This window comes from Saccoglossus kowalevskii, chromosome 3 (assembly GCF_978046115.1).
Source record: "Saccoglossus kowalevskii chromosome 3, keSacKowa6.1, whole genome shotgun sequence".
Lineage (NCBI taxonomy): Eukaryota > Metazoa > Hemichordata > Enteropneusta > Harrimaniidae > Saccoglossus > Saccoglossus kowalevskii.
Window position 1 is genome coordinate 9884519 of NC_140643.1, and position 278059 is coordinate 10162577.

General features: G+C 36.3%; 8 protein-coding genes and 5 long non-coding RNA genes across 17 annotated transcripts; 7 read left to right on the top strand and 6 right to left on the bottom strand.

The window, feature by feature from the left end:
• Window positions 1–14722: 14722 nt before the first annotated feature.
• Window positions 14723–41616, top strand: LOC102801364 (slowpoke-binding protein-like). Its single transcript, XM_085496743.1, has 14 exons — window positions 14723–15261; window positions 17651–17721; window positions 19226–19326; window positions 20279–20359; window positions 20481–20632; window positions 26331–26441; window positions 27752–27847; window positions 28849–28934; window positions 31638–31744; window positions 32640–32740; window positions 37150–37203; window positions 37351–37416; window positions 37816–37880; window positions 37974–41616. Exons 1-14 carry the CDS (start codon window positions 15223–15225, stop codon window positions 38233–38235), a joined length of 1392 nt encoding a protein of 463 aa, XP_085352869.1. The 5' UTR covers window positions 14723–15222; the 3' UTR covers window positions 38236–41616.
• A 5410-nt stretch (window positions 41617–47026) lies between these two features.
• On the bottom strand, window positions 47027–79348 carry LOC102802750 (ubiquitin carboxyl-terminal hydrolase 19-like). Its single transcript, XM_085496658.1, has 26 exons — window positions 79309–79348; window positions 77540–77671; window positions 76932–77089; window positions 76343–76460; window positions 75567–75619; window positions 74964–75067; window positions 74648–74719; window positions 74422–74537; window positions 72900–73129; window positions 72065–72233; window positions 71401–71534; window positions 70324–70416; window positions 69702–69767; window positions 68031–68141; window positions 67550–67660; window positions 66717–66800; window positions 63205–63299; window positions 62123–62183; window positions 57680–57795; window positions 57094–57237; window positions 55708–56786; window positions 51759–51859; window positions 51437–51555; window positions 50739–50891; window positions 50443–50603; window positions 47027–48681 (listed from the first exon to the last, which is right to left on the bottom strand). The coding sequence occupies exons 1-26, from the start codon at window positions 79346–79348 to the stop codon at window positions 48377–48379; spliced, it is 4125 nt and encodes a 1374-aa protein (XP_085352784.1). The 3' UTR covers window positions 47027–48376.
• A 166-nt stretch (window positions 79349–79514) lies between these two features.
• Window positions 79515–80046, bottom strand: LOC146747463 (uncharacterized). The gene is made up of 2 exons (XR_014929029.1): window positions 79996–80046; window positions 79515–79857 (listed from the first exon to the last, which is right to left on the bottom strand). It is a non-coding gene; the product is annotated as an uncharacterized LOC146747463 (long non-coding RNA).
• Window positions 80047–80050: 4 nt separating this feature from the next.
• Window positions 80051–83136, bottom strand: LOC146747464 (ubiquitin carboxyl-terminal hydrolase 19-like). Its single transcript, XM_085496660.1, has 4 exons — window positions 82697–83136; window positions 80907–80959; window positions 80235–80388; window positions 80051–80067 (listed from the first exon to the last, which is right to left on the bottom strand). The coding sequence occupies exons 1-4, from the start codon at window positions 82857–82859 to the stop codon at window positions 80051–80053; spliced, it is 387 nt and encodes a 128-aa protein (XP_085352786.1). The 5' UTR covers window positions 82860–83136.
• On the top strand, window positions 83130–94434 carry LOC102801493 (uncharacterized). The gene is made up of 6 exons (XM_006820261.2): window positions 83130–83187; window positions 84155–84322; window positions 84448–84536; window positions 85423–85509; window positions 91515–91576; window positions 93174–94434. The coding sequence occupies exons 1-6, from the start codon at window positions 83154–83156 to the stop codon at window positions 94168–94170; spliced, it is 1437 nt and encodes a 478-aa protein (XP_006820324.2). The 5' UTR covers window positions 83130–83153; the 3' UTR covers window positions 94171–94434.
• On the top strand, window positions 85949–87232 carry LOC146747465 (uncharacterized). Its single transcript, XR_014928936.1, has 2 exons — window positions 85949–86357; window positions 86974–87232. It is a non-coding gene; the product is annotated as an uncharacterized LOC146747465 (long non-coding RNA).
• Window positions 94435–99268: 4834 nt separating the features above from the next.
• On the top strand, window positions 99269–127006 carry LOC100368340 (uncharacterized protein C12orf56-like). 2 transcript variants are annotated; one of them, XM_085496745.1, is made up of 12 exons: window positions 99269–99676; window positions 107158–108168; window positions 109839–109909; window positions 113134–113275; window positions 113986–114095; window positions 116522–116611; window positions 116917–117058; window positions 120236–120247; window positions 122713–122787; window positions 123623–123700; window positions 125476–125657; window positions 126157–127006. In XM_085496745.1, the coding sequence occupies exons 1-12, from the start codon at window positions 99422–99424 to the stop codon at window positions 126290–126292; spliced, it is 2304 nt and encodes a 767-aa protein (XP_085352871.1). In that variant the 5' UTR covers window positions 99269–99421; the 3' UTR covers window positions 126293–127006. The 2 variants fall into 2 exon arrangements, with proteins under 2 accessions (XP_085352871.1, XP_085352872.1); XM_085496746.1 differs by lacking the exon at window positions 120236–120247.
• Window positions 127007–129210: 2204 nt separating this feature from the next.
• On the bottom strand, window positions 129211–153277 carry LOC146747466 (uncharacterized). Of its 3 annotated transcripts, none has more exons than XR_014928939.1 (3): window positions 153256–153277; window positions 149952–150027; window positions 129211–129324 (listed from the first exon to the last, which is right to left on the bottom strand). It is a non-coding gene; the product is annotated as an uncharacterized LOC146747466 (long non-coding RNA). The 3 variants fall into 3 exon arrangements; XR_014928937.1 differs by lacking the exon at window positions 129211–129324 and adding an exon at window positions 140047–140304; XR_014928938.1 differs by lacking the exons at window positions 149952–150027; window positions 153256–153277 and adding an exon at window positions 132090–132172.
• A 14674-nt stretch (window positions 153278–167951) lies between these two features.
• Window positions 167952–216404, bottom strand: LOC100368487 (muskelin-like). Its single transcript, XM_085496747.1, has 18 exons — window positions 216299–216404; window positions 212190–212259; window positions 200793–200935; window positions 198806–198894; window positions 196608–196717; window positions 195285–195422; window positions 193602–193794; window positions 192926–193038; window positions 188313–188426; window positions 181884–182041; window positions 173695–173854; window positions 173270–173399; window positions 172904–172971; window positions 172703–172782; window positions 172049–172238; window positions 171506–171670; window positions 170080–170187; window positions 167952–169824 (listed from the first exon to the last, which is right to left on the bottom strand). The coding sequence occupies exons 1-18, from the start codon at window positions 216373–216375 to the stop codon at window positions 169744–169746; spliced, it is 2187 nt and encodes a 728-aa protein (XP_085352873.1). The 5' UTR covers window positions 216376–216404; the 3' UTR covers window positions 167952–169743.
• On the bottom strand, window positions 179659–180517 carry LOC144357867 (uncharacterized). Its single transcript, XR_013421746.1, has 2 exons — window positions 180449–180517; window positions 179659–179747 (listed from the first exon to the last, which is right to left on the bottom strand). It is a non-coding gene; the product is annotated as an uncharacterized LOC144357867 (long non-coding RNA).
• A 231-nt stretch (window positions 216405–216635) lies between the features above and the next one.
• Window positions 216636–238116, top strand: LOC100367583 (carnitine O-palmitoyltransferase 2, mitochondrial). 2 transcript variants are annotated; one of them, XM_006820264.3, is made up of 12 exons: window positions 216636–216813; window positions 218991–219043; window positions 219561–219763; window positions 221569–221628; window positions 230205–230308; window positions 230876–231009; window positions 231857–232059; window positions 232638–232908; window positions 234946–235138; window positions 235604–235777; window positions 236405–236630; window positions 237168–238116. In XM_006820264.3, exons 1-12 carry the CDS (start codon window positions 216733–216735, stop codon window positions 237491–237493), a joined length of 2028 nt encoding a protein of 675 aa, XP_006820327.2. In that variant the 5' UTR covers window positions 216636–216732; the 3' UTR covers window positions 237494–238116. The 2 variants fall into 2 exon arrangements, with proteins under 2 accessions (XP_006820327.2, XP_085353677.1); XM_085497551.1 differs by having other exon boundaries at window positions 216653–216684.
• Window positions 238117–253524: 15408 nt separating this feature from the next.
• LOC144357870 (uncharacterized) lies at window positions 253525–253965 on the top strand. Its single transcript, XM_078011894.1, has one exon. The coding sequence runs from the start codon at window positions 253525–253527 to the stop codon at window positions 253963–253965; it is 441 nt and encodes a 146-aa protein (XP_077868020.1).
• A 4907-nt stretch (window positions 253966–258872) lies between these two features.
• Window positions 258873–264076, top strand: LOC144357862 (uncharacterized). Its single transcript, XR_013421743.1, has 4 exons — window positions 258873–258941; window positions 262306–262388; window positions 263246–263295; window positions 263911–264076. It is a non-coding gene; the product is annotated as an uncharacterized LOC144357862 (long non-coding RNA).
• Window positions 264077–278059: the final 13983 nt, after the last annotated feature.

Below are 278059 nucleotides of genomic sequence, written 5' to 3' on the forward strand. Positions count from 1 at the left end.
CTAACACAATTAAAAAATAATGTGAACATAATGATAAAATAATATAAAAATGTGAACTTAATGATGACATAATGTAAACATGCTGAAAAAAATGAAAAAATAATGTGAACATAATAGTAAAATGCTAAGAGAAATGTTTTTGGCACTGATCTCACCCCATAGTTTTGCGCCCGCGGGTAATGTTATGAGTCAAAACTCGTGTTGACCCATATTTATGTATTGTCAATATACATAGTGCAAATACGTGCAGAGAATAACATGGGTTACATGACCATCTTTGATTTACACTTCATTTTATGAATCCCCGGTATAGATAGATAATAACTTATTCATTAATAATGTCTTACCCTTGAGATAAATGTTACACGTGGAATTGATGATTTACAGAGACGTCTTGATAACCCAGGCATTGTGAATTCCCAGCACTGTTGGTAATTCGTACTACACACAACAGTCTTGCGGACTGAACATTGACCCCTCCTAAAACAGTGTATTGAACTGCTGGCATTTGAGTCCGTACTCCAAAACGTTCGGGTTTCCATTGTTATGCAAACGAACAACGAGGGATAATCCTCTGACAAACATTACTGTCCCACTGTACACGCTGACAGTTTACAAACAAGCTAATCATTCAAGTGTCTCTGATAAGAGATCTAATAAAACAGAGCTAGAGTTGTTCGCTTTGAAACCACAGGCGCTCGGAACGTTTCTTGGCTAATATATAAAAAATGACCTAAAGTGGGATCGGCATAGTTAGTCAGTCGCCGGTAAATTCCCCTACTACTCATATAATAACACAAGGTAGGAAAGCGTTGACACCATGACATCGAAACTTCCCGAAAATAACACGATTTTTCAAATGATATTTCGATCCGCTTCACACAACTCAAGTATGATATCGGTAGAAAATATCGATCGACTTATATTACCTTTATTCGAACTAAAACGGGTTAAATCCTGTGAAAATCGAAACACCAGAGCAATATGAATCAACCCGTCTACGCGGATATTTTGAAGCAGAGGCTCGTGCATGCGCAGCTCCAAACATGCGCAGTTCCAGACATTTACGCATGCTCGGGCCTCTGCTTCAAAATATCCGCGTAGACGGGTTGATTCATATTGCTCTGGTGTTTCGATTTTCACAGGATTTAACCCGTTTTAGTTCGAATAAAGGTAATATAAGTCGATCGATATTTTCTACCGATATCATACTTGAGTTGTGTGAAGCGGATCGAAATATCATTTGAAAAATCGTGTTATTTTCGGGAAGTTTCGATGTCATGGTGTCAACGCTTTCCTACCTTGTGTTATTATATGAGTAGTAGGGGAATTTACCGGCGACTGACTAACTATGCCGATCCCACTTTAGGTCATTTTTTATATATTAGCCAAGAAACGTTCCGAGCGCCTGTGGGTGAAACAGCCGCATTGAAGACGATGCAACTTCAACTAGCCATTTCTTACCTTGAAATAAAAAAAATAAAAATTCGAAGAGCATCGGGGAAAATATGAATAATCATTCTTATCAATCGCTTGCGTTATTTTATTCGAATTCATGAAATTCATGAGTTTTTTGACATTTGTTGGCAACTTCCGCGGTAAAAAAAACATTGAAAATGTGGGTGTGGTTCTTTTGCGAAGTCCTGGTGATAATACGGACAAATATGGTTCTGTGACCCAGGTCGTGGTCCGATCATGTGACTTTCAGCCAATCAATGATGTTGTAACAAATCATATTTGACGCTATGTGAAGGGTCCTCGTAGGTCTCATGCCACTAATTAACCAATGGCTGCTCGTAGTTAAATGCCCAGCAAGAACCAATGAAATTTTTTAAATATTATTTTTCTCAGGTGCTCCCTGTTTGAGGGCGTAATCACCTGGGTCAGAGGTGAGACCAACATGTGGTCTTTTGTTTACTACTTAGCGGCTGTGTACCTGTGGGTTTATTCTGTGTGTTAATGGATGTTCTAATCTTGGTGTTTTTCCAGTGATTTCTCTTGGTGCAATCCAAATACAGTAGGTGTGTCTTGTTTACCTGAGATTTGCAAGAGTTTGAGCTGGCCAACATGTTAGTTTTTTTCATATGGTTGATTACTGGCATGTTGATTTCCCATTTTTGAGCCATATTTTCAACTTTCTTCGTCATTTTCATATAGCAATCTCGTCATATGTTAACATTGTCGTCTATGGAAATTCAATTAGTGGTATGAGCCCTGAAGTAACAGTTTGCCTAGGACCACCTGAGGTTGTTGTTTTAACCATAATTATGGCTCTATTCACTGGAATTTAGTCATTTTTGGCAGATCTCATCTTACATAACCAAAGTTTACTTTGACCTAATTATTATAATTTTTGACCTCTCCTGACCTTGCATAGATCTGATAATTATGAGGTTGTGTGTTCAAGCACACATTTCATGAGATCAGCTCCATTGATTTGGCAGGTATAGTGCAAAGTAACTGGGAATCTTTTTTATTTTTATTTTACCACTTTTCTTGCTTTGTATTCAACTATTTAGACACAATGGAGTAATTTTTTTATCCAGAAATGTTATATTTTGCTATGCGTTTCACCCATTTCTGTCAATCTCTTATATCTTGGTTGAAGATTTTGAAAATTTGTAATTCGGTATATTTTTTGCCCTAATCTTATTGATTGGCTGTGGTTGGGCTGTGGTCTGTAAATATAAATGTTTTTATTAAACTGGTCCAAAAATTTTATTCATTCATCAATGAATTATTCATGTCACCACTAATTTCAATGGCTCTAGGAATTCTGAGAAAAATGCTTAACCCCATTTTATGGGTTTTTTGTTTTATTTTCACATTATGGCAGACAAACTTAACAATTTGTAGTGCGGTCATTTCTAATGTACCGTATTCAAAGTTTAATGAGGTCAAAATCCCAAATATTTAAATAAATTCTCAAAATTGTGTTGTGTATCTTGTCACTGACAAGAGATTTGCATACTGTCAGTATATTAGCCAAGTAGTACAACTCTTTCAATTTCACAATTATTGCTCTTTTCTCAGAATTTTTGTGAATTTTTAGCTAATTAATCCCATCTTGAGTTTATTATTGAACAGTGCATGTACCCCCCCCCCCAATTAATCAGAAATCCTGTTGATTTGAATTTAATTTGATCAGGGATGTGTAATACAAGTATTTTATATTTAGATCCTTTTCTTGTTTGTATATTTTTATTTTTATTTCTTTTTAAATCATAAAATTGTTTCGTTGAACTACTTTTTTTCACATAAGATTTGATTAAGTATTTTATGTTGAGCAAATTCTATGTGTGGCCATGGTAAATCAAACCACTGTTGTGTTTTGGTATATCCAAGGTTGCCCGTCACAGGTCTCCGGCCTAAATGCAGATACCGTGGAATTGTTTTTTTGTTTTTAATTAATTGGAGAAATAATGAGCTGATGAATTGAGACTTTTGATTCAGTAGAATTTTTTTTTTTTTTTAAATTATAGTGATAAACTACTTTTAATTGTCATTATTCTATGTATTATTTCTAGAAATTAATTAAAATTACTAATCATGCCAAACGTTGGTCTGTACTTGTTTGTGGTGAATGAGAACATTATATTTTACAGTACTGCATCTAATAATCAGGCTTATATTCATTGCCTACCATCTATTTTGGTGTTATGCTGAGTGTGTATGTTGCCACTTTCTACAACTAATTGTCTGGGTATAGGGCGCCACCAAGTGGTAGATTTTGATAAATAACTCCCAGGGTTTAAATTTTGGGGATTTTTTTTGCATGGGAAATTACTCGTCTAATGATATTCCATCATATATAAGATCAACAAGAACTTTATTAAACCTTCTTATTTCTCTGAAGTAACAGTTTGCCTAGGACCACCTGAGGTTGTTGTTTTAACCATAATTATGGCTCTATTCACTGGAATTTAGTCATTTTTGGCAGATCTCATCTTACATAACCAAAGTTTACTTTGACCTAATTATTATAATTTTTGACCTCTCCTGACCTTGCATAGATCTGATAATTATGAGGTTGTGTGTTCAAGCACACATTTCATGAGATCAGCTCCATTGATTTGGCAGGTATAGTGCAAAGTAACTGGGAATCTTTTTTATTTTTATTTTACCACTTTTCTTGCTTTGTATTCAACTATTTAGACACAATGGAGTAATTTTTTATCCAGAAATGTTATATTTTGCTATGCGTTTCACCCATTTCTGTCAATCTCTTATATCTTGGTTGAAGATTTTGAAAATTTGTAATTCGGTATATTTTTTGCCCTAATCTTATTGATTGGCTGTGGTTGGGCTGTGGTCTGTAAATATAAATGTTTTTATTAAACTGGTCCAAAAATTTTATTCATTCATCAATGAATTATTCATGTCACCACTAATTTCAATGGCTCTAGGAATTCTGAGAAAAATGCTTAACCCCATTTTATGGGTTTTTTGTTTTATTTTCACATTATGGCAGACAAACTTAACAATTTGTAGTGCGGTCATTTCTAATGTACCGTATTCAAAGTTTAATGAGGTCAAAATCCCAAATATTTAAATAAATTCTCAAAATTGTGTTGTGTATCTTGTCACTGACAAGAGATTTGCATACTGTCAGTATATTAGCCAAGTAGTACAACTCTTTCAATTTCACAATTATTGCTCTTTTCTCAGAATTTTTGTGAATTTTTAGCTAATTAATCCCATCTTGAGTTTATTATTGAACAGTGCATGTACCCCCCCCCCCCCAATTAATCAGAAATCCTGTTGATTTGAATTTAATTTGATCAGGGATGTGTAATACAAGTATTTTATATTTAGATCCTTTTCTTGTTTGTATATTTTTATTTTTATTTCTTTTTAAATCATAAAATTGTTTCGTTGAACTACTTTTTTTCACATAAGATTTGATTAAGTATTTTATGTTGAGCAAATTCTATGTGTGGCCATGGTAAATCAAACCACTGTTGTGTTTTGGTATATCCAAGGTTGCCCGTCACAGGTCTCCGGCCTAAATGCAGATACCGTGGAATTGTTTTTTTGTTTTTAATTAATTGGAGAAATAATGAGCTGATGAATTGAGACTTTTGATTCAGTAGAATTTTTTTTTTTTTTAAATTATAGTGATAAACTACTTTTAATTGTCATTATTCTATGTATTATTTCTAGAAATTAATTAAAATTACTAATCATGCCAAACGTTGGTCTGTACTTGTTTGTGGTGAATGAGAACATTATATTTTACAGTACTGCATCTAATAATCAGGCTTATATTCATTGCCTACCATCTATTTTGGTGTTATGCTGAGTGTGTATGTTGCCACTTTCTACAACTAATTGTCTGGGTATAGGGCGCCACCAAGTGGTAGATTTTGATAAATAACTCCCAGGGTTTAAATTTTGGGGATTTTTTTTGCATGGGAAATTACTCGTCTAATGATATTCCATCATATATAAGATCAACAAGAACTTTATTAAACCTTCTTATTTCTCTGAAGGTCTCATGCCACTAATTAACCAATGGCTGCTCGTAGTTAAATGCCCAGCAAGAACCAATGAAATTTTTTAAATATTATTTTTCTCAGGTGCTCCCTGTTTGAGGGCGTAATCACCTGGGTCAGAGGTGAGACCAACATGTGGTCTTTTGTTTACTACTTAGCGGCTGTGTACCTGTGGGTTTATTCTGTGTGTTAATGGATGTTCTAATCTTGGTGTTTTTCCAGTGATTTCTCTTGGTGCAATCCAAATACAGTAGGTGTGTCTTGTTTACCTGAGATTTGCAAGAGTTTGAGCTGGCCAACATGTTAGTTTTTTTCATATGGTTGATTACTGGCATGTTGATTTCCCATTTTTGAGCCATATTTTCAACTTTCTTCGTCATTTTCATATAGCAATCTCGTCATATGTTAACATTGTCGTCTATGGAAATTCAATTAGTGGTATGAGCCCTCGTACCATCCAATTTCCGGCGTCGATTCATATAGTGTTTTTGTGCTGTGACAGGCTTCAAAATTATTAGCTGAAAAACATCGGTATACTAGTATTTTGACAAACGGATGGAATTTGACCTCAGATCAAAAAGAAAATACTAGGCTGACAGTGGCGGATCCAGAGGGGGGCCAGGGGGCCATGCCCCCCCCCAAACGCATGACGATTCGTATTATCGTTGTGGAGGGACTGTGATTACGCATAGCTTCTCTGCGATTTACGCTCCGTATATCTTAAGCGTAGCTTGGACCCCCCCCCCCCAATACATTTTGCTGGATCCGCCACTGTAGGCTGAGTGAGATATATTAGAGTCCACGGCGAATCAGTTTTCTCTGCAAGTTGGGAAATAAAGTAAACCAGAGTCGGGTCGATGATTTTCAGCCTTGAAGGACTTCCGTGTGATCCATGAGTTTCGTTCATCGACTGGCCACCAAATATGTATGGCTATAACTAAATTTGACACGTTTTTTTTAAGCCAATAAATTATTCATACATGTCAAGTTCTGTTCGATTTTTTCAGGGCATGTGGCCGTTTTTAGTCGAAAATATTTTTGTGGGAACACCTTTACGGTACGTATACGGTATAGACTAAACTCATTCAATGATCGTGACTTAATTTTGAAAATATAATGTCAAATTTTATCAGAGCGACCGACGTGGATTCAGTGGTATCGTTATTTTTGGAATTAAGCATTAACATTTCCTCGTTTCTCTGATCTGTCAAAATTAGTTACCTATACTTTTTTCACGTAAATGTCTCATTAAAATAATTTAAAATATTACATCTAGAACAAGCATCCAAAACACGTAACAAGAGGTCCCAGTTCAGTTGCTTTCACGATACAAGTGTCATACAACTACTAGATTTGAAGTGTCGTTCAGAATGTAATAATAGTTAATACTAGTTGTATGTTCACACTTTACTATCAAAACCACCATTTCGACCACTCATGTACTAGTGATCAGTGTTTGGGCGAGCGGTCAGTGTTTCAATGAGCGAGCGAGTGAGCGAAAAAAACGCGATTAAAATGCGGACGGTTTCCGGTCGGATAAGACCGTATGGTCGGAAATTAAGCGATAAGCGGTCGATGTAAAAGCAGAAGGTTGGACGAAATGAGTACTGTATGCCCGGACTATATGACCATGTTTCTCCGACGAAGTCTCGACTGACAATAATGCTGACAATGGACGTTGATAAACACGCATTGTTTGCGACGGGAAGCTTATCATCCGTTATATCAGAATCGTCAACAGAGTATACAGGTAAGATGTTATCATTTAAACCGTTCCAAAGATAAACATTATGCAAATATCCACGAAACGGCAGTTGTAGTCTTTTCTGCTAGCGTTTTAAAACACTAACTTAAGCAACGTTATTTCGCAATTTCGATATTTTGTAAACCTGGGATGATGTATCAAGGTCTAAAGTAACCGTTTTATCAAATTTTTGAAAAATCAAGAAAAAAGTGAAAATTTCCCTTCTTGCTACCTTAATTCTTTTAAAAGATTCCTCTCATTAGTACTAGTAAATAGCTCCCTTACTCAGCAATAATTAGAATGAGTGGTTGCAATTGGTTGGTCAAAAGTTTGATGAGTCAGGTGCATCTATTGGCTAAGCTTGTTGTACACAGATGCAAATGAGTATAGGAACCATTAATGCTGTAGGGTGTTTTGGGAGGGGTGGAGGATTTCATGTTTGTAATGACTGGTTGTAATGTGCTATCTCGTTGTTTTCAGGATGCAGCCTGATATTTGTTGCTTTCTTGGTTGTTCAATTATGGCTACAATTTTTGTGGTGGGTGGAAGATGTGTTTATTGTTTGTTGAGTCAGTGTTTAGACATCCTGCAGCTTAAAATGGTATGGCCCAAATCAAAATTTGGTATGGCGGTGTCTTCTAATAACATGGCATAAAAATGATTTATGTTTATTTATTTACTGTTGTGTATCCTGAGAACTAGCCACTGATTATGATGTCGGGAATAAGTGGTATTCTGAACAAGCTTTATTAATTATTGCTGGCAATATTCCAATATGAATTGGGAACAAACTGTGACACCAAATCTAGTCATTGTATTGTTATGCTTCTAATTATGTTTCAAATGTCTTGAAACAGATTCAAATAAGAATGTGGATTGTAAAATATTAAGATTAAATAGTGTCCAACAAATTAATTTATAAATGGTAAATTTATTTTAAAAAAAAATCAGTGAAAATATTATTTTTTTCCTGCATCTCCCACAAAGAGTATATTATTATTTATCTTTATTTCAGACTGTCAAGCATTTGAAAGTCCATATAAAACTAGCATGAAAAATAAATAAATAAATGAACAAAAATAACATGGCATAAAAATGATTTATGTTTATTTATTTACTGTTGTGTATCCTGAGAACTAGCCACTGATTATGATGTCGGGAATAAGTGGTATTCTGAACAAGCTTTATTAATTATTGCTGGCAATATTCCAATATGAATTGGGAACAAACTGTGACACCAAATCTAGTCGTTGTATTGTTATGCTTCTAATTATGTTTCAAATGTCTTGAAACAGATTCAAATAAGAATGTGGATTGTAAAATATTAAGATTAAATAGTGTCCAACAAATTAATTTATAAATGGTAAATTTATTTTAAAAAAATCAGTGAAAATATTATTTTTTTCCTGCATCTCCCACAAAGAGTATATTATTATTTATCTTTATTTCAGACTGTCAAGCATTTGAAAGTCCATATAAAACTAGTATGAAAAATAAATAAATAAATGAACAAAAAATATATGTATATAGGTCAGTGTGCGTATGGCAACGTTAACAGTACAAAGTATTATTCCAATGCTGGAACAAGGCAGACTTCCAACGGACATCAGAGTTACATAAGCTCACCAACAGACTGTTATCAGAGGTGTATATACGCTTTCTAAATTTAAATACAGGATTTCTAAAAATTTCGTAAAAAGACTTGACATGATTATATACAAACATATGATTTACACTATAATCACGTGGGTAATGAAAAAAGCGGCGAAACAAGTTATTATAAAATACACGCAAAGCATTAAGCTTCGACTTCCGAAAGGAGCACCATAGTTGACAGCAGAAAAAGTTATAACAAAAAGTTTTAAATAACAAAAGTTTGACCTCATAGCTACATTTTGAAAATTTCCGTAATAGAAGATTAGCTCTGATGCAAAATAGACGTTTCTAATGATCTATATCAGTGTTCTCCTTCAAATCACTAGTAAGCTTGTGACCAAGATATGTAAATTGGTCAACAAATTCCTTTGGCTGTCCCGACAAATATACTAGTGGTATTTAGAAAACACTGTGTCAACTATGAAAACACATACATTTAGATTTAGTGACATTATATATGATATCATGGTCATGCGCAAAGCGACCACATATTTCCAAAAGTCGTCTTAACCCCTTAATAGAGGGCGATAACACACACATATCATCAGCATAACTGAGATTGTTGAGCAACTTATCACCAACTAGACACCCACTCGGAGTGTCATTCAGTTGGATATTCAGATTATTAATATATACATTAAATAACATAGGCGACATAACACCGCCTTGGCGTACTCCGATAGATACACAGAATAAACGGGATATAGCATTCTCCCATTTAACACAATATTTTTGATGTTGATACCAATTCATTAAAAAGCGAACTATATATATAGGTACATTACATTCAGTCAATTTGTAAAATAGTGTCCAGTGATTGACTCTGTCAAATGCCTTTGAAGCGTCAAGAAAACAGACAAACACGTGACTACCGAGCGAATTATAATGACGTATTGCTTCTTTTAACAGAAATACACACAGATCCGTTGAATGTTTTTTCCTAAATCCAAACTGATTGTCAGTTAGGACAATAAACTCCTGGCATCTAGACATCATTATATGCTCAACATTTTTGGAAATGACGGTGGTTATCGCAATCGGGCGATAATTATCTAAACTAATCACATCACCAGCTTTATTCTTAATTAGTGGCACAATAACAACTTTTATCATGTTATCCGGAACAGATCCATGACAAAACATTGCAGAAATACACATGGCTAGGTGCAGATTAAGTGCAGGGCTAGCAAATTTAAAATGCTCGGCACTAAGACAATCCGAACCACATGATTTACCCAAATCTAAGTTGCGCACGATACAAGAAATTCCCTCCATCGAGACACGTGGTGTACTTTCTGTAGAACCATTAACATAACCGTACACTTTACTGCGAAGTTTAATATCAGAAACAGACTTAAGAAGAGCTTCAAAATGATTAGCCCACATATTAGCAATATTATTGTTGCCCGACGAACCATTAACAGTAGCTGAAAGTGGAGACTTGGTGGACGCAGTAGCTTTTTTCCAAAACATACGATGATTTTGGTTTAGCAATGCTTCAGCGAGTTTGTCAGCTTTAATCTTAGCCTGATTCTTTTTGCATATCCGTAGGGCATGCTTAAATTTCATTCTAAAAGTACGCATCAAGTAGTATGACACACCTTGTCTTGCACTGCCCAAGTTACGCCACTCCAAAAAGTAGCCACGGGCAACGTCATGAGCATCCTTGACTAGCTCATTCCATCCCGGAATCATTTTGTATTGCTGACGGGTTTGAACTCCGAATGCTGCACCTGAAGCATTTGTAAGTGCATCACAGTATTATGTTCGTCATGTATACAGTTTTGTGATTCACAAATAATAGCGTCAACAGGAATGACTATATTTTTTAAATACCTAACAGTGAGCTCAGAAAATTTAGTAAGCTTCGCCGTTGGTACTTTCGACCAATTAATTGGCGCATGCGCAGTGTAATTAGGATCGTAGGAGGGTTCATCCTCAGTGGCGACCAACTCATCGATTTGGCACGGCAAGTCACAGATAATGGTAAATGGTCCGAAGCAATATGATCATATAAAATATTTATATCTACAATAGAGCGATGCGCATTAATCGTTGAGGCACAATGGTCCAGCCATGATGTAGTTTGATGTGCATCACTAATATATGTAAAATTATTATCAGATTGACCAATAAATTCAATATCTGATAAAATTAAGTTAGTATTAATACACTGTTCCTTAAGTTCCTTGCCAAATTGGGATTTCATGTCCGCATTCCAGTCTCCCATAATAAATACATTGGATGCGTTTTGTTCATGGACAATGGCATTATTTTTTCCAAGGTAGCCAGTGAACTAGTCAAAATTGTCACTGCCGTTATTTGGAAGGTATACACATAGAATGAAAAGCTGAACACATCCAAGTACAAGCTCAGCAGTTCCGCCATATGGGCGGCCGAAATGTAGTCCAGACCCGGTATCTACTGCCGATACACCATAAGCATGGAAATTTGTATGCATTAATGATAAATAAGCCAAATCTTCATGTAATAGCCAGTGTTCTTGTAAGAGACAAATGTCATGACTTTCACATAATCTATTAACAGTAGGCGCAGTAGATTTAATTGATCTACAATTATAGGAGACAATATTAATCGTGGACATTGTATTATATTAATTACGAGGTTGAAAAAATACTCCTTCTGGCCAAAGACCCTGTGGGTTATGAGGGTTATTATATTCTGTTACCCAATCTTGTAGACTATTTTCAATAAGATGTTTATAGTCTACATCAGTTAAAAAACTGTTGTTGATTTTCCAAAGGAAATTTTTCGGTCTACCTCTTTTATCCCCCAAGGCCGATGTTACTGCTGAATGATCCGATACAATATTGGGAATGATGTCACAGATACATATCGTAGACTGGAGGGAGCTGTTGATCATGAAGAATTCCAATCGGCTTTGGATCAACACTGGGCGAAGACGTCGCCAAGTGAAGCGTTTGATATTCGGGTTTCTTATACGTCATATATCTACTACATGTAGTTTAAACTGTGACATAATGTTTTGAACTAAGTTGTTGGACCTAACCCAGGGTGTTGAATTCCCACCAGACCTACCAAGATTAGGATCCAGCGTCAAATTATGGTCACCCCCCCAAATAATTTCCTTTTCTGCATCAGTATAAAATTCAACAGCTGCGTATAAATTAGAAAGGAAACATTGGACCCCTTAGATGTTGGTGCATATGTATTTATTAATAAGTAACCAATATCTACTGACAACATGATAACCCTTCCCTCAGTGTCAGTTTTATCTTTGTGAATCACAAAATCTAGATCTCTAATAATTGTGACAACCCCCCTGCTTGCTACACTACTATGGCAAAAGATATAGTGCCCAGGCAAAAGCCTGGCCCACTTTTCTTCAACGCCAGGGGTGGAATGACACTCCTGTAGCATAATAATATTGTGCTTACCTTTTTAAAGCCACTGAAATACTTTTTTCTCTTCTTTAAATCTCCCAGGCCTCTGACATTTAAAGAACTAAGATTTACTTCAGCCATTTATGTAGTAATAACTTATGAAAAAATGGTATGGCAAGATATTGCAATGCGTATTAGAGATGCTTATAGCCTACAGGTAGAAAAGTAACAAAGAACAAACACCACAGAAAACATAAACAAATAATATACCATCGACTACAACGCAAATGGTCCCTCCATACAAAGGAGGTTAAAAGGGGTTAAACAACTAACATACTGCCAAAAAGGCGCATGCAAGATCAGAACACATGCAGAATTGGGCACTGAAAAATAGAGGTATAAAGGCAGTGTGAGCAAAACAAGATATAAAATTTGTTGATGCCAAATTATATACATATTCCCTTTTCTGTTAAGACAAGTAACACTTCTGTCCCCCTGAAACAGCAATGAATATAGCCACTTAGACTGTCAGAACACATTTTTTTTCCTTACTTAAAACCTGAACAATCATGTCCCATTTTTTAGTTTTTTAATAATTTGTTCAGTTGTCTTTTATGACAATGAGGATAATAAATAGTTTGATCGAAAAAAAGCTACAAACCCCGCTAAAGCTAACAATATGAATTGTTATTCTGTATACATCAGGGGCGGATACAGGATTTTTTTATGGTGCGGGGTCCAAACTTTAAAATCACCAGACTAAGTTAATGATTTTTTTGATATTATACAAAATCAAATTGAATAAATGTTTCAACGGGGGGTCCCCAAGAAACCCCCCTAGATCCGCCACTCTACAATTTATCATTTATAAACAGACTGCCATTAGTAAATATATATATTACAAGATATCGCTGTGCTGCATTTGTGTTGTGTTCAAGATTCCTACAACTACGAGTTTTTACAGTATTCAGTGTACGTCACTTGCGTGCCCTCCCCGTCTGACGTTTAGTGGCACAGTTGCACTTCGAGAGAATTCGGAAAGTCGGAAACATTCGACAGCGGCAGTAAGGGGCGTGGCCACAACTCGGACACAATATTTTGCAATTTTACTCGAAGATGAATTATTATTTAATTTGTTTTACAAATGTCCTCTTCAGGGCAGCATAAACCCAAAACATAAATGCATTTCACAGGCCCTGTAATAACCACGCAAACTCCACCTTGAACGACCTACATACGTTTTGTATTCGTCATATAATAATAAACTAATCCTAGAAACCATGCCCAAATTATAACTCTGTGTCAATTAACAGTTAACCGAACTTCGAGTTACGAGCAACATAGATTTGTTGTTTTGTTTAACGATCAAATTTAGTAACTCGAATTTTAATTAACTGTTAACCGAACTTCAAGTTACGGGAAATATAAAACGAAACAACAAATCTATGCTATACTATATAATATTTACCTTTTACTTCTTTGGTACGTAACTGTCTCGACATGTTATATATAAAGGAGTTTTAGTTGTAAATATATCAGTGTGTAATTTTAGCCCGGGGGTTCTCTGAACAAAATATGGTTCGCAAGCTGAAGTAAAAAAACGCGTAAAATGGGAGTTATTTAGTTATTCGACGCGTGTACCGTGTTCAGGATCGAATATTTTAAAACATATAAATAAAGTGTGAAAAATGTATCTCATGAATTCATGTTATCTCAACTTGGGAACAATATGATTTTAGTGTGTATATAGGGTATCTATTTTAAGTTTCTTCACTTAAAAAGATGTGTAATTTCACAAAAATAAGTACGTGTTTAGAGGCTTTTTGGAAAAGCTGCCCCTGGGGTTCTTAGCAGTCAAACAGTATACCTCGTGCCGTCTAGATATTTACCAGTTTTCATACAAACACTCCACTACTATACGATCGGCCTATAAAGGATATTTAATTGGCACAAATATATTATATATATACTAGTATATGAAATGACGTCAGTGCAAATGTATCAATACATAGTGTACTGTTACGTTGTTCGAATATTTTATGATGCCTAAATAACTTCGTTTTTTTTTTTTTTTATTTCACCGTTATTTAAAATATAATTTTAGCATGGAAATGCTGATATAAAAATATTGTTGTGTGCCTTTGTTAGATTTTAAATAATAAAATGTGACACAAATTAATGAACAAACACACACACTTTTGTGGACGCTCTGCCATGTGTGTGACGATGGAAGACTACAGCGCCACCGACGGCAATTGAGATGTATGAAATAATTTGTTTTGTGAATGTTTTTTGTCTCGATTTACTAGCGAATTTGTTACATGTTACAAACACATGTTTTTCGAATGTTATTGTTTTTCTTCTAATCATCGTTTCATTACCATTATCTGACGAGCAGTCAAGCTGCAAATTTCGACGTGGTTAGAGTCACGTGATTAAGGTCAACGTGTGTCATTATACTTGAATGATCCTGACTGACCGGGTCGTTGTTTGACAATGGTGATTTCGACTGATTAAAATCACGTCTGATGTGCTGATCCATTCGAAAACATGATTTTGACATCTACGGCGACTTAAAGAATCAGGGAACCATATTTTACAATGGCACGCATCTCAGGGTTGAGTTTGAACTAAAGTTTCTAGAAAGTCACGTCGTAATTTACGGAATACTTATTAGTAAGTTACATTAGTTTCAGCAGTGATGACAATTTGTTTGACTGAGTATGTTATCTACTTCTCTATTTTGATCAACTGTGTTTACAACGAATGTAATTTACGTTAACGTTATGTATGATGCCATAATCAGGTATTCGTCATATAAACTATTCATAGTCATCCCATTGTCATATGACCAACGAAAGGTCCAGTGTTGACAATCTTATGTGTTCCTTGTAATTAATATCGTACAAGACATTGTGGTAATTTTCCTGTACGACTCACTCAACTTCAAGTTTACACAACAATGGGTGAAGTCTGGAGCTTCCTTACAAATCATATTTATGTAAGTTTCATATTTATTTATCACAAATATATAACCATAGTTTGATGAAATACGAAATAATGTATAGGTCAATATTCAGTTTTAATGGAAAGAGTTCTTTAAGGCCCCCTCACCCTAACCTAAACCCTCACCCCTAACATAAACCCTCACCCCTAACATAAACCCTCACCCCTAACATAAACCCTCACCCCTAACCTAAACCCTCACCCCTAACATAAACCCTCACCCTAACACTCGTCCCCAATGTAATTCAATACGCCCCTCCAAATAGCTACAAGTGACTCGAAGAGAGGTGACAATTGAAATGAGGGAGGGACACTGGAAGGGCAGGGTCAGGATCAGAGTTATGGGTGAGGACTAGCATTTCCGGGGCCTAAGGAACTCTTACTATTTTAATGACCTAAAGTAGAAATATTGACTGAGGCACAGCAAAGTTCAATAATTCCTCTGAGGGTCATTAAAACTGAATATTTACTGATAGTGAGGTAACTATATGTTTTATTATACCGAATAAATTAATAAAACATATGAATTAAATGTCAAAGTCTGTGCAAACAATTATTATTTGTTAACAACTACACTTGCGGGAAAACAAAATTGATATGATTCGATTTTCTTTATTGACTTAAATAATGACTTCAAAAGTCATTAATGAGTTGTATTGACTTCCATGTGATCACATTCTGACCATTAACGTGACCGTCTTGCACACGAGTTATAATGAAGGACATTGCAAATGGATAGATTCGCTTTCATCAGATAGCATATTACCATACGTTTGGTGTCAGACCTATAGTAATATACACATAGCTGGACCTTTCATCATTTTCCAGAAGTGCACCAATAAATTTGATGTGTTTTGAATCAAAGGGAAATGTTGCATTATTTTTTTCTAAAACTACATGTGCAAATGTGAATATTTTTGGCCTAATAACAAGATATTAAGTATATTTTTGTTATAACCGTCTCCGTAATCAAAATGATCATTTGAGGCCATGCATGTACAGGTGTTGTAAGATGAAATGACATCCTCAGACGATAACTTCATGAAAAAATTAAGATAAAATATACCCAAATCTATAAACCAATTCTGACAGAAGATTCTGTCTACAGTGGTGCTACCAAAGTTTACAAACACTTACCAGAATCAGTTATACCATGGAAGGTACTAACGGAAGGAGCCACGACGCTATTGTTTTAGCTTTGCCCCATGATCGTTTGTCAATGTTTATTCACAAACATTGTTCTTGTTAGCTTTTAGCACCTTTGTACAATGGGTTACGCTAATCTCGAGCATTCGGTAATATTCGGAGCATGTTCGGAAGTGATAGTCGAACCTTGCATGTACAATATTGAAAAATAAATTTTAGTTTGAGTGCTGTTGTTTCCGGAAATCTTGGCGAACTCTTATGGAAAATTGTCACATATAACATTGATTAAAGAAGAACTGATGAAATATCGTGAATTTTGTATTTGTAATGGTAATGAGAGTTAATCAATGATTGCTTGTGACGATTGCAGTATTCAATGGTACCATTGTCAGTGCGTGGGTTTGGCGCCCGAAACTATCGAAATTTTTGACCACCGGACATCGGCGAACACCAACAGAAAAGATAGTATCGAAAGAAGAGCATGTCTAGACACTTTCTCTGTAATAATATTTTTTAGGAGTCCTTAGGAATTGTTGTTGTATGCACTCGGAATCCTGTTATAGTTACAGTTGCTAATATTTAAAACATGTGAAATTTGTGAAGTCAAACGTTCATCTGTTGAATTTCTAGTTGTGAAATACGTATTTTGACTTTTCACACCTAAACAAACTCAGTGCGCACGTGTGATAACCGTAGTTTCATAATGCGCATATATTTTATGGTCACATTAAAAATCGGCGAGGTTATATCATACTCCACTAACTCGTTACTTGTGTAAACAATCGCAAACTATCATCGACATCAAAGATGAGCTAGACAATGTCACTATCAGGATTAATTTGGGTTGAAACAAAAGGAAATAAACCAGTTAAGAGGCTTAAGTGGCCACTTGATAGGCGTCGTGGCCCCTTCCGTTAGTACCTTCCATGGTTATACGTACATCACTAACTACAAAGTATCATGATATGTAGATATGATAAATAAATCTCTGGTATTCCTCACTCGTGTTGCGTTGTCATGAACTCCCTGTACCTTCTACAAGTGGCTCATGGGATACTACTACTTTATGGCAGTCACTTGACTGCGATGATGTCATGCTTGTTGGCAATATCATGGGATTTTATATAATATCACATGCACAACAAATATTTTAATTGCTACCAATGACTTTCTGATGTCATGTAATGTGTGCATGTATGTCAACTTTTATTATTCACTTACACATGTTTGTTTTACAGTTACCAATACTTGGTGGTGTACTGCTCTTGGCTGTAGTTTGTCTTCTCGTTGTCTGGCTGGTTTGTAAATGGTAAGACCAATAGTAGTTCTAATATAAATTGTGTAGTTGATAAAAGGGATATTTATCCATTAATTTATTTGTTTATTTAATTATTTAGTGATATATTTATTTGTTACACTTAAAATGAAATGATTTGCTTTTTCATCATAAATAATGATTGAACAATGAAATCAATCTAAGGCTTGTGATTGATAATTTCCAATTGAATTATTTCCATAATTTCTAACAGAAATATATGAACTGTGAATTTAAACTGACAAATTTTAGAAATATTTTCTGCAATGTTAACATTCAAATTCAGTGAATTTCTGTATTACATGTATGTATGCATAGGAGACCATTGTGTATGCTTCACATTTTGTTGTTCTCCTTTTTCCATTGCAATATTTTATACATATATGTGATTAACCTTTTCATCACTAGATTTTCTTGCTCAAATTTGTCTGCACTTTTTTTTTATATTCTTCAATATTTGTGGAAATGAACCCTAATTTTAGAGCCAACAGACAAAATCAATCCATTTTCAGTTTTTACTCAAAAAATTTGGCTATTTTTGTCCCTATTTTCTGAATGAAACTAGACTATAAACGGGACTAATTTGTGATGAAAAGAGGGAACTGGAGATGAAAAGGATAAGCTAATACACAAGATATTCTTCTTGGAAAATATTGAGATGTCTGCACTTAATCTCTGATACCAGTGAACTGCTTACATATCTCAATTTTAATTAGCATATTGCTGGATGTTTATGTATATGTGGCTATCGTTATGTGTTTATCTAATGATAACAGTTTTGAAATAGATATAGTGGAGTAAAAATGTCTAGTTTATAATATTATACATCTAACACAAAAATCAATAGAATTTACTGTTCAAAAATACTGAAAAAAAATGTATCTGATTTGATTAAAAAAACATATCTGCACTTCAACATTCAAGTTTTCCCTTATATGAGGTAAACTACATCACCAACATTGAACGCGTTTTAGTATTTGCATCAACTTCTGCCATCGTTGTCCACTATGATCATCATACTTCTTTCATATATACTCTGCAGTATTCTTATAATGACCTCATTGCTGATGACAACAAAATGGCCTGTAACTGAATTTCACTTCACCATATCAGACATATAAAGTGTACACAGAAAGGGTTTTAGTTTATGTGTATATTTATTATATCAAAAGTGATATTATATCTACTGTATTTATCTGAAAGACGGCCCTGGGCATGTTTTGGATAATTGCTCATATTTTCAAAGATCACCTGAACCGAAATATCATTCAGGGTGATGTTTATACACCTTTTATATCAACATTGTTTGTACAATCAAATGTTTCACATCTATGTCTGCTTCAAAGATTGTTTCTGTATTTTCAAATAAACTCAAGTTTAGGTCAACAATTCTGAAAAAAAAATCTGTGCAGACTTATTTTAAATGGTATACTAGTATATGAAACTATATAAATCTTGTTGACTACAGCAACATAACATTATTCTTGTTCCTATGCAGGCGTAACTCGCGCAATTATGACTATTCTGCGTTGGAGCACGAGATGGGGTTGTCAGAAAGACTTCGAATTGAGAGAGAGCAGCAGTATGAAGCCAAACGGGGTGAGTTACTATGGAAACTGACACATACAGTATTTTATCTATAATATCATATAATATGTAATGTTGGGATTTGTCAATGAATTACCATTATGGAGAAGATCTCTTGCATAAAATGATTATCTCCAATAGTATTTATCAGATCTTGGGACTTTATTGTTAATTCAGATAAACTGATATTTTAATAATTAACAGATTATGAAAAAAATTAATGTACTAAATGCAGTTATAGCAATCAATGTATTCAAATGTCTTACCAAGTTATAATTTAAACTGGCTTTGGTTTGTCAAAATAACTAATCCGTTGAACATCATAGCCTTCATTCACAAAATAAGTCTGCATAGATGTTTTTTCAATTATTTTTCAAAATTGTTGACCTTTGGCCCCTCTACCTCATTGTTGTATGTATTACTTTAAATGTTTTATTTGTCATTATCACACATTGTGTAGATTTCTATAAATTTCTGTTCCTTTTGTCACATTTTGGCTATTATCCTTACTGCAATCATTTTTTGACGTGACACTAGTAACAAGTTAAGAAAACAACACAGACAATGTAAACCAATTAATGCTGGTACAAGTATAGTTATTGTACATTCAGCTTATATATTCAGAGATATATAACAATGCAGAGCTAAAAGCTTGTTTATAAATTTCCATTTTCACGTTATTTCACCAAATTATTACCTAAATAACAACTGATGTGATAATGATGTGATGGTAACAAGAAAACTGTAATTACTGTAAAATGACTAATTTTCACTGGTTTTAAATTCACGGTTTTATCTACATACTATTACATATTTTACATACTCACTAGGTTTTAATTTTATAATAGCACATTTTCCAGTCGGCGAAATAAACAAAATTAAAACCCAGTGAATAATTAACCCTTTTACAGTACATTGAAATGAGCAAAATGTACTGATTAAATCTATTTGACTTGATTTCCAGAGAGTGCCTTGTTGAATTGTCAGTTTTATTTACGATCCATGGCTGGTCAGTATACAATGGTGGAACAGTTACCTAATATAGGTGAGAATGTATACTTGATAGTCACTATTATTTAACCACAATGCAATTCACATGCCATTAAAAGAAATCTGATCAACATTGGTACTGAATCTTCAGAATTGTCTGATTTCTATATTTGTAGGAACTCGCGTCAACAAGGATTGGTTTCTTGTTCAAGACAAACGAAGCAAAAGTACTAAACTGTTGACCATGAGCATTAGAAGTTCAGGGTGTCCAATTAAGCTGACTAAAACCAATCGTAAAACATTGAAAGAAATGTTACAACTTATACATGTAAGTAGGAATTGCTGAAGAATTTGTCAGATACATGTAATGAATGTCAGATACATGTAATGAATATCAGATACATGTAATGAATGTCGGATACATGTAATGAATGTTGGATAAATGTATTAAATGTCAGATACATGTAATGAATGTCAGATACATGTAATGAATGTCAGATACATGTAATGAATGTCGGATACATGTAATGAATGTTGGATAAATGTAATGAATGTCAGATACATGTAATGAATGTTGGATACATAAAATGAATGTTGGATACATGTGATGAATGTCAGATACATGTAATGAATGTCAGATACATGTAATGAATGTCGGATACATGTAATGAATATCAGATACATGTAATGAATGTTGGATACATGTGATGAATGTCAGATACATGTAATGAATGTCAGATACATGTAATGAATGTCGGATAAATGTAATGAATGTCTGATAAATGTAATGAATGTCTGATAAATGTAATGAATGTCGGATACATGTAATGAATGTCGGATACATGTAATGAATGTCGGATACATGTAATGAATGTCGGATAATGTAATAAATGTCAGATACATGTAATGAATGTTGGGTACATGTAATGAATGTCAGATACATGTAATGAATGTTGAATACATGTAATGAATATTGGATACATGTAATGAATGTCGGATACATGTAATGAATGTCTTTGCATTCAAGTGAGTAATTAATGAAATATTTTAGTCAGATTTTATCTTGTAATGTCCATGTTTAAACCCATGTATATTTTGATTGTTTCCTGTTGATATTTGGTATTTATTTAAAATTGATAATATCAAAATGTTTGTGATTCTGGTCATCACCTGCATCAGTAAAACTATGTGCATCACAGCTTATATTGTCTCTTGTCATACGATGTCAACTTTTCATAAATGGTACTTGGGGGGTGATCTCATCTGATTTTTTTATTTCGTGAAAAATATCATGTTTTTTTTTTTACTTGAAAATAACCAGCCCAATTGCTTTGATACTTGATAAATAGGTACTTTATGGACTTCCATTAGATTATTCATTTCAATAAAATCTTTTAGGTTCTCTATTTATCATTTCATCATATTCTCTATTATCTGTATGGATATGTGAATATCTATGTCAAATTTTGTATCGAGTGAGGTCCAAAGTCAGTTTTGACTGAACGCGTTCATTCAAAGAATTCACTTCACATGGCATCAATTTCCAGCATCTTCACCTAATTTAGTGAATATTTGTCATTAAGGATAGATAGTATTGATATTTTCTTGAAAATCACCTACTGATTAGAAAACAAAACAAAAGTAATTTATTTACTACCAACCCATATAATTGTTGCTGCTAAAACAGGAGTTAACCTTGATTGAAGTTTAAAATCATAAAAGTGCCGATTTCTCGGTGTTCGGTTTCTGGCAATTACCGTTGACCTAATTTTAAATGGCGTTTCAGTGAGTAGCGCTACGATGTTGCTGTTTAGCTTTTTGTACTCTCCAATATGTTGGCTTCATATTCGTATTTACATTTTTGCGAAATTCTATTGCGTTTTTTCACAAACTTCGCGCAAACTATTGATATACACAAACTTTAACACCAAAAACGTGCTAGAAATTTGTTATTTTCAGAAAGGAAAAACAAACTTAATGTACAAAATAGAAATACAGATTTAAACTTCATGACTTTTGCTTCAAAACAGTGTAAAGTTTTTGATCGCATGAATGACTGTAGAGATGACAATTAAAATTGTATTCATGTTAGTTAATAATCAGCCCCGCCAATTTTCAGAATCATGTGACGTCAAAACAAACACAATGTTCACAAAATATTAATAATAGAAAAGTACAAGTCAAGGGCTTTCCAAACATATATAGATTGTATAGGTTTCTTGTAACATTTATTCTGATAATAGGTGTTTTTTCATGCCAAAAAACTATCCCGCTACCTTAATGTACATACATAATTGTTAAGTATGTTTTTTGACTCTCGTGTGCGAAGCACAAAAGGGAGTCTTTGCAGTTACCCTGTCTGTATGTCTGTATGTCTGTATGTATGTATGTATGTCACTTTTTTTGTTCCACCGTTATCTCAAGAACCACTAATCAAATTTTGGTGAAACTTGGTACATAGATGCTCTGGGATAATGCGCAGAGTTGATTAGGTTTTGGTAAAAATCTATGAATATTAATTACCTAATTTGCATGATAATTAGCTGATTTTTAGCTGTTCCATGACTGTTCCACTGATATATGAAGAACCACTCATTGGATTTTGATGAAACTTGGCACCTGGATGCTCTGATCTAATGCACAGATTTCATTAGTTTTGGGTAAAAATCTGTTTATATTAATTACCTAATTTGCATAATGATTAATCAATTTTCGGCTTTTCCACTGATATCTCAAGTACGAATCATAACATTTCAATAAAACTTGGTACATAGATGTCATATGAGACTGCACAGACTTGATAGTTTTTAGGGTAATATCAGTACATATTAATTACCTAATTTGCATAATTAATTAATTTTCAGCTTTTGGTATTTCAAGTAGTAATGATCATGTTTCAATGAAACTTGGTACATAGTTACTTGAGGACTGTGCAGAGACCTAATTAGTTTTTGGAGAAATATTTGTGCATATTAATCACCTTATTAGCATAATTAGTTAATTTTCAGCCCTTCACCTGATATCTCAAGGACTAATCATCACATTTCAATGAGACTTGCGACATAGATCTTCTAGGACTATGCAGAGACCTGATTAATTTTAGGATAAATTATTGTGCATATTAACTACGGTACTAATTTGCTTAATTAGTTAATTTGTCCTGAGAACCACTCATTGAATTTTAATGAAACTTTTAAAGAGTACTCATCACATTTCAATGAACCTACATGTGTAGGACTGTACACCATATTAGTTTTGGTAAATATTTATGCTTCTTAATCACCTAATTAACATAATTAATTAATACTGATATCTCAAGTATTGATCATCACATTTGAATAAAACTTGGTACATAAATGCTCTAGGACAATAGACAGCCTGATTAATTTTGGGTTAAAATCTGTTCATATTAACTTTCTTAATTAGCACAATAATTAATAATTTTTTGGTTCTAATCACATTTCAATGAAACTTGGTACATAGATATTACATTACGCAGATCTTATTACTTTTACATTGCGCAGACCTTATTAGTTTTACACTTAAATGTGTTCATATTAGTTACCTTATTTGCATAATTAGTTTTCTGCATTTCCATCAATATCTCAAGTTCAAGTAATTTTGAATTAATGTGTCTCCAATACTCTCTCAGCACACGGGAGTTCTTCTCTAATTAGTCAATACCTGTCATTTACCACTATTTTTTTTGAAGTGAAAATTATTGCATTGACATGGTTTCAGACCATTTGTTAGGTATTAGACTCACTTAGTGCATGGCTGTGATACCAATTTCTATGTGTTAGGTCATTGAGCTGCATTAAGGGTTAATCAGAGTTTGCTATGTCGCGACAGTGTATTGAAGTGGAGGTACAAAGGTTTTTATGTGAGAACAAACAACCATATATTTACATATATTTCTGTTCCACTGATATCTAATAAACCAATTATCAGATATCAATAATACTTGGTACATAGATGGTCTGGGATAAAGCACAAACCTGATTAGATTTAATGACTTTGTTTGGTACATAGCATAGATTCTCTGATTAATACTAGGCTACAATCTGTGGATAATAATTATCTAATTTGCATCATGGGAGAAAAGTTAGAGCCCAAGTATGCACTGTATGCTGAATTATATTAATATAATTTGCTCTCAAAACTTGTGTTTTAAATTGAAATTTAATTCTAGGGACAAATAGTCAACAATAATAATAATAATAATAATATCTCAAAAAATGTTTATGAGATTTAAATTAAACTTGTTACATAGGTACTCTGGGATAAATCACATATAGCAAACCTATAGGTCTATATCCATACAAATTGAATTTATTCCTTTGCTTTAATATTAATATAAACTGGGGTGATATTGCAGAGGTATATTAGTCACCAGGCTTTGTGTTTTAAATACTAAATTGAAATTTTCAAATAATGTTAAATGTACTGATTGACAGTGGTCAGAGTGGACGTTGTTCATATTCAGTCGTCGGTTGCCCCAATCGACAGTGACTATGATAAAAAATTTCACAACCCAAACTGCAGATGTGTGATTAATTTCAACTTTCCCATTCCAAAGATTTTATTAAACCTATACCAGTATAGTTAATATTATTACAATTATTAGTTGATTGTGATTGTATTTACTGTTATCTATTTTGGGATACTCTGACCTGTAGTGTGGAAATATAAATATATAAATGACCATAGAGGGCACACTTCCACTGCTTGAAACCCTTACAACACCTATTTGCCACAAACCTTCATGTCTTTTTCGCATTCTTAATTAATTTTTCCAGCTCTCTAACAGTTGGCAAAGTAGATTTTTAATATCGATATTGTAAAAACATAATCCATTGAACTGTTTCACTTGTTTATATGAATATAATTTGAACATGATTGTTATTGTTCACTGGTATGTTTATAATAAATATCTGAATTGACTATTGTCATTATACTTGTATGGTACATTGTCGGAATTCTAGCCGTTTTGTTGAAATTTGAAATTCATAATAAATTTTAATTCAAAGAAATACATGCATTATGTATATCTGCCCACTTAACATTAAATTGTTATTTTTACATTTATGATAATGGGCAAGTACATTGCATACATATAAGCATTTACGTTGATATTACAACTTACAAGGATTATTTAACATAAATTATTACTTACAAAAATACCGTGTAAGTAACGCAGTTTGGAATAATCAACAAACTTGATATCATTAAAAAAAGTACTGGGTAACCAATTTTCATAATAATTAGCCAATTTAAGCTTTTACATTTATATCTCGAGAACCACCAAACAAATTTCAATAAAAACTTGTGAATGTGCTCATGATTCCCCATAGATAATATTGATTTAGGAATGAAGTGCATAATATGTACAAAAATATTTTCAGCTTTTCCACTAATATACAATCACGTTTTCTGTTATTATTATTGACTTTCATAATGTGATCACATTACTTTCATAGTATGCAAACCACAGAGATAAACCAGTCAACAGGTTTCTTGTTTAATAGTTTAATATTTGTTTATATCTTCAATAGTTGCCTCTACTGCCCTCAGCACATGGGAGTTCTTTCTAATATTTCATAAACATTTCCTTGTGGATACACTGACTCAAACATTATTTGTTTGTTTTTTAACTTAGATATATTATATCCTGCAATAAAGATTTAATGAATAATAACTAACCAGTGTATAATCTTGGCGAAGTTTGATTTGTGTAGAAAGCAGTGATGGCCAAAACTCTCTGAGAGGTGACAAATCTGTATTTCAACAGTGACTGGGGTCAATATTTGTATTATTATACCAAATAAAACATAGTGTTAGGGGATATAGTGGTTACAGTGTCTGTATATATGTTATGTATAGCAGTTGTGATGGAAACAAGAAGTGAAGTGTATGCTGATTTACATATTTGCATATATAAGAGATTGTAGAAAACCATTACCAGTACCTCTATGCTCATCAAATATATATTCAACATTGTCATCTTGTTCTTTATATTTTCATAGCATCCCTATCTTCTTCCCATGGATGATGTAGATTTTGTTGCTGAACAAGATCTTATTGTGGTAGTTCAACATTATAACCATAATGGTTCTCTAAAAGATATTATTTACAAGGTTAGTGATATTTGTTAATTTGTAAATTGATTGTTAGGCCTCAGAAGGGATTAATTCTAGTGAAATTGTTTTTCTAAAATTTTTTTTAGCTCCGCTGTCATCGCAGATGACCCAGTGGGGCTGTTGGTATAGGGGTCTCTCCGCCGTCGTCTGTCCCGCGTCCCTTGTCCCGCATGAAGTTTTCCTCTAAATGACTCCTTCTTCAAAAGTACTTCATATTTGTACCAAAGGTACTTGGGGTGGTCCTCTGTCCGATTTATTAAATTCGTGTCGTAATATGGAAATTTTAATTTTTAGTGAATATTTTTGTCATTTTGGGTAAAAAAAAATTATTTTCGACAACTAGTCCAATGCTTTGATATTTGCAGCAATGGTACTTGGGGTGTTCCTCTGTCAGATTTGTTAAATTTGTGTCAAAATATGTAAATTTGGATTTTTAGTGAATATTTTTGTCATTTTTGATATTTTCGACAACTAGTCCGAAACCGTCAACCACGATGCCACTTTACTGATTCTTGTTCTATGATAATGAAGACAGCGGAGCTATTTCGACCGTTAGGTCGCTTTTTTTTTTTAGGCTAATTGTTTTGAGATTTGTCACTCATTTTCTCATAAATTCTGCTGCATATATTACACACATTTTTCATGATGATTTAGAATAATCTGTTGGAACAGTTCTGCTGTATAAAAATATCAATTCCACAGCGATACGAGATAGGTACATTTTGTGCGCAATACATAGTTATAATGCGGAACCATAATTGTGATGTTTTGCATTTTAAAGAATAATATTTAACCCAAACTTTGGGTAATATTCGGAAATGATATTACAGCGGGTACCAAACAAAAGTTGTAAGGGTTACTTGCAACTTTTTTTTCCCTGGGAAAGCTTCTATCAAAGTTCCAATAACTCCTCCACTTTTCCAGATGGTTGAAGCGACTGCAAATAAAATTAGTATAGATAATTTACAACTTCATTTGTATAGTCACAACAAAATTAATTATCTACCTATCAAATTTTATCAAATTGATTACAGATACAAAAGTCACTCACTATATTACAATGTTCATAGGGAGTTTGCTAATTTTCCAGACAAATCTTGTTTGCATCTATTGTAACAAAATAATAATAACATGATGCATGTTTTAACTGTTATTAATTCCATATGGTCTCATATGTTAATGTCTTACAATTATATGTTAACTTGCATAGAAAAAATGAATTACTAAAAATCAAGTTGTAGCAAATATGTTTTGAATTATTATTTGTTTTATTCTGAACTACTACTGGTACTACTTCTGTTATGCAGTCTAAACCTTATCAAGATGTTGAAAACAAATATTCCACTGTTGGTTATGGACTCTCATTGTATCAGATACAGCTGTATGGCAAACAAGTTCTTGAGGTAAGTGTACGTAATGATATGTCAGACCTAGTTATGAAACTAAAATACAGAGTACTTTTAATTATTTGTCCCTGTTTGAGGAATTACTAGTATGTTTTGACCCTTGTGTGTGTATGCATGTATGTGTCTGTATCTGTATCTGTATTTATGACATGTCTGGACCAATTGAATTCAAACTTAATACAATACATCATGTATCTTGAGAGACATATTAAAGCACATGTATTAGTTTTGCATCATTCCAATACTAGATCACAGTCATTTATGAACTTGTATAACAAACAACTAACATTGTGAAACCTTAATGCCTGTCATTTTTTTTCTGATCAAATTCAAAATGGCTGCCTGGTGGCCATTTTGCATTAACAATTCACTTCCAGAGCTGTATCTCAGACGTTAATTTTCTGACCAATCATATAAAACCTTAGATATACATTGTACATCATGTTGCACATATACACCTATATTCATTTGGCAATCTAGTTCAGGTTGACCAAAACAAAGTCATTTGAATGTAATCAAAATTAAGCATTTCAGCCATTTTAAAACCAGATCTTGGTCTTTTATGGACAAACTTTGTTCAAATTTGGTGCATTATGGGACATTATGGGACCATGATCATATTGTTTTTCAGATCAAATTCAAAAATGCTACCTGGAACTGTTGGCATTTGTAGTGTAATGTTTTTAATCACCATAATTTTGCACAATTTTGTGTATTTTCAATAATTTCTGGCTACATGTTTTGTTCAAAATCTTTGAAAAATTATAAATATACATTATGCAAGTTGGCTTATTGCACAAACAAATTCTTCTTACTAACTTTTATTTTATTTTTTTGTATTGATTAATATTTGTATTGTTATATACTGAAAGAAATGTGTATTTCTAAAGATGCAATAAACATTATTATTTATTGTAAACAAATAAGGAAATCAAGAGTTTATAGTCATGTAGATGAATTACTGTGTGTTTGACTGATTGTACATATTTACATTATAGGCACTGATATATCTAGATGACCATGGAATTAACATCCAAGGGCATGTGCAGTCTGGAAATATTATAATTGAAAATGACACATGCAGGTAATATTTCAATTCTACTGGTATACATATGTTGTTCAATACTGGTACAATAAATGTAAAACATTAACCCTGTTTGAAATCACAACCCTTGGTAATCAATTATTCAAACAAATCTTGCTGACTTAACCTTTTAATTTGATCTTTAGGGATTGGTCAGTTACATCGGCCTGGGGGGGGGGGTCGGTGGATCAGTAGGGGGGTTACCCTGTTTTTGATTGTGCGAATACGGGGATCACCCTGTTTTTGATATCATGAATAGGGGTCACCATGTTTTCCAGAATTCACATGCGTGCTCATGCATATATTTTTTAAAATTTTATTTCAGAACAAACGATAAAAAAGTTAATTGTACTAATGTGTTCTTAATAATAACTATTACCTATATTACCTATAAATTTGTTGATGCAAAAAATGTTATAGGCTAAATATTTTGAGGTTAAAGTTGCCAAAAAACTAACAGATTATGCAATGCGGCTAGAACCCCAATTATACAGTTAAGTTGTAAACACATCCCAAGTCCATGTGCTGCTGATATCAGATTATTTTATTTAAAGTCTGAAGTCACCATTGTATAAGATATTTACTGGATTTATCCAATTATAACAGCAGACGGAAAGACAACACAGCAATTAGTACAAAAAGCAGTGACAGCAGTGATCACAAAATTTCCTTTGTTTTCATAAGCACAGACTGTGCTTCGGGTGTAAAGCTTTCCTGGTCTATAAGATATGAAAGATATATTAAATCCAAATTAGTTTTCAAACCGCCTAGATTCAAATCCTCTTTTCCTATCTTATAAGGGCGTTTATCAAGTGAGTACTCCACAGCTTTGTTTTTATTTACTATCTTTAGCAGCATAGATTTCCCTCCTTCCTCAGGCTTTTTCTGTAGTCATTTTTTGTCTTTATGCTTCCCCTTCCCTCCTAAGGTCTATTAAATGCAAATGCTAAAAATTATGTCAAAATTATGGCAAACCATGATATTTTCAATGCACATTCAATCATATAATACATTTTGTAATCATGCCAGAGCCAGAACTGTTAATGTTTCTTTGTTTTTTAGGAGGGATAGCATGTTTTAAAATATAATGCTGGGGGGGGGGGGGGGTACCCACTTTTTTGATTTGGGGGGGGGGTCAACTGAGATTTACAGCTGGCAAAATGGAATCTGCCGACCCCCCCCCTAGGATGAAGTAACTGACCAATCCCTTAATCTAACCTGTGTCCATGACTTAACTAATGAGGAATCATAAGATATTAGAAGTCCCAGTTACAAGTCTGTTATTGCTATGTGCACAAGTTATTTCAAACTTAACAAGCAGTCTGATCACAGATGGTCAAGTGATAATCTATTCTGAAAATATGCATGTTTCCTGTTTAATTTGCTCATTCTATTCTATTCTATTCTATTCTATTCTATTCCTATATATTCCATTCTATTCAAAATCTATTCGAAATTCTATTCTATTCGAAATATAACTAAATTTATGGTGCTATTTTTGGATTTTACAATGTATGTTGCCTTCTTGTTTTGTTTCATCTTAACAGTGTGTTCTAATAGTTTCAAGCTTGGTACACATATTTAGCTTTTAGAGGTGCATGACTGATAATTGTTGGATTGAAACTTGTGTACATGAATAATATTTTATGCATATTAATTAGCTAATTTACATACTAATTAACTGTTATGTTTTGTTTCATTCTAGTATATGCATAAAGATAAATAAGTAAATAGTTTATGCAGTTTAATTATCAAATTTGCATAGAAATTACATGTAACTGTAACTGCTCTTGTTGGAAATAATGAATTAGATTTCATTGGCTATTTATTTGCATATTTAGCAATTCCTTGACACACAGAAGCTTATTTACACCATGTCTGGTTATGTATTTTGTGATAATTCCCTTATTAATTATAAACCAACCTGGCTTAATTTTTCATTGCCAACATATCTTTTTTTTTTAAATTATCTTGTGAAAAATGCTAATAGTTGACCTTTGCGTTCAATAAGTTAAACATTGTAGTTTGATGTTTGATTGTTGAACAATTCTCCATTTGGTACATTGTTCTGGTTGTTATCATCTTCAATTTCTTTGAATTTTAGAAAGTTACATTCACTAAGAGGTTACGGAATTATAGATTAATATATCAAAAACAAGATATTATAATTTATGATGAATTACTATCAACAAAATTGAAAGATACTACATAAAATTATAAAATCGTGTTCTTGGCTAAGGTCATCTGAAGGACAGAGACAAATGCATAATAGTTTAAATGAGTTTATAGTTTTATTATATGTCGGACTCTTCAGATGGTGCCGTCTGTTGCTTGTAAATAGTTTGCCATAAAAAATTAATCAAGGACACCAAATAATAAAGTTGATCTGTTGTTTGCACTGTTCGGGACGACGGACAATGTTCGACAGATCTTCTCATCAGTGTGCACAATTGACAATATAGTGCACAACTGCCAACTAATGTTCTTCAGTTGCTGTCACTCAGTTTAACAGATGGTCGGTTCATGTCTGAATCCCGGTATTGTCAGTTTCTAATTATTCAAAGTTGTTGGTAACCAGGCATGTTTTCAATTACTAATGCAGTGACATTCATAAAAAGTATGTTTACTAAAGCATGTATGTGTCATGAGTTATGGCTTGCCAAGGTCATAATACATGTCTGGTTTCCTGTTTTGTTTATTCAGATTATGTGGTTATGAAAATATATTACTTGGCTTCACAGCTAGGTCACATCATGCTATTCGGCGGCGACTGAGAGACGGCAAGGATGGAGGAGACCGACTTGCCTTCGGTAAGTAACAATTTACTTTTAAAATTATATTGTACATTCATATTTCAACTGTGATGTTAATTTACTGTAACAGTACTGGCTGTGTTGCTTGCCTATAGAATATCTACCAGTCATGACATTTATTTTATTTATTTTATTCATTTTTCCCAACACCAATTTTTCTTAGCAACACTGAATTAGCAAATTGCAACAGTAAGGTTTCAAATATTATAAATAAGGAAATAATTTAAAATAAATTAAGCGACAAAAGTAATCTTAGAATATTACAGAATGATTTTTAAATACAAAAACTTATATTTAATTTATTTAAAATCAGTTGTCGTGGGTGAGTGGTCATTGCTACCTTGCACTAAAAAATACTTTGTATAATTCAGCAACTGAATTCTTAAATTTATGTTCATTAGTGCCTTGGATTGTTCTGTGTTTTGATGTTCATTAGTGCCTTGGATTGTTCTGTGTTTTGATGTTCATTAGTGCCTTGGATTGTTCTGTGTTTTGATGTTTCTTCAAATTGAAGACATCTTTATTGATTGCTGCAAGTACATAATACTATAAAATAGAATTATTACGTAGTTGTCTATTTATTTTATTCTCATGTACACATGATTTGATCTTTATTAATTGAGATTGTGTTTTTAGGTATTAATAGTTTTTCTCTGATTGTTTCTATCAATTGTCAGATGTGAATTATTTCCTAAAGCCATTAAAGTTCAGAGTTTTGGACATTTTGTTTAATGACTGCCTTGGGTCCATCTCTAACCACCCACAAATATAAGGGTTTTTGATAAAAATATGATTGAGTCATAGACATAATGTCTATGAAATCCTAAGTAGTGTCTCAAGTGGTATTGACCCTGACCTTGAATGACTTTTCAGACTGTTCCATTATTTCTAGGTATGTTACTATATGAGATGTGTGCAGGGTGTGAGCTAGATACTGCTGATCCAACTGAGAGGCATTTATTGAAGTGTCAACACTGCCCTGATATTATCCAGGTTTGTGTCCATAAATTCTTACATCATTGTTCTTCCCATTTGCCCAGGTATGCTGGGTGATTTGCATAAAGCTACCCTGATATTATCCAGGTTTGTGTCCATAAATTCTTACATCATTGTTCTTCCCATTTGCCCAGGCATGCTGGGTGATTTGTATAAAACTACCCTGATATTATCCAGGTTTGTGTCCATAAATTCTTACATCATTGTTCTTCCCATTTGCCCAGGCATGCTGGTTGATTTGTATAAAACTACCCTGATATTATCCAGGTTTGTGTCCATAAATTCTTACATCATTGTTCTTCCCATTTGCCCAGGCATGCTGGGTGATTTGCATAAAACTACCCTGATATTATCCAGGTTTGTGTCCATAAATTCTTACATCATTGTTCTTCCCATTTGCCCAGGTATGCTGGGTGATTTGTATAAAACTACCCTGATATTATCCAGGTTTGTGTCCATAAATTCTTACATCATTGTTCTTCCCATTTGCCCAGGTATGCTGGGTGATTTGTATAAAACTACCCTGATATTATCCAGGTTTGTGTCCATAAATTCTTACATCATTGTTCTTCCCATTTGCCCAGGCATGCTGGGTGATTTGTATAAAACTACCCTGATATTATCCAGATTTGTGTCCATAAATTCTTACATCATTGTTCTTCCCATTTGCCCAGGCATGCTGGGTGATTTGTATAAAACTACCCTGATATTATCCAGGTTTGTGTCCATAAATTCTTACATCATTGTTCTTCCCATTTGCCCAGGCATGCTGGGTGATTTGCATAAAACTACCCTGATATTATCCAGGTTTGTGTTCATAAATTCTTACATCATTGTTCTTCCCATTTGCCCAGGCATGCTGGGTGATTTGTATAAAACTACCCTGATATTATCCAGGTTTGTGTCCATAAATTCTTACATCATTGTTCTTCCCATTTTCCCAGGTATGCTGGGTGATTTGCATAAAACTACCCTGATATTATCCAGGTTTGTGTCCATAAATTCTTACATCATTGTTCTTCCCATTTGCCCAGGTATGCTGGGTGATTTGCATAAAACTACCCTGATATTATCCAGGTTTGTGTCCATAAATTCTTACATCATTGTTCTTCCCATTTGCCCAGGTATGCTGGGTGATTTGCATAAAACTACCCTGATATTATCCAGGTTTGTGTTCCAAAATTCTTACATCATTGTTCTTCCCATTTGCCCAGGTATGCTGGGTGATTTGCATAAAACTACCCTGATATTATCCAGGTTTGTGTTCCAAAATTGTTACATCATTGTTCTTCCCATTTGCCCAGGTATGCTGGGTGATTTGCATAAAACTACCCTGATATTATCCAGGTTTGTGTCCATAAATTCTTACATCATTGTTCTTCCCATTTGCCCAGGTATGCTGGGTGATTTGCATAAAACTACCCTGATATTATCCAGGTTTGTGTCCATAAATTGTTGCTTCAGTGTATAAAAATATACAACTTGCATTAGCCTGGAATCCAGCCATTAGTGCATTCAAGAATGGTCTGGTGAATATGTAAATATGTAGATGGCACAGAATTCTGTGTCATCACTGATTAGCTATCTCCATGACATCAGTACATTACCATGTGAACTCACATGCGCAGACTGACTTGTATGTAAGGCCTGTCCACAGCCTTCCAGACTGATTCACTAGTCTGTTATTCATAGATTTTTCAAAATCTCATAATAGATAGCATATACCAGATTCTGCTGTAAATTGGCCCTTCCAAAAAATCGCCCTTATTCCGGGTTAAAAAATGATCATCAAATATTTTTTTAGACTTCTATTTTTATTGAAAAATCCACCTACGCCGACTTTCAACACTGGCAGTTGGACCACCCAAGATGAAAGAAATTATTGCAGAAGCTAATCTAAAATTTTATACAATTTTGCTTGCTGAATTAAAAAGTAGGCCGCCTAAAATGTCATTACAATGTCACCCAGTGTCATCTTTCTCCCCCAAAATATCGCATTAACGAACCTTGTACGACAAATACAATTATTTTTTTATTATTTTATTGGTAATATTCTAAAAGAAGTTTCAAATAAAACAAACACAACTGCACTGCTTAGTAGCAATTGATCATGGTAGTGCGATCTGGTCATGCTGCATATCACAACTCAGTAGTGGTTATAATAACGTACAAAAGATAAATTCATTGAATGCAAATGACATTCAATGTAGTTTCATTGTAAGCAAATGATTCTGGTCGCATATAAACGCTTGATGCTATAGGATATCTGTAAGGTCTTTTTTCTTGCATGAGTTGACCTGGGACAGTGTACTTTGACCTGATAGGTCAAATCACTTTCCAGTGGATGATGCCAATGTTTTCAATTTACCATAGCTAATTGAAATATGTTAATTTTATTGAAAGCAACATGGAAGAGATTTGATGATGTTGTAGTACGTTTATTGGCTTGGACTTTGATGAAAAATGGCATTATTTTTTAAATCAAAAGATTAGTTGTTTTCAAAAGATAAACTGAACATTTGAAGAATAATTTGTCATTGTTTACAGTGAAAACAGCTCATTGTCGAAATGAAGATCATCCATTCTCGCTAGTCTAATAAACATCATACTCTGGGATAGGCGTCAATGACTACGGTAAAATTCAAATTTGACTCTTTTTTTTAGGCGTCAGGAAAGATTGAAATGTCAGAAGCCAAATGAAGCCAAAATATTAATAACATACCTTAAAAAACTGACAAAAAATTGCCCTGGGCGATTTCTTGGTCCAATTTTATTTTTTTTAAAACCCAAACTGCCATTAAACGACCGAGGCTAGTACAATTATATATTCAGTTGCAGTAGTGAAAGTTTCCCCAGTATATTTCACTTTTTTGGGGGTTGTTTTTTAAAGTAATTTTACATATTACACCCTGAAAAACCTACTGTACCAAAATCTAAGCATGTCTGGAGTTCATCATTAGTATATCTCCACCAAATTGTGTTTCAATCCACCAAGTGGTTCGTAAGATATTGGAAAGGCGAGATTTGATGCGTACATCTAACCATGCATCCATATAAAAAAACATTGGTTTGACAAATGAATGGGTTAGCTTTATTTTCAAGTAACTAGAGCCAGAAACCAAATTCACAAGTTACAATTTTTGTGAGTTATCTGTGTATTTGTATTTGGCTGGGCAACATAAAATTCTGTTATGCATTAATGTTTTGAACAAGGGATGAACTACTTGCATGGTGTATAATGTTTTAAGTTCTTTGAGATGGTGTATATTAGATAAGAGTAGCTACTAATATATGGTGAATATGGCTGGCAATTGAATTTTATTGTTCTACAGCAGTCATTGTAAGCATCAAATCAAGAAGTATATGCTTCCAAAGAAATAACAATATCTTTACTGTGTCAAAGTTAATACACAATGTTCTTTTCTAGAGTTTCAATAAATTACTGGAGACAATACAGCTTTAATAATACTGCACAATGTTCACACCAGGGATAACTCACAACGTGGTTCAAACCGAGGATAACGCACCCATGGTTCAAACCAAGGATATCGCACCCCCTGGTTCAAACCGGGGATATCACACTCCCAGGTTCACACCAGGGATAACGCACTCCCTGGTTCACAACAGGGATAACTCACTCCCTGGTTCAAATCGAGGATAAGGCACCCCCTAGTTTAAACCGAGGATATCACACTCCCAGGTTCACACCAGGGATAACACACTCTCTGGTTCACACTGGGGATACCACACTTCCTGGTTCACAGCAGAGATAACGCACTCCCTGGTTCACACCAGGGATAACACACACCCTGGTTCACACCGGAGATAACACACTCCCTGGTTTCGCACCGGAGATAACGCACTCTCTGTTTCACACTGGAGATAACACAATCTCCAGTTCACACCAGAGATAACACAATCTCCGGTTCACACCGGAGATAATGCACTCCCTGGTTTTACACCGGAGATAACGCACTCTCTGTTTCACACCTTAGATAATGCACTTCCTGGTTTACACTGGAGATAACGCACTCTCTGGTTCACACCGGAAATAACGCACTCTCTGGTTCACAACGGAGATAACACACTCTCTGGTTCACAATGGAGATTATACACTCTCTGGTTCACACTGGAAATAACGCACTCTCTGGTTTCACAATGGAGATAATGCACTCTCTGGTTAACACCAGAGATATTGTACTCTGGTTCACACCAGAGATAACGCACTCTCTGGTTTCACAACAGAGATAATGCACTCTCTGGTTTCACAACAGAGATAATGCACTCTCTGGTTTCACAACAGAGATAACACACTCCCTGGTTCACACCAGTAATGTAGTAATGGTCAAACAGATGCACTTCATATTTCTTTGTATTCTTAACATTACACTTTTTTTTTAATTCAGATTTTAGAATTTATATTTTACAATGAAAAAGGAAAAATCCCAGCATTTTATAAGGTATTGATATTAATAATAATTTCTAAATTAGTGTGGACAATATTAAAATCTATTTTTTCTTAGACAACATTCTTTGAGGGTCAAAGGTCGTTTCTATTATTTCCAGCCTTATTGCAATATTTAAAATGATTGAACTTTGTTTTACAGATCCGAAATCACAGTTTTTTCAAAGATGTTAGACTACTTCAGCTGGAAAGGAACAGACCACCCCCCGTAAGTACAGAACATCTTCGACATACTGTAAAATACTTTTAAAATTTTGTCACTGAAATGACATTTGCATGTTCATCATCTTCGAAAATCAAATTTTATATGAAATTGACTTCTCTCCAATGCAGCCTACCTTACTATTCAAAATTTGATAAAAACCAATTCAGTGGATTTGTTTGATGAACACTTCTCAAGTTCTACTTAACTTCTAAATTTGTACATGTCATATGAGATTTTTAGTAGTTTCAAAGCAGGATGTTGCATATTGGGATTTAAGAGATTCCAGATAACATGCATAACTTGTGAATGCACTATACATGCATATGTTGAAGAAGCTCTAATGAGTTCAACATCTTGAAGAATGATATTCTTACAAACATGTGTTTTCTTATTGTCTTACAGATGCATTTCAGTTCAAACATGAAATCACTAATAAAACAAAGTCAAGGCAAAAAGAAAGGTGCTAAGTAAGTTGAAGATTATAACACTGTCTTGTGATTTACTTAATACTGAATGTGCATGCTATAAATGTTTCACTCACTAATATGGTTATATTGTAGGTTAAAGCCAAAAGATAGCAGACACCAAGCCTCTTCCAACCCAGAAGATATGGTTTCTACTCCACCAAAGTTAGCAGAATTTCTACATACATCTGGACCAGCTTATACTTCACCACCATCTGCTCCAGTGCCACTTCAACCAGATTCAGGACATATCCAGAAGAGGTCATCAGCACCAACAGAAAGAAGTGCCTTGTTGAGATCAATAGAGAAGGGAACTAAATTGAAAAAAACTTACACCAGATTTGATCCCAGAGTATGATCAGTATCCACTGATTTGAATTGAGGTGACCCATTTAAATTTAACCTTCAGAGTATGATCAGTATCCACTGATTTGATTTGAGGTGACCCATTTAAATTGAACCTTCAGAGTATGATCAGTATCCACTGATTTGATTTGAGGTGACCCATTTAAATTGAACCTTCAGAGTATGATCAGTATCCACTGATTTGAATTGAGGTGACCCATTTAAATTTAACCTTCGGAGTATGTTCAGTATCCACTGATTTGATTTGAGGTGACCCATTTAAATTGAACCTTTTCACCAACAGGCTTCTTGCCCCAATTTTTTGCACTTTTTTACTCAAAACATTTGGCTATTTTTGTCCCAATCTTTCGAAGGACAGACAATAAACAGAACTATTTTGTGAATTTGTGATGAAAAGAGAAAACTAATGGTGAAAAGGTTAATAGATCTGTCACTTAAAGGGGCATAATCTGCTTTTGCACCATTTGTTTACATTTTCAATACAAGCAATAATGAGCCAAAATTACCACTGTAGTATCAAATGAATGAACACCTGGTTTTATACCTTGTATAACATCAATCTGATTAAAATCTGATGTAGTGTACGGGCTGTAATTATTTTGGCTATAAACTTGTTTTAATTTTATTTTGTATTACTTTTGTTATTAATGCCCTTTTATTTTACTTTGATTTTGATTTTTTTTAATTCCGCCCTACCTACATCTGATCCGACGCCTATGTAAGTCCCGTTCAAATCTCGCGTAAGTAACAGCCAATCACAGTCCCCCTTTTATACAGGCTGTCGGTTGCTTACTTTTCAGTGTATACGGGCAATCTTTCTGTACATTTATATTTTACCCACTTGAATAAACCATTAATAGAAAATTGCTAGTATATTTTTATTTGCAAAAGAAATTCCACAGCATTTTACAATTTTTGTCATTTCATTGAATATTTTTTTCACTTCCAACAAATGTGTACACTTCCAGATACATCTTTGCCAGCCAAGGTTCGTTTCATTCAGTCATCGCTTCAATTTTACATCACTGAGCATAATTATCTAGAATGGAAGCAAAAAAAAGGTAAATTGTAATGATTAGAACACTGTAAACAGCTATAGTAAACAATGCAAACTGATTTTAAATTGTATAGCAGTCACCGGCCCACGGCATCGACGCAGAAAATTGGAGCAAAAAAATATTTCCTGATCAATTGCGATGTGTTCCAAATAAAAAATATTTTATTCCTGTCCAAATCAGCTCATTTACTTTAATAAAGTGTTATTGTATAATGTACAAAATGTTGATACAATTTGATGAATATTTACAGCTACGGCTTCAATATCGTAGACGATTTTGGCCTGATCGTCAACAAAACATCACCCGTCTCCAGGGCAGGCGACTGGAAAAAGACACTGGTGTTCGGTCGAACCGGTGGAAACAAAATCGTCACTCCCAGAATAACTATGCAAAATAACGATCTAAAGTCGAACCATTCGAGCCACAATATTAACATAAAAATGACTTTCGTTGCATTTGACAATGATAAACTTACCGAAAAGCCGTGTTTTTCTCGGTCGGTATAATCCGCCATTTTATTTAAGTGTGTTTGCCATCAGACTCTGCCCGGTGACGCCATCATGTGCGCTATAGAAGGTCTGTGATTCGTTGACTAAAATCGTCGATAGTGGGTCTCGTTGAAATCTCGTTACATAGGCATCGGTTCAGATGTAGGTAGGGCGGAATTAAAAAAAATCACAAAATCAAAGTAAAATAATAAAATAAAAGGGCATTAATAACAAAAGTAATAAAAAATAAAATTAAAATAAGTTTATAGCCAAAATAATTAAAGCCCGTACACTACATCAGATTTTAATCAGATTGGTATAACATTGAATATATTATTGGCATGCAAAAAGCAGGAACATTAATTCAATTTATTTTTATCTGTCTACTGATTTACTGATGGACCTTCTGGCTCTGTATTACAAAAATGAACAAATTTACAAAAGTTCAGCTCCATAGTTGTGTGTTTAATCTTATTCAAATATACCTGGTACTTAATATTTTATGTCAGACTTTCAGACTCATTGGATAATCAATGCTTCAAATTATTTAATATGTATTTTATCTGACAGTAGTATTTACATTTTTTATTACAAGAAAACTTGTACATAGTATACTATACAGTGGTATACTATATTTATCCGACAGTATTGCATGTAAGTCGAAATACGTTTCGTTTTGGTGTGATTTAAGAACTTGCTTATTTAAATCCAACATGGCATTTATGTAAGCATGTGTTCTAAATGAGCAAATATTGCTGTTAGCGTAATTTGACTAACAAAACATAATATGTAGTGACACAGTGTCTTTCTTTATGATTAGCTATTGACATGGACTACTATTTTCCACACTCATTATAGTCCAAAAAGAACGAAAGTGAAAACCCTAGCAATTGCATAGAAATGGTGACTGTTTCCATGGAAACAAATAATGTTATAGAGCAAATAATACAATATTTCAGTGGTCACTTTAATTGTTGAAAATCTGAATTAATTAGCCTCCTATTCAAAACCTGTGGCTTGCAATTGTCCAAAATCAAGTACTCCAACAATTCAGAGAATTCCTGGGTCATGTTCTAATACATCTAGACTGCATCCATTGTACTTTATGCCCTGGATTTAGCACAGTATTGTGTGGAGAGACAAGTAAAATTACAACAAAGACAGTCGTATCGTTTTCGGTATTGTTTAATTTCATTGGGGAAAAAAGTAGTATTAACGTTCTCACTTTGTTTTAGTATGTGGAATCTTTCAATCTGCAATTTTTTTCATTAGGTTAGGATACAGATATTTGCTTGTAATTCCAGACTTATTAAATAACTTTAATAAATCTGTAAACAGATTTACAGTTTGTATCAGTTTTATATGTATTTTGTTTGGTTTTTGAAGAGTGTAGGTGATGTTAGTAGCATCATTGCAGGATATCGAAACACAGTTTGTTTGCAGTGAAAATACATATAATGCAACTGTGAAGTCAGTATCTTGTGTATAATTTTCTCACCCAGTGTTTTTATGAATTTTTTTTTGCATAAACAAATTTTTATATAAAAAAAATATTTCTCTTCATGAATTTTAACCAAATTTGTTGGTTTTCATTTGAAAAATCTGGTTTGGGGGAAGGGGAGGGTTGGTTTGTGCTTTGCAGAATTATGAATATTTATCGAGTTTTCATCTTAATAGTAGTAGACATTTTGTAAGTAGACTTCTACTGATGTCAGTATTGGCAACAGGAGGCTGAAGTTTGAAATCCTATTGTTCATCAAAGTTGTGTAATTCAGCTGAATTTGTGTACCTAAGGAAAAACTTAGAATAAATGATATTTTGAAATCAGTGTTGTAGCTTTAATTGACCTTAAAGTGTCTGTAGTGTACTTGCAAGGCAACATTTTCCAGTAACTTAGTTTCAAATCCACATATTGCACTATACATGCAATGATTAAATTGATGTGATAAATGCTTTATAACTGCTACATGTATTTATATAGATGACTGTCCATCTCCCAAATCCCAGCAAATGAATTTCTTAATCAGTCCTAGTTGTGTATGGATCGTGGTATATTTATTTCTGTATTTTCAGTCACCACTGGACAGTCCAAAACATAAGGTTGTATTTTGGGTTCTGTTCATCTATCATTTCTCAGAATTACCTAAGCCAAATTTGTTTGAAGTTGGCGCAAAAATGATATACATGCCAATTTAATTTTCAATGTTCTTTGACCAACTTGACGTGTCTTAGGAAAACCTGGGTCGATTATATTCAAACTTGGTATGAACATCACACACTGTAAGTAGTGATGTACCCGAGCTTGTTTTGTGATGTAATGCTAAATGACCGACTGTAGGTCATGTTTTCTTTATTTTCATTTTAACCTTTTATTGAACAAGTTTTGGACAATATTTTTTTTTATTATTACTCAGTGAATTACTTTTCCCTATTTCATATGCAAATTAGCCATGATGCTGAGAGGTTTATAACTCCAAGCCTTGTACATGAATCTAATATCAGTCACAGCTTTCGGTCTTTGTCATGTTCAGTCTGTGGATAACTTTAATATGCAAATTTTGTAAACAATAGGAACAAAGCCTGAAATACAATTAGTAGCATTGGTCAGTTTCAACTAAATTGTGTCATGCAAATGTTGAGATATTGGAATCCACCCAGGTAGCACGTCATTGGTCAGTTTTAACACTATTGTGTCATTCAAATGTTGAGATATTGGAATCCACCCAGGTAGCACGTCATTGGTCAGTTTTAACACTATTTTTTTTTTTTTTTTGCTCTTCCAATTGTTGTAATTTTCTATTTAAGTTGTTCTCTTTGTTACGCAAATTCCTTTGCTTGTTTTTACTATAAATAATGGTTTTCTCTCTGATTTTGAATATTAAATATTCGAATGTTTGTTGAGCATTGTAACACAAACAGTTACACTCTCTCTGTACTTCAATGATCAAAGCATCAATTTGCGCGACATAAATTTCATCGTTTAAAAGGCTATTATTAAACTTCCAAAATCCGGGACCTCTTCCACAATCAGGAATTTCAAAGGTCATAAGGATCATGCTATGGTCAGTATGAATGCTTGGCATAATATTACAACTTTTGACAGAGTTTTGTAACCGTTCGGGAACCAAAAAGTAATCCAATCGTGAACCAGAATTTCCACGCCTCCAAGTTAACCGATAATTTGATGGGTTAAATTTTGTATACAAATCAAGTAATTTCAAATCATTCATCAAGCTGTAAATTGTTCTTCTAGCAGGCCCTTTATTATCGATTCCGCTACCGTATTTATCTATAATCGGGTCGAGGGGGACATTAAAATCTCCTGCAATAATGCAGTTAGAGTGAGGAAAGTTAACTTTAATTTCGTGACTAAGCTTAGTAAAAAACTTTTTCTGGTCTGTAGTTGCATTTGGAGCATAAATATTTGCAATAACGAACGTGTAATCCCCCTTGGACAACTCTAAAAGGATGTATCTACCTTGTAAATCTTTGACATTTCTGCCAATATTCAGATCACTAGATTTGTTTATAAGAACGGCGGTGCCAGCCCTGTGGTTTGAACCATGACATAAAAACAACTCACCTCCCCAATCAGATTTCCAAACCTTTTCGACACCTTGACTTGAATAAGTTTCCTGTAGTAAAACAATATGTGCTTTTTGTTTACGTAAAAATTGAAATATTTCTTTCCGTTTATACTTTTCCCTAATATCTCTAACATTTAAAGACACTATTTTGACCTTTGACATAATACACGCACAGAAAAAACAAAAAGATCAATAGCAAAAAGAAGCAAAAAAGATTTAGCAAAAAAACCGTAAACGATTGCAGACAAAATACAGTGCTGAATGGGCTTAAGGGCCCCCGAAAAGCATGCATCTGGGAATCTTACTTTAACCAGTTAGTTTTATTTCAATACTGGGTTGTTTTGGTGCAATTTTTTCATAATTGCCTTAAATTCCCATTACCATGAAACATTGTCATTTAGACAAACACTATGCAAATTAGGCGTTCAGATACATGCTTAATAGTCATTGGTCAGTTTTAACACTATTGTGTCATGCAAATGTTGAGATATTGGAATCCACCCAGGTAGCACGTCATTGGTCAGTTTTAACACTATTGTGTCATGCAAATGTTGAGATATTAGAATCCACCCAGGGTTTACACCCTTGTGACATTAAATTAATTCCATTCCATTATCTTACACAAACGACTCAGCAACATCTCAGTATGTAGATGATTTTAGTGGTGCCATGGTGCAGTAGTCAAATCAGTGGCGTTCATGGAAATCTGTGACTGATGCATTAACTAACATGTCAATACTACCGTGAATATTATAAGCTACTTTTTTAAATGTTTTTGTGTCTGGCGATAGTTGCAGACATTGAATGTCACTTTTTTTTGTAGGTGCAAATTATAAGCTGCACTTTGTTTAATGCGATTTCCCATGATGCAATGCTTGAAATAAAATAAAAACATTCATATTTAAGATCCTGTGAATTATTCAGTTCATAACCAAGTTACAACAAGACGCACCACAATAAGATGTTCACAAATTTTAATGCCATTCTCAAGAAAAAATAAAACTGCTTAAATAACACATATGGGTTTTTCATGACACATATTATCCTAAACTGAAAAACCAAACCAAGGAAATGATTCCTGAGGTGAAAAGCAAATTGAACAATATGTCTTTTGTAATTTATGCAAAGGTTTATCACTGCATAAATATTAAACTAGATGAATTGAGGGAGTGCAGAGGAAAGACTGACATATGGATTATATCAGCATAACTAAGTATGGTCGAAACTAGAATACCAATGAGTAGTCATCGGTTGAAACACAAATACTAATGAGTAGTCAATAGTTGAAACATGAATACTAATGAGTAGTCAATAGTTGAAACTAGAATACCAATGAGTAGTCAATAGTTGAAACTAGAATACCAATGAGTAGTCAATGGTTGAAACTAGAATACCAATGAGTAGTCAATGGTTGAAACTAGAATACCAATGAGTAGTCAATAGTTGAAACTAGAACCCTAATGAGTAGTCAATGGTTGAAACTAGAATACTAATGAGTAGTCAATAGTTAAAACTAGAATACCAATGAGTAGTCAATGGTTGAAACTAGAATACTAATGAGTAGTCAATGGTTGAAACTAGATTACAAACAGAGTAGTCAATGGTTGAAACTAGATTACAGAGTAGTCAATGGTTGAAACTAGAATACCAATGAGTAGTCAATTGTTGAAACTAGAATACCAATGAGTAGTCAATAGTTGAAACTAGAATACCAATGGGTAGTAGATGGTTGAAACTAGATTACAAACAGAGTAGTCAATGGTTGAAACTAGAATACCAATGAGTAGTCAATGGTTGAAACTAGAATACCAATGAGTAGTCAATAGTTGAAACTAGAATACCAATGAGTAGTCAATGGTTGAAACTAGAATACCAATGGGTAGTAGATGGTTGAAACTAGATTACAAACAGAGTAGTCAATGGTTGAAATTAGAATACCAATGAGTAGTCAATGGTTGAAACTAGAATACCAATGAGTAGTCAATAGTTGAAACTAGAATACCAATGAGTAGTCAATGGTTGAAACTAGAATACCAATGAGTAGTCAATGGTTGAAACTAGAATACCAATGAGTAGTCAATGGTTGAAACTAGAATACCAATGAGTAGTCAATGGTTGAAACTAGAATACCAATGAGTAGTCAATAGTTGAAACTAGAATACCAATGAGTAGTCAATGGTTGAAACTAGAATACCAATGAGTAGTCAATGGTTGAAACTAGAATACCAATGGGTAGTAGATGGTTGAAACTAGAATACCAATGGGTAGTAGATGGTTGAAACTAGAATACCAATGAGTAGTCAATGGTTGAAACTAGAATACCAATGAGTAGTCAATGGTTGAAACTAGAATACCAATGGGTAGTAGATGGTTGAAACTAGAATACCAATGGGTAGTAGATGGTTGAAACTAGAATACCAATGAGTAGTCAATGGTTGAAACTAGAATACCAATGAGTAGTCAATGGTTGAAACTAGAATACCAATGAGTAGTCAATGGTTGAAACTAGAATACCAATGAGTAGTCAATGGTTGAAACTAGAATACCAATGAGTAGTCAATGGTTGAAACTAGAATACCAATGAGTAGTCAATGGTTGAAACTAGAATACCAATGGGTAGTAGATGGTTGAAACTAGAATACCAATGGGTAGTAGATGGTTGAAACTAGAATACCAATGAGTAGTCAATGGTTGAAACTAGAATACCAATGAGTAGTCAATGGTTGAAACTAGAATACCAATGAGTAGTCAATGGTTGAAACTAGAATACCAATGAGTAGTCAATGGTTGAAACTAGAATACCAATGGGTAGTAGATGGTTGAAACTAGAATACCAATGAGTAGTCAATGGTTGAAACTAGAATACCAATGGGTAGTAGATGGTTGAAACTAGAATACCAATGAGTAGTCAATGGTTGAAACTAGAATACCAATGAGTAGTCAATGGTTGAAACTAGAATACCAATGAGTAGTCAATGGTTGAAACTAGAATACCAATGGGTAGTCAATGGTTAAAACTAGAATACCAATGAGTAGTCAATGGTTGAAACTAGAATACCAATGAGTAGTCAATAGTTGAAACTAGAATACCAATGAGTAGTCAATGGTTGAAACTAGAATACCAATGAGTAGTCAATGGTTGAAACTAGAATACCAATGAGTAGTCAATGGTTGAAACTAGAATACCAATGGGTAGTAGATGGTTGAAACTAGAATACCAATGAGTAGTCAATGGTTGAAACTAGAATACCAATGAGTAGTCAATGGTTGAAACTAGAATACCAATGAGTAGTCAATGGTTGAAACTAGAATACCAATGGGTAGTCAATGGTTAAAACTAGAATACCAATGAGTAGTCAATGGTTGAAACTAGAATACCAATGAGTAGTCAATAGTTGAAACTAGAATACCAATGAGTAGTCAATGGTTGAAACTAGAATACCAATGAGTAGTCAATGGTTGAAACTAGAATACCAATGGGTAGTCAATGGTTGAAACTAGAATACCAATGGGTAGTAGATGGTTGAAACTAGAATACCAATGGGTAGTCAATGGTTGAAACTAGAATACCAATGGGTAGTCAATGGTTGAAACTAGAATACCAATGGGTAGTAGATGATTGCAGCCAAATTGTCGATGCCCCAAGACAATTAGAAAAATGACATTCCTGACAAGGTTTAATGAACACCAACATAATTTTACCAACTATATTATGCGAAGAACCATGAATTTGATAAAATGTTAATAATATAGGGGTGTCAATTTTATGAAGTTAAAAAAACCTGCAATAACTTAGTTTGTGATATCAGTAATAAGATTCTGATTGTTGAAATAAATTTACATTAATTTTTTTTCTTATCTATACAATAATATTGACACAATAATCCCACTGTCTCAATTTTTATAAATGTTACAATTAAAAATAAAATGAGTCGTTAATAGAATAATATTGAAACATTTTCTTAAGACATAATTTTTGCCGTTGATTGGCTGATTAGATTCAATTGCAAACGAAATTTATAAAAATGAAGAAAATGGGTTTGTTGTGTTGTACACTAACATACTAAACACCAGGTGCAACTTTAATACCTATAGTCAATCTGCATAAGAACAATACAGTACCTGTAAGCAGACTATAGTTTGCTACATTTTACAATACTGTCAGGATAAGCTTAGTAATATGCAACATTCAATATATAAAATTATCTCATTGAATTCAGTGTGATGTCATCAAGGAAAAGATTTTCAGGTCTTGTTTCTCTGAGTCATAGAAACACAATTCCCTCATCAAGTCACACAAGTTAGCTATACTGAAGATTGTATATTAGTAAAAACTATTTGTATTGCTGTTTTTATGGACAGAATTCCTGTCAGATTTAGCAATGTATATACCAAGCTGTACGGATAGTATTCTAGCTAATGTTATGTTATAGGCTACACACTTACATCTCCATGGATTCTTTAGATTTGCAAAATCATGTGGCTGATTACAAGTCAGCAATATAGTTCAGAGATCACTGCACACACATAAAACACAATACACATTAAAAATAGTATTCAAATATGGTACAACTGAGTACCCCACATACACTTACATATAAGGACATAAGAACTGTTATTAAATTTACTTATTGTTATACTTATAATACATGACATTTTATAGTTGAAATAGTGAATAGATCCTCAGCCTGGTAGTCAAACGAGTTCCATGGTTAGAACTTCTCTCCATAATAGTCTGGAAAGGCTCTAAATGCTATGTCAAAACAACAGTCAGTGGAAATATAAATATGCTAATTTTAAAAAAAATTGGATGAATTATATGTTCAACCAGACAGTGTTACTTCTTCATTGGTGATGTTGCAAAGGAAATTTACATGCTTAATGAGCAAAATCTAGGCAAATTTTGCAGACCCACATGGAAGAAATTCTAGCACTGGAACAAGTCTAATTATTAGGCTGATAGTTTCTAAATAAAGCTGTAAACTCTCTTGCTGAATGATTTAATCAACATCATCCATGTCTGTATACCCAAGACAAGCAGGCGTTTCTGTATCATATGTTAGTTTGTTATCGTCGATTTGTAAACATGGTTCCATTTCCGTAAGATCTTCTGTATCGTCACTATCAATGCTTTCACAAAGTTCAGTCTCTTTCTTTTCAGACGTCTCTTTCACATCATCTACCGACTTCATCAATGTTGCAGACGGAGGCTGGCGTCTTCGATAGAATAAAAGATATGCTGACCGAGTCACAACGTTCTTTTCAGACACCGTGCTCACTCTACTATCATCAAATAATCGCCAATCTATAGATTAATCAGAAAAAGGTTATCGATGCAATCAACGTTATTTTAATTATATTCACAAAAATCCTCATACTTTTGTTAAATATTATTCTTTGATTGTTCAGCTTTTAACAATGATTTAAAATGATACGAATGATGCATTGCACTATAGGTCAGTGTTGTTTGCAGGTGGTTGATAAACTTGCTCCACTAAAGAAGTGTTGTGTCAGATACCCAAAACAACCTGAGTGGATGTTAAACCCAATTCTGCAAGCAATTGTAGCTAGCAACTCTTAAGGCTGCAGGTGATAATATAAAGTATAATGACTAGAATCATGGCTAGGGAGTCTAGCATAAGCAGTATAATGTCCCCCTAGAATTCCACCCATATGGTTGACTTACCAACTTCATTTGCATCCCAGTGTTCATGGCTAGGGAGTCTAGCATAAGCAGTATAATGTCCCCCTAGAATTCCACCCATATGGTTGACTTACCAACTTCATTTGCATCCCAATGTTCATGGCTAGGGAGTCTAGCATAAGCAGTATAATGTCCCCCTAGAATTCCACCCATATGGTTGACTTACCAACTTCATTTGCATCCCAGTGTTCATGGCTAGGGAGTCTAGCATAAGCAGTATAATGTCCCCCTAGAATTCCACCCATATGGTTGACTTACCAACTTCATTTGCATCCCAATGTTCATGGCTAGGGAGTCTAGCATAAGCAGTATAATGTCCCCCTAGAATTCCACCCATATGGTTGACTTACCAACTTCATTTGCATCCCAATGTTCATGGCTAGGGAGTCTAGCATAAGCAGTATAATGTCCCCCTAGAATTCCACCCATATGGTTGACTTACCAACTTCATTTGCATCCCAGTGTTCATGGCTAGGGAGTCTAGCATAAGCAGTATAATGTCCCCCTAGAATTCCACCCATATGGTTGACTTACCAACTTCATTTGCATCCCAATGTTCATGGCTAGGGAGTCTAGCATAAGCAGTATAATGTCCCCCTAGAATTCCACCCATATGGTTGACTTACCAACTTCATTTGCATCCCAATGTTCATGGCTAGGGAGTCTAGCATAAGCAGTATAATGTCCCCCTAGAATTCCACCCATATGGTTGACTTACCAACTTCATTTGCATCCCAGTGTTCATGGCTAGGGAGTCTAGCATAAGCAGTATAATGTCCCCCTAGAATTCCACCCATATGGTTGACTTACCAACTTCATTTGCATCCCAATGTTCATGGCTAGGAAGTTTAGTATAAGCAGTATAATGTCCCCCTAGAATTCCACCCATATGGTTGACTTACCAACTTCATTTGCATCCCAGTGTTCATGGCTGGGGAGTTTAGCATAAGCAGTATAATGTCCCCCTAGAATTCCACCCATATGGTTGACTTACCAACTTCATTTGCATCCCAGTGTTCATGGCTGGGGAGTCTAGCATAAGCAGTATAATGTCCCCCTAGAATTCCACCCATATGGTTGACTTACCAACTTCATTTGCATCCCAGTGTTCATGGCTAGGGAGTCTAGCATAAGCAGTATAATGTCCCCCTAGAATTCCACCCATATGGTTGACTTACCAACTTCATTTGCATCCCAGTGTTCATGGCTAGGGAGTCTAGCATAAGCAGTATAATGTCCCCCTAGAATTCCACCCATATGGTTGACTTACCAACTTCATTTGCATCCCAGTGTTCATGGCTAGGGAGTCTAGCATAAGCAGTATAATGTCCCCCTAGAATTCCACCCATATGGTTGACTTACCAACTTCATTTGCATCCCAGTGTTCATGGCTAGGGAGTCTAGCATAAGCAGTATAATGTCCCCCTAGAATTCCACCCATATGGTTGACCACACCAAAAAGATCGTATAATGGCATGACATCACCAAGAGGTCCACTACAGTAATGTGACATATCAAGTCCTCTGCAAGAAACACAACATACAATTAGTGGCATATCCTTTCCTGCTGAAAATGTATTTAGACTCATAAATAAGGCACGGCACAACACAAGCATAGTGAGTAGTAGTGAGAGATTGACACCCTGTATGTGAACTAACCTGACTGGATAATCAACCATTTTATCAATCTTGTCTCTCCATAACATGTTCTTAAAAGAGAATCTCTTTAGCTGAATGATTAATGTTGCTGGGAATCTCCAAACTGACATCTCTTTTGTTGCTTCTCTGTGTTCTTTACATTTAGGACAGTACCTGTGAACAACATGTGGGAGATTTACAAAAAATATCTTGGGTATGACATTTGTAATTTGCTATTCACAGAAGACACAACAGAGGCCATTCTGGATCAAAATCAAAATTCCAAACCAATACTATGGCTGAATAAATTTATTCTTGGAGTTTATATTAGGTAGCTTAGAAAGCAATATGACAATTCTTGTATATTTCTATGAACTAGTGGTAATACTAACTAAACATTATTTCCACACATAAACAAAGCAAAAAAATACACGTGAACCTACATACATGTATAAAATAAAATATCAAAGCAACCGACCTCACTTTTTCAAGAAGAAATAGCATTTTTCATCCAAAATACAAAACTATTCACTACAATTAGAAAACTGAAGATATTTTCATAAAATAAAGAAATCTCAGAAATCATGCAAGTTAGTATCAAAGCCAAACAGATTTAATATTTGAAGAAAAAGCCAAAAATGTCAAGTTAACATCGACAGACAATCAGTAATATGAATAGCAGCAATAATGTCAAAAGCAGGGTTTAAATCAGAGCTTACCACGCCTCTTCTGGTGCAAGCATCTCAGATTCTGTAAAGAGTCTCAAACACTGATGTAATGTGGATTCATTCGTCTCATTCAGTCTTGTTTTATTCACACTTTCATCAGCTTCATGTTGCTGCAAAAAACAACACATTTTCATCAAAATAGATTCAGATCAAATCAAATATAAAAAGTATGTGAGATGTTATCAACTTGGTTCCGATGAAGTAGACAGCATAGCATGAAAGCAGACGTGTTAGGGTGATATTCGTTTGGATAATTAGGTATTGTATGTAGCACACCTAACAATAACGTAAAATAGATGACATCATGCCATACCATAGGTTTGGTCTGTACCAGTACATAGGTAGGAAGTTTATCATTGTTTTTCCAATCCATAGATAGGTTATAATAAGAGGTTAAATCCAGGGGTACATCACCTGCAATAACAATATGAATTTAATATGTATTAGTAATGTGTCCAACAAGCACCATAATTGTACAATGTAATTGACTCAACTGTGAACACAGACCCCCAGTGAAAGTCACTGTGGCTCCACTGTGACCCAAAAACCACTGTGAAATTGACTCCACTGTAAACACAGAACCGCTGTGAAATTGACTCAACTGTGAACACAGAACCCCAGTGAAAGTCACTGTGACTCCACTGTGGACACAGAACCCCTGTGAAATTGACTCAACTGTGGCCACAGAACCCCTGTGAAATTGACTCAACTGTGGACACAGAACCCCTGTATAATTGACTCGACTGTGGACACAGAACCCCTGTGAAATTGACTCAACTGTGAACACAGAACCCCAGTGAAAGTCACTGTGACTCCACTGTGGACACAGAACCCCTGTGAAATTGACTCAACTGTGAACACAGAACCCCTGTGAAATTGACTCGACTGTGAACACAGAACCCCTGTGAAATTGACTCAACTGTGAACACAGAACCCCTGTGAAATTGACTCCACTGTGGACACAGAACCCCTGTGAAATTGACTCAACTGTGAACACAGAACCCCTGTATAATTGACTCGACTGAGGACAGAGAACCCCTGTATAATTGACTCGACTGTGAACACAGAACCCCTGTGAAATTGACTCAACTGTGAACACAGAACCCCTGTGAAATTGACTCAACTGTGGACACAGAACCCCTGTGAAATTGACTCAACTGTGAACACAGAACCCCTGTATAATTGACTCGACTGTGGACACAGAACCCCTGTATAATTGACTCAACTGTGAACACAGAACCCCTGTGAAATTGACTCAACTGTGAACACAGAACCCCTGTGAAATTGACTCAACTGTGGACACAGAACCCCTGTGAAATTGACTCAACTGTGAACACAGAACCCCTGTATAATTGACTCGACTGTGGACACAGAACCCCTGTATAATTGACTCGACTGTGAACACAGAACCCCTGTGAAATTGACTCAACTGTGAACACAGAACCCCTGTGAAATTGACTCAACTGTGAATACAGAACCCCTGTATAATTGACTCGACTGTGGACACAGAACCCCTGTATAATTGACTCGACTGTGGACACAGAACCCCTGTATAATTGACTCGACTGTGAACACAGAACCCCTGTGAAATTGACTCAACTGTGGACACAGAACCCCTGTGAAATTGACTCAACTGTGAACACAGAACCCCTGTATAATTGACTCGACTGTGGACACAGAACCCCTGTATAATTGACTCAACTGTGAACACAGAACCCCTGTGAAATTGACTCAACTGTGAACACAGAACCCCTGTGAAATTGACTCAACTGTGAACACAGAACCCCTGTGAAATTGACTCAACTGTGGACACAGAACCCCTGTGAAATTGACTCAACTGTGAACACAGAACCCCTGTATAATTGACTCGACTGTGGACACAGAACCCCTGTATAATTGACTCAACTGTGAACACAGAACCCCTGTGAAATTGACTCAACTGTGAACACAGAACCCCTGTGAAATTGACTCAACTGTGAACACAGAACCCCTGTATAATTGACTCGACTGTGGACACAGAACCCCTGTATAATTGACTCAACTGTGAACACAGAACCCCTGTGAAATTGACTCAACTGTGAACACAGAACCCCTGTGAAATTGACTCAACTGTGAACACAGAACCCCTGTATAATTGACTCGACTGTGGACACAGAACCCCTGTATAATTGACTCGACTGTGAACACAGAACCCCTGTGAAATTGACTCAACTGTGGACACAGAACCCCTGTAAAATTGACTCAACTGTGAACACAGAACCCCTGTATAATTGACTCGACTGTGAACACAGAACCCCTGTATAATTGACTCGACTGTGGACACAGAACCCCTGTATAATTGACTCAACTGTGAACACAGAACCCCTGTGAAATTGACTCAACTGTGAACACAGAACCCCTGTGAAATTGACTCAACTGTGGACACAGAACCCCTGTGAAATTGACTCAACTGTGAACACAGAACCCCTGTATAATTGACTCGACTGTGGACACAGAACCCCTGTATAATTGACTCGACTGTGAACACAGAACCCCTGTGAAATTGACTCAACTGTGAACACAGAACCCCTGTGAAATTGACTCAACTGTGAATACAGAACCCCTGTATAATTGACTCGACTGTGGACACAGAACCCCTGTATAATTGACTCGACTGTGGACACAGAACCCCTGTATAATTGACTCGACTGTGAACACAGAACCCCTGTGAAATTGACTCAACTGTGGACACAGAACCCCTGTGAAATTGACTCAACTGTGAACACAGAACCCCTGTATAATTGACTCGACTGTGGACACAGAACCCCTGTATAATTGACTCAACTGTGAACACAGAACCCCTGTGAAATTGACTCAACTGTGAACACAGAACCCCTGTGAAATTGACTCAACTGTGAACACAGAACCCCTGTGAAATTGACTCAACTGTGGACACAGAACCCCTGTGAAATTGACTCAACTGTGAACACAGAACCCCTGTATAATTGACTCGACTGTGGACACAGAACCCCTGTATAATTGACTCAACTGTGAACACAGAACCCCTGTGAAATTGACTCAACTGTGAACACAGAACCCCTGTGAAATTGACTCAACTGTGAACACAGAACCCCTGTATAATTGACTCGACTGTGGACACAGAACCCCTGTATAATTGACTCAACTGTGAACACAGAACCCCTGTGAAATTGACTCAACTGTGAACACAGAACCCCTGTGAAATTGACTCAACTGTGAACACAGAACCCCTGTATAATTGACTCGACTGTGGACACAGAACCCCTGTATAATTGACTCGACTGTGAACACAGAACCCCTGTGAAATTGACTCAACTGTGGACACAGAACCCCTGTAAAATTGACTCAACTGTGAACACAGAACCCCTGTATAATTGACTCGACTGTGGACACAGAACCCCTGTATAATTGACTCGACTGTGAACACAGAACCCCTGTGAAATTGACTCAACTGTGAACACAGAACCCCTGTGAAATTGACTCAACTGTGGACACAGAACCCCTGTATAATTGACTCAACTGTGAACACAGAACCCCTGTGAAATTGACTCAACTGTGGACACAGAACCCCTGTGAAATTGACTCAACTGTGAACACAGAACCCCTGTATAATTGACTCGACTGTGGACACAAAACCCCTGTATAATTGACTCGACTGTGAACACAGAACCCCTGTGAAATTGACTCAACTGTGGACACAGAACCCCTGTGAAATTGACTCAACTGTGAACACAGAACCCCTGTATAATTGACTCGACTGTGGACACAGAACCCCTGTATAATTGACTCAACTGTGAACACAGAACCCCTGTGAAATTGACTCAACTGTGAACACAGAACCCCTGTGAAATTGACTCAACTGTGAACACAGAACCCCTGTGAAATTGACTCAACTGTGGACACAGAACCCCTGTGAAATTGACTCAACTGTGAACACAGAACCCCTGTATAATTGACTCGACTGTGGACACAGAACCCCTGTATAATTGACTCAACTGTGAACACAGAACCCCTGTGAAATTGACTCAACTGTGAACACAGAACCCCTGTGAAATTGACTCAACTGTGAACACAGAACCCCTGTATAATTGACTCGACTGTGGACACAGAACCCCTGTATAATTGACTCGACTGTGAACACAGAACCCCTGTGAAATTGACTCAACTGTGGACACAGAACCCCTGTAAAATTGACTCAACTGTGGACACAGAACCCTTGTGCATATATGCCACAAATATTTTACCTTTGTCTTGAAGCCTCTTGTCAAGTTCACCCGGTAGACTCTGTCCAAACTGGTTGACAGGTTTGAGAATAAACAGTGGTGAGCTACGATCTGCTCCTTGACGTTGGCCTGAAACAATAGCTTTTGCCATAGCTTTGCTACTATCAGTCACATCCATGCCTGTTGTCTTTGCTTCATTCTTGCCATCTTGCATATCAACTTTGCTTGTCTCCTCAGTGGTTGACAAATTTAAATGTGATAAATTCAAATCTGTTTCACTGTCTTTACTTGAACCTGGAGCTGCAACAGCTCCATCAACCTCATCCTTGCCACTATTGCATGGCGTCTTGTCATCCACATGACTGTCACATGGTGTCTTGTCATCTTCATGACTGTCACATGGTGTCTTGTCATCTCCATGACTGTCACATGGTGTCTTGTCATCTCCATGACTGTCACATGGTGTCTTGTCATCCACATGACTGTGATATGGCGTCTTGTCATCCACATGACTGTCACATGGCGTCTTGTCATCTCCATGACTGTCACATGGTGTCTTGTCATCTCCATGACTGTCACATGGCGTCTTGTCATCCACATGACTGTCACATGGCGTCTTGTCATCTCCATGACTGTCACATGGTGTCTTGTCATCTCCATGACTGTCACATGGTGTCTTGTCATCTCCATGACTGTCACATGGTGTCTTGTCATCTCCATGACTGTCACATGGAGTCTTGCATAAATTACTGTGCTGTTCAACACCTATAGTATCACCAGCACTGTCACCTAGATCAGCTGGTTGGGTATCGCTTTGCTGGTCTTTCTCTAAGGCATCATCAGAATAAATACAGTCACCACTCTTTACTGGATCATCAGTCTCAGTAACTTCTCTATTATCAACATCTGTCATTGTTATTATTTCTGATCCAGTTTGCTTGTTGTCTCCAATGTCAGCAACTACAGGTACAATGCTTTTTTGCATATTGTCTTTACTAGTTTCGCTATTGACGGATTCACAGTCTGATGTTGGCCGACTGCCATCAGAAGAACTATCTGACCTGTCCTTCACAGGTGGTTGGAACACATCAACAGAATATCTACAAGAGAAATAGTTCTTATAAAATATTACTGAGTAGATTAATTTAATTTTCAGGAAGCTGTGGTGCAACTTGCTATTGGCTTTTCATTTCATTAAGCAACAAAAAGAGAAATTTTCTTTTTGAGAAATGTTGCTAGACTTTAAATATACAAAAGTGGTAAAAAAGATTAGAGTTGAGAAAAAAATGTTATACCAACGTAAGGAAAGCTCTTTGTAGATTTCTAGTTTTCCAAATGAGTTTAGATTTTCACAATGAAAAGAAGATATTCCCTTCTCCGTAGCATCACAAAAAAGTGGTAACTTACTTTGCAAATCCTTCCACCATTGAACACAGTCTAGAGAAAGTGGCTTTAGACTCTGGTAGACTCACAATAAAAGGCAACCCTACTGGGTCTGGCATGGGTTTACACAATGTTTTATGGTTCTGCCAATGACGTTTTTGACACTCCCTGAAAACAAGAAGCATTTCAAAGTGTATCCCTATTATCTGACAGGTGTTTTAGTATACTGTGACATGCATTTTATGGTATATGTAGTTAAAAAGATTTCATGATAGTGTGTATGATGGCAAACATGGTGACAAAATACCTTGATACCTTACATGAGCTGGTCAATAATTCATAAACTAGAAGGCACTCAGAGAGGTCATTATTTTTATTTACCTGATCATATTTTGCAACAAGACAGTGTGCCATTATTACCACCTAGATCGTTTCTACTGTATCATTATGGTGCACCCACAAAGTAGCAGACATCATATACATTGTTTTTTTTAAATAATATTACCTTGTATGTTTATTTAGAGACTAAAAGCTAACATGATTGTATTCGGGGATTCCCTTTTAATGCAAGTACTAGTAAGTGAACACGGAAATGATGTATAGTACTTACTGATTACAATATGCCACTCTGTAACATTTTGAACATCGTCTTAGCTTCACTGCAACAGTCGGCTCAAATTTACAGTTGCAGCATTTGGTAATGGGATGATGAGGCAGCATTGTTCGCTGTTGGAAGCAATAATACATAAGAACAAATAAAACTATTTTGGTATTTACAACAAGTCATTTGTGCTCGTCATATTAAAGTGGAGAGGTTGTTCGGAGCGTGTCCTTGAAACTTGAGTCGCAAGTGGTGTATACAACAGATTGTTTATTTGCACCAAATTCAAACATGTGTTGCGTGACGACCCCTCCGGTTTAAGACATAGCAAAGAAAAACATAGATCACAAGTGAAAGCATGTCCAATTATCACATTTTAAACAAATTTTGATCAAATTGCAAATTGAATTGACATGTACATGTATCCATTTATGACATGCTAAATATCAATGAAAATGATACATGGGTGACAGAGATATAGTAATATGGCCACAAATAAAAACACTCGTTATACGGCCATTTTTGATCTGATTATGAAACAAAGTGACATGTATGATGTATATGCCAAATACAAATGAAAATGGTACATAAATCTTGGTAATATAGTAGTAAGGCCAAAAAGTCAGATGGCTGTCAATTGGCCATCCTTGATCCGATTTTGAAACAAATTGTCTTGGACATGTATCCTAACATGTATAAAGTATGTGCCAAATTTGAATGAAAACTGACAAAGCATGTCCAAGATACCACATTTAAAAAACAAACAAGATGCCTGCCAGTCGACCATCTTTGATCCAATTGCCAAAGAAATTGTCATGGACATGTATCCTAACATGTATAATCTATGTACCAAGTTTGAACAAAAACTGACAAAGCATGTCCAAAATATAACATTTTCAAAAAACAAGATGGCTGCCAGTCGGCCATTTTGAATCGTATCACTAAACCACTGCATGTGCATATTTTCCCAATAAAATACTAGGCACATGCAAAGAATGAACAGAATCGGTCCAAAGAATTCTGAAATATGACCTTGGACAGACGAACGGATGGACGCACGGACGGATGGACGATTAGAGGACATGTATCCTAACATGTATGATCTATGTACCAAATTTGAATGAAAACTGACAAATACATGTCATGGCTATTGAACCACTGGTTTGAATGACCATGGCTCTGAGACCTCTGGTTTGATTGGCCATGGCTCCCAAACCACTGGTTTTATTGGCCATTTCTTCCTAGACCACTGGTTTGAATGGTCATGGCTCCTAAACCACTGGTTTGATTGGCCATGGCTCCTAGACCTCTGGTTTGATTGGCCATGGCTTCTAAACCACTGGTTTGATTGGCCATGGCTCCTCGACCTCCGTGTCAAAAAACAAGATGGCTGCCAGTCGGCCATTTTGAATCAAATCGCTAAACCACTGTATGTGCACGTCCGGACGGACGCATGGATGGATGGACGGAGACAGAATTATAAGTCCCGGTTTTTGGACTTCGTTCGAACGGGGACTAATAACGGTTTGAAAAAATAGTCTTTTGCCAGGCAGGGATTTTTATTTTATGTGACAACATAATCGCAGTTTAACTACAGGAATTTTTAATTGAAAAAGTGAAAAAAAGACATCTAAGATAGTCTTCAGAATATATTTCCTTAATTCAACTAAGTGCTCATCATTCACTAAATAGAAAGAAGTACATGAAATAACAAAAACATTGGTGGGATTCCCATAGCTAATTTGCATAAAATATTTTTTTCTCCCAACAAATTGGAAGGTATGGTTACCAGATACACCTAATACATTGTATTTGATCTAACTAATTACATCAATACATCTTGCAGTGAAGATAACACTAGACGATTTACAATATTCAGAAAGTGTCTTACATGTGTATTAAGGTAGCGAGAAGGGAAATTTTCACTTTTTTCTTGATTTTTTCAAAAATTGATAAAACGGTTACTTTAGACCTTGATACATCATTCCAGGTTTACAAAAGATCAATATTGCGAAATACCGTTGCTTAAATTAGTGTTTCAAAACGCTAGCAGAAAAGACTGCAACTGCCGTTTCGTGGATATTTGTATATAATGTTTATCTTTGGAAGGGTTTAAATGATAACATCTTATCTGTATACTCTGTTGTTGACGATTCTGATATAACGGGTGATAAGCTTCCCGTCGCAAACAATGCGTGTTTATCTAACGTCCATTGTCAGCATTATTGTCAGTCGAGACTTCGTCGGAGAAACATGGTCATACAGTACTCATTTCGCCCAACCATTCCGCTTTTACTCGACCACTTATCGCTTAATTTCCGACCATGCGGTCTTGCCCGAAACCGACTGCATTTTAATCGCGTTTTTTTTTTCGCTTGCTTGCTTATTGAAACACCGACCGCTCGCCCAAACACTGATCACGGGCACATGAGTGGTCGAAATAGTGATTTTGATAGTAAAGTGTGAACATACAACTAGTATTAACTATTATTAAATTCTGAACGGCACTTCAAATCTAATAGTTGTATGGCACTTGTATCGTGAAAGCAACTGAACTGTTCTAGATGTAATATTTTTTATTATTTTAATGAGACAGAAAAAAAGCATACTAGGTAACTCATTTTGACAGTCTGAGAGCAGAGAAACGAGGAAATGTTAATGATTAATTCCAAAAATAACGATATCAAATCCACGTCGGCCGGTCTGGTAAAATTTGACATTCAATTTTCAAAAATAAGTCATGATCATTGAATGAGTTCAGTCTATGTGACCGTATACGTACCCTAAAAGTGTTCCCACAACCATAGTCCCTCTATCCAGACCGGGGATAGAGGAACCGTGCCACAACAAATATTTTCGACTAAAAACGGCCACATGCCCTGAAAAAATCGAACAGAGCTTGACATGTATGAATAATTTATTTGGCTAAAAAAAACGTGTCAAATTTAGTTATAGCCATAACTATTTGGTGGCCAGTCGATGAACAATTTGAAACTCAGGAATCACACGGAAGTCCTTCAGGGCTGAAAATTATCGACCCGACTCTAGTTTACTTTATTACCCAACTTGCAGAGAAAACTGATTCGCCGTGGACTCTAATGTATCTCAGCCTAGTATTTTCTTTTTGAACTGAGGTCAAATTCCACCCGTTTGTCAAAATATACCGATGTTTTTCAGCGAATAATTTTGAAGCCTGTCACAGCACAAAAAGACTATGTGAATCGACGCCTGAAATTGGATGGTACGACGACCCTTCAATTAGCGTCAAATATGCTTTGTTACAACATCATTGATTGGCTGAAAGTCACATGATCGGAACACGACCTGGGTAACAGAACCATATTTGTCCGTATTATCAACAGGACCTCACAAAAGAACCACACCTACATTTTCAATCTTTTTTAGCGCGACCGAGCGGGCGGGCGTTCGGTGATATTTTGGGGTTTGCGCGGTCGAAAATAAAGCGGAAATTGTCCGGTCGAATTCAACAAGCGGTCGCAAAAGCTAATACCATTTTTCTAACGCAATGGCAAAGAAAAGAAAGCATTGACAGACGGGGCAAAGAAAAATCGTTCACTCAGTGTCGCACTCTGAAACAGCAATTTGTTTTCCAAACATCTGCCATTTTGTTTCACCATGAAAACGGTTTTATTAGATCTCTTATCAGAGACACTTGAAGGATTAGCTTGTTTGTAAACTGTCAGCGTGGACAGTGAGACAGTAATGTTTGTCAGAGGATTATCCCTCGTTGTTCGTTTGCATAACAATGCAAACCTGAACGTTCCTGGAGTACGGACTCAAATGCCAGCAGTTTTCTTCATTTTTCACGCTCGAGCTTGAAATTATTCATTATCTGACACTCTTTATGAGTTCTATGATATCAGTGGTTAATATGTTTGGTCATTTTTAGTGTATATTTATAATAATGCAGCAAATCTACAGTGTTTTATTATCCAAAACTGTTTTTCGCGTTTTTCTCAAGTTGAAGTTTTGACTGAGTACGACTCATTGGGACCGCCGCCAAATCAAGTGCGTTCGGACTAGGGCATTCAAACTCGCAGTTATCGTTCAAAAGATAATGATGGTGCGAAATATGTCACAGAATAATAGTCTGTTAAAGGTGCCAAGTATGAAATAATTTGGGAACAAAAAAACAAAACTGCATAGAAATCGGAATAATAGGTCTTTTGATTACCGGGGACACATTTCAATGGACTTGATTTACGGACAATGCATGACGTAAATTTCACCAGGAAATTCCGCAGTGTGCTCTCGCAATCGCGGACTTAGTCATTTTTACAAGGTTCGCCATTTTTGATGTCACGTGATAATTATGTAAACAATGACTGTCCAGTTTGTGGGAACGTGTACCTTTATTCAAAAACGTCACAAAACCTTCTCGCTACCTTAAGACAAAGACTTGACTTTGGTGTTATCACCTATTAAACTCACCTGTATAAATGCTAACTCCACTACTCTTTCACCGGCAACTTCTGGTGATAAGACTTCAGCTCTACAAAAACAATGATATGATAGTTCTGTTACTTAACAACAGGCTCTCACAACATCAGATGAGCACTTACAATGCACAACTGTCTACACAACAGTATCACACATAGTGGAATATCACCACCATCATTGCACTACCACACTGAGACCTCATTATTTCATCCAAAGTTCACAGCATCACACAACTAAACAGCATCACACCACTATAACACTACTACCATACATCATCAGTACCACAGCTCCAACCACCACCACATCAGACTACTATAACACAACTACCACACATTATCAGTACCACAGCTCCAACCACCACCACATCAGACCACCATAACACAACTACCACACATCATCAGTACCAAATCTCCAACAACCATAATATAACTACCACACATCATCAGTACCACAGCACCAACCACCACATCACACCACCATAACACAACTACCACACATCACCAGTACCACAGCTCCAACCACCACATCAGACCACCATAACACAACTACCACACATCATCAGTACCAAATCTCCAACCACCACATCACACCACCATAACACAACTACCACACATTATCAGTACCACAGCTCCAACCACCACATCAGACCACCATAACACAACTGCCACACATCATTCCACCACTACCACACCATACCACACCACACAACAGCTCCAACCACCACCACATCACACCACCATAACACAACTACCACACATTATTAGTACCACAGCTCCAACCACCACATCAGACCACCATAACACAACTGCCACACATCATCAGTACAAAATCTCCAACCACCATAACACAACTACCACACAGCATCAGTACCAAATCTCCAACCACCATATCGGACCACCATAATACAACTACCACACATTATCTGTACCACAGCTCCAACCACCACATCAGACCACCGTAACACAACTACCACACATCATTCCACCACTTCCACACCATACCACACCACACCACAGCTCCAACCACCACCATATCACAACACACTGACATTTGATCAATAACCCTATACTTACACAATGAGGGTATCATTTGTTGATACATTGCACAGACTAATTCCACTCGTAAATATCTTGTGAATCTTACTTTTATATGCTTCAAAAACTCTCAGCTACAAAATAAAATTGGGAAAAGCAGTACACAGTTAGACCAGGGATCTCGCTAGCTCAACGTGAGTGCCGGTCAGTCATGAATATTAATAAGCTACAATCAAACCTGTCTATAGCGACCACCCAAGAGACTTTGAAATTTTGGCCTTTATAGACAGGTGGCCTTTCTATTCAGGTTCACTAATTTATTCATGAATATTAATTAGGTACTGAATCAATGTATTAAAACAGATCTTGCAACCCCATTTGACACACTATTACACTACTGTACACAGTATCCAAACACTTTATTACAAATAAAAAAATGTTGATTTTAAATTGTATTATGTAAACTAAAATCATTTCACAAAAATCGATCGGTGCACAATAATGAGTAGTATGAAAATTAAATATTTGAAGATTTGTAGAGTAGAGTTCATGTTCAGTAGCAGTTTCAGTCTCATTTCCTACTAAAGAAATCACTCAGCTTGCTTTGCTTAGCTATTCTGAATTTGCATGTTTCTTTTAATATTTATTGTGTCTCGTACACTTTAATAGTAACTGTTCTAATAAATCGGAGTGTCTCTGGGCTATAGCAAATTCTTTCAAGGAGATATGAGAGGGACAGTTAGCAGTGCTTTATTGATCCCTACAACGTTACGTATACGAAAAGAACACTTATCTATTGTAGTGATGGATCTTCTTCCAGGTACGTGACAACTTGAAAGTTTCCTCCCCAATCACAATTTCCTTAACATTTTGTTCATTTTTTATCAAAAATCTTCTCGACCTACCTCACTTACGAAATGGTTGATCACTAATCAAAACATTACTTTGCGCAATTGAAATCTGTGCGACTTCCATGTTATTGTACTGATGTAACAATAGAAACATGTGAAATATGCCTGGCGACTTTGGCCAGTGAACTGAGGTCAATTTAACATCATTGCTAAAAGCATCTATTGTTAAATGTACCGAGGCAGTAGCAACCGAGAAAACAAAATAGTTGAATGAATTCAGTTGGACAACGAGACGATACTGCACACACATTCCCTCACAGTGATCGATAGGCAGTAACGGAAGCGACTCTACTTTTTGACCCGAGTTATCATAACCCCGGAAGAACAAAAACGCACATGCGCAGGGCTAATTAGCATAATTTATTTGGATGAATAAACAACAGGCATGGCCATTCTGTTGATTTTTTTCCTTTTTGCTATCAGTTCCAGTTACATGTGTATTTATCGATATTTATAGGAGTTCAAAGTGAATAAATATCGATACTAAATAACAAGTGAGTTGTTATGTTTTTTTGTTGGTAATCAATTCGATCGGGGATTTACCGTCGGCATTCCAATTCACCCCAGCCTCATGCATAGGGACCGTGACTGTGTCCTGGCAACTCACAAAACTTTTGCAGATCGTCATCGTTGTGGTTGCTCAATTCATTCATTGAACAAAAACATTAATGACAGCATGTTTTTTTATCAAGACACTTTTAAATTCTTAATTATGTTTTTGGCGTTCCATAGCCATCGGTACAGTGTGCTTGCCGTGGTAAACTGAATTATAAACAAGAATAAAACATCAGTTGAATGAAAGGTGTGAAAACGTGCTAACTTTGTCCGTTGTGAGCTTATTAGTTGTCTGAGATTGAAGGCAGTAGTCTGCAAGACATCCGGGAACTATGTCCGTTATATGCAGTTCAACTGATCACTGTGGCCGCTGAAGCGTGGCCGTTGGCCACGTTAGGCAGATGGCTGCTATAAACAGGGTACTTTACATGTAAAATTCGTAGGAACTGCTCGGTTGTGACCGCTATAGGCAGGTGGCCGCTGTATCCAGGTGGCCGTTAACACAGGTTTGACTGTATAAGAATATTAATTAGCAATGAATAGTAATGAGTTCGGTCGCATTGCAAATGTTTTTGAAATTAAGACATTATGTTTCACAATTTAGAAGAGTTTAGATTTAAAAATGAAATGTATTCGAAATGCGAATGGTGCAGACTAAAACAGAAACAAATAAATTATTGTTGCAATATTAATGTCTATTGTAAAAAGTTAAATAAAACGCATTTGAAACGTTTCAGGCAGGAATATGTTCACGATCTTATTTACTTCAAAAACAATCTCCTTCAAAAAATCGACCACGTAATTATTTGGAGTATTGTTGTAATTTATTATTCGTACCATCAATTTCTAAAACGTATATATTTACAGTAATGAATGAACAAATAAAACTTTCAAAGTTATGACGTGACATAACTTACTTTGCAATGTTATACAACAATTATACCAATAATTCCTCTTACTCAGTCATGATGCCATGCAAAAAATTTTACTTCTTTTTTTTTTTATCGGGAATGGTTATTTTTGATCACTCGATTGCTTCGGTAAAAAACACACACCCGCTACGATGTTTGTGGCGTATTAGTTGACCGGCATGTGTCTTTTGACCCGATGGGTCAAGAATGCCATCAGAATGCCGCATGGTAATGCCGGTAGAATCCGAAGTTTTCCGAATGGTAGTGATCATAAAAATTACATTGCGGAAGTAAAGCAATGTCGTAACACGATGTGTTGGCATCGATTTCAGTTGAAAACTGCATGATGGTTTTCGAAAGAGGTGATTAGCAATTTTTAAAAGGTAAAATAGTTCCTGAAAGAAGAGTTTTTACATTATTCGTGATGATAACAGTTCAAATGTATTTTACCAAATCATGCAATAAACATGTTTTTTTTTTGTTTTTTTCCTTGAGTGTGTAGTGTAAACTGATTGTGAACCCCGCTTTGACAATGTTATTTAGAGGTGGGGTTGATTTTGAAAGATTTTTAGCTTTCAATCTAAAGACTGTGTCTATCCCAGAAAGTATTTACTTACAAACAAAGAGGAGCTAATTTCAAAAGATTGACAAGCCACTACGTATCGTGCGACTAGGTCTATTGTTTACAAATTAACGACTGGCAGGATGCATGTCGGCCAGTACATAATTATAATAAGAATCTGACAATAGTTCTGGTCGGAAGCATTTTCGTGGTGGTCGCTAATTTTGAGTGCCAGAGGGGGCCGGTCACCGCCGACCAGCGGGGTGAGTTCCATGTTAGACCTATGTATGCATCACAGATAGAGTGCATAGATTGTATCAACAAGAAGGCTACATTATTAGATAGATATCCTTGTTGAAATCTTTGTGATTGTTAAATGGTACAGGCTTTTCTTGTGATGAATCAACCCTATCAGCAATTGCAGCAGCCTTAACTAGTTCTATCAATCACTTCAGCTGATGAAAATATTTTACATGTAAATTGTGTGAGGAGGTGTTACCATAGTGATCACTATATCAGTACAAATCAGGAGAGCTAATGGTATACTATGAGCTGCCTATAGAAATACGATGAATTCTATACTCAATTGTAGTCATGATGACTGAAACTTACATTTTTAGTTGGGATTCCAGTTTTCTCACTCATAATTGATTTCACATCATCTACAATTCCATCATGTGGGATTTCCACAACGTACTGTTGAAAACAAGGACAGAAAGAGATACATAAGAAATGAATAGTAAATGATCATAGTCACTGGTTCACTGCCAACACATACGTTACTGATTAGGGGACATTCATTTTTGAAATCAGGTTATAATGTGAAATTTATTTTATTCAAAACGTTTTCTTTTAATTTTTACTCATGCCACCTGTGGTGCATATACTGTAAATCAAATGTGAATGTCTTAGAGTCTGTTATAATAATGCATTTCCCAGACTGTTTTCCTATCCAAGGGACTATAGTACTAGTAGTACCATGTTCATTACAAACCATATTACCGGTAACTCTTTTTCATTTATTTACCAAAATCGCATTTTTATATTTAAATGAATGTAAGCGACATCATCAAATCATTTGCTTTGGAGTGTGTAGACATATGGGAATAAATCAATAAGGAGTAGCAAAACACATGTCTGATAGTACAAATAAATTACAAAATGATGTTCAACAGGATGTAACAGTGAAAAAAAAAATCCTATATTTTACATTTAATTCAACAAAAATAAGTTTTATACAAAACTACCAAAATTTCTTTTTAGTGAAAATCAATTCTAGGTAACAATTTTTTTTTACAGTAAGCTTTCCATTAATATTAATTTGCAATTGTGATAACTGTGAGGAATAGTTAAATAAGAATACACCACTTGTTGGTTACAAGCAATAATTGGTGTCTTATTCACTGTATTTTCAACCTTGTAATTAGTAAATATATAATATTTACCTTTCTAGGTGTCTTGTAAGGTTCTTTGTACATAAAATAAACTGGGAGGGGTCTTTTCTTCTTTGGCAGTGGTACAGATAGATGCATAAATGGATCAAATGTGATTGACACCTGAAACAAATTGATAGACAAGTTTTAAAAAAACTTAATAACTTATTACACCACGTTGTTTAGTTACTGTACTACTTGATTCTATTATTATAGGAATACTGTATACACAAATATTAAATATGCTGTTTTTATCATCAAAACATTATCTTTTCATAGTTTCAGAGCTCAGAGGCCTAACAGAAATATAGTCGCTATATCTATACAAACCTGTCAGATAGGAAATATTCTGTCTATTAACAATGTACAAATTTTCAATTTACACAAAATTATAATAAATCAGAGTGCCAGGATGTAAGTGTGATTGATATGTTAATGCAAAAACAAGTACCCTGATACATATAAACAATATACCTGATAGTCTTTTTCTCACCTTTGAACATTTTGGACAGACCAGTTTGGATTTAAACTGCCCCTGTAATAAATCCACTATAAAGGAATCATTTCTTTTCTTGTGTCTGAGCCAAGCTTCAGATGCAATTAACTGAAACAATAATGAGGAGAAATTAATTAACAACAAGTCATTGTCAATGACACGTCCCCGTTCCGTTCATATTTGAGTGACATATACATTCAAAGCAGATCATGACTGAAATGCACCTGCATATGTACAACACATTGTGCTAAATCTGAACAAAATCCATCCATGCATGACTGAGATCCGGTTCTGGAATTGTGAAAATACGTGATTTTGATGCATTTTCGGCCTTAAAATGGCCATCATTTCGCTATTGCTAAGCAGATCATGAAACAAAGGCACATATCTATTTGTGACATGATGTACCATGTGTGTGTGAAGTTTGAACTTGATCAATCCAGACATGTCTTGGATACGGATCCAGAAGTGAATTCTTTAAAACAAAAAGGCCGCCAGTCGGCCATTTCGATATTGATCCGAAAAAAAAAAGACGTGCATCAAGGTCCTATTATGTTTAATGTATGTACAAAATTTGAACAAAATCCATCCATGCATAACTGAGATACGGGTCCGGAATGGTGAAAATGTGCGATTTCAATGCATTTTCGGCCTTAAAGCGGCCGCCATTTGGCTATCGTTAATGAGATCATGAAACAAATGCACATACATATTTGTGACATGTTGTACCTTGTGTGTGTGAAGTTTGAACTCGATCATTCCAAGCATGTCTCGGATACGGATCCAGAACTGAATTCTTTAAAACAAAATGGCCGCCAGTCGGCCATTTCGAACTTGATCCGAAAAAAAAAATGACGTGCATCAAGGTCCTATTATGTTTAATGTATGTACCAAATTTGAATGAAATCCGTCCATGCATAACTGAGATCCGGGTCCGGAATGGTGAAAATGTGCAATTTCAATGCATTTTCGGCCTTAAAGCGGCCACCATTTGGCTATCGTTCATGAGATCATGAAACAAATACACTTACATATTTGTGACATGATGTACCTTGTGTGTGTGAAGTTTGAACTCGATCAATCCAGACATGTCTCGGATACGGATCCAGAACTGAATTCTTTAAAACAAAATGGCCGCCAGTCGGCTATTTCGAACTTGATCCGAAAAAAAAAATGACGTGCATCAAGGTCCTATTATGTTTAATGTATGTACCAAATTTGAACAATATCCGTCCATGCATAACTGAGATCCGGGTCCGGAATGGTGAAAATGTGCGATTTTGATGCATTTTCGGCCTTAAAATGGCCTGCTATTCGGCTATCGTTAATCGGATCATGAAAAAAATGCATGTGCATATGTCCCATATAATGTGTGATGTATGAGTGAAGTTTGAACTCAATCGGTCCATGCATGTTCGAGATACAGGTGATCACGGACGCACGGACGCACGGACGCACACAGGGCAAAACATAAGTCCCCGTTTTCGGACTGCGTCCGAACGGGGACTAAAAAACGCAACAATTCTACTCTCAACACTGAATGAATAATTGTCAGTATTTGATAGAGTTGATTGAAGTTGATTGGATGCGTGTCACTGTACATGCAAACAAGTACCTACACAACGTAGTCATCATAATATCAGTACTATCATATCATTAAAACTATACCTCATCTAATCTTCCATCATAGTCTTGACTTTCTATGTACGGCTTTTTTTTAATTCGATTCATGTCCTGCGGAAAATACAGATATTATTTATTACAACATGCCTTATTTGGACATTGCATTACATCACTGCTCTACTCTATTAGAGAATTATAATATTGCATTCCATCAACCCTGAACCTGCATAACATTCTGACATTAAATTTGACAATGAAAAACCACTAGTCTGGTGTTTTTGACATAAAAATAATTTATCTCAAACAAAGCACTTCACATAAATAAATCACATTTGAAAATTCAATCATGACTCAGTGTATTGTCAATGTAAAGAAATATGGGTGTTCATTTATTGGGACTACAGCTACACACCAGTACAGTTATGAGTATAAAATAAGCCAATATAGTCACATGGTGGTTAATAATCTAGTGAACAGTTTTTTTGCACATATGTGTTTAGGTACAATGATTTATATTGTTTTAATTTATTAGGTATAATAAAACATAGTTAGAAGTAGAGGTCAATGGTTAGTATTAATAAATTATTATAATTTCTTTTTCAAATCATTATTGACCTCTACTTCGGCAAGTATTTGTTTAATCTGTACCATCTGCTAATCTGCTTACCTCATGTAGGCCATCCAGTAAGAATGCCATGAATTCTTGGGCATCATGCTGTGCAAATCCAGTAAACTGACTGGCTTTACTAGCCACAATGTTCTGAAATACAATAATAATACTGTGCTGTGAATGCAAGGTTAATGGATTTTATTTGAAACTATAACATAATGGATAACACACAAACCATACATTATGGGTATTACGACTGATAGATGTGTGATCATGTAAATGTAATATCACACTGTGGTAAGGGTAGCCCAAAGAAGCTAAATTCAATGCTGTTCAAGATGCTGAATTGTTCGAGTTACAGACATCGAGTTATAAAAAAATTGAGTTACACAAACGCCCATATTTTAGAAACCACGCCCACTTTTGAGAAACCACTGCCCAAATTGTAACTCGATGTTCAATGAACAGTTAACATAATTTTGAGTTACAGGCAATTTTTGTTTTTTGTTTTTGTTGAACTTTCAAATTTAATAAATCAAATTTTAACTACCTGTTAATCGAACATTGTGTTACAGGAAACACAAAACAAAAAACTTCATTTTGCCCGTAACTCAAAGTTTGGTTAACTATTAATTAATTTTAAAAGTTTGAGTTACTAAATGTGGACATTAAACAACATAAACAATTTATGTTGCCCGTAACTTGAGGTTTAGTTAATTGAACGTCGAGTTATAATGTGGGTGTGGTTTTGCAAGTGGGTGTGGTTTTGCAAGTGGGTGTGGTTCCTAAAATATGGATGTGGTCATTTTTGTCACTTGATGTTTTCGTAACTCAATGTCCATAACTCAATGTCCATAACTCGATGTCTGTAACTCTATGTCCATAACTCAAACAATTCAGCATCTCCTTCTGTTCATGTAATATTGTCTTGCATTACTGTTACAAATGCAGGTCTCTCAAAAATGATCTTCCATTCAAACTTACTCATGTTTGCAAACAATGAAAAATGTATCAATTCAATTACCAAATACATTTTGTTAAACACCAACAGGTGATTGGTTAAAAGAATAAATACTGATGTCTAGAACACTATGACCAAGACATATTTAGTAGTAGGTACAATGGCTTACTTACCTTGAGTTTTGATGGTGCATAGGAATGATATTTACCAGACCATAATATTTTTATCAGCACAGCAAAGGACAGCGCCAGATGACCACCAGTACCAAGTGGATTGTCATGATTGATTTCATCTTTGAGATTAGAATCTGGAAACAAATAACAATAATAATGATTTCACTTAACAACAATGTGAAATCTAATCCAGAATATCATACTGTAATGTCAATTTCAGCACACTGACTGTTCACCCCATCTGCCCAACCATATACTTGGCTGCTTTTTCCTCCTCATACATTCTGATATTTTGATATTAATTTTAACTTGAATTTAGGATTGCTTACCCTTCCTAATCAAAAAGATAATTGTCAACAGGAAGAAGTTGTATGAGTTACAAAAATGCTGTATGTAGGGGCTTGCACTGTGTTGGAAAGGCAATTGTTAACAATCATGGAGTACACAATATAGATATAGGACATGAAAAGTGCAGTACAACATTTTTATCTCAATTCAGTAGATGTATATCTATAATAAGAAAGAGTCCAATCCTTACTAAAGTAAAACAATATATTGATTGTGGTGGTAAAACCTTTTCAACACATCAAATGTACATCCCTAACATTGATTAGTTTGTTTATATTTGTCTGAATCAGTCAATACAATAAATATTTATACAAACCTAAAAAGTAGTCCTTGAATTCCCGAGTGTTGCTTAGCACTTGTAAAACACTGTTCATAAAGCACGTATTTCCTAAATTATCCAGCCCAGTAAAACCTTGCTTGCAAACTATTTCTAGGTCTTTGGTACTTTTATTCTTGGACAATGGGGACACCATACACATTGGTTTCTGATAAAAAAAAGACACACATTACCTATCACATTGAAAGAAGAAACAAGTCATTGTCAATGACAAGCCCTCGTTCAGTTTTTAGTGACTGTCAACGTTAGTGCCAAATGATTATTTACATTCATATAATAGACATACAAAGTGGAACCAGTTTATTTGTGTAATTCCTTTCTTTATTTTGACAACGACATTTATAATGCATTTCTATTATGAAAATGATGATCACCATCTTGAATCAGGTTTTGAAACAGATGCATGTGCAAATGTGTAATCTGATGTATGTATAAAATTTGAACATAAACATCCCAGCCATGTTAGCTATATGGCTCCAAAAACAGCATTTGTAGAAAACACAATGACAATCAGGACTCATTATGTTCAATTTTAATGGACATACCAAGTTTTAATAAAATATGTTCTGAATGACAGATTTTGATTTTGATTAATTTTTAGCTCTTTCAGCCATCTTGAATTGGATCACAAATCCATACGCTTATGTATGATATGATAAGTTATGTAATGTATGTGTGAAGTTTTAATGTGATTGGTCAAAGCATGTCATAGATATGACCCTGGAACTACAGTTGTTTCAAAATGCCCCACCACTATAAATATGGACTGTAATGTCATGGCAATAACATATAGGGTTGCTATGGAAACACTTACGGATAATTCTTGAGGTTTGTTCAAATAATGAGTTGTAACTCGAAATCTGTTGTCTATTGCACTGCTGCCTGAATCGCCACTACTTGTGCTAGCTAAGGAACCATATCCGGATGATGAGGGACCAGAGTTCTTGCTTGAATCACCATCGTTTTCTTTACCTTTAAGTGGGTTCTTTGATCTTGTCATTGGCGTCCATTTACCCGTTTGAGTTTGTCTGCCAGGAACTGCAGCTAATAATAAACACAATCTTTATTAAATCTATTGTATTCCAGTTGACTATTAGAAGCAGAAGTACATATACAGTCTGACAAATGCATCGTTCATTTGCATATTTTTTTCATTCAAACTCTAAAATGGTAGCAGTGACAACTATTAATTAGGCTAGGAGGTGTTAAATATCTCTTGTTGCATTATAATCTCATTATTATAACATCTTGTTGATCAGACATTGTCATCAAGTGATAGATAATTTCACAATATAAAATGTACAATGTAACTATTTTGAACTAGTAATTTTGGAGGTAAATGCCTTTATTCTTTCTTGAAAGCCAAAAATCATGTGTTCAACACTGTGTCAAATGTGTTGACAAAAAGTTGTTAGAATATTAGTGTAACAAGAAACTCTGTATAATCCTGTAGCAGTCTGGCATTGTTCTTCAAATTTCAAGACAAGTTTTAATAACATTTTGACCTCAGAATAAACTTTGTACAGTAATGATATGGGTGATTTTAAATCAAACTGCACAGAATTGATTGGTCAAGCTATTCAGTTAAACATACATTAAAAATTATAATCCCTTTGTCCTCAGTGTTGCACCTGTGTATGCTCGATGTTGATTTCTTGTGAATTAAGAGGGAACACTCAGTGACCGTCAATTTATACAATACACCACAAAATGTATTGCATCAAAAATGTGTGAATTTTCTTTCAAGCTATTTTCCTCAAAATTTGGTTCTACATGTAAAATTTTGGGTGTTCTGCTTTTCCTTTTCTGATTTAAAATGGTTATTAAAAGTTATCACCACGACACTTCATAAAAAGCATTTATTTTTATTTAATCTTTCACTTATATTAGCATGGCATATGCCATAAATATGCTAGATAGTTCTTCATACCGATGATGCCTGTATACAAATCAATATTGATTTCATTTCATTTATATATCTATATCTGAGACTTACCGGTAATTACTGCCATAAACACTGTAGTGAGACTAAGGCTGTGATTTTAAAAATATTTGCAAATTTGGGTAGTAACCGCCAGTGTGTATATAAACCAAAAATTACAAGTAATTGAATTACATACATATATTAAGTTTTTATATTACCAGTCACACACCACACCTGTTATTTGGGAAAACACATGCACTAATAAGAACACAAATGAAGTAGTTCTGTTCATTTTAAAGGGCTACAAATGGTGAAATGATAATTGATTTTTCAGGTGCAATATATGGTGGAAAGAATCAAAATTTGTAGATATTGGCAGAGAAAGCAATTAAGACATGTGTAATTCTCTTACTATGAATGGCAGGTGCCTCTAAGGAACCCCATCTTTCTGGTACTTGTTTGATAAGGGAGATTTCAATAAATGATCTGGTTACTCGATATCTGGACTGTTCCGGATGAATAGATTTCCTAGAAGCAAGAATAAGAATTTACAGTGTCATCAAGAACAGCATGCACTGCTACAAAATATTATTTTAAACCACATATCTAGACTCATTACAGATTCATTGTATACTTACATCATTTGTACTGTCCAGGAAAAAAGAGTGTTTGGTGAACTTGGAGAACGCAGATTCAAAAACTGTGTATCTCTGTGAAAAACAAAAACTTGGTCGTTATATGATATTAAAATTGTAAATCTACTTAATTCTACACAGTACTTGTACACATTACAGATATATGTGAAATAGAACACTTCAAAGGTGTGAGTCAATAACACAGAAGTAAGACAACACTGAAGACTGTAAATTACAGTAAAAATGAAAAACACATTTTTGGTGTGCATGTATATCTATGTGTGCCTCGACAGATTGATTAAGATGAAGTAAGTTGTACCTAGTTTTAAACTTGATAATCAGTTTCTCCTCTTCAAAAATAACATGTAGTGCATTCTCGTTCACTTCCTTTATATAGATATTCACCACCATTGTATCAGAACCCTGTATCAGCAAGAATTGCAATTAATTAAATATGCTACTTACAAATAATGTAATCAGAGATGGCAGAATTCCCAGCATTTTTATTATAAGCCATAATTGAACGTAGATTTACAACAGTGCTCCAGATATGATATTTATGCATGAAGTCACATGAACAAATTTGTTGATAAGATCTAGTGTGTAATATGGTTTCAGATATGACATTTCAGTCACATGAACATATATGGTTATTACATGTGTTTATCAGACCATGAGCCAAATGTTTTTAATAAGGCACTGAATTATATCACGAACACAATACTGGAAGTCATTAAAACTGTATATTGGTTTAATCACACCCTGTTTGTTATTCTGAATGGCCAAAGTTACAATAAGTAATTTCCTGTCAAAATGTACATGTATGATAAAACATATAAGCATTTGTGTCTATTATTGAACATATCATTGATTTTGTCAAAAAGCACTGAAATCAAACCATACTTATCTTCAATCTGCTTACCTTTTCAAACCAACTGTGCTTAGCATGGTTAATTACATACTCTGGCTCTGACTCTGTTGAAAGACAGTTTTTAATTAGGAAGTTTATTAATAAAAACTTCTGTTTGAAAAAACAAAGTGATACAAAGCTATCGTTTGACAACTGGTACTACCTACACAGGTAAGTAAGCACCCCCTTTTAACACTTTTAACCCCTTTTAGCACAATATTTTTTTCCAGCTAAAATTTGTGTGAATTTTGCTCACATGTTCTATAATTTAATTCAATCTCAAACATTTCATGGTGCCTGAATTTGACTTTGCTGCTCAGAAGTTTAACAATCCTACAAAGTCATACGGGTAATTCATATAGTATAGTGCAACATTGTGATAAAAATATCTTCATAGCACCATTTCATTTCAAATTCTTTCATGGATTTTCTCACATTTGGCGAAAAAAGTTTTGAATAAATAAATAGGCATAAATAGGTAGAGTCAGGATATCAAAACTATACATGTTTATGGGGCCTTAATAAATTCACTACTATTATTTGTAGAAAAAAGAGATATACTTTTTGCGATAAAAAAATAAATCATATTCCAACAACATAAGTTTCAAGAAAATAATGACTGATGTTTTTTCAACAAATATTTGTATATGCATGTACAGTATTTGCTCTATTAGAAATACAGCTCAAATAGAAGTGCATGTAGACCAGTTTTATGATATTGTATCGGTATACGAGATCAATAAAGCAATGGTATTGATTTAATTTGATCTCACATAAAACTGACAGACCTGATATCTCATCCAGTGGTGCACTCGATTCCTCAGGGGCTCCACCACTGGCTCCATAGACCACACTACTACTGTTGTCATCGTCATCATCATCATCATCATTTTGCACTGGATTGCACTGTGGAATTGTACAAAAATTCATTAACCATAGACACAATCTACTTTTTCAACGTTGAATTTATTGATGAATATGGTTTGTTGCAAAACTAATTGCTCGCTCATACCAAAATTAAACAGTAGAACAAGGCACACATTAATAAATCATACAGCAATCTTTTTCACAAAATATTAAATACTCCTATAACAGAATATCTTTAAAATTTAGGAAGGTTCTACACAAATTGAACAATAGTATTTATTTATTTGTATTCAGTGCATGGCTACAGTTAATGTTTGAGTAATGCTGCAAGCACCAATAGAGCTGACCTAAATAGTAGCTCAGTTTTTCAAGCTCCAATTTGAATAGCTATTTTACATATTTATTTATTCGTATTTGCAACTACCGATACAGCTGACCTGAATGGTAGTACTGATAGCTTTGTTAGGCTTGATTTTTTTAAGCTTTAACATGGCTAGCTATGTTACCTACTCTCACAGATATAGCAGCATTATTTACCTCTAAAGATGACCATTCTTCACAAACAGTTTTTTTCGTCAATCTGATTTCTAACTTGTCTTTCCTCATAGTAACTGAGGAGGAAGATCTATTCACTTCTCGATAAAATTTGCAGTACCACCGTCTGCCATCTTTGGAAGAAATATACATCAAGCAGCAATGGTTAACAACAATAGAGTATGTAAATGGTAAACCAAAAAGTTTAAATCCTTGATTTTTTTATAAGTATACCATGTGTTCCTTCTCAGATTCCTATGACACATTAACACTGAGATTATGATATTGGTGCTTTTCCAATACCGGAGAGAAATGTGTTAACTCCGTATTGGATTTTTCGAAGGATTGTGGGGTAGAAAATTGAACTATAGAGGGCGTTTTTTTGGTGGGAGAGGGACGGTCATCTCTTTCCCATACTAAATATTAACTAAAATCAACTGTTAACCTCTCTTCAAACAATTTTCTATCCCACAATTCTTTGCAAAATCCAATATGCAGTTAACACATTTCTTCCCTATAGCTTAAAGACAATAGACCTCTCCAAGTGTAAAAAGTATGTGACATTTCAATAGTTAATACATTACCTTGAAGCTTAACATTACAATCATCATCTGTAACCTCAATATCAATAGCATCTTGGGGAATACCAGGACCAATTTTCAACCTGATGAATACTTGCTTCTCATTTTGATCCCAGGCATGTTCCAAAAATGGAACTGAAAAAAAAAATACACAATTGTAAACAATTTATCTCAATATGATTTCAGACTTACTCATGTTACATAATATTTAAGAGATTCATTCACATGATGTGACTTGCATATATGATAAATGTTTGTAACAATATAAACTGTAGTCAAGTAGAGCCAAGTTCATTAATACACTCTGGCAGTACAGGATGGCAACAACTTCAGCTAAGGCAGTGCAGTGGTGGTATCAACTGATACATGATGTGATTCCATACTGAGACCATACTTTCAGGCATCATCATGATACCCTTCTAATTAATATTGCCAAACTTGCTTTTATTGTTAGCGTTACATATACAGTATATTATTGTCTTTTTAGTCCCAGTCAGATGAATTCTGAAACAGGGACTTAAGTTTTTGACTTTTTTGTTTCGACCATATGTTGAACAATATTTCTCGATTTCATTCAAACTTGGTATTGACATCAATCATAGTGGGTTACTGATGCATGTCAATTTGATTTGTGATCTGATTCAAAATGGCCGACTGGCAGCAATTTTTTTTTTTTACCAGTTTTCCACTCATTTCTCAGATATACTTTTGCAGATTTTGTTTACATTTGTTTAAAAGACAAGACATAATATGAGCTTATTACGAGGATACATGTACCTCAAAATATGCACTCAGTATGCAGTTGCATTGACCTCCGCTGCGTGTCGGTCGATACTACCGCTGTACTGTCTTCATACAGCGGTACCTTATTATTATACATCTTTTCCTTCCAAGGATACATCATGGGAATGCCGAAATCCAAGAAGTTTAGAATAATATCAGCAAACTTCATCATGGATTTTTAAACCAAATACGTGAATGATTCCTGCATGGTTACTTCATTTTTACCTTGTTCCTTGCATGCTGGGTGCAACACGGCATGGTAAATATAGATGCCTATATTCAATGGTTTATTCTCACTACAATTTTGGGTTGACAAACACCCAAAGACTAACGGTTAGTATATAAAACATATAAATATGTCTCTTTGTAGTGTTCAACCATAGTCTGCTGAATGACTGTATTTTATGTGGGCGCCATTTTGTTTCACCATTTAATTTTCATGGAGCACAAATTGTGCTTACTTTAGCTTATCAAATAATTATAAAGCTTTGGTATTGTTGCTTTCATCTCAAATACAATACAAAATTGAATTGAATTCTATATTATTCCCAATCAATTCAGATATTTGTAGTGATTTAGCTATATTTAAAAAATCATCAAAAATCAAGCATTTCTGGCATTCCAGAACTGGATCTTGGCGTTTATGGATGGATTTTGTTCAAACTTGGTGCATACATTAGAGATTATGGGTTCCTGATGCACGTCATTTTATTTTTCAGATCGGATTTAAAATGGCTGACTGGCGACCATTTTGTTTAAATGAATGCACTTCTAGAGCCATATCTCTGATATGCTTACACTGATTATGTTCAAATTTTATATATTCGTTTTACATCATGTTATAGATATACAGATGTATTCAAAATGACTGACTGGTGGCCATTTTGTTTTATTTAATGCTGTTCAAGAGCGATATTTTCTAATATGGACAAGTACTCATTTTACGATCAGATACAAGATGTAGATCATTTTAATGTTAAAAAAATCACCATAATCAAGCATCATATTCTGGATCCATGCTTCTGACATGATTATGTTCCAACTATATTACTATAAACAAAACTATATATCTTAAATTTGATAACAAACGGGAATGGCTTGTTGTTTCTGCTTTTAGTTTTCTGTACACTAAATAATACCGGTGTACCTCATTTTTACTGCATCATTTTCAAAATCCCATGATATGAGGAAAAGATTTTTTTTTTGGAATTGTTTTTTACTTTTAAATTAATTTTGTTTTTGATGAATGCCTTACTTACTGATTGCTTTCTAGGTTATTGGAGTGAGATGTTAAAGTAAAAAATGCAATCACATACATTACAGTAGGATATCTGTATTATACATCAAATAACCAACTGCACCAGAAGTGGTATAAATTGCCATAGCAACAATTTAGTCAATTAAGACATGTAATTCTCTTACTATGAACGACAGGTGCCTCCAAGGAACCCCATTTTTCTGGTACTTGTTTGATTAGAGAAATGTCAATGAATGATCTGGTTACTCGATATCTGGACTGTTCTGGATGAATAGATTTCCTAGAAACAAGAATCAGAATTTACAGTGTCATCATCAACAACATGCACTGCTACACAATATAATTTTAAACCATGTCTTTTTTTTAAACATTTTCCTAATGATATTCCAGACTAATTACAGATTCATTGTATACTTACATCATTCGTACTTTCCAGGAAAAAAGAGTGTTTGGTGAACTTGGAGAATGCAGATTCAAAAACTGTGTATCTCTGTGAATAGAAACAAACTTTTCGGTTATACAGTATTAAGATATCAGTTAAATCTACACAGTACTTGTACACATTACAGATATTTGTCAAATAGAACACTTCAAAGGTGTGAATCAATAACACACAAGACAACAATGAAGGCTGTGAATTGCAGTAAAAATCAAAACCACACTTTTGGTGTGCATGTGCATCTATCAGACGTAAAATGAAGTGGTACCTAGTTTTAAACTTGATAATCAGTTTCTCCTCTTCAAATATAACATTTAGTGCATTCTCGTCTACTTCCTTGATGTAGAAATTCACTACCATTGTATCAGAACCCTGTATCAGCAAGAATTGCAATTACATGTAATTAAATATGCTACTTACAAATAATGTCATCAGACTGAGAGATGGCAGAATTCCCAGCATTTTTAATTACGAAGATTTACAACAGTGCTCCAGATATGATATTTATGCATGAAGTCACATGAACAAATTTGTTGATAAGAATCTAAATCTGATCTAGTGTGTAATATTGTTTCAGATATGACATTTCAGTCACATGAACATATATGGTTATTACATGTGTTTATCAGACCATGAGCCAAAATGTCTTCATTAACGCACTGGTTATTGGTTTATTTGGTTTATTGGTCTATCTGTACTATGTAATAAAGACAACTGAAATGAGCCATCCATTTGGAATCAGAACTTAAAACAAATGCCTGCCAAAATGTACATGTATGATAAAACATATAAACTATGTGTAAAGCATTTGTGTCTATTATTGAACATATCATTGATTTTGTCAAAAAGCACTGAAATGAAACCATACTTTATATCTTCAATCTGCTTACCTTTTCAAACCAATTGTACTTAGCATGGTTAATTACATACTCTGGCTCTGACTCTGTTGAAAGACAGTTTTTAATTAGGAAGTTTATTAATGAAAACTTTTGTTTGAAAAAACAAAGTGATACAAAGCTCACATTTTACAACTGGTACTACCTACAAACGCTTTGAGTGTGACATTTATCACTAAGTCTGCAAAAATTGTATGTTACATTAGGTGACTCGATATTAACTAATTACTGATTGAAAAAAGAAATTGTACTAGATAAATAAATAAGATAAATAAAGTAAAAAAGTCCTGTGCAAAATATTGTGATCCTGAAACACATGGAAAAAATTTTGTTGTTACATGTAGGTTGTCCTACATAATCAATTACTTTGCATAACAAATTAGTTATTAAAGAAAATGTTCATTAAGGGTCATCCATATTTGTAGTGCTAGTACATGTATGACAAATAGTATTGTAACTGTAGCATACTCTTAGATTTGTTTCTACTATTAGACAGATCATATGTCATATACGACTTGCAATGAGTGACATAGGGACGTTTCCACATCCTATACATGTATAGCACTGTAGTATTTATTTTGTACATGTATACCCTAAACCATTTGTTTAGTCATTAACACTGTTCCCACTGGCCACATGACTTTTGCCATGACATCATTTATGACTTTGTAGCCACAAATATAATGAACATTGATCATATGTATTTTCAGAAAATTTAATTTTTAATTGATATACATGTAACTATGCTGTATAGTTAGACAGTTGAAAACAACATTTTTTACCAAAAATGACTAAAATTCACTAAAATTAGAGAATTGAAGGTAGCGTCACAAAATAAACAAATATATATATATACTCAAGATGTCTACATATAAAATATTGAAGCAATTGGGCTACCATTTTCAAGAAGAAGTCAAAAATATTTATCAAAGATATCTACATGAAATGAACAAATCTGCAAAATGTCATATTTATGTAAATTATCACAGCAAGCTGCCTTGCCATTTTCAAGAAGAAGTCAAAAATGCAAAGTTGACGATGGTGGACAGTCAGTAATATGAACAGCTCAGCTGTTGACTTTGTCAACAGCGAGGTGAAAACTATTTATTAGTTTCAATGTTTATCTAATAAACATGTGCAATTTCTGTTAAAAGTTTTCATATATTTTTTATATTACATAATGTTTTAATCAAGGTTGTTTACTTGAGTAAACCCAAATGTTTCTAATAGCATGGAGCTAACTCCATGATAATAGCAAGCATGTTGTGAAATGCCACTTGGGAAGTGACCTCTATGATAACATGTATATAAATATGAAAGTGTGCAAGAAATTCTATATAGGATTGCATATTAATTGAGTTCAATAAAATCTTAATTAAATTACATTTTTATATAATATGGTAACTTAATTGAATCAAAATAAATTGCATAATTATATAGGATTACAATTTGATTGAGTGTAATGATGGAGATAAGAATAATAGATTATTAGCTCCATGGTTTAATTGATATTTATCTTTAATGGTTTAGTGATGGCCTACTACATTGGGTTTCAGATGAATCAAATTATTATTAAACAATTAAACCATGTTTAAATATTGAATCTGTACCAACCAAACAACAGTAACAACTTTTAACATTAGGATTTCACTGTCAATGTTTCAAGGTCGCATTGCCATTTGCTGGGGTGCCTCTTTCAGCCTTCGGGATCTGTCCAAACAGTACTTATTCACTTTTAAAATTATTTCTCAGTACTTATTCACTGTTTCGGTGATCGTACGTACCGGAATTTGAGTTAGCCGGTGTTTCTGACATTGCAGTGGCCATTTGTTCTTTTCTTCTTTTCGGACGACCTTCTTGGGATTGTGGATTTTCTGCTGCATTCAGCTCACTGAACCCCGTCACAGTATCGACCGTCGCAGTGTTTTCTGCCGGTGACGTCGCCATGCTTGCGGTGGTAGTTTTCCGGTCGAATGGTCGGGCGAGCAACACCGGTCGCTTACGTTTTCTACTTCCTGGGATTATTTTGAATGAAAGTTGCTGCTACACTATGATACGAATAAAAGAAACAAGAGACTCATATAGTTTTCGTGGCGCGTTTCAGAAGAAAACGAGTTTGCATGATCGCAAGTTTTTTCCCATGGTCGTCGCCATTTTTTCTACATTTCACCGAGTACCAATCAGAAGTGATCTTGCATAAGTTGACCAATCAGAAGGCTTGTTACAGCTAAGCGTATCGATATGCGGTCGAGATCACCAAAAATGGCGGACGGAGGTGAGTGGAATTATTCGTGGCTCTATTTCAGTGTATATTTATAATTGTAAGATTATTGGTCAACTGTATTAATAAGTGCTCTTGATGGTGTACGCTTGTCCTAATAGTGTAAGACATACTGCTGGCTCATTAGTCACGCACAATTTCAACACTCCCTACGTTACAAATCGTCCGATCTCGAGAAAACCGACCATGCCCGTACATAACAAATCACGACATAAATATAGTAAATATGTAGTTCCAGTATTTCAAACACTGCAATTGAATATATGATTAAGTTACATAAATAGTAACTACAGTTGTGCAGTAGTAATAAACCTAATTAGTGCACTGTTTTATGATGCACCGTCCCGGGGCTTAGTGTGTAGGGAGATTAATGTTGTGACAGGTCTTCTACCCCTGGAGCAAGTAAACCAGGCAAATCCATACTGAAAACGAGCAATCTTGTACAAGATTGGTTGATAAATTCCATGTTCAGATAAACGAATGAATCAATCGTCACATCCCCCCCGGGCCATATTTAATAGTGAAACCCAGCCAGTCTCCTATATTTTCCCCAAAGGGCCCAGGGGTGGGTGGGGTAAGGATTACATTGACTGCAGCATTATTAATGTCATTCTCAGATTCCTACCCCACAGGTTTAAGTTGGACAACATTTTTGTGACATTTGACAATTTCTTCTTTCCCTAGGGCATAAACATCAGGCAATTCCACACCAAAAATGCCTTATTTAATAAATTGTGAAATTTGCATAGTGACATTGGAACATTATTAAATGTGGCATTTAATTGCCGTAACCCCTGTGCTTAATTTAATGGTGAAGTCTAATGTCTTACATCTGCCCTTATTGTCTGAGGTGGGGGACATTGACTAGGGAATTATAGCATGGCAGTGCAATGGGTATTATACACCATCCATTTGCAATCATGCATGCAGTTCTTATTTGAATAAGTTATTGTCATTAAAGGATTTGAGTTAGAAGCTGAAGAAAATGACAACCCTGGATCGCCAGCTGTTCGAAGGAACATTCCATTAAAACTGAAGTCAAAAAGTGCTCGTGGTCGTCCTAAAGCGAGACCAAGAGTGACAAGAACCACAAGAGCATCTGTCAGAAGAAAATCTACTGCTGATGATGGTACTGTATGCTAATTTTATTGTATGGTACTTGTTATGTAATTGTTGATGTGTCTGTTTAAACTTAACTGAAATTCTATGTCTGATGTGACAAGATATCATTTTGATTGATTTTATTTTTGACAGATGATGGAGATGAGCAATTGGATCAAGGTGACAAACCAAGGATTTATTTTCCTATTCACCAAAAATGTCAGCTGAAATGGGATCAAAAGGTACTGTATACTATGTTACTTCTTGATAGTGTTTCAAGAAACTCCACTTCCAGAATGTTTTTCTATGTACATGTTTATCCCTTTAACTGCTACAATATGTAGCAAACTATTGTTTTTAAACTGGACCTCATTTGATTAGTATTGCTGTTATGGTATAATAACGAGTACAAAGCAATGTGGTGTGGTGGTCCAAGTATTCATTTAATTATTATTGTCAGTAGTGTGTCTGTCACATCTTTGTGTTTGTTCATGTATTAATTGTTAAAATAAAATGACAATTACATTTTTGACTGCTACCTCATTTGCAAGTAAGAATGCTTCAGGTTATTGTAGAAAACGTTGATTCAATGTCATCATGTCAGTTGGTATCAATACCTGTGATTTGTAAGCTCAAACATTACTTTTTGCCCTACCCTGAAAATGCCTTTGTAAAACTACTGTAAATCACTTCAGTTTTGTGAGAGACAATTTGTTCAAAGAGAAACATTTGTGAAAATCGTATTTTAGATTTGTAAGTCACAGTGACTTTGACAGAATTCACTTCCAGAATATATATAGCAAGGAAAATAAATTGGTTTACAGTACATTGCGTCGACCACTTGTCTATAGAGGGCGCTATATTGTTGGAAATATTGATAATGTGTAGTAAATGTGTCCGTATCCTGATATTAAAAAAAATTATAAAATTGTTTTAAAATGGGACAAAACTTTTATGCAGGTATTTCTGGGATGTAACACCTGGGATAAATGTTGTGGCCAAAGAAAAAAACACTGTCCTCTTTTTGAAAAAAGAATATGGTATAAAAGCCCTAGAGATTTTATTACACCGTGTGTGAATGCAGTAACAATAAAAGTATGCATATTGTATATACACATTGTTTTTTAGTTGGATCTGATTGGAGAGAAAGTTGTTGATCCCATGATACACTGCTGTTCAAAGTGTGACCTGCCAATACTTATCTATGGACGCATGGTGAGTACAAATAGAAAATGTTTCATGATGTAACATGCAATAAATATTGTAAATGAACTTTCTTCTGAAAAAGTTTTTTTTAGTCCTTGTTCGGATGAAGTTCGAAAACGGGTACTTGTAATTCGGTCTCCGTCCGTGCATCTGTGCGCCGTCCGGAGTCATATCTCAGAATCCCTTGGACCAATTCCGTTCATTCTTTGCATGTGCCGAGTACTTTATGTGGGACATATGCACATGCAGTGGTTTAGCGATTCGATTCAAAATGGCCATCTGGCAGCCATCTTGTTTTTTGAAAATGTCGTATTTTTTGGACATGCATTGTCAGTTTTCATTCAAATTTAGTACATAGATCATACATGTTAGGATACATGTCCATGACGATTTCAGTGTTCTCCCCACATAGAACAAAGCATGGCGGCACTGCCATGCTTGGCGACCCGGCCGCCACGCTTGGGCTCGGACCGCCATGCTTACAACTTCACCGCCATGCTAATAGGATGCATTGTTTACGTCCATTTGACCCGCTCACACGTAGCACTGCATAAATTATCACAGTCTACGCCACGGCGGTTTGAACTTGCCGGGACGAATTAAACAGTCCCATTGTTAAACACATGTGAAGTACAGACGCTGTCAATGGGGAACAAATTGTCACTCAAGTTGCAAACACCGAGATGCTATATGACAAAACATGTAAAGGAAAAAAAGGTGATGCCGCCCGGCTAAAACGTACAATCACCGCTAGCACAGCACAGAAACGGTAGCGTGTAGAAACACAGAAACGGCGTGAGGCTGGTTTTGATGAGTCGTGGAAAAAGACATTTCCCTGGTTAAGGTCAATTGTTCAGGTAAGATTTCGTAATTTTAGAAATAAAATGCCAGTGTGTGTATGTTTTGCCGATCGTAAGAACACCGAACATGGTAGGCCTACACCGATTCCAATCAACATCTTAGACACGAGGCTGGTATAGACACGACATGAAAAAAAAACATCACTCGTTACTGTCAACTTTTTTTAGATTATTTATGGATATCTTCATAGATTAATGGGTACGCGTATGTTATAATTTGTCCAAGCAAAAAAAAAATCGAATTTTGTAATCTTCCGGTCACATGTTGACCTGTGTAGGTATTTCCAAGATGGCGGCCTGTCAACGTCTTGCGAACAACAGCTGCTATCATCACGCGCTATGATCGATGGAATCCCGATTTGTATACATAATTCTATTGTTACGTTTTCATTTTAATTGAATAGTGACCTCATGTTTTTTTTCCTCGAAATTCCCGAGTCTCCTTGTCGTTGACCTGACAAAACCAACATGTAAACAACATGTTTTGCAGACGAAATGCTATCCATACGGCACTGGGTTCCCGATCGTGGCACAATTCAATCGTTATGTTTACATTTATTTGAACCTCAATCCTCATTGTTTTTTTTTATTATTTATCATTTTTTCCCACTAGGAATGTTGTGCAGTTAATGCTCAAAGCACAACATGATTGCAAAGAGTGGATCTTCTTTATGGAACAAAGTCCCGTGCAAGTCTATGACGATCGAGTTTAACTACAGTAAGGCAGCCAATGTTTGGAGCACAACAAAGTCAGAAGGATTAGTTTAGACTAAGTTTTATGGAACAGTTCACATTAAATGACGATCTTGTCAAATTATGGTATATTATGTAAAGTATTATGTAATTTAAATAAAGTCTCTCATACATTTTAATACTGTCTTGTATGTTTGTTTTTGTGAGAGTGAATCCTGAAAAATATGCAAATTAGTATGCAAATTAGCATGCAAATTAGACCGCCATGCTTGCCTCTGAGCCTGGGGAGAACACTGGATTTATTTCGCAATTGGATCAAAGATGGTCGACTGGCAGGCATCTTGTTTTTGTTTTTTTATGCGGTATCTTGGACGTGCTCTGTCAGTTTTCATTCAAATTTGGCACATACATGTACTTTATACATGTTAGGATGCATGTCCATGACAATTTGTTTCAAAATCTGGTCAAGGATGGCCGATTGACAACCATCTGACTTTTTGGCCTTACTACTACATTTCCACAATTTATGTACCATTTTCATTCGTATTTGGCACATACATCATACATATCAGTGTGTTTCATAATCAGATCAAAGATGGCAGAATAACGGCTGTTTTTATTTGTGGCCATATTACTACAGTCAAACCTGTCTATAGCGGCCACCCAAGGGACTTTGAAATTTTGGCCTTTATAGACAGGTGGCCTTTCTATACAGGTTCACTAATTTATTCATGAATATTAATTAGGCACTGAATCAATGTATTGAAACAGATCTCGCAACCCCATTTGACACACTATTACACTACTGTACACAGTATCCAAACACTTTATTACAAATAAAAAATGTTGATTTTAAATTGTATTATGTAAACTAAAATCATTTCACAAAAATCGATCATTGCACAATAATGAGTAGTATGAAAATTAAATATTTGAAGATTTGTACAGTAAAGTTCATGTTCAGTAGCAGTTTGAGTCTCGTTTCCTACTAAAGAAATCACTCAGCTTGCTTTGCTTAGCTATTCTGAATTTGTATGTTTCTTTTAATATTTATTGTGTCTCGTACACTTAGTAACTGTTCTAATAAATTGGAGTGTCTCTGGGCTATAGCAAATTCTTTCAAGGAGATATGAGAGGGACAGTTAGCAGTGCTTTATTGATCCCTACAACGTTACGTATACGAAAAGAACACTTATCTATTGTAGTGATGGATCATCTTTCAGTTACGTGACAACTTGAAAGTTTTCTCCCCAATCACAATTCCCATAACATTTTGTTCATTTTTTTTCAAAAATCCTCTCGACCTACCTCACTCACATATGGTTGATCACTAATCAAAACATTACTTTGCGCAATCGAAATCTGTGCGACTTCCATGTTATTGTACTGATGCAACAATAGAATCATGTGAAATATGCATGGCGACTTTGGCCGGCGAACTGAGGTCAATTTAACATCATTGTTAAAAGCATCTATTGTTAAATGTACCGAGGCAGTAGCAACCGAGAAAACAAAATAGTTGAATGAATTTAGTTGGACAACGAGACGATACTGCACACACATTCCCTCACAGTGATTGATAGGCAGTAACGAAAGCGACTCTACTATTTGACCCGAGTTATCATAACCCCGGAAGAACAAGAACGCACATGCGCAAGGCTAATTAGCATAATTTATTTGGATGGATAAACAACAGGCATGGCCATTGCGTTGTTCCAGTTACATGCGTATTTATCGATATTTATAGGAGTTCAAAGTGAATAAATATCTATACTAAATAACAAGTGAGTCAGTGTTCTCCACAAGGGGTTTTAGGTGGGCGGCCCGCCCATCAAGTTTTACGGCCGCCTAGTAACTCTCAACACCCGCCCACCAACATACATCCAGCTGAAATTATTTGTAAAAAGCTTGCATTGTTCTTCCCAAGCCTAAACAAAAGAGTAGTTGCCCAACCCTTTATTTTGCTATTGTTTCAAGAGTCCAAACATAAACAATGACCACTGGAAGTCTGCAAGCAGTTATCAAGTGTATTCATGGCAATGTGTCAATCGCCTGAATTCATTGCCGCCCGACATTGTTGCCACTAATTGCTCACGATACCCAACTACAGTGGTGTCAATTTTCAGCTGTATTTTTAATAATCGTCTTCTGATCACGAAAGAAAGAAGTAAATACGAACGAAATGTATATGCACAGAAAATAAAGAAATATATTAGCAGATTGCATGTAAACAAAAATTAAAATTCGAGCCGTATTTACAACGTTTGTTTCATCGTGAAAACAGTATGGAGAAGGCAAACTGGTGACCTTTTGATCTACCCCATTCAACAACCATCGGCCACCCACCGCTGTTGGCGCTGTAACGATTTAGTATCTAAGTTGCACAGAGGAACAGCGCATTCTGGGTGTTCATGTACTGAATTCGGAAAGCGGTAATAAACATCAAACATGGCTGCCGGATTAGTTTACTGCAAGTATTTGTAATTGAATAATATTTCCCACATACTTTTTTCAATTTATCCATTTTTTTATGTCTAATTTTTCGAGAACATAGCAGATTCTTTTATTTTGCCGATTGCTAGCACTTTTTCTTGAATTCCAAAACAACGTGTGAAAACGCAACGCAACGTATCGTGACTGTACATGCGTAAATGCATCTCACCGTCAGTTGGCACGGGTGAATACTGATGCCACAAATATAAAATGTTATGAGTTTTATTTTGACAAATCGTTCGTTTTGGCGACAAATCACCTAGTATATTTTCTACATAAATGTTTTGTACTTGCTCTTGGTTACTCAAATTGCATTTCATGAACGCAGAATAATTTGCGAACGTATAAATCACCGATTTCAAACTTTTTGCATTTCGTAACTATTAATAGTGACCAATCTGTTTGTATTTCAAAAAATTGTAACACGTTTCAATTAAATTAAAAAGAGAATAGTAAATAACTTAGTGTGTATTGCAGTTCATGACATAAATGCTAGAATGCTGTATGTAAATGATATGCAAATTATTATGCAAATTTATGCTAATTAGGCCACCCACCAGCTATTTTGGATTGTGGAGAACACTGTGAGTTGTTATATTTTTTTTTGTTGGTAATCGATTCGATCAGGGATTTACCGTTCCGATTCACCCCAGCCACATGCATAGGTACCGTGACTGTGTCCCGGCGACTCACAAAACTTTTGTGGATCGTCATCGTTGTGGTTGCTCGATTCATTCATTGAACAAAATTGTAAGTTATTCCCATGGTATACATATTTCAACAAAACATTAATGACAGCATGTTTTTTATCAAGACACTTTTAAATTCTTAATTATGTTTTTGGCGTTCCATAACCATCGGTACGGTGTGCTTGCCGTGGTAAACTGAATTATAAACAAGAATAAAACATCGGTTGAATGAAAGGTGTGAAAACGTGCTAACTTTGTCCTTTGTGAGCTTATTAGTTGTCTGAGATGGAAGGCAGTAGTCTGCAAGACATCCGGGAACTATGTCCGTTATATGCAGTTCAACTGATCACTGCGGCCGCTGAAGCGTGGCCATTGGCTGCTTTAGGCAGGTGGCCGCTATAAACAGGGTACTTTACATGTAAAACTCGTAGGGACTGTTCGGTTGTGACCGCTATAGGCCGGTGGCCGCTGTATCCAGGTGGCCGTTAACACAGGTTTGACTGTACTACATGTTTTGATGTAAATAAACAATCTGTTGTATACGCCACTTGGAACTCAAGTTTCAAGGACACGCTCGCGACAATCCCTCCGCTTTAATATGACAAGCACAAAGAGAATTTCAAAAATTTAACGGGGACTGTGCCATTTTCAATGATTTGTTTTTTTTGTCATCATCATTGTATTCGTTATCTTCTATTGGGACCAAAACACAAACCACATGGAAATCACAATATCGTGACTGCCATGTTTTTAGTATTAGCCACTGACACAATGTACACATATTTAGACCTTTTTAGCTCCGCTGTCGAATTTGTCGAGCGGAGCTTATCATATGAGTGATTGTCCATCTGCGTACGTCGTCATTCGTGTCAATGTTTTACTTTTTCAACTTCTTCTTGAAAACTACAAGCCTGGATGCTTTGATACTTGGTGTATATGTATCTTGGGTAGGCCTTTCTTGGATTTTTTCATTTCATGATGATATCTTCAATTGTCTAATTTTGATGAATATACTGTTAGACATACTGTTCATTTTTTAATGATATTTTTTGTTCTTTAATTGAAATGTGCATTGCTAACAGCGGAACTATCTCAGCCGACAGGCTGCTTGTTTAAATCAAGGATTGTCTTCCTGTCATCAATTATAATAGTTTGAATTTAGATGACTGTATGCACAGCGTGCACATATCCAACCCTGTTGTACAAAATGTACAGTAAAACATAAAAATAATGATTGAATCGTCTTTATCATTAATTTAAGTATGTCTTCCATTTTCAGATACCATGTAAACATGTAGTTTGCTTTGATTGTGCCAAAAGGACTGATAAAAACTGTCCCAGGTAAGCAACCTTATTGCCACAATATTCAGTTATAAATCCTTTTTACAGATTTACACTATTAACATTTCAGTTTTTTACACAACTGTTTAGTGGATTGAGAAATCCAACTAGAAGCATGATCATAGTCTAGACACAAGTCAGCCTTGGATAACAGTTGGAGCCTGGACATGAAGTATTCCGATTGAATGAGCATCGGTGGGTGTACAGGTATTTTGAGGAAGGAGGGGGCAAATATCATTTTCTGATGTGTGCATGTTACTTCTACTTGATTTTTTTCTACAACCTAAATAACAATCTACCGGTAATTTCAGGTTGGTAATAATCAGTTTTGTGAAAGTTTAATTTGCTATTGGAAAACAATTCAATCCAAATGTTATCTTTTGATAGTGTGTATACTGCAACACCCAAATCACCCAAGTTCTTTATTGAAAAAAGGTTATTCCACTTTCAAGTTCCACCATAAGTGAAAACACATGCGGGGGGTCATTATACTTCCGGTTCAACAGTCATACTGTGGAGAAACATACTTGACTGACTTTTGATAGATCTGTATTATTTTAAACTGAATGTTCATACCCAAATGTTTTGTTGAGAAACAATTCATAATAGATTCTGTTTTGAATTTCTAATTTATTTTGCTTTTTATTGGCCCTGCTGTTGACTTTGTCGAACGGAGCTTATCGTATGAGTGATTGTCCGTCGTCGGCTGTGTCAATGTTTTACTTTTTGGACTTCTTCTTGAAAACTACAAGCATGAATGCTTTGATACTTGATGTATATGTACCTTTGGTAGATCCTCTTAGATTTGTTCATTTCATGATGATATCTTCAATTCTCTAATTTTGGTGAATATTTTTGTTATTTTTGGTAAAAAGTGATACTTTCGACTTCTTGTTAAAAACCGCAATTCCAATTGCTTTGATATTATATATATATAGGTAGTACATGTGGTCCTCTCTCAGATTTGTTCATTTCATGATGATATCTTCAATTCTCTAATTTTGATAAATATTTTTGTAATTTTTGGTAAAAAGTGATATTCTCGACTTCTTGCTAAAAACAGCAAGTCTACATATTGTTCATTTTCTAATGATATCTTCTGTTCTTTAATTGAAATGTGCATTGGTAACAGCGGAGCTATCTCAGCCGACAAGCTGCTTGTTTGTTTTTAATGTTCTGTATCGAGATAGTCTAAGCTTGTATTAATTAAAGAGTGAATAAAATGGCGTATAAGCATCTCTTACGGTCAAACCTTCTAAAACTGTAGGGTAGTATGGACTCACCATTCATTGATGTACCATGTCTTTGTCATTCATCAATCTTTCATGCACTATTCAAAACATCAAAGTCTCTGATGTATGAAAAGCTGCTGCTGTCCAAAAACAATAACTCACAATACTTGTACAAAGGCAATCATGCTATTTTGTGGATCTTTCTGATCACCCTGTTTGTGTATTAGTTGTAGAATTTGATAAAGGAGAAATCATCAGGTGACATCAGAAACACGATCAGATTTTAAACTACGATACATGTTAAGAATTTGTGTGGAGTAGAGGAAATTTGAATTATAGTGAACATTACATTTGTATATTCATAGGTGTGGTGATACAGTCCTGCGAATTGAGCAATCACATCTGGGAAGCATCTTTGTTTGTACATATGGTACCAGTAAGCATGGAAACTCTGGATGTAGAAGGACTTACCTCTCTCAGCGAGACTTGCAAGCTCATATTAACCATCGTCATAATCGCCCAGCACAGACTGAAAGCATTCCTCCACCTGCAGTTCAGGAACGTCCTGTGGCTGATCAACGATATATAAGTCCTCATGAATCTTATCGTACTCCACCTCCACCACAGAGAGTTATGCGAGAATCCCATGCCATGTATGCTAATACCTCTGAGGAGAGAAAAGATCACACTCTGCCTTCAACTTCTTACCAATCTACAATTCCAGTTGTTACTGGAGGAAGAACAAGTAATTTGATCACTGTTCCAATTCATGACGGTGACAAGGACTACAGAGACGACAAAGCACAACTTAGGGGAGGGCCCCCTCCTGTGCAGCTTCCTCCCCATCCAATTCATTATCCTGGACAACCAACTTCTGCGCCTCCACCTCCTGGACCACCTCTGCCTCAACATGCTTACCCTCCCCCACAGAATAACTATCCATCCACCTCACTGGGTGGACCTCCAATGTCATACTCAGGACCTCCTCCATCGGTGCCGGTACCTCCACATTTTACCACAGCACCAATTCATCATGGACATCCTGGACCCCCACCACCTCGTTTTGAAGGTGGCCCTCCTGTTAGGTACAGTTCAAGTCCAAGACCTCCATATGATGATGAAAGAGACAGCTTAAGTCCCCCATTTACTAGCCCTGGAGGACATAGTCCTAGACCAGGTGGTTGGCCTATTAGTGGACCACCACCTCCTCCTCCCCCTAGAGTACCTCCACCATCCAGGCCAATGCCTGTACCAGGACCTAGAATGCCACACTCAGCTGCTGGACCCCCACTTGAAATGGGTCCTCCTCCAATGATACCTTCAGACAAACCTGTGTATGGTAACAGAACATATTACCAATAAGAAAATGTCTTCAGAATTTTTTTTTTTCCAAGAAAAAATAACTTGTAAATTTAAAACATTTATAAAATACTTTGCTGACAATGTATACATATTATTCAAGAGAATTGGACAAATCGATTTGAATGTGGATTATTGTGGAGACAATATATTGACTGATTAATGCAATTAATGTCTTTGTCGGAGAATAATGTCTATTCATTACAAGTAATCACTGTCATGCAAATTGTATCAAATATGAGAAATTGAATACATGATCCAGTTAGACTTCATTGTGTATTTTTTGTTGAGCTTTATGCCCACCATCTAGATTTACGAGGAGCTTGTTGCATCCTCCCCTAGCATTATTAAGCAGTTTATCCATTAGTATTAATCCAATACTACTCACAGTACTGGTACAGGATTTTTGTTCACTTTCTTTTTCTGGGCACAAACACAGGGAATCATATTAATGCATAATTCAAGGTTTTCAATCACATAAATTGTGCGAGATAATGTCTGGAAATTGAAGTGACATTTAAACAAATCTTGGAACATTGTGCATAAACTATCCTCACTAATAAAACTTTCCACATGGTTGTAATGTTTCACTCTATATGCATTCCATGCACCACAAATATTGTGCCTTTCACCCCCCCCCCCCCCCCCATAAAATAAGAATTCTATCTCAAATGATTAAAATGAAACATTTCTGGTGTAATCCAAATCTTCAACAGATTATTAGCTTGACAGACCCCACTGTTTGGAGCACCATGGAGAGCGCAACTCGCATGACCTTGTCAGGCTAACAGATGATTTTCTCAGTTATTTTGGATAGGCTTCGTTCAAAGTTGGCTAAAAACACTTCTACATTTCACTATTCAGAAATGTATGGTTTCAAAATCTGGGAAACTTAATTACTGACTTGTATGTTCTTGTTTGCTAGAGTTTTAATTATCTGATGGTGCACATCACCTTCAATTATGGGTAATAGGCAATGTGTGCTTCACATAACATTGCAATAAAAAACTAAGTCTGGTTACTCAAGAAAAGCGCAGTGTGATGTGTTTCAATTCTGTCTTTGATTTGTTTTATCATATTTGAAAGGCATATGGCAAGATGTAATGATGTCTATTTTGAAGTTTGCAAGATAATATCTGCATCAACAGTCATGAAGTAAATTTAAAATTGCTATTGTAACATGTACTTTATTTTAAGCTGTTGGTTTCCAGATGTTTGATATTCCTTCAGTTACTTGAGAGGTGGGTCTTGAAGGAAAAAAATAAAATTATGGCTTAATAGATGACTGGCACAAACATAAATGTTGTTGCCAATTATTTTTTTTTTCAATTATGTTTATAAAATACTATAGAATACTTTATTTTCGATTGGAATTAATTTTTCACTATATTCACTGAAAGGATGATTCAGTAAAAATAAAAAAAAAACATGGAATATACCTTTTTTTCTATATTTTACATTAAACTCAAAAATTAGTGAAAAACATTCCATACAAAACTCTCAAAGTCTTTTCAGTTAAAATGAATTCCAGTTATAATAAAGAATTTTACAGTACTGTAAATTAACTGTAGTAAAATATTTTTTATGATCACTATCAATTAGATCTAACCTCAGACAAGTAATAAATTGTATTACCGTACTAGTCTCAGGTCTAACATGTAGGCATGAGTAGCGCCCTCACTGGCAGAACGGCATCGGACCTCGCTAACGCTTGCCAGTATAGTGTATGGCTCGTCGACATGACCAGTACTGAGAATTCGCAAAGTTCACGTCTTGCAATGAATATTCATTTTGGTGGTCATGGTGTTTGCATTGTTGGCAAAAATCAGACCGTTTTCAACAAGATGATTAACATTGGGTGGAAGCATCACACAAGTCAACAAACAAGCTCTGTTGCGAATGGTTACACTTTGATACCTGTCACTATCTGGCGTTCCTGCAATTTGATTGGTACCAACAAAAAATGTTTGGGAAGTGTAAAACTACATTGTCAGGGGTGTGTTGGGTTTGGAGCACCGTAGAGGGTGCAAGTTTGTCAGGCAATATTTCAATGTGCAATTTTCTGTTGCATCAATGACTAGCCAGTGAATAAGCATGAATATTTGTGTTGCAGAAAAATGTCTGACGCATCATATCGGCTTAGAGGGCACATCGTCCACCATGACACTTGCATCTTTGTTGGAAAGCACGTAGTGGTCTGAAGCAATGCACACAAAGCGGGATGGCGTAGATATCGTACAGATAATAGATGCATTAAGTGTACTAGCGGGTATCCCTGGCGGACAATGTTTCTCCATGGAATCAGTATTATGCGTATTTATTTCACCAGAGTTTAGTGTATTCCGTCACTTTCTGTAGGATTACTTTTATTACAATCATACCGGTAATCAAAGTAAATTACCTAAAACACAAAATGTAATCTTTATGCTATAAAAACTTGTGAACATGAGACATACTTCTTCATGTTTGCAAATATGAAACATAAACTTAAATGTAGTTCAGACTTTGTAATTCTTCTGTATTCAGTTCAGACTTTAAGTGCAATTTCACTTTGAACAAATTATAACTTTACTGACTTCGACATTCTGTGTTCAACACTGTTTTTAATTCTCCACAGTAATTCAAAACAATATGTGTAAAAAGCTTTTGACAAAATATCTGGCAGAACATGCAATTGGGAGATTCTGGTGGAATCATTCAAAAATACGAAAAGCAAAAAAATACTGAGTTTCAAAGTAAATTTCCCCCTAAAATACGTTAACAACAGCTTGATGGAAGCTTTATGATGCTGTACTTGACAAGATATTTATAACGTGCCCAATCTTTCAATTGTTTTTTTCAAAAACATTTTGGGAGACGGAGAGAACAGATTTACCACGAATGTATTGAAAAGATAAACTGTTGCTATGGTTATACAGACGATCAGTACACAATGTGTATTCATAACAGTCGTGATGAAATATTGATTTTGTATTCATTACATCGTAACGATCCAGAATTAAACCGTACATTATTTAGTGATGTTACTTTATTTACACGTAAGGGCTTGCTACTGGAAAACGTTTGATGACTATTGTTATTGACAAGTTAAATGGCTCGACATGGACTAACAACTTTCAAACGCTGACAATTTAATCCCGAAATTGTGTAGATAACTGTTTCCAATAGTAGTGCAAGTTTCAAACCACCATTTCGACCATCTTCGCCAGCCAAGGCTTATTTATTCGGCCGTCGCTCACCATTACAGACGGCCATGGATGGTCGTATTTAATGCATTTTGATAGTCACAATACAGAATCTTCCAGTTTTGTGACTACAAATAAATTCATAACGTGCATCATCGTGTCGCTTTCCCATAATTAAATAAGAGACCGAAACAGCGAACTTGCAGTATTAAGAGCAGAAAACGAAAGTATCATTTGCGTATTGCCCAATAAAGATGACTGCTTTTTTTATTTTTTGGATATTCCCAAATTACGAACATTATTTGAAATAAGCATGGACATAGTAATACATCCTGTCACAGTGTATAGTATAAGAACTTGATCGATGAAACGCCTTGCTTTATCAAATCTATTACTATTACAACCTACACATTATTTGAAAGTTTAGAAATAGAACACATCAGTAAGAGATTACCTGACGGATAATTTTGCCATTGTCGTGTTTTCATTATTGAGAATAAACTGTGAAATGGCACGAAACTTTCGTGTGCAACAATCCGTTGCACACTGTACATGTACTGCAGTGTAATTAGAAAACAAAGCACAGACAAAAATCTCGAGACGCAGCTTACTTGTAACGAAAACTGCTCACAAAAAACAACACCCTGTCTCTCGTCCGCTCTTTGGCCCTCTTACAAAGAACAATGCCAACTTTGTATTTTGTATCCGATCAAATAACCATGGTTTAGCAAGAGGAACTGGTCTCAAAGTAAAATCCACTAGGGGACGCCGCGCGGAAAATCACGAAAGGAACAGAAAGTTGAATTAGTTGTAAACTCGACACTGAGAATAATATGCTGGGAGCAAGTTATTGGCTTTCTCTTCCTTCCAAAGAAAAAGGCCCAGAAAAAAACGAGTAAAATATGATAAAATACCCTGTTTCATGAGCCGGTGAAAATATACTTACTAATGGTGTTGAAACTTGAAACTAACAAATGCATTTTAATTTTTGATATTGAAGACGCAGATGAATTGAACCATTCAAACCTACATCATCAAAACAATGACAGTTTATTCTTGTACATGTCATACGCCGATGTGTCAATAACTAAAGTCAGATTAAAAAAAACACATTTATATACAGTCAACTCGTTCACTAGGAGGTAACAACATTAATGCAGATCTATAAAATACCACACTGGAAAGTTTTCAAGTTGAACTATTTCTCGACATACTGTATATACTAATTGTCCTAAATCCTAGACATGAGTGGCGTTCACGTTAGATATGATAAAACATTGTTAAAACATGTGACGTACGATGTGATGTCGTAATTATTTGAAACTTGGCAACACGCAGAACACTTACTGATAATTCAGATTAAATAAAGTGATAATGATTGCTAACTGTGGGTATCTTTGATCTCAGACTAGTAATGAGCTTTGATCCATATGTATGACGTGTGGGTCTATTGTTTCTCTTATCTACCGGGGCTATCAAAATTTGGTCGTTCTTTCGATTTGCTACCGTTATAAATATATCATCGTATTCTATAAATATATTATTCTATTGTTCACAAAACTAAGATAAGAACACATGGTTATCACACTATTTGGCGCACGAAAAATGGGTCAATATTCCAGAAAAATTACGATTTCAGTAGTTTCCATGCCAAAGTTTGGTTACTAAAGTAAAACAATAATTTATGGATGAAATCGGTTTTAAAGAAGTCTATCTCGAACTCACTTATATGTTTATTTATCACAATAATATCAATAATAATAATTGTTGAGTAGATGCCAATTTATTATTGCATTGTGTCGAGGTGACCGAAACGAGCACCCCTGGACCACTAATAGAATGTTCCAAAATTTGCATATAACCTTTGACCGCAAACATGACATTCTGATTGGTCTTTGATGCTCACGTCATTGAAACGTAGTAAATATTTTAAATAGGACGCAGAGTGTTGCGGCGACCTTTGGGTTGTACACTTTATTTTGTTGTTATATAATTATCTCTCCATAATCGGCGAGAATTTGAGTGATGCCATAACGTATTAATACATTCCTTCCTAAATATTTCAATGTATGGCGCGGAATGCGACTGAGTCGCTTTGCCGGCGCAATCCAAAGCTCGACACCTTCTTGAAGCGAAAGCTCTCCGCTAATGTTTATGACAGGATCAGAGCTTACGAGGAATGTATCATCAGTTCGGAAAAGGAAAAAAGGGCATTTAAGCATGTTGTACTGAGCGATGAACGCATATACCTGACAGAGAATCCTCCGAAGAATATCACGGAGGACGATTCGGTGCCTCTGGAGGAAATCACTTCAGTTGAAATGGTAAGTGATGTGTTTTATTTGGAAATAATTTCACTGCCTTCGGCACACCGGCATAACGATGAACTAGAAAATAGAATTTTGCGACAGTTAGGGGTTACACGGTTTTGATCTACGAATTTTTGTTAGGACCGTCTCTTACACGTAAACATATACAACGTAGTTAGCATATATTTTAACTGAATTTTCTGTGAGACATGCAGTTTTAGCAGACTTCCACTGTTGAACGTCTGTGTTGGTGTCTACTTTTTTTTTATACCCGAGGTTGTACCCCGGAAGCTTAACTCGCCAACGAGTAGGGGCGGGTCATGTTTGTGGCGTTCTCCTGGCTGCCTAGCAGCCGACATTAAATTGTTGTTTATCTGTATATATGTACTACCTAACATTTTGAAGGGTCAAACAGTGAGAAGTTTTTCAATGCTACGTCTATAGTGTTCTACAACTGTGGACTACGATCTTTTGTAGTACTGTTCAGTCTAAAACATGGCGGTCATTTCTAATGAATAATGTTGAAATTGTTTACTGTGGCAAAACACAGGCAAAACAATAGTTCACTGGTAATTAACATTGACACTGGCTATCTGCTATTTATCAACAATATTGTACAACTTTGAATTTACAGCGTAATTATCGACCAGGCAGTAATTTACAGCTACCTGTTGTATATTTAATTTTTTCATGTCCTTTTAATAACCTTTGACTTATTTGTCTCTTTAATTTCCCAAATCTCGCGTCAAAGGTGTAAAATAAATGCAAGTAAAAAAGGCATGGCAACCAGTCAATCAAGTGTCTTTTTTATGCATTTTAATAACATCTCATATTCTGAAATTCTGAGGCTACTGCAAAAACGTGATAATCGTCTTGTAAATTTGTAAAAATAGGACATTCAAATAAAGCATTCAAATACGAAAAAAACACAATGATCACCAACACCAACATTCAAACCACTATAAAGTTTATAAGGAACACTGATTGGTTGATAAAAAAAAGTTGGTGCTCACCAGCCTAATATGGCTGTATTTTGGTGGATATTTTATCACGAAAATGCTTTCACTGTAGGCCTCTATGGCAGAGATATTACCCGGTATATCATATCCCAAATAGTACAGGTAGGCTGAAAAATCATATATTGTGAATGATAGGGTCCTTTTTGTTGTCCTGCATTATTTCAGTTTTTCTTTAATATGGTGCTCTATTGTATTGTTCTAAAATCAGTGATTTCTCAAACGTTAGTACCTTCCGGCCATGCTGTAACACACAAAAGACTGGTATTTCATGGTGCCATGGGACAATTACTGCATCATTTTACATAATAAATCAATGAACATTGTCATGTGATTTATGACCAATTTTCTTAAAAATTATGAGCTACAATATAATTAAGACAAAACAAAGAAATATTTATGACAAATGAAATGAGTGCAGAATTAAAATCATGCGTAATTATTTAAGTCAGGTGACATTGTTCACACAACTTGATCAGAAAATGATTGCCTTCACTGTGTTCACAACTGTTTTTGTGTCTCTTTATGCTGACATAACTTACATTGTTGTACGAGAAAATAAGATGTGAACACATTGCGTCAACATAAAGGGGTTTTAAAGGGTGGCAGGGCTATCAACACTAGCGTAACTATTACGTTATAGTTACATCAACGTAAAAATAGGAGAGACCATCTTACATTGGCGGAAAGAGCTTAAATGTGGCGTAGGCAACACAATTTACAAATTGGCATTTCAAGCTAAATTTGTCAGCTGTATTTAAGTTCATTTGATTTCCCACTAGACAGGCTTGTTACATGTATATGTTAAATTTTAAGGCATTTTAAGTTGTTAATTGACCTGTATATGCTAAAAGGAGATTGACTCCATATTCCAATGTATACAGTATTATTATACATCTGTCATCGTAACACCGTAAGTTACATGCAAATTCCAATATGGAATGATTATGCACATAAGCGTCCTCTAATAATAAAAACAAACATGTCTGTCACCAGAGTTTGACTAGACTCCACGCAAAGAAGTTCGCTGATTCTGTTCTAAACATGATGAATTTCGATATTCCCATGGTGTTATCCTTAGAAGAAAAAGTTGTATAATAATAAGGCTATTAAGAGAATACCTCAAAGTATGCACTCACACAGTACGCAGCGCATCAACCTCCGCTGCACGTTGGTCAATACTCCACCTGTACTGTCTTCTTGCATACTTTGAGGTATTCTCGTAATAACCTTATGACTTTTCTCAGAGCCCATATTATTGCTCAATTGAAATAGTAAACAAAAGACAGAAGTATATGGCCAACTGAGACATTGCCTATCTAGTCAAGGCCATTGTGAATGCAACATTATGCAGACCTTATCTTTTTAATTACCAGGTGTAACTCACGCCAACATAACTTTTTATAGTGAAAACATTAAAAAATGTATAATACAGCAAAACCATACAACCAAAAACATGAACACTGTATGTATTAATGTTTGCATGTGTAAATGACAACTGCTTTTGATCAGACACTTGCATGTGAAGAAATCAATTTACTTTCTGTATGGAGGCATGATACTGGTGAAATATTAGTAGTAACTCTTCTGACACACAAAGCATATACTGGTACTACATGTATTCAAGCAATTCATGGATGATGTATGAGAAAAGCATATTCTCTTATGTTGAGCATTGGTTTCTGAGTCAATATGTCTGACAATAATAAATAGTGACATTTTAATTGAACAGTTTATAGTTTTTGATTCATACATGTAAGAATATCTTGTTAAATTGTAATGTTATATTAGCTCATTTGCATAATTCAAGCAATTTCTGGAGATATTATTGCTAAAACACCATCATTCTGTTTAAAAAATATGTTTACAAACCAGAAAAAAAAAACTAAAAAGCCTTACTTGGCAAAAAACAATCAAGATTGTGTGGTAGGTGTGTCACTTTCCTGACAGTTCCTTGGACATTGTTATGCAAATTTATTTATTGAATAAATAAACCTGTTCCAGTAGGGTGCTACATTATATGTAGAGAAAAAGTTCTTTGTTTAGAACACTGACTATGGCTACTACACCAGGGGCATTATGTTATTTATTATATTTGAAAATAATGAATAGTGAATAATGTCTTCGGTAATGATGGCTGTAACTGTACATTCTGTAGATTAAACACACCCCCCCCCCCACACACACACACGTATACATGTACATGTACATGTCAGTCAAATAGTAGTTGGTTATCTTGGGTAGACAGTCCATGGTCAAAGACTGACATTGTACAAGTTGTGATACTATACATTATTTATTGTGTGCATTATCATTATGATAAAGACACATGCTCTGTCATACATTCTTGATTGGTATCTTTGAGTGAATTGTAATCGTCTCATATATCAAACTGTATGCTGTATGTGGGATGCACACTTCATGCATTCAGTACTGAGAGGCATTTTTGATTGGTTTGTTTCCATAGTTACTTAATGTTTATTATTTTTATTCAGCTTTCAGTGTTTGTTTCAGTGTGTACAATTATTCAGTATTGAAGTATGCATTTGTTTCTATATTCATTTTTGTTTGTTTGAATAATAAACAAATTATTAATATGGATGTCACACATCATACATGTATGCAAGTCATGATATAATCAGGTGATGTCTGTAGACGTCTGTGTTGTAGCATTCACCTTATTGGCTATGGTTGTGGTTGTCAACAGATGCAAATTATCACATTAATTCGTAAAAACATTTATGCAGTTCCAGATTTGGATCTCTTGACATCTATTGGTGATTGTTCTCTGTAACAGATTTCAAAATTTAAACTTAATTTTATTAATCATTTCAGTAATACTAGGCCATAGCACTTACGTCATCACTCAACATACAAATGTCTGAAGGCAAATGTCACTCGCACTCACACACTGATCAACAATAATAATGAACTTTATTGTTCTTGTGTAAAGTGATAGATTAAATAGGGTTTTTGCAACAACAACAACAACGATTTTTTTTTCGTTATACACAATGCAATGTAATAGAACATTGGAAAATAATTTACCAGAATGAATGAATGATCAATACTAGCTTCTGCAATGGCAATATTGCCCGCAAGTTGTTTTATGCAGAGACTTGTACATGTACATGTATATTTAATAGTAATAGCAGTGAACACGGCCATTATTTTATATTCATTGTGCCAATCACTAGTTCTTGCTGCAAGATCTCAGATCAAATTTGAGGTAAATATAGGCTTAATTAGGATTTAGAATTGAATCAAAAATAATTCCAGACAAGTTCCAGAGTGATCACAAAACAGACAGTTGGGATTACCTTGCACACAGTCACAAGATGTCAGATTTTATATCTCATTTTTATCTGAATTTAAACCTTGGATTTAAATTTTAAATATTCAGAGTAGTGATGTTTAGACGAACAACAGTTTTGTTTTCCATTGCCTGCAGACAAATTATTGGGTTACATTGGCTATGCAACAACAACTGTTGTCAGCCTAGTCCTCATTTTTATATAACACATTTAATGATTGCATGAGAATACTGTGTTTGAAATGTTGACCTAAATAAAAAACTGGATTGCATTGACTATTGTACCATAGATTCTGAGTCCTTGATGTTTTTACATGCTATTGTACTTACCGACAATAAAACACTGTAAAGTAGACAATTAAATTAGAATGTGCACATTGGGCAGTTCATTTGATACACTGAATTACCAAGCAGAAATTACCTGTATCATGGATTTAATGATGCAGTTTATATGTTGTGTAACTAAATGTAATCTTATTTTGAGGGCTACTATTGTTTATTAATAACACTGTATCAACCATCAAATCACCATACAATGAATGTACTTGTAGTCATTGGTGTTACCTTAGTAGAAAAGCAGCTTGCCTGCTCGTATCGCTATGTATGGGTGTTGCATTACAGGTTCCTACCCCATTGTTGATTATTTCCACTCTTTTCTTCTATATCACAATGTACATTAATTTTTTACCCATTTCAGTTGTGGAATTTGTTTGGAATCTTGACCTACATGTATGTATAGTGCATGTACATGATACAATGTCTGTAGGGTGAGACCAACTAATAGGGAAAACCACTATTGTTGTCTATTAGATTGGAAATAAAAGTGTAATTTAGGCCAGACTTTTATTATCCCTTGTTTCACGAACCCGCCGAATGAACAGGAGCCGAAAATGAAATAAAAATAAAATTTTTTTACCGCCCGCCGCATAACAAATCCAAGTTTATACCTGATTAGCTCCGCTGTCGACTCAGTCGAGTGAAGCTTATCATATGAGTGATTGCTGTCAGCGTTCGTCCGTCGTCTGTCGTCCGTTACTTTTTTGACTTCTTCTTGAAAACTACAAGCCTGAAGCTTTTTTACTTGTGTGTGTGTGTACCTTGGGTAGACCTCTCTTAGATCTGTTCATTTCATGATGATACTTCAATTCTCTAATTTTGGTGAATATTTTTGTAATTTTTGGTAAAAAGTGATATTTTCGACTTATTGTTAAGAACTGCAAGTTCGATTGCTTTGATATTACATATATACAAAATGTAGGTATTACTTGTAAACCTCTCAGATTTGTTCATTTCGTGATGATAATTTCAATTCTCCAATTTTGATGAATATTTTTGTCATTTTTGGTAAAAGTGATAAACCACAAGTCTGATTGCTTTGATATTATACATATAGGTACTACAGATGGTCTTCTCTCAAATTTGTTCATTTCATGATGATATCTTCAATTTTCCAATTTTAAAGGAAAGGTCAATGTTGCGATTTTTTATAGTTGCCTAACATTATGTGTATGTGCTGTTAATTGAAATGTATTTGTTGGGTGTGTGACGGAATTTATTACATGTCTCCCAAAGGCTACGTACGTCACCATTGTTCTGAATAAAAACGCCCTCACACGGCTGTGATTGACAATTTAAGTGTATCACAGTGACATAATATCATCTGATATTAATCCATGACAACATAGTACCCCTTCACTCAAAAACTTTCTGGGGAATCACGATTCTTGCTCATTGCCAGCAAACTATGTGGAAACCATTGAATTTATTCACGGGTCCAGTGCAAAGCTGTGTTCCAGAGAGATGCAGACCTGCAAATATTATAGGTGCGCAAGCAACAATCGTTTTTTAAATTGTGTCCTCAAAAAGAAGGTCTTGTAAGGAAGGCAAACATTGGTACGGATTTTGTATTTGACTCTGTCAGGCTCGTTCATTCAAATTTTTTTATTCAAAAAGAATCTGGCTGTTTTGTCATTAAAATCAAAGCCAAAATATCGTACAACAACATCGGTAAAGCTCTTCCGTGTTGCATTTGCCATGAAGCTACTGAACTGTCATTAACATATTTAAATGAGCTATTATAATTTGAACACATTGGCACAATACAGCTAACAGCATTTCGGTTCTAAACCGAAATTCCAGAAAACTCATGGTTTTCATGTCTAGAAACCAGTGTTTCCATAGACGCATATATGAGGATGACAAATTTTAACACTCATAATTTAAATCAGTATTTTAGTTACACTTAAGTTTAATGAATATTTTTGGTAAAAAGTGATATTTTTTACTTCTTGTTAAAAACCGCAAGTCCAATTGCTTTGATATTACATATATAGGTACTACATGGGGACCGCTCTCAGATGATATTTTTGATTCTCTAATTTTGATGAATATTTTTTGTCATTTTTGGTAAAAAGTGATATTTTTGAATTCTTGTTGAAAACAATCTGATTGCTTTGATACTATACATATTGTTCATTTTCTAATGATATCTTCAGTTCTTTAATTAAAATGTGCATTACTAACAGTAGAGCTATCTCAGCCGAGAGGCTGCTAGAAGATTGCATATAGTATTCATTAGTTTCATATGTGACAAAATGAAATGGTAAGCCGTTTCACAGTAGAATTTATGTTGTAGAACATGATTACAATATTGACACAATCTTTTAGTTGCGCTGGTCAAATCCGATTAATTAGTTTTCATCTGTATCATAGATACATTACTGTACATGTATTTGCTATATTGTACACTGTATATTAGAGGTGAATGCAACTAGGTATGTAAATGTCATGTCAAAAGATATTGATATTGATATCCTTTGAAAAGGAAATCAAAGTAAACATGCTTTGATTAAGGTATTCTTGTAATGCACTATGTATATAACACATTATGTACTATGATATGCTGCATAATTGACCAGCTAACCAAAGAAAAGTAATAGAGCAGTAGCAGTTTTGCCTATTCTATAACGAACATTTAAAAATCTGTTATACATTTTAAATGACTATTAAAAACAACTTGAATGCTTTCTCACAAAGGTCACTTCACCCATTGTAACGCGAGGGTCTCAATTTACTTATAAAATGCCTAATTCAGTGTAATCCGTAGATAGAAAATAATTGTTGAAATAAATCACTGTTCTGTCACTTGATGGTATGCTTTGTTTTAGGTCCATGATTACCCTGATTTCTTGGTGGGTGAGGAGCGTGACAACACACAACACATCAGTGTGGTCTATACTACTGCAATATCATCAAAATTGAAGAAAAAGGAGAAAAACAATAAAAAGAAAGAACCGTCTGAACTGAAAAATGACAACACTAGTACAATGGGAACACCCAGACCTACCACCCCCCCGTCTGCACGTTCCAATGATTGGAGAAGCACCCTCACTAACTCCACACCATTGAGTAGGAAAACAGGTAACAAGCTGAGGTACAGTTTGAATGAGACTGAACTCCATAAACTCGCGTCAAGTTCTGAGAGTACTGATGAAGACAGACTATCATTATCTCTGCCAACATCAGATTTCAAGAAACTTTCCCAAAATGGTGATTATTACAGTGATGATGATTATGACGATGATGATATCAGAGAGCAAATAGAGGAGTATCAGCGTTTTTCTGAAGATCTGACAACCCAAATGCTTCCATGTCGGCCTTTACCAGTCCGACCCGAAGATAACCCTGACGAATATCCATCAATAGACACAGCACGGTCATATTCCAGTTCACTAGCGACAACTCTTCGTAATCCCCAAGAAAGCTCAGAGGCACTAGAAGCTAAGCCCCTGTATAGAAACCTACCCCACCCAGGGGGGAATGAGTATAACCCGCTTGATCGAAGGAAAGCCGAACCATTCAAACTAAGTCTGACTGAGACGGGGGAGCTCACTACGCCACGTAGTTTGCGACAAGAGGTCATCTTGGATAAAGGAAAGCAGGGTAAAAAGAAAAAAAAAAAAACTGAGAAGAAAAACCAAAAGGCAAAGCAGACAACGACGATGCAGCTGACGTTAACAAACGGTGATGATAGCACCAGTGGTGAGGATAGAGTGACGTCAGAGCAGGTGATTTATGGAAGTAATCATACCAAGACGGCTGAAATACATATCTATATTCTTAGTCTATCATCACCTTTTATGATGCAGCTACAATGCGCGTGGAATAACTATATAATTGTAAGTATATACGAATATTGAATATTTTGCCAGGTTATGTGTAAAAATGAGTTGAGAAAGTGTAACTAACTAATTTTTCTTGATTTTTCAAAAAATATTAAAACGATGACTTTAGACCTTGATACATCATCCCAGCTTTTCAAAAGATCAAAATTACCGTTTCGTGGATATTTGCATAATGTTTATCTCTGGGACGGTTTAAATGATAACATCTTATCTGTATAATCTGTTGTTGACGATTCTGATAGAACTGGTGATAAGCTTCCCGTCGCAAACAATGCGTGTTTATCTAATCCATTGTCAGCATTATTGTCAGTCAAGACTTCATCGGGAAAAATATGGCCATAACTTTGACAACTTTATTTTAAATCTTTTAAAGTCAATATTCTATTTACTAACACCATTTTACTAACACAATAACGAGGAACAGAAAGAAAGTGTAGATGGCGATGCAAAGTCGCAAAATCTGCGAGCAACATCGCGAGTGGTTCGAACGGGAGGTTGAACTACAAATGTATCCGTATCACGCGAAAGATTGTCAACTACTAAACCGATGACGACATCGATACATCAGACGAGGAAGCAAGTACAGGAAATATGCTGTTTGCCGATATCAACCAAATAAAACAAAGCAATCGTTTCCGTTTACACAGAGAGCATATGCCCATCTAATTTTTCATTGACATTGGTTTCAATCCATTCACACAGCCTTACGAGTTTTTTCTTTTAGAAAATAATATTAATAACACAAAGTTGATTGCCGAGATACACAAGTTGGACATCGGCCATTTTGTTTCACCATGATAACAGTTTTATTAGATCTTTTATCAGAGACACTTAAAAGATTAGCTTGTTTGTAAACTGTCAGCGTGTACAGTGGGACAGTAATGTTTGGCGGAGGATTATCCCTCGTCGTGCATAACAATGGAAGCCATGCCAGTATGGCACTCGCGCTTGAAGCTATTCGTTATCTGACACGCCTAATGGGTTCTATGATATTAGTGGTTGATAAGTTTGGCCATTCTTAGTGTATGTTTATAATAATGCAGCAAATCTGCAGTCTTTTATTATCTAAAACTGTTTTTCTTGAGTTTAAGTTATGATTCAGTACGGCTCATTCGGGCCGCTGTCAAATCCAGTGCGTTCGGGCTATTACATTCAAACTTACACTTATCTTTCACAAGATAATGCAAGTGCGAAATATGTTTGGGTTTTTTAAGAAATTGCTCTGTCACAAAATAATAGTCTGTTAAAGGTACTAAGTATGAAATAATTAGGGGACAAAAAAACAAACCTGCGTTGAAATAGGGAAAAATGGACTTGATTACGGACAATACATGGCGCAATGTGTGCCTCAAGATAGCTGAAAAAAAGATAATTTTTCTAAGAAAATGGACTGAAATACAGATGGTATGTGTGTGTTTCACAGAGTAAATATGACCGTGACAGTTTTTCAACTCCCTAAAATACCCGCAAAAAATATGAAAATATTACGCTGTACCCAAAAATAATTTGCATGCTCGTTATTCTTCCTTAGGCAGGATAGTGTGCAAATTTTCAAAAGCTTGTATGAGTTACCCGGTATTTGAAAAATGATGGCAGCTTTTTTTGAATGGTAATTATATAACAGTGAATGCTAATTCATGTCTTTGTTTAATTCTTTTTAACAGCGTGCAACACTTTCTCTAAAGAAAAACTCTAATGATAATTTTGGAGCAAAAAACAACAAAAAACTATCAAGGTAAAGTATAGTTAAAATTATAGCGTTTTTGTAACTGCATTTTTTGCATGCATTTTACCCCTAAATTAAGTATGTGACCTACCCTGTGAGAGTCCTTGTACGTGTACCTGCATACATTTCATTGTAGCATTACAAGATGTATTAATTCACACCTCATTTGTAGAACTGCACATCTAAAGCACATTTGTATGTAGTTTTAAACTTTTAAGAATGTAGCATTCAACAATACAAATTATTCTGATTCTATTTTACCATTATCAGTTACTTGTATTACTTGTCCTGTGTGTTAAACTCACAGTCTATTTTCCTGTTTATATTCATCCCATATGTTAACCCATGTTGTCCTGTGATGTCTGCTTAATTTGTGTCAACTTCTACCAATCACCATCATCTCATAGTAAAAACAGGTGAGTAATAATTCATCTGTCATATCATTTGCACACAGCATTTACACTCAGGTCTTTTCTGTAGCTTTATTAGGGTTTTGGGACTTCTATATGACAGAGCCCTATGGTCTCAATCACTCTGATGTTTGTGGCATATAAACATTATAAGGAGGGATGTGGTATATTGTGTGTCTAATACAGCTTGGATACGCTGCATTAAGTCTGTGTGAGGCTATGAGGTTCTGTACTGTTCTAACTTTATGAAAAGCCATGATTAACATGATACTGGATGTCTACACAAAACTGACTCTACATGGCTATACAGACCTGACTCTACATGGCTACACAAACCTGACCCTGCATGGCTATACAGACCTGACTCTACATGGCTACACAAACCTGACTCTACATGGCTACACAAAACTGACTCTACATGGCTATACAGACCTGACTCTACATGGCTATACAGACCTGACTCTACATGGCTACACAAACCTGACTCTACATGGCTACACAAACCTGACTCTACATGGCTACACAAACCTGACTCTACATGGCTACACAAACCTGACTCTACATGGCTACACAAACCCAACTCTACATGGCTACACAAACCTGACTCTACATGGCTACACAAACCCAACTCTACATGGCTACACAAACCTGACTCTACATGGCTACACAAACCTGACTCTACATGGCTACACAAACCTGACTCTACACGACTCCACAAACCTGACTCTACATGGCTACACAAACCCAACTCTACATGGCTACACAAACCTGACTCTACATGGCTACACAAACCTGACTCTACATGGCTACACAGACCTGACTCTACACGACTCCACAGACCTGACTCTACATGGCTACACAAACCTGACTCTACATGGCTACACAAACCTGACTCTACATGGCTACACAAACCTGACTCTACATGGCTACACAAACCTGACTCTACATGGCTACACAAACCTGACTCTACATGGCTACACAGACCTGACTCTACATGGCTACACAGACCTGACTCTACACGACTCCACAGACCTGACTCTACATGGCTACACAAACCTGACTCTACATGGCTACACAGACCTGACTCTACATGGCTACACAGACCTGACTCTACATGGCTACACAGACCTGACTCTACATGGCTACACAGACCTGACTCTACATGGCTACACAGACCTGACTCTACATGGCTACACAGACCTGACTCTACACGGCTACACAGACCTGTCTCTACACGGCTATACAAACCTTGCTTACATGACTGCATAGACATTCAAAGTATATAACTATTTTAACTATAAATCATCTTAACATGTTAATGTATGTTGCAATAGTTGTGAGGAAATAAAAAAAAAATGATCTATCATTCTGTGAAACATTTCCTACGATATGTGTATGTGACCAAGTATATATTCAGGACTAATGTACCTTCATTTAATCAGTGAATGCATATCAATCTTGTTTTACCTTGAATGGCTGCTGTGCATAATCCAATATAGCTGTCACCAGACTCAATTTAACTACAAAAAGATTAATGTACTTAGCATTTCTATTTCAGATTGATTAATTTGATGTCAATTTTCTGGTGGTCTGAAAAATATTCAGGATTACCAATAGTTTTGGAAAGCAACATGTGCAGTGCATAGTGTAGGTTTTACTATTTTATGGCGTAGAAAAAAATTGGCAAAACAATTATTAAATTCAGTGTTTCTTTCCAGACCCATCTAGAATTTATAACAACATTCATGATATGGTCCATATGAAATTTAAATAGTTAACATATGTTAAAAATAAATTGTTTGAAAGACAATACAATGTATTTTGTAGCAGTGAAAATTTCTTATGTTTTCTTGGCATGTTGTCACCACAAACTAAGTCAGGAAATCTTAAAATTTGCTATTACTAAAAATGAGTCAGTTTCTGGTGTTAGCCTTGACCATTATTGTAAACTGCGTAAGATTTAAACTGTGTAAGATTTTGAATAATGTTGGTTGGGTTAACAAAATCTTCTTAATTTATGTTTCTTGCTAATTAGCAAGAAACATAAATTAATAAAACAAATTAATATTCAGTCATTTCGCAAGATGATCTATTAAATAAGTACAAAACATAAAATATAATATTAAAAAGCCTTTAATTGAAAACAAATGCAGAAAATACACATTTTTTTTCTGCATCATCATTTGAAACAACTCAATGATCTAGTGTACATTCTGTGGATTAACTTTTGTTTCAGTCTTCTTTATGAGTTTTCATACGTGTATACTGTATGTGTTAATATTCCCCTATATCCAAACTTACAGAAGATATATTACTTGGCAGTTGAAAACTTGATTATATATTGACTGCTATCTGTATGTACATAAGCTGAGGATTATAGACATACATGCGATTCATTTAGATCATCACCATATGTCACTTTCCTACTGTAATGCATGTATATTACAGATTGGCATACCATGTACAGTCATGTGCCAAGTAATCATAAAGGAGCTTAACCCTTAGAGTGCCAGTCAACGTTTGTCATTTTTTCACAAAATAAAACTGCTTATAATAATTTTTCTCATTTTCAGCATGTGTAGACAATATGTCCATTTGATTCAAAATTATATGTCATGCCTTAATTTGGTGGGGAATATTATGACGTACAAAAGTTTAAATAAATTCAACAGGTTTTTATTTTCCAGTCGATACAAGAAAATGAATTTTAATAATTCAAAGGATATGGTATTTATTGATTGTATGAAAAAAAGGTTTTTGTATATGTTAAATGTGAATGCTCATCAATCTATTGTTTTTCCTGTCTCTGTTTTGGATTTACAGGGAACAGCTGGAACTTCTGTTCAATCAATTGAAACATGAAGTGATGGACTCCAGTATCACTATGGAACAGGTTTTCAATAAAATGCAGGAGCTCAATGCTGGTGCTCGCCACCACTTTGTACTTAAAAAGCTTTTCTGGAGAGTAAGTATTACCTTGTGTTGTTTGTCCTGTGTCTACAGTCATCACCACTAAATATTCTAACTGTCTTTATACAAATTTGCTGAAGAAAAAACTAGACACAATATTGTTATTACGATAACATGCAATATGAAAATGTTGATTATTGCACTGTACAGGAGATCATTGAACAGGTTTAATGATCAGTTTCTGATGTATGTACTGCAGTTGAATTCAAAACTGGTGCAGAACATGTTCAACATGAGACACTAAAACATGACACAATGGGACAGTGAATGTCTCAATGGGACTGTATGCGAGTGTCTTTATGGGACAGTTGAGTGACACAATGGGACAGTGAACAACTCGGTGGGACAGTAAATGACACAATGTATAAGTTGTTCAACAGTGAAACAAAAGCCAAGGATAGAATAAACAAAACAATGGCAAAATGCAAATTTTGAAATGCTTTAAAAATATTACTTTACAATTGTCAAGCTTCTAACACAGTTTGTGTAGATGTTGCTAGATTGTTTGATAGTGTAAATAAAATATTTTCAATACTGTATACTGTATGAGAAGCACATTTCTAATAGAAGTGCACTTAAACCCATATTTGAATTGTATGAATAAAATATGGTCTAGTGCTACCATAGACGCATCTTTCATTTATGTGTGATCATTCATTACTCAATAGATTGAATGCAGGTATTAATAAAATTGTGTGTTTACAGAGTGAAGACTTGTTTGCATTTATGATATCACAACTGCAGAGATATCTTCCTAAATCACCATGTAATGTTAACAGTGAGAGAGGTAGAAATCATAGAGCTGATGAACTAGAGTAAGTACCTAAATTTTTAGTCCCCGTTCGGACGAAATCTGAAAACGGGGACTTATAATTCGGTCTCCGTCTGTGCGTCCGTCCGAAGTCATATCTCAGAGTCCCTTGGACCGATTCTTTTCATTCTTTGCATGTGCCTAGTACTTTATCTGGGACATATGCACATGCAGTGGTTTAGCGATTCGATTCACAATGGCTGACTGGCAGCCATCTTGTTGTTTGAAAATGTTGTATTTTAGACATGCTTTGTCAGTTTTCATTCAAATTTGGTACATAGATTATACATGTTAGGATACATGTCCATGACGATTTATTTCACAATTGTATCAAATATGGCCGACTGGCAGCCATCTTGTTTTTTGAAAATGTTGTATTTTGGACATGCTTTGTCAGTTTTTATTCAAATTTAGTACATCGATCATACATGTCCCCGACCGTCCATGAGTTCCTGAGTCCGTCCGTCCGTCCGTCCGTCCGTCCGTCCGTCCGTTCGTTCGTGTGTCAGTCTCTCAATAGTCATATTTCAGAATCCTGTGGACCGATTCTGTTCATTCTTTGCATGTGCCTAGTACCTTATGTGGGACATATGCACATGCAGTGGTTTAGTGATTCGACTTAAATTGGCCGACTGGCAGCCATCTTGTTTTTTGAAAATGTTGTATTTTGGACATGCTTTGTCAGTTGTCATTCAAACTTGGTACATAGATTATACATTGTTATGTTACATGACAATTTATTTTGCAATTGGATCAAAGATGGTCGACTGGCAGGCATCTTGTTTTTGTTTTTTTATGCGGTATATTGGAAGTGCTCTGTCAGTTATCATTCAAATTCGGCACATACATGTTTATACATGTTAGGATGCATGTCCATGACAATTTGTTTCAAAATCTGGTCAAGGACGGCCGATTGACAGCAATCTGACTTTTTGGCCTTACTACTATATTTCCACAATTTATGTACCATTTTCATTCGTATTTGGCACATACATCATACATATCAGTGTGTTTCATAATCAGATCAAAGATGGCCAAATAACGGCTGTTTTTATTGTTGGCCATATTACTACTACACGGAACATGTGTTTTTATGTAAATAAACAATCTGTTGTATACGCCACTTGGAACTCAAGTTTCAAGGACACACTCGCGACAACCCCCCTCCTTTAATATGACAAGCACAAAGAGAACTTTAAAAATTTAACGGGGACTGTGTCATTTTCAATGACTTGTTATAATCGAAGCTTAACCAAAGTTACTTTTATTGTTTCTGTGCAGTTATATGTGATTTAAAATGTTTTTCCAAATGTGACACTGAGGGCATAATGAAATTCTTAGTGAACAAGGCGCTTGATTTTCAGCTTCTGGTTATTCGGGTTTCAATCTTTTTGAAAACCGTAGACTGTCGACATTCTTCAAGCTTAATTTGTTAGTATACTAAATCATCAAACGCCAAAGCCGCTGGCAAGAAGAGCCACAGGCAATTCAGTGAAGGCCGAGGCCTGAGGACTGTTCACTTCTGTATAGTTTTCTTTTATATTAATTATGCATGTAAGTGAATGACGTCACTCAGTTTTAATAATAGACAGAATATGGCTCTATTCACTTCCTGTTTAGATGTCAACAAAATAAAATCCATGAGTTTTAAACTTAAGACCAACATTAGTAATTGTCAAAGCATATTTATTATCACTGCAGTATCGCATATTTTGCCGGTCATCGTCAAAGTGAACAAATTGCAATCGGGATGTTTAAAACATGAACTTCTGTCATGCTGTCGCTGTACAGTACGCAATGACGTGTCCACCAAATTTGTGATTGGCTGGTTGCATTTGCTGTCAATCATTCTCTGTTCACTACCGGATGGAAAACCATATAATGTTGCGTAAGGGCATTTGAAAGCGTTAACAATCCTAAGACCTCCGGTCTTTACTGAAATGCCTGCATCATTTCTTGCAAATTTTTGCCAATTTAGTATACTAACAAATTAGGCCTAATGACTGTCGACAGTCTATGATTACTGATACAGCATATTTTGAGACAGCACCCTCAGTGTTAAAGTGTTCATTGAAAACTTTGAATTTGTGTAGTATGGTCTAGCCCATTCAAAAAGCGAGTAGAAAAACTGAACATTATTTTTTTTCATTTCTCATTTCCCAAGATAATGATTTCATGAATTGTTTTTGCATTCTTGTGAGGGGTTTATTTTTTTAATTGTTATTATTTTCTGTAATTTTTTGTTAAAAGTTTTTAATGGTCCTGTTACACAGTTATTCAATGCTGAGAACACAACACAAACAATATTTAATAATAAATGAAAGATTTAATGATGATTCTGAAATGATGAAACACTTCTCTGTATAAAGTTTATCTCAAGATATTGTAATATGAACTAGCGTTTTAATTTCTCTTTTTCAATCTCTGTAGTCTTACTATATTGTTAGTGGACACAATTGGCTTGATGTTCAGAGAAACTGAAATATGTCCAGCACGACTCTCTACCCTTGGAGCCAATAAGTGAGTATATATTATTACCATATTCATTGGCAAAACCATTTTATCATTACATAATGAAGATTTGAACAAACACATAAATAAACAAAAACCACATTAGTTTTTCTGAGCTGAGCACTATCATTGTTATGTCACTTTGAATCTTAGTAACCTGTGATCTACCATTTTGGTGGGTGGAGCAGAAATTAGCATATGTCTTGTCCCAAGATATCTCTGCAAACTCAAATTGATTGGTGTCTGTGATCTATTATTATTACTACATTACCCTGGGTTAACTGGTTTGTAATTTGCATAATTGTTTATTAAAGGGGGAAAGCAGCCCTAGATTTGTTGGTTGTTCTCACATGTTTCCCTGAAGTACCTCATAGGTGGTGTTCACCTATCACAAAGGCTGCTACACTCATGTTTGAAAGCACTGCAGATAGTTGGCGTACGTACGAAGATGCTGAGGTCAGTATATTATCTCATAATGTCTGTTGTGCTTTCAGTAAATAGTAGATATACATAATACAAATAACAATTAGTTGACCTATTTTGTTCTAATGATCTACAAGTTTGTTGTCAGCTTACCAGTATGGCTAGTTAGCACATATATTTAAATGCATAGACATTAAACCTGTTTTTATACTGTCACTGTATTACAATAACTTACTGCATGTCTACATTGCATTATTGCACCGAGTATCTGCATCCCATCATATTAGCAAACGTGAATTCCAAATTATATAAAATTTGAAATGAAATGTATTTGAAATTTCTAAGATGGCGAACATCTTTGAAAACAAAGGTTATAGTGAGAACGCAATTAGGTCAGGAAGATGTACACGTATACTAATAGGGTTATTATAAGGATATCGCAAAGTATGCTCTCAGACAGTACGTGCCCACATTGACTATTTGGCAGTTGATAGTCTCGCTATACTGCATACTCTTTTTGTAATAACCTTGTAATAACACTAACAACAATGCACTCCTAATTGTAAATTCTTCACAGTTGTCCTTGTTATGGGCCATGGATAGTTAAAACTAAATAAGTTTATTTTTTTTAAAAGTATCCATTTCAGAGTGTGCATTTCCAAAAATTGCAAAGTGCAGTAGCGTTCTACTCACCATTGTGCTTCTCATAAGGAAATGAAGGACTGCCAATATTTGTCTGATCTAGCATGTTTTATTTATCCATGGTTTATATATTTATATATGCAGCTGCAGCAGCACTTTAAGTCTTTATTGCTTCAAGTTTGTATTGATAACAGTAGATTTGAGAATTATCTGCACGTATGCAGATTAATTACATATTTTTGTACTTTAAAAATATAACATGTACATTTCTCTCATTCTTGTTTTTCATTTTGTAATTTTGGGATTTAAATGAACATGCTTATTATATAATGTAATTAACATAAAAATATTGCATTACAAAAAATATGTATTATCTTGTATTGTGGCTTATAAGGCAACCAGAACTTAGATCAAGCAACATACAGTGCTTTGAAAACACTGATGTTTCTAGTTTTTTCATTGAACGTTCTTCATGACATGGTACATAGTTTTACTTCATTGCATGCATTTATAATGTAATATATCGCTTATATCGCTATATCGCTTGTCTGCCTCAATATACTATCTCTTGCTGTTTCTACAAGCTGCTCGTTTGCTTTATTAGTAGTGCACTTGCTTATATTGTAAAAAATAGAAGTTTTCAAAATAAGCCATATATTAATACAATAAATGCAAGTTTTGTTTATGTGCTTCTCTATTAAAGATGCGCTTCTAATAGAACAAATATGTAACATTCTGAGTGACTGTAACTCCTTTTCTGTATACTAATAGGAACAGATTGAAATGAAATTAAAATAATTCCTTAAAGAATATAAATAGAAATAATGTGGTTGGAAGCCTTTCCTCCCATGAGATATTTTCATCACTAGCAATGGATCCTAATATCTAACAGATAAATAATTTTGAGCTGACATATAAACTGATTGGTGAATATTTCTCGTCTAAAATTATTACATCTTTACAATAAACTGCGTTTAAAAAATTAATTTTGATGTACATACGGTAGTAAACTCAAATCACCACATCGTTATGCTGCATGATTTTGGTGATGGAACCCATCTCATAAAAAGAATGATTATGTAATTTTTCTTTAATGCACTGCGTTGCTATAAAACTTAAAATGGGGATCTTGGCCGTCGGAAAATGTCATAACCTTACATCTTTTATGACAACCATAAACACTTTTTAAGCTGCAACTTGATTGGACATTTTGAAGTTGGCGTGCTGCTTCAATTCACTCGCAAAGTACAGATCTTCCTTCTTTTGTCGCCATTTTGTTTTTAAAAGAAAAAAGAACACAACGCAGTGTGGGTAAAATTATTATTATAATTATCCCAAAAAATGTGCAGCGCGACGATTGTGGTGCTTCAACGTGGAAAAGATGTTGACTGATGATTGTTGTCATGACTACTTGAAGTTTCTATAAATCCTGAGAACTAGTCCGCATCTCAGAATTCTGATTTTAGTGAATTTGGCACACATGTAATTGCTCTCATCATGATGTATTGAATACAATTGGTCAGTATCTATGAGGTAACACTATCCCATAATATACGGTATTATTGTCCATATTTGGGCATATAGTGCAAGGTCATAATTTGTTATAGTCAGCTGAAACTTTCCAAATGTGTGTCCAAAAGTTTCCAACTTCTTTCTCTAAAAGTTACTAAGCATGCTACTGTAACAACTTATACATCATCTGAAAGCTTAGATATAGGTGAATACGATAGTGCATATGTTTGTCTTAGGGAATTACTTGACAACCAGATTTGCTGTTGAGCTTTTTTTCCACTATTTGAACTATTGAAAACACTGTAATTTTAACATTTTCAAATGGACAAATGACCTGCAAATTGCATTGTACATTTGTAACACTCTAGACTGGAGAACTATATATACATGTCTTTGTTTTCTAGCTATGACCAAATAACTACAGACATGCTACCAACAGTTAATTGGACAGTATTGACATAGTGTAATTACAAAACTAAAACATAGATAAAAAAAATATTAAAACACAGTTTCTTGTACACAACTGTTCACAAAAAGATAATTCAGAATGAATATGGAGACAGACCTCTTACAAAGGGGTAAAACCATATTTAGATTTCTTAGACATGAGGCAATCTCTTAGACAAACATTGCTATGGTATATGCGCTGCCATAATTGCCTACTGAGTATCTTATTTTTCAGATAATGTATAGGTTTTTATAATAGCGTGCTTAGTAACTGAATGTCTCAATCACAGATAAATTTTGAACTCGTTTTTAATACCTGTTGGAAAGGGAAGGGAAGTGAAGTGAAGAGAAATGTACAGTATGGTCACTCTGCATACTAAAGCAGTATCTAATATAAATTGACCATTTACATATGTCACCACATTGCTAAATGTCATACAATAACTTACAATAATGCTGCTATGATTATATTCTTTATTTCATTTTTAAAAAAAACACCCACCATACTTCACTGCCACTCTACGTTCAACGCTGACCCTACTACTGCTACTACCACACTGTACCATTGTCACTACCATATTGTTCATACTGTTGGATTGCCAAATACAGGAAATGAGAGAGGTACTGTAAAACTCTTCAACCAAATGCTATTGTTTGTTTCTGTTTATGTATCCAAAATTGTGTTATTAAATTATTCATTTCATGTTGTGATAGTACATTTGTATACTGTGGCATATATTTATTGAAAGGAATTGCAGGAAAAATGTTTTAATTAAATTAAAATATTGTTTTCTGTTATTAGAAATATTCTAATATTGTGTGTAAAGGTCCCATGCAATGCATACAAGGCGTGTAATATACATGTACACTGTTTAATACAAAAATTAAATGTGTAACAATAATCATTTATATCGCATTCTTGTATGGTTAAATACTTGATTGGATAAACAGCACATTTGTCTCATCAAATATTAAGGTTTCTCATTAACAATGTTTAATATAAAATGTATGTTAGCTATTAACATTGAATAATGATGTAATTATAAATGCAGTAATTAAAACCAATTTAAGCAACAAACATAATTGATGGGGCATCTAGGCATTCAGGGTGGGGCATCTAGGCATTCAGGGTGGGGCATCTAGGCATTCAGGGTGGGGCATCTAGGCATTCAGGTGAGACATCTAGACATTCAGGTGAGACATCTGGGCATTCAGGATGGGGCATTTGGGCATTCAGGATGGGGCATCTGGGCATTCAGGATGGGGCATCTAGCCATTCAGGTGGGACATCTGGACATTCAGGTTGGAGCATCTAGGCATTCAGGTTGGGGCATCTAGGCATTCAGGTGGGACATCTAGGCATTCAGGCGAGACATCTAGACATTCAGGTGAGACATCTGGGGATTCAGGATGGGGCATTTGGGCATTCAGGATGGGGGCATCTGGGCATTCAGGATGGGGCATCTAACCATTCAGGTGGGACATCTGGGCATTCAGGTTGGGGCATCTAGGCATTCAGGGTGGGGCATCTAGGCATTCAGGTTGGGGCATCTGGGCATTCAGGTGGGACATCTGGGCATTCAGGTGGGACATCTGGGCATTCAGGTGGGACATCTGGGCATTCAGGGTGGGGCATCTAGGCATTCAGGGTGGGGCATCTAGGCATTCAGGGTAGGGCATCTAGGTATTCAGGGTGGGGCATCTAGGCATTCAGGGTGGGACATCTAGGCATTCAGGTGAGACATCTAGACATTCAGGTGAGACATCTGGGCATTCAGGATGGGGCATTTGGGCATTCAGGATGGGGCATCTAGCCATTCAGGTGGGACATCTGGGCATTCAGGGTGGGGCATCTAGCCATTCAGGTTGGGGCATCTAGGCATTCAGGTTGGGGCATCTAAGCATTCAGGTTGGGGCATCTAGGCATTCAGGTTGGGGCATCTGGGCATTCAGGTTGGGGCATCTGGGCATTCAGGTTGGGGCATCTGCGCATTCAGGTTGGGGCATCTGCGCATTCAGGTTGGGGCATCTGCGCATTCAGGTTGGGGCATCTAGGCATTCAGATGAGACATCTAGGAATTAAGGTAGGGCATTTGGGCGTTCAGGCGGGACATCCAAGGCATACAGATAATGGGCATATAAGCATTCCGGGTGGGGTATCTGGACATTCAGGTGAGGCATCTAAGCATACAGGTGGGACATCAAGGCATTCAGGTGGGGCATCCTTGCATATGGGTGGAACATCTAGGCATTCAGGTGGGACATCTAGCCATTCAGGTGAGACATCTAGGCATTCAGGGTGGGGCCTTTAGGCATACAGGTGGGACATCCAGACATTCAGGTGAGACATCAAGGCATTCAGGGTGGGGCATTTAAGCATTCAGATGAGGCATCTCGGAATTAAGGTGGGGCACTTGGGCATTCAGGTGGGACATCCAAGGCATACAGATTATGGGCATATAGGCATTCAGGGCGATGTATCTGTGCACTCCGGTAAGGCATTTAGGCATACAGGCGGGACATCTAGGCTTATGGGTGGAACATCTAGGCATTCAGGTGGGACATCCAAGGCATACAGGTAGGGTGCATATAGGCATTCTGGGTGGGGCATCTAGGCATTCAGCTGGAGCATCTAGGCATTCAGCTGGAGCATCTAGGCATTTAGGTGGAACATCCAAGGCATACAGGTAGGGGGCATATAGGCATTCTGGGGGGGGTATCTTGGCATTCAGTTGAGGCCTTTAGGCATACAGGTGGGACATCTAAACATTCAAGTGAGACATCAAGACCTTCAGGTGGTGCATCTAGGCATACATGTATGGGTGGGACATCTAGGCATTCAGATGGAGCATTTACGCATTCAGGTGAGACATCCAAGGCATACAGGTAGGCTGCATATAGGCATTCAGGGTGGGGTATCTTGGCATTCAGGTGAGGTCTTTAGGCATACAGGTTGGACATCTAAGCATTAAGACGGGACGTCTTGGACATTAAGGCATTGAACCTGAATTGGAGGCCCTCTACACCATTTACATAGTGATGTGTGTTTCACATTCTAGTGTCTAATCCTATATTTACTTTTATAGGTTTCTAAGCTAGTACAAGAGTTAACCAATGTCTCAACTGCTGTACTGTATGAGTTGACCCTTATTGCACATCAGGCAAGTTTTCTCAGATGACTCTCAACTCCATGTACCTATGTACCATACCTGATCATAATACTGATGTATGCTAATGAACAGTTCTAGTTTTAAAACAGATTCTGAGTAAATTAGCTGCATAACATAATATATTTATTGCTAACAACTGGTAGATATGCTCTTTTTCTAAAGATGCCATAAAAAATACTATTACTATAACCTGATAAAAACAAGTTATGCATAACTTACTCGCAGTGAAACATTCTATTTATCCATCATCGTTCGAATTGCACGGTCCTGTGTCTTTGACCTATAGGCCTCTACACAATACCGTGCGGGATCGCATAGGCTAATTGCGTATCTTAAGCAGTGAGATCTGATTTGGTGCGTCTCCAAACAAGGCGCCCAATCAGCTTGGACGTACCAAATTATAAAACAAAATTCCACTTCCTGTTTTTGTCGCTATGAAGACATCCTTCCCACAAAACTGCGTTGATTGCCTGTACCTGATGAGGCTTGAGGGCACCAACACCGAAAACTTTCGCAATTTTATCATCACAAATATCACGATTCATGGGCACCGCCATTTTGTTTAAAATGAAACGTTTAATGAGGGATTTGTAACACGTAAATTGGAAAATGATTAGCCGCAACTGACTACTGGGGGCGCTGTTAGAATACGCTTATTTGATGGTCATTCTACCAAGGTCTGTTTAGAGGCTTGGCTGAATAAACTTAGACCTTGGCTAGTGAAGATGTTCATCCATAAATATATATAAATTTCACAACTGAAACCATACACAATGAATTTCTCACTATGTTAGAATTACACTAATGTCATGTTTTATTGTTTCAGGCAAACTGGGGTGATAAAAAAGGATCCTTTTTCAATATTGTTTGGCTGATAAAAGTATTAGATACTTTGCAATCTACGGTAAGTTCATCTTGTATTTAAGCAAGTGGCTCTTTTTCAAATTTGGAAATCTTATTAATCACTATGGAATATCATCCAAGTTTAATTTTGGTGTTTAACTAGCAAGTACAGTTTTCACAATATGGGGTAAAATTTGGTGGAGACATTTATACTGCTAAGGCCAAAAATAATAATTTGTTTCTTGTACTTTTGTGCCTCATTGAAAAATGACCACCTCAAATGTTTTAAAAAAAATTTCATATAGGGAAAATAAACAAAAACAACTGATTTGACATTTCTAGTCATAGAAGGCAATTTTAGATAAAATCTTCTTTTTTTTTTTTAAATATGCAGTTTGAAGTTCAGTGTATTGCAAAGGCTGTAAAATGTCACTCATTCTAATTGTCAATTGATGCGTTGTTGTTTTTGGAGTAATCAACAACCCTATAATGATAAATTACAAACGGCTGAATATCTTCAGGCAGTTGATTTGTGTTGAACAAGCAATGGGTAGACAGGTCAACATGCTGCTAATTCAATCCTTGGCCTGATGAGAACCTGTAATATATAATATATAATTTATATATAATAATATAAGTCATGTCTATTGGATAGGTGTAAACCGATATGTTATTATTAGTGTAAATTCAAAAAGTGACAAGTGTGGTTTTCTGCCTTTTTCAAATCTGGCTGGTATTATATTAGATTATGTATACATATATGCTACTGCAGGAACTTCAATAGAATTATTAATGTTATATTATTCTATAAGGGACTTTGAGATTGATACAGTACATGTACCAATAATATTAATTGTGTTATTTTGCTTAGATGTGTTGCTGTACTATTATTTTTTAGACACGTTTATACTACTCATGTTATATTATTCTATAAGGGACCTTGAGATTGATACAGTACATGTACCAATAATATTAATTGTGTTATTATGCTTAGATGTGTTGCTGTACTATTATTTTTTAGACACGTTTATACTACTCATGTTATATTATTCTATAAGGACTTTGAGATTGAAAAGGGTCGTTTGATTTGTGTTTGCACAGTATACACAAAAGTTAATGTACCTCCACTTTGAAATGTGTGTACCGGATAGTACCGGATTCTGCCGTAAATTTGCCCTGGGCCATTAAACGGCAGTTTGGATTTTTAAAGAAATAAAATGGGCGATTTTTCGGCAGTTTTTAAAGTTGTTTTTTAAATATTTTGGTGTAATTTTTCGGACATTTAAATCTTTCCTGACGCCTAAAATGGTCTATTTATGTTTTTATTCATGAGCGTGTTTATTGTGACTAGCGTGAATGGGTAAGCTTCGTTTCGATAATGAGATGTTATCACTGTATTAAAACAATGTTAAATTATTCTTCTAATGCTCAGTTTATCTTTTGAAAACAACTATTTTTTTATTTGAAAAGAAAAATCATGCCGTTTTCACATCAAAATCCAAGCCAAGCCAAAATATTGTACTACAACATCGGCAAATCTCAAACATATTTAAATGAGCTATGGTGATTTGAACACATTGGCATCATCCAGCATTTTGATTGGTTATTTAGCGATTTGACCTATTAGGTCAACTCTGCAAGAGAAAGATTATGGCGGATAACAGACAGCATCGAGCGTTTATATGTGACCGAAATCATTTGCTTACAATGAAACTAAGTCGAATTGTATATTTCGCCAATTAGCCTTTTTCCCCGGAGGGGTTTATACTCTGACAACTATGCTAGTGAGTATACATGTCTATAATTTTGTTACAATTTTGTGATTTCTGATTGCAGGAGAAGTTCATTGAAAGAGTGATTGCCCAAGCCATGAGGCTGCTGTCACCTTCCAAGAATGAAACGTTGTCACCTGATGAGGCTCTTCTGTTGCATCAGCAGTTCAGTGTTCTACAAACATTTGTAGAGTATAGTCCAACAATGGCATTGTATATGAAAAATAACTACACAGAAGAGTTCAAGTGAGTTTATAATGTCTTTTATCTAACCACATTCATACTTTGCTTTCCATCTACTTTTTTATTCTTCACCATGCTGTTTAGAAAAGATACAAAAATGTTAACATCACTTCAAGCATTTTAATACGATAGAGTATTACTGTCATTGCAAGAATAATCCGCTGGACAATGTCGGATGAGATGAGAAGAACGTCATGGCCAATTCACCTGGCGCATTATTGTGTCTAGACTAGACCCTTCTCACTCATTAGCAATAATATTTTCAACTTCTTTCTCAAAATCACAATTGAGGTTGCTTGCAACACTCCATGACATCTTATATTTTCCTAATTCACTATAATTGGCTGCTAGGTTGAAGTGGTGCAATTCTGCATTATTTGTGGAGGTACATCAATTTGAATGAAAGCTCATTTGTACCTGGTAACAATGTCAATACTGGATGATATACTTGACATTGACTGTTGTAAATGACATTGCATTGTTTTTGTTTTTTTCTCACAAGATATTATGTCCAATCACCATACATCATTAAGAAGTTGCCAGAACATTATCCTATCTCCAAACTTATTCTGCAACAGATCAGTGAAGTCTTGTCCTACGTTCTCCAAAAACAAACCAAGCTGGAATTCCGAAATTAAAATCAGCAAGTTAAAAAGAATTCCTGAGACAACCCAACCTACGCCAAATAAAAACAGCTATCAACACTGAAATTAAAGAATATTATATAACTATTTTAATTTTGTTTTCTGTACTTTACCTTCCATAAAGTGAGTTTTTACCTCTTGGATTAATAATTTATCCATTTTATCAGAAATTTACCAAAATTACCTGTACTACAAGAAAAGAATTACCGTAAATATATATGACTATTTATTTTCTGTATAAATTTTAGCTTCTGAAAAGTGTGTAAATATTTAATAGTTTAAAACTTTTAGAAATGATTTCTATGTAAATATTTAAACTATTATTGCAAATGTACTATTTATATATACTGGTACTTGTAGAAATGATTTCTATGTATAGACTTACATTGTCTATTATTTCAAATTATTTCATACTATTTCTGATCACATAATACTTATGTATAATTAACATATTTTCATTCAATTGAACATACTTAATTTGTTGAATCTTTCAGGTTTCTCATCAGAAGGTGCTCAAAATATTTTGTTGCAGTTTGGGAAATTTTTGTTTTTAATTGCTGTATAAAAAAAAAATGTATTTACAATAAGAAAGTGAAAAAAACCTTCAGACAGTGTAATTTAATAGTCTGTGTGGTACACGAAATAATTCTTGTCTGTTGAACAGATGTTACATGTATAATATAGAAAATATACATAGTGGTAATTGAATCAGTCTTACTTCTTTTCTAATCTATTTTTACCTTGCTCATATCAAAGATAGAAGGGAAAAGTATATTAAGAAGGGTCACTACTAAGGGTAATGTTACACAGCAGCAGAACCAAGTTTGGAGTATTCAAGAATAAAAAGAAATGTATAGTCACCGGTAAATTTTCGGAGATGTGGCGCCCTCTAGTGTCAAGCAATTCATGACAGACTAAACTAACTCCTAAAAATCAGAAAAATATTTTTCTCAAATATGACTTAAATATCTGGCAAAACAGTCAGTTTATCAGATAAGTAATCAAAGCTCTATAGCAAAATGATACTGAATTATGCTAAATTATCTGCATATTTGGAGATGATTGCAATTTAAAATTTCATTTTATTAAAAATTTATAATAGCAACAGTGATTTCCTAAAACTCTCCATATAGCTTGGTTAGTTTACCCTAAATCAAATAAGCTTTAAAAAATAGGGGGTCACGGATCTTGATTTTAAGATATTTACTTAAATCACATGAATCCTAATAATGGCAGTCTAGTGGTTTCCATAGCAACAAGTAACTGGTAGTTATGGGGGGGGGATGTAGAAACTAAATTGACGAGATGTAAATTTTGTGTTGCCATGGCAACCATAAGTTAAGAATGTGTCAAATTGTTTAATGCCATGTAAATATTAAAGGTGACAATACACATATTTTAGTTGAGGTGACAGGGAGAAGGGCAGTTTAATACCACGAAGAGAAGGTGCATCAGGCCTGGCAACTTCCCTAGTTATGTGATCACTTTTGATCAATCTAGGGTGGGGCGTTTTATTTACCTTGCATATCCAGTGTGTTATGTGATCAAATTATGACCAATCCGGGGTAGGGGCCATTTTTATTTACTCCTATCACACAGAAGAATGAAGATGGCAAGTAATGGAAAAGTTACATAATACAAAAATTAATTTTATTTTCTGAGTAAACATAAATGCATGTACATATACATTTTAGTTTATTTCTATTAGAGATACGATTCTGGTATACTAGTAAACAATAAATGTGTAATACATGTATATTATAAGATCATTCTGCTCAATATACACAAATAAAATACAATATATATATCCCTGAAAGGTATTACATAGTGTACATTTGCAGTGTCAAATCACAGTGCATTAATAGGACAGTCACCAAAAATTACTTTTGATCAGCTTGAGTCAAAATATGTAGCAACAGAGTTTATGATCCTATTTGATCTTGTTACTCTAGCCATTATGTAATTCTGTGAAAAGTGAACGTATACCATCAGCACCTCTCGTCAGCCATGGATTTTGAGATTGTACCAGACTATCATAGGATTGAATGTTGACAGGTTAAACTTTTTCCTGTCCTGGAAGTGAATGACCTGAAGAATATTGTCTATTGTGAAAGAGTGAAACAGTTCTTGCAGTGCTATGACATTCTGTGCATTATGTGCCTCATAGGTTTTGTAAAGAATATCATGAACAAGATATTCCCGTTTATAGGATGATCTGCCAGAATATGCACGTTTAAAATGAGGAACCATGTCTAGAAATCCTGCACAACAGGTCTGAAACTCTTCAATTAAGTTACAGCGTTGTAAAGACCTAATAATTAAACGACTGTCAAATAAATACTCATTATGACTAACTAAAACAACATTTTGAAATTTTTGTTGCCAATTCTGCACCAAAAGACATGGATTTTGAAGGGAATGTGTATGCATTGAAGCAATTGTCTCCATGCACAGCTGCTATCTGCACAATATCTGCTTGTATATCTAAAATAAGAAAAAAAAATAGAAATTAGCGGTAGGTAAATAAATGTACACGTTAGAAAAGATGCAATGAGTACAAACAATATCTGTATTTGAAATTGTCCACACAGGGACACACCCAGACAGACACATGTAGACAGATACACCAAACTCATTACCTCCCATGTGAGCTAAAAATCATTAATTTTTAGTGAATCTGATTCACAAACAATTCAGTGCATGCATGCCTAGGTTTATCAACTTATATTGTAAGATAAGTAATAGTCTCCAGATCAAAAACAACAAAGTTAACTGATGTATCAGTGAATGGTGTACGACTAGGTGGTATGACAGGATCTGGAATTTCATTGATATCTAGAGTTACAGAACTGAATGTAACATTGCTTTCGTAGCTATCACCTTCTCAAACTTCATGGGCATTACACTTATACTTTCCTTTTTTTTTAAGTTCGATGAGTCTTTGTTTGAATTCTTTCTATTTTATCTAACTTGAGGCCCTGTGTCACAGTTGGGCGTCCTGGAGATAGGTCTATGCTTTTGTTAACCTGTGAATGGTATAATAAAATAACATTAGAACATAAATATATTAGTTGTTATTGAGTGAAAAGAAAAGTTGGTTTATTGACCAATTTTAAGTGTTGTTTCCATGGTAACCAGCTATAATTGGTCGGATGGTGCTTACTCGATTGATTAATGGAGTTCTTGTAACAGTATCATTGTAAGTATTATGAGGGGGGGCAAGGGTTATTTTCGTTCAACGTAATTGCAATATTTTTTTGTTCGTACAACGTAAAGAGAAAAAATAAATTCTGTAATCACAGGCTAGACGTACAACGTAATCAATCAAATATTTTTTTCGTACACTGTCAAAATGTGTCATTTTTCTCGGTACGTACAAGAATTTACATCCAAATAAAAAAAATCTAGGGAAATTACATTTCAGAAACTGTAAAACGACTAGATGACACGATTCACTACAAAATTGAATGTCCAAGACGTAAAAAGCCCTCTAACCAAATGAAGAGCATTACTAGGGTAATATGCGCATGCGTCTCTATACACGGCGCAGTAATGGCGGAGCATTTGAGTCTGAGAGCTCTTTGGACCATTCAATGTTCGATTTTTTATCACTGTAAACTGTAAAAACGTCTTTTTTTTTCTTTGTAAAAAGCTCTTTTTATTTTCCGTAATACCGTACCAGCTACCCCCTTGCCCCCCCTCTATTATTAATAAGACATTGGTCATGTTTGATATTTTGATGAGTGAACAGTTCATCACAATAGTAAAGGATAAATGAAAAGTAGGAATATATGCAAATATTGATTTTGTTTTTACCAAAATACATAACATTTAATTGTTTCAAATCTGGTTCATGCATTTTATATTTTTTCTTGGTTTCAAAAATATGATATTAATGACCATCCTTAATAGTTCAAATTGATTAAAGGAACAATTGTATTTGGCAATATTAAGAACATTTATTTAGTTATTGTTAAACACTAAATTTAATTTCACCAAATTTCACCAAATGCATGTGGCACAATATTTAATATCGCTGAACTGAGACCTTCCGGATTTCCCTCATTCTGTGCACAAACATAGTTGAAACACTTCTTCAAATAGCTAATGACAGATACAGTAAGATGTTTGTGTTTGTTTCTAAGAGCATACAAGCCATTTCCTCATGTCTTTTTAACATGAATCTTGTCACTTCGCTTCACTATTTTATGGTTAAACTGATGTCTAGCATGTGCTATAGTGGTGCTATCATCATCGCCTACAAGAGTGCCTACTACCATGCTAGCTTTCATTGCCCTTGCACTGCCTGTCCAGCTGTTTCTACAATCATGTGACTTAGCCTTAACTCATTTGCATATTGACATGTACTGCAGCTCTTACTTCGTACTGCATATCCTATGCACTTTCCGATCCGTGGTACATCGTGGCCATTTCACAATGTAATCTCATTCTTACAATTAATTAAATACAAATTTAGTATATTAGTCTTATTTTTGACTCGTTAACATAACTCTGTACTATGGTATTGGTGATATATGAATTGGGTGCCATAGGATGGTACTTGATGGCCAACCAACCTAATCCAATATGTAGTTTGCATTGTACGAGTGCAAAATAAGTTATTAGGAAATTGGGATATTAGAATATTAGTACCAGCTGTTTTATACGCATGCGCATTGGCCGATCCTGACAAATCTCGTCATCTGTTTTGGGGCGTGTCTAATGGTGTGAAATTGCTTCAGCCATTGGGTAACGGAATTAACTGGTGTCGGTGTGAAAACCGCTGTAAAGTGGCGGTAAAATGAATTTGCGCGGTTTTTGCTCTGCCATTTTTTGAATGAGTTGGAGCAGCAATGGAAGCCGATCATTTAATTGATACAAATCTTGTCCAGAATATGATTTTAAATGGGCTTCGGTACCGAAAAAGAGTGTCGAGCGGCCAACATAGTAAACCAAACTTAGAACTCGCGATACTGGTGCAGACGACTATTCGAACAACCATGAAAAATAAATGGCGGGATTTTGGTGTTGCACATTTAGCACAGAAATAAAAGAGACTCCCACAGTTGGACAACTAATCATTTTATTATTGGTCACGATGTACCACAGATCATCTACACCCCCTTTGTAAACACCACATACACGATGTGCCACCATCCAATGGCGGAATGAGAGGCTTCTTTTGAGCACAATCAGCGTCAACTTTATGAGAAAAACACGACGCACTTACGAAGCCTGGTGGCGCCCTACTATTTCATCAATAACCAAATATACTATTATCCTGTTCCCGAATTGGACATTTGTTTATTTGGACTAATTTCCAACTCTACGCCAGGTCCTTAGTAATTAATGATTCCACGTATTTATTTGGCCGTTATTTGACAGACGTAAAATGCCATAATGTTAATCCGCGAAAATTTGAACACTGATACTGATAATGAATTACAAATTTGGCAAAAAATACTAAATTTGCTATTCCATGGAAATAATTGAAATCAAAATATTTGGCAATATATTAAGTTTTGCGTCGCATGCACACGATTGAAATATATAAAATGGGCTTAATATACTAATGTTGTTTTTAGTTAATTGTAAGAACGAGTTTACATCCTGGAATGGCCACGATGTACCACGGATCCTTTCCAGTTTGTTCACCTATCATTGTTGCATGACCTTTCAAATAAATATCAAAAACAATTTTTTTTAAATGTTTGAACTTAAACATATCTACTCCCTGTCCCTACAACAACATCAATTATAAGAAAACATACATGTATTTATTATAAGAAACCTGAAAGACTATTGTAACTTTTTCCACTACCACGTTTTTGCCATGCCCCATCTACTGATGCTGTAATGTTTACAGTTGTTCCTGGAAAACAAAACATGACCAGTGAGATTATAAGTGCACATGTTTTCCAAATATTTACATTTGTCTAACCTGAACAATGTTTCATCATAATATATATAATATTATGATGAAACATATATATATATATATATATATATAATATACTGACCTTCAAGTTCAGAATTGCCATGTTCATCTGGTATTATATGTACAGGGTTTAGTCCTGAATAGTTAAAAAAAATCTTTAAAAAAATATACAATTAAAATTACATGTAATATGGTGTCTTCGAAACCATTTTACCAATATACCAGACAACTGATGCAATAACTTTACCATAGCACTGCTACCGATATTCAAGGCATTCCAGTCCATGTTTGCATAATTACAGATAATCTAAGCTACCATTGCAGACATGCTTGGCATCTTCCATATTATTGAAAACCATTTTACCAATATACGAGACAACTGCTGCAACGACTTTTCCCATAGAACTACTTCTGATATTCGAGGCATTTCAGTCAATGTTTGCATAATTACAGATAATCTTGGCTACCATTGCAGATATGGTTGGTGTCTTCCACATTATTCGAAACCATTTTACTAATATACCAGACAACTGTTGCAACGACTTTTCCCCATAGAACTGCTTCGGTTATTCCAGTCACTGTTTGCACATTGACAGATAATCTAGGCTACCATTCCAGAAATGCTTGGCATCTTCCATATTATTCAAAACCATTTTACCAATATACCAGATAACTGTTGAAATAACTTTACCATAGCACTGCTTCCGACATTCATCAAGGCATTCCAGTCGATGTTTACCTGGTTACAGATAATCTAGGATACCATTCCAGAATTTCAGACATGGTTGTCATCTTCCATATTATTCTAGACCATTTTACCAATATTCAAGAAAACTGCTGAAATAACGTTACCATTGCACTGCTTCGAACATTCATCAAGGCATTCCAGTTAATGTTTGCATAATTACAGATAATCTGTGCTACCATTCCAGACATGCTTGGCATCTTCCATATTATCCGAAACCATTTTACCAGTATACCAGATAACTGTTGCAATAAGTACCATTGCACTGCTTCCGATATTCAAGGCATTCCAGTCAATGTTTGCATAATTACAGACAATCTTGGCTACCATTGCAGTATTTCAGATATGGTTGGTGTCTTCCATATTTTTCGAAACCATTACCAATATACCAGACAACTGTTGCAATAACTTTACCATTGCAATGCTTCCGATATTCAAGATATTCCAAGTCCATGTTTGCACAATTACTGATAATCCGGGCTAACATTCCAGACATGCTTGGCATCTTCCATATTATTCTAGACCATTTTACCAATATACCAGATAACTGTTGCAATAACGTTATCATCACCATTGCACTGCTTCTGACATTCATCAAGGCATTCCAGTCCATGTTCGCATAATTACAGATAATCTAGGCTACCATTCCAAACATGCTTGGCATCTTTCATGTTATTCGAAAACCATTTTACCAATATACCAAATAACTGTTGAAATAACTACCATTGCACTGCTTCCGATATTCAAGGCATTCCAGTCAATGTTTGCATAATTACAGATAATCTGTGCTACCATTCCAGACATGCTTGGCATTTTCCACGTTATTTAATCAATATTCCAGATAGATGTTGCAATAACTTTACCAAGGCACTTTTTCCCCCACGTTCAAGACATTCCAGTCAATGTTTGCATAATTACAGATAATCTTGGTTACCATTCCAGACATGCTTGGCATCTTCTATATTATTCGAAACCATTTTACCAATATACCAGATAACTGTTGAAATAACTACCATTGCACTGCTTCCGATATTCAAGGCATTCCAGTCAATGTTTGCATAATTACAGATAATCTGTGCTACTGTTCCAAACATGCTTGGCATCTTCCATGTTATTTAATCAATATTCCAGATAGATGTTGCAATAACTTTACCAAGGCACTTTTTCCCCACGTTCAAGGCATTCCAGTCAATGTTTGGATAATTACAGATAATCTTGGCTACCATTGCAGTATTTCAGATATGGTTGGTGTCTTCCACATTATTTGAAACCATTACCAATATACCAGACAACTGTTGCAATAACTATGCCATGTCACTGCTTCCGATATTCAAGACATTCCAGTCCATGTTTGCACAATTACTGATAATCTTGGCTACCATTGCAGACATCTTCCATATTATTTGAAAGCATTTTACAATATACCAGACAACTGTTGCAATCACGTTTTCATATCACTGCTTCCGATATTCGAGGCATTACAGTCAATGTTTGCATAATTACAGATAATCTTGTATAGTATGGTATCCAAATACAGAGCTTGATCTACACCACATATGAAAGAGGTGCTGTACACGAAGAGGAAATAAATGACTTGCCGACTAGAAGACCGTTTGATGGATTGAGGGATTGAGCATACCCTCAGACATAACTTTAACAAGGGTTGGCCGTATGGAGAGTTGCTAGTGGCTGCATGAGTAGCAAAAGACTATCTTAATGGTAGGAAACTAGCATCAACAGCAACGTGAACTGAAGCGCCAGAAGCTCAACCAGTGCTGCAGCCTTAAACGCCTTTGGATTCTGATATTCAAAGCCTTCAAATACTGACATGCAGTTGGCAACTTTGGTGAGGGCTCTGAAGTTGATGGAACAGATTGAAGAAAAGGTTAAAGCACTAAAATTAGTTAGTGAGCAAAGTCAGAGAAAAATGGACCAGTTGACTGGTAGAATAAAAAACTTGGAGGAAAAGGTAAGTGACCAGATTACATATCAGTCGTTGATGCCACCCAGTGCCGATTTTGGAAGTCATGTCCTTGAATGCAGATGGACGTCATAATATAACCTAGTGATAGTTAGTGTGAGGATGGTGAATAGGCGATCCTACATTTGAAACACCACAGCAATCAGACGCATAGTACAGAGAAACCTGGAACGCTCTATCGTTAGTGGTGGTCTGCAATTTGATACGACTGATTCCCCAGTGAGTGACGATCAGCTACGGCAAGCAAAGGAAATGTTCGACCGAAATGACAAGACATTTTCAAAAGATGGTGATCTCGGCAGGTTTGATAAAGTGAAACATCGGATCAACCTTCCAAAAACCAACCATTTTGGCGATCACACTGGCAAATATCACCGCACTACACGAAAAAAAAATCACACTGCAATTAAAATGCAAGCTTGATGGCGAAGGTCGGCAAAAAGAACAGAACTACTCACATCTGTGTTGACTACCGAAAGTTGTAAAGTGCTACCGTTGGTGACACATGTACCTTGCCTAGTGTCAAAGAAAGTGCACATTGACTTATTGAAAGGGGCAAAATGGTTATCTGTGGATATAAAGAACAGATACCACCAGATAGAAATGGAAGATGAAGACATTCCAAAGACCACTTTTATGACACCTTTCGGATTCTTTGAATACAATACCTGTCCATTCAGGCTGAAAAATGCCAGAGCGACATGTTAGAGGGTATTCGAGCAATACTTGGGAGATCTCAACAAAGATATTTTTAGCATATTTAAAAAGAATCTTCAAGTGACAACAAAAATACAACTTGAAGGTCGAACACACGAAGTGCCAGTTCTTTCGCGATCGAGTCAATTACCTGGGACACAGTATCAAATGAGGGAGTGCATACTGATCAAGAGAAAACCAGAGCATTAAAGACTTGGCCGGTGCCCACTGATATGCACATAGCCATTTGTATATAGATATATCATCGGCTTTGCAAATTAATATCGTAGGTTCATGACAGATTATTCAACAATTGCTTGCCCACTCCATGAACTGGCTGCAGTTCAATCATTCAAACGTAAATATTGTAGCACCACACGTAGAAAGTAGGTATGGACAGATCAGTGTTAAGACGCTTTCGAAACCATGGTAGAAAAATTGACGACGCCACCAGTACTCTTGTATGCTGATTGTTTGACCGTTTGAACACCATACATATGTAGTATACACCCGGCATAGGTGCAGCATTATATCAGACACAGGATATCAATGGTGAAAGTTCTCAGACCTGTGGTGTATGCCAGTCGCCGTTCATCAAAAAGTGAAGTTAATTACCCGGATTACAAATTAGAATTCTTCGCTTTGAAATGGTCTGCGACTGAGAAGATTCATGAGTACTTGTATGGAGTCCATACAGAAGTGCTTATGGACAACAACCCTTTGACTTGTGTAGCCACAACTGCAAAGTTGGATGCTGCCGGACACAAGTGGTGGGCTGCACTGAGTATGTACGACTTGGCAATTCGTTATTGACCAAGCAAACTTGATGGTGACGCCAATGGACTGTTACGCAGACCTGCATCTGTCTACCTCGACGATTCACCAAGTAGGTTTAATGACACGATACGAGTAAGCCCTGAAGAAGTGATAGCCCTTGGTCAACAGCATAGAACACCCCGTGGATCATGGCTACATCTTCACCTGCAGACTCGTATAATTTTTAAATGCATGTCGCTTGGTTAAGAATTTTTTTTTAATAAATCCACATAGGTGCAATAGGGTTTCCTATACTGGTATAGCTTCACACAGGAGTACTTTCAGTAGCTTTAAGGTGTGCTCTGTTTGCATTTGCGGTGCTGGGTTATATTGGGACGTTGAATGGTTTTGGGATACAGTATTGTTTTTTTGGGGGTGAGATTGGGTGAATTTCAGGGATGGTCGGTTTATGGAACACAAAATGGGTTGCATTGGGTGTGGTAATTGCATTTGGAGATTGTGGTATGGTCGGGTAATTGGACAGGGACATATTTTCATTAATTTTATGTTTTGCCTCCCTTATACAGAGTACACAGGTTTGTCATAATGTAATTATGTGACAGGTACCTAGCATTAAAACATTAATTATTCCAAAATCAGGACTGATCGTATATTTTATAAACAAGGCATCTGAGAAGTTGTTAATGTTATTATTGTCTGAAGACAAATGAATTGAAACCTCTTGCAGCCTTTCTTTTTCATTCCCTTGAATATGCAAAATATACTAATGGTTCAACCATTCTTCCCCTTTATATTATTACATAGTACAGTGCAAAATAATATTCAGCTGGCTTTAAGCATGCTTTTCAGAAACATCGAATTGTGCATAGTAATGTGTCTTATTATGTCGAATTTAATATGACGTGTGCTGGTGTATATTACATAGGTTATATAGTGCAGTTCGAGTGCAACCTAAAACCTAGCTAGATTTAGGCAGGACTCCAAACCATCATCTGAACTTTGTAGAATGGTACACCAATGTGCGTCTCATTTTCGCACCTTTATGATATGATACAATTAAAATTATCTGTTTTGTTGGAGTAGCAAACGAGCTGAGAGCCAGTTGTATTTAAAGTTTCACTCACAATTTACTGTATATTAGACATTTCCTATCAACCACACAAGTTAGTAAATTGTATGAAGAACAAAAGGACACCTCAGACTTCATTTTTTAGATGACTAAATTATCCATTTATTTATTTTGTATTTTCTATTTATTTATTTGTATTTGTTTTATAAGTATTTTGAATGCTTTGAATTATAAATGTGTACTAAAGTAATAAAAAACATTTTGACTTGTAATTTGGTGTGCTTTAACACAGTCTGTAAACTTTGTGATTAATTGTGCAAATTCAGAGTTTGAAATATAAACAGCTTCCTATTGGGTTGTCATTGTATCCTGTGAATGTTGTGAATTATAGTTCAATCTGATTGTTATTACACTGAACCGAAAGATATATAAAGCACTCATAGAATAATAAACTTATAGAACTTTTGAAATTGTAACTGAAGCAAAGGCCAAGTTTTTAAAGTGTTACAAACTAGATTATACGCGAGATTACTCAACATTACAGTTGGATCATAATTAATATGGCACCTGCTTAAATATGAATACTCTATTTTATATTGATATTGTATAAATAATGACAACTTTAGACAAGCTTTGCCGTCACGTGACAAGTTTATCATAGAAGTAGCTAATCGATTACAATATCTTTATCATGGGACATTGATAGTTCAAACGCACATATGGCAAAATGTATCATTTTGTTAGACGATAATCCCACCAACAAAATATTGCAAGCACAAATAATTGTAACATTAAGAATTTAGTGTAAAATTAGTTCACTAATTTAATCCATTTTCGAAATGAAGATACTGTACTTACAGTGTGCAAGTTTTAATGTAGATGAGTGCAGTTCAGTGATTAAACGAGGTGTGAATGTCAGTGATGCATGGTTTTAACACAAAAAATATTAACAAAAATGGATCATACAATACTTTAATTACTGGGATATTTAAAGATTTATAAACTTGTCATGAAGATGATATACTACCAATGAGTTAAACTGTCCAATTTATATAGTGTCAATGGCAATAATTGCTTAGCAACAATCTTGCTGCAGATACCAAATCCTATGGAAATGACAGTCTGCTTAGTCGTGCATCTAATCCTAAACCAGTTATTAGATGTATAACCAAATAATGATAAAAAAATCGGCCACTGTCAGAGATGAGGCAGTGTATGGTGGTTTGATCTGATACACTAATCCAAACCATTTTAAGGGATTGATATGGTCCATCAGTACTAGACTGGAGCATTGCCACTGCAAAGTACATGACCTAGAAAGGTTCTTTCACACAAGCCCAATGCATGTACACAGCACTTTCAGCCGCATTGGTGCACGCACAGTTATAATTAACAATGCTGTTGAGTCGTACAATAGAAGCCTGTCCCACAAAACCACTCTCCATTTTGCGTGGTCAAATAATCTTCTGAATTATGATTAATGCATCACCAGGCAGTGATTGGCATGTAATCAAACATATTACTAATTCCAACATTTCCTTGTAAGACGGTGAAAGGCTTGTTCATAAAGAATCAAATTTGTAAATGGTTTCTAAACGCATGTGGTAACTCAGTATTATCATGTGTACCCATGACCTGATGCAATCTTGTCAAGGAAAAACATCAGTCTTTGTTAATGCCGAGTGCGTACTGTTGGTTAAGAATCAATATTTGTTAAAATACGCATTCACTTGGCCTGGTTCTGGAAATCATTGTTATTATGACTGTAAATTTTATGTAAACAAAGTATCAGTGAATATAGAATAGGCTCCTTGAAGTAGATTCAATAGGATGACTCGTACTGTGAATAGAAGCCGAAATCAATCAACACTTGTAGAACTATCAAGAAAGTTAAGTGTCATTTCTGATATTTTAAATATATATTTAATTGCAATGACAATGATACTCCTTTATTTTTTCACAGAAAGGCAAATCCGACTCAAAACCAGCATTTGAGTTTTTACAAGTTAGCCAATCACACGAAAGTTTTACACATAATACAATTGATTAATCGTCACTATATCAGAAAAACCACTATCATAGTGTCAACGTCAGTTTATATTTATGGGTACTAATGGTCTTGCAATAACATTCCACGGTTGACATTAATATACATCATTAGTTCTGAAATCTGGCCATATACCCTCCAAGATGCCGCATAAGCTTAAAATTTACAAGCTCGTGAGAACATGTCGACAGATCTCAGCCAGTCCTGCCATCTGGCCTCACCAATCAGCAGTTATCAGTAAATGTCATGGCAACCACCAATAAGCAGAAATATAAATCATGACAGTATCGTGATTTGCAGTCGTGATTGCTAGAAGAAAACTGTTTAGTTTTTTTTTTTAATATTGATGAATACAATTTTGAAGAATTTCAATATTCTTCTCAGAAAATCACTGAATTTAGAGCATACAAAATGTGTTATATTAAGATAGCAATTCAAACGACCATAGTCGATGTTATAACGAGAGTATTTGACCTTAACCTTCACAAACATGCGTTTCCAACTTGAACTTATTTTATTAATATTAAGGTTAAGTTCAAAAATGTGGATCGTGTTTTAACACATAAACTACGGTCGAATGGCAGAATGGATGGCTGCGTTGATGCCTACGTTTCCACCGCCGCCGCCACCGCCACCGCCGCCTTCTTATTTCAGGCATTCAGCAGCAACATACTCTGGTCCCAATATATTGTCACTTGTTAAATTGACAAAGTCCTCATACTTTTTCCAACATTTCGGTAAATAATGTTGTCTCTGTAGCAAAAATCAAAACAAAGTTTATACATATACATAGATGTGAATCAAGAAGGCTCCTGTTAAAAATTATGTCATACCATATGCTAATTTTACGTTAATAGAAAAGTATGCTTGCGTTCACATAGATTTATCACGGGGTAAAACTTCTTGTACTCTCGGGTGTTCTCCACACTTGTCAGGGGGGAAACTCGTCTCGTCTCTCTATCTCGTCCCCTTGAGGTACGGGATCGGGAAAGTCACTTTAACTTTACAGTCAAATAAGACACACACAACGAAATACGTTTCAGCTCTCGTCCTAGTCGGTCAATCGAGCACTCTATAAGACACAGCGCCCTGGGGAAAAATCCCCAAGACTATCACAAGGCTGACCCAAGACTCTCTTAGACTGCGTCAACACTCGCCCCAAGGCTCTCCAGGACTGCCTCTCGACTGCCCAGGACTGCACTCTCCCTCTACTGCGTCTATCGTGCTGTGCTCCCCAAGACCAACTCAAACTCTCTTTATTCATTTTCACAACTCTAACCAATTACAAAGCAGTAAAAAGACTCTAGGGCGTAACCTTCAATCATAAAGCCAATCACACTAAGTACTGAATACGTCATATCTTTTGATTAATCGTTCACTACATTAATAACTACGAATACCAACTGTCAGAATTAATAGTCAGAATAGCGACGGTTATCTCGTAATTAGTTCCAAATCACTGAGCCAAGTTCCGTCCAAAACTTCAAATAGGCCTAAACGATGACAGACATAACACAGCAATTCGCTAATAATCAGTTAATTAAGTCGACCAACAGATACGCGAATACAAATTCATGACAGATTGACGAATAAAAAAAATGATCAACGCAAAATGTGCATTGAAACAAAAGAAGTATTAGTGTTTCCCAATCGGGTGTTGAGGGACTGTGTCCAGAGCAATCTTAAACACTGATAATATACATTTTGGAAAGACAGAAAAAAATTTTGACACCGCAGATGCCACACAGCCGAGCTAACCCTTCGTCTCTTCTTTGGTAATACAAATGAATAAACAGGGTAGTAGTTTTAATTTGATATTTCTTATATTATGACTAATTTATTATGGGTATGACTATTTTGAAGAAACGGACCTACCGGTAAGAGCAATGGAAAATCGACTGGACAGAACAGACGTTTTTTTTTTATTTCTCTATATCAAAATATGGTGCACCAATATAAGTCTATTATATTACATGTATCAATGTTTAATATTAATTATATATGAAACCACAGCAAAGCAAGCATAGACAAGAGAATGAATCGAGATTGTGCAAGATCAAGTACGGAATTCACACGAAAGACTCGTGTTCAGTGGATAATTTGAGTTGAGAAGTGGCAATACCTATTTGCTGGTGCAACGAGTCGAATTGTACACTATAGTAGAAATTCTCAGTATAATTTGTGTTTGTCTATTTGGTACACGAATACAAATACGTATAGATGACAGTATACTTGTTGGTTGGCGAGATGGACAGCGTCTGGTTCTTTGTCAGAATGTCCATTATACACACACGCACACGCACATAGAGCTGACAGCGTAACCGTTGACTAATGAACATTCATTCTGTAGTATTTATTGATTGCAGTATATGTAGAGATGATGCAGTTTATATTGGAACATGTCTGAAGATATGATAGTGTACTTGGTGAGATTGACATCGTATGGTTCACTGTAGTCGGAATTTCCGTTATATACACGTTCACATAGAACTGGAATCACAATTGTTGACTGATGAAATGGAACATACAGAAAGAATTCCCAGTATATGTAGAGTTGATGCAATTGTAACATCTGCATGGTGAACTGTTACGATAATGTCATCAGTACATTACAGCAACTTTCATAGAGACAACTCCATAATTGCATTTTCAATAAGATTATCCATATTCCGTTGCTTTTAAGCTTGCAAAATTAAATCAATGTCCAATTTACACATTATGTTGATGATTCAGCTCATGTCTTGAATAATGACATGGCGTTAATTTGTTCAAAATACACATTTACAATACTTGCTTTGTTGTGTTCAGTCTTATTTATGGGACACTAAGAATCGTGCAATTGAATCTACACATTCGTACGCCTGCAATTTAATGGTGAAAGTAATATAATTGATAAACTACAATTTTATACAATTCTTGTATACTTTCCTTCTTTCTTTTAAATACTGCGTATATCGTTATTTTATATATTAAATGTATATATATATTATTTTTTATATATAATCTATTCAGCTGATTCGTTAAATTTGATTTTACGGAAAAGACAAAAAGGTAGTTTAGCTAAAAGGTAGAAGCTTTAGAAACGTGATACAAGTTGCTTTTACTTTACTTCTTTTACTTCCTAATGTGTCGTATTCATTATTTCTTCAATGGAAGGTAATTAAGTTTTTTCATAAAATTCAACCAGTAATCAATTAAATAGGATGCATTAAGCATAATTAAATACAAAAAGTAAAACAAATGGAGAGTATTTTATAGGAATGTGATATACGTAGAAATAAGAATGTAACATTTTGCCATTGTAATAGAAATGTTGCATGTATATATTCCATGAACGTAATGTACATTTAAATTTTCTTCATTTTATAAAAATGTTAAGTGGCAATTTGATAAGTTTGAACGAAACAATTGGTTTCACAAATTTCAATCAAAACAGTTTGCAAGATGAATTTGCACATAAAAAAGCATTCATCCAAAAAAACAAACTTCAAACTGAGCATGAACTACACGTGCGTAGTCGTACATGACCCAGCACTTGCTACAAAGAAAGTTCATGACTGCTGATTAATTCACATCATTAGACCAAAAAAGACCAATAGACAAACAATTGTCCAACCAAAAGTTCAAAAAAGAGAAAACAATAGTTGGATTGTTAAATATTCATGTATAATAAAAGTAGTATTGTTATTCAAATAGGGAGGCGGCCATGATCAAGGTGATACTGTAAAACGCGTTGAAAAAGCGACATGCAATTTCAGCGAATTGTGGTAAAATGATGTAATAGCGAAATGTTGATTTAGCGAATCTCTCTTGTCATTGTTGATATCCTGTTTTCACAATGCTTGTCTGTCGCGTGCCGAAGCATATGCAGTTATCTCGTCCATAAAAACAAAGAAAAACTGTAAGTGTAATTAGGAAGCGCCCAGATTTTTATGTTCCGGATTACTGTATACAAATCCCGAACCCTTGGCCATATTGAATTTATAATAATGTGATAGGTAAATTTGATGTTTAAAAAACCTTTCACTTAGGTAACCGGGATTCGGTCGTTTTCCACGCTAGACTCACAAAAAACACACATAAGCTCCATTCATGTTCCAAACGATTCTCTCCCAAGTCCCTGGTTTTCACCCGAGACAGCATTAAATCACTTTATTTCTTGTCACTCCTTCACCAATTACAATCAGTATAAGAGACTCCAAGGGCTTGCCTTCAAACAAACAACCAATCACATGAAAGTTTTGCACATCATAATCAATTGATTAATCGTCAAGCTATTTAGAAACCCACTACTATATGTCAACACTAACTAATATTTATGGGGTAATAGTCTTGCAATAACATTCCACAAAGATACCACATTAGTTAGAATCGCAAACAAGATTGGTTTAGGATTACAGCTACTGTACTGTAATCTTTTAAAACTGCAGACTCATAAGATGTCTTTAGCTAATTTCGACTAGCTCGCCATCTGGCCTTGTCATTAACCTTTATCAGTAGATGCCATGGCAACCACCGTTAGGCTGAAATATAAATCATGACAATAAAGTCATTAGGTGACATCTTGAATTAGCGAATCAGTTCACTAAAAGAACATGCTCTCGAAAAAAACACGTTTTACAGTATTAACCAAATGCACGTTTAATAATCAGGCTTGTAAAAGTGTTTCATTCTCTAATTCTGATATGAAGCTTGTAATACTGAATATTTCTTGTATTCTTGTCCTGGATTCTACTAAAATATATCGTGTTTAGAATTCCCATGGTTTTATCAGGGGTAAAATCTCTTTTCCACGGGGTTCTCCACACTGTCAGGGGGAAACTCGTCTCGTCTCTATCTCGTCCCCTTGAGGTACGGGATCGGGAAAGTCACTTTAACTTTACAGTCAAATAAGGCACACACAACGAAATACGTTTCAGCTCTCGTCTTAGTCGATCTTTTGGAGCACTCTATAAGACACAGCGCCCTGGGGAAAAGTCCCCAAGTCTCTCACAAGGCTGAACCGCCTCAAGGCTCTCGACTCGACTCGACTCGACTCTCGACTCTCGACTCTCGACTCTCGACTCTCGACTCTCGACTCTCGACTCTCGACTCTCGACTCTCGACTCTCGACTCGACTGGACTCGACTGGACTCGACTGGACTCGACTGGACTCGACTGGACTCGACTGCCCAAGGCTGCGTCTGTCGTGGAGTATTCGCCAAGACCAACTCAAACTCTCTTTATTCATTTTCAAAACTCTAACCAATTACAAAGCAGTAAAAAGACTCTAGGGCGTAACCTTCAATCATAAAGCCAACCACACTAAGTACTGAATACGTCATATCTTTTGATTAATCGTTCACTACATTAATAACTATGGATGTCAGAATAGCGACGGTATCTTGTAATTAGTTCCAAATCACTGAGCCAAGTTCCGTCCAAAACTTCAAATAGACCTAAACGATGACAGACATAACACAGCAATTCAGCTAATAATCAACTAATTAAGTTGGTTAACAGATACGCAAAAACAAATTCATGATAGTTTTATGAGTCAATTTGCTCCATGCTTCCAACGCAACTATCACATGTGCAATAATTTAACTTAAGTAGCACATCATCAGGTTCAAATTGTATTCAGTGCCCAAGGAATACAATAGGTAGGTAGGTAGGTAGTAAATTTCATGAAAATAACGTGCCGTCAAACTTTGGAGAGATTTCGCATATAAAAATCTGTATGTCAGGTATAATATAGTTCCGTTTAACATTTTAGATTCCAAAATTAAATACTAGTTACAAAGATTTCATAAATTTAACAGGACGTACTCGTAAATTAGATACATAGACCAATACAAATATTTTAAAACTAAGAGATTCAAGAGATTGTGTGGCGGGTTAAAATGCTGCTTTGGTCATAACTAGGTATAGTCTAATACAGTGTGCCGGTAGTTTGCATATTTTTGAATCATTTATAAATATTCTGTATTTATTACCTAGAAGCCCCTAACAGATAAGGTTGTAATAGTTATGCTATTTCTGTACATCTTGCAGCCATATTCGCCGACAGATTTACCAGCCAGTTGGACAACAGAGGCAAGTTGCCGAGTATCGTCGGTTGATTCTGTTGGATCTCCTGTTGCTTCCGGTGGATCTCCAGCCATATCTGGCGGATCCCAAGCTGATCTGCCGGATTTACCATTCGATCAACCGGGATTCACCAGGCGATCCACCTGGATCACCACCCGATCCACTGTACATAGATGACAATGATGGGGCAGCAGGTAATATATGGTTACATTAACATTGCTAGTATCAAACCATTATGTGTATTCTAATGTTGCCATTTTATTCAATTCATGTTCATACGTTATTTGCTTATTTGATTAAAATGGACACTGTCGTAATACATTCGATCGATAATACGGTCTATGTTCACACATTTCAGGTCTTTAATGGGGGGAAAGAAGAAGTTGATTTTGGTTTTTCAATAACTGCTACATGTGCGCTTCTCAAACATTAATGCATTTGATCAATAAATGCTAAATTTTCAATTCAATTTGAACAAAATGTCAAAGGTATCATAACCTATAGTTCTGGTGATACACTGTTATGTTGTATTTTCAGTAGCATTCTTTATGGAAATACAGCAGCAGGATAACACCGCATGACTTGTGGAAGTATCTTTCATACTCCACAAACTAAAACAGTATCTTTTATCCGTCACTGAAATACGCGTGTCCTCAATACTGAATAGCAGAACACTACCCGAATCATGATTTAAAATATCAATTATTGTAAATAAATTTAGCAAAATAACAGGAGCATGCGCAATCATGTCTATTTAACGCCTTAGCTAGTTTTTCCTACAAAGAAGTTGGAGACATACAAAGTTTATTTTTTATGGAGTGACTTTCATGGCATGGAATGTGAATATCAAATTGATAGTATGCATTTCACTTGAGATTTATATACATACGTGCTCATTTGGTACAAACTATTTTAACATGTCTCGACGTTGAGGTGTATAACCTAAATTGTTTACTGTTATGGTTTGCAAACAAATTTAATACTTATGTGCGAAAAATAGTAATAATGTAATTCATTACTGTTTTTTAGGTCCCAGATGCCCAACGGCTGGGTGTGATGGCACTGGACACAGAACAGGCAAATTTAAACACCATACTATAAGTGGCTGCCCAAGAGTTGCACGGCCACCAAGAAGGCCTCGACGAATGCTTGATATATTGGTCCCACCCACAAAATGTTTACTCGTTCTCTATGAACAAGTAAATCCAGTGACAATACAATATGGTTTGCTCATTTTCTTCATTTATTTAAGAATTTTGTAATCTAACTGGTGTTTTACCTCAAAGCCATTTATTAATCATATTGTCAGGCCTTACTATGTCGGCACAGGTAAGAATATTAATGATTACCACATAGTAAACATTGATAATGATGCACACAATTTTAGATAATACATAATTATATTATATAAAGGTCAATTTTTATTGCCTTTGACAATTTCGTCTGAAAGAGTAAACGCTTTATGTTTGACATCAAACTAATGCATGTGGAAATCCATTCATGTATGCTCAAAGTGTGGGTGCAAAGTGAAAGCACTCATTTGTGAAATACAATGGAACGTCTTGTAGCAAAGTTTGAATTTAATTAATACACGTCTGAAAAATAACTTGAAACTATGGATCAATTTCAAATTATTTAAAATCACAAAATTTGAACTTAGCAACAATGTTTCAGGCATGTTTGACAGATTTTATTCTAACTTGGCATGAACATCACGTATGCGTTACTGTTGCACGTTAGTATTAAAGATTCTGCTTTAAAATGACCACTGGTGACCATGGTTAACAATTATATTCATATTCAAATCAGTTTCAACAGGTTATCAAATAGTTGGCTATTATGCTTGGGCTATTTTCATTCAAACTTTGTGTTTATACAAGTCACAATGATATGAATATTTCTAATGATCAGATCCAATGTTATTGTTGGTTCCCCCTGACTTGACTGTTATTTCATTTGTTTATTTTAAACAGGTCATAGAACCAAACACCATCACATGGCCAGCGGGTGTCCACATGTTCACATGCCGAGAAGAAGGCCAAGAAGACCCGCTGGTCGTGATGACCCACAGGAGGCAGCCCAGAATGCGAGTTTCATACATGTATTTTATAGTTCATTCACATGTGATGCAACTAGAAACATTTTCCTGTTTTTGTTATTGATAATGTAGTTGAATACGAGTGACAGACGTGTGACATATGGTGTTTTGTGAGTGATATCTTCATGAAATTTAAAAAATTTAGTTACGATGACGTTTGAATCATTAAAAGTTTCTGTGCGCTTACTAAAATAAGTCAATCATATGTTTATCCCAATTGAGATATTAATAGACGTGTTTAACTTATTCACAGCTTGATGGGCGACGATATCCTTTAAGGAATAGGCGGCCTCCTGCGAGATATAACCCATATTAATCTCAATGGTAAGATGATTATTAGAATTTACCTTCGTCACAATTAAATTTCAAGAGCACTGCCATTATGCATTAATTCACATTCTGCGACAGATACTGACCATTTGTTATTTTTATTACAGGTTCTTGGTTTCCGAAATGGATTTCACGCCAAAACTGTTAGCCAGATAACTTTAATGTTTTTGAATCATACAGTCATAACAATGTTTAAGTATGTTAAATGGTTATTTGGTGAAAAACTTTCCATTTGTATAGGGATATGGAGTCATATTGGTTTTGCTTTGATTTCCGTAAGAATTAAATCCTCAGTGTATGTAGATTGGGAATAATTTGAACTGGTGCCCTTGACTACTTGAGTGGTCATATTGGTTTAAAATCAATAAGATTGTTAGTGCTAAATTGTAAAATCTTTGAAAGCATGGAAAAATGAAAAAAACATTCCCTCATGTACTGAATCATCTTTTCTAGTAATGATATATAGTGCTCTATATGTGCCCCAAATATTTTGTATAATCAAGTTGCATTTTCTGCTGCTTCTGGCATTTCATGGCCAGTCAGTGGCCATATGGTGTCATAGTAACTCCACGTTGTGCTAGTTACATAATAATAAACTGTATAACCAAAGAACAAAACAAATGTTCTGTGTTATGTACGGCACTCGACGTGCTTTTAATAATAGAAGTATAATATTAAAATTATATAATTCTATGCAACATATTGTGGGTCAAAACCACAAGTTGGTGATCCCGGCCTGCTGGGATAAATCTTGGATACTCGCTGGTGCCCTATTATTGAAAATGTAACATCAAATAAGAACAGAAATACATCAGCAAACGCCTACGTGATTCTATGGCATTTGAATCAACTGCCAGTTGACAACTATGGGCATGTAATTTTTGGTACTGACATGTCTTACACATTGTGGTTTTTCAACGGCTAAAGGTCAAGATACACAAATTTATAGTGGGCGAACAGGAGTCGTAGAGCAACTGTTCTGGAGTCTATTTTCGGTCACGAAGCAGAGAAAACAGACAAGGGCAGCTGGGTTATTAAATTCATTCAAAATGTTAAAACACTGAAGTTATTAAAGAAAATTTAACGGGTGCCCTCAATCTCAAAAACAAGAACGTGGCATAAAAAAACAAAGACAATGCTGAGTAAAAAAAAAATCAAAGAAACAAATGGAAATTATAGAATTCATTCAAAAGAAACAAATTTAAATAAAAGAGAAAGTTTTTAGCATGGAATTTGTTTGATCTATCAATTTACCTCTTGCAAATTAAACATCTTAATCCTCTACACTACAAAGTTTTCTTTTTTCTGTGAGATTTCCTAAAATGGCTGTCATTCAGTCATCTTGAATTGTATTAACATAATTGTCCAATATAATGTATGTGTGAAGTTCGGTCTAAGCATGTTGGAGATATGGCTATACAGACCCAAGCATAAACAGACGCACACATGGACTGCGCTTTTGTTGGTAATTATTGGATATACAACCAAATGATTTGAAAACTGATTGATCAGTAAAACTATGTAGATTAGCTAATTAACATGCACAGATTGGTACTAAAATCTAATTAGGCCATGTGATCGTGATATAGCAGCTGTGCTTCAAGTTTCTGCTGATCTGCACTGGCTCGGAAGATGAATTCTGATTGGCTAAAAAAACAAAAGACTTGTGGCGTTGAATGCACGTTCATTCTCAGTAATGTTATGCAAATTAGAAATTCAAACTAGCTAATCATTTGCAACCTTCCGAGCCAGTGCAGATTAGCCCTCAATTTTCATGCCAATCCAGCCTGCGATTTGTCGAGTTAAATTTGGCACACCCTCATGGATGGGCAGGCGGGCAGACAGACAGACAGACAGACAGACACACAGACAGACAGACAGACAGTTATACAAGACTACCTACTTTGATAGTTGTCTTGGTAAGAATCTTAGCAGTATGCCACATGTTCAAGGAATGCTTCATTCTGGATATACATTGCCTGCAAAAAGTAAATAAAGATTAGTTTATTTTCATTAAAACTGAGACAGCAAGTTCCAGTGATGTGATGAGGCCATCATTCAAACCATCTATTAAACAAAGTAGGATTTAAACACAGGTTATATAGAAAAATATAGTTCAAGAAAAGCATTGTGCCTTGAAAGCCATACTATATATTTTTCACAATAATGTTACCAGGTAACATACTATGGCTTGCCAGTTCATTTATTCAGCTTTGACTAGATTGCATTGAATCTGGACAGAATTTAAACTTGCTTATCTCAGCTCCAATTTGTGGATGAGCATCGGTCATAATCAAGCAGCTGGAAGCCACCTAAAACTGACCCCGTCAACCTATGTAAAAGCACATTGATAGGTGCATAACAGATATAAACAATACCCGTGATGGTAGACAATGCAAATAATATTTCGAACAATCAGTTACTCGACAATATACAAAGCAAAAACATCTATTCTCATCTCTACACAAATGCATGTTTGAAACTTCAAAATCATGTCAGTCTACGGTCGGCTCGGGCAGTCGCTAAATTGGCAACGACTGTCCTGTCGGTGTCGAATATTTCGGTGATTGGCAACTGGCTGACTGTAAAATAATAAATAAATGAACAATTGTAATATAATGTAAATAAATGAGACAGCTGGTACTGAAGTTATTGTTTGATTTTTTGCTCTCTAAGCATAAAACAAGTATAAATGCGTTTTGAAACTTCTTTAATCATGTGATTGTTTTTATTATTTAAGATGTTTATTGATGTCCCTGGATACATTTTATGTTTAGTAAAAGGATGGTTCTTTCTTTATCATATGGCACGTGGTCAGGAAATGTTACTCATCTTCGATTTCTCCAAGATCACAAACGGGGGATTTTCTATCAGATATGGATACGTTTTTGTATCTGCCTGATTCGATCTGTAAACGGTGGGCACTTATTCCAAGTTTAGTCATTGCAACACGATATAGTGGATTTTCAATTATTTGGAGGCATTTCTCAAAAGAAAAATCAAGTTTCTATTTCTCTAAGTTCTCAATTTGTTTTTGTGATGCATGCCCTTATCGTCAAAAATACATTCTTTACTTTTTTTCTGGAATTGCGTTTTAAGTTTTTCTGTAATGTCTTCAATAACAGCATTGCCGTATTTAATTTGCCCATCTTTCCAGCTATTACTCAAATTCAAGTTTTCCAAAATCTTTCTCACACCACTTATGACGTTGCGATTTCTGTGTTTACATTGTTTTTGCCTGTACGTACAATAACAAACCGTAGAAGCGCGTTTTGTTGTTTAACTGAACGAATATTATTTAGTGCGTTACAAGAGTTAGGCGTTTAGATACAATCTCTTCTACAGGATGTAGTATCAAAGGACTGAGAAAAATTTCAATTTCACGTCCATATTGCATCTTTAACACACATAAAATGGCCACCAGTCAGCTTTTTAAAATAGCCAAAGTGATGTGCATTAACAAAAAGCTAAGTTTGAAGGAAATCGGTTTAGGCATGCCCGAGAATCTGTTGATATGCTCATGTCAATTTGTAGTGTGTTTTGTTGCTGTCAGTCAAAGGTCACCAAAACAAAATACAAAATTGGCAAACGTGCGTCTCCCACCATGGCTGACCTTTGTGCCAAAATTGATCAAAATTGGTCCAGTCACGTACAAGCAATGATGACGGTTCGGCACATGGACGGGAGGCGGGGGAAAAAACAAGTCCCCGTTTGGGACTTTATCCGGCGGGTTATGGCCGTAGCCCCCCCCCCCACTCCCTATATTTAGGGGGGGCCTATGCTTGTTCCCTCATTTTTTTTGACCCCCTATCTAGGGAAAAGAAGAAAATTTAACCCCCCCCCTTTCACGGGCTTTTCCGATGAATTTCACCCCCTATCTAGGGAACTTTTCAGTCTAGAACTCCTTTTAAACCCCCCTTTTTTGTATATCTCGGGAAGTGTTTTGAAATACACCCCCTATTTTGAGAATCTCGGGAAAACAAGCAAAAAATACCCCCTTTTCTACGATTTTCACGGGAAAATGTTCCCGAGACAGATCGTCAAAAAGTACCCTCTTTCCCGAGAAAATGGGAACGCGCATGCGGCCCCCTATGGATCCTGAGTGGGGGGGGGCGTAGTAGCGTTTTTAATAGTACTACAGCATCATTTGACCATGAAAACTGTTCTGAACTCGGGGTAACAATTTTAACAATAAACTGCACAAAGCATTTTCACCTAATACTTCAAGAATTAACCGGTTAACCGGTTAACCCTTCGATGACTGATTCACTCGAACGTAATTCAACAGTTTATGAACTCGTCGGAGAGGGCGCAATAACCATCGCCGACCATGACAGGCTATGCAAGAATGGGCCGTAGAAGTAGCATTCTACTATCAAGATTCATCAAATGTCAACTAAAAATTTAAAGCCGCAACATTATTACCTACTATGTTTATGAACAAGTAATTTTCAATGCTGAACTAGCATGCATTCAATCTCGTTATTCAAATGTCAAAGCCCATTATTACTGTAAATTCACCATTGAAACTAACATTCGACCACAAACGTCCAGGGCAACAGAAACGTGGGAAAGTACGAGTGTTTAGGAAATTGCGGGGGTCCCAGCATGTAGTTATGAAGCCATTATGTCGTGGGTCAGTCAGTAGTCGCAGTCCGTTTAAAGTCAGTACTTGTATTTTCACGGATTACAATTTAGTTATCTTTGCATTCTACGGCAGGAAGATCATTGCAGTATCAGTACGATAGAAGACATGACATTGATATTTCAATTTGTATACCCTTTACCTGAAATGATTGTTTTTGTAAATCTAAACACGTAGCGCAAGTTACTTGATTTTTGTCGAAACGAAACATCCTTTCCACGTGTATTCTGTAACGTGGATGTTTATCCACCTTTGGGCCGAGCCCCCCCCCTACAATAAAACAATAGTGTGTAATGACGCTACAACTAATTCTGTAGCGACACTGATAACATTGCAGTAAAGTCGGCATTTTGTTAATGCGAACCTGAAGCGAAACTGCAGCAAAAGAAGACAAAGCTGTACTTTTTTAAAGATTTAAGAATGTTTAAAAATGTCACTTATAACTTATATGATTATAACATGCAATTTAGTATCACATTATGTGAAAAGGTGTCACATTAAACACGTTTTGGGTTATATGAAACGATTTTTGAAGAGAGCAGAAAAAGACGTCCATGCTTACCATCATTAGAAATTTGTCTGTGAAGAATGTAAATTTTAAACTCACCAGATTCACATCTGTCTTAACATAGCTGACATATCTGGTCGGTCATTGGCCGACTCCAGGAGTGGCATCCATATTGTAGTAACGAATAAATCCAGGTGATGAATACCGTGAACATTCACAATCACATCGCGAGTTCCTAATTAAGTAGACAATAGTGAGTGTTTATGTTGTTCGTTGTGTCTATCATCACATTCACAGTCACCGATCATAGACCACATTACGTGGCTGTTTCAAGTGCTATGTCATTCGACTGTGACTATATATATTGTATGGCTGTCCTCGTGCGCGGAGATTTCGTCATTCGTAGTTGAAAATTCGTGCGTACACTTTCTGTGCACTAAACATGCAAATTAAACAGACCAGTGACCAATTATTGATCGATTCCATTGACATATACGTGTTATATAAATAGCATTACACAGATAGGAGAAAGTCGCCTGTGGTGTCTGTGAGGATGCTCTATAACAGAGTTTACACAAGCTTTCTTTAATTCTCTGGGAAAATAAATCTAGAAAATTGTCAGTATGTTCAACTTGCTGCTCTATCCAAACGATACCAAACCACACTTAAATAAAAGATTTTTGACGAGAAGCCCAGGTAGTTCTATCAGCTTCATCCAAACGTTTGAGCATTGTGTAACATGCTCTCGGGTATCTATTGTTATCTAATTTTAAAAGTTTTAACCAATAGGCGATGCATCGCCTAAAATAAATACAACATGATGATACTCGTCCACATTCGCCCAGAACTGCCATGTTATTAACACTGCTATTGACCCCTAATAAAAATCTACAAAATTTTACCTGAACACGTTTAATAATTTCACTATATTCTTAGCCCCAGATTTCACTCTCATAACAACAGGTGGGTACAATCATTGCATCAAAAAGTTTGAAAGCAGCAGATACAGAAATACTACCCAAATTTTTAATTACTGTCTGAACCCGAAAGCATGAACTGCCATCCCGTACAGCTAGATTTTGTTAAGCTGGAGTCCATACCAGTCTAGAAAAAATGGTCAACCATAAATAGTTGTAATGTTTTACTGTATCTAAACTTTTACCAGCATAAATCCACTTTTCATAGTTCCTGTGGAACCCGCTATTACGAAATACTATTATTTTTGTCTTATCAAGGTTCACCTGCATATCCCAGTGTTGACAGAATAACTCTAACTTATTTCATTTACGTTGTAAATGAATTGGCATGTCAGCTCCATCTGCTACGTCATCTGCATATAGAAGTATACTGACTGATGGACAATCCCCGGTAACATAAATCCCTCCCCCTGGTTCAAAATCCATATAATTAGCCAACTCGTTAATAAAAATAGAGAAAAGAAAGGGGCTTAAAATACATCCTTGCCTTGTTCCCACAGTACAACTAAAATATTCAGTAAGGGGACCATTAAAAAGAACGCAAGACTTTAGTTGGGAGTACATTGAGCAAAGAAAACATATTTATAAATGTTTATAAAGTGCTTCAGTCCAATGAGTATGCCGGTTCCACTCCCCATTCCATCATGATGAAACACTCATAAGATGGCGTATTGTATTCCTTTGTTTACAATGACGTTATTGTACGACCTTAATGACTTCGGTTTTAAATTACGTTTTTTATTATACTGAAATAGGTTCAAATAAAGCGCATACAAATAACCCAGAGGCATTAAAATGTCGTTCAAACTTAAAACATCGAACTTGTTCTAGGAAAAAATTCTTTTGAAAAATTAAAATAGCGTCATTTCCGAGAAATCTGACCCATGTTTAGGGAATTCACCCCCCCGTAAACGTTGTCCCATAGCTCGAGGAATTTTAGGGGTAAAGTAACACATTTAGGCGACACATCACGTATGAATGTGAACGTTGACTCAGACCATTTCATAATCTAATAATTGACAAATTATATTTGACCCAGTCTTTGGTGAGACTCGGTTTAGAATGATATAATTTAGAGAAGTGAAATTCAGTGGGTGGCAAATCATGATTACAGCGTTGGATTACAAGTCATAGCAACGATGTTAACAAGTACTCTCGTATAATTTGTGTTCGAATACTTTCTTTTCACGCCAGCACATGATGTCATTGATTATTCATGAGTGGGTGTGTTAACATGACCTTTTAAAGGTTGATTCGATTCGATCGCAGAGATGGATACTTTAACTTTAAAGTATGAAGGCGATACTTTTATCCATGTTTACTGACAAAAAGTCGATTTAAAATGTCCGATCACAGTCCCTCCACACTGTGGTCCGATGTATATAAGCAGTGTTTCAAAATCGCCGGGACCTTAGAAGTGAAAGATAAGATATGATGTATATAGCTGCACTCTGATTCGTTGTCAATGCTAGTCAACAACTTTTAATTAGCATAATCACCGGAGTGATTCCGCTCCGGTTTTAACCCCAACTCAGGGGGTTGCATGTAGATGCGTCCAGTCGGGATTTTTTTTTTGCGGTCACGCGATCACGTTAAAAGGGCTAAATTGACAATTAATTATATTTTTTTTTTGTAAAACAAAAAAGAAGTCCCGACTTTGTCAGTCTACCTCTAGTGAATTTCCGGCCCGGGTCACAAGTCTGGTCGTTTACTACAATCTAACTGTGAGGGCGCAATTATAGCAGCAAATGTACGGATTGCGAAAATAGAAAAAGATGTGATTACGAAAATCTAACAATTGTTTCTAGAAGGTCGTCACGCATGCTCAAAAGTAATAAACATTACGCTCACTTTATATCGTTTCAAAGTTCACTTTACCACACCCACGAAAACGCTCCAACAAAATTGTTTTGATGCATTGGCTGATCCATGAAAACTGGGCCAGGATCTGGAGTCAGGAAAACGCTGCCGATTTACGTGATAACTATGCAGGAATTTTGTGAGCGTTTACGTTCATACCATGTCTCCGTAGAAGACGGTCAACTAACAACGACAAGAGAGTTTCAACAGCTGTACCAGGAAGTGTTGATCAACAATGATGCGAAGAAACTCAAATTCATTCTAGAAAAGGGTTTTTGTCCGAATATGAGATTTTCTGATCTCCACCATTTGGCATTGTCTACACTATATGTTCGATTTGATAGCAAACTTTGTAAATGCCCTTCTACACGCACAGTGAATGATGTGTGCGTGCTACAGATCGCGTCTATCGCGTGTCCAATTGACCAGGAACCAGTGTGTCTCAAAATGCTGATTCATTACGGGCTGGATGTACGACATAAAACTCCAACTGCTACATGTAGTCGGTGCAACAACCCGTACAAACTGAACGCGCCGCTCTACTACGTATGCATGACAGGAAACTTAGAAGCTATCAAACTCTTGTTGGAAAGCGGGGCAAAAGCCAACGACAAATTGTTGTTTGGTGTGTATAACAGAAACAAATCACATAGCCGACATGTGGCCTTTGCCGTTCCTCGCCACACGAGATTTGAAATTATCCAGGCGCTTATACAACACGGGGCAGACACCAACGTTAAAATAGGATGGCTTGGGCGGTCGTTACTTCATTGGGCTGTACTCGACGGTAACTACAATCTTGCTGAAGAGTTATTGCTACATGGCGCAAACATTAACGCACCAGATAGAGACGGAAAGACTCCATTGTTTTATGGATTCGAGAAAGCTGACAAGATAATTGAACTTCTCGTGGAAAAAGGAGCTGATGTGAAAATACAATGTTTTCGAAGTAGACGCACTTGTATCCATAGTTTTTTGTTCAACACGTTTATATATCTTGGTTATTCAAGGGCCAAGTTACTCCGAGTTTTACAGAATATTTTATATATCCTCGATAACACGGATGATATACATATTACACTGAACACATTGGATTGTGACGATAACACGGTCCTAGATTTGTTTATAAAAACAGTGAACAGAATTCTTCGAAATTTAGTAACGAATGATTTAATATATACAGTCACGACTTCTTTATTGGAGTCATTACTGTTAAAAGGGGCACGATTTAACAACATTACTGCCTCAGATATTGTGGACATGAGAAACAATATTCATAATATGCGCCCTCGTCGTCATCCAGTAAATTTCATGTCTTTAATTGTAAATGCATTTCCAAACTGGAACTTCAAACTTGACGGGAATGGAGAGTCACTTTCTTTCTGGGCTTTTCGATGTGACATGGATTTGTATAAGAATCTGTGTTCAAGTCTGTCCCATCTTTGTAAGACGCCCCGATCACTTCAACATCATTGCCGATGTATCCTTCGTGAATTCCTGGGTGCGAGATATGTCAGTGCGATTGAAGAGATATGCTACCCTCGACTAATCAAGTCATATCTGCTGTTTAAAGAGCCTACAGATTTAACGTGAACTACATGTGCTTGGTACGAGGTCAACAACCTTTTCCAGATAGCCCGCCACTATACCGAGAAATTCTGGTATTGATTTCGCTTGATATAAAGTGGATATGGGTATAAATACAGGCCCCATGTAGTACACGATCGTCTATGTGACCCTGTAGCAACGAAACAATGATGACACTGTATCCATGAAGTTGAGCGGCAGCCAATCATGAAGGGTGGGTGCACAGTCAGCTGGCGCACACGTGATAATAAAATAAATACGATATTTACTACATGGGGCCGCCATCTTGAATGCAGCATAAAACTAAATAAGAGACAATCGGTTGGTTTAATATAAGCCCAACGGATCGCATTTTTGTGAAAGATTGGCATTTTTGTCCTGATTTGTAGGATTCTGAAAAACGCGTTTCACAACTTGTCTCTTATTTAGTTTTATGCTGCATTCAAAATGGCGCCCCCATATAGTAAATATTGTATTTATTTTATTATCACGTGTGCGCCAGCTGACTGTGGGTGAGGTGAGCATGTGTAGATTACCTAGCTTGGTACTGACGGAATTTATTGCAATTATGTTGTGTATTTTGTAATTGTCTCACATCAACCCAGGTTAAACCTTGTCTTTTTTTAGAAGAGGGGTACATTGACTGGTGAACATAGGTTATAGCTTGACTGATACATTAGTTTTTTCTGCCCCCAAAAAGTACATACACTGTATAACTATTTATTTATTTACTAACCAACATTGTCCCAATAACCGATTTGTTAATTAGTTAGTACAAATATCAACTGATAACAAAAGGTGTATTTTGGGCCCTGTAAAATTTGTCATAAAAACAAACAAAAAATATATATAAAGCAAAAATATCCTATAAGAAAATACACACCTACTCTAATGATAATTATTGAGGTGTAGTCAATAAAACGTTACATAATTCACGCCTGAAAATGAAATTATCAAAAATATCAACATTTTATCTTACGACTAGATTAAAAACATCCGAGTTCGTAATAAATAAAGCAATATTTTATATTATTTGTTTAAGTACAGACGTTATACGACAGCGAATTGTAGAGGTGTAAGCATTTACTTGTTACTTATTTACTTTGGAATTGTGTATTAAGAATTGTGTTTTAAAAATGTACATCTTTGAAATGGTCTTCAATTTATCGACAGACCCATTTATCTTAGTCTGACAAGGTCGTGTGGGTTGTGCCGTCGGCGGTACTCCAAACCTAAGTATGATACCGTTCGTAATTGCAATATTTTTTGGTTCGTACAACGTAAATTGGAAAAAATAAATTCCATAATTCTGTAATCACAGGCTAGACGTACAACGTAATCAATCAAATATTTTTTTCGTACACTGTAAAAATGTGTCATTTTTCTCGGTACGTACAAGAATTTACATCCAAATAAAAAAATCGTAAAGAATAATCCAGGGAAATTACATTTTAGAAACTGTGAAACGACTAGATGACACAATTCACTGCAAAATTGAATGTCAAGACGTAAAAGGCCCTCTAACCGAATGAAGAGCATTACGAGGGTAATATGCGCATGCGTCTCTATATGCAGCACAGCAATGGCGGAGAATTTGAGTCGGAGAGCTCTTCGGACCATTCAATGTTCCATTTTTTATCACTGTAAACTGTAAAAACGTCTTTTTTTCTTTGTAAATTGTAAAAAGTTTTTTTTATTTCCCGTAAAACTGTATCAGCTACCCCCCTTGCCCACCCTCCTTAAATACTGTTTGAATAGCGCATCTGAAAATATAGTCGACGCACAGAACACGGCTTGTGGGAAACTCAATAAAACATATCATGGGAGTTTGCTGCAGTTTATGCAGCTCTCTTGGTCGTGGTATACGTTGCGGGGCGACCAGAGAGCTGCAGTTCCCTTCCCTAAAGAAATGCACAGATTTTTAAATATGCCAGTTATGTATCATTAAAATTGTGATTGTAATAAAATTACCTCGACTTGCAGGAAAAAATAGACAAATATGTTCTCACAAATATATCTGTTACTGATTACAGCAAGCTTTAAGCAAATTTGCCCGTGTAAATGAGACTATTTTACGTTAAAACTGTGCCGAAGTGAAACCTCCGATTGAACGCCGCCATTTTGAAGCCGACCTCTATCACGTGACTTGGCTCTTTTAGTGACGAGTATAATCACGTGACTACAGCAGACGGCCATCGGCGCCTGTCTGGGACAGCGCTTCATGTGACGAAACATCGGCAGACGGCTTTTTATAATTTTAATTTCATTTCACCATTAAGTGACTCATCTTTTTTTGAAAAAATCAAATAAAGTACATGTATTATTAAAAATATTTTTTTCAAGCAGTTTTATTTATATATTGTGAAAAATCTAAAAATAATCTTGTAACTTGCCAAAGAGTGTTACAAGTGACAGGAGTAGACAGCAGACAGCATGGAATTCACAAAGGACAAATCTGTTGAGTCTTTTGACCAGAATCTGAAAGATATTTTTAAATTTGACCTAAAAGCTCAACAAGTAGAAGGTACTACTTGTATTTTAAATAATATACACACATTGGCCATATTACCAACAGGGTATGGCAAAAGTATGATGTATATTTTACCACCAATGCTCCTCAATATTATGCGGAAAGAGACAACAAGCCAACGGGGTAATGGGTTTCAGCTTTAGAACATTCACTAATGCATTGTCAACAGTTTCCGAGGTTTTAAGTCTAGATGCAATGGATTGCCTGCGATACCCTTTAACTTTCTTCTGGAACTCATCTCCACAATGAATGCAAGAACCTGCCATTCTCAATTTTCAGTTAAAATGTCAACTGCGCATGTTTCGTCATTGTCATGTGATCAGGTCACATGACAGAGGTCATCTTGAAATCCGTCGTTCAATCAATTAAATTACGTTCGGTCTAATTATACACAGAAATATATACTTTTCAAGAAGAAATAGTCCTTCATTTTCGGTCAGTAGATACCTAAGATGTTTGTGTTTGCAAGGATAACTTTTATTCGTTTTAAATTTCATTGAAATCGTTCGATAACATCAAAAATAGCGTGCGCCCCGGGATCCCGGGGCGGCGAACTGTGCGGTTCTCAATGGACGCGATCTGCAGCTCTATGGCCGCAACACAGGGAGCCCAGGAACTATAATCAACTGTAATACGCAGTCTCTATGAGCGGGGGGGGGGTATCGGCTGGTATCTTGTGTAAGAAATAGACAAGGGATGAAGGCTCCAGCCAGCTCACATTTTTTAAACTCGAAAAAACAGACGAAAAGAACGAAAAATAAAATATAAAAAAAATACCAGGTTGAAGAATATTAGTTGCTTCTTCAAATTTCGCCAAAGCCCTACCTACATTTTACCGATATCTGCAGAATAAATCAAGAAAACTACACAAATTGACTCCATTTAGGAATTCCTAACGGTTTGCCCGAACGCATGGCACAGTTGGGGGCGTGGCCTGTTCAGCATTTGTCAACAGCCAATCACAAGACTGGTTACGAACCACATCGAGGTCACGACTCGGTTAGTCTTGCTCAACTGGTTCGTAACCAATCTTGTGATTGGTTGTTGATAAATGCTGAACAGGCCACGCCTCCAACGGTGTCGTGCGTTCGGACTAACCGTTAGGAATTCCTAAATGGAGTCAATTTGTGTAGTTTTCTTGATTTATTCTGCAGATATCGGTAAAATGTAGGTAAGGCTTTGGCGAAATTCGAAGGCGCAACTAATATTCTTCAACCTGGTATTTTTTTTAGATTTTATTTTTTATTTTTTTCGTCTGTTTTTTCGAGTTTAAAAAATGTGAGCTGGCTGGAGCCTTCATCCCTTGTCTATTTCTTACACAAGATACCAGCCGATACCCCCCCCCGCTCATAGAGACTGCGTATTACAGTTGATTATAGTTCCTGGGCTCCCTGTGGCCGCAACGTAATATCAAAATAGCTTAAGCGGCCAATAAGAGCTGCTAAACTGCAGCAACATGGGAGTGTGTAAATGACGAAAGGCCGGGTTACCGCGAAATACACATTTGACTTGTGACTTGTGACTCTATGCACGCATAAAAAGAACAATATTCAGTTCCATGTGGCTTCTGACAAGAAGATGCATAATGTTTTTAGTGGCTTATATACAGTTAAAATGTACTGTCATAAAAACGAAAGTCTTAGAGTTACATAGTTTATCATGCATGGGTACTTTAAGGGTACTTGATAACCATAATCCAAAATCTGTCAATGGATAGGAGTTTTGGTATTCTGCGCTATCAATGATTCAAATGAATAATTTCGAGTCATCAGCTTACCAAAACAGTTGCGGGTCGTTGATACATTGCGACATTAGATAGTTTAAGAATTGCGTACGTAACGGGAACGTAACGTGTTGTTCTCATTTCATTTGCGTTACGTTCTTGGGTGTCAGAAAACGATTAAGTACAAGCGCTCCACAACGGCAACGTAACTGAAACAGAACGATGTCAATCCGTCTTTCATTGGGCAACCATAAAATAACTATCCAATAAAATTTGTTATGTCATTTCACGTCCGGAATCTGAATCAGATTGTTAGTTCCAAGACATTTGACAGAGCTATATCCATCCACTCTGCTGAGGTCCCAGGCCTGTTTGCCGAATCCTATTTCGGCAGATCAATGTCATGCGTTTTCAGTGGGTATAAATATCAGCTAAAATGCATCCAATATTTCTTATTTCAGCATAAATATACAAAATCACTCTGATATAAAACGTTTTATCAATGTCAGTGAGAATTAATCAAAATCGACAGCGGAAAAGCTCTCGGGAATCAACTACGAGTCAGTCACCTTGATCACGTTTACAGCAATTCCACAGGCACTGATTTGACGCTGAAGTAGTGCTAGATGTTGATAACTTACTACAATAGGTTACACAGTTTGTTTCCACATTTACATAAGTTGTAACTAGAAATATAAACATCGGCTGCAAATCAGAGAAATGATTGACAAATATTGCCCACAATGTTTTCTATTTTTGCTACAAAGTCAGGTACACCTAGACTTTGAGGCGCGTCTGTCTTTCATTCACTTTTGGTCGGTCATCGTGTCGATTGCGTGTCTACAAATCGGCATTTGTCCAAGTTGTTTAATTAAGCACCACGATGGAGAAGCAAGTAGTCAAAAAACCCATTGAAGTGAGAACAAGCGTTGTCGATTTGTATTTTCGTGGACTGTCATTTGCTGAGATTGGAGATCGAAATGGTGTTTCAAAGCAGACAGCTTATAATATCGTCACACGGTTTGTTACCACCGAGAGTATCCTTCCAGGAAACTGACAACGTTATAGACTATGTCGAATCACAGTCCCTCTGTCTCTATAGAGGGACTGTGGTCGAATATTATAAAACATTGCACCGCGCATTTACGGACGGGAAATTCGACAAAAACTACTTGTGTACGGCGGCAACCCTCCCGGACGTGTGATCATGTGTAGCCAGTGATAAGCTTTTTAAAGCGATTATTTGGTGGCACATCAACCTTTTGGTTCTCATCGTCGAGAACTAATAATCGAATAACACCCATTCTAATTATGTATTCAATTTCATTATTGATATACTGGATGAAGTCTTCATAGGACATTTGTTACAGGCAGCTTCCAGATACATATCGGCGTGATACGGATATTTCCATAGTAGGAATAATGCACTTTGATCAATAATTCTGCCATGAATAGTCGGTCAGCTGGTTCTGTAAAATAACGTTCTTTACAGTGCCACCACTTTATGCGCCCCTCTCACTGAAATAATATGTGACGCAAATTGAAGTACGAAACTAAGTTGAGAGCCTCGATCGTTTATTGGAGGAGAAATTCAAAACTAAGATGTACCGCCACTTTTATGGGCGGAGCTTTCTTCCTATGCGCTTCAAATTGCAGACATGCTGTCTGCATTATTTGTAACAACTTCTGTAAATTTGAAAACAAAGTGTGTAACCTATTGCAGTAAGTTATCAATATCTAGCACTACTTCAGCGTCAAATCAGTGCCTGGAATTGCTGTAAAACGACTGCCGTATGACCAGGCAACCGATGACGTCATTGGTTCGCGCGGAGGTCATGTACCAAACAGTGACGTACTAGTTTCCGTTCTCGTTCCGTTCTCGTTCTCGTTCTCGTATTCACATTGTGAATAGAAGAGTTCCTAAAATTGACCTTTGGGGAACATTTGATGTAACATTACCACATGACGACAATTCATCTCTGAAACCCACCCTGTACTTTACTATTCAAATATGTAAATAACAGATGAATAAATTACGACCCGGAGTTTGTGAATTAACAATTACAAAGGATTAACCGAATCGAAAACTGTTGAAAAGTATTGGAATCAACCTATCATGGAATCCTGAGACGTTCTAAGTACACTCAAGAATGCTCTGATGAATCGCCACGTTACTACACGTTATACTAGACTTACTACTATCAGGAGGTAACTAAAAATGGAAGCACAATAATTGTAATGCAGCGTGATATTAAATTACTATAATAATAAATTGACAATAATTGGCTTCATATCTTTGTTCTAAACTCCCAATCAAATGTATTTAAATAAGAAACATTTTTTTATTTGTTTTTAGAAGAAATATATAAAATAAAATATAATATCAACGAAAAAGTTGATCACCTTGAAAAATATGTATCCCATTACTAATGACCATACAATAAAATAATTTACTCACCCGAAAATAGGTGAGCAAAATAAAACTGTGTACACTGTCTTATACTACGCAAAAGTGAATTTAGACTAGATGCCGTCTATAATCACCAGGATTTGAAAAATCTACGAATAATTGTGAACTCGCAATGTCTTGATTCTAAGCTTATCAAAATTGCTATTGTACTGAGGTGTTGAAAAAATTAGTGTGAGGGAGGGTGAAGGTTCGACTCATCTTCTTTTATATTGCTCAAACGTAACGTATAAAGATTACAACAGTATTAACCGAAATTGAACAGTTTGTAAATATGTAAACTGCAATTATGGCTTTTTTATTATTTCGCTTTCCGGCATTTACACGGCGAGAGAACCGGCTTATGACGCACTTGTTCTTTTTATTCAAGCAGAAAGACTAAGTCTCGAGTAAACAACTGTAGACATTTTCTATTTCTGGGCTTATGAACACTGTCATTGCGGAAAAAAACGACGAGAGATCGTGAAATAATCAGAGCATTGATCAATTGTGCCAATTGAACCACGGCTACTAGAAGAGTAACCGCGACTGAACAGAGTTTAATCCAGGATTCAGTTTTGAGGAGATTACAATCCGCCTTTTTGAAGTTACAAACAAATCGTTTGTGTATTTCATCACCTGCAAAAAACGACGAAACACCAAGCTTTGCGGTGGGCTGTAATGCAATTTACAATATCGTACTCGATTTAAATATTTGCTTTACGTGCGTCAGTCTGAGGCTGTCCCTGTGATATTGATACTGTCCGACTGCCATCTACATGTAGATGCAAAGTCAACACTCGTGTTAATTTTAGAGACCGTGACTGCTTTCTTACCTTCATGTATTTATAGACAATTTGTAAGTTATGGTAGTAAATGCAACGCCCATATGTCTGAGATATTTGTATTTTTTTACGAACGTATCGGACTATTATAGAAGTCTGAGGGGAAACTTGCGTGAGTAAACAGAATAACATCAAAAGTCGCATGGGTATTTAATACAAAGGCGGACAGGGACACAGGCTGGAAGTTAATTTATAACCACTGGCAACTCTGCCCTCCTGTCGCAAATGACGATGGATTCGATGAAGGTTAAACATAAATAAATGTTAAAGCGCGGTATTCGTCGCGCTGCGCATGTGCGACATTTGTGGTGATAAACATTGATTTACCCACAACCCAATGCGCTCTTTTAATGGCAATCACAAGTATGAGGTTTTACCTGGGCGCGACTTGCACTAATTGCCACCGGTGACTCGTTCGGTACCTTCCAACCACCTAAAATGTCTAAAGTTTTGTAACGTCTCAATTTGTACTCCTTGATCTGCGCAACAAAGTCCCAATCTTTGCTTATACGAGACCCACATATCTTGAGCATGCGTGGCTCGACGACTACCGCCCTTTAACGCAATGTGTGATTGTATAAGTAACGTCTTTCGGCAACGTCTAGCTAGTATTTTGAATAATAATATTACCCAATATTATTTACTATACATTATATTTCATCAATTAGTCAGGTAACTACCAAATTTGCATACTTTTACTTCAAGATCCTGCAACATCAGCTACATTATGATACGACACAGTGATAACTAGTGTGATTGATTTATACTTCTATACGAGTCGAGTAAGCTTTATGTAATCCCTTTATGTGCAGTGCCACCAAATGCTGTTTTCTTGGTTATCTTTTCCAAAATGTTTAATCAAAAAAATATTTGGCAATTGCGAGTGCTGTTTGAACAAAACGATCTACAACAACCAAATATTTTAAATTATTAGTTTATTGTCATTGGTATTTGTGTCTGTTCCCAACAGAAACAAACAAAACAAAAACATTTAGTTTGTGATTGTTCAGACTGTTTTCGGGCATTGGTTCTGACATCCTCTGGACTACATAAGAATACGTTATCTATTTGGTCCAAGCGTATTTTAAAAGACTCTTTTCAATTTTAGTTTAAAAAAAGAAGAAAAAAAACATTTGTATTTACATACAAGATGGCAATTCAACTTTTGAATTGATTGCAATTCAATCAGTCCGTTCGGAAAGGAAACATTCACTGGACCAGGAGACTGTATACAGTAAGGATTGACGAATGGTGTTGAGCATGTTTCCATTTTTTTGATATTGCATATTGATGAAACCAAAATATAATCTTTCATAAAATAATACTGATTTGGAAGTATTTCTTCGATGTAATATGCATGTAAGTTTACATGTAGGTAATTAAAAAAACGTTTTCAGTATTTCACCAAAAGAATATAGCAATATTTGAAGTTACAGCCAAAAGTATATTCTTTTTACAATAAAAATATATCACATTGTTTTATCACAATGTTATTTAAAAAAAATCAAAGTTATTCAAACTGCATCTTTAATAAAAGATATGCATGTATAATTAGATTCAGTGGTACCGGTAGTAGTGATGCAATTCTTAGCCAATCAGTAAAGCCAGACGGTAAACAAAAGAATCGTGTGCCATTGTCGCGGAGTTGTTTGCCGCGACCACGTTTTTCTTGTCCCTTTAAAAGTGCCAAGCTGACAGAAAGCGAAATCCGTGGATTAAATGTGATAAGTCCAAATTGTGTTAGACGACATCGACGAACTTCAGGACGAAGCTGTAGAGATTTTGTTCGATCGCGACAGAGACGCCGACTTGAACTTTGAGGGTTTTGACTTTTACGAAGATAGCAATGAACGTACAAATAGAGAACAACTAAGAACTTTCGTAATTTTACTGCGTAAATTATTATTGGTCTTGTATGGCTGTTGAACCGGTATTTGTCAAAATCGGAAATAATTTTACACAGTTAACACCTGACATTTCAACTTCACCCGTGCTTGTCGGCGTGGAAGTCCTAATTCAAATGATTCCTCACTGTCGATTTTTATTATTTCTGGTTTATTTGTCACATTATAAGCAATAAAATATGTTTGTTATACTTCTAATGTTGCATATTGTTAATTCATTTCTGTTGCATGTTTTTATTATTTTATTCGCCGCTAATAAGCACACATTTAAGTTGTAAAGCGCCCTCTATTGGTCAACTATAAGATTGGTAATTTTGGGTTTGTCTCGGGAAAATTCAAGTACGTTACAGTGTATTTCCTTTATGACTTTATTACTTCAGTCTTTCTAGTTTTCATTAATTCTGAATTGCATTGTGACTCAGATTTGCAATTTCTGAATTACTGTTCACCACACAATTCAGAAGAACAAATGAAAGAATTCCTTGAATATTTCTCATATTTCTTATTCTCACATAAAGGTACAACTTTAATATGTGTAGGATGAAGAGTTCACCATTCAACAGACTTACTCAGGGGAATTAGCAAGTATGGCTGTCCTATGGTGAAGTCCAGTAGCGTATATGGTAACATTTCAAAAGTTTTCATCCAAGAATGGAAAGGTTCCCAAAACATGATGTTTTGACAAGATACTGCAAACCACTTAACTTTCACGATTTGAGGATTGTATGGCATATTTGTGATGTCACTTACCCTCAGTGCCAATGATCTTAGACAAATTTTCACTGCAGCCAAATTTCATGAAATTAAGGCACTTTATAGTACATGTAGTTAAATGTAGCGTTCATGGTCAAGGACAATGTATTTTGAAAGAAAAGATCTTTTCCATAAAATAAGAAAGCATATTATGATAATTTATTAACTGTTACAAGTTGGGCAGGAAAACATGCATCAATAAAAAGAATACAGGTACAATATTATTTTTCTACATACTGATTGAACTTGAAATGATTCTAATGAGAAGTTTCGTCATCTCAAACAGGCTACAAAGGTGCAACATGAATGAAAACATATTTTTTTTAATATTATTATTTGATATTCCATACAAATATCAGATTATGGTTTATCATAAATTAAAATCAGGTGAAGAATCAAAACCAGTACATACATACATATGTAGTGATTGATCTTGTACATACCAAAACAACCAGAGCACATGCATATTAGAGAATGTTATTGTTTCATTGAACAAGAACAGCTTTTATAAGTTCATGATAAAATACTGTCCAATGTATCCATCAATATAGCATCAACAAAAATATTAAATATATATTAAAAATATTCTCATTCTTATTGCATTTTTGAAAAAGAGATTGAGAAAAAAAAAAAAAAAAGTTAAAATATAGACAATTCAAGAGGTAACCTAGGTATAAAATATGCTACAATCTACAGCTCAATCTGCCTGTAACATCAAAGAAAGCATAGAAAAAAAAAATGCTGGGGATTTTGGAAAAAAAAGATTGAGGACTGAAATAAAGATTAGCCAATTTAGAGAATTTAAAAACTAAAATGAATGGGAATCATTCAGAGACAAGTGAAAACATTGATAAGTTGAATCAGATCTTGCCAAATAAAACATTATTTTTTAAAATCAAACAAGTATACAAATGAGGTTATTACACAAGTTACTGAGTTCATTAAGTTTTAAAACATTTAAACAAAAACATAGGGTTGATAATAGTTGTCAACACCAGTGATAAAAAATAATAAAAACAACTAATGGCTACCCAGCATCTTCATTCCAAGATGGCTGCCACATTTTCAAGTGTCCTCTAAGATAGATTGAAATATTAGGTGTTCAGCACAGATATTAAAGGTATGCGAAGAGTGACCACAAACAATGAACTTATAATTTCTAATAAGCACAGCTTCTAAAACAATAGCTTCTGTCAGACAAGGTCATCAGGTTTACTTATACTACTGTAGAATACTTTATTTTCACTTGGAATTTATTTTCGCTGAAGGGACGATTCCGTGAAAATAAAATCCAGCGAATATACTTTTTTTCCTATATTTCATATTAAACTCATCAAAAATCAGTGAAAATAAATTCCATACAAAACGCCCAAAAAGCCTTTTCAGCGAAAATTAATTCCAGCGAAAATAAAGTATTCCACAGTATGTACTCTTGAGCATACTTAGGCTAGGAATTGTGTCATGTCAAGTTCCATTTGAAGCCCATGCTACTTTTAGAACTGGTAATCATTTTTAGAAAAAGTACAGCCATATTTGAACCTGATAATGATGGTATGGAGGTCAGAGGAGAAGCAATGAATTTTTTCAGAAATACATCTGTACTGATATTACACAGATTAAAAGTTATCATTCCAAGATGGTTGCCAATTTTAGATAGTTCAAGACTACAGATACCAATGTGCAGCATCATTATTTCACAATAGATGTCCCATTCGAAAATGGTTATCCTACACTAAGGTGGTTTCCTATTCCAGCAGGTTGTCCTATTTCCAAGATCGCAGTCCCATTCCAATATGGCTGTCCCATTCCAAGATGGCTGTCCCTTACAATAGATCTGACGTTGAAGCAGTGCAACACCCAAGGTGGTATGCTTTCATTAGGCACATTATTAAATACATTATTAATATAATATGTAGCTCAAAAGGTTATGAGGTCTACTAGATTCCCTTTTGGCTGTGCCATGTCTTCAGGAAAATAGCTCACCAATGTGTCAAAGAGCTAAAAGAAAAGATTTAATAAGAAATATATGATTCCTAAAGTTAGTCAAATTAAACAATGTCTACCCATAAGAGGTGATTCACAGAAGTGCCTACGCCTAAATTTACATTCAAATGATACTGTAGTTTGTAAAAGACAACATGTAAGGATAATAATAAGTTACAAACGTCTGTGCAGTTGAGATACCTTCATTTTAATAAAAAATAGCACAAATTAAGATTCAGCAGGTTTTAAGTGAGATGAATCTCAACTTACCAAAGTTCTAGTAGTGTAATGTTCATATCCTTCTGTGTTTTCAACAGTACTTAGATGATCAGGTAATTCAATTGTTTGCGAAAATAGTGTTGATGCAAGTAACTGAAACTGGAAAGAAATGAGAATATATTAAAATTTGATTGTAGAACAATCAGGACTACTGACCAAGTCTTCATTTGTTTCAATCCTGTACAAAAACTGAAAAAAAAATTACCAGTGTTTGCCTGCTTAATAAATTACAAAAGGAATCATACTTATGCCTCAAAACATGTCATTAGTTTGCTAATACCCGGTAAACAAAATTTAACAATCAGAAGAAAACAAGTAATTGCATTACAATAGTACTCATTGGTTAAACTACAACATGAACATAATGACATGTCAGAGAAGGGCATTCATTAAAATAAAAATGGTCAACAGTCAGCTAGTTGTTTAAACATAAAATGGCATGTATCAAAGTTCCATAACATCCAATGTGAGAAACAAGTTTGAACAAAATCCACGCATATAATGTATGACCAGGATTTGATTCAACATTATTGTAGTTGTCAGAGTATAAACCCCTCCAGGAAAACCGGCAAATTGATGAAAAATTAGGGGGGGGGATGGCATATAAATGAATAAAAGTCAAAACTTCTCACGAGCGATAATTTATGCTAATTTATTCACAAACAAATCGTTGTGTGTACAATACTAGAGTGTCTTTATCGACTAGCATCGTCCAAATTAACTTGAGGATCGGCTGTTACACCTAAGGGTCACTAATCACTCTTGGGTGCCTTTACTAAGTGGAACAGCATTCAACCCTGCGTTTCACATGAATATTGGTCTGCATGTTTTGGGGTAACAAAAATATATTCTAAACACAACTGCATTGCATAGCAGCAAATAATCACGGTTGTGCAATCTGGTCATGCTCAGTTTCAGAATTGTTGATTATTACTCAGTAGTGATTGTAATAACAAACAAAAAAATAAATCGTTGAATTGTTATGAATTGCAAATTAAATCCAACTTGGTTTCATCGTAACAAATGTCTGGTATCAGCCATGTTCTTTCTTTTGCATGAGTCAAATCACTAATTAACCAATCAAAATGCTGGATGATGCCAAGTGTTCAAATTACCATAGATCATTTAAATATGTTAATGTTATTGAATGCAACGGGAAAGAGATTTGCCGATGTTGTAGTACAATCTTTTGGCTTGGATTTTGATTGAAAAACAGCATGATTTTTTTTTCAAATCAAAAAATAGTTGTTTTTCAAAAGATAAACTGAGCATTAGAAAAATAATTTAACATTGTTTACAGTGATAACAGCTCATTGTCAAAACGAATAAGAATAAACACGCTCTTGAATAAAAACTTAAATAGACTATTTTAGACGTCAGGAAAGAGTGAAGAAAGTAATAGTTAACTATGGCTCACCTCTTTAGTTTCATCAGGATCTTTGTGATCAACAGTGGCAGCTAAATCTTTCTGTAAAAAGTTTAATGCTTCTACTGGGTTCTTAGAAGCTATCTCTTGAAATTTTGTCTTGCGTATGAGGTACGTACATCTCCTAAGTAGTTGATCTTTGGATGGCCTACATAGCTAAAAGTAAAACAAAACATTCAACATCATCATTATGGGTCTAGAGTATTAATTGTCATTGTTTTTGGCGTACATGGACATTCACATACAAACATTTTATAAACTTCATACATGTAATTATTCATTGGGTTTTAATTTTACAACTAAATTGAATAAATTATAACTCATTGTTTCACTGGAATATCTTTGGATATGATCAAATATGAAAATGGAGAAATAAAATACTGGTGAATGAATATATTCATTTTCACAGTATATGGGTGTGTCACACTGTTAAAACATTGCCAGCTGAAAGACTCCACAGATAGCAGGTATGAATGGTGTGTAATGTCAGTTCATGTAATTCCCATATCAATAAAATACACTAAGAGTACATACCTTTAATGACCAGAAGTCGTCAAGTCTCATTTTAGGTAGGTTTGATTTGCCAGGATTCCCACCAAATAAATAATGTACTTTGCGTGCATGGTCATAGACTAATTGGTGGGCAAATCTAGGACAAGGTTCTACGTGCTGCATCTTATTCCAATATCTCTGGCTATTATTTTCATTTTTATACACACATGACCTACAAAATGAAAACATGTATGTATGTAGAAGGTCATTAGCCTCAAAAACAGAACATGTACATTTAGTTATGTCGTGATATGTAAAATTATCAACTGCAAAACCAAATGATGTGTGTCAGTAACACAATCAAATTACATAAAACAAAACAAAATGGCCACCAGTTCGCCATTTTAAATGAAATCGTGCACTGAAAACAGCAGATAACCTCTAACTACTATGTGCAATCTTCATATAAAATTAATTTAAGATTGACCAAAACATGTGAGCAAAATAAATGATGACACATTCAAATAATAGATGTGTAGCTACAATGTTGTCAGACAAATCAAATCAAGAAATACAGTTCCTGTTTTTATAAGATTACTCTCATCATTGTATAATGCCAAGAAACCCCACTAAAAGCAATCCCTGCAATACATATACATAAACTTTTTATGACAAGAATACAGAAAGTTACATTACCATTTATTCCGTGGAATATCATATACCCAAAATGAATTCCTTACATTTTCTTCTCGTTTTTCTTTGTCTTTACTTAACCCCTGTCAAATATATAAAGTTTAGTTTGTTCATGAAGATACTGAGGGAGGATGGTATTTTCTTCCACGTACATTAATTTTAAAAACAGTCATTTGTTTGACTATTATTAATAACAATACTCACAGAAAGAACATGTATTTCATTGAGTTCAGCATCTATGGTTGCCCTCTGTGTGAAACCAGCAGCAGGCACTACAACAATAAAATACAGCTGATTTAATATAGTAACACATTGCCTGTTGAAATCAGACACACAGACATACCAAAATCAATGAAAATAAAGATGTCAGCAAGCAATGTGTTAATGAGAAGTAGAACAAGCAACAAAAACAATATTATCATTATGTCTGAGATTATGCATGGATTGCACTACAGCAGTACCAGTAATAATGTCTGAACACTTCTATTAATCAATAAAGACCAAATTTAGAGATCATAATGCAAATCAATACTGTTAATACCCACAATTACAGCATATAGAACAACATACCCTGTGATCCATCTTTTTTCTGCCCATCCGATATAATTTCCACTTCATCAGTGTCGACATTGTAAGTAAAAAAATCATTTAAATATTCCTTGGATCGCTGGCCAGCAAATATGTACAGTTTCTGGTTTCCCTGCAAATAAAAAAAAAAACTACTGCAATGATAAAACTGTTTAGCATACTAGTTTGTGTTTGTAAATCCCAAAATGAAAAGTAAATTACCAGTACATGTACTCTAAGAATGAGATAGCATTAAATGACCAGTAGAAAATATACTTGTGAACTTACAGAATGAAAGAGCATCGAATGACCAGTAGAAAATATACTTGTGAACTCACAGAATATCACTGAATGACCAGTAGAAAATATACTTGTGAACTCACAGAATATCACTGAATGACCAGTAGAAAATATACTTGTGAACTTACAGAATGAAAGAGCATTGAATGTCCAATTCTTGATTTAATATCTTGTGAATTATTTCCATTGGGTGCATCATCTCGAATTTTTTTCCATGTATTGGTTGGGATATGATAACTATAGAGTCCACTAAACACTGCTTCTTGATTTCTATCTTCAGAGCTTGAACTAATAAAAATGATGAATATTAGAGAATACAGATACATGAGAGCCAACACATTCTATAATGTACCAAATGCAGTTTCTACACACATTCCATATACAGTAATTGCATGTGCATAGGCAGTCTGCACTAAAACCCCTACTTTGGAGGTGTGTCTGCTACCAGCACGACTATTGGCTAATTTACTGATGATGTCATCACTTGGCACTTTCTCTTAACAAAAAGGGGTGTCGAAATATTTAGCTTTATTAAACTGAATAATGATTAAAAAATCAAAGAAAGCTTAGAAAGAACTCCCATGTGCTGAGAGTATTGGAGACACATTAAATATAATTCGAAATTACTTAGCTGAAAACTAATTATGCAAATCAGAAAATTAATATGAACAGATTTGAGTGTAAAACTAATGAGGTCTGCGCAATGTAACAGAAAATCTATGTTTCCAAGTTTAATGGAAATGTGATTAGAACCAACAAATTATGAATTATTATGCTTATTAGGGAATTAATATGAACAGAGTTTTACCCCAAACTAATTAGGTTTGTACATTGTCCTAGAGCATCTTTGTACTAAGTTTCATTGAAATGGAATAATTAATACTTTAGATATCAGTGTGAAAGCTTAAAATTGGTTAATTATGCAAATTAGGTACTGTAGAATACTTTATTTTCGCTTGGAATTTATTTTCGCTATTTTCGCTGAAGGGATGATTCCGTGAAAATAAAATCCAGCGAATATACTTTTTTTCCTATATTTCACATTAAACTCATCAAAAATCAGTGAAAATAAATTCCATACAAAACGCCCAAAAAGCCTTTTCAACGAAAATTAATTCCAGCGAAAATAAAGTATTCCACAGTAATTAATATGTACAGATTTTAACCCACAATTATCCAGGTCTGTCTATTGTCCTACAGCATCCATGTACATTCATTGATATGTGATGTTTAGGACCTGAGATAGTGTGAAAGTTGGTTAATTATGCAAGTTAGGTGATTAATATGCACAAATATTTACCTAAAACTAATTGGGTCTGCATAATTCTAGATTCATTGAAATGTGATGATTAGTACTTTAGATATCAGTAGAAAAGCTGAAAAAATTAATTATGCACAATTATTTACCCTAAAACTAATCAGGTCTCTGCATAGTCCTAAAGGATCTATGTACCAAGTGGAAATGTACCGTGGAAAAGTTGAAAATTAACTAATTATGCAAATTAGGTGATTAATATGCACAAATATTTATTGGAAACAATCAATCTCTGCATAGTCCTTGAGTATGTAAGTACCAAGTTTCATTGAAATGTAATGCTCACTACTTATATCAAATGCTGAAAATTAATTAATTATGCAAATTAGGTAATTAATATGTACTGATATTACCATAAAAACTATCAGGTCTGTGCAGTGTCATACGACATCTAGGTACCAAGTTTCATTGAAATGTGATGATTAGTACTTGAGATATCAGTGGAGAAACCGAAAATTGACTAATCATTATGCAAATTAGGTAATTAGTATCCACGGATTATTACCAAAAACTAATCAAAACCAAGCATTAGTTCAGAGCATGTATGTACAAAGTTTCATCAAAATCCAATGAGTGGTTGTTTAGATATCAGTGGAACAATCATGGAACAGCTAAAAATCAGCTAATTATCATGCAAATTAGGTAATTAATATGCAGGGAATTTTTACCAAAAACTAATCAAATCTGCGCATATGTTCAGAGCATCTATGTACCAAGTTTCATCAAAATCCAATGAGTGGTTGTTTAGATATCAGTGGAACAATCATGGAACAGCTACAAATCAGCTAATTATCATGCAAATTAGGTAATTAATATGTACAGATTTTTACCAAAAACTAATCAAATCTGCGCATATGTTCAGAGCATCTATGTACCAAGTTTCATCAAAATCCAATGAGTGGTTCTTTAGATATCAGTGGAACAGTCATAGAACAGCTAAAAATTAGCTAATTATCATGCAAATTAGGTAATTAACGAGCATGGATTTTTACCAAAACCTAATCAAATCTGCGCATTGGCCCAGAGCAACTATGCACCAAGTTTCATCAAAAACCAATGTATGGTTCTTGAAATAGCAGTGGAACAGTCGGACACACATACACACACACATACACACAAACATACACACTAACTGCAAAGACTCCCATTATGTGCTTCGCACATGGGAGTCAAAAACAGTGAAAAGGTAACTAAATAAATAAATAAATAACTAACATTCAACATACGTTTGCAATTTAATATCATTTTGATCAGTCAAATTACCAATATCTGAACATCTGTTACATTTTCCTCCATTGTTGTGTGGATTTATGCAAGAACATTTTAAACATGGTTTGCATGCCCAGTTTGTGCACATCTTCAGTGAATGATGTATTGACATTTTCATTAATGTTTCTAGCCTGAATACAGTTAAATAATCCTGTTAAGTACTTATTGTATTCATTGAATTCTTCTGTATTTATTTGTAGGGTGAATTTATTCTCTGAAAAAACAGCACACCTCCTGCTTCCCACCACCTTGAGAGACAAGAGACTGAAGGGACTCCCGAGCACAAGAAACCACTAATTGGGTACACTAACAGTCTGGCTTGATTCATCAGCCACTGAAACATCCAATTGGTGTGGCTTGCCAGTCTGAAAAACTACAGAATCATCAGACTCTTTATACAAAACATCATAGCAATTCAACATTTCAACAGTTTGGTGGCTCACTTGGGAAGTTAGCAAGTTCAACCGAGAAGAACGGTTAGGAAACTATTGTTAGATATGCTAATTATTCGTCGACTTCACTTTGATGCGTGTCCAATCACTATGACGTCATCGCTTATATTGCTATTGCCGTTCGTTTTCCATGTGTTCCCACTAAATTAAAGAAATAGAGCTCATTAAGCCGAAAGATCAACGTAGATCAGCATCAACGACTTCTGTGCCAATGTTGTGTGATACTCAATTATTCGTTGTTCTTGAAAAAGATGAAAATACTGATAGTTTGTTTTGTTGACAGATTTGCCGTCTGTGAATCAAAATTTACCATGGAATTTTGTACAAAAAACTCTGTCTGGGAATGTTCTAAAATGTTAGTATTCGTTACTACGTTAGTGTTTGGGTACTTTAATGTTGTGTTACGTATATCATAACTAGTTTCAATCGTAACTTTAGACAATAACACTTTTTTTATTGAGGTTAGTGACGTTAGCCATTTTGGCTGCTTATGTCGTAACAGTTCGAAAACATAGTTGAACTCTGGTGACCTTGCCCTTTGTTATATAATATTATTCTTTCTATCATAGTTTGTTTCAATATGAATATGCATTGTCATAATTAATTTTGAATGCAAACAAGTATTAGGGTTGAAACAACAGTGGAAAAGCAGTTTACCAAATGTCGTTGATAGATATAAATATCTTACAAAAACATTGGTGTCTAATTCGTTTAATTATTTTAAAGGACATAATTTCCAGCTTTATTCAAAGTAATTCAGATTTTTTAGTATAAAAACAAATGCCTCATCTCAGAAAAAAGGTGCTGCATTTAGACGTGAATAGATTCATAAACCATGCAAAAAACCAGAACCAGAAAATCTTAGCTGGCTTTTGCCCAAGTATTTTGTACAGGTGTCTGTCAAAAATTAATGATTCACTGGGACAAATATGAACTTAATATTATATTCATTGTGTGACTACTGTATTATTTGAAAAGTAAACAAAAACACCTTCTATGAATAGCTATCATGTTGCAAGCTCTGCTTTGTAATGTAAATCAACTTAAATACTGTGGAAACATTTTTATTTTCGCTGTAATTAATTTATTCTCACTGATTTTGGACGAGTTTAATGTGAAATATAGGAAAAAATGTATATTCTGGATTTTATTTTCACGGAATAATCCCTTCAGCGAAAATAGCAAAAATAAATTCCAAGCGAAAATTAAGTATTCTACAGTAGTTAGTTGGTGTCCAGCGGAGAGAAAAGTCAACAGTACTTTGCCTCCTTAGAATCTACATCTTCAAACACTGCAATCTTTGTTTTTAAAGTGCATTTAAAATTACTATAAAAGCTCTGTCAATCTTTTCTAATAGCTAAAACAAATTCCCGTGAATTTTCATTTATCGAATGAACTCTTTGTCAATTGGCACCCAATTCATAGGAGTGCTTATATTGATTTTCTTCTGACATCTTGTTTTCTGTTTTAGATTTGCAAATGTGTATCAGACTGTGCAAAAACTCTCTCTATGAGTTGGTTTTGAAACCCAGTCTAGTATTTCCATGGGATACCAAAGATATTACAAGAGAACTGGTGATGGTTGTGAACCATAACTGCCTCAGCACAAAGGCTGTTGTGTAATACCAGGAAATGTAAAGGGGAATGTATTGTCGTGTTACCTCTGTGTAATTTACAATATATCTGCATTAACCTTCACTATTAAGGACAATATGGGAGTAGAAGCAAGGCTACGCAAATTTGCGAAATAGTAGTTACCGGTAGTTAGAATAACCAGACATCTTTTTTTCCCTGACCGCTGCCAGTAGCAGTTTAAGTGACACAGGAAGTTGTATGGTCTCATATCGCAATTTTGATCTGAATATAAATTTTTTATTTCAGTGTTAGAATTTCCTACTAAATCCTGACAATGCTGTATAAATTAGGAAAATTTGCTACGAAAAAAATTTAAAATTACAGAAAACCCCAATCGATGGAATCGTCTTTGAACGAATATCTAATTTCATGCAAATGACTGTCATTGCAACATCAACAGTATGCTAATTCCCTTTGTTTTAAATGTTTACCGAGACACGCTTCCTAAAAATGCTGCAAATTATACTTAAATTTTAAGTTTGATGGAATGTTGGAGAAAGTGAGGATCCCTGCTGCTAGATTGACTACTCTTAAAATCATGTGTCAAGTTTTGCTTTATGCCACACAAATATTCAAGGAACTTATTGAACCAACTCTGGTTCAAGATAGGAGTCTAGTAAAAATGTATTGTCACATGGCTTATCAAAACTAGAAAATATAGTCTGATAGTCAAACTGTTCCATTGGTGGAACCCTTTTAACTTATTCTTTAATTCATTTTTGTAGTTTTCTAATAGCCACTGTTTTTAACTGTTCTAACATAGACTTTGTGTTAGATATTTTTTTCTGATAGTGTGTATATATTGTTGGCTACCACTGAAGTCAATGATTTACTATCAAATCATTTTCCCATGTTTAGGATTCCTCCACAGGGTGCTCAAATTGTGTTTTTGTATCACTCGTTCACAATACTTGTGTAGGACAGTTTTGTTTTTTCTGAAAATTATTAATGTTGGCAAGTATTTTCAGATCATTTTCATACATATCCATTATTTCACTCTGAAATACATATTTTTTTTTCAAGTATTTTCTGAAGTGCTTTTATTAGAGCTTTGAAGATCAGAGCCTGTCAGTACAGCCTGCTTGCAAACACTGCAAACAATCTCAAATTTTCAATACTGTGATGGTTTTTTCCTGCAAAATACCAATTACCATAAGATTTTTTGCCACACAACACAATTTGTCATAGCATCAAACAAAAGGATTTTTTTCCAGCATATGTTGCAGAGAAGTTGTATATTGGTTTTATTGAGATAAAGTTGACATCTGTTGCTATGAACCCTTACACCACTCTTCTGTTGCAAATCTTTCATGTGTGTTTTCACATACACAGCAGATTCTTTTTTTGTTAGCTGTGTTTTTAATAATCAGTTGATTTTTGGGGGTATTTTATCCATTTTACAAATACAGACAAGGAAGAGGCAAAGTCAATTAATATTTAATAGACAACCACTAAAACAGCAAAAAATTGCTAGATTTGTTCAGATTCTTGTACACTGCAGCACCAATTCCTGAAAATAAAACTAAAACTTGTTAGACTCAATAATTGGTAAGTAATTAATAAATACTCTGGATTTATATTTTCAATGAAGGCACTTTTAAACTAAATTACATTCACCCCTATATCTTTAAAACACATCTACATATCATGCTTGAAAACAAATTCCAGTATTAGCAAAAGGGTAGTCACTGTTCAGTGAATAATATGGGTTGAGGGTCCCACTATCACAATACTAAAAATATATGTTTTAATTATTAATACCCCCCCAAAAAATCAGTATACACTTGCTCTGAGACCAGAGTTTTTTTTTTGGGGGGGGGGGGCTCACTTCATTCCTATCCGTGGTAGTTTTTTGGCAATTAAGGTTTTGATAAAACAGATATAAAGTTAATAAAATTTTCATGTCAAGAAATAAATGATTCATAATAATTTAGTGTTTGGAACTTTAACAATAATCAGGGTTAAATATGGGCTGCTCCCTACACCCGTGACAGAAAATTTTAAAAACAAGATATCGTACCAACATGTCACAATAATATAGTTGAGGAACAACTGGAAAAACAGAATATTTTTGTGGGAAATATTACACACAATACTAGGCTCAACTTGCAATGAAACCATCACCCTGGCTTAGTCCAAAACTGCAGTCTGAGCTACATTACAATACCTATATGCTTTAGAGATTAGTACAATTAGTACAGGAATACTTACCAGATAGTAAAATCCAAAATACAAGGATGAAATTCACAAATCTCCAAGCACATGTATGCAATGTGACTAATCGTGAAACCAAGCGACCTTTCACCATGACAGCAGTCCGTCAACCAGCTGTCTCTTTAGCATAAGCTGTGACCAATAGTGTGCGGGAAAACGATGGTATCTCATGTAATTAATGCTCGGTTTTCCCGCCATCCCTTCCACACTAAATGAAATGCATGTTTTGTGCATACCGGTAACTGACATTGAAATCAGTCGAAATAAAAGTTTGACACTTGCAAGGAGAAATAAAAGAGTGGTTTAAGATAAATAAAGGCCGGCCTGGGGTACGGTATGTAAAGTTGCGAGCTACGTAATGCCATAATGACTGTGCCCAAAACATTGTGGCAACAGAAAACTACTCACTATACACAGACTAAAACGGGACTCAATAAGTGTATTGCAATGTTGGGGGATTCAAAACAGTTTTCAAATTAAAACAATACTTAAAGAGGGGAGATAGCACGTGATACAGGGGCAAAATTCCCACTATACAAAATGACGAACATTTTGTGTTTTTTACATGTTTTTTGATGGGCGGGATTAAGAATTTAGAACACATATATAATTTTTTACCCACTTTTATAAATATCTAGTACATAGTAAACAAAATTGTACCTAACTTGGACCGGACAACCCCTTATATTATAGTGTATCCAGATTGTTTATCTCATTTTGCTTTCAGTGCATTGAGAATCGACGTCCATGTGTATTTACAGTCTTGGTATGAATACAAATCAGGATTTGTGTAGTATGATTAAATCTTTCAGGTTTGTATTGGAGTTAGCAAAATCATTAAATTTGCCATTTTTCATGATTTTAAGTTAATCTTTAATTGTTTATCAAATACAGATTGAAGTAAAAAAATAGTAACATAAATCATTTTCATAATTTTCATAACAAAACAGTGCACTGACAGTGACCTTTGTTTACAATCTCAAATTCCTGAGCTGCAAGCCATAATGGTTCAAATTTCCCAGGATGCAATGGTACAGAAAGAAGGCTGTGTCTTAGTGCAGACTGAGGTATGGTTAGTTTATGTGCACTTTCATTGGTGATTGCTTCTAATACTTAAGTATGTATGGATGTTAAAAATGACACTGACTACGAGTCAGTGCAAGCAGAACTAACTTGAAATTGTAATACATCTAGTGGTAAAATGGTACTTGATCTAGAGCAGGAATAGCACACGATCTATGGCAGAATGTACACAATGCAAGGGGCAATATGACTGCAGCACTGAATAGTTGCATAATCATTAAATGCCTGAGTAAATATTGCATTACTAGAGGCAGAGAAAGATATGGTTTGGAATTGGATGTTTGAAGTGGTACTATTATGGTACCCTTAAAAACAGAATATAAGAGAATGAGCTGATATGAGACAATACCTTGTAAGTACACGGCCACCAAATACATATATTGTGGACCTGTCTTCATCTATAGACATCTGGTGATCAAATATTAGTTTAGGACCACCTTCTGATCCTGTATCTTCACAAATTAAAGTCCATTTATTGCTTGAAATATCATAGACATAAAAGTCGCTCTGAAAAAAAAATAGTATTGCTGTATCTTTCTGTTGCATCAAAAAGTACTGCAGATGTATGTATTGAATAAACAAACAATTAATTATACCACACTTGCATGTATGTATTGAATAAACAAACAATTAATTATACCACACTTGCATGTATGTATTGAATAAACAAAAAATTAATTATACCACACTTGCATGTATGTATTGGGGTCTAAAAACTAACTCTGCGACGCGATTGTGCGACTCGCCGAATGTCGATTATTGCACTCTGCGACAGGATCGCAGTGTCACTCTGCGAAGAGCACGATTCCTATTGATTGGTGGGTCAAACAGCACGAATCCCAATGATCGATGTTCACTGCATGACTTATAAAAAATTAAGTTTTAAATGGTAAAAATGGTACGGTAAAAAAAAGTGTGTAAACACTATGTACCGGCGACATGCCACACTGTTCGATGATCGGCAAGCACATGGAAGACAAATTGTGGGACCAAACAAATGACACATGGTTTACAGTGATTAGACACATCACACCGCTGGCTAGAAAAATTGAATAGTGTAACGTGCACGTTGGTTTTGACTGCCTATTTACGGTGTAACGTTATCGCCATCTTGGAGTTGTAAGGCTTCGTCCTGACGACTATGCTCATTAGCATAGGCGGTAGCTTCAAAGCAAGTGGAACGCGAAGTACTTTTCACGCGTTCTGCAACGAATGTTGTAAGTCAGCTTTGACTTTGTTGAGTGCATCAGGGAAAATAATTTGAATGCAGTGAAAAAAAAATCATTCACGATGTGCAATGTTTTGCCATCACATCAGTTGTTTGCAATCGTCTGCCTTCGTTTAGATCATAAACAGACTCCAAACTTGTGGTCTACGATCGATTAGCTGGTATTTTAACCAGAAATGAAATACTTTGTAACAGTTGTGAAAAGTAAACAAAAACGGCGTTGGTTTGTGGTATGAATGGAATTATTTTTGTATCATAATTTTCGAAGTCAGTATTACTGAAAATTATGGTTTATTTTTTTTTAAATGAACGCCAAATTTCGGTGGTCCATATTGATCTTAATGTAGCGAGAACGGAATTTTTTTTTTATCTTGATTTTTCAATAATTGAAAATTTGTACCTTGATTCATCATCCCAGCTTTTCAAAATTTCGGAAAGATCAGCGCTCAAGCGCTAACACTACTACTGTTTCGTTAATATTTGCATGTTTCTAACATGTACATGTATATGTATACTACCGGTAATACTCTGTTGTTGACGATTCTGATAGAACGAGTGACAAGCTTCCTGTCGCAAACAATGCATATTAATCTAACGTCCATTGTCAGCATTATTATCAGTCAAGACTTCGTCTGAGAAATCGTTTTATTTTCTAAGCCTATATTCTATTTTAATAACACCATCTTACTAACGCAATGACGATGTAAAAAACAAAAGCAAAGACGCCAATGACAAGACGAGGCAAAGAAAAATTGCAACTAAGGGTAATATTTACTAATTTAGACTTGCCTACAGCTTGTTGTGATTCCGATATAAAATTACAGGACTTTCGCGTTCACCCCTCGTTAACGCAATTTATATTTATTTTTTAAGAATTTGTCATCTAGGTCATATTATGACCAACCTCGCGAGTGGTTCGAAAGGGACGACTAGGCTGAAATATTCGCATCAACACGAAAGACTTTCAACTACTTAACCGATGACGACACCGATACATGAGACCGTTGAGGGTCGGTGATCAGACGAGAAAGCGAGTACAGGAAATCTGTTGCTCGTCGACATCGGCCAAATAAATAAAAGCCATTGTTCCGTTTATGCAGAGAGCTTGCGCCCATCTAATTTTTCGTTGACACTGCTGTTTTAGTTTTCTATTTTCAGCAGTAGTTTCAATCCATTCACATAGCTATGTTTTTGTTCTCTTAATATTCTTAATAAAACGATATTGATTGCCTAGAAACAGTTTGACCCGCTACACGCTTTATTTGGGAATTTAAAGTGATGAATATAGTAATAACAAATTATACTTGCTAATGAAAAAAAAAAATAACGTAACATCGTGTGAAACGTACTTCGCGCTCTACTCGCTTTAAAGCTGCCGCCTATGCTAATGAGCATTGTTGCGGACGAAGCCTTACAACTTCAAGATGACGTTAATGTTACCAGCTCCCTGATGTTACACCGTAATAAGGCAGCCAACACCAACGTGCATGTGTTTTGTAACCCCTTTCATCCTTTCATTATATATGTTAACAAGTCATTGTCAATGACACGTCCCCGTTCCGTTCATATTTGAGTGACATATACATTCAAAGCAGATCATGACCGAAATGCACCTGCATATGTACAACACATTGTGCTAAATCTGAACAAAATCCATCCATGCATGACTGAGATCCGGTTCTGGAATTGTGAAAATACGTGATTTTGATGCATTTTCGGCCTTAAAATGACCATCATTCCGCTATTGTTAAGCAGATCATGAAACAAATGCACATATCTATTTGTGACATGATGTACCATGTGTGTGTGAAGTTTGAACTTGATCAATCCAGACATGTCTTGGATACGGATCCAGAACTGAATTCTTTAACAAAATGGCCGCCAGTCGGCCATTTCGAACTTGATCCGAAAAAAAAAAGATGTGCATCAAGGTCCTATTATGTTTAATGTATGTACCAAATTTGAACAAAATCCATCCATGCATAACTGAGATACGGGTCCGGAATGGTGAAAATGTGCGATTTCAATGCATTTTCGGCCTTAAAGCGGCCCCCATTTGGCTATCGTTAATGAGATCATGAAACAAATGCACATACATATTTGTGACATGATGTACCTTGTGTGTGTGAAGTTTGAACTTGATCAATCCAAGCATGTCTCAGATACGGATCCAGAACTGAATTCTTTAAAACAAAATGGCCGCCAGTCGGCTATTTCGAACTTGATCAGAAAAAAAAATGACGTGCATCAAGGTCCTATTATGTTTAATGTATGTACCAAATTTGAATGAAATCCGTCCATGCATAACTGAGATCTGGGTCCGGAATGGTGAAAATGTGCGATTTCAATGCTTTTTCGGCCTTAAAATGGCCGCTATTCGGCTATCGTTAATCGGATCATGAAAAAAATGCATGTGCATATGTATGGGACATAATGTGTGATGTATGAGTGAAGTTTGAACTTAATCGGTCCATGCATGTTCGAGATACAGGTGATCACGGACGCACGGACGGGCGGACGCACACTGGGCAAAACATAAGTCCCCGTTTTCGGACTGCGTCCGAACGGGGACTAATAAATCAATGTTAAATACTTGTTGATTACCGTACCGTGCAGCATGTCGTCGGTACTTGTTTACCGTAGTTCGCGAGCAGTCGGTGAAATAACCATTTAAAACTAAACATTTCTATAAGGCATGCTGTGTACCCTTACATCGATCGACCATTGAGATTCACGCTTTTCGACCCACCAACCAATGGGAATCGTGCTCTTCGAAGAGTGACACTGTGATCCTGTCGCAGAGTGCAATAATCGATATTCGGCGAGTCGCACAATCGCGTCACAGAGTTAGTTTTTAGATCCCCATACACACCTCACACTTGCCTACATTAGCATCCAGATCCACAACTCTAGGGGTGGACGCTTACCCAAGCACCCCCCCCCCCCGCCGCGGAAAAGAGTGCAAATGACAATTTTAATTCACCATGCGACAGATTGAGGGGGATATTAAGTCTTTGAGGGAAAATAAAATTACGAATTTAGTTGTGTCTTCATTGACTTTTACAATGAAGAAACAGAAATGATCACAAAAAATATGCACATTTTATTACAATATTGATTACGTACCATCCGAATTTACAAGGTTAATACATAGTGGAACACAGTCAAAGTCAATATCTTCTCCACTGACGAATGTGTGGGATCGTACACAAACTCTCGATGAAAAGCACTTTCCGCCAGGATGTACTCGCATGATTTGACCTGCAACAACGTCCTTTGACCTAATGGGTCAAGTCTGTTATTAAGTGTGTTGTATCGACGTAATTTTTCAGAAATTCCGGAAGACTTTCTTGTAATGCAATGCGGATGTGAATTATCTATGTTGAAGTACAATCTGTTTGAATTAATTTTGGTGAATAAACGGCATGGTTTTTTTTTCTAAAAAAACTGGTAACTAGCAATTTTTGATAGGGAAACTAAATTATGGCTCGAAAAATTCACTGCATTTTACTTTTATTAACAGGTCATTGTCGGACCGTAGTTCATGTACGGTCTGTCTATTGTCCTACAGCATCCATGTATAAACATTCATTGATATGTGATGATTAGTACCTGAGATATCAGTGTGAAAGTTGGAAATTGGTTAATTATGCAAATTAGGTGATTAATATGCACAAATATTTACCAAAAACTAATTGGGTCTCTGCATAATTCTAGATTCATTGAAATGTGATGATTAGTACTGTAGATATCAGTAGAAAAGCTGAAAATTAATTATGCAAATTAGGTAATTAATATACACAATTATTTACCCTGAAACTAATCAGGTCTCTGCATAGTCCTAAAGGATCTATGTACCAAGTTTCATTAAAATGCGATGATTAGTACTTGAGATACCCGTGGAAAAGCTGAAAATTAACTAATTATGCAAATTAGGTGAGTAATATGCACAAATATTTATCTGAAACAATCAATCTCTGCATAGTCCTTGAGTATGTAAGTACCAAGTTTCATTGAAATGTAATGCTCACTACTTGTATCAAAAGCTGAAAATTAATTAATTATGCAAATTAGGTAATTATATGTACTGATATTACCATAAAAACTATCAGGTCTGTGCAGTGTCATATGACATCTATGTACCAAGTTTCATTGAAATGTGATGATTAGTACTTGAGATATCAGTGGAAAAACCGAAAATTGACTAATCATTATGCAAATTAGGTAATTAGTATCCACGGATTATTACCAAAAACTAATCAAATCTGCGCATATGTTCAGAGCATCTATGTACCAAGTTTCATCAAAATCCAATGAGTGGTTCTTTAGATATCAGTGGAACAGTCATAGAACAGCTAAAAAATAGCTAATTATCATGCAAATTAGGTAATTAATATGCACGGATTTTTACCAAAAACTAATCAAATCTGCGCATATGTTCAGTGCATCTATGTACCAAGTTTCATCGAAATCCAATGAGTGGTTCTTTAGATATCAGTGGAACAGTCATAGAACAGCTAAAAAATAGCTAATTATCATGCAAATTAGGTAATTAATATGCACGGATTTTTACCAAAAACTAATCAAATCTGCGCATATGTTCAGTGCATCTATGTACCAAGTTTCATCGAAATCCAATGAGTGGTTCTTTAGATATCAGTGGAGCAGTCATAGAACAGCTAAAAATTAGCTAATTATCATGCAAATTACCCGGTAGGTAATTAACGAGCATGGATTTTTACCAAAACCTAATCTATGCACTAAGTTTCATCAAAAACCAATGTATGGTTCTTGAGATAGCAGTGGAACAGTCGGACACACATACATGTACAGACAGACATACACACACACACACACACACAGACACAGACACATACTTGTATTGCAATATGTTCCGAGGACTCCATTGGATTAACTTTTAATATAGTTGAATTAAATTTTAATATAGTTGCGATATGAACTCGATTAAAACGCGTTCCTATATAGGGTTGCGTTTTAATTGGAGTTTAATTAAACTCAATTACAATGCAATACAATGGAGAATTGCATTTTAATTAAGTTTAATTAAACAAGAGTTGAATATCCCGTGACTGAACATAGAAATGTTTGCGAAGCTTAGGTTTAGTATCGGGGTAAGGTATGGTATAATTATATTAATATTAATATAACGTGAACCATACCTTCCCCCGATACTAAACCTAAGCTACGCAAAACGTATTAATAATCGAATTAACTATTAATATAAATTATGTTTTCCGAGGACTATGAAAAAGGTCCTCGGAAGGTGTGTATGTCCTCGGAAGTAGCTATATATCTGTATTTTCGTCCTCGCAACATATAGCAATCCAAGTACACACAGACACACTAACTGCAAAGACTCCCATTTTGTGCTTCGCACATGGGAGTCAAAAACACTGTTACCACAAATTGTAGTCATCAGACCGTAGATAAACCTGGAAGCTGTGGGCAACCATGCAGGCAGTGCAGTATGTGATGTGGGTTGTGTTACATCACACTGTGGTGATAATCAAATTACAATTGATGACATACCTTTAATGACTGGCTATTTCTAACACCAGAATCTAAATACCTTCCTAGTGTGAATATTTGTTTCCTATGGTGATCTAAGCACATTTTATGACATGATCTAGCTCCTGGTCCACCCTGTTGGAAAACACAACACGTTACAAGACAAATCACAACATACATGTAGTGATAACAATGTAAAACATTTACTATCAACTTACACTTGGATGAAAACCAAATCATCTCAGTATATTAGGCACAAAATAGATTTGTAAGGCTTCAACTTCAAAGATACATTTTAAGGCCAAATTGGCTGACTTATGTAAATTAGGTAATTATAATAAGCAAGCATGTATTTTGACTCTTAACAAATAGGGCCTGCAGATTATCATGGAGCATTCATGTGCCAAGTTTCATTGAAATCTGTTGAGAGGTTCTTGTGATATCAGCGGGAAAATGTATAAAATGGCTAATAATTATGCAAATTACTAAGATTTCTCACTCAAAAACTGATCATAAACAGGCACATTTATTTCTGCAAACTTTATGAAATCTTAGGACCAGTGCATCAAGGTACAACATAAAGCAGGTTGATTTGAACAAATGTGACAATATTGCCCATAACTTGTTTATTAACAGGGACACATGTGTATATGTGTATATATATATATATATATATATATATATATATATATATATATATATATATATATATATATATATATATATATATATATATGTAATAACAACAGCAGCGAACATCGCCAGTAATTCATCTAAGAGTGTGAACGATCTATTATTGCACACTAGCACATGCGCAGAACGTACACAAGTGCTAAACGTACACAATGGAGCTAAAAAAAGGAGAGAGAACTCCCTTTGCATGCGATTGTTACCATGACTTCTGCCGACTATTTGGTCAACAGCTAACACTTGATGGGTTTACCGGGGGATTACTAGACGTGAATATTTAATTAGATATGATCGGACGTTCTGGGATGAGTTCGACCGTTATTGCAAAGCGAGGTGAGAGGCGAAAAATTGTTTTTAAAACGACTCAAGTGGGAAAAAAACATGGTCAAAATTACTCAGTAACGGCTAAATTGGTGTTGTGTATTACATAAGTATTTGTGAAGGAAACACTGTAGCAGGGAACAAAATATCATTAACCTTCAACCTGGCACAATTTAACTATCCCCTAACAACACAAATGAAAGCAACGCAAAGCATGTCAAATTCAATCGGCGATTGCCGGTTTGGCCGTGATATGCTGTTATTGGCACCTACCCTACCATGACGTAGAAGAGGTTAGCTTACTATTGAACTAAATTTCGGCGTCCACAGGCAAAGATTTGACGAAAATAAATAAAATTTACCGGAGCTCAAATCTAACGTGTCGTTTATACAAAACATGTGTTGTCTATGAGGGCCCACACAGGAAGTAGGACAGATGAACGAAAATGAAAAACGTGATTGTGAATTTGGCCACGGGAGCTCGCACTTCAATTCAAGCTTGTTGGAAAGTACATGAAAAACACTATATAATGGTGGTAATTTTATCGTCCGCAACCGAGTATTTTATTTTAAAATCAATTTCTTGTGAGCAATGTTTTTGACATTATGAGAACCGCATAAATTGTAATAACTTGCTGAAAACCTGTCCGATTTCAATGACCGAAACGCAGACCTGTAGAACTGACGACACTCTTTCATAATTACCGCTACGCGCATGTTCACCGACCTTTGACGTCAACTGTGCAGAACTAAAATGATCCTTACACCTTAGGAAGACGATGACGGCTGAATAATCAGTGTGACGGCAGCCGGCAGAAGTCATCGACATGAAAGGCGCGTAAACACAAAAGAATAATCAGCTTAAAACAAAAGACTCAAGTAGGATTAAAACCAGTTCAGTCTCCTTTTTTTACCTTCATGGACAGTCTAATAGGGGCTACTAATTTGAAAGGTTAAGTAGAGTCAATATTTAGTAGTTGGTTCTTGAAGCTACAGTACAGTTCTCGCGGAAGCTTTGGCTTCACTTCAGCTTCACCTTGCTTCAGCATCGCATCATTATGGCATTGTTATGGCTTCAGCATCGCTTCAATGTCGCGACATTAAAAAGTTAGGCGGTTATCGCTTCGCTTCATTGTGGCCTCATTATGGCGACAATGTGGCATCAGCATCGCTTCATCAAACAAAGAGGTACAGAACTCATTTCGCCCAACCTCTCGCCCGCTTCCGCTTTTCAATCGCTCGCTTTTGCGACCGCTTGTTGAATTTCCGCTTTATTTTCGACTGTGCAAAAATTCGGACTACTAACAATTTTATGGTTTTCATAGATCACGGTTACTAGTTTAGTAACCGTACATAGATGTTAAACAACCGTCAAAAGTTCAAATACTTTTTGTTTTAACTATCTATAATTATATGCACGCAATCTGACCCTTTGACCTAGATTTGGCTGGGATTGACTATTTTATTTTAAACAATATTCTGACGTGACGCACTGCTACAAAATATTTCTAAGGCTAAAATAAAACCTAATATCTCTTTGTGTATTTGTCAATTTTGCATATATTTGTTGTGACAGTATGTTCGTAAATATCTGGAAAAATCTCGTCTCCCGTTAATAATATCATTTGTTTGAAATGTCTACCGACCGTGTCCCAATAATTTGTTTGGAATATCGATCCCCGTTGGTTTCTCCAAACGGTCCCGACGTCGATTATTCAACACAATCAGCATTTATTTATTGTAATTCATGGGAATCATGTCCCGTAATTTGCGGGCTGTAAAACCAAATAATTAAACACGTACTATTTATTATATATATTTTTTTACTTCGTGAAACTACAACACAGCGTAGAGTTGTCGCGGTGAAACAGTCGCCTTGAAATCGATGGAACTTCAATTATCTATTTCTCGCCTTGAAATAAAATTAAAAAAATTCGAAGAGCATTAGGGGATTTATTATTAACCAGTCTTACCAACCGATAGCTTTATTTTATTCAAATCCATAAAATTCACGAGTTTTTCGACATTTGTTGGCAACTTCCGCGCAAAAAATGGTTGAAAATGTGGGTGTGGTTCTCTCGCAAAGTCCCGTTGATAATACGGACAAATATGGTTCTGTGACCCAGGTCGTGCTCCGATCAGGTGACTTTCAGCAAATCAATGATGTTGTAACAAAGCATATTTGACGCTAACTGAAGAGTCGTCGTACTGTCCAATCTCCGGCGTCGATTCACTGTGCTGTGACAGGCTTCACAATCATTCACTGAAAAACATCGGTATATTTTGACAAACGGCTGGGATTTGACCTCAGTTCAAAAAAAGAAAAAAGGAAAAACTGGGCTGAGATACAAATCAGTTTTGCAAGTTAAGGTAAACCAGATTGGGGTCGATGATATTCAGTATCGAAGGATTTCCGTGTGTATAATGAGTTTCAAATTGTTCATCGACTGGTCACCAAATATTTACGGCTACAACTAAATGAACACTTTTTTGCTATTCGATTTTTTACCAGGCCTGTGGCTCGTTTTTATTTGAAAATATTTTTTTTTTAGAATACTTTTAAAGTACGTATAGATCGAGCTCAGGCCACTGATCGTGGTTTAATTTTGAAAATTGGATGTAAAATTTTACCAGACCGACGCCACCACAACCAACCAACCATAGTTGGAAATGTACGCACTTGTTTTGGAACTTTGTATCAAGATGGCCGGCGACAACGCCAGGCGGCGTTCGCGGGTTTTGCATGTATTAGTAGTCCGGGCATGGGATCGGACTCGGCTAAAACTAAACGAAACACAGAAAAATACCACCAAAATGAGGAATCTGAATCTGTTCTCTTACCAGCAAATAAAATGAACGAAAATAAGGTAATTTTATAACAAGAACAGTTTCAAATATATATATATAGTATATATAGCATATATAGCAGTATAGCAAATTGTGTTGTATCCGAACGACGATTGCATCGTGTGATTTAAATTTATCACGTTTTTCCTTGCAGTCAATATGACACTCGTCACCTTGCAGATTGCAATGTACTTCACATAGTTTTTGGTACCCAATACTCGCAACATTAAATAATTAAAACAAGATATCTTTTTAAAAAGTCATTTTACTCTTGGTCATATTATTTTATTCCCCTTACCGCTTTGAATTTCAAATCGATTACATATCGAACTTCTGTACATGTGTTTTTTCCCTACTGCCTTTCCATGTGAAAATAATGAGGTCATACTCATGTCACAATACTTTGAAGCTGATGCCATGTTGATGCCATGAGACTGCGAAGCTGAGGCCACGATGATGCCACAAAATAAGAGAGGCGAACACAGCTTCAATTTTCATTGACGTGAAGCTGATGCCACAATGATGCAATGCTGAGGCGACAATGAAGCCATGCGTATGCTACAATGATGCCACAAAAGCCAAAGCTTCCGCGAGAACTGTACTGTATGCTTAAGAACAATTACATGTACCGTAAATAATAATCTACTCATTCGCTATAGGTCAACCAACTTCCAAACATGGAAGCTCTGGGACAAAAATTTATAGTTTTTGTGTCTCAGGCTATCTTACTTTACAAAGAACTGGTTATGGAAAGTAGATTGTAAGATTACTGATACCTCCTCTTCTGTGTTCCTTGAAATACAAGTCCATTTCTCAGTTCTAACATTATATGACCAGAAATCAGCTAAATCACGGACTCCATCCCATCCTCCATACATGTAAATGGTTTCTATGAATATATCAACAAAATATTATCCATGTTAACACAAAGAGGCACATCTTTATCAGAACTTAAAACGACTGCATATCAGTGTGGCATAATGTATAATGTAGGTAATGAATTTGATTGCAATATATCAAGGCATGTCAGAGGTAAAGCTTTAAACAACATTTATTAAATCAAAATGACTGCCAGTTAACCCATTTGTAACTGAAAATAAAAAATAACATGCATCAAGATCTCAGTATGTTTAATGAATGTTTGAGTTTGATCGATATATGTCCAATTGAGGCTTGGTCCCAGGTTAGGTGAAATTCTTAATTTCAATGTATTTTTTTTATTAAAATGCCTGCAATTTGGAATGTGAAGTAAATGTGAATGTGTATGTATCCCCAGGTGTATTATTTGTGTGTGTGTGTATGTGTGTGTGTGTGTATGTGCAGTTTAAACATGATCAGTCATGTGTAAGAGTCATGTTTTAGCACTGAAATATTTGTCATTTTGTATGAGAAATGTTTCTCAGATTGTTTATTTTCACTAAAAATATAAATTGAACAATGGTTTGTACCCACCTATATCAACATCACTACACATTTGATGACCACCTCTCATACCAGGTCTACTATCTTCACTACGAGAATTAAGTGGTACAAGAGCAGTCCACTTAGGTTTGTAATCTTGCTGATTGATGTAGTGATTAAACAGACCATCAGACACTGCATCTTCTATTATTGCTTCACATCGATCAAAATCACCATTCACAACCTACCGGAAATAAGAAAAATCATTGAAACGTCTCTATATAGATTTTAATGTGATTTTGAACTTTCAGCAAGTAAGATTACACTTGAATAGTCCAAGACAAATTTCATCACAAACATACAAAATTAGGGGAAAATATTAATTACATTTTTCAATGGATGAAACATGTCAACAAGCACAGAACATCATTAATTAAATTCCTTTTCATGTCTATTGGAGTTGGCTGTCAGTGTATTCTCTGTGGATTGGTAAAAACATCTAGTTAATGCAGTGGGAGAGGCTAGCCGTTAATTCATGATAAACTTATATATTTAAGTTTGACACAAATTAGTAATGATTTTATGCTTATTCAAGGTTGAAGAAATTGGAAGTTAAAATATATAGTTACTCAGAGATCATTCCTAAAGGCACAATGTACACTTGGGTCTTGGGACTATGATTTGAAATATTTAATAATCTGATGTTCTGTGAATTATGAAAAATATACAATACTGTAAACTAATAATTTCCAGGGCAAGTGGCTAATAGAAATGTACAAATAATGAAAATTGTTTGTACACCGATATACCCAAATGAAAAAGTATGCAGTGATCTACACAAAGTGAGTTTTTTTTATGTTTTAACAACTGTATTACATGTACTACCTGCTTTGGAACTAGGTGACCCACTCTGGATCCTAAGAAAAAATATTAATATTAAGCCCTTGTGAAGGCATTTTTGACATCAAATTGTATATCATTTAGCAGTAAATACCGTATTTATCCGGGTAAAAGCCCAGGGTCCTGAACATGGAAAATCATCAAAAAATAGGGGTGGGCGTTTGTCCAGATATGCCCGGCAAAAAACCCGAAAATTAGCGAAAATCAACAACACGCAGATCAAATTGTGACACGGAATAGAATGGTAAATAAAAACACGCAAGAAAAATAAATGAACAATATGCAACATTAGAAGTAAAACAAAAATAATGTATTGCTTATAATGTGACAAATAAACCAGAAATAATAAAAATCGAGTGATGAATCCCCGCCGACAAACATGCCAAATACACGTGAACTCAAAATGAACTAAAATGTTATGTTTCTGATAAAAAATCTTTAAAAAATAAATGTAAACTGCGTAAATAATGGTGAACGCGTTGCTCTATTTATGTCACAGCTATTTTGCGTTCACCCCTCATTTTACACAATTGACTTTTATTTTTCATTTTTTTTTATCAGAATCACAACAGACTGCAAAGAAGTCAACTGTTGATACAACAAACAAAAAAAGATTTTTTTTTAATTTAATTACAGGTGTAGACCCCCCCCCCCCTTCCTCAGGCGTATGCTAGGATATGACCTCAACTCCTTTATTTTTATCCAAAGTGTGTGTGTGTGTGTGTGTGTGTGGGGGGGGGGGGGGTTTGTCCGGGCATGGGCTCTTAGCCGGATAAATACGGTACTACCGGTACATGTACATGTATATGTTAATAAGTCATGTATTTTATTTACCAGTACGTTGTGTAGCTCTGTGAGGAGGGGATCTTCTAATGAAATCTTTGTCTTCTTCTGTAAACTTTCAAACGCTTCACTGTAATTGTGCTGTCTGAAATGCTTCATACACAACCTAATTGCTTCTCTTTCTCGATACTGAAACACCAACAAGTATATCCAAGTTTACCACACAGCATAAAGATACAGATAGATATAAATAAACTCTATACAAGTGCTGACACATAAGATAGTTAATGTATCCTCTTAACTACCGGGGTAGTTGATAAACCAGTGTCCCTGGAATACTAATTTTTATGCATAACTCGCTTAATGACATCAACAAGTTGCACAGTGAAATGTCAACATCTGGGCAACATTACATATTTGACTGTTGAACATCAAGATTTGAAGTTGACTTCATCGGTATGGTGTGCTGGCCGTGGAAAACTGAATAAAACATAATTGCCGAAGCCATCGGTTGAATGAAAGGTGTGAAAATGTGCTAACTTTGTCCTTTGTGATCTTTGAAGCTGATTAGTTGGCTGAGGTTTAAGGCAGTACACTGCAAGACATCCGAGAACTATGTCCGTTATATGCAGTTCAACTGATCACTGCGGCCGCTGAAACCTGGCAGTTGGCAGAGTTAGACAGGTGGCCACTATATATGGGGTACTTTAAGTTTTGCAGGGACTGTTCGGTTGCGACTACTATAGGCAGGTGGCCGCTGTATTCAGGTGGCCGTTAACACAGGTTTGTATATACAATGTATATGCCATAAATTTCTGAGAATTTCTCCAAGTAATTTTCATTGTTTGCATTGGTCAAACGTCAAAATCATCAAAGATGTAGTAGTATACAATGTACATTGACAAATGAGGAAATCTCCCTAAAATAATAGTGTAACCACTCCTCTGGACCAGGTAAACTTATCTTTGTGTGTTTATTTTGGGTAAGGTTTTTTTTTCATGATAAAACAAAAATACAAGTAATACAGGGCTCAACATTCATAAAGGCCAAGGAGGTGAATGCCTGGATGTTCCTCAAAATACTCAAACATTTTTTTCCACAATTTCAATCAGTACAAGGCATTTTTAAAAGTTTTGGTTTTGAAATTGGCTGCCTTTAGAATATTGACGTTCATTCTCTGGTAATAGGTTGTCTCAAAATTAATTTAGAACATTTTGTCAAAAATGACATTTAAAATTATTTGAATATTTTAGTTGTTAAACATTAAATTTAACAGAAGGCACCTAGGGACTTGATGAAACAATTGAATAAAATTAAAACATGTTGAAAAAATATTAGCAAAATTCCATGAGCATCTGAATCACTGTATATTACCTGATTATACCACTTGAGAAAAGGCTGGACTACATCAGGATCTTCCACACCACTTAGTTCAACATACCAAATACTAAAGTTAAAACTAGGACCCCATGACATTATAGGCACTGTAAAAAACAACATATGATGCAAAACAATAGTCAACAAGATGGATGACTACAAACTATTTTATTTTTTAATATGAATAATTTGAAAACATTTGTAAGTCAAAATAGGACTCCAGTGAAAGTTACTGTGACCTCATAGGACTCTAGTAAAGGTCACTGTGATTCCATAGCGCTCTGGTATAAGTCGCTGTGACGACATGTCTTAAAGTGCCGGTGCAATGCCCACCCTCACTTTTCTCATTTTTAATCTGTGTCCCTCTGAAATGGGCAGTTATTGATTTTTTTTGCTGAAAATGATTACTCGTATCCAAATAAATTTGGGATATTTCTCGTGTTGTAGCCACGCCCACCTATCCTGAAACGGTCGACTGTTTCTGGATTTCCGACTCTTGCCGAAAGTGCGCCACCAAATGACAAAATGTGAGAGGAAGTCATACCCCTGAGCCGTAATAACACTGGTCATTCCGTATACTTTTAAACGATATACATTTTTCGGTCGGCGTTTTTTTGTTTTTTTTTTGTTTTTTGAGAGAGAGTTTTAAGATGTGTTGTGGGCAGTTGCAGTGAAACGTATAGTCATAGTCTAAGTATTCACACGTTTCTAATCGATCCGAAGGTGCGACATCAGTGATTTCTTTTTTTTTTTGGAAAAACTGTACTCGTCCATGTTAAAAACAACTAGATTTAAAGAGAACCTTGCGCAATACTTTTGAAAGAAATAGATTCCAGACTAGCCCATGATCACCGAGGCGGATTTCAGAAGAGAGAGAGACGTCCGGCAAGTGTTTAAAATGAGTTGACTTTTTTTGCGATCCTGATCATCGTTTCATAGAGACCATTTAGTTCCTGTTAAGTAAAAGGTAGCAATAATTTTGACAGTGACACGAAAACGAAGCATTGGACAAACAGGAAATTACACAGCCCTTACACACTGCTAATTGTTTTCATTTTCGAAGGCTAAAAGTTTCTGAATTGTCTTTTTTTACCTCCATGCTTGCAGCTAATAATTTATGAAATAAGAATCCTGGCTTGGTCAATATGTTTCCACCAAATAAAATTTTAATATGATGTTATAATTATGACAATCACGCCATGAATCACGCTCTAATTCGAATCCACTCTGAATTTATCTTATGTGTGTCGATCTCGATTATTTTTGTTATCCAATGAAACGCCGCTTTTAACGCACTTGCCCTCGTCGTGACCCGACGCGTTCACCTATTTCTACAAAATGTCAATTTATTTCCACGTGGCTGTCATTTATTTAGTAACTTTGATTTGTCGTTTTTTTAATTATTTTATAGTGATCACTATAGTCTAATGTTTAGAATGTCAAAATATGTTCTCTTTTATTTTAATTTTGAAAGTTTTACCCAGACGATCGATGAAATAAAACAGTGTAGTTATGTGCCTAGTAACCTGCTAAATAACAAGATAATTCTGACGTCAAATTATATTTTGTCCAGTGACAGTGACAAACGTGTGCCGGTGTCGGTGACGATCACGGTGACCAGCTACACCAGAACAGACATATTTCGCATCTAACTCAACCCCATGCAACAAAAATTGATACTATGTGTTCATTATGGTCCATTCTTCCTCGACGAACAAGTACATAAGTGACAATTTAGTCAAAGACGAGAAAACTGCACAAGAAATTTGCCTTATTTACACGTATCGGCAATGCAAGCTGTCATGCGACTTCCCGTTCTGACGTCACGAGGGGAGTTTCTGTATGCAAATGAGAAGCTAATGAGGAGCCTCGTTTTAAAATACACAAAAATAAAGTTGCCGTAGACTGAGTTTAAAACACATTTTTTCACTTAAAAAAATAATTCATGCTTAGAAACATAAAAATTAATAATATTTATGTATCAATGGATAATTTTAGGCGTGAAAATAGCAGCCATTTCACAGGCACTTTAAAGATCAAAAATAAATGTTCACTGCAATAAAATTATATGGTTTACTGGAATCACAATCCAAAACAAATGTAACTTAAAGAGTGTATCACCAAGTTATTTTTAATATTTAAAACACCAGACAGAAGAAAAATAATTTTTAAAGGAGTAAAAAAAAAAAACTCACCAATTTTGATGTATCTGCAAGGAAACACATGGTCTTCAAGTCTGTGTTTTAGTTGAAAGGTTTCTTTAACATGATCATTCTTCAAGCCACTAAAATACAACCAGAAATAGAAGTACCGTACTTATCCGGGTAAGAGCCCATGCCTGGATAAACGCCCACCCCCAACTTTTGACACAATAAAGAAGTTGAGGTCATATTCGGGCACACGCCCAGGGAGTCTTTTTCTACACAAAACAAAAAAAACTATTTTCTATTCGTTGACTGTGGTTGTATTAATAGTTGACTTTCTTGAAGTCAGTCGTGTTACTTATAAAAATTGTTAATTGCGTAAAACAAGGGGTGAACGCAAAATAGCTGTGACAGCCTTCTGCCTTCAGGGCAGCGCGTTCACCGCTGATTTTTTTCAGAATCATAACAGTCAGCAAGTCTATAAAAATAAATATAAAAGCAGAAACAGTAGTTCTCTTTTTGAAATATGTCGTGGCCCTAAAAAGGGCCGGCCGTTTGGTTGTACGTCCATGGATTGTGCTTCCTTAGAAATGATTCAAACAAATCGTATAAGGAGAACCGCTAAGCAAGTGTCGCACTCGTTTGGCTTTAGCGTCGTCGACAATGAAAACAATGTTGTAATATTGTAGCAACCCGTACATGGGAGAATGGTTGAAATCGCGTTATTTTGGCTTTATAAATATTTTGTAGCAGCTTGCGAATCCATAACTGGGGCCAGCAATTTTGCAATGTCACGCCGAAGACTGCCAGCTTTTTTACCATCTTTTATCATCCGTATTGCATTTCTGTCATGAAAACTATTCTTGTCGTTGGATAAAAAAAACATTCCACCGCGATATCCATATAGTGAGACATTCCAACCGCCGGAACTTGCTGAATGATAACTTTCACTGTGATTAATAAGCGTCAAGTCTGATTTGAAAGCAATGTCACGGTTTGACCTTTATGATGAAATACTAGTAGTGATGTCATTCTTAGCCAATCAGTAAAGCAGATGCATAAAGGTCAAAGATGATTGCTAGACTGTAAACAAAAGCATCGTGCGCCATCGCTGCAGAGCGACCCCATTTTTCTTGTCTCTTTATTATGATTAGACATGAATGAAAAGTGCCAAGCTGACAGACTGCGAAATCCGTGGATTAAAAGTGCTAAGTCCAAATTGTGTGGGACGATGTCGACGAACTTCAGGAACAAGTTGTAGGGATTTTGTTCGATGGCTACAGTGACACCGATTTGGATATTTGAGGGTTTTGAGTTTGACGAAGATGGCAATGAACGTAAAATAAAGATCTGAGAAGTTTTTTTCAAACAGCTATGAATTTTTATAATTTTTACTGTGTAAATTTGTAAATTATTATTGATCTTGTATGACGGTTGATTCGTAATTTGTCGAAACCGGAAATCATTTTATGCAGTTTAACCCCTGACATTTTAATTCATTTTTAGTTCACGCGTATTGGGCGTGTTTGTCGGCAGAAAAATCCTAATTCAAATGATTCCTCACTGTCGATTTTTATTATTTCTGGTTTATTTGTCACATCATAAGCAATACATTATTTTTGTTTTACTTCTAGTGTTACATATTGTTCATTTATTTCCGTTGCATGTTTTCATTTTGCCGTTCTATTCCCTGCCGCAGTTCGAGCTGCGTGTTGTCAATTTTCGCGAATTTTAGTTTTTTTTTGCCGGGGATCTCCTGGCAAACGCCCACCCCTTCTTTTTGGCAATTTTCCATGTTCAAGACCCTGGGCTTATACCCGGATAAATACGGTACTATAATATTATACTACAATTAATGATCAACTTTTTCACCACTAGACTTTCTTGCCCAAATTTGTCTGCACTTTTTTTCTTAAATTCTTCAACATTTCAGGAAATCAAAACTAATTTTGGAACCAACAGACAACAGAGTAAATTTTCAGTTTTTAATCAAAATGTTTGACTATTTTTGTCCCAAGTTGATATAGACAAATCATACCTCTGTAGTAATTCCATCATATTGTCTTCACTCAGTCCACCATACACTCTGAACTTCTTTAAATTGCACACATGGGTTTTCTCATATTTACCAAATGTAATACTTTCAACTACAGACAGCCTTTCTAATTTCATCAACAAGAACTGAAAGTAAATATATACAGTCTATGAATTTTACTTGAACCAAGGTCCTCTGATATTGATGCTTTATTTTCGCTATTTTTGCTGAAGGAATGAAAGCAGGCATGGTTGTAGATGAATTTTGTGTGGTTCTCCAAAATTAAAAAAACAAACAAGCAGCCCTGAAGCAGCAACTGTGTATGGCCCGGTATACTTACAGGTAATCAATAACACACAGAAATGCACTTATATTAATTTGGGGACAGAAACAACACAATTGCTCTGTGTGTTGTGATACATGTCTTTGGTGGGTAGTTTTTTTTTTGAGGGTGGGAATCCATACCTGTGGTGGGTAATTTGGGAAGGGGCAGTGACAAGTGCTCCACATTGTTGGCAATCCATACCTGTGGGTGGTAATTTGGGAAAGGGCAGTGACTATTGCTCCACATTGTTGGCAATCCATACCTGTGGGTGGTAATTTGGGAAAGGGCAGTGACAAGTGCTCCACATTGTTGGCAATCCATACCTGTGGGTGGTAATTTGCGAAAGGGCAGTGACAAGTGCTCCACATTGTTGGCAATCCATACCTGTGGGTGGTAAATTGGGAAAGGGCAGTGACAAGTGCTCCACATTGTTGGCAATCCATACCTGTGGGTGGTAATTTGGGAAAGGGCAGTGACAAGTGCTCCACATTGTTGGCAATCCATACCTGTGGGTGGTAATTTGGGAAAGGGCAGTGACAAGTGCTCCACATTGTTGGCAATCCATACCTGTGGGTGGTAATTTGGGAAAGGGCAGTGACAAGTGCTCCACATTGTTGGCAATCCATACCTGTAGGTGGTAATTTGGGAAAGGGCAGTGACAAGTGCTCCACATTCTTTGCAATCCATACCTGTGGGTGGTAATTTGGGAAAGGGCAGTGACAAGTGCTCCACATTATTGGCAATCCATACCTGTAGGTGGTAATTTGCTAAAGGGCAGTGACAAGTGCTCCTTATTGTTGGCAATCCATACCTGTGGGTGGTAATTTGCGAAAGGGCAGTGACAAGTGCTCCACATTGTTGGCAATCCATACCTGTGGGTGGTAAATTGGGAAAGGGCAGTGACAAGTGCTCCACATTGTTGGCAATCCATACCTGTGGGTGGTAATTTGGGAAAGGGCAGTGACAAGTGCTCCACATTGTTGGCAATCCATACCTGTGGGTGGTAATTTGGGAAAGGGCAGTGACAAGTGCTCCACATTGTTGGCAATCCATACCTGTAGGTGGTAATTTGGGAAAGGGCAGTGACAAGTGCTCCACATTCTTTGCAATCCATACCTGTGGGTGGTAATTTGGGAAAGGGCAGTGACAAGTGTTCCACATTGTTGGCAATCCATACCTGTAGGTGGTAATTTGCGAAAGGGCAGTGACAAGTGCTCCACATTGTTGGCAATCCATACCTGTAGGTGGTAATTTGCGAAAGGGCAGTGACAAGTGTTCCACATTGTTGGCAATCCATACCTGTGGGTGGTATTTTGGGAAAGGGCAGTGACAAGTGCTCCACATTGTTGGCAATCCATACCTGTGGGTGGTAATTTGGGAAAGGGCAGTGACAAGTGCTCCACATTCTTTGCAATCCATACCTGTGGGTGGTAATTTGGGAAAGGGCAGTGACAAGTGCTCCACATTGTTGGCAATCCATACCTGTGGGTGGTATTTTGGGAAAGGGCAATGACAAGTGCTCCACATTGTTGGCAATCCATACCTGTGGGTGGTAATTTGGGAAAGGGCAGTGACAAGTGCTCCACATTGTTGGCAATCCATACCTGCGGGTGGTAATTTGGGAAAGGGCAGTGACAAGTGCTCCACATTGTTGGCAATCCATACCTGTGGGTGGTAATTTGGGAAAGGGCAGTGACAAGTGCTCCACATTGTTGGCAATCCATACCTGTGGGTGGTAATTTGGGAAAGGGCAGTGACAAGTGCTCCACATTGTTGGCAATCCATACCTGTGGGTGGTAATTTGGGAAAGGGCAGTGACAAGTGCTCCACATTGTTGGCAATCCATACCTGTGGGTGGTAATTTGGGAAAGGGCAGTGACAAGTGCTCCACATTCTTTGCAATCCATACCTGTGGGTGGTAAATTGGGAAAGGGCAGTGACAAGTGCTCCACATTGTTGGCAATCCATACCTGTAGGTGGTAATTTGCGAAAGGGCAGTGACAAGTGCTCCACATTGTTGGCAATCCATACCTGTGGGTGGTAATTTGCGAAAGGGCAGTGACAAGTGCTCCACATTGTTGGCAATCCATACCTGTGGGTGGTAAATTGGGAAAGGGCAGTGACAAGTGCTCCACATTGTTGGCAATCCATACCTGTGGGTGGTAATTTGGGAAAGGGCAGTGACAAGTGCTCCACATTGTTGGCAATCCATACCTGTGGGTGGTAATTTGGGAAAGGGCAGTGACAAGTGCTCCACATTGTTGGCGATCCATACCTGTGGGTGGTAAATTGGGAAAGGGCAGTGACAAGTGCTCCACATTGTTGGCAATCCATACCTGTGGGTGGTAATTTGGGAAAGGGCAGTGACAAGTGCTCCACATTGTTGGCAATCCATACCTGTGGGTGGTAATTTGGGAAAGGGCAGTGACAAGTGCTCCACATTGTTGGCAATCCATACCTGTGGGTGGTAATTTGGGAAAGGGCAGTGACAAGTGCTCCACATTGTTGGCAATCCATACCTGTAGGTGGTAATTTGGGAAAGGGCAGTGACAAGTGCTCCACATTCTTTGCAATCCATACCTGTGGGTGGTAATTTGGGAAAGGGCAGTGACAAGTGCTCCACATTATTGGCAATCCATACCTGTAGGTGGTAATTTGCGAAAGGGCAGTGACAAGTGCTCCTTATTGTTGGCAATCCATACCTATGGGTGGTAATTTGCGAAAGGGCAGTGACAAGTGCTCCACATTGTTGGCAATCCATACCTGTGGGTGGTAAATTGGGAAAGGGCAGTGACAAGTGCTCCACATTGTTGGCAATCCATACCTGTGGGTGGTAATTTGGGAAAGGGCAGTGACAAGTGCTCCACATTGTTGGCAATCCATACCTGTGGGTGGTAATTTGGGAAAGGGCAGTGACAAGTGCTCCACATTGTTGGCAATCCATACCTGTAGGTGGTAATTTGGGAAAGGGCAGTGACAAGTGCTCCACATTCTTTGCAATCCATACCTGTGGGTGGTAATTTGGGAAAGGGCAGTGACAAGTGTTCCACATTGTTGGCAATCCATACCTGTAGGTGGTAATTTGCGAAAGGGCAGTGACAAGTGCTCCACATTGTTGGCAATCCATACCTGTAGGTGGTAATTTGCGAAAGGGCAGTGACAAGTGTTCCACATTGTTGGCAATCCATACCTGTGGGTGGTATTTTGGGAAAGGGCAGTGACAAGTGCTCCACATTGTTGGCAATCCATACCTGTGGGTGGTAATTTGGGAAAGGGCAGTGACAAGTGCTCCACATTCTTTGCAATCCATACCTGTGGGTGGTAATTTGGGAAAGGGCAGTGACAAGTGCTCCACATTGTTGGCAATCCATACCTGTGGGTGGTATTTTGGGAAAGGGCAATGACAAGTGCTCCACATTGTTGGCAATCCATACCTGTGGGTGGTAATTTGGGAAAGGGCAGTGACAAGTGCTCCACATTGTTGGCAATCCATACCTGCGGGTGGTAATTTGGGAAAGGGCAGTGACAAGTGCTCCACATTGTTGGCAATCCATACCTGTGGGTGGTAATTTGGGAAAGGGCAGTGACAAGTGCTCCACATTGTTGGCAATCCATACCTGTGGGTGGTAATTTGGGAAAGGGCAGTGACAAGTGCTCCACATTGTTGGCAATCCATACCTGTGGGTGGTAATTTGGGAAAGGGCAGTGACAAGTGCTCCACATTGTTGGCAATCCATACCTGTGGGTGGTAATTTGGGAAAGGGCAGTGACAAGTGCTCCACATTCTTTGCAATCCATACCTGTGGGTGGTAAATTGGGAAAGGGCAGTGACAAGTGCTCCACATTGTTGGCAATCCATACCTGTAGGTGGTAATTTGCGAAAGGGCAGTGACAAGTGCTCCACATTGTTGGCAATCCATACCTGTGGGTGGTAATTTGCGAAAGGGCAGTGACAAGTGCTCCACATTGTTGGCAATCCATACCTGTGGGTGGTAAATTGGGAAAGGGCAGTGACAAGTGCTCCACATTGTTGGCAATCCATACCTGTGGGTGGTAATTTGGGAAAGGGCAGTGACAAGTGCTCCACATTGTTGGCAATCCATACCTGTGGGTGGTAATTTGGGAAAGGGCAGTGACAAGTGCTCCACATTGTTGGCAATCCATACCTGTAGGTGGTAATTTGGGAAAGGGCAGTGACAAGTGCTCCACATTCTTTGCAATCCATACCTGTGGGTGGTAATTTGGGAAAGGGCAGTGACAAGTGCTCCACATTGTTGGCAATCCATACCTGTCGGTGGTAATTTGCGAAAGGGCAGTGACAAGTGCTCCACATTGTTGGCAATCCATACCTGTAGGTGGTAATTTGCGAAAGGGCAGTGACAAGTGCTCCACATTGTTGGCAATCCATACCTGTGGGTGGTATTTTGGGAAAGGGCAGTGACAAGTGCTCCACATTATTTGCAATCCATACCTGTGGGTGGTAATTTGGGAAAGGGCAGTGCCAAGTGCTCCACATTGTTGGCAATCCATACCTGTGGGTGGTAATTTGGGAAAGGGCAGTGACAAGTGCTCCACATTCTTTGCAATCCATACCTGTGGGTGGTAATTTGGGAAAGGGCAGTGACAAGTGCTCCACATTGTTGGCAATCCATACCTGTGGGTGGTATTTTGGGAAAGGGCAATGACAAGTGCTCCACATTGTTGGCAATCCATACCTGTGGGTGGTAATTTGGGAAAGGGCAGTGACAAGTGCTCCACATTGTTGGCAATCCATACCTGCGGGTGGTAATTTGGGAAAGGGCAGTGACAAGTGCTCCACATTGTTGGCAATCCATACCTGTGGGTGGTAATTTGGGAAAGGGCAGTGACAAGTGCTCCACATTGTTGGCAATCCATACCTGTGGGTGGTAATTTGGGAAAGGGCAGTGACAAGTGCTCCACATTGTTGGCAATCCATACCTGTAGGTGGTAATTTGGGAAAGGGCAGTGACAAGTGCTCCACATTCTTTGCAATCCATACCTGTGGGTGGTAATTTGGGAAAGGGCAGTGACAAGTGCTCCACATTGTTGGCAATCCATACCTGTCGGTGGTAATTTGCGAAAGGGCAGTGACAAGTGCTCCACATTGTTGGCAATCCATACCTGTAGGTGGTAATTTGCGAAAGGGCAGTGACAAGTGCTCCACATTGTTGGCAATCCATACCTGTGGGTGGTATTTTGGGAAAGGGCAGTGACAAGTGCTCCACATTATTTGCAATCCATACCTGTGGGTGGTAATTTGGGAAAGGGCAGTGCCAAGTGCTCCACATTGTTGGCAATCCATACCTGTGGGTGGTAATTTGCGAAAGGGCAGTGACAATTGCTCCACATTGTTGGCAATCCATACCTGTGGGTGGTATTTTGGGAAAGGGCAGTGACAAGTGCTCCACATTGTTGGCAATCCATACCTGTGGGTGGTAATTTGGGAAAGGGCAGTGACAAGTGCTCCACATTCTTTGCAATCCATACCTGTGGGTGGTAAATTGGGAAAGGGCAGTGACAAGTGCTCCACATTGTTGGCAATCCATACCTGTGGTGGGTAATTTGGGAAAGGGCAGTGACAAGTGCTCCACATTGTTGGCAATCCATACCTGTAGGTGGTAATTTGGGAAAGGGCAGTGACAAGTGCTCCACATTGTTGGCAATCCATACCTGTGGGTGGTAATTTGGGAAGGGGCAGTGACAAGTGCTCCACATTGTTGGCAATCCATACCTGTGGGTGGTAATTTGGGAAAGGGCAGTGACAAGTGCTCCACATTGTTGGCAATCCATACCTGTGGGTGGTAATTTGGGAAAGGGCAGTGACAAGTGCTCCACATTGTTGGCAATCCATACCTGTGGCTGGTAATTTGGGAAAGGGCAGTGACAAGTGCTCCACATTCTTTGCAATCCATACCTGTAGGTGGTAATTTGGGAAAGGGCAGTGACAAGTGCTCCACATTGTTGGCAATCCATACCTGTGGGTGGTAATTTGGGAAAGGGCAGTGACAAGTGCTCCACATTCTTTGCAATCCATACCTGTGGCTGGTAATTTGGGAAAGGGCAGTGACAAGTGCTCCACATTCTTTGCAATCCATACCTGTAGGTGGTAATTTGGGAAAGGGCAGTGACAAGTGTTCCACATTGTTGGCAATCCATACCTGTGGGTGGTAAATTGGGAAAGGGCAGTGACAAGTGCTCCACATTGTTGGCAATCCATACCTGTGGGTGGTAATTTGGGAAAAGGCAGTGACAAGTGCTCCACATTGTTGGCAATCCATACCTGTGGGTGATAATTTGGGAAGGGGCAGTGACAAGTGCTCCACATTGTTGGCAATCCATACCTGTGGGTGGTAATTTGGGAAGGGGCAGTGACAAGTGCTCCACATTGTTGGCAATCCATACCTGTGGGTGGTAATTTGGGAAAGGGCAGTGACAAGTGCTCCACATTCTTTGCAATCCATACCTGTGGGTGGTAATTTGGGAAAGGGCAGTGACAAGTGCTCCACATTGTTGGCAATCCATACCTGTGGGTGGTAATTTGGGAAAGGGCAGTGACAAGTGCTCCACATTGTTGGCAATCCATACCTGTAGGTGGTAATTTGGGAAAGGGCAGTGACAAGTGCTCCACATTGTTGGCAATCCATACCTGTGGGTGGTAATTTGGGAAAGGGCAGTGACAAGTGCTCCACATTGTTGGCAATCCATACCTGTAGGTGGTAATTTGGGAAAGGGCAGTGACAAGTGCTCCACATTGTTGGCAATCCATACCTGTGGGTGGTAATTTGGGAAAGGGCAGTGACAAGTGCTCCACATTGTTGGCAATCCATACCTGTGGGTGGTAATTTGGGAAGGGGCAGTGACAAGTGCTCCACATTGTTGGCAATCCATACCTGTGGGTGGTAATTTGGGAAAGGGCAGTGACAAGTGCTCCACATTCTTTGCAATCCATACCTGTGGGTGGTAATTTGGGAAAGGGCAGTGACAAGTGCTCCACATTGTTGGCAATCCATACCTGTGGGTGGTAATTTGGGAAAGGGCAGTGACAAGTTCTCCACATTCTTTGCAATCCATACCTGTGGGTGGTAATTTGGGAAAGGGCAGTGACAAGTGCTCCACATTGTTGGCAATCCATACCTGTGGGTGGTAATTTGGGAAAGGGCAGTGACAAGTGCTCCACATTCTTTGCAATCCATACCTGTAGGTGGTATTTTGGGAAAGGGCAGTGACAAGTGCTCCACATTGTTGGCAATCCATACCTGTGGGTGGTAATTTGGGAAAGGGCAGTGACAAGTGCTCCACATTGTTGGCAATCCATACCTGTGGGTGGTAATTTGGGAAAGGGCAGTGACAAGTGCTCCACATTGTTGGCAATCCATACCTGTGGGTGGTAATTTGGGAAAGGGCAGTGACAAGTGCTCCACATTCTTTGCAATCCATACCTGTGGGTGGTAATTTGGGAAAGGGCAGTGATAAGTGCTCCACATTGTTGGCAATCCATACCTGTGGGTGGTAATTTGGGAAAGGGCAGTGACAAGTGCTCCACATTCTTTGCAATCCATACCTGTAGGTGGTATTTTGGGAAAGGGCAGTGACAAGTGCTCCACATTGTTGGCAATCCATACCTGTGGGTGGTAATTTGGGAAAGGGCAGTGACAAGTGCTCCACATTGTTGGCAATCCATACCTGTAGGTGGTAATTTGGGAAAGGGCAGTGACAAGTGCTCCACATTCTTTGCAATCCATACCTGTAGGTGGTATTTTGGGAAAGGGCAGTGACAAGTGCTCCACATTGTTGGCAATCCATACCTGTGGGTGGTAATTTGGGAAAGGGCAGTGACAAGTGCTCCACATTCTTTGCAATCCATACCTGTGGTGGGTAATTTGGGAAAGGGCAGTGACAAGTGCTCCACATTGTTGGCAATCCATACCTGTAGGTGGTAATTTTGGAAAGGGCAGTGACAAGTGCTCCACATTGTTGGCAATCCATACCTGTAGGTGGTATTTTGGGAAAGGGCAGTGACAAGTGCTCCACATTGTTGGCAATCCATACCTGTGGGTGGTAATTTGGGAAAGGGCAGTGACAAGTGCTCCACATTCTTTGCAATCCATACCTGTGGTGGGTAATTTGGGAAAGGGCAGTGACAAGTGCTCCACATTGTTGGCAATCCATACCTGTGGGTGGTAATTTGCGAAAGGGCAGTGACAAGTGGCTGTGCTCCACATTGTTGGCAATCCATACCTGTGGGTGGTAATTTGGGAAAGGGCAGTGACAAGTGCTCCACATTGTTGGCAATCCATACCTGTAGGTGGTAATTTGCGAAAGGGCAGTGACAAGTGCTCCACATTGTTGGCAATCCATACCTGTGGGTGGTAATTTGGGAAAGGGCAGTGACAAGTGCTCCACATTGTTGGCAATCCATACCTGTAGGTGGTAATTTGGGAAAGGGCAGTGACAAGTGCTCCACATTCTTTGCAATCCATACCTGTGGGTGGTAATTTGGGAAAGGGCAGTGACAAGTGCTCCACATTGTTGGCAATCCATACCTGTCGGTGGTAATTTGCGAAAGGGCAGTGACAAGTGCTCCACATTGTTGGCAATCCATACCTGTAGGTGGTAATTTGCGAAAGGGCAGTGACAAGTGCTCCACATTGTTGGCAATCCATACCTGTGGGTGGTATTTTGGGAAAGGGCAGTGACAAGTGCTCCACATTGTTGGCAATCCATACCTGTGGGTGGTAATTTGGGAAAGGGCAGTGACAAGTGCTCCACATTCTTTGCAATCCATACCTGTGGGTGGTAAATTGGGAAAGGGCAGTGACAAGTGCTCCACATTGTTGGCAATCCATACCTGTGGTGGGTAATTTGGGAAAGGGCAGTGACAAGTGCTCCACATTGTTGGCAATCCATACCTGTAGGTGGTAATTTGGGAAAGGGCAGTGACAAGTGCTCCACATTGTTGGCAATCCATACCTGTGGGTGGTAATTTGGGAAGGGGCAGTGACAAGTGCTCCACATTGTTGGCAATCCATACCTGTGGGTGGTAATTTGGGAAAGGGCAGTGACAAGTGCTCCACATTGTTGGCAATCCATACCTGTGGGTGGTAATTTGGGAAAGGGCAGTGACAAGTGCTCCACATTGTTGGCAATCCATACCTGTGGCTGGTAATTTGGGAAAGGGCAGTGACAAGTGCTCCACATTCTTTGCAATCCATACCTGTAGGTGGTAATTTGGGAAAGGGCAGTGACAAGTGCTCCACATTGTTGGCAATCCATACCTGTGGGTGGTAATTTGGGAAAGGGCAGTGACAAGTGCTCCACATTCTTTGCAATCCATACCTGTGGCTGGTAATTTGGGAAAGGGCAGTGACAAGTGCTCCACATTCTTTGCAATCCATACCTGTAGGTGGTAATTTGGGAAAGGGCAGTGACAAGTGTTCCACATTGTTGGCAATCCATACCTGTGGGTGGTAAATTGGGAAAGGGCAGTGACAAGTGCTCCACATTGTTGGCAATCCATACCTGTGGGTGGTAATTTGGGAAAGGGCAGTGACAAGTGCTCCACATTGTTGGCAATCCATACCTGTGGGTGGTAATTTGGGAAAAGGCAGTGACAAGTGCTCCACATTCTTTGCAATCCATACCTGTAGGTGGTAATTTGGGAAAGGGCAGTGACAAGTGCTCCACATTCTTTGCAATCCATACCTGTGGGTGGTAATTTGGGAAAGGGCAGTGACAAGTGCTCCACATTCTTTGCAATCCATACCTGTAGGTGGTAATTTGGGAAAGGGCAGTGACAAGTGCTCCACATTCTTTGCAATCCATACCTGTGGGTGGTAATTTGGGAAAGGGCAGTGACAAGTGCTCCACATTGTTGGCAATCCATACCTGTGGCTGGTAATTTGGGAAAGGGCAGTGACAAGTGCTCCACATTCTTTGCAATCCATACCTGTAGGTGGTAATTTGGGAAAGGGCAGTGACAAGTGCTCCACATTGTTGGCAATCCATACCTGTGGGTGGTAATTTGGGAAAGGGCAGTGACAAGTGGCTGTGCTCCACATTGTTGGCAATCCATACCTGTAGGTGGTAATTTGGGAAAGGGCAGTGACAAGTGCTCCACATTGTTGGCAATCCATACCTGTAGGTGGTAATTTGGGAAAGGGCAGTGACAAGTGCTCCACATTCTTTGCAATCCATACCTGTAGGTGGTAATTTGGGAAAGGGCAGTGACAAGTGCTCCACATTGTTGGCAATCCATACCTGTAGGTGGTAATTTGGGAAAGGGCAGTGACAAGTGCTCCACATTGTTGGCAATCCATACCTGTGGGTGGTAATTTGGGAAAGGGCAGTGACAAGTGCTCCACATTCTTTGCAATCCATACCTGTAGGTGGTAATTTGGGAAAGGGCAGTGACAAGTGCTCCACATTCTTTGCAATCCATACCTGTGGGTGGTAATTTGGGAAAGGGCAGTGACAAGTGCTCCACATTGTTGGCAATCCATACCTGTGGGTGGTAATTTGGGAAAGGGCAGTGACAAGTGCTCCACATTCTTTGCAATCCATACCTGTGGGTGGTAATTTGGGAAAGGGCAGTGACAAGTGCTCCACATTGTTGGCAATCCATACCTGTGGGTGGTAATTTGGGAAAGGGCAGTGACAAGTGCTCCACATTGTTGGCAATCCATACCTGTGGGTGGTAATTTGGGAAAGGGCAGTGACAAGTGCTCCACATTGTTGGCAATCCATACCTGTAGGTGGTAATTTGGGAAAGGGCAGTGACAAGTGCTCCACATTGTTGGCAATCCATACCTGTAGGTGGTAATTTGGGAAAGGGCAGTGACAAGTGCTCCACATTGTTGGCAATCCATACCTGTGGGTGGTAATTTGGGAAAGGGCAGTGACAAGTGCTCCACATTGTTGGCAATCCATACCTGTAGGTGGTAATTTGGGAGGGGGGAGGGTGACAAGTGCTCCACATTCTTTGCAATCCATACCTGTAGGTGGTAATTTGGGAGGGGGGAGGGTGACAAGTGCTCCACATTCTTTGCAATCCATACCTGTGGTGGGTAATTTGTTTCTGATGACCATCTTGATGACTGATCAGTTGACTTATCCACAAGAATATTTCTGAAATATACAACGTCAAGCAATAAGCAAAATGAATACAAATGTGTACAAGAATAAGTATTTTGGAAGTGTTTTGGTATACTAAACTCATATTTGAATCTAACTTCTCTTCTAGTTTTTATTATCATTACTACCGTAAAAACTTGATTAATTCGCGGTCTCTTTTAGTTCGCGCACCCATTTTATTTTTGAACACTAATTTTTAAATGTATCCTTATAATTCGCGGCATTCAAACACGTGTTTAAAATTGTATCCTATTAATTCTCGGGCCAGAATAAAGTGGATAACTCAGAATATATTGCATGAAGACATTAAAAATATACATATAATTTTATGTTATCAGTACTTGGTGTCGCCGCAATCGCAGATGATCTCCGTCATCACAGCCTTTCAGTTAGCAAGCAGTTTAGGTTCGGTAAAGATTTGACGTGAAAAAAATCATTCTCCCACGACACTACAGATGTTGGGCAAGATTATTACATAGTCGATAAATATCCATCGGTCAGCACATCGATTACGAATTTCCGTGATGGAAAGCTTAGTACAGGGCTTTTTCGTCGCTGGTCCACAGGGTTGCATCGACCATATTACCTCCATGCATCGACCATGCGCCCGCCATTATTCTATTACGGCATTTAAGTGAACCGCCCTATGGTGCGTAAATTGACATTTTTGATTGGTCGGGCGATTGACCTAGTGTTACATTTTCATTATACTGGATTCGGTAAAAGAGTTAAGCGGTCATGTACCTTCTGTAAATCTAACCTTGCACACATAATCTTGTACTGATGTGTTTTTTGTCCAAGAAAGACATTCCCTTTCATTTAACAAATGACAAGTAACTATATTGATTTGCGTCAAGCTGGGTGGCCCGAATTTAAATATCAGTGCATGAATCAAACACGTGGTTATTAGAGTTCAGTCGAAATGTATGTGAATAATGCAATCGAAGTTCGCTGCCCAGAGTTTATTATATTATAGTAAAATTTAATTTGACGTATGGTATGTTTATGTTTACGTAATTATTATGAATGCAACATATTATCAAGTCGGTGATATTGAAATACTCACAGACCCAATACCCCGGGTCAGTGCCCTAACAATAGTTAAAAAAAAAAACTAATTATCATGAAAGCAATACATAACGAAGTACAGAGCCAGTACAATATTGTAAACAAATTTGCGTAATTAGAAAAGCAGTGCACTAAGTAAACGATGTTCAAGTTGATATATTCAAGCCAGTACAAAGTTGCATACCAGTTGCGTAATTACAGTACCTTCGAATATAATAACAATTTTACTAGTTTGACGTGCGGGGAACGAAAGCAAAAAAGGTTGCTAAGGTAACGCGCCAGTTCAGTGTGTGACTTGGGGTCAAACTTCGGTCAACACACACTTGATGTCAGCATCGCCGCGCAACAAGTTTCGCAAAAAAGTACTTGAAGTTCAATTGCGTCCCAAAATGATGCCGCTGATCACTCAGTTGTCGCAGCGCGAGTTGTGTCATGTCCATGATGCACCCCGTTTCGACTTTGGCTTGCTTTTCCTTCTTAGTGATGCGACCTCTCACCAATGTATTAAAACACATTGAATTTATACTTTGCATGATTATATTTTGTCAACGCGAAACATTATTTTTTCTAAACATTTTCTGAGACCATTTTTATCAACGCAGGGTTATTTTTCCCCGACAAGATGGGCTTCGTAATATCTGCCATAACATCGCCGGGCGATGCCTAGAAAAATAAAAAAAGGCAGTGCAGTCAGACGGCTACTTTGTAGCCATGTGTTCATTGTTTGTTTGTGTACAGAGTGACCTTTGCCATTTCACTGTTTCATTTCAAGTGTAACATGGTGCGTGGTCCTTAACGCAGTGCGTGTTCTCTGCCTGACTATACGCCATGAATGTCGCTAGCCACGAGTCTCAGAGGTACTAAAAAAACGTCCTGTAATCGTGTTCATTGGAAAACAAAACAAATCACTAATAAATTTATGAAAACAGCTCCTTTTTGCACCAAAAACCAATAATTTCCGTTTTTACGCTATTAATTCGTGCACTTGAAAAAATAATTATTTTTACTACCGCGAATTAATTGAGTTTTTACGGTACATTTATAGAGTTTGGGAAATGGAAGCATTAAAGAGAAACAAACAAATTTATACAACTGATGTTAGATTTTTTCCTGTAGCCAATAAACAACCATGTGTACAAATTACGTAAAGTTATTAATAATCTAAAACCAATATTTAGACCATGCAGACAGAAAGTTTCCAAATTAATTCTACTGTACATGTAGGTAAAATCATTAATGGTTTTAGGGTTTGGGACAAATACTTAGCCTTAAAAATAAAAGGGAGTCACGAGTGCACTAGTTTCCATGATGGTGAAATTTTTTCTTCAAATCTCACATTTTTGATAGGTGACATTGTATGAAAAACCGGGTACATGTATATAACTTTTCATATATGAGTCCTAATATTGTTAAATTATTTAAAATATTTAGATTTAATTTATTAAGCTTCTAGTGTTATACTGTGGAATACTTCATTTTCGCTATTTTCGCAGAAAAAATGATTCAGTGAAAGAAAAATCCAGCACATATACTGTTGTTCCTATATTTTACATTCAACTTGTCCAAAATCATCAAAAATAAATTCCATACAAAACACCTAAAAAGCATATTCAGCAAAAATTAGTTCCAGCTAAAATAAAGTATTTTACAGTATATACAATGCATGGAGTTAATAAATATTTGGTTCAAATTATCAGCAATTAGTACATGTACAGTACATGAATGCATAATGTCTTCATTCTATTCACTTATTCCTACATGTATGTTTTACAAAGATTTCAACAAAATTGTACCCCATATCCTTAAAACATCACTTGCTAGTCACACAAATTTAACTTGGTTGACATTTTATAGTGATTGATAAAATTTCTAAATTTGAAATCTGATAAAACTTATTGTTATTGTAACCACAAGAAGATAATTTTAAGTAAAATTTAATCAATATCTTGAAAAATTTACATGGAACACATACAATGTACCAATGTCAGACATGGCCAATATCACAAACTGGTTTGACAGAAATTGGATAGAAAATGTTAGAGTTATTGTAACCACAAAACAAAACACAGTCAACAACAACTACAACATGAAGGACATCATACATTTGTACATGTATATTGTGGCCTTATCCACAGAACTGAGAAATTATCTTTTTATGCACTGTTTCATGAACATAGGGATAATTTATAATATAATGTCCATCTAGGTGCTTTCTTGATTGTTTTCATTTGTAAACATTTCCAATACCATATACATCATACCGGTAATGTAAATTTTACTAATTCATCTTAAACATATTTAATAAATTTTGAAAAATTACCTGACTCATAGGTAAGGTATATTAACAATCATACCTACATAAAACAGTATATTAATATATATATATTAATATATATATATATATATATATATATATATATATATATATATATATATATATATATATATATATATATATATATATATATATATATATATATATATAATATGGATCATGTTTTCCTGGTTGTGATAAATTAAATCCTTGTTGAATAATTAAAATAAAATATATCTTATTGTATCATTGGCAAATCAATTATACCAATGAAAATAAACGATTTAACAGTAAATGTTAAATAAAATTTCCTATTCCAAAATTTTTAATGATTTAATCATAAACACGCGCGGGTACAAGTACGACTGTTATTTTAGGTAATACATGTATTTTAATGAGGATTATAGCTTCAATTGTACCATATATTACATCCGATCCGATGACCCACTTTGAATTGATATATATTAGAAGGGGAATGGCGATTCACGACGAATATCAGCCGTCAGCTCAAAATACCAATCAAACGATAAACGTCACACAAAGAAAAGACAAAGTAAACTTTAAGTAAAATCTAAAACAAAAAAATGATAACACAATATCTCGGTGCCATGGTCTGCAACTAAAAACAACACTTAGCATAGGTATACTCACTCTGGTAAATAATTAGCTGAATAACTTGACCATTTTGTAATCGTGTAATTTAGCTTTCCCGAGTTACACGACGCCATATTGGTTTTCGCGCCGACCTTTCCACTAAACCCCCTAACTTAACGTTCAGCACAGTACCACGGAGCTCAGCTGAAATAGAATTTCAAGCATATTAACATTTTCAAGAAAACGTACAGAATTTGAACTCTTCCAATTATTGCTTACTTGGTATAGAATATATTGTATAGCGATTATAAGGGCAAATACATCAGAAATTAAAACAAATTGTTATTATTGTTTGACAAAATAGCTACAGAGTTGAGAGGTTTAAATACAGAGGTCAATGTTCTGTGATGGCGGTTGTCGTTTGACGCCCCGCTGATAGACCGGTAAATAAAACACATACACGTATCTGGATCTAGAACTGGAATTTCACGATGTCTGGACTACCAAGACTTATCTATAACAAATCAATTCCACATGCCGCCCTGTCCTGGAATGGAATTTGCACGCCACGTGTAAGCGATGTTCAATATTAAGAGATTTATTGTAAAAAAAAATGAAAAAGCTTCATGTTTAGGGGATTCTCGTATTTTTTAAAACTCAACTTATACATCAGTCATAATAATACATTGTTTAGCTTTCTAGAAGTTTTTTTTTTTTTTTTTTAATCTTGTGTGAATTTGCGAATGCGTTTTGAAATACCTGGCCCATACCAGACAAGATTGTTGACGATTAATTTTGGTACATTTATTTATAAAATCTTGTTCTTTTTTTCTTCTCTTAAATATATCATGAATATATGAAATAGCTTGGTTCCTAAACCACATATATGAAATAGCTTGGTTCCTAAACCACATATATTGCCCGTAGGTTCAATCGTAAGGGATGTTGCTTACTGATCAGTCACTAAATTATTTTCTATCTTGACAATCTTACTAAAACGCAACTATATGATCAAAGTTCGCTAGCTTGGACTCAGTGTAACCTGACGACATTCTAAAATACTTAAAGCGAACGGAATTTCACAATGCGCTAATGGGCAGACACTTGTTTGTGAACAATGACATACTATTGCCATTTGTGCAGGTGATGCCTTCCTTGCTTTGAAAACTCAATTACAAAAGCATCTGCAGATATGCATATAGTGAGCTTAACTCAAATATCATGTGAGTCTCCATGCATATCTCCACAGTGTCACATAACACAGGACAGATAAACAATGCATATCACATAGTTTGACATCACAAAAACCTGTTGTTATAAATTGTACTGTTACATCATCTTTAGTTGTAATTAATATTAATCAGTTAGTTCAACATTATCCAATTAACAAACGCCTAATCAGAGCTTGTACTTGAGCAGATCACTATTAAATATTTGAATTTGAATAAAAGCTGATGGTTGGTATTTACAATTTGTTTATAAATATGTTAATAAACTAAAGTACACATTTCTGCATTTCACTGTGTATTGACTGTGATATAGCCATCAGCCATATTCATAGCTTGCCATTTATGTACATCTCATTAAATTTTATTCCAAAGACTTGAATATTTACATATAAATTGTAGCTTGCATCTAACATCAACCAGATCCTGTTGAATACAATGACGTGTGATATAATTTCCCCCCTAAGGTTTTAGTTTTAATCTCTGGGCATATACAACATTCACCACGTTACCAATGATTGATATATATTATATATAATATAATATAATATAATATAATATAATATAATATAATATAATATAATATAATATAATATAATATAATATAATATAATATAATATAATATAATATAATATAATATAATATAATATAATATAATATAATATAATATAATATAATATAATATAATATAATATAATATAATATAATATAATATAATATAATATATTATTTATGAAATATTGTTGTTATCTGTGTCAATTTCATAATCCTGATATTAAAAACAGTGCCAAATTTTACTACTAAAATTAAATTTGTGTTTCCTGGATGTCACACATGACAGCAAATTAATTTTTGATCAGGTAGGATTTCCATGTACAATGTATGACCAATTAGCTGTTGGTCTGACACTAACAACCATTCTACCAGTGAATAGTAAAATACACCAAGATTACACCTTACTACTAAATTTGAGAACATTTAAAAACAGAGATGATTCATGAGGCATGTGTACGAGTGGATTTACACAACAATTATGTCAGTCAATGCATCCATATTTTACTTTTTATTATATCATTTTTGTATTGTACGTTTTTTGTATTTCTTTGTATTTATATTCCTTACCATACAAAAACCCTCTGAAGGTTTTTGGTAGAGTAATAAAGTTATTATTATTCTATGACAGTTGATGAAATCTTACCTACTGCTACTCTGTCTAGAAACATACGATAACAGATTTTGGTGTTGTAACAAACTGGTAGATTGCTAAAACCTTATCCATTGAAATTAGTTCCATCCAATATAAAACTAACTGTGTTTCATCAGGTACATGTATCTTTTGCTTGGGACTAGTGAAATCAATCGATACAATTTTATCTGTTATGACATATTAAAATACATTACAACCAGTGTTGAACAGTTTTGATGTAATGTATTCAATGGCTGACTTTTGAGAAAATCAAACAAAATTAATATTGCTTAATCCTTAATTGCTGAATTAACAATTATTATAATTTAATGTTAGTATTTTCAGGTCCCGAGGTGTTACAAAAATGAAACACTGAATCAATATTATAGGTAAGTTCACATTAGACATGTTGAAAGATACAACAGTATTTGTTCACTTTGTAGTACATTTGAAGTGTCTCTATATTTAAAACAATGCATATTGTAATATAAATCTAGTAAACAATAAATTCAACTGTTTTCATGTGCTTTCAATGAAGATGCAATTCTAATGGAGCAAATACTTTAGTTCAGTTTGCTTATTGTATATATGCATATACAGTGCCTTTATCATGGTGGAATTTCTTAAAAAAACAACAAAGCTTGATAAAAGCTCCATGTTTTCGGACGATTTTCCCCCAAACAAATTCTCTTGCACTGTATTAAAAAGAAAACCAATAGTTTATAACTTGTGTCTGAATCAACAATTATGTAACACTTAAAACAAAAAAATATGATCATTTTTTTGCTCTTATTTTAGGTTGAATGTCCACAATTACCTTAATACACTGTATATCCCAGTTGATATTGTAACATAGACGCACCCTAATTGTACCAGGATGTTAATTGCCAAATTAATTTGTTTTAGCTCTTCATCACTTCCTTATGAATATCTGCAGCAAAGTATTGTACCCACAATGCATTTCCAAGCCAGTCTACCAAGACTTCCGATACCCAAACTAGATGTAACATGTGAAAGGTATCTGAGATCTCAAAGACCCTTGTTAAATGACAATAGCTACGAGAACACCACTAATATTGTCAAGGCATTTTTAGATGGTCAAGGTCAAGGTGAGAATTTATATACTGGTACATGTAGATACAGAAGGGGGGGGGGGTTGCTATGATTAAATCAATATTCCTTGAAATGAACCCCAATTTTGGAGCCAAAAGACAAAATGGGACTATTTTGTGAATTTGTGATGAAAAAAGGGAACTGGTTGTGAAGAGGTTTATTCATGTGTTAATCTATCATTGATAAAACATCAAGTGCTGTTACTTTTGATTCTGGTAGTTGGTGTACATTGTATCTAATATCTATGTCTGCCCAAATATACCTATGCAAGATGATTTTGGGTCATGTACGAGGATCATTCAATAAGTAATGCCCCTGACCCATTTCCCATAGCAGGAGATTAATGAAACTTGGCACAGTTATTAGTCTTTCTATACATAGGAACCACCCAGAGTTATGCATTTCTCCCATCTTTTGATGCAGCTCTGGACACCGTTTTTGTAGAACACCCCAGGTTGGTCCTCCAACCACATCATAACTTCAGAAATCAAGGCTGTATCATCTGGGAAACGCTTTCCTTTCAAAAACAACTTCATGGCTGGGAAGAGATGAAAGTCAGAGGGTGCAAGGTCAGAAGAGTAAGGGGGATGGGGGAGGATTTCATAGCCACATGCCTGTTCCTCTGATCTGGCGACATGCGAGTTGTGAACTGGAGTGTTGTCCTGCAGGAGGAGGATACCTTTGCTGATCTTGCCCCACCTCTTGATTTTTATAGCTTCTCTTAGTTTCATCAAAAGTGAAGCATAATAGGCTCCTGTAATTGTGGTACCCTTTGCCAGGAAATCTGTCATCAGTACTCCGTCCTGATCTCAGAAGACTGTGAATATGACCTTCTTTGGAGGTGGTGAGTCCAAGTGCTTCCACTGCATTGAGTGGGCTTTGGTCTCTGGATTATAGTGATGGACCAAAGTTTCATCCTGTGTAATCAGTCTTTTGAAAAACTTTGACTCATCTTCTTGGCACATCTCCAAATTCATCCTCGAGCACTCAACGCATTCTTGCTTCTGGAAAGGTGTGAGCAACCCGGAAATCCATCTGGCAGACACCTTATGCATATGCAAATGGTCGTGAATGATAGTTTCCACAGACCCTGTACTAGACCTCTTGGGCTATTTGGCGAACAGTAATGCGTTGATCATCCAAAATGGCTAGCTCAACTTGACGAACAGATCAATGGCAGAAGAGGGACGACCAGGTCTGGGAGCTGTTTCCACAGACTTCCGACCATGTTTGAATTCACGATGCCAGCGTTTTACAAGGTCATATGATGGGGCATCATCACCATAAGTTTCTTTCATTTCATCAAAAGTCTCCTTTGGTGTGCGTCCTTTCAAATACAAAAAACGGATCACTACGTGACACTCAACTGGCTCCATTTCACACTTGATTCAGTTCACCTGTAAATCAGAAACCACAATTAGTTCAGAGCTGTATTTTGCAACATAACCCATAGAGATGTAAATCATTACATCTAGATCATTTCATCTAGATCAGACAACTGGAAGTGGGTCAGGGGCATTACTTATTGAACACCCCTCGTAGGATCAGCAACCAATCAAAATTCATGTTATAGGCCACTTTTTCTAAGCTCTAATTTGTTGTCAATTCCTGTCAGAGAAAAGCTGCTTGAATGTGACTTGCATATAGGTATTTGGTCAGATGTAGTTAAAAGCGATTTCACCGACAAACAAAATTGAAATAGATCAGAGACTCTCATTGAATGACATCATATTATGCTTGAGGGTATCCATAATTTTCTTTGGTGATATAATGCAGTACATATCTTTATGCTCTCTTCTAGAACTCAATAATGAACTGATTGCCATAGATAAAAAGAACAAACATACCAGCTATATTACAGGTAATCTAATGTTATCACAATTCTGGGGAAGGGCACTGGACTCCATTGATTATACTGATTCCTTCTTAGATTTGAAATTAGTTGGTAGGATAAAGCATTTTTAGTGCTTTTTTTCTGCTGCTCACTCATGTAAAACAGCAACTACTCACTCAAACACCAACCACTGACACATGAGTAAATTATGGTTTTAATGGTGAAGTTTGAGGATACAATGAGTATTAACCTATTGTTTGAGTGTAATTCTAGAAATTAGATAAAACTAATTATAGAATTCTGAATACAGCTTTGAATCTTTTGTAAACGCTGCTTGAAATACAATCTCTTGTTAACATGATTTGGATTATGATACTTGTTCTGATACTCCCTATTAATGTACATCATGAGATGGAAAGGAAGTGTGTGTGTGGAAAAAGTGAGAGAAACATGTACATGTGTATTAAGCATTTTCAACTACACACTGATGGAAGGACTATGATTGCAAGTGAAAAAATGTTAATGTGAAAAAGGTAATGCTGACTTCTTTGGACAGAGAGTGAAGAAGTGAATGAATGAATGAATGAATTTTCACTACAAATAAGCAATTAAAAGTCAAAATTTTATTCCATGTATAACCTTGTTTCTCATCTGCGTGAGACTTCAGTACTTTGATCATGATACTTCCACGAAAATGCAACTTGGATTTAGAATGCGGCGGTGGTAAAAAAATGAAAATAAAAATAATATTTTGTTAGCAATTGTTTGCGCCTATAAATTCGGCGGGCGCGAGAAATTACGCTGAAATAAAATGTTATTTTTATTTCATTTTCGGCTCCTGTTCATTCGGCGGGTTCGCGAAATGAGGGATAATAATAGTCTGGCCTAATTTAAAATTAAATCAAATCAAATCAGGGTAAAGTATAACGTCATCAATGAAAAGAAAATCAATACTAATTATTTACTAGGAGGTGGGATATTAATTTGAATTTGAAACCATATCTGTGTATTTCATTTTTTACTTCAGTGTCGAGAGAGTTCCAATGTTTTGCTGCTATGTATTTTAGTGAATTTCGATGTGAAATTCGTTTTGGGAATTTAATAATTGTCGTTTGTAGCCAGGCGGGCTGAGTAATCGTGGGGCATGGGGTGAAGGTAAAAATCTATGTTATGTACAAAATTGTTATTTTTCCAATATGGGTTTTCCAGTTTAGATGCTGATAAAATATTATGCCAGGTAACCCCCCAATGCTTAAAGTTCCCACTGTGGTAAATGACTTTTGTGGTGTACTAATTAACATATAATGTGTTTTGTGTACATTGATAGTGAGCTCTGGTAACACATGTACTTACCAGTAAGATCTTCAATTAAGTATGACAGTGTCTGTGGCAATACATACCAGGTAGATCTAAAAGTTTATTGCCATATTGGTTCTTAACGTAGATGTCTTGAGAAGCTCATTTTTTGATGGAATTGACTGTATTTGTAGAAACAAATATTAAATTGTCAAAATTGAATTGTTTGGTACGTGCATTGAAGTCCCCTGTTAGGACTTCTGAGCCAAATTTTAAATATTTACTAAAATAAATATTTTTTTCCAAAATGTCTGCAGACTTCGATAAAATGAAACTAACATTGTTTAAACTATCATAGAGTTCTCATAAAAGACTCTCAGATTATAATTCAATGTACAAAATAAACGTTCAGAGATTCTTTTTTGGGGTACAAATCTTCATCGCCATGTTTGGACATCAGCAGAACTAGATCTACTGAAACGATGAACATTTTCTACATCAAACTAGTATTTAACTCACAGAAATGATAACAATGTAAACTATAAATATTAATTTAATAATTCGACTTTTCAGCACTTTTCCCAAACCAAACAAAGACAGACAAAATGGCTGACGTCGCTAACAAAAAAAGTGCTATTGTCTAAAGTCACGATTGAAACTAGTTATGTTATTCGTAACCCAACATTAAAAAACCAAACAATAAGTAGTAACGAATACTAACATTTTAGAACATTCCCAGACAGTTTTTTGTGTACAAAATGCCATGGTCAAATTTGATTCACAGATGGCAAATTTGTCAACAAAACAAACTTATCATTATTTTCTTTTTTTTCGGGAACAATGAAACCCTGAGTATCACACAACATTCACACAAAAGTTGATGACGCTTATACGTTGATCTTTCGGCTTAATGAGCTCTATTTCTTCAATTTAGTGGACTTGCATAGAAAACGAACGTCATAGTGGTTGGACACGCATCAAAGTGAAGTCAATGTTAATTAGCATATCTAACAATAGAGTTTCCTAACCGTTCTTCTAGTAACCGTGGTTATATGTAGTGAGGAGGTTAAGATAATAAGTAGCAGAAGTAAAGTTAAAGGCCCATGTCTTGCGGCCGGGCCGCAAGATAATCCATGTTTATTGGGGAGTGGCTATGCATAATGTCTAGTGTTAATTAATTTCTCGTTATCAGCACAGTGTGTGTTTACAGAACATCGTAATCCTTTGGGTATATTTACAAACATAGCAAACTGAGATCCATTACATCACGGTTTAGTCACCGTGATTACATTGAAGACGTATAGTTCGGGCACGGTCTTTTTTAGTGACCGTGGTTCCGGGTTATATTCGCATGTTACAGAAATCGCCCGGAGCAATCAAGCCATAAATTTAGTTACATTGTAGTGTACGATATCTATGAAATATCATGCGTTTCTCAGGCCAGAAAGCAGATTAAACTGTATTTAAATTCGTATTTCAACGAGTCCTCAAGTCCGAATGTATGCTTCCGTCGTTGTTTATTTTCTGGCATAGACGAAAACAAAAGAATGACCGAAATAGAACATAAACTCTCTCAAAAATCATCGACTTACTTGCCGGTGAATAGAACGAAAATTCGCTCATACTCAATTTTACATGTCGGCATGATAACAACTGTGTTCGTGGTTGATGTTGTCAAGAAATAAGTATAATAATTGACATGGTGTGATTTCTGTGGGGATGACACGCATATAAATTCACAATCAGTGCTGACGAGAGACGTACACACAGCTGAATAAGCTACAGGCTTACATTGTATCATTGTTGTTTTTCACCACAGAAGACGCAGTACACATTCAAACACGATAACAAATATTTAAAAAATGGAGCATGGAGATTTGTATTCAGGCATATTTATTACATGAACTGCGTCAAAACTACAAGTTGAAAACCTTTTGTGAGGGAATTCGCAATAAATCATCACTCTCATTGCCACATTGACATGAATAAACTGCTTTCAAACAATACATGGTAAAGTGACAAACGGACAAAATGGCGTTTAGAACCAAAGGGGAAATGGCCCAAATCGAAAAACACAAATACCTACGATCATATATAGTCCGGATCGGGGTCACGGTAGTCAGTAAAACGTGGAAATGGTAATAAATCGATCACGACGATAAACACGAATAATGCCCTTGCTGACATCTTGTGTGTTCATCTAAAGTTGGCGCAACCGCAAATTTCAGACAATAGAAATATTCGTAATATATCTCATATGATAGCAAGAATTGGCAAAACCGATAGCGGACGTCATTTTCAAAGTTTGACAGAATATCGATGTTTGTAATTTGTTCACAAATAAAATAGCGATCGATATAAGAATATTATGACTTCCGTTGTTTGTTTATAGTACAGTGGAGTCCCGGAACGGATTAATCGAGAATGAAAATTGGATAATTTGTGACGTGCCTGTAGTATGTCGAAGTTGGTATCTTTCTTATTTTTTTTATTTTGTATACTGAGTGTAATAGCACAGTCACGCGTATCCCAAATTGTGTATGGGTTATATAGTCTCTTGATGATAATTATGTACGCCCAACAAGTAACTAATATTTTTTCTAAAGCGTAAGTAAATATCATCAAGTGATCCCGAACAATTTGGGATACGCGCGACTGTGAGACCCATACATCACCCATTATTATTTTGACTGTCTGTGGATAAGTTATGAACTGTGTGCAAGCTTTTTCTCGGCTGCACGACTCATTTTTAGCAGTATAAAAGAGCCTACCGTACTTGTATGAACGAGTTATAATAAAATCATGTATGAGTGATGACATTTTTGTAATTATAAAGCAAATCTAAGTGCAGTTTGCAGTAAACTGTGCCACGCCGTGGAAAAAAGTTATTATTTTTTAAATTTTTTCTAACACGCTTATTATTTTCTTTTAAAACATTCTCACCGATGTTAAATATATCCATGTTCTGAAATGTATTTGAAAAAAGAATGCATTCAAGGGGCAGTCTGTCGTAACTAACTGCCAACTCAATCGATTGGACTTTTGCTGGATTTATTTTTTATCCGAATGTCACTTAGTCAGATTTGTTTTCAACATGGGTGTCAAAATGCCTCATTACGTAATGCACACAAATTGACACGGAAACGCATTTCAATGCAATCACAAGTATATGTCAGACAGGAAGTCAACAAGACTAAAAACGGCTTGCCTTGGGGGAAACAAACAAAACCACGGGTTATGCGCCAAAATAAAAGTTGAAATGTATATTTTCACTACATGTTATGATATCCACGGTAAAGAGTCATACAGTTGAAACATTTGTTTTTACACCAGAATGCTATAGGCAAAGGTTTATGCAGACACTCTCATGAATATAATACAATGTTAAAATGCTGTTTTCAAATAATCCATGACTCCACAGTCCCTCTATGATAGAGGGACTGTGACGACTCCAAAGAGGGATTCTCCAGAGGATTTTATCATATCGCACTTGAGAATAAAATCATGGTACTCACAACCTTTTATCGAATTGTTTGCCAGCGAGGTGATCAGCATTTCGTTCAAATAGGGGCCCGGGCCATGCATTATTAGCTAGTCAATAAACATGAAAATATATCGAACCATATACCAGCACCACCACCGAGTCCATGGCTAGTATATTCATAGTCACAAATATTACAATACGGTGTAGACTAATATCAAATAAATAATATGATTCATGATAATTTATTATGGATTCAAATAACTGAATTCATCAAAATATCTTGCCATCATTTTGTCTGGCACACGTACAAACATACAGACAGACTTATATGACGAGTAATAGAAACAAAAATCATGTCGTTCATATTTGAATTCAATGAGCATATGACAGTGATACTGACACAGCGCAGACCCGCCGTAAATCTACCAAAAAGTATATTACCGTAACGTGACACTAGGGGGACACTAGCCGGTTGTCGATCGGCCGGAACCCAGTACTCACCACTGTAAACTAGCCTTCATTTTGGTTCACAACAGATTTTAATCGAACATTTTCAACACAAATAAACGTAACACTGAATGGAAAAGCAAAATGACCGCAGAAAAGAACAGCAGATATTTCGGACACGTGAATATTTCCAGTGTTTCAAAGCTGTGGAAATAAATGTATTTTCTTGCTCTCGGAGTCTTGTTCTGACTGAGACTCCTTTGTTTTCACTGAATCCACTACATAGATAAGCAGATTTGGATTATAAACTAACTAAATGTTTGGATAAGTTAGCCAGCTCATCATGGGGTATGTTGACTGTGTCATGTGACTTTGATTGACAGTTGTCCATTTAGTAATGCGTTGGTTGATCCATGGTCATTTCTGTCATTACTTGATGGAAATCTAAACGTACACGCTATTTGGGATCACAATCGTAACGTCACATGACTATTCATAGTCACACCTATCCATTTTTAGTACGACATAGTGACCGGAAGTACACCGAAAAAAGCAATTTACTGAACAATTACCCGAGCTGTGTACAGCAGCAGGACGCGTAACAAACTAATCTCCATTGTTTAGCGTTCCATTTATAGTCCACATGTCGGTTTAACTGAAATATCAATGTTCACTTCACCAGGGATTATACAATGTTTACCATTAGTGGACAGCTAGCTGGTTAAGACATGCCTCTAGACTGTCAAGATATTCATGATATGGTAATTAACACCAATGATGAGTTTGCTATTGCTGTTTTTAGTTTCAACAAAAATTGATTCACAGTGCATGCATTAATGCGCTTAAAAAAGCTGTGAATTTATAGTGCAACTCCTCCACCTTGTGAGCTCTCTCTGTTACAAGTGATTAGATTATAGCTTGGTATATTATAAAGACACAAGTTTGAATTAGCTTGAGTTTAAACAAGTTTCACTGAGGCCTATGAAAAGGAAGTTATGCTTTAAAATATTTAAAGTCATTGAAATTTTTGGAAATAGATCTAATATTTAAATGTAGGAATGAGCTTAAAATCAGGTGGTCTATTTTAGGATTCATTGCATGAGTAAGAACTGCAGTGATATTGGAGTGGGGATGGTGAGTCAATGTTCATAACTATGCAGGGGGTATAAAATAGAGATGGTTACCTTAAAAAAACAAAAACAAACTAAGCATTACGCTGTACATCTTGTAAGGAGTTGTTTTTCACTGCAGGAGATCCATTTTCTTTCCTTGCATAAATCTTTGCATTCGCTGTCCACAAATATTGTAATTTTGCCAATTTGCATTTGCTAGTGGCTTCTTAGAATAGTTAAATTCTGTTATTTGATCGACGTAGTTCTGGAATGCTTAAGTCCAATGTTGTTTTGCTGTATAAATTCTTCTTTGCCCTGTATATTTTATTTATGACACTTCTACAGACAATAATACTAGATGACTGGTCGTGTTTTTGTGGTAATCGGTGGCTAATATCGATGTTGGTCTCAGATACTTTTACACTGACTAAATCAGCAACTTTGATTATAATATCATCTGTGCTCACTTTGTACCACTTTCAATTTGTCCTCTGTTGACACCAGTTTCCCACGCAATGCCTTATTTTCACTTTGGAGATCTGCCATATGTTTTCTGTAGTCTTCAAGGAATGAATTCATATAATCCACAGACTTCTGAACTTCTTTTAGTTTTGTTGACATAGAAATTAGAGTATTCACCTTTTCACAAAAAAAGGCTAACTTTTCTTCAATAGTTGGTGATCTTGCTTCGTCCACCATCTTGCCTTTGTCAGTTTTTTTCTGTCTAAGCTGATACTGTTAAGTGACAGATGTCAGTACTTTCTTGAATTCATTATTGGGAAACCAACATTGATCAATATTCCAAACAAAAAATCCGGGACATGGTAATCATATGTGGCATGTCTTTTAGAATTAGGAAGGTATCCATTAATTACAACAGGGATAAAACAGATGATCAAATACTGGTCTTGAATAAAAAAAATGCCTGAAAATTCGCTGGTATATGAAGCATACAGTCTCGGCTTAGAACTAGACAACTCTGGCACCTACAACTGGGTTTCCAGGTTAAAACTTATAGATATGGACCATTTGTGGCAGGAAGAAAAAAAGCAAAATGCGAACAATGTAAATATAGATAAAATAATATCAGAAAAACTAAAAACTAAGTTTGAAAAAAAATTGTAAACAGATTTTAGACAATGATAACAAAAGGAAAAATCACAAAAATAAATTGCGCACTTACAGAGAACTGAAAACAGATTTTGGCTTTGAAAACTGCTTACACGTAGTCAAAAATACTCATCACAGGTCATCAATGACAAAATTGAGGATTAGTGCTCACAGACTACAAATAGAGACTGGGAAATATAACAACACAGATATATCTGACAGAAAATGTCTATGTTGTGAAAATAACGCCATAGAGGACGAAGAACATTTTCTTTTAACATGTGATCTCTACACGCGAGAAACAAAAAAACTTTATCAGCTGTTATCACCCCAACACTTAGCAAACAATAAAGAAAAATTAAAATATATTTTAAATAATAAAGATGAGAAAACAATAATACAAATAGCAAAATACATTGAGAACTGTTTCAAAACAAGAGAGAAAAAGTTGAAAACATTATAGTCAGCTATCTCAAGATAAGGTCATGTACATGCAATAGTAATCTAAACATTCACCAACACAAATGTGGAAAACAATCCAATTTACTTTACCATTATTTTTTTTTTCTACTTTTATTTGCTAGTTGTTTTTATTTATTTTTCTGTGTATATTTTATTCTCACTTTAATTGTCTGTTTGTCTTTATTTACATCTGTATTGCATTTTAGTCAAAATGCTAATAGGGATACGAACGCAATAAAGATAATTATTATTATTATTACACATAATTACACTTTACAAATCAGACAATCATACTGATAAGTAGATTTTTAAAGCAGTATGTTCAACCAAATTTGCTGAAAATAAAATATTCCATCTCAGTCAAATCTAAGGGTCAGAATGCATGCATATAACTACAGGTATGATTGTAAACAGAGCTTCAAACAGACTATGCCTTGTCCCCTCAAATTCAGAAAGACATAACTACATGAATGAAATCAATGTAAAATGCAGACCACAGTATTAGTGGTTTAAATGTCAATGAAGGTTGGGCAAGTGAGTGAATAAGCAGGTGAGCATTACTTCCGGTTTGCACTACCAAAAATAAACCAGAAATTACCTGGTAGACTTCAACCAAAAAATGATTGACCAAAAAGCGGGAACCGGAGCAAAAAGAGTGGTGTACTTATGTTTTGCATATTTGTATCTTTCAGGTCATTGGTTTAATATGTATTTAGAAGCTAGAGATCCTCTTGTACTTAACTATAATCCATTTATATGTTTCAAGTTGGATGAAAGACCAGAATATAATCATCAGGTTAGTTTGCAATTCTTTTCTTTAATCTCCAAAAACATACTTCTTCACTAAGAACACCATATCTAGCATTTATCACTTAAAATGATGTATTCATCTTCAGTTTTTAAAAAAAGCAAAGTGGGAATAGACTGCTGGGCATCTATCTATAAGTATCCTCCAGACATCTCAAATAGATCTTATTCAAACTTTGTTCAAGATCTTATTCAAACTTCTGTAGAAGAAGTACATAAAGGCAAGCAGTTCCATGGTTTGTCAACTACTTTGTACATGTATCTGCATCCTACAGTCATTTTGAATAGTATAAAATTGATAAGATCACACTTTACACATGAGAAATGCAGTGTAACTGCTCCAATATTGGCCTCCCATCATTGCAATAGTCATGTGAGTCTCGTATTTGTGAATATGAATATTCTTCTTAAAGCACTTACACTATCAATAGTATTTTGACATAAATGTATTCATCTTATATTTAATATGGGCTTTACTCCCATGAGCTCCCATATTCTGAGAATATATAACAATTTTAAAACTCAGTTTAAAACTCAGACTGTGCTGTATTTTCAGGTGATCCGTTCAACTAACATGATAGTGTCAGCGATGAGATTTTTGAAAACTATGAGGTCTAATATATTATCTCCAGAAATTTATCATCTTAACCCAGCTAAGAGTGATACTCAGAGATTCAAGAATATAGTTAGGTACATGTATTCTAAAATTTTATCCTGCATGATTATTTAAATGTTTTGCAAAGTTCCGGTAGAATTTTCACTTCTGTGACTATAAATAGTGTATAGTTTGTGATTTCTACTCTAATTTGGCAATATGAGTGGTTTTGTTGGATTCTTCAGATTTTTGTTAACTCTATACCTAAAATTGGTTTCTGAAAAAAAGATATATTAATCTTCTGCAAAAAAGTCCAAAAATGAAAACTTATAAATTATAGTCATAGATCAACCTTTGTCCGTCCATCTTTGTGTCCATCAATCCACACCTATATCTGAGACATGCCTGAACAAGGTCAAATATCTTGGATACATGATACACCATGTCGTACATATACATTTATTTCCTAATCAGAATCAATATGGTTAAATGGCAGCCATTTTAGTGCTAATAATGCCCCAAAATCAATCATTTCTGCGATTCTAAAACTGGATCCTGGACATGGATTCTGTTAAATTTGGAACATACATGTTGCATGTAATTTACTTTCATTGTCTGATGTACACACATTATATGTCACACATGCATATGCCTTTGTTCAAGTACTAATTCAAGATAGCAGTAGTGGTAAAAATACACCATGATCAAGCATTTCAACTATTTCTGAACTAATCTCTGGCATGCATGGATAGCTTAGAAATACTGCATACATGTTTGCCAGAACCTTATCTGCCACTCGTTTTATGCATATCCATTTCAACACTGATTAAAAATTACAAGATGATTAGTAATTAAAGTTAGACAAACCCTTCTCTATTCTTGAATTAGTAGCATCTTAAGTTGATAGCTAATTTTATTATCTCTTTATATTCTATTTACTAGATGGGTACCAAGTTCATTATCATGGTATGTAGCCTACCTGTATAAAGCATTTCCATTAGATATGAGTCAATATAGTAATCTATTTAACTCTACAAGAATACCTAAACAAAACAAAGATGAGCTTTATACTGATGTTAATGCCAGACATATCGTGGTTATCAGAAATGGACAGTTTTATACTTTCGATGTGCTTACTAAAGAAGGTAAGTCAAGTGTTTGTATGTTATCACATTTGGTATGTTTATTCTACCTGTCTTTCTTCAAATCACATCAACAATTAATATAACTGATTATTTATTGTAGTATGTATGTAACATCATACACACTATCTGAGATTAATGGTCCTAGAAGACAACAAACATATTACAAATGTAAAATACTGACATGATCAAATCAATGAGAGAAAGATGTATGGACATCAATGCATGGGACCGAGAAGTGATTTAAAAACACATAAACGCATCCTGCTTTGCATGTGGCGTCTTCCATATATGATGCTCAGTCATAATAAAATTGTTTTGACCTAAAACTTGTAGTCTAAATGAATCAAGCGACATGGAGGCCTTCAGAACGTGAGTGTGTTATAATTGTATTTTATTTGCCAAGCTTATTTTTGAATACTTTTGAATGATATAACAAGCCACTTACCAGAAAAACTATGAAAAGTCTCAACTAACACAATGAATACCATGACAGAGTCATTGGATAATTTGCATTAGTAATTTTGTTATATCATTATTAAGAATATATGCTTTGTCTGATGTATACTTAACTGTTACAGGTGGTATAGTAGCTGCAAGTGAAATCCAAGCACATTTAGAGTTTATCCTCTCAGACAAAAGTCCTGTACCTCAACATCCTGTAGCTGCATTAACATCTCAAGAACGCAATACATGGGCATCCTATAGAGCACAATTAGAAGAATGTGGAAATAAAGAGACATTGAAATTGATAGATTCTGCTGTGTTTGCACTATGTTTAGAAGATGATAAACCTGGTGAAGATCCCTTTTCACTCACAAGACTACTTTTATATGGAGATTCTGCTAACAGGTAAAATATAATAACATTGTACATTGTTGTGTGTTTCATCTGTAATGTCTCCCATAGCAAACATTGTATACATTGATGTTTGTTTCATCTGTAATGGCTCCCATAGGAAACATTGAACATTGATGTTTGTTTCATCTGTAATGGCTCCCATAGCAAACATTGTACATTGATGTTTGTTTCATCTGTAATGGCTCCCATAGGAAACATTGTATACATTGATGTTTGTTTCATCTGTAATGGCTCCCATAGGAAACATTGAACATTGATGTTTGTTTCATCTGTAATGGCTCCCATAGCAAACATTGTACATTGATGTTTGCTTCATCTGTAATGGCTCCCATAGCAAACATTGAACATTGATGTTTGTTTCATCTGTAATGGCTCCCATAGGAAACATTGTACATTGATGTTTGTTTCATCTGTGATGGCTCCCATAGCAAACACTGTACATTGATGTTTGTTTCATTTGTAATGGCTCCCATAGCAAACATTGTACATTGATGTTTGTTTCATCTGTAATGGCTCCCATAGCAAACACTGTACATTGATGTTTGTTTCATCTGTAATGGCTCCCATAGCAAACATGGTACATTGATGTTTGTTACATCTGTAATGGCTCCCATAGCAAACATGGTACATTGATGTTTGTTTCATCTGTAATGGCTCCCATAGCAAACATGGTACATTGATGTTTGTTTCATCTGTAATGGCTCCCATAGCAAACATGGTACATTGATGTTTGTTTCATCTGTAATGGCTCCCATAGCAAACATGGTACATTGATGTTTGTTTCATCTGTGATGGCTCCCATAGCAAACACTGTACATTGATGTTTGTTTCATTTGTAATGGCTCCCATAGCAAACATTGTACATTGATGTTTGTTTCATCTGTAATGGCTCCCATAGCAAACATTGTACATTGATGTTTGTTTCATCTGTAATGGCTCCCATAGCAAACATGGTACATTGATGTTTGTTACATCTGTAATGGCTCCCATAGCAAACACTGTACATTGATGTTTGCTTCATCTGTAATGGCTCCCATAGCAAACATTGAACATTGATGTTTGTTTCATCTGTAATGGCTCCCATAGGAAACATTGTACATTGATGTTTGTTTCATCTGTAATGGCTCCCATAGCAAACATGGTACATTGATGTTTGTTACATCTGTAATGACACATAAATAACCTTCAGGTCAGAAGACCAATGAAATTCCTAAGCTCTTGGGCCTACCAAACTTGAGCTGGTCTGATATTGCATATTGATATTGACATTTGTAAACAGTGTTCCACCACAAACCAAAAATTTCAAATACTTATTATTTATTTACTGATATCCACAATAATGTTATACTAATGCATGTAATTGTTTTGTCAAAAACTTGTTTAAGACTAAAATATCAAGTTGAATAAAAGTCCTTACTAATTGTCAAACTTTCATGGCTATTCAGTAACTGTGTTTATCTATAGAATCACTCAGGATAGCAAACATATTATACTTTTAACATCACTTTTTGTCACAATTCTAAATTGCAATATGTATACTTATTGGTGTAATATTCATACTGAATATAAGCTGGTGATATTCGGCTTACAATAGATGATTAATTTTATAGTTACAGACTTTTGCCTGGTTCATTAAAAATACAGATATTTGCTGACATTTTTTATTTTTAAAAACAAATTTCTATGTCCTTTCAATGAAATACATCAAGTACTTATATGTATAAATTCATACCAAAACATCAATGGAGTGGGTTTGTGTCATGATAAATGTGTTATAGTACTAATAATCAACTGATTTCTTTGACTTTGGTTTTATTTTTTGTATGTGTTCACAAATTCTTGATTTTGTTCAGACGTTTGACTACTAGTATGGATGCTGTTGTTGACAAGTCCCAAAATTCTCACATTGTTTTAGGAGATGTATGAAGAAAACTTATAGCACTTAATGTTGTCAAGAAGTATTAGGAAACTCTGATTTTCAAATGAGTTAACTAAAATTTGCATAATTGTCTATTAATTCTTATTCAGGTGGTTTGACAAATGCTTTCAACTCATTATATGTAAAGATGGGATCGCCTCTGTCAACTTTGAACATTCCTGGGGAGATGGTGTTGCTGTTATCAGGTTCATGAATGAAACATTTGAGGATAGCAAGAAGAGACCAGCTGTGGAACCTGGTTCTACACCTGCTGATGTTAACTCTTCAGAGTATGTGAGAAAGGTATGGTAAAGTAATTTTGTGATTTTGATGTGATGTGACATATAAGCAAAGTACATACAAAACTGCATTTCTTTTATCTGTTCTTATTCAGTATGAGCTTTGTCATGTATGTCTGTTGTTTGCTGTATGCCTAGCAAAATCAACATTGAAACAATGTTGTCAATCAGATCTTGGGAGATGGAATGCATTATTTTCGAGTGTGATTTAAACAGTCAGTCAATGATGTAGCTGGTCTCACACTCATTATCACTATTTTCAAAGCACAAAAACACAAATTCAGTTTCCAACATGATTTATGATGTGCTTGATGAGCAAATTATGGTGGTGATGTTCATAATAAGACTTGTCATGTGTCTTAAGTTTCTCCAGCTAGAAACACTGACTGGTAGGATTAGATAGTTGTGTTATCACCTACCTCAGGTGTTTAGGTAAATTAAATTCATGCTTATTTTGGTTTTCACCCAGTTGGACTGGAAGTTGACTCCTGCAATTCAGCATGGAATCAATGAAGCACAAGACATCTATAATAAGACCACCCAAACCTTGGGAATTAATCTGCATGAAAATGTAAATCTCAACAAAGAAGTCTTCAAGAAATACAAAATAAGTCCAGATGCTATGATGCAACTTTCTTTCCAGGTTAGAATATACCGATACTTTATAAGTTGTGTTGTTCACTCTTATCGATTGCAATATATCAGGCTAGTTTCAAGTTACCTTATTTCTATTAATTATGCACTAGTGACAAAAACTGGGTTGGTTTTTTGACAACTCATGTGAACGCTTGTCTCTGTTTTTGAGTCATTGCGAAGCTACACACAAGATTGTGCCTGATTGGCCACCCATCAATTCAACTTAGGGCATATTTGTTGACAAGTTTTTTCAACATCACAAATTCTGCCTTGTATATAGTTAGTATATAATATATAATAAACAAACTATCAGTATTTTAATTTTTTTAGAGAACAATGAAACCCTGAGTATCACACAACATTCTCACAGAAGTCGGTGATACTTCTATGTCGATCTTTCGGCTTAATGAGCTCTATTTCTTCAATTTAGTGGAAACACATGGAAAACGAATGGAGATAGCATAGTGATTACGTCATAGTGGTAGAACATGCATCAAAGTGAAGTCAATGGATATTCAGCATATCTAACAATAGAGTTTCCTAACCGTTCTTGTAGTAACCGTAATATTGCTGATGACGACAAGAGTATACAAATCATTGCTTATATTGATTGCACATTATGTGTCTTTATTAGATGGGTTACTACAGAATGAGTGGAGGAAAAACTGTTGCCACATATGAATCATGTAGTACAGCTGCATTTAAACATGGACGTACAGAAACTCTGAGATCAGCAACAATAGAAACCAAAGCTTGCTGTGAAGCCTTCAATAAACCTGGGGTCGGCATTGAAGACAAAAGACAATTGTTGACTGCTTGTTCCAAGAAACATAATGAACTGACCAAAGATGCAGCTATGGGTGAGTCTGTCAACATATATCTAAAAATAATGCATATGGCAATTTGGAGCATTGTGATTACTACCCTGGCAATATTTATTTATTTAAGATTTACCAACGTCTATTGCTATAATACATGGAAAAAGGAGGTGCCTTCTCTAGAATATGATACGAGTGTGCAACCAGTAACTATTACGAAACAGCCAAAATATGGAAATGAATTTACACCATTGTCTGCCTTGAAAGCATGCTTATATTATGTTCACATCTGTTTTTTGTGTACACATGTACAGTAGAAAAATAAAATTTTGTGGAGCACTTCGGTCAGATGCAATCACTATAGAGTGTAATTTGCATTCAGAAATCTGATCATCATCTTAAAAAGATGCAGTTTAAAAGTAATCTATACAAGTTGTAAAGAAATGATTGATGATCAAAACATTGACACTCATACTGAATCATCATTTTGTATGCATTGTTATAATTAAGTAATAATATTGGTAACATTTTTATGAATGTGACATACTCACTAAACGATAATATATTTATTGCTTTCAGGCCAAGGATGGGACCGTCATTTGTTTGCATTGAGAGTTTTAGCAAACCAATGTGGACAACAATCAGCTATGTTCAACGATGAGGCATATAAAGCAATCAATCATATCATACTTTCAACAAGTACTGTGACTACTCCATCTATACTAATAGGCGGATTTGCACCAGTTGTACCTGATGGCTTAGGAGTTGGATACCAAGCTGGCGATGATAGAGTTGGTGTTACTGTAACTTCATATCCATCATCACCTAATGCAGCTGAATTCGTTCAGTGTGTAGAGTCAAGTTTAAATGATATTTACCATGTTCTTTCCAACAGTGATAAATAAATACTTTACTGTAAATTAACTTTTCTCATGGTTAGCGATCATACTTTAGGTTCACAGCAACCAGTCCTTCATTCAACAACTCATGGAACTAATTTGTAAATTGTTATTGCAAGCCCTTGATTCTGGTGGTGGGAGGCACTGTATTGTTTTTTTGTCATCATTGGGATATGTAAAATGCATGCACAGTGTTGCCATAACTTGTACCAGAGCAGCATGGTTTTATAGTTCATCAGGGAGACTCTAATCAACTGACAGCTATGTATGAATTATTCTAAGAGTGTACACTATCTTCTTAGTTTGAGATATTTTGAAATGATAATTGTTTCTGTTTTTAGTACACATGAATGATGTTGGTCCACTGTGAGAGCTGGAGCTCCCTGATTTGTAATTGAACTTATGATGGGTTCATGTATATCTTTCACTGTGGGAAATGGTTAGCACCTGACATCTGTACACATCTGTAGATCTTGAAATTCTCTTTTGTATAACTATCAAGTACAATGGTGTATTTATTGAAAATATAAATGGAGATTTTGTAATTTATTGGCCATTCTGTATTCACAATATTTGACTGTTCTTTTGATAGCTTCACAATAAGGAATAAATATGCTTTGAAAACATTACATCATGCAAGGAGTGTTTAATGTCATGCAAAAATTTGTTTTTATACATTAACAAAGATCTCAGCGGTCTATAGGACAGAGCCAACTTGATGAAATTCTTGGACCAGCACCAGAAAATGAAGTTCCGGACGAAGTGGGCAGTTTTATAAAAACACACCAGAAGTACCGTTAAAACCACCGAACTGTGTCGAGTGGAAGAGAGAATTGCGACGTCTCGAAGACATACCGCCGGTCGAGTTGAATGAGCTTCTTGGCTAATTTTTTATCAGCATAAAAGAGAAGAACGGACATGAATACCTCACGATCAAGATATAAATAAACTTGACCCTGTCTCACCAATGAGAACCGAAAATGACAAGTTTCAGAATATGTTCGCCGGCGCCATTATGAACAATTGTACCATCACAAAGAATGTAACTGTTCCGGGAACACAGAAGAATGTGTCACCAACACATGTTAAATCACGCAAATTCACTACGTTCAATTACCCACCATAGACTCTCGTCAGTCAAAATGACTATATTAATCAGCGATTCTGACAATAATGGAGAGATAAATCTAGGTCAGGGGAAGCCCCATGACTCCAAGATTTTCCCTTATATCACAATCCACGTTACACTGTGGCTGGTAGGATAAGTTTTTCCTATTATTTTTACCCCCATGTCGTTTTCCCTTTTGCGTGTATAATATAAGAAAATAAAACCCGGCGACACAATTTAACCACGTTGTCAGTTTTTGTGTGTCACATTTTCCAACTGTATTTCGCTTTCCTCATGCATGGTGTGTTCATTTTTATGTTTTACCAATGTATTTAGAAATGGATAGATGTAATGATGACAGCACCAGAGGCTTGCCGCCAGTTTTGTCTCCTCATTTTTTTGGTTATAATAAGAATTTGCCAGCATGGAACCCGGATCCGAAATGCTATTTTTGCCATGACTGCGTGCAGGGTTCAGAGTTTTTGCCAAGCCTCCGATTTTGGGGCAGAGCAATTGGGACAGGACACGCATTGCCCCCCTCCCCCGGGATCAGCCAGCCAGGGTTTGCCGTGCGGAACCGGAATCAGGAATTTACCCTTGAGTCTGGGCACCGCCGTGGGTATCGACTCCCCTCCTGCCGACCCAAATGACCACATATCCTTGTCACACACAGATTGCGCCGATGTATCCCGGTTTGGAGGCAGTGGGTGACCGATCCCTGGACTTTCCAGGTGTTGACACACGGTTACAGATATCGCTGAAATCTCCATCTCCCCCGTCAGTGTCTTCCTCATTGGGGGCACTGCCAGGAGACTCCCGCAAGGCGGAAGCAATCAGACAGGAAGTAGACAGTTTGCTGGAAAAGGGCGCTATACACAAGGCAAATCAGCTGGCATTAAGTCCAGTCTTCTACTCAAATGTGTTCGTAGTACCAAATCTACAGGTGGCGGGCGTCTAGTTCTGGACTTAGGCAGACTGAATCAGTGCGTGCTCCTCGATCGGTTCCGCATCGGAGACGCCATGCAGCATTCTTTTCTCCATCCACCATTTCGACTGGCTATCCTCATTAGACTTAAGCGGGCTGTCGCATACGACTTATTTACCACTTCCGTGTCACTGAGAATGTTCTAGAACCGTACTGTATCTGGGTGGAATATTCTATATTTTTTAGAAAATGGTTGAATAGATAATAGAACACTGTAGGAGGCAATAGAAGGTAATGGAACATTCTAGAAATTTGTAGTAAGTTCCAGACTCATTATGTATGCTGATGTAATGGTCTATTTATAGACAGTGGGGGTATATATAGGGGAGTTGTTCAGCACTGAGTTCAGTTCGGAGATCTCGTTGAATTGTATTGGAGTTAAGTATCTAGTTATTGGAGTAGTGGAGTTTTACCGCGTTATTGTACTTGATGTTTGCAGAGTATAATAATACCAGTACCAGTTGAAACCTCATCTGTTGGCTCCGTGTTTGTGTTTTATCATCGTCGCCAGGGAAGTCTTTCTGTTACTGTTGCCATTTTGGTATTTGAACCATCACACCTGTACTATACCAATTACGGTAATATTATGTTGCGTGTGACACGGGCCTACCTGCACATACCGATGCACCCAAGGAGTTGCCATCTGCTTCTAATTCGTCCAGCTGGACCAAGTATTCGAACCTTGGGTGCGCTCCCCCTTCAGGTTATGCACAGCTCCCCACATTTCACCAGAATGGATGGAACAGGTGGTGCTGCTGCTTCACTAAACGTCGGTACACATCAATCCATACCTAGACAACCCAAACAAAGGGTTATTAGCTGAGCAAGTAAGGCTAACGATGACCTCGGTTCAAAGGGTAGTTCCCCAAGCTGAACTAGACAGGCGGGTCTTGATCTCGAACCAAGCGAAGGAAGGCCTGCCTTGGTGGTCGTCACTGGCCAACCTCGGACAGGAGGTCCCCTTGGACCCACTCGCCGCAGCTATGACTCTGGTAACAGATGCCTCCCTCCAAGGTTGGACGAACAAGCCCAAGGTATATGGCTCCGCATTGGATTCGAGTCTGCCATATCAACTGGCTTGAACTGAAAGCAGTGTACTTAGCACTACCACACTTTCTACCCGTAGTTCGAAACCACAGAGTCCTGCTCCGCACAGACAACACATCGGTGGTCTCCTACATCAACAAATAGGGGGATGTGTTCCCCATCATTGTCAGTCCTAGCAGAGCAAATTCTTTTTTGGTGCCTGGAATACTATGTGGAGCTAACCGCATGCAACCTTCCAGGGGTGAGGAACAGTCTGACATACGCCCTTTCAAGGCTGCTCCGTCTCCAGAACACATAGTGGCAGATACCCCAGTGGGTAGCCTCCAGGCTGTTTTGGCTGTGGGACAGTTCAAAGATAGACCTGTTTGCCACACCTTGGAACACCAAGCTCTTGACATACTTAACACTCCTGCCAACTCCACGAGTCTGGGCCAGGGACGCCTTGTCCCGGTCCTGCTGTCCCAACCGGACGGCGCACTACCAATGAGCCCAGCGGTGTATCACTTACACGCATAGAGACTTTCAGTAGACTCGCACAGATGAAAGTCTTGTCTAAGCAGGCTGCCAACGTCCTGGCCAGGGCGAACAGGGATTCTACCAATGCTGCTTTGGTTGTGGCGAGCATACACTGATTGGTGGAGTGGAAGGGAGATTGATGCATGCCATCCCTCTATTGGCTAGGTAGCAGACTCCTTCGTCCACCTGTTTGATGAAGTGGGTTTGTCCTACACAGCGATCAATGGCTACAGGTCGGCCTTGTCCCCCACCATTGAGAACACTTTGGGAACAAGACTTGCTGATTGTCCTATTATTAGGAGACTTTTACTGCTTTCCATAATCAGAATCCGAGACCCTGAACAAGGAAACTGCCCAACTAGGATTTGTCGGTTGTGTTGTCTGCTCTAAGCAGACCGCCTTTAGAGCCTCTCCGATCAGCACCACTCAAATTTTTGACATGGAAAACAGTCTACCTATCGCCTCAGGTAGGCGTCGGTCAGAACTGGGATTGTCCTTGGATGAGTGTGCCGTCCTTATAGACAAGCAAGTTGTGCTAAAGACACGAATCAGGTTTCTCGCGAAAAACCAAATCCCAGGACACAATCCTCAGCCGATCTCATCCCCTGGCTGTCAAATATTGTCGGCCTGGAGGATCAGGAGGAATTGCTTCTCTGCCCGGTTTAAGCACTGAGTTGCTACGAAAACCATACTAACAATTCGAGACGGGGTGCCAAGTACATGTTTTTTTGTGTTACGGCCAAGGCAAGCAAGACAGGCCAGTTTCCCCGACTTCCATCACCAGGTGGATTACTGCGACTGTGTTAGAAGTCTATGGTTCCTCAACACAGAACTTGCAGAGACACCAAGTACGAGCACATGAGGTCCGTGCGGTTGCTTGCTCACTAGCACTAGCGTTAGGCTCCTCCCTGGACATTTTACTAAAGGCAGGCTTCTAGAGAACGTCTTTATCAACTACTACTTTAGAAACATCCAATCCATTGAGGAGGGCCTCTTTAGGTTGGGTTCTGTCGTAGTGGGTCAGACTGTGGCTGCTGACCAGCCCAAACGATCACAAGGGTTCCTGCACATAGGCCATGAGTCAGTCTCAGCAATTTTGCAGACAGATTTTTTTACCGTCTGCAATCTATTGAGCTTTCAGGTCTCGCTTCTCGGCCTATGCCCTCATGCAGGACTGTTTTGGTCTTTACTCGAAAGCATCCTACCCCCTAAATTGTCTTTTGGGTCTAGCTTTCTCGGACACACCAAACCCCGTCACCATAGCAGCGTTTTGGCTTTTGCTCCGGGAACGGCACAGGCAAGGTAAGACACCACCCTTTCTTGGGTTTTAACTAGGTGAGAGTTGTGTTTATAGAGAGTATCATCCCGGACTGGGAAAAACTTTTCATCATTTTCTGTTTGCTCGGAAACCCGTCACCTGACTCTGTCTACAGTTCAAAATAGTCATTTTTACTGACTGGAGTCTATGGTGGGTAATTGAACGTAGTGAATTCAGGCAGGGGGTTCTCAGAACCCGCCTATTCACATAGTTCATACCCACCATGGACTCTGGGTCCCCCAACCACTCCACTTTTTCCGTAGCGTTGGCTTAGTCTTTGATGCAGAGAAAGAAAGAATCAGAGTGATGATAGAGGTAAGATGGCGTCGCCACATTACCTCGGTCACGTGGTTCATGACGTATGGGAAAATCTTGGGGTCATGGGGCTTCCCCTGACCTAGATTTATTTCTCCGTCATTGGCAGAATTGCTGAATAATGCCTACATTTCAAAATAGTAATTTTGACTGACCCTCTGCCTAAATTCAGTTGTATACGGGTTATTGACACTAGCCAAGAATCTAGCCAGAAAGTTGATTAGAACTTGCCGATTTTAAATTAGTATGCACTGTTGTCACAAGTTGTTGAACTTTTGCGAGTTATCAATTGTTTGAATTTCATTTTGGGTTGACAAGCTCATGTACATCGTATTCAATGTGAGTTGTTTTTACATGTATTGTTGTAAAATTGGATTTGTGTGTGGTTGCCTACTTTTATTAAAATATTGAATATTAACATCATCATGATAGTTTTTTTTATTTTTTATAAATTTTCTCCAAGCAAACGAAAGTAGTTCCGGGAATTTCTTTGATCATTGGACATCTCTGCTGCTATCGTCATTTCCACATGGCTCACTGGACCGCAAACAATCCCTGGATGTTCTTATTCTAAAGTGTGTGTTTGATTGGCGGACGGATGAAGGCATGTAATAATAAACTCATTCACATGAAAATCCAGATAATAATATATAGCATTGTTTTTACCAGGATATGAATGTGAGGCATCAGTTTTATTTAAAAAAAAATATGAGACAATTACCTTTCTGTGTGGAACTTTAGACAGACATGAAATATTTGTTACCTGTTACAGTGGAGATCGTTCACTCAAAATGTGCGCAATGACCAAGTTATGGGGGGTCAGTAATACATTTTAATTACCAAAAACCAGCAGTTTTTAAGATATACAAAGCATATACCAAGCTTACACACTACACACAATGACACTATACCATCATTGTAAACTTGTATTGCCAGAATATCAACTAATCATTAGGATTTCTACACTTTAAACCATTACTATAGCCCAAAATGTCCCACATTTTATCTTCCTCTCTCTACAGAGTCTGTGATAGTATCACTGATCTGGTTTAATGACCGCTGGAGTTGGGGCCTGCAACCACATTTTACACTGTAGATAAGCTCGTCTGATGTTTGTTGTATTGTTGAGGAACAGACAAGATTATTGAAGTCTAGTTCTTCCTTTGTATTGTGGTACTGTTCCGAAAGATATTCATCAAAATTGGAGCAGCCTGTACTCTTCAATCGTGACACAAAAAGCTTTTCAGCATTACTAATCATCTGTCGTATCAGTTTGTCTGCACCAAAGCCTTTCAGTAGCAATAGATCTATATATGTTTTCAGGCCAGCCAACTTTGGACCCACTTTGCTGGTACTGTCGCAACCACTGAGGGCATGGATGGATGGGAGACATGAAATCATACTGTTGTCCATTTGATCAACTAACATGTGGACTGGTACTGTGTTTTTCTACTGTGTTCTCCCACTACAATCTTCACATGCAACAATTGAAGTTTCCAGGTTTTGTTGAAGTGGAAGATGAGGTTGAGAAATGCGTTGGTGTGTGGCGAGTCAACCAAGACTGACTGAAAACGGTGATTCATTACACAATTATTTATATGAAACATGATCCTTCTTCTTGGTTGCTTGAGAGCTGAGTTATCTTCATTTAATTGCCTGCCAACAGTTCCCCGCATTCATTGACGATTCTTGATATAGATAAAACATAATGTCTATCCTCGTGCACTCACCAGCTGTAGAATAGATGTTGGGACAGACTGTCAGCAAATTCACCAAATGGGTGAAGCCACATTTCTTTACTGGTAGTTTACGTGCAAGGACCATGAGGTCAACAGTGGTCATCTGGGTATCACTCTTGACATTTCTTATCTTCTGTGGAAGTTTACTGACTAATTCTCTGGCCAAAGAAAATTTATCAGGCTTCTTCAATTTGATGCCGTCTTAAGGTAAGGAAGTGAGATATGCTGGTCAAGTTCAAACTTCAGCAGTTCTAACATAATAACTTCGTTCTCTAGCATAGTCAATGTACCTAATAGTTTCTGCAGCATTCTTTTTTGTAGAATTGTATTTCACAAAAACTGTTTTGCGGTTGGATGGGATTGTATCATGAAGGTGCCTATTTTTATCCTGCAATCTTGACAAATTGATAACTGTTTTCTCCAACTTTCAGACATTCTAGTAACCCATCAATACCATCCTGGGGTATTACGGCTCTTGTAGTGATGTTCTAAAGTCTGTTTCCAGAGCCAATGCACATCGCATTTACCTGCTTTGTACAATAAATTTATGCAAAATATAATCCACAAATTATGAAGCGACCTGGACAATTTATTTCAGAAAATTCCCTCATTTCTTAATATGAGTATTTAGCTTTAGCTTATTTCATCTAACAGCTATATTATACTCAATATCTTGGAAATACTTAAACATATTTTTTGTAAGCAATAAAATCTGGATTCTGCTTAATATACTTTGCAACCAAAATAAGGAAATTTGCTAAGCATGTATAAGATTCATCTCCAAGTAATATTTGTTGTGCATCCAGATTTGCATGAAGACCTAGATTTCTACCCCAAAACATATTAAACGTTTCTCCAATGTCCACAACAATTTCACATTGGCAGAATAGGTGTCTCATCATGAAAGGAACAAAGGGTACAACGGTCGGAATCAGCCCTGGGTGGTTTCATCTTATGTAACAAAGTATTTGTGATAAGAATGCCGCTGTCTATTGTTATCAGAAGAGGTAGTTGATACACAGGCTGCCATCTTACTAAATTTGAGATATTTAATAACACTGTGAAAAATGTCTCATAACGAGGGAAAATAAATTTATAGTCCACTATACTTTGACTAACATTCCTAGTTGTTGTTTTTTTAATTTCAAGTGTATTGATACTATGTTTAAATTAAAGGCTCTTCCAATGGGTTTATTAGATTTAAGCTTGAGCCTATGAGGGACACACCCAATCAAGCCAAATCATTTCAATATACAATATTTAGGAACCCCTCTCTCCAAAATATCCTCCCATGACAATAACTGATCGCTGTTACTGTATATTTGTTTGACGTAAAAAAGTCCTGCATTACAAAATTCCTGTATAAAAACAGATTGTCCACCCATCAGAATGTTTTTGTTATTCCATAAAAGTTTATCACAAATTTTAGTGACCTCTGCTGAACCTTTATCTGAAACAAGTTTTGTCCACATATCCAACATGGTCCTAAGACACCCAGGGAGCCTAACTGGCAAACATTTTGAGTCAAAGTTACATTTCAATAAAAAGGTCATGCCACCCATAAGTTTTCTTGTAAAAACTGTTTCGTCACATATCCTTCTCAGCCAATTTATTCTCCGAGCTGCATAAATAGCATGAATATCAGACATTGAAAGCCCCCTTTTTCAAAGCTACCTATAAATGTATTTCTGGCAATCCGGTCCGGACCCCTCCACAGAAATTTAAATAACAATGCATTAATCTCTTTGAGATACTTTGATGGTACATCAATAAGGTTTATGATATATTGAATTCTGGACATTGCCATAGTTTTAATTAGTATCTTCTCTGACAAGGTCAGATAGATCTCTGGATTTCCAAAAGTTGAGACTTTTTTTCATATTTTCTATTACATTGGCTAGATTGAGCTTGAAGGATGCATCCAATTCATGTGAAAAATATACACCAACAATCTTAATTAGCTGAGTTGGCCATCTGACAGGGAGTGGTTTTCACATGTTGTTCTTACATATTCCTAACCCTAATGCTTCACTTTTATCCATATTAATCTTTAGACCTGTTGAAAGCTAAAATTTTTCAATCAAATTTAGTAACTTTCTTGCTGACTCAACATCCTGAACCAGACATGTTAATTCATCCGCAAAAGCCACATATTTCACTTTAGTTTCTGCACATGTGATACCACTAGTTTGCCAGGACATTTATCTGATGCAAATGACTTCAATGCAACATATGCCTTATCCAGGGTAATGAGACCCTCACAGATATCTGATTGCGCTGTTGTTAATTTGGGGATATTAGGATTCTAAAGAAAATCTACACCCACCCCAGAATCGAAGCCTTTAACAGTAGTGAAATACAATTGCTCATGAAATAACCTGATTTCTTTGTTAATTTTGGCTGAATTGCTGATTAATTTATTATTGCTTCCAATAATTTTGAATAATTGTTTTTCTCACCCAACTCGTACTAATTCGAACGCTACCTAATAATATATCCTTCTGTAGCACAATTATATTCGTGTTGCAATGCATCCCTGACACTCTAGTTGAGTTACCTTGCTTTTCTACTACTGAACTTAATTGATACTTGTTTGATCTTGTATTTGATCCAAGCTCATTTCACTTCATCGTCTGTCAGATCACTACGTTCAATTACCCAAGTATTAAATTTATCATTGTTTAACTCGACATATTTAGTATCATGTAACAAACATAAAAAAATGTTTTTGTGACTGTTGTCTCTCCTAATTTTTTTTGTAAGTGCAAATTGCAAGTGCTAGTGCTGAGACATAGTGCATTTTGTCACAGAAGTCATATTCATGTTTGGGACTACATGACAGAGCTGTGTGGCCATCTCCCTATCAAATGGCAATTTAAATGCGTTATCCTGGCGTCAACCAGGCTCGGTTCCCCAAAAGTCGCATTCATTAGTGAATGAATCTCAGCTAGTGGAATTGGCTTTCCCATTGAGTCTGTGGCACACTCACCCAGGGTAGGGGACAACCATGTAACACACTGTTATTTTCCAATATGATGGTCCCCTCTTAGTGTCATTCCAAGATAATTCCAAAATTATTGCTGCATGATCTTAGAATGATTCAATACCTGTACTATGTGTATCTGCTAGTAATGCATCCTACTTTGAATAGTTTCTAGGTGAAAACGTTTCCATTTATATTCTTGCTTATCTACGTTCATCACTCTCCATACATCGATCAAATCGAAAGCCTCAATTGTTTCACATAAGAGTTCAATGGATTTAGTCCAAGGTTTAGGATTCCCACCCCTTCTATCTAATTGGTTGTCTAGAGCAACATTGTGGTAACCACCCCATACAATATCTGCGTCTGGGTCAGAAGCTAACGGCCTAAGCTTTTCAATTATTTTTTAAGAAAGTTCATATGGTTTGTTTAGTCATTGGGTGCACAAGAATTGACAAGTATACGGTGTTCCTCTGCTACATTAGCATAAATAATCAAGTATCTGCCCTCTGGATCCGCACAAACATTCTGTATGTCATAATCACTATTTCTAATTATTGTTAGAACCCCTCTACTGCTGTTAGTCCCATGCAAGAACACTATGTTACCCTTTATCTGTCTATCCCAATATGTTGTATTATTACTACTATGTAGCATTATAATATCTGCTTTGATATTAGCTAGACATCTCAATACCATATTGCTTTTCCTGTAGTTACCAAGTTCCCTCACATTTAGCGACAATATTTTTAAGGTATATATTGATTGCATAATAAATTGTATTTGCTTTGTATTAAGTATAAGCAGGTTTTAAATAGGTTTTGTGATCAAGAATATTTGTATTTTTTAAAAATCACTGGGGTGATTTTAACCTCCATGCTAACAAGAACCCAAACAACTAACAAAAAGACAAGGGAAAAACAACCCTCCCCCAATAGGCATGTCATTGCCATAATAAGGAATAGAAATATCCCCACAGAGGCATGACCAGCAATCCCATAAACATCATAAAATGCTATCCAATCAGAACAATGTCACCATTAACCCCAGACAAAACTTATCGCTTCAGGGTAAACATCTACTTTGCTTTAACCCAGCTTATCAAAAATGTTTTCAAAGCATACTTAATCTTTAATGTTACCTGTCGCATGAACATTAGTTACTCAGTTATATAATTCGCTCTTAGAGGGTCCACTGTCGGCTGTACTGTCCAACTATAAAAAATTTCAGCAAGTTCATTGTAATGCTGTACTTTTGATTTCAACCATGTTAAACGTCTTTCAAACAGCGATTTTAGTCATTCTGTTCTTCATATGGTTTCCCACCAATAAATAGTGTACTATTCTGGAACCTTGTTTTTTTCCCCTCGCTGTAGGCTTTCTCAATAATTGGCAGCATTTCCCGCCTTTTATTGTAATCACCAATCTTCTTTCACGTATATCGCAGATTCACCTAATACTCTTCTGGATTTGAACAGTATGCTCCTTCTAACGATATAAACATTTGGCTATGACAGGACGAGGTCTTCCTTGCTTGTCGATTTTACGCGGTCATGCCGGAACCCAGCGGGCATTTCCCACGGCATATGTATCTAGTCAAAATTTATCTTGAACTATTTCTCTGATCTTTTTCAATTCTTTGCCTTCCCCGTCTACCTGAATACCATAAAACCTTAGATTGTACCCATGCGAATACCGCTACATTTTGATATTATCGTTTTCAATCTTTCCGTTCTCACTGGCAGATGTTTCACTTCTGCTTCAGGTCGTCCATCTTTCGGGTAATTTCATGAATCCCCGTTACATTTGATGTCACCGACTGTTCTAAGTCTCTCTGTTTCTGTTCAATACATTCTATTCTCTGGACCAACTTAGCCACATCTTTGAATCCTTCAACTACAGTATGTACATCTTTAAAACCCTCGGTCACGATTTTTGATTTTCAATAGGTCGAACGTCCTTTGTCACTGCGTCATCGCTCGATTCGTTTCCTTTGCTATGTTGGTTTCCTGTAATCTTCTTTTGGTCTCCAGCTTTCTTATCTTTATCTGTTTTCTTTCCAGCACCAGGCATTCTTGTTCTTGGTATATTTAAAGTACCCCGCACTACTTTACATCTGTGAGAGAATATTTCTATCTTATAAATTTGCAAATATCCGGGAGCTAACAACAGACTACCAAAGCTACACGAATAACATCACGTGACCCCATCGATTAAACGCTTAGTTACTTAGTTCACTGTCATCTCTGTCTCCTAAGTTACACCATTCTAGCAGTCTTCCTCATGCTTTAGGAGAAATTTATCGCTACATGCACAGCATGTCTGCTGACAATGGTGACATATGTGAGCATTTATTTTCAATAAATAAGCTGCATATAGTCGATAATAAGTGCTGTGTCTATTATAGATGCATACCGTAGACGATATAAAAAAGTGTCCTGTATATGAGCACTTATATGACCGGGTGTTTTAGGTTGAAACATTGCATGTGTTTTTGTTTTAAGAGGTGCTTCAAAATAAAACAGTTCGGAAGAAAAGTGTTTAGTTACTCTTATAAATTTGTGTACATGTCGTATACATAAACACTTATAAAACATGCATAGTCCGGTGTTTTACCTTGAAACAATGCATGCGTGTTTGTTTTCCGGAGTGCCACAAAATAAAACAGTTTGAAAGACAAGTGTTTTAGTTACTCATACGAACTTTTGTACATTTCATATATATAAACACTCATGAAACTATGCATTTGTGTTTGTATTAGAAAATGCTTCAAAATAAAACAATTTAGAGAGGTGTTTTAGTTAATCTAATAAACATAATTATGTCTTATACATTAATTTATAGTCTGGTGTTTTGGGTTGACACATCGTTGGCGATTTTGTTTTCTGAAGTGTTTTAAATATTTTTCAAGAAAAATGTTTAAATCACATGTGCCAGTGCTCAGATGCGATTGGAACTACAACTACCGTTCACCAAGTGCAGAGTATCACAATACACCGCGTGTCTCGATTTCTAATTGTACCTTTGGTTGGTAAGACCATATAGGTTGGTAAGACAATATAAGCGTAAATACAATTAATTCTTCCACAATTATTACCCATCTCATTATTGTCTAATTGGCGTATATACTATAATGTTTACTTAGGAGTCTCCGGACTTTTCACTCAATTTTATTAATACAGCTTACATAAAGTTGTATGAAATTGTCCATAAATGTCCCTACATTTCAATGACACATTTATGTCTCCGTAAAACCGTCAGTGTTTTATTTTGAAAAAGTGTATTTTTGTGTGTTTACACTGTGCTTAATTTTCATCAAAAAGTGTTTTTATATCTCCCCCCCGAAATACTAAAACACTACTGTTTTGATAGAAAATACAAGTGTTTTATTATATAATAAATTAAAACAGTGTTACGGCCAAATCAACATTTTATGTATTTAATTGCTCTTATATTTTTTTGTATTTACTGCATGCTATGCTATATATTATTTACTGTAAACTTGGATAAAGCCATGTGGCGAATAGCGCCATCCAGAGTTATTGGTGAAAGTTATTCATAGTGTCTTATCTGAGATTAAAAACGGATGGGTTGGCAGTGTGACTCAACCAACTGTACAGTACGGATGTACGCTTTTGATAATGATTCACATGTGTTCTTTTCGCGGTTTAATTTTAGTGCCATTATATCGTACACTGTTTACTGTGTCATTACATTGATTTTAAGTATCAACTTCACTATAGCCAGAACAACCACGACTTCAGTATAGATTCAAATAAGTTTGACTATACTTCTTCATTTAGTTTACATAGTTTTATTTTAGGAAACTTTGTTGGTTTCAAGTACAACCATTGTTAGTGTACTAGTTGCACTGTCTATTTCTCAGAGCTATTTATAGAACTTAAACTTGTCCATGCATGCATATAGATATTAGGTTACTTGGAAAAGTCATTCCAAGCATATTACAATTATACAGTGTCTTTGTTAAAGACAGGCTGAGCATTATAAGCCATGAAGTACTATGTGTATTTTTAGATATTTTTCACTGTGTGTACATCACTAGAAATGTGTTTTCTTTATTTCATCATTGTATATGTATTTATTATTTGGTTTGTGTTACATTTCAGTTAATTGTCATTCTACATTCGCTATATGGAATAAAGAATCATGATTCAGAAAACAGACTTTTGTTCAATTAGTGTGGAAGAACGCATTGGCGAGAGCGAATGCAGTACAGCCAGGAGAATACCAGTATCCAGAAAACATAAAACAGCTAGTCAAGAAGCTGCCCTCGACCTTTCATGATAAGTGGAGTACCAAGGTACAAGGAATCAGAGATAATAATGGAATAGTTGCATTCAGACATCTAGTTAGCTTTGTAAAGAAAGAAGCCAAGTAAGCAAATGACCCAATGTATGGAAAGGAGGCAATGAGTGTTGAACAGAATAAGAGTGTCCAGAAAACCACCAAACAACAACGCTATCGCTCCTATAACAAGGGTGGCACCTATGCTACAACCACAAAAGGAGAAAGAAGAGAATAACATAGCACAGACCCCAGTAGAACAAAATATACCGTGGAATAAGCCGCAGACTAAGGCACTAGAAAAGCCTTGTATATATTGCAAGGACCCCTCCATACTGTGGAGACTTGTAAATCGTTTACTTCATTTTCACATGTGGACAAAATTAAGTTCCTAAAAGGCATGGGTGTTTGTTTTGAGTGTTTGAAATCTGGTCATCTAAGAAAGGTGTGTCGACAGACAGTAACATGTTCTGTATGCAATTCAGCATGATGACCAATTCAGTCAAAGAACGGACCTGAAAGTTAATCCACCTTATCATCAAAATGTGAGTGCTTGTGCACAGAGTCATATGGGGACGGGCGATATTCAATGTACCATGGCAATTATTCCAGTCATGGTTAAGGCTAAGAATAGTAACAGTGACAGGGCTATTGCAACATATGACTTTTTGGATCCTTGTAGTAGCATTTCATTTTGCACGGAAAGTTTAGTTAGGCAGCTAGGATTGAGTGGTAGAAAGGTAAAGATCATACTAGACACGATGGGTGCACCTCACACTATGACCACTTATATTGTGAACGGTCTAGAAGTCTGTGATCTACAATGCAAAGAAGTAGTAGATCTTCCAAAGATATACACTAAAGGCAAAATGCCTGTATCACATCATTATGTTCCCATTCAAAAAGACATATCACAATGGCCACAACTGCAAGATGTTGTTTTACCAGAAATTGATGCAGATGTTAGGATATTGATAGGTAATGCAGTGGCAGATGCCTACGCACCTATAAAAACAGTGACAGAAGTCCACATGCGACTAAAACACGTCTTGAATGGGTGATATGAAACATGGTTCGTGAAATTAAATCAGACAAAATGCAAGATACATTTTCGGTTAACAGAGCTGAAGTTCTTGCTATAAAAGAAATGGAAGAACTCAATCATAGAAGAGCTCCACCAATCTTGATTTCCCTGAGAGTTCAATTGATGATAATAAAAGATGATAAGAAATTCATTGAGAAGGTAGAAAACTCCCTCAAACATGTCAATGGCCATTACCAAATTGCCTCACCATTCCGTAATGATGATGTGAAGTTACCCAATAAACAACATCTTGCTATGCAGAGATTCAAATTTCTTGAACGTAAAATGAAAAGAAATTAGAAATGTCATGCAGATTACACATCTTTTATGAGTGACATCAGGTTATGCAGAAAATGCTGAAACACTGAACAGAGATGATGGAAAGGTATGGTATATACCCCACCATGTATTTTTTTTACTTCTCAGGAATATCAGGAAATATCCTTGAGTAAGTTATTATTATCTGGGCCAGACTTAACAAACAAGCTTGTGGGTGTGCTACTTAGATTCAGACAAGAAGCAGTAGCCTTGATGGCAGATATTGAGGCTATGTTCCATCAGGTGAGAGTATTAGACGAAGACTGTGATTTTACTGGTGGCCAGATGGAAATCTTGACACGGAACCAGAAATCTACAAGATGGTGGTTCATTTATTTGGAGCATTCTCTTCACCAAGCTACTCAAATTCTGCATTACGTAAAACGGCGGAAGATCATAAACACATGTTTGATCCCACAATTGCTGATACAGTTATACGTAATTTCTATATTGACGACTGTCTGAATTCTGCAGACACTGTGACTGCAATCATGTTAGCCAAGGGTCTAATACATATATGTCGGAACGGTGGGTTTCACCTTACAAAATGGGTAAGCAACAATCATGCTGTTCTAGACTCAATTCAATTGGAACAGCGAGCTAAGGAGATTAAATGTCTAAATTTGGATTATTACAAACATCCAATTGAGCGTGCCCTAGGTGTATATTGGTCAATTGAATGTGATACACTGGGATTCAAGATTGTCATACAGACAGACAGACAGACCACCCACAAGAAGGGGAATTCTTTCTATCGTTAGTTCAGTTTATGATTCCCTGGACTTGAATGGGACCAGCAAATGTGACTAGCAGATCTACAAAAATGCAAACATGGTTAATCGATCTTCCATGTCCAGTGAACATTTTTGAGAAGTGAGAATGTAAGCCGATATCAGATCCATAATTTGATGCCAATGAGAATGGATATAGTACTGCTTCGTATCTCCGCGTCATTAATGATGATGGGAAGATTCATTGTTCCCCTCATACTAGGGAAATCACGGGTTGCACCCTTAAAGAAGATAACCATCCCTCATATGGAGCCCACTGCTTTAATAAGATGATACAACATGAACTGGATTACAAGATCAATGATTCATTTTTCTGGACAGACAGTAAATCAGTCTTTAGATACTGTGCAAATGAGTCAACTAGATTTCACACCTATGTTGCTAATCGTGTGGCAGTTATTCAGGAAGGATCCAAAATGCAACAATGGAAGTTTGTTGACACAAAATGCAATCTTATTGTTCTAATCAGACGTTCCCAGATGCCTCCGAAATGCAAACCAGCTGGAGGGTTGAACGTCCATGTTACATTGTCTTGACGTAATGCCCCGCTTATTTTCACTTGATTTCATTTTGCAATCTCTTCTTGAAGTTCTCTTTTAGCCCATACAAAGTTTGTACCATTATCTGACCTTATCACTTTGACTGGAGTCTGTATCAAGAAAGTGCGTCCCCTCAAGATGTATTGCATCGGTTGTCAAGCATGTAAAACAATTCCATACCTCTTGACCTACTGCGTCCTCGTTTGACATCTATTGGTCAAAAGTAATCTACACCAGTATGATTGAATGGGGCTTCACCTGGGGTTAAGTGTAAATGACTTCACTATAGCCAGAACAACCAAGACTTCAGTATAGATTTAAATAAATTTGACTATAGTTATTCATTTAGTTTACATAGTTTTATTTTAGGAAACTTTGTTGGTTTCAAGTACAACCATTGTTAGTGTACTAGTTGCACTGTCTATTTCTCAGAGCTATTTATAGAACTTAAACTTGTCCATGCATGCACATAGTTATTAGGTTATTTGGAACAGTAATTGGTTTGTGTTACATTTTAGTTAATCGTCATTCTACATTCTCTATATAGAATATATAATCGTGATTCAGAAAACAGAACGCATTGGTGAGAGGATCACTTCCTGGTGTTATCAATAAATGGTGGCAAACTTATTCACGGTGTCAGCCATTAATTAGGCGATTTACGGGGCCTCAGAACTCGGAATTTGCTTGTGTATTACAAACGATGTTTTTTTAACGAAAACCATGAAAATACTTCCAAGATTTACAGTGTACTATATTCTATATTCTATATTTTAAATATTGGTTACATTATCATATTTGTTGACTATTGTCGGTCACGCCTGTGTGTGGCTTGTGTATGCCAGAGAACGTTGCATACGTATGGCGGAGACCATGGCATATATACGACAGAGTGCGCGACAGGATTGTAAAAAAGTTGCTGAAAGTGCCTAAATTCCTGTAAGGAATAAAACCTTCCTTGTTATTATTCCATTTATTCACTGAACTTATCGACTCATATTGAACAGTTAAGTGCAATAAAAAAACATACAACAGTAAAAAAAGCCATACCAAATTACTATACATGAGATACGAGATATTTTTTATTTGAAATTTGATTGTATTTTGTGCAAAAAAACGTGTAATTCATGTATTCAGTGTCACAACACAGAAAATGTGGTCACAAACTAAACTGAATTAATTTTTCTTTGCATGCTATTCATGTATATGTAGACTACGTGTATTGTTATTTTCAAATAGCAAAGAAAATGTTCTTCCATCCATCTGTAAAAGTATCATTAAACGGTGGCGATGGATCGAATGATTGTATATTGTGTGTCACTGAAATCAACAACGCATTGTCGATGGGTCGGTGATTTGGATTGAATAGAATGAATGGTCAATGTGCCGGTGGCGTTTTGATACTCAGTGCAGAAACAAAATAACACTGATTAATGTGTCGATCAATTCCATGGCAAGCTAAGGAAGATCGGACGAATACTGGGGCAAATGTGCAGTGAGGCGAAACTGTAGGGCGAACTGACTTATCACCGTAATAAATTATGACTGCGAGTGGGGGGGGGGGGCTGATAGCCGAACAACATCGGATACTAGAAAAAATCTTCACTACACATTGTTTCATGATCATTACCGACCTTGGTGTGGTGTGTAGTGCGTAATTTCACCGGGTATTCGGGTTGGTGCTGTTAACGTCCGCGTTTAAAATTGAAATGTTGCAGGGTTTAGCGATACATCCGGGGATGGGAACGATACTAAGCATAAATGTCGTTGTACCTAACAAACTATTATTTCTTGTAGTTCATGTGTATGACTGACAGGTGTGCATTGTTGTTTTTATTTATATATGCAAATAATATCATTAAACTATATTGGAGCCCTGTAACCTGAGCGGTACAATAATTTGTGTTATTGTACTTTGTTTGACCTTTGATTTCTCCACCCGATCAATGAAAACACAAAGCAAATAATCGCGGAGCATATATGTCTCAACTTACTATGTAGGAAAAGCCCAATTCAGGTATTTTGTTAAAAAGAAAGTCGGCTAAAATATCGCTTTCGTGTTCAGAACTACTTTGCCGCCAGGCGCTGTCAGTAACGTATTCGAAATTTGCATAATCAAACGCACCACACGAGCACACTACAATGATACAAATTCTCACTCGAACAGACCACCACACCGCTCTCTTATGAATTCTATAAAAACTATCTAGCAAATACATTTGTGCTGTCACGTTATAAATGTGGCCCAAAACAATCGAATATTTATAAGACAGCCAAAGTTTGTCAACTTTTCGCAGATATGCAAAACGTCAGTCATCGTTTCACATTTTAGCTGGTAGACAAGATGGATCATGCAAATCATGAAATAAAAATAAACATAAACCAGGCAGCATGTATTCACTTCACCATATTGAAACTCAGTCTGTTGAAGCCCATAAAACAGATATTTTGATAATATTTGTTATATTATATCTATTTATTTCCACGGACAAGTCCTTCTCTAGAATTGTGAAAGATGTAAAAATCGACATTAAACCAAACAAGAATATTAAATAGGATTCACCTAGGAAATGCTTTTTGAACAATTTATTTATTTACTGCAAATTATGTCTTTCATAAATTAAAATTAAGCCAAACCACCAAAAACAAGACTACACAATTCTTTCAGTGCATTATACATTTCCCCCAATATTCAATATTCAGGAAACACACCCAGGTCCAATAAACTATCTACTACCAGCTTAATAACACTGTAACACTATGCCAAATTTGTTATTCATCATCACGATTATTTATCAAATCATGTTGCTGTTCTTGTTGATACGAGATATTCCTAATTTGAAATTTGATTGTATTTTGTGCAAAAAAACGTGTAAATTCATGTATTCAGTGTCACAACACAGAAAATGTGGTCACAAACTACACTGAATTAATTTTTCTTTGCATGCTATTCATGTATATGTAGACTACGTGTATTTTTATCTTCAAATAGCAAAGAAAATGTTCTTCCAGACAGCTGTAAAAGTATCATTAAACGGTGGCGATGAATTGAATGACTGTATATTGTGTATCACTGAAATCAACAACACAAATTCTCACTCGAACGGACCACTACACCGCTCTCTTATGCATTTATGAATTCTAGAAAAAAATATCTAGCAAATATATTTGTGGTGTCACGTTATAAATGTGGCCCAAAACAGTCGAACCATTATAAGTCAGCCAAAGTTTGTCAACCCTTTGCAGATATGCAAAACGTCTGTCATCGTTTCACATTTCAGCTGGTAGACATGATGGATAATGCAAATCATGAAATAAAAAATAAACATAACCAGGCAGCATGTATTCATTTCACCATATTGAAACGCAGTTTGTTGAAGCCCAGCAAAATGCTTTGATCAATCAACCTTTACGTGTTGAATATACGACTAAGTTGTGGTTCAGTCACGTGGTTTTCCGTCATCTTTAATTATTGTTTTAATTGATCAATTGATACTTCTAAAACGGTTTTCTCAACGCAATATTGGAGCCATGTAAACTGAGCGGTACAATAATGTTTGTTATTGTACTTTGTTTGACCTTAGATTTCTATGAAAACACAAAGCAAAACATCGCAGAGCATATATGTCTCAACTTACTATGTACGAAAATCGCAATTTATGTATTGTTAAAAAGAAAGTTGGCTAAAATTTCGCTTTTGTGTTCAGAACTAGTTTGCCACCAGGCGCTGTCAGTGACGTACTTGAAATTTGCATAATCAAACGCACTACGCGAGTACACTCCAATGATCATATGCAAAATTCTCACTCGTACGGACCATCTCACAGTTTTCTTATGCATTCATAAATTCTATAAAAAGTATCTAGCAAATATATTTGTGCTGTCACGTTAGAAAATAATATAACATGCAGTAATGACCATAAAATCAACGACCTGCATACTGCTGCCTTGACGACGGAACTCGTTAATAACCATTGCCGGCATTTTATTGTATATACTAGTAAATCATCGAAGTTCGGAAATACTTAGTTGCCACACCGTGTACATAGCTAGCGCTGATAACCTGAATATTTTGAATTTCTAATGAGAATTTGTTGACGTCGTATTGAGATAATGCTTCTATTTACTTCATCAAAGTAATTTTAATACTCATCGTGTATCGTACATACATGTAGATTTCAATGAATTATTCGTTTAGATCCGATGGTTCATACAATCGAACCATTGTAAACCAGCCAAAGTTTGTCAACCCTTCGAATACATGCAAAACGTCTGACCCCGGATCACATTTTAGCTGTGAGATCTTATGGTTTATGCAAATCATAAAATAAAAAGTATACATAACCAGGCTGCATGTATTCATTTCACCATATTGAAACTCTCTTGAAGCCCATAAAACAGACTACGGTAAGTTAAATTTTTTACATCATTCCACCTGTTGATTGTTGTGAAACAATATTATGATAATATTTTTTATATTATATCTATTTATATCTATGAACAAGTCCTTCTCTAGAATTGTGATAGATGTAAAAATCGACATGAAACCAAACGAGAATACTAATTAGTATTTAGACTCGGAGTTATGTCTTTCATAAATTAAAATAAGTCGACAATTCTTTCAGTGAATTTTTGGATTTATCTAGATTTAATTTATATCGAAATGTTGACAGAATCTGTAAAGTTGTTTCATTTTTTCTTTTAATTTAATTGGTGAGTCAACCATGTCTGCTACATCATCGGCATGCTAATGAATGGATTGCCTTCTTTACATACATTCCATCATTTGGATTACAAAATCACAACAGAAAATATGAAAGGATTTAACATACAAACTTGTCTGGTTCCTACATTACAGAAACAATAGTTCGTAAGGCCTTCTCTACAGCATAGCCAAGATTCAACATTGGAATACATTAAGCAATACTCTTGACTTTTTTCCATTCAGTACTGATGTTATCAACTGTATTATAACACTTACGGAAACCCGTTTGTGCCTCTACAATAATGTTTTAATCCGCAACCTATCATAATATGTGTTTGTCTTTACTAATAAACAGTAACAAATACCTCTATAAATGTTGAAGTTCAATCTGGAACTTTGTTTAAAAGACATTGTAAATTTTACATTTTCCCAATATTCAATAATTAAGAGACACAACCGAGTTCAAAATACCGTTGAACAGTTTGCATAAGTAAGGAGCAAGGTTATTAAATGAATGCTTTAAAACTCAAAGTTCTGAAGATTTGTTATGGGAATAGCACTGTACGACACTGGTAGTGCTTCTTGTCCCATTTTTGATTAATGAACCATACAACAACGGCTCCCTAAGAAATTGTCATTAACGAACATGCAGGAGGGAGTGCTCACAAAAATGTTAACGGACGTTTCATGTTTTTTTTTATTCAGTGTGTGTTTGTATATGCGTCATTTGTAAATAGAAACACTTTCAGTTGTATCGTCTTTTAGTAACCAGCAAATACACTAATTTATATTACTTAGATATTGCCTAAACTAAACAAGTAAGCTAGACTTCTCGACTATGATTTTGTGTGGGTAGGGTCATGTCAATGGTGCCCTAAAGATTAGACATTTCGGGAGATATTAAATGCAAATTAGTTTGCTCTTCTTTTTTGGGTGAGTCAAACCAGTTCCATGAAAATATTGTTGGAATGTAAGTATTTGGCAGTGTCCGAAGTACAATGTAACTTGTGGTTTCTTAACAGAGTTGTCTGTAAATCAATAATATTCAAAAATTTCCTTCATTTAATGGCATTTTAATAAATATACTTTTCACAATTCTGCCCCTATTTTTGTTTATCGTGAATATTTAGGACATTGTACCTGTACTTAAATTATTAGGTGTACATCTGAACGACCGTTTACAAGAAAATTTGAAACTTGTTTGCATATTTTACTATCACTATGTTTCAATATTGTTTTTCTTCATTTGTTTGTTGTCCCTTCCTATACATTCGAAACGTCGTCATCGTTTCACATTTTAACTGGTGGGTCTGATGGATTATAAAATCATGCCCTTCTCTGGAATTGTTTTAGATGTAAAAATCGACATGAAATTAAACTATTTAGTATTTAGACTAGGAAATGTATTTTTCAACAATTTAATTATTTATTGCAAATTATGTCTTTCATAAAGTAAAATAAGTCGACAATTGTTTCAGTGCATTTTTGAATTTATCAAGATTTTCTTTTATATCCAAATAGTGACATAATCTGTTGATTCAGATTTCCCTTTAATTTAATGGTGAGTCAACCATGTCTGCTACATCATCGGCATGCTACTGGATGGATTGCCTTCTTTACATACATTCCATCATTTGTATCACAGTTCATATAAATCTCAACAGAAAATAAGAAAGGATTTAACATGCAAACTTGTCTGGTTCCTACATTACAGCAACAATAGTCCGTAAGGCCTTCTCCACAGCATAGCCAAGATTCGACATACTCATAACTCTTTTCCATGTGATATTGACGTTATCTAATGTATTATACTCCCTAACGTAAACCAAAACACGCTTGTGCCTCTACAAAAATGTAGTAATCTTCAACTCATTAAACTGTTGTTTTGTCTTTACCTTACACAGAAATAAATAGCTTTATAATTTTTAACATCCTGAAACTTTGTTTTGGAAAACATTTTTTCCAATATTCAATACATCCACGTCCAATATACCGTTGAACGTTTTGTACAAGTAGAAAGCACGGATATTGAATTAATGCTTATAAAGGTTCAGAAGATTTATTCAATTACCTTGTAACACTATGCCAACTTTTTGATTCATCATCACGAATATTTATCAAATCATGTTGCTATTCGAGTTGTTGCATTTTTAAGGTTTAACGCACGCAGACACTTATATCTGTTTGAAAATTAAAAATGATTTGCGACATTGGTGAGATGAAGTTTTCTCATGGATTTTCAATTCTATCTTTCTATCGATTTCTTGATATATACTGAACTAACGACATTGTTTTAAGTACAATAAGCAATTTATTTATGACTTTTTCTGCAATATTGGCTTTCTAAAGATACCATGAAAAAAAACGAAAAATTTGCGTTTACAGGAAATGGCCAACAAAAATCAATACTCTACAAAGTGTTCAGTATATATGAACAATAAAGTCCTCACCCCCTGATTGTTCTTCTGATAGATGACGGTTTCGTTCCTAATCCTGGTCTAGCCTAAGCCTATGTCTAGTACTTAATATATTAATGCTGGTCAATATAATAACATTGAATGGGTTTAGTGGATGGATTACGATAAATCGCACATTACAATACGACATATTAAACTTTGTCATAATAGGATAAAAATAGTTAAATCTGACTATAACTGGTTATATTTTAGCAGTATTATACCACAATTTCTTTCTGCTGATTCCAACTACCAGGAGTCAACGCTAGTATTTCAACCCTTCTCACGAAATAAATGGGCATTGCCAGATAAAATAAAGACAAAATACATAATTAAAAACGTTGGTAGGTGCGTGAAAATTTATGCATGTTTCTCCCCTGTAATTACACTAAATTCTACGCAGAAGTTGCCACTACTTGTTGACAAAATTCACCCCAAAGGCAATTTTAACTGATCGGTTTGATTCCGAATTCCTTGTGGCAGGAAACTCATCTGTCTGCAGTGGCCAATTCCGTGTTAATGTTTATGTCTGTAATAACATTAGTGTCGAAGTTATTATGTTATAAATTAGTAAAAGTAATTACAATCATATTGTCATATTGTATTTTAGATACGCTCAACATGAATGGAATGATTCTAATTGTAATTCTGTCTCTTGGGAGTCTTGCTCTGCTGAACCCATCTTGTGCTAAGGTAAGTATTGTACAAAAGGGCTTGGAAAAAGCTATTGTAGGACGACCATGATGATGTAAAAATTGTGACATAAACAATTACATATAAAAATCAGTATCGATTTAAATTCACTGTCATAATTATTCCTTGACCTATATAATTTTGTTATTGGCGTATTGTCTCTTATTTTGAATGGGCACTATGACTGACGTCACCAAAGATTCTAGAGTACATTACATTTACATTTCAGTTTTTAACAGCATAAACTAACATTAAGATATATTCTACACTGTCTCGTATTTCCATTCAACCACCAATGATGATGGAACAGTAAAAGTCTGTTCTAAAATCAAATTACTTCAGCATTAAACTACTATTCGGAACAGATACGGTGCAAGAGGAAGGGATATTTGATATATCTATAGATCCCTAGCTCATTGAGCGTGATTACCATCGTGCACGGGCGGAGCCTAATTAATCAGTTAGGTTTTGAAGTTTGTGTTTAGTCAGCGTGTATTCTTATATTCAGTAAACTATGATTCAATTACGATACAGCATGAGGTCTGAGTACATGTCATGTTGTAAACTGAGTGTTTGTCTCATTTCGTCTCATATATTAGAATCCCAATGAAAGCAACTACACATTTACAATTATGAATAAAACAAATTCATAATTACATATAATTTATACACACTAGATGGTGGTTCAGAATTTAATCATTGAAATAAACCATTACATTCCAAATGTACACAGTGTGTCCTGTTTATCAACTCCAGAATATACAATTTGTCAACTTAGTTTGTCAATTACCAATTTTATAACATATTTTCAGTTTACGTGATATTACATGCAACTATTTGTCATTGTTCATTTACAGCCACATGGAAAACTGGATGGTTTTAGAACTTTTGACAGAGTTTTGAGAAGGTAATATCAACTTGTTATAACAACAAATTTAGAGAAAAAAACCTCATGAAGAACAAACATGCAAATATTGAAAAGGGAAACTTGAGATTTGGGTTATGGCCAACAAATTACTGTTTTCAATAACAGTTATGCAAATGACATGCAGAACAAGATTCAAATGCAAAAATAACAATTTACAAAATCGACTATGATAACCAAACCACGTTGGGTGGGAACATGATTTTCGCTGAGTAGAATGTGCTAGTACACGCTTAGCTGGATAATACATGTCAAATGAAAAAAAATCAGATAAAAAGCAATTGGTTGAAAAAAATAATTTCTGAAACGAGAAGTCTAAATTTTCCATGTGGATATGATGATTATATGCACATTCAAAATTGTTTTCAAATTTAACATTACAAATTCAAATTTACTCAATATTTCAATAAATCAAACAATATTTTAGCTGGAGTAGAGTGAAATAGAATGGAATATTAATCCAACAACTACATTCGTTGTGTATTTGATTATGAATAATAGCATTCTTATAATACTCGTATAATCCTGTTATTCTTGGTGATTGTGCTGTAATTTGTACGATAACAGTTGATATGATTATATTCGTTCTTGTTGCAGTGATTGGGCGGATACATTGGATCCACAGAAGCGCCTTTGTTGTGATAGACCTCCCTATCAGTGTATCTGCTGCGAATTTGGTGAAGGTTGCCAATAACTGAGATATACTTCATACTAATGATGAAATAAATGACACATTGTATGTGATACGATAACCAAAGAATAAGTTTCATTTTTAAATTATTATCTGCCACAGTGTGTACAGTGTGTGTGTGTGTGCTAGTTTGAGTAAGCATATCAGTGATGCAACATAGCTGTAGTGAAGCCATTTCAATTTTTAATAATAGTTTTCAATTCAAGTTATTTAATGATGAAGAACAAGTTTGTGGAAAATTGTAAAAGGGGACGTCATTGTTTACAGAAATGAAAACAATTTGCATCAATTTTAAATTTTTAGTTTGTTGATTGTTGTCGGCAATGCGCACCGCCTCTCCCGGCGTTATCCTGTCACCTACACCTGCCCTGGCATCTCTGTGATGCACGCCGCCTATTCTGACACTCCTGTACCGCCACACCCGCTCCAGGCATTTCCATGGTGCGCACAACCTATTACAAAATCCTGTCACCTACACCCACCCGGCATCTCTGCGGTGCAAACCGCGTCTACCAACTCCCCTGTACCGCTTATAACACAATCCCTGTCATTTGCGATTGTTTGTCGCCATCATCCGACGTCACGCTGTCACCCACACCCGCTTCGGCATCTCCACGGTGCGCACCGCCTATGCTAACAACCCTGTACCGCCCATTACAAAATCTCTGGCATTTGTAATCGTTTGTCGCCTACATCCGACGTTACCCTGTCAACTACACCCGCTCTCGTCATCTCGGCGGTCCACACCGCCTCTCGCAACCACTTGCACCGCCTATAATAAACCCGGCATTTGCGACCGTTTGTCGCCTACACCCGACTTTAGCCTGTCACCTACACCCACTCTCGGCATAACTGTGGTGCACAACTCTCTCTCGAATTTCCTGTACCGCTACACCCGCTCACAGCATTTTCCCGGCGCGCACCGCCTCTCAGCTCCGATTTCAGCTCCCCCTCTACTGCCTATAACAAAATCCCTGGCATTTGCGATGCACACTGGCTCTCCCATCCACCTTGTACCGCCAATTACAAAATCCATTGCATTTGCGATGCGCACTGGCTCTCCCATCTACCTTGTACCGCCAATTACAAAATCCCTTGCATTTGCGATCATTTGTCGTCTTCACCTGGTGTTACCCTGCTACCTGCACCCTATCTCTGCATCTCTGTGGTGCACACAGCCTCTCGCAACACCGTTGAGCCTTATAATACAATCCCTGGCATTTGTGATTGCTTGTCGCCAACGTTCGACATAACCCTTCACCTACACCCACTCCGTACCCAGCTCCCCTGTACCGCCTTTAAAATATCCCTGGCATTTGCGATGCACACTGGCTTGCACAACCATCATATGCCACCCATTACAAAATCCATGGCCTTTGCGACCATTTGTCGCCTACACCCGCCGTTACCCTGTCAACTACACCCACTCTCGTCATCTCTGCGGTGCACACCGCCTCTCCCAACCACCCTGTACCGTCCATTACAAAATCCCTAGCATTTGCGATCGTTTGTCGTCTACACCCGATGTTACACTATGACCTACTCCAGCTCTCTCCATCTATGCGGTGCACAACACCCTCACCCAGCTCTCCTGTATCGCCTATAACAGAATCCCTGTCATTTGTGATTGTTTGTCGCCTGCACCCGATGTTACATTGTCACCTACACCCGCCTCAGCATCTCAGTGGTGCATACCACCTCTTCAGACATTCCTGGACCGCCACACCCGCTCCAGGCATTTCCACGGTGATCACCACCTCTCCCAACTACCGTGTACAGCCTATAGCCTGTCACTTACACCCGCTTTGAGCATCTTAGCGGTGTAACCGCCTATCTCAGCCCCCATGTAACGCCTGTAACAAAATCCTTGACATCCCTTGGCATTTCCAAGGTGCACACTGTCTCACCCAACCACCGTGTACCACCTATAACAAAATCGCCGACATATGCGATCGTTTGTCGCCTACGCACAACATTACCCTGTCAACTACATCCGCCCTCGACATCTTTACGGTACACACCACTTGCTAATACCCATGTACCACCTATAACAAAATTCATGGCATTTGCGATCGTTTTTCGCCTTCACCCGACGTTAACCTGTTACATACACTCACCCGGCATCTCTATGATGCATGCCGCATCTTCTGATATTCCTGTACCACCACACTCACTCGAGCATTTCCACAGTGCACACCGCCTCACCCACCCACTGTGTACCGCCTATAACAAAATTCCGGATATTTGCGATCATTTGTCGCCTACACCCGACGTTACCATGTCATCTACAACCCTCCCTGCATCTTGGTGGTTCACATCGCCCTCTCTACATTCCTGTACCGCAACACCCTCTCCCGGCCTTTCCACGTTGCGAACCGCCTCTTCCAACCACCATGTACCGCCTATAAAAAATTCCCGGCATGTGCGTTTTTTTGTCGCCAACATCCGACGTTACCATGTCACCTTCACCCGCGCCCGGCATCTCTGTGGTGCAAACAGCCACACCTGACATTTCTGTACCGCTATACACCCGCTGCCATCATTTTCATGGTACATATCGCCCCTCCCAACAGCCCTATACTGCCTATTACACAATTCCGGGCATTTGCGATCATTTGTCACCTACACCCACACTCGGCATCTCCATGGTGCACACCGCCATTGCTAACACCCGCACCTGCATCTCTGTGGTGCACACTGCCTATTCTAACATTGCTTTACCGCCACACCCGATGCCAACTTTTCCACGGTACGCACGGCCTCTCCCAACCATTCTGTACCGCCTTTAACAAATTCCCTGGCATTTGCGATCGTTTGTCGCCTACACCCGACGTCACCCTGTCACCTACACCCGCTCTCGGCATCTCTCGGCAGCATATCTGTGGTGTACACCGCCTCTTCCGACATCACTATACCGCTATACACCCGCTCCTAGCATTATCACGGTGCACATCGCCTCTGCCAAAAACACTTTGCCGCCCATGACAAAATTCCTGGCATTTGCGATTGTTTGTCGCCTATACCCAACGTTACGCTGTCACCTACCCCCGCCCCCAGCATTTCTGTGATGCACGCTGCCTCTTTTGACATTCCTGTACCGCCAAAACTGCTCTCGGAATTTCCACGATGCGCATCGCCTCTCCTAACTACCCGGTACCGCCTATAACAAAATCTCCGGCATTTGTGATCATTTGACGTCTACACCCGACGTTACCCGGGTAACTACACCCGCTTTCTGTATAACTGCAGTGCACACTGTGTCTACCAACTCCCCTGTACCGCCTTTACCAAAATCCCTGACATTTGCAATTGTTTGATGCCTACACCCGACGTTACCATGTCAACTACACCGGCGCTGACATCTCTGTGGTACACACCGCCTATTCTTACATTGCTGTACCGCCACACCCGCCCATACTATTCCAGGGTGTGCACTGCTGCACCCAACCACCCTGTACCGCCAATAACAAAACCCCCGGCATTTGCGATCGTTTGTCGCCTACACGCGACGTTACCTTGTCACCTACACCCGCCCGGCATCTCCGTGATGCACGCCACCTCATTTGACATTCCTGTATCGCCACACCCGCTCTCGGCATTTTCACGGTACGTATCGCCTCTCCCAACTACCCTTCTGACATTCCTGTACCGCCACACCCGCCCGGCATTTCCACGGTGCAAATCACCTCTCCAAACCATTCTGTACCGCCTTTAACAAATTCCCTGGCATTTGCGATCGTTTGTCGCCTACACCCGACGTTACACTGTCAACTACACCCGCTTTCGGCATCTCTGCGGTGGACACCTCCTCTCCCAACCACCATGTACACCCGCTCTCCCCATCTTTGTGGTGCACACTGCTTCTCCCTACATGGTTGTACCGCCACACCCGCTCCCGGCATTTTCACAATGCGCAACACCTCTGCCAACAACCTTGTGCTGCCCATTACAAAATCCTTGGCATTTGCGATCATTTGTCGCCTACACCATGTGTTTCCCTGTCACCTGCACCTCCCGACATTTCTACGGTGCACACCGCCTGTCACAGCTCCCCTGTACCACCTGTAACCAAATCCCAGGCATTTGCGATCGTTTGTCGCCTACACCCGGCGTTACCCTGTCACCTACACCCGACCCCGACATCTCTGAGGTGCATGCCGCCTCCCCAGCTCCCATGTACAGCCTATAATACCCACCTGGCATTTCCACGGTGCGAATCACCTCTCCAAACCATCCTGTATGGATTATAACTAAATCCCCGTCATTTGCGATCGTTTGTCGAGTACACCCTACGTTACCCTGTCACCACCCAGCCTCTCTGTGATACACGTCGCCTCTTCTGACATTCCCGTATGCCACTCCCGCACCTGTCATTTACACGGTGCGCACCCAACTACCTTGTACCGCCTATAACAAAATCCCCGGTATTTGTGATCTTTGTCGCCTACACCCGACGTTACCCTACCCTACCCGACAAGGGGCTCGATTGAGTGAAATAGTTTGTCACATGCAAGCGGAAGACAAGAAGAAGACCAGCGCCGAATTATCAGCGATCGAACTCAGCGTAGAGAGATTGGCACAGAAAACTGAACAATTATTACAACAACATCGACCGCAATACAAATACAACCTGCCGCAATTCGAGGGACCCAGGATGAATGAAGACCGAACCGTTGGTGTAGCAAAGTTGGCATATCAGGGTAGGAAATTCAATTCAATCCCAATTTGTGGCATTTGTAATAAAGAGGGTCATTCCACAGCCGGCTGTTACAGCCGTGGAAATTATTTCGGTGGTAATTGTTATAATTGTGGAAAAAGGGGTCATATTGCAAAAAATTGTTGGGGAAAGGTACAAAAAAGGGATTTGAGAGATATAACTTGTTATAGTTGTGGGGTGAAAGGCCATATTGCTAGAAATTGTAACAACCAAAAACAGGGTGACAATTTAAACCCAAGAAGTCTATTTTAGGAAGGGCGGAAAATAGACCAACTATCCATGGGAAAAAATGGCAGAAAGCCGCTTTTTGTGTTCAATATCAGCCGATATATATAGTAGTAGTTTGATTAAGGTGAAAATAGATGACAGATACGTTTGGGCATTGGTAGCACGGGAGCAAAAATTTCGGTTATTTCATGCGAAATTTTCCAAGCTTGAGAAATCGTAAAATATATCCCCCCCTTTCGAAGTTCAGCGCGTACTGTGAGCAGCCAGATAGTTGCGCTCAGAGGTCGGATCTATGTCAAGACAGAAATTGCTGATCAAAAAGTAACAATTCCTTTTCACATTGTTGACTATACGAAACGTAATGTGATAATTGGAACAGATTTTCTTGCAGAACATAAAGCAGTTATTGATTTCGCAGCACGAAAGTTTCACTTGAGACCAAAATCCCCAATATCGACACAGAGTAGTATCACGATTCCCCACAAAACACAACAAATTATAACTTGTAAAACCCGGTCGCACTATCCCAATGGCGTGATTGCGGAGAATAGAATTTTTGAAATACAAAAGAATAAGGTGCCAATTAGAACAATGAATCCATTAGACACAGATATTCCCCAGATACTGGCATAATTAACGTTGGCTCAGAGAGAGAACCCTTAAATTTGAATGAGTTTAAGTATGATAATTACCCTAGTGAAAATGTAAACCCTTTTAATGTTGACATGGCGGGGGCTGATTTAGACTCTGGACAAAAAGAAACATTAAAGAAATTCTTAAATATGAATGGAGATGTATTTGCAGAGATTGCCGGTCATATGGGCCACACAAAGGTAATACAACATAAAATTAGATTGATTGGCGACCCTGACCCAATTAGTTGTCGACCATACAGACTTACTCCTCAAAATAGGTCAGAAATTGAGAAACAGATTGATGATATGTTATGTGAAGATATAATTTCCTCTTCTGTGTCAGAATGGAGTTTCCCAGTCGTCTTAGTTACGAAACCTGGGGGTGCTTACAGATTATGTGCCGATTATAGGAAATTAAACGCAATTACGAAATTAGAACCATATCCGTTACCTCTAATTGTAGATTAGAGGATAGCCAAACCCAAATATTTTTCGACGCTTGATTTAAAAAGCGGATATTTCCAATTAGACTTACACCCAGACAGTCATGAACTTACTGCATTTATGACCCATGCTCGGAATTATCAATTTAACCGATGTCCAATGGGAGTCGCTAGGAGTGGTCATTCATTAAAATGGCTCATGAATATTGTGCTCAGGGTATTAAATTGTAAGAGCTGTTTGGTTTATTTAGATGATATAATCGTGCTTTCCAATACCTTTGAGAAACATTTAGAGGACCTAAATCAAATATTTCGAAGGTTGAGAGCGGCTAATTTAAAACTGAAGTTGGCAAAGTGTAAATTCGCCTGTAAGGAAGTATTTGGGTCATTTAATAAGTAAGGACGGGATTAGGGCGGACCCCGATAAATGTGCAGCCATAAGAGATTTCCCCATTCCACATGACGTAAGAAGTTTAAGAGGGTTCTTAGGTATTTGTAATTATTATAAAAAGTTAGTGTTCCAATATGCGAAAATAGCGAGGCCTTTGAAAGCAATGACTAGTAAAAATGTAACGTTTGAATGGACAGAAGAATGTCAACGAGAGTTCGAACAGCTGAAAAAGGCGCTAACAGATCCACCTATATTAGCATACCCCGATTTCGAGAAACTATTTATATTAAGTTGTGACGCCTCTTGGCAAGCCATCGGGTTTATTTTATCGCAATTGCAAGACGGACGTGAGAGAGTTATTGCATATGGCGGGCGTTAACCCCAGCAGAACGCAATTATCCTATAACGTAGTTAGAGGCGTTGGCTGTAGTGGTAGGAATTACGTATTTTGACCCGTATTTAAGGCACGCAAAGTTCAAAGTAATAACAGACCATTCAAGTTTAAAGTATATATTCGGGTTAGTAAGGCCCAAAGGCCGAAACGGAAGGTGGGTCATCGCGTTACAACAGTATGATTTTGAAGTCGCACATAGGCCCGGTAAGATTCACCAAAACGCCGATGCATTGTCTAGACGTACTAACCGTAATAACCGATAAAGAACCAACCCAACCCAACCAGAAATTAATAATGAATAAGCAGAATTTGAAAAGGGGGTTGTATCATGATTTATATTTCTGCTTAATGGTGGTTGCCATGACATCTACTGATAAATGTTGAATGATGAGGCCAGATGGCAGGATTAGCTGAGATCCGTCGACACGTTCTCTTGAGCTTGTGATTTCAAGCTTATGCGACATATTGGTCTTAGTCCAGAACTAATAATGTATATTGATGTCAACTGTGAAATGTTATTGCCATTAACGCCCATAAATATAAACTGACGTTGATACTATGATAGTGATTTTCCTAATATAGTGACGATTAATCAATTGTGTTATGATGTGTAAAACTTTCGTGTGATTGGCTGTGTGTTTGGGGGCAACGCCCCAAAGTCTCTTATATTCTATTGCAATTGGCTAATGGTTGACAAGTTAATAAAGTGATTTGAAGCTGTCTCGGGGAGAGTACACGAGGCAGTCAGAGAATCGAAGACGACACGAATTGAGCTTCTGTGTTTTTTTGTGAGTCCAACGTGGAGAACATTCAAATCCCAGTTACCTAAGTGAAAGGTTTCGAAACATCAAAAACACCTATCATAGCGGACTTAGTCATTTTTACAATGTTCGCCATTTTTGATGCCACGTGATAATTATGTAAACAATGACTGTCCAGTTTGTGCGAACTTGTACCTCTACACTTAGTTTTTTGAAATATATAAGCTAAATTACTGTTCTGAACGAGACAACAGACAGAGAATGTTTTATTCGAAAACGTCATTAAACCCTTCTCGCTACCTTAAGAGTATGTTACCGACAATTTTGATGTAATGTAGGAACCAGACAAGTTTTCATGTTAACTCCTAACTCATTTTCTGTTCTGATTTTTATAAACTGTAATCCAAATGATGGAATGTATGTAAAGAAGGCCATCCACCATTAGCATACCGATGATGTAACATACATGGCTGACTCACCAATTAAATTACTGAAACAACTCAACAGATTCTGTATACATTTGGATATAAAAGTAAGTCTAGATAAATCCAAAAATGCACTGAAATAATGTGTAGCGTTATTTGTGGTTCGACTTATTTTAATTCATGAAATACATAATTTGCAATGAATAATTAAATTGTAGAAAAACATTTTTTATTCTGAATACTTATTTGTATTCTCGTTTGGTTTCATGTCAATTTTTCATCTTTCACAATTCTAGAGAAGAACTTGTCCGTATATACGATATAAATAAATATAATATAAAACATATTATCATAATATTGTTTCACAACAATCAACTAGTGGAATGATGTAAACATTGTTACTTACGCTGTCTGTTTTATGGTCTTCAAGAGAGTTTCAATATGGTGAATTGAATACAAGCAGCCTGGTTATGTATAAAATAAAATTTCATGATTTGCATAACCCATCAGATCTACCAGTTAAAATATGAAACTAGGTCAGACGTTTTGCATATCTGCGAAGGGGTGACACACTTTGGCTGTCTGATAATGATTCGATTGTTTGGGGCCACTTTCTAACGTAACCGCACAAATATATTTGCTAGATAGTTTTTAGAGAGCGGTGTGGTAGTCTGTTCGAGTGAGATTTTGTGTCATTGGAGTGTGCTCGTGTGGTGCGTTTGTTTATGCAAATTTCGAATACGTCACTGACAGCGCCTGGTGGAAAGCTAGTTCTGAACACGAAAGCGATATTTTAGCCCACCTTCTTTAAAAAATAATACCTAAATTTGGGTTCTCGTACATAGTAAGTTTAGGTCACAGTTCTTCAACACCCGGTTGGGATATGCCTTTGTTCCAATGTGTCAATGTCCGATCACTGGTAATAGTGTGCGTTATGTTTATCTTTCTAGATTCAAATTGTCTTCCGCTTAGCGCCTGTGAATCTTGTACCATTTTATACAGCTTATTTCAAAATTATTCTTAGTTACGTGTGTATTTGTTTTTTGTGAATTTTAATTTCAGACCGTCACAACCAGCACTGTTCATTACAGGGTGACGGGCGTGTTATTGGGAAGCTGTACAAAAAGTTTCCACCCTGTAAAAATGCGTTCCTATATCTAAACTGATCACAGTCATCATATTTTTGTAGTTTTATATTTAGGTTGTTTCCCGATATAATTTATTTTGTGTACAAGCAGCATTAAATGGTTAATTTAAATCGATTATTTTACCGTTAGTTTTGTCCCCGTAGATACTTGTATTCACCCACGAAGCAACATGGTCGTGCACAGTGTCAATGTGGACATAGTACATACAAAATGTGATCATATTATATCAACACGGCGATTCGAGCGACTTAGTCGATAGTGAGAGTATCTGATCTTAACCACCCTTCCAAACACACGTTTCTGACTTGAACTATTATTCTATTAAAATTAATATTAAGGTGGATGTTCCAAAAGATACCAAATGCTGTTTTAATTGCCGTTCTGATAATTGTTGATTTTTTTCGATTAAACTTAGATCGTGTTTAACACATAAACTACGTTCGATAAGCTTTTTGCGACTCTAACAAAATAGATGGCTGCCTCAATGTCTCTGTCTTAAAGTTATCGTCGCCTTCTTTCATGCATTTAGCAACAACATACTCTGAGACCTCTTCCAATATATCATTCCAATCGATAACACGGTCAACCTTTTCCAACATTTCGGTAAATCGTCTCTCGTAAAACATAAAAACAAAGTGTATACGCATGCGTAGATGTCAATCGAGAAGGCTACTGGTTAAACATTATGTCATATCATATGGCTAATTTTATGTTAATACCAAAGCAGGCTTGCGTTCACATCGATTAACGAATAAACAATATGACGAACGGGAAACACGCATTGAGACAAAAAGCTATTAGCGTTTCCCAACCAGGTGTTGTAAGACTGTGTTTAATGCATATATGCTCCGCCATTATTTGCTTTGTGGTTTCATTGATTAGGTGGAGAAACCAAAGGTCAAACAATTATTGTAGCGCTCAGGTTACATGACTCCAATATAGTTCAATGATATTATTTGCATATATAAATAAAAATAACAATGGTCACCTGTTATACACATTAACTACATGAAATACCAGTTTGTTAGGTACAACGACATTTGTGCTTAGTATCGTGCTCATTCCCGGCAGTATCGAGAACATAAATTTATCATTGAAGTTTTAGGACATTTATAAACAAATTCAAGCAGTGTTTACAAAATTGAATAAAAAGTCCGGAGACTCCTAAGTAAACTTTATGGTATATACGTCAATTAGACAATCACCGGGGGTGACGTAATTCAATGCATAATGAGATGTAGGCTTATATAGTCTTACCAACCTATATGGTCTCATCAATTTAAGTACAACTAGAAATCGAGACACGCGGTGTATTTTTATACGCCACATTCGGTGAACGGTATTAGGAGTTCCAATCACATTTGAACACTCTCAAATGTGATTTGAAAAAATTCTCGAAAACTGTTTGAAACACTTCAGAAAGCAAAATCGCCAACGATGTTTCAACACAAAACACCAGACTATAAATGTTTTGCAAGGTGTTAATGTGTAAGGTATGTTTATGTTCATGAGAGTAACTAAAACACCTTTCTTCTAAATTGTTTTATTTTGAAGCACTTCTTATAACAATCACAAATACAATGTTTCAAGGTAATACACCCGACTGTGCATGTTTTTATAAGTGTGTATGTATACGACATGTACACAGGATCAAACACATTTTTTCTAAATTGGTATATCTTCAAGCACTTCCTAAAACAAACAAAAATACAATGTTTCAATCTAAACTACCCGACTATGCATGTTTTATGAATGTTTTTGTATACGACATGTGCATAAGTTTATAAGGGTAACTAAACCCCTTTTTTCGAAATGTTTTATTTTGAAGCACCTTTTAATACACATGCAATGTTTCAACCTGAAACACCCGATTTTATATAAGTGCAAATATACAGGACACAATACTTATTATCGACTATATGCAGCATATTTGTTGGAAATAAAAATACTCACAAACGTCGCCTTTGTCAACAGACATACTGTGCATGTGGCGATAAATTGATTGATTTTAGTATTTCAATAATAAACAGCTTTATATATTCATATATATTGCGAGTGTGCATACCATGTACCTATCACAAATTGAATAACCGATGGAATTAAACATGTACGGTATTGTTATCAATGTTCGAGTTAGTAAGCGGGATGACGCAGCACTAAACAGGCGTTAATTCCATGTGATCTAATCATTAGATTTATTTCAGTATTGAATTTCAATATGGTTTTTATCACACACCTTTGTAAATTTGCGTCAAACTGTTATTTAGAAATTTCATTAATACAATAAATACAATATGAAAACTAACATTGAACAATCAGTTAGTTTGCTTTTTGAACGATTTTACCGAATTCTGGACCGAAAAGGGTAACAAGTTCAAAACCTTACTTTGAATCTAATGCATATCGATGTACACGTGATACATGAGCTGAGTGTTTTCTAAATTTAGACCCTATTATATAGTTTTCATGATGACCGATTCATATAAAAAAATTATATTATATTATATTATAGTAACGTACATTTCAGCTGAGACAAGTGCATTATTAGAGCACATGCCTGACATATGCCAACTTACTAGAAGATGATTGTAAGCCTGAAACAAAATAATTTCAACATTTGCCCAAGTTCACTACCACGGTAAAATAACTTATTTTAATATAAATATATTCCGTTCAATCGCCAACGAAATGTGTGTTGATATATTTTTTTTGCAAATTTTGTTGTTGGATAAACAAAATATCACTTGGAACATTAGTCACATTAATAGAGTATAACATATTTCATCAGCAGACCATTTAAGTATATGGCGACGTACATTTCACTAAAGCTAAGACAGCTACTCATAATATACAATAGAGTAAGTAGGTCGCATGTGTAAACAATGCGGGTTTCGTCTATCAGGGGTTGTTATGGGTGGATGGTTCGTCAGGTTGAATATACGGGAAGTGGTTGTAACGGGGAATGGGTAAGTCGCAGGGCAGTGAGTGGTACACTAGGATCGCTCGACACTTATACGCATCATTCAGTCATAAGGACACCAGTAATATAGTATAGCCGGATATTTATTACAACTATAATCGTCACCATACGCCCCCGGTCCTCTTCTAACTTAATACGCTAGAACCCCCCATTTTTATAAACGACAGTGTTAATCGTTCAACCAATAGTCTTTCGATTTCACGATTTTTAGTATTAATGATGGGAATTTCGGTGAAAACTGGGGCATCGCCAACCAAGATACGAATGTGGTAGCGGGTTTGGAGAATTCGAATAGTGCTGGAGGATTTGCCGAATGGGATCGAAATTTGAGGAGGTAACGAAATTTCTTCTACCCTAGAGTCTTCTAGCAAAAATTGTAAATTTCGCCACTTGAGGTTGAGTTTGGATGTGAGGAAACCCTGAGTTATCCAAGCCGAACGAATGGGCTGTCGGGCGGTTCGTGTAATGCTCGAAACAGGGTAACTCACATCTCTTATTACAAAAAACGAAATGGCTTTCATGGGGTTAGATAGCTCAAGGATAATTTTTGCTTTGGAACCCTGGGTAATAGAAGAAGATGAAAACAACAGTCGTTTGAGTTTCAACACCATAGCTTTACTTAAATAGAACACAACCATGGTAGTTAATAAAATAGCCACATGCATAAAAGAAAATGATAATGAGCTGGGGTAATTGCATATATTTGGGTCCAAAATAGGCTCTAAAAAATAGGTGCACCCTTAGTGGTATGAATTATGTTTGATGTCGAAGTGGCTATCAAAAGTTGTCGTATTAAACCACCTTGGCGACGAATCTTAATAAACATCAGAAGATACAGTGTTAGAGATATGATCGCTAATATCATTGTAGGGGAGAATAATTGCGCCAAATATGAGTAAGGCGTAGAAAACAAATCGAAATTGGGTCGGCATTGGAAAGCTAATTGATCCAAATTAGAGGCGTACATAATCGACCGTTTATTATGTGAATTGGCAACTTTCGCTAAATCCAGGGTAAGGGCTGCATCCGTTGCCAGAGACTGGTTGAATGCGTGTTGAAGTATGGATAGGTCGGGAAGTTCCGCCTTCCATTTCGATACAAACGTCTGGCTCCCAGTAACGTTTGTTAAGCTATAGCTTTGAAAGATAGCTCTTGTGAAATGGAGATTAGCCACATAATGTACCAGAAATGTATCATTGCCTGTGCATTGCGACAAACTGGTATGAAGTGATATCTCTTTGGAAGTAAATTTGCAATTGCATCCCATGTCTACAAGACACAACTCACATGGAGGCAGGGATCTAGTCTCACGCCCAGGGCAGACCACATATGTATCAGCAGTCAAACCTTGGATTAGCGCTTTTGAGTTTGGTAAATAGAATGCCGATGGTCTAGGGTATAATTTACTAAGATTTGTACGCTACAGAATTTCGAAATACGGTCTTGTTTGTCCAGATAAATTGCATGAGCGCATGAAGAAGAATCAGATTGAAATATGGTAAAGGGGTGATCACATGACTTAACTTTATCTCCACTACAAAGCATAAGATCATTAGCCGAAATTTCTATGTATGTATAGTCGTGTGATGAAATTCCTAAATACTCAGGAAGGTTGGCAACTTTGGTAAATGATTTATCCAGAGTAGAATTATTTGTGCGTATGTTCTCTGGCGTTGGTACTGGGAAGTTCATAACACGATATAAATCATACTCTGCGTAAACCAATGACAATGGGATGCGGAGTTGAATATATAGATAATTTGAAGTTTGTTGAAATATAACACTCTTTTGGCGAAAATAATACGACAACACGTTGTGGGTAATTTTAAAATCGGTGGCTATGTTATTAAGTTGTGTTCTTACCTGGTCCAAGGTGTCTCTCACTTGTTGGTGACTGATGAATTCAATGGGAAGGAATCCAGCTATCAGTGAA

Coding starts and splice junctions, on each gene's coding strand:
- LOC146747464 (XM_085496660.1), bottom strand. CDS start 82,859: ATGGCGACGTCACCGGCAGAAAACACTGCGACGGTCGATACTGTGACG. Junction 80,960..82,696: donor ACCGGCTAACTCAAATTCCG/GTACGTACGATC, acceptor GTCTTTCAACAG/AGTCAGAGCCAGAGTATGTA. Junction 80,389..80,906: donor AGTACAATTGGTTTGAAAAG/GTAAGCAGATTG, acceptor TTGCTGATACAG/GGTTCTGATACAATGGTAGT.
- LOC102801493 (XM_006820261.2), top strand. CDS start 83,154: ATGCGGTCGAGATCACCAAAAATGGCGGACGGAG. Junction 83,188..84,154: donor ACCAAAAATGGCGGACGGAG/GTGAGTGGAATT, acceptor TTGTCATTAAAG/GATTTGAGTTAGAAGCTGAA. Junction 85,510..91,514: donor TACTTATCTATGGACGCATG/GTGAGTACAAAT, acceptor TTCCATTTTCAG/ATACCATGTAAACATGTAGT.
- LOC102801364 (XM_085496743.1), top strand. CDS start 15,223: ATGGGTGAAGTCTGGAGCTTCCTTACAAATCATATTTAT. Junction 20,360..20,480: donor GGAACAGTTACCTAATATAG/GTGAGAATGTAT, acceptor CTATATTTGTAG/GAACTCGCGTCAACAAGGAT. Junction 20,633..26,330: donor AAATGTTACAACTTATACAT/GTAAGTAGGAAT, acceptor ATATTTTCATAG/CATCCCTATCTTCTTCCCAT.
- LOC100368340 (XM_085496745.1), top strand. CDS start 99,422: ATGGCGCGGAATGCGACTGAGTCGCTTTGCCGGCGCAATCCAAAGCTC. Junction 114,096..116,521: donor CATAGAGCTGATGAACTAGA/GTAAGTACCTAA, acceptor CAATCTCTGTAG/TCTTACTATATTGTTAGTGG. Junction 125,658..126,156: donor AACTACACAGAAGAGTTCAA/GTGAGTTTATAA, acceptor TTTTCTCACAAG/ATATTATGTCCAATCACCAT.
- LOC100367583 (XM_006820264.3), top strand. CDS start 216,733: ATGTCTGGACTACCAAGACTTATCTATAACAAATCAATTCCACATGCC. Junction 230,309..230,875: donor GACCAGAATATAATCATCAG/GTTAGTTTGCAA, acceptor CTGTATTTTCAG/GTGATCCGTTCAACTAACAT. Junction 231,010..231,856: donor AGATTCAAGAATATAGTTAG/GTACATGTATTC, acceptor TCTATTTACTAG/ATGGGTACCAAGTTCATTAT.
- LOC144357870 (XM_078011894.1), top strand. CDS start 253,525: ATGGTGGTTCATTTATTTGGAGCATTCTCTTCACCAAGCTACTCAAAT.
- LOC100368487 (XM_085496747.1), bottom strand. CDS start 216,375: ATGGCGTCGTGTAACTCGGGAAAGCTAAATTACACGATTACAAAATGG. Junction 195,423..196,607: donor TTCTCAAGTGGTATAATCAG/GTAATATACAGT, acceptor TTGGTGTTTCAG/TATCGAGAAAGAGAAGCAAT. Junction 173,855..181,883: donor GGTGGCCGTGTACTTACAAG/GTATTGTCTCAT, acceptor CATTTTTATTAG/TTCAAGCTCTGAAGATAGAA.
- LOC102802750 (XM_085496658.1), bottom strand. CDS start 79,348: ATGTCAGAAGCATGGATCCAGAATATGATGCTTGATTATG. Junction 76,461..76,931: donor ATGCTGCTATATCTGTGAGA/GTAGGTAACATA, acceptor ACAATTCCACAG/TGCAATCCAGTGCAAAATGA. Junction 57,796..62,122: donor TGGAGTTAGCATTTATACAG/GTGAGTTTAATA, acceptor TGCTTCCAACAG/CGAACAATGCTGCCTCATCA.